General features: G+C 42.0%; 7 protein-coding genes and 1 long non-coding RNA gene across 22 annotated transcripts; all 8 read right to left on the reverse strand.

Annotated features, from left to right (window-relative positions):
* Positions 1 to 5,473: 5,473 nt before the first annotated feature.
* Positions 5,474 to 42,038, reverse strand: minar1 (membrane integral NOTCH2 associated receptor 1). Of its 9 annotated transcripts, none has more exons than XM_037096327.1 (5): positions 41,865 to 42,038; positions 40,379 to 41,282; positions 38,021 to 39,517; positions 21,180 to 21,443; positions 5,474 to 10,685 (listed from the first exon to the last, which is right to left on the reverse strand). In XM_037096327.1, the coding sequence occupies exons 2-5, from the start codon at positions 41,219 to 41,221 to the stop codon at positions 10,488 to 10,490; spliced, it is 2,802 nt and encodes a 933-aa protein (XP_036952222.1). In that variant the 5' UTR covers positions 41,222 to 41,282; positions 41,865 to 42,038; the 3' UTR covers positions 5,474 to 10,487. The 9 variants fall into 9 exon arrangements, 8 of the variants coding, with proteins under 8 accessions (XP_036952222.1, XP_036952224.1, XP_036952223.1 ...); XM_037096329.1 differs by lacking the exon at positions 41,865 to 42,038 and adding an exon at positions 41,627 to 41,822; XM_037096328.1 differs by lacking the exon at positions 41,865 to 42,038 and adding an exon at positions 41,383 to 41,547.
* Positions 42,039 to 46,096: 4,058 nt separating this feature from the next.
* On the reverse strand, positions 46,097 to 58,655 carry LOC119018228. 3 transcript variants are annotated; one of them, XR_005074683.1, is made up of 6 exons: positions 58,564 to 58,655; positions 52,194 to 52,402; positions 51,532 to 52,092; positions 50,310 to 50,431; positions 49,404 to 49,589; positions 46,097 to 47,244 (listed from the first exon to the last, which is right to left on the reverse strand). It is a non-coding gene; the product is annotated as an uncharacterized LOC119018228 (long non-coding RNA). The 3 variants fall into 3 exon arrangements; XR_005074682.1 differs by having other exon boundaries at positions 52,022 to 52,402; XR_005074681.1 differs by having other exon boundaries at positions 51,532 to 52,402.
* An 8,274-nt stretch (positions 58,656 to 66,929) lies between these two features.
* On the reverse strand, positions 66,930 to 174,003 carry adamts17 (ADAM metallopeptidase with thrombospondin type 1 motif, 17). Of its 5 annotated transcripts, none has more exons than XM_037096468.1 (26): positions 173,644 to 174,003; positions 172,184 to 173,259; positions 171,369 to 171,715; positions 170,622 to 170,986; positions 157,578 to 157,749; positions 146,392 to 146,564; positions 145,487 to 145,570; positions 144,000 to 144,157; positions 135,215 to 135,258; positions 117,707 to 117,812; positions 112,249 to 112,389; positions 110,909 to 111,059; positions 105,061 to 105,162; positions 104,774 to 104,919; positions 104,016 to 104,185; positions 100,985 to 101,112; positions 93,644 to 93,764; positions 91,281 to 91,355; positions 88,060 to 88,140; positions 85,584 to 85,741; positions 83,095 to 83,254; positions 78,761 to 78,896; positions 77,984 to 78,188; positions 76,400 to 76,552; positions 71,709 to 71,886; positions 66,930 to 70,201 (listed from the first exon to the last, which is right to left on the reverse strand). In XM_037096468.1, exons 3-26 carry the CDS (start codon positions 171,424 to 171,426, stop codon positions 70,050 to 70,052), a joined length of 3,417 nt encoding a protein of 1,138 aa, XP_036952363.1. In that variant the 5' UTR covers positions 171,427 to 171,715; positions 172,184 to 173,259; positions 173,644 to 174,003; the 3' UTR covers positions 66,930 to 70,049. The 5 variants fall into 5 exon arrangements, with proteins under 5 accessions (XP_036952363.1, XP_036952362.1, XP_036952364.1 ...); XM_037096467.1 differs by having other exon boundaries at positions 173,393 to 174,003; XM_037096469.1 differs by having other exon boundaries at positions 173,096 to 174,003.
* A 6,743-nt stretch (positions 174,004 to 180,746) lies between these two features.
* On the reverse strand, positions 180,747 to 198,780 carry cers3a (ceramide synthase 3a). The gene is made up of 11 exons (XM_037096601.1): positions 198,608 to 198,780; positions 196,512 to 196,693; positions 195,794 to 195,911; positions 195,035 to 195,153; positions 194,844 to 194,901; positions 194,622 to 194,672; positions 192,342 to 192,434; positions 189,439 to 189,567; positions 186,528 to 186,634; positions 184,974 to 185,127; positions 180,747 to 183,535 (listed from the first exon to the last, which is right to left on the reverse strand). Exons 2-11 carry the CDS (start codon positions 196,682 to 196,684, stop codon positions 183,353 to 183,355), a joined length of 1,185 nt encoding a protein of 394 aa, XP_036952496.1. The 5' UTR covers positions 196,685 to 196,693; positions 198,608 to 198,780; the 3' UTR covers positions 180,747 to 183,352.
* Positions 198,781 to 205,391: 6,611 nt separating this feature from the next.
* LOC119018284 (phosphatidylinositol 4-phosphate 5-kinase-like protein 1) lies at positions 205,392 to 206,900 on the reverse strand. Its single transcript, XM_037095821.1, has 4 exons — positions 206,851 to 206,900; positions 206,655 to 206,767; positions 206,325 to 206,487; positions 205,392 to 206,085 (listed from the first exon to the last, which is right to left on the reverse strand). Exons 1-4 carry the CDS (start codon positions 206,889 to 206,891, stop codon positions 205,641 to 205,643), a joined length of 762 nt encoding a protein of 253 aa, XP_036951716.1. The 5' UTR covers positions 206,892 to 206,900; the 3' UTR covers positions 205,392 to 205,640.
* Positions 206,901 to 207,085: 185 nt separating this feature from the next.
* On the reverse strand, positions 207,086 to 208,568 carry LOC119018285 (phosphatidylinositol 4-phosphate 5-kinase-like protein 1). The gene is made up of 4 exons (XM_037095822.1): positions 208,379 to 208,568; positions 208,250 to 208,300; positions 207,907 to 208,061; positions 207,086 to 207,570 (listed from the first exon to the last, which is right to left on the reverse strand). The coding sequence occupies exons 1-4, from the start codon at positions 208,499 to 208,501 to the stop codon at positions 207,309 to 207,311; spliced, it is 591 nt and encodes a 196-aa protein (XP_036951717.1). The 5' UTR covers positions 208,502 to 208,568; the 3' UTR covers positions 207,086 to 207,308.
* Positions 208,569 to 218,917: 10,349 nt separating this feature from the next.
* On the reverse strand, positions 218,918 to 223,894 carry LOC119018253 (phosphatidylinositol 4-phosphate 5-kinase-like protein 1). The gene is made up of 10 exons (XM_037095766.1): positions 223,748 to 223,894; positions 222,117 to 222,305; positions 221,988 to 222,038; positions 221,645 to 221,799; positions 221,184 to 221,308; positions 220,738 to 220,772; positions 220,589 to 220,644; positions 220,392 to 220,504; positions 220,062 to 220,224; positions 218,918 to 219,737 (listed from the first exon to the last, which is right to left on the reverse strand). Exons 2-10 carry the CDS (start codon positions 222,303 to 222,305, stop codon positions 219,293 to 219,295), a joined length of 1,332 nt encoding a protein of 443 aa, XP_036951661.1. The 5' UTR covers positions 223,748 to 223,894; the 3' UTR covers positions 218,918 to 219,292.
* Positions 223,895 to 225,504: 1,610 nt separating this feature from the next.
* LOC119018442 (trichohyalin-like) lies at positions 225,505 to 247,301 on the reverse strand. Its single transcript, XM_037096119.1, has 13 exons — positions 247,184 to 247,301; positions 241,369 to 241,505; positions 238,486 to 238,671; positions 237,067 to 237,238; positions 236,601 to 236,780; positions 236,351 to 236,473; positions 236,037 to 236,170; positions 235,911 to 235,941; positions 235,729 to 235,843; positions 234,898 to 234,994; positions 232,398 to 234,809; positions 232,016 to 232,358; positions 225,505 to 231,907 (listed from the first exon to the last, which is right to left on the reverse strand). The coding sequence occupies exons 2-13, from the start codon at positions 241,501 to 241,503 to the stop codon at positions 227,856 to 227,858; spliced, it is 7,980 nt and encodes a 2,659-aa protein (XP_036952014.1). The 5' UTR covers positions 241,504 to 241,505; positions 247,184 to 247,301; the 3' UTR covers positions 225,505 to 227,855.
* Positions 247,302 to 281,946: the final 34,645 nt, after the last annotated feature.

A 281,946-nucleotide genomic window follows, 5' to 3' on the forward strand; every position in this document is an offset into this window, starting at 1 on the left:
GGGTATTGATTTTGGTCTAGATCTAGCCCTTTGTATACTGGGTACTTCCTGACAAAAGGATGGATGGAGATGTGACCTACTTATTGAGAATAATGCTTTTAATAGCAAAGACAATCATTACAGTTTGTCGGTTGAGGCCTCAGCACCCTAACATAATGCAATAGAAAGTAAAAAAGGTTACTGCAAGATTACAGTTGAATGTACATAGGTTTACTAAAGAATGGTCACCATTATTGTTTTTTTTATTAACATCATTTATAAAAAAAAAAATATTAACACCTGTATTAGTATTACTAGTGGCTACACTGGCTGCTTCCCAAAAACAAATGAGTATGCTAAGAACTTTGGTACAGTATGGTTATTCCAGAGGTATTATGAGCGAAGGGGTTTTTAGAAATGTGACGTTATGGTTAATGTACCCATTAATAAATAGAAGAACAAATTATGTGGGACATTGCTCAGAATATATAGGAAAAGCAATATAAGTTGAAGCAGATGCCACAGGTGTAAATATGTATGCATCTCCATTCATATTGTATGAAATGTGTGTGTATATATGCAAAACTAAAATGTATGGTGTGGACAGCAAGAAAACAGGAGGGTAAAAGACACAATAGGAAGACAAGGGCAAAATACAAAATAAAATAGGAAAACATAAATACAAAAGCAGAATTGTGACTTGACTGTCTGTGGGTTACCTTTTAACATTAACCAAGAGTCAAAACTGACAGCTGTTAGATTATTGGTTTTCTTGTAGGAAAAAAAAAAGAAAGAAAAAGAAAGAAAACAAAAACTACAGCAAACTCAATTAAATATCTCAAAAACAGAAAGCATGGCTGAATAAAATGGACGGATGAACAGATCATGCTGATAAAGCTCTTTACTCTTCTATAAACCACAACAATACACACCAGTGGAAAAATGACAATATCTGGGGAAAACTGAAATTGGACTGAAACTACGTGACGGCACCATTGACCACCAACATCATACAGTGTTAGTGTTTTCTTTACATTTCATTAATTACAACAATCACAACACTGTTTATCAAGTTAAGTTCATCAGTGGTTCAGTTTGTTAAACATTGTTTGTACCTTGTTTTTCTGTTTCCTCGTGCTGCTGCTGAGATATGAAACATCCTGAGAATCACAGCATGTGACATTTTGTTGTTTGGTGGTATTTGGTAATATTTTCAGTATATCCAGTCCCATCTGGGCATATTAAGGGCCTTTAGTTGTATGGAGTGAGGTCCCCTCCCCTGCTTCGCTGTTTGTTACAACCAAGGCCAAGAGAAAAACCTGGTGCCGCATGAAAATTACACTCCTCTTTTCCCCCCAAGCACCACCAGCAGCAAAGCATTTTTAAAGGTTTATTTAAGAAGACATATAGCAGACAGACATGCTGGCAGTCTGGATGAGAGAGGAGAACTCACATGAACTGAGAAGAGCCAGCATTTAAACTTCTGGCTCTGAGGCAAGAACCAATCAGCTCCCTAGACAACCTACCCTCACTCAACCAACCACACCTGCAACCAATCACACACACACACACACACACACACACACACACACACACACACACACACACACACTCACCTAATGGGGAACCAGACAAATATTTCTACTCATGTCAAATGTGGAATCAGAAGACCTGGCACTGACAGAAGAACAGATCTTGACCTTTTTTGCAGCTCCAGCTGTTGCATCTTAAGAGCAGTGTCTGCCTCCACCGCCAATCTTTTTAGTTCTAACTCCCTCTGGAGCTAAAACTCTGGTTCCAAGAGCTGAAACTCCCATCCCTCCCTCCTGTCCTTCTTTGCTAACTACAAATGAGCTATCTAGAGCTTTATCCAAGCATTTACCCTTGAGCCAGGAGACGACCCAACAGAAAGTGGTTCAGACTGAGGCAGCTTACATGTTTCATCTCCAGCCCACCTTCCCGCACACCAGGAGTAAGATCAACTGGCCTTGACCCAGCTGCCTCTGCCAGCTGAGGAGTGGCTGGCGACTGGGAGCTCTGTTGACTCGGGGCAGTCCTTGCTCGCGGCCACTAAGCCAGGAGACTCTGACACAGGTAAAATAAACAGTTCTTTACCAACTAACCTGGTAAAGACAACAGTTATTAGACCTAACACAAACGTCGCCATACTCACCGTAAAGCAAAGAGAGGAAAACCAAACATCTAGCCAACAGCCAGTTCAGACTAAAACCCTATTTTCTCAAACAAATTACACCCACATCTACCAGCAACAAGTGTGTATATACACCTCTCTTGTTTTTCGTTAGGTCTGGTTTGTTTAGTTCACACTTCTGTAATAGTATTATTCTGTTGACCTCATTTAAGTTAAAAGGCCCAATTGAATACTATTTGTTTAGTACATTTTTCCTCTGCTATGTGTTTTAAAACATTTTTGCAAATCCTGTTTTTTGATTGATTCCTTATTTGGCAACATGAAGCCTTATAATTTTGAGCATGGTTGTCCAACAGAGTGGTATCCCTTTCTGCCCAACACAGGTCAAATAAACAGGTGATGGTTCCCAAAGTAGCCAGAGAATCAGTGCTAGCTTTGGGCGTTCCATTTCCTGGACTGGCCACCAAGGGAAACATAAAATAACATTTTTATCATTTACACTGGCCTGGTTTACACAATGATGTATCCCAGTTTTGTGGGAGTTGTCCCCAGTGTCGGCAAACATCAGCAGTACTTCCAACCAGAATCCCCATCCAGCCTCTACCAATGGTCAGTACCCCATCAGAATGACATGGTGTGGACATTGTTGGCCCTGTGGAGAAAAGCAAGTCAGGAAAATGATTTTATCTCATCCTTGTCATTACTGACCATGCTACAAAGTATCCAGAGGCATAACACAAGTTCTGCTACAAAACAAGTTCTGTAGCATTTTGTCTCGTCCAGTTCTTTGCTAGGTTTGGATTTCACCTACCAAAGTACCAGCTTCATGTCCAAGATCTTCAAGGATGCTTACCAGCTACTAGGAATCAGTAGTCTGAGAACTACTCCATGTCATCCACAAACTGATAGGCTATCTGAAAGTACCACAAATTAAATCTCCACTCCAGGTCAGAGTGGTCCAACTAGGACCGTACACATCAATCTGCTGAAGGACTGGATCCCTAGACCAGGAAAAACTGGCTGGGTAGCCCAGTGTGCTGCTAATCTGGATTGTGGAGGATGAGGAGGTGGAAGAGCAATATGTGCCAGAACGTGCACCCTCAGTGCCAGACTTGTGGACTCAGCAGTCAGAGGTTAGGTGTATTTGTGAGACAGATGTCTTTCAGAAAAATCCTGGTTGTGCAACAGTCGTAGAGCATGACATTGTTCTGGTTCCCAAAAACTATGGCACAGTCAGGTTTTTCATTGATTTCAGATCTGAATGCTGTTTCAAAATTTGACATCTTTCCCACAACATGCATTGATGATCTGTTTGAACATCTGGGCAAGTCCAAGTATCTCACTCCTATTGATTTGTGTAAAGACTATTGGCAAGTCCATTTTAAGCAGTTGTGTCATGAGCTGGCAGCTTTCAGAACACCCCGGGGATTGGATAACATGGAGCACCTGCCACTTCTCAGAGGCTTGTGGATATAGTCTTGTTGGGTCTTTCTGATTTTGCCTTGGCCTATCTAGATGTCATTGCTATACACAGTCACACCTGGGAAGGACACCTACAGCACCTTTGAGTTGTCTTTGAGTGTCTCAACTTTGTGGGACTGTCAACGCTGCCAAGTCTACCTTTGCCAAAGTTGGCTACTTCCTTGGAAAGGAGGTCATTAAGCCACAGATCCAAAAGGTTCAGGTCATCCAGTCCAGCCCACTTCCACAAACAAGGACCCGGCTCAAGTTCTTTCTTGGCATGGTAGGTTGGTAGGGGTACACAGAAGTCATGGTTCAGTCAGTACCTCGGTTTGGGGTCACATTTCCATACAAGCTTGATACAACAGAAAAAAAGCAACATTTTTTTTTATTTTGACGATAGTGCAAATTAAGGTTTGTTCCACCTAGCAGCATTTACTCCCCCCTGAGGTAGTTGGTACAGAACAGCCTCCTGTGCTGTATAAAGCAGTAAACATAATGAACTCTTGCCTAGGTCATATTTTTATATAGGGCAGTTAAAAAACAAAAGGTACTTGGTCACAATCAGCTGCAAAATTGAAAAGCATTGTGTGTGTTAGTGTATTTGTGTATAAAAGTACAACATAAATGGAATAATGAAAAATAAAACTTGTGCATAAGGAGAAGGAGTATTCCAATGAATTTCACTAAACTCTATTGAATCATTCAAAGCTTACCCCAACCCTCCCCAAAACAGACAGAAAAACAAACCACCCTTGCTCTTAGGGGGGTACTGAGGCCAGAGACAGCCAGGGAGTTTTTGCTAATTGGTAACTTCATTAAAAAAAAATAATAATAATTGCATATTGTGCTGTATTATGCATTACATTTAAACTGCTTATGTGGCATGGGATGGGACAGTGTAATGTGGCTCGAGCACTTTTAATAAACACTGCAATCAGGGCTCCTTTACTGCTGCCTATGGGCGCATAGCCAATGAAATGTATGTGCCAGTTGCCATGGTAATGACTGTGGTCCTGTCTGCTGTCACATCTAGAGGCTGGTTAAAGCAGCAGGGATACATTTTTGCACTCCTGTTTTCTTTTCCTGCTGAGGTCCGATGATGAGCACATCTGGGTGATGTTGTATCATATGTATTACTGTGTTGGATGTATTTCCACTCAGATACTGTAAAGCTGCCTTACATCACCTACATACCATACACATCCTATAAAACCAGTTGCTCTCCACTGCTGCCATAGTTCACTGGGAACTTTAAACTTTCACTGATTTGAAAACCAGGCAGGTGTTCTAGCTCTTACATGTCTTCTGAACTCACCATTCTTGTGTTGTGTTGGTGCATAGATGGTGTCTTCCTTTTTCAACTCTTTTTCCGTTGTGGTGGTTGGCAGTGTTGCATCACCGTGTGCGCACCTACTGGATTGGAGTGCAGATTGCCTATGACTGACTCAGACGTGTTCTTCACCTGACTGTATGCACCAAACCGTGACATCAGCACCATGGAGGTTCGGGATCAATACATGTACTGTTACACCCCTATAAGTTGGTACTACAAATTCATAGCTAACTACTCTGTCAGAGCTGTTGTTCTTACAGACTTGACCAGACCCTGAGGCTGTGCATCACATCCCAACAGACTGCCACCGTACAGTGTTAGTATTTTCTTTGCATTGCACTAATTAACAAAAGTGTTTTCCACCCATTCACTAATGTAATCAAAAATAGATACCTGTATGTATTAAAAACAAGATTTTTTAAGTTCAGTTGTTGAAACAAACATTGCCTAGTAACCATTTCAAGTTTGAATGACAATTTAATATTGAAATTCACATTCCAAGTTCAAGATGAATTAAAAAGTGTCAAGAAAGAACAATAACTAACTTCATGGAGCATGCAACTAGTTAGATTATTATTATTTTTTTGGAAGAGAAAGATGCATGCATGTCCACCATCAGTAATGAAATATTATCAAGTAATATACATTATAAAGCATCATAAAAAACAGATCCATTAACAGTCAGAACAATACATTTTTATTGTAGTAATATTCCAGTTTACACCTGCTTCCACAATGTGCCTCGAACCTGAAACTATTTACAGACTCCTACAGTGTGCTGCAGCTCACATTTCCTGTACTGAAGGCAGATCTGGATGGTTAACAGCAAAACTCAAACACCAGCAGTGGCTTACAGCCCATTTCTTCAGTACAGACAGTAGATGGATCATATCATTTAAATTCACAGCCTTTCCCATGAGCCAACACAAACTGTTCTTCAGCACATTAAATCTTCCATTCAGGAGCTATACTGGGTATGCTGCACTATTGGGGTTGTGCAATCATGACCCCATCAGGCGCCAGGCATCATACTGAAGGGTCGAAGCAGTGCAGCAGTGACTCAGTTCATTAACAAGGCTGCTTTTCACCTGATCAGTCTGAGCTCTAAAGATCTTTGGTGATACAATAGAATAGAATATATGTGACCTATCGTATCACCACTCAGGTGTCTACCAACATCAACCTTATTGCCATTAAAGAACATTGGACAGTTCTGTAAAAAGTCTTTGTTATATCCAGTTGTTATACATTTTTTTGAATGCCAGTGTTTTCAAATCAAACTATAATATCTGCACAGCAGCTTCAGTATGACTGAGGTTACAAAAGCTTGTGTTTATGGTGCGCTACTTCCTGCACAGGCACTGGAAGTTGGCATTAGACTAAGTATTGTAATGTGGATTTAAGAGACGGGGTTGTTAAAAATAACAGCATGTACTGCTGTGTAACTATAGCTCAACATAATTCCCCTTTCGAAGGACTGACAACCTGAAAAAATAAATACGATGTATGAATGTCCAACTCTCATCTGAACACAAGTTCAGTTTCATCCCACACTATGAGCTACTGGGACCATGTCAAACATCCTGTTGCAGATTTATGTGTATACAATGTGGCTCAAGTCAGTTGTTCTCAATCTTTTCCTGTCATGCCCCCCTTAAGAAAGTGAAAAGTAATGCCCCTAATCCCAGAATACTTCTTCTCCTTCTTCTCCTATATTAACAATGATATGTCAAACAACTTATAAAAAGGATCTAAGATGATTTTTCATTATATAATGATCAGCACAATATCATATAGCACAATTTATACTTTTCCCTGGTCATCCATGTCACTCCTGCAAAGGCTCTGTGTGGTCGTTTTCTCACATACCTTGGTGCTTTTGGAATTTGTTGTTGAGTTTGGTTTGGTATTTCTACCTTTTATTGCATTTGTTAGGTTCAATATTAAAATGATCTCCTGTAAACCTAGACACTTCAGCAGTCAGTATTAATGCATTTACAGGCTAGATGTTCTTAGAAGCATATCTCATTGGTCTGCCAGTATGGAAACTGTTAGAGGCCATGATATCAACTACAGGACCTCAATACCGCACTGACATAGTGTGCCGACTGAGGGAGGTTCTGAACTATCTAAATAAGCTGGGGAAAATACAAACTAGGGATGTAGTTTTATCAGCAGCCCTGTGGTGGTTGTAGTGGTGTTTTATTGATTATTGTTGGCTTTTTTTCATGCAGGCATTTTTGAAATTGATACAGAGAATACATGAAACAAAGTAAACAGAGATGATGTCATACTTAAAACTATTCTGGAAACCATAAGAATGGGAAATCAAAATTAATCATGTTATTATAAACTAGAAAAATGACCACAGAGTTGAATAAATTCCTCTCTGATGAACAATATGAGACTCATAAAGGTAGAATTTATTGCAGGGCTGTTGTGTTGAGTAGCAGAGCACTAAAGAGATGTATCACATGAACTACAGTTAACTGGGCTCTGTGGAGGATACATTATTGGTGTTCAGCTTATTAAGGTGAAAGGATAAGGCTGTTAATATGCTGTATATTGTTTTATTGTAAACAAATCCAATGTGCAGTCCCATATCAACAACACCAAAGTTACCATACTAACACTTACTGAGTGTGCCTCATAAGCCTGTTATATCTTCTTCCTCTGTGAGCTCCATTATCATCCATAAAGTGATTAAAAACACATCAGCGCCACACTGTTGCACCGGGTCACATGTTCCTTCATTAGTATGAACACACACACTAGTTTATTTTGACTCAATGCTATTTACAGCACACTATCCTACTGCTGACAGAGATATCCAATGGAGCACCAAATGTGTATATGCCGCTGAAAATAGACCCAACAAATGCACTGACATTTGCTTTAGTTTGAGTAAGTTGTTTCAGGAGATTACTGAGACTTTTAACTATATTGTGATTAAAGATGTATGTTTTCAGGACAATACAATTTCATAGGAGGTTCAAGATTAATTTAACACAAAAAAAATGAGGACTAATAGTAAATAAATAATAATCACGTCAGACAAGTTCAGGAGTCTCACAGCGTGGGGAGTGAAGCAGCTGTGTAGTCTGGTGGTACAGCAGCAGCAGGTACTTCTGTACCTGCTGTCAGAGGGCAGCAGGTGAACACACTGTGTCTGGGTGTTGTCTTGTAGTATCTCTGGGCTCTGTGCAGACATCTCACTTCACTGATGTCACTGATGCTCTGTAGGTGCTACCAGTGATTTTATGGTCGTTTTAATCATCCACCGTCGAGCCTTCCTGTCCTGGGCCGTGATGAACCAGTTTGTGATGCCAGTCAGGATGTTTTCTATTGCTTCCTTGTAAAAGTCTGCGAGACCAGGAATTTAACTTTTTCTTTTTAACATTTTTTTCTTTACCAGGTTGAAGAAGTGTGATGACTATGATAGGTTCTCTCCGATGACCAGGCAGGGATGTTGTTAAACAGATTAATACGTTGTGGAAATTTTGTTGACAATAAGAAAGAATATAATATTACACCAACTTCAAGAAAACTAAACTTAAGGCTACTATTACTGTACAGTCATGGTGAAAAGTTTCCATCCACTTGTGAAGAACATGTACATCACAGCAGTCTTCAGTTCCAATGATTTCTAGTTTGGGATCACTGACCTGTTGGAACACCAGACTGCACCCAGCTCCCAATCTTCTGCTGATGATTTCAGGGTTTCCTGAAGGATTTGGAGATAATCCTCCTCCTTACATTTACTTTCTTTAGAGCAGCAGAACAGCCCTGCAGCATTATACTACCAGCACCATGCTTGACAGTAGATATGTATTCATGAGGTTAAAGGCCTCACCTTCTCTCCTCCAAACAGATTGCCTCTCATTGTGGCCAAACAACTCAATTTTTTTTTTCTAACCAGAGTTTCCTGCAGCAGGCTTTTTTCTTTGTCCATATGATCGGCAGCAAACTTCATTGGAGCTTTAAGGTGCTTCATCTGGAGCGAGAGCTTCTGTATGTACAGCAGCCTCTCAGCTCCTGTTGATGTAAAACACACTGGCTGTGGACACTGACACCTGTCTTCCAGCAGCTTTTAATTCATTGCAGATTTTCCTTTTTGATGGTTTTTGGTTGACTCTTGACCATCCTGACCAGTTTTCTCTCAGCAGCAGGTGATAGTTGGTGTTTTCGTCCTGATCATGAGCAGTGACATAACTGTGCCATACACTTGATCTATGGTACCTGTAGCTGCTTTTAAATGGCTCTAAATGACTTTCCTGACTTTCTACTATGTGTGGCTGAGTCTAATGGCTGTATCAAACAAGCCCTATTAAAATGAGCCCAGAAAAGTCTCCAGCTATTATCAATCAGAATCACTCAGAAGTTAAGAGGCCATGCTACGAAGAACATTTGATTTACACACTTTTCTGTAATCACCACAAATTATTTTTCAAGTTACTGTATGTACATTTTTCATCCAGCAGATTTGGTCACATTATCAGAAGACCTATGATAACTTAATTGAACCAAACTTCATGAATGTTTTTGTGACAAAGTAGTTTGTGTTCCTTTCATAAAAAAATGAAGACTACCATGATATTCATGTTCTTTATAACTGGATGGAAACTTTTCACCACGACTGTACGTACTGAAGCTACATTAGGTGTCTGTTAGCCATGAAACATGCTTGGTAATAATAGGTGGGCAGTTGGGCCACAAGTGTTTGTACTTTAAGGCATTTAAGGAGACTGCAGCAGTAAATGAGTGGACAAACCCAATCTGAGGGATGCTGTTCTGTTTAGTTTGTGCTAGTGAGGGAAGTCGATATGCTAAGCTCTACAATCTTCTCAGCTGACCTTCACTAGTCTCACTAGTGAGAAAAGAAATAAAAAATCCAGCGTTTCAGGAAGAGGAGCAGGTATGTGCTGTTGGCTGGTTAGAGGAGGACAGGGCAGCAACATTCAAGTCACTTCTCAAGTCATTCATTTCCAAGTAGGCGAACAATATCAATACATTCAGTTTGGCTGTGTAGTCATACTGTGTCTGCAATCTATGTACATACATACACTTCTATTCAAACTAAAGTACTTCAGTATATTTCTAATTAGAAAAATGTGTTGGCACAAATTTCCTTACTTAAAATGCTTCCTGTTATTGAAGAAAGATAATAAAATAAAGATAAATTCTCACATTCAACCAGATAATTCATCAAAAATAACTTTGATCAAAATACACTGTACAGTAATTATACGAAAAATAAAAATATCATTCGCTGGCTACAATACCAAATCCAATTGAGTTCACTGAGCATCTGCTGCAGTTGTTGAAGTTGGACAAGTAAACCAATGCACCTCAACTGTCCCGCACGGTTTACAGTAATACAATAAACTACAACTGTTAAACCAATAGATATACCATATATATTATGCACTTGCTGAGTTTGTTTCTATTGTACACGAGCTGTCCTAATCACTTTATACTGGCAAGAAAGATCAGGAAGTAAATACTGCATTAAAAACAAAAAAAAACTTCTGCTGTCAGAGTCACTCCATCCTGGTGCTCTCATGTTTTCATGGTGCAAATTGGAACAACGATGACCAGGATCACAGTGCAGGTAGCGGCTGCGATCAGCGCTCCGATCTTACACACCTTAGCCCTCCTGAACTCTGCCTCTTTCCTCTTGAGCAGTGAGTCATAGCCTGGTGTGTAGATGTCCTCCATCCAGTACTCCAGGTTGTTGGGGTTCAGAGTGTCCTGGGTCTGATGAAACAGGGAAAAAGAACTTATAAGAGGATTCGCAGTTTAGAGAAGCTGACAGTTGTGAAGAAATGCATTAACACATACACACCTTGATTCATATTTCCATAATCAAGAACTTGAGACTTACACCTACATTCTGAACAAAATGAACCAGGATCAGAACACAGACAGGGTTCTACATGGAACCAGGTGCTTCCTTTGCAGTTTAAATGTGTGTCTTGTATGACAAAATGCAGCAATAGATGTGTACAGCCACAGCATGATAGTTTGTTTAAACACTGACATTATTAGGAGGCCTTCAGAGTTGTGTATATACTGTTGTGCATGTTTTGGATGCGAACCACATTTGGAGGTGGTTTGAAATTTGATTCAAATCCGAGTTCAACAGATGTGTCTCAGTCCTATACTACATGTTTCTAAAGATATTTCTTGATGAAATCAAAGATTTTTGTCTATTAAAAGTACTAGTGATGTTGTGTAATGTCATACTGGGTACACAACCTGCGTCAGTCAGTCATACAGCAGCAGTGTGAGCTCCCTCTCTTAGCAGGGCTCCTGCTAACGAGCCGCATGCTGCTGTCTTCCTCCACCTACACCTGACTTATATCTGCTCAGTCGGTTGGCACAAATCTGACTGTCAAAACCAGAAAGAAGACTTTCTCCCTGCAGCTTAACACCACTAGAAAAAAGCAGACTACAAACAAATTAAAGTGAGCAGCCGACTGACATGACTTTGTTGTTCAGAAGAAATGAAGAGTAGAGTCGTGTTTACTTTGTTAGACGTTAAAGGTAATCTCAGTCTTTCATTAACAATCTATCTTCTTTGTTTGTGCTTAACTTTTTGTAATTGAGAGCAAACAAAATCAAGGTGCAGCCCAGTGTGAGCTTCAATACAGCCTTCATCAAGGCCACAATGGTGAAGGCAGGGCAACTCAAAGAGTTTGATGAAGTCATTGAACCATGGTGTACTCAAGATGAGCTGTGTGACATGTTTTAGTTTGGACAGATTAACAAAGCTTCACGTGATTGCCAACAGCTGCTGTAGCATAGAAAGCAGGTTATATGACCAAAATCATTCCTTCTACACAAATCTAAGAATCAACACACAATCACCAAGGTGCTGCACTCAATTATCTCAAAAACAAACTAAAAATTCCAGATGCCTTGAAGGAAAAGTCAGTGATCCCAATATCTGTCCATTTCTTAGAACCAAAGAGCAGATGGTGAGTCCTGACTGCATGCTAATGAGAGGAGACAGCAGAGGGATGGGACGAGTCAGTGTGACTGGCCATGACTGACCCCTAATACAACCAAGGACAATGAATTCTGAATGATATCAGATATCTAATCTCATACTGTCTTCATTTGTTCAACCAAGGACCATGCTCTCTTTGCACCCTGCATGCTACATTTGATTGCACTTTGCATTTTACATCCAAACTAAAAACTTGCAACTACACGCACTGCCACCAGGGAGCTCGTCTTTGTTGTTGTGTTGATATGAAATGAGGAGAGGTTTGAGGGACAACATGAAACCAATAAAGGTCCCCTGAAGGAACTGAGCTAGGGACATTGCTGTTTCACTGAATCCAGAATCCAAACCCTGTAGCCCCCCATGGTGACCGAGGAGGCTCTGACTGAGGTGTATTCAGTCACTAAAGTCATACCATCTCAGAGTCAATAAACTGGAGCTAACATTTTATTCTATAGTCGAGAGTGGAGAAACCTTCTCTGGAGCCTGGATGTGATGAGAACACAGTTACTCCAGGAGTCTATACCCACAAAAAACTGACTCTGCAACAGAAAGATTGATTTTGTTTTTCCAATCTGCTCTGAAATAGCTCTGCTGAATACACTGCAGGACAGACATTCTTCAGTGTAAGGCTCCAACTAACAGCATATTGATATTTTAACTGATTGTTGTATAGAAAGAAAGAGCAGTAGACAGAGGGACACAACAAAAACATGCTCCTCATTAAAATGATGGACTGTAAACTGGAACCTACGAGACTGTATGTTTCTGTGTTGCTTTCCTCTCAATCTCATGTGAAATGCAAAACTCACTGAATTCATTTTGACAAAAGATAGGAAGCACCCAAGAAAAGACAGATGATAGATTAATGATTCATTGCAAGTGTCCACATCTCTCAGGGTTTGTTCATACACAGTGAGGCTAAGATGGAGTCTGACACAGGCAGAATGATGAATTGTGACCATTAAACTGGAGATACGTGTCAGCTGTTAATCTCACTCTCATTCTTTTCTGTGTAAATTCATTTCGGGAGCTGGAGGGGTACATAAAGTGGGGGCACGTGATGTGCCTCACAGCCCCCACTGACATCACCCCCTTAGTGACAGGCTCACAGGTACATGTCCTTCATACTGTATTATACATCCATCCATCAGCTGCACCCTGTTGCCCTTTAGAGCAGCAGTCTTCAGTGTTTTCAGCCAGAGGACCCGTAAGTGGATACAGAGACGGAGCAAGGACCCCCGACTACATGTGCTGTATCCGCAAGTTTCCTGGGGAGGTAAATGGGGACCCTTGGAATGAACCTAAGTAACAAAGTAAGACAATAACTCTCACACTGGTAGTACTTCCAAGGCTTTAGAAGCGTTATTTAAGTGGGGCCGTAGCAGATCAGAGACAGACTGAACACGCAGCTGGTGGAATTTGAGGGTAAGTCAAGAAAGTAATCTTTGGGGTGAGGAATAAGTAGGATAAAATTCTGTTGCACCGCAAACTGGGCCTACAGTAACATGTAGAGCGGCCTGAAGTGCAATGTACAAACTTTAGTTAGCTGACTAGTTAACAGTCATAGACAGGAGCTACACAATGATTTAACGTATGGCTAGGTTAGTTTGCCATACAGGTGTCAAAAGTGACTACCCTCCAATTTGTATTTTTTAATTTTTTTTTCAACAAATGACTCTTTTCCAATACTGTTTATTTTAACAAGAATGTCCAGTAACATTTTCCACAAAATAGTAACTTTAAAAATATCATCAAACAATAATTTGCAGTCCCCCTGCAGTAACTCTGAGGACCCCTGAGAGGTTGCAGACCCCCTGTTTAAAGACCCAGGCCTCTCCCAGCTGACTCATTAAGAACAACTTGTATGTCAACGTAAACTGTTGCAGCCAGGTTTGGATTGGAGATACCTAATTGATGGATCATTTTATATACGCCTGTGCCACTGTGAGTTGCTGCACCCCTTTTTGATTGTCAATGACAATACAGGACTACTTTTACACTGAAATATTTCCTGGCACAGCTTTAATCTGTCTACATTTGCTGTCTGGACCTGCTTCCTCCAGGTGTTGTCCATTCTGTCCTTGATTCTTAGTCATGGTCAGTTTGTAGATGACACAAGGGAAGCAGGACTTGGCCAGTTTGTACCATACAGCGGGTCTTTAGATGCTCAACTTGCTTTAGGTCAGTGCACTGGGTTTAGTTGCTGAGCTGTTTTCACACTTAGTGGAGGGACTGTGGTCCAATAACACTGGCAGCAGTTTATGTGTCTCAGTGCTGGCTAATAGGACAACATGTGTTTCTACTGATGGTAGCACACTGATTGCTGAGAATCTGGAAGAATAAAACAGGTTTCAATGTTGAAAAGTTAAAAGTTCAAGTATCAAGAAATCTAAAATTACACGCTGATAGAACAAGTTCTCAGTAGTCATACAACATCTTCGTGAAACCTCCTAAATTTGTACTTTTTTCATTAAATACACTTTTATCCTATCATTACTTAGTGTTTGTCAACTCTGTTAGACACCATAAAAAGCCAGTCATTCATATTTGGGTAGGCTTACATAGATTCGGAGCTTAAAATGAATTATGTCTCTACCATAAGTACACATTTATTCTATTAAATGTTGAATATTCACTTTTGTTTATTTAGTATGCTACTTCAAATGTACTCCTTGAATAACTCTTATGTCATGTTACTTTTATAATTACAAAAAAGACACAACATGCATGATGAAGATAAAGGACATCACCCCCATTAAACTGTTTATTCAAAGCAAACAATGTTGTGTGTACGTGGTGTCTGTCCTTTCTGCAGGTCTCTGTAGGTCCATCAGGGCTTGGTAGCACCTGGAGCTTGCTTGACATCTACATTGTCTGGACAACAAAAGACTCGACAGAGCAAAACAAATTCTGGTGCCACTCAGTCTGAAAGTCAACCTGTGAGAGCACACAGACACTGATTTGTATGGGCGGAGTTCGATTTGTGCACGAGGGAGGAGATGAAAGTGAAGGTGACAGATGATTTGAGCAGCAAGAGAAACCTTTTACCTCCATCTGAGGGCAACAGGGAGTCTCACACTTGTAATGATGAAATCTGCTCATGCTTATTTACCTGAGCCCAAACTCAAACTGAGAGCAGAGCATCACCATAGCAGTTTGTCCTGGAAGGCAGGTCATCCCGTCTTTCTACTTGAGTAGTTTTTTTCTACAATTTGACAGGAAATGGGGGAGGGGAGGACATGCAGCAAGGGGCCACAGGTCAGACTTGAACCCTCGGCCGCTGCTGCAGGGCACAGCCTCTGTACATGGGAACTTGCTCTACCAAGTGAGCTACTGTGGCAAAGATTTTACTCACAGCACTCATAATTTTAAAACATGACAGTGATTATCTGGCCTTACAGTCAACATTTAGTTACAAGTCAGGACTAATAAGCTACAAGTTTAAAAGCAATAGATTGACATTGTAAATGTCTTTCATTTAGTGACATCATATCTGGGTTAAAGCTGTACACACATACTTGGCAGTGTCTGCTCTTACCTGGTCAGATACGTTCATGCCTAAACAATGGCGGAGAACAGACAACAACAACAGAGCCGAAGAATGCCCCATCATTGCCCATGTCAAAGAGAAGAAATCAGAAGACTGACCAAGAACAGCAGTGTAAAAAGAAAGAACTGTTACGAGCCAGAGAGAAACCTGTCAGTGTCATTTTAGAGGTGGAGGGAGCTGCGGGATTTGTAAGGACTCAAGAGTGACGCAGAGTTAGCTGCTTTTCTGCTGGAAAAGTTAGGACTCCTGCTTGATATATGTTTCATTCTATGTTTTAACCACAAGGCTATGGTGGCGGCGGTTACAGTAATACTCACAGTAACACATATGGCTGTACGATGTTATAGTTGAGCTACGTAGCTTGATGCTAAATCTAGCTTGTTAGCTTGTATGCTAACTCTGGTGTTTAGCTTTGTCTTTAGGGCTACTGGTTAGCAAAAGCATCTTAAAGTGACCAGGCAGTTATAATGTTAGTTTGTTTTCAGTAGCTCTGAGGTGGTTGAACTGGTTTAGAGAAATGATATTACTCATGCTTCAGAAAGGCAGCAGGTGATGATGATCACCTGAATGATTAGCTGGTAACTCGTCTACAGCGATGTGAGGAATACTGTTTGTTACTCGGGATATCTACAGTGAGCGACATGAGGCATTCATCACTGTAATTTAATTGTGAGAACAATTAGGCTTATGTTGTTATTTTGAATGTGCCATCTTGGTTATCTGGCCTCCTCTGTTACCATGGTTACGGGCCTGCTCATGCACAGCAGACTCCTCCTCTGTGGGAGGGGCCTAGAAGGCAGAGAGGAAGAAGGACTGACCTGGGAGCTGTATCATTCTAATATTCTGACTAAGTCCATTTATTTCTAAAAACTCCAGACTGCAGATTTAGGGGACAATAATAAAGTTCTCAGCTTACAGTTTGAAGTAGACTAGTTATATTCCACAGAAACATTTTTTTCTGTAAATTCTTTTGGCAAAAATAAAAAGGTTGCTGACAATGTAAGAACAAGAGAGTCGCCTCTTTAACTTAAACATGATCCTGGTAATGATCCACAAAAATGTTGTTTCAAAGTGTTTGAGCAAACTGTAAAATCTTCATCACATCTGTTGCTAATCGCAGCCACACATCTGTCTGTGTTGCAAATAAGCATGCAGAGCTCCAGGCAATACTTCGCCCAGACTCGTTAAAAGGATGATACTCACAGTTGTTGCCCCTGGTTTCCCTGTAATTTGGATGGAGACACACGAAAGAGGACTGGTCTAACAGTCCCGAGGGAGTTATTAGCAGAGGGACTTTGAGCTCAATTTTTCATGGAAAAAAAATGTTTTCCTGTGTGAACTGTTTTCAGACTGCAGATGGAACAGATACCTGCTGCCTTCAGATGGCTGTGAAGACCTTCAGCAGAGTAAAGAAATGGCATGAAAACAGACTATTAGCAGACCACAGATGCTGGCAAGAAACTCATTAATTTATGTTCCTTCTGTATGGCATTAATGTGTCATCACATATCAGCTGGTCTAAGACTGAAAAACCAAACATGGAAAGTTGAATGTAACATGAATGATTCTTTGTGTGAAAGCAGATTTATATATCGATGCCTTCAGCAAATTCACAGAAGTGTAAAAACAACAAAAAACACACACCACTGTGCTGACCAGTGGACCTGTTGGCTGGTACACCACCTGCATAATTTAACCACATTCAGCATTCAGAGATCTGCAGTTTGCTAATAAACTTTTAATATGGATCTTCTTCATTAGATAAGCTCACCAATTCAGATCACAGATTTAAAGTCTACATTTCTGCCTCATAACACCAACCTCCTTATCACAACCTCTCATTTCAAAGCTCTTCAAAGCATCTTATCATATTACTGTTACCTCCATACATACTGTCTTAATATACTGTCTCATATCTGTCCTCAGTTTCAATGTGAGGAAGGTTTTTATTTACTCCCTCAGCCAGTGAGCAATCTGTCAGGGTGAGGATATAATTTAGGACCCAAATGCAGATCAAACACAGGAGGCAGGAAATGGGGAAACAAAAGGCAAACTTTTATTTCCAAAAAGCTGAAATATACAAAACAAAAAAACAAAAAAAAAAAACAGGACAACAAACAAGAAAACCAAAATAGTCAAGGGACTAAACAAAGTAGCAACTAAGGCTAAAGCAAAGTACAACCAAAAGCAAAATTCAAATCAAAATGCAAAAATAAGAAATCCAAAATACACCAATGGAGATATGAGAGGAAACACAGGGAAGTTCATGAGGGACATCACACACACACAAACTGACAAGGAATGCAGGGACGACAAAGACTGTATACACAGACACACTGATGACAAGACGAGGAGCAGGTGAGGTGAGAGGGGTCGGAAGAGGACAGGTGAGATAACGAAGGGAGAGCACAGAGGAGTCTGGGAGACAGAGGGAGACAAACATGAAACAAGAAGGAAGGGGAAGACATAGAGGAGACACTAAAAAGTCACAAGAGGGCATAATATCAAAACACAAGACACAGAACCACGACACAAACTCACTCAATGCTGGCAACAAGATTTCAGTGTGACTGGTATCAACACTCCCTCTACAGTAACATGCCTCTCCTTCAACTAGAGCAGTCACCAAACTAGAGCCCTAAGTCTGGTTCAACGATGACATTAAGACAGTGTGGGTAGATAGGAAGGAACCAAGCACCAGCAGTATGACGATGTATTATGTGGGCTGTGGTGCGTGTGCCACTACAGGGTGGAGGTGTCACTTAGTTATTTACTGAAAAGTAAAGTCAACTACTACAAAGTTCTGTAGTACATACTCATGTGGCTTAGAATACAGATACTGCCACGCAGCTTAGGCAGTATGGGTGTATCGATATATTTTTATATATTTTTAACACTTGTAAAGAAAATGTATATCATGGCAGTCTTCAGTTCTAATGATTTCTACAGCTCTCACTTTTCTGCGATGGAATGAGAGGAACACAACCTACAACTGTCACATTCATGAAGTTAAGTTCAGTGATGAATTTATTATAGGACTTCTGAAAAGGTGACTGCCATCATATACATGTTCAAGTAGATGTAAACTATTCAACAAACTTTAGTTATGACAATTCTGTTTTTATCTGTTCAGGGTGATGTTGTGCTACATAAGCCATTTCTGTGTGAAGCCTTGCCAGTGTGACTCTTCTCTCACACACTGCCACTCACAAGTTGTCCCCCAGCATTAAGGGAGACACAGCGCTGCTAATCTGCTTTGATCAGCCTGTTAATTAGTCAGCAGTGTGATAGCTCTGTATCTACTATATCAATTGAAAGGACTTTTTCAAACTCCCCCCAAATACTTATAATAATAACTCTGACTTTGTCTCAAACTAAACAAAACTTAAACTCACGAAAACAAAAAATAATGTACAGCCTGCTATTTATCTTCATCCGACTGTCAGTTTGCATTTTATTCTGATCAGTCTGTTTTAATTAAAGTGCTTGTGAAGTTTCAAATGTGACTCTGATTTTCAAATGTAACTAATGTACTAAGTAATATATCATGTATTGGCATTTAGCCTGAAAATAAGAGGATATATCATTTTAACTTTTTCTGAAAGGCACCTGAGGGTCCCTCAATTAATTTTTGGACTTTTAGTTACGGAAGCTAATTGAGAAGCAGCTAGCTTGGACATGATGTCACATCATCCACAAATAGTGCAAAGACCCCTTTTCCACCAAAACACCAACAACTCGTTTTGTGCTGCTCCGCCTGAGAGAAGACCACGTGCTCTGCACTGGGCACCAACATACAACACAGATACATAAAACAGATTTGAAGTTCAGGAAAATAGCAAACACTGAGACTGCAGCTTGCATTGATGGTTGCACTGACACATGTCCTGCTGCTTGGGGCTCCATGGTGCTAGCTCTCTCTCGTCTGAGCATGGTTCACTGCTACACTGAGGACGACTAACTCTGTGTCATGGAGGAGAGTGTGTGTTTAATGGATTGGACCATGGCTAATGTAAAGAAAGGATGTTAAGGTGCTAATAAAATTGACAGACGCAGAAATGCTGTACTCTGTGTAGTATTTTACAGTTGGACACAGGGCTGAAAGCAGCCACACAAATAACAGTGTTTCTGAAGCTATTCGGGGAACCTGTAAGGACATTTGACGAAGCAGTCACAGGGCTTAGATGTATCTCAGCCTCAGCCAGTGGCTTGTCAGGGAGGGAATTGATTTCTGAGTAACTTGTGACCCTGAGGGCCATGCAGTGACATCAATAATGTGCCTCTGTGCCCGTGTCAAAGCTTAAACAGCTCCCTACAGTCACAGGAAACCTCCCAGACACACATGTAAGAGGAGAACCTCGTATCTATGAAGCCCTGCAGGACACTCTTGACAATCAAAACTAGAGTCGGGTTTACATTTGTGTGTGTGTGTGTGTGTGTGTGTGATGCAGTGGTAAATTAAATGATGTGGGCAACTCACAATTTCAACAACAACTAACTACAAGCCCAGTTTCATTGTCAGCCTCAAATCCTTTTAATCTAATGAAATAGTCTTTTGTTGCTTGTTGTGTGTTTTCGCTGTCCTGCCCATCATGGCTCTTTATTCTTCACCACATGGAGCCACTTTCTAGTCCCCATCAGAGGAGTTCTAGAAACAGATTTCAAGACAGCTGGACTTGTGTTTTAGTTTTTAAGGAATCATATCAAGTGTCTTCAGTCGGTGATAAATAATTAATAAGACCGAAAGAACACGGCCATCAGACTGGTTCAGCTGACCCGACGACTGACTCACTATACATCTCAATAGTAAGAGCAATGTCATAGCACAGACGGATTGGAGGTGGACTGTGAGGTTGAATTTCTGCTGATAAATTCATTAGTTGTTGACTGGAGAGCAATTTGCAAATGAACATGAACATGGATTTTCTTCAGTAGACAAGATAAGGTCACCAATTCAGATCACAGAATTAAAGCCTCCATTTTGCCTCATATACACACCAACCTCCTTATTACAACCTCTCAATTCAAAACTAATGTGTTGCATTTTATTATATACTGTCTTAATACACTGTCTCTTATCTGTCCTCAATTTTAATGTGAGGTAGGTTTTCGTTTATACCACACAGACTTTTTGTCCCACCTGTTCACTAACAACTAAGTCTGGTACAGCTGGTTACTGCAGCTGAGAACAACATTGAGCTCTTCTATGCATATTTGAAAGATCATCTGAGGGCTGAGCTAAGTCAAGATGCCGCTGCAGATGGATGCCTCAGTGTCTGGGTCGGCACTGTTTTGTCTAGTGCTGTTTGTCAGTTTGCATGTAAAGTTTCAAAGTTTTCTGATCTCATTCTGCGACATGGAACAAGATGGAGGTCGTAGTCCCATTATGCTACACAAGAAAATCTGTTCTTTTTGACGAACTGAACCTCACAGCCTGATGAGTGAATCAAGACAATAATTTATTTATTATAGTTTCTCTGAAAATGTGACCAAATCTGCTGGGGCCACTCATTCCATCACAGAAAAATGAGCTGTAGAAATGACTGGAACTGAGGACTGCCATGTTGTTTACAAGTGTATGTCCACTTTTGACCGTGACTGTAAATGGTGTCTAAGTACCTACAAAGTTAAAAGGGCAGCTATGCTTCGTTCACTCCCCTACAGCTCCCCTGTGATTGTGCTGCAGTACCTGCAGGTCCAGAGCGGTGAGCTGCTTCCCCTTCTCTCCTGAGTTGCGTTTATACTCCTCGATGGTCCAGGATGGCTGGCCGCGCTTGGCATCTGACAGGCTGGTGAGTCTCAGGTCGGTGTACAGAGGGCTGCCTTTCACATGAGCCTTAATGGTGGGGGTGAAAGGGTGTGGTGAGAAAACCTGTTCGATCAGGTACGACTCCTTTGGCGGTTTGGGTGGGCGGTGGGCCTGGGGCAGCTCGTATTGGCGCTCTCTCTCTGCCTAGACGTGGAGAGGAGAAGAGAACAGAAAAGTCATCAGGGACGTGTCACTTTTTCAACTCTGTGAGCCGCCGCTTCAGAAAAACCATCAGTTGTTTGCTTTGTTTTAGGTCAACAATGGAATTACTAATTTCACATTAACAAGGCATCTGTCTGAGACTTTAAATACTGTACAACTCTCAGCAAGAAGAACAGGTAATCTGTAAGACAAGCAGCACTGGATGTATTACAGAGCAGAGAGGTTATTTTTAAAATTTTAATATCTTCAGACTGCTGATGTCGAACGCCTGGGGAGAGACAGTAAAATGCTAGTGTACATTTTTATGAAGCAGACGGAGGAAGTCTACTGTCTAAGCCTGGTCTGCTCTGGTGAACAGGTGAAGCATGCACTGACATATGTCATCATTTAAAAGGCTTCTTACTGATATCATTCATAAATATGTCATAGATAATATGCATTAAAGGCTTTTAAAGAAAAAAGTGATTAAAAAAAGGGAGCAAATTTTGACATGAAGTGGGGCAATCAGAGCACTCGGGACAAGGCTGCTTATAATATCAAAGGGATGGTTTTACAATTCAAATGCACATACAGTGGCAGTCATTCATTGTTTATCTATTCTGATGCTATACATTTGTGCTGTATTGACTTATATGTTGGTTATGTACACAGTAACACTCAGTCAATTCAATTTATTCTTACTTTAAAAAATCAATTCCAATCATTTTAACCTATAGCATAGAAAGAGAGACGTCTATTCCAAAGAAGACTGAGTCGTGTGTGTCAGTTAAACTTACTCTGGGGATCCTGGCATTTCAGAGTTTTCACTTATTCGTTGGCTGTTAATTTCAGCACCACTGTCAGGCTGAGGGCACATTTCTTATAAAGCATTTGCATATAATCTAAATGACTCTAGCTCGCTCCAACTCGTGAAAAATTGAGCAGCAGCAGAAGAAAAAAAAATGATTATAACAAACAGGCATGAACTTCACAGGTTTGTTCGGATCGCTTTGACTCTACAACATGTACAAGCAGCTGCCATCAACACCAAACACAGTGACATCATCTGCATCCAGTGCCAATGAAGTTGGTATAAATGTGTGTGTGTGTTTGTCTTAATGAAGCTGGAAAGCTAATGTGGCTATCAGGTAGCAGCCAACAGCATGTGTTAACTGGATGGCTGTGCTGTAGTTTTTAAAGAACATGTGGTGTGATTCAGCAGTTTACCACAGCAGAATCCATTCATTCATGTCAGCACTTTATTTGTCTGATGTTCTGTCTCATCGTACAATCTTCTGGGAACACACTGCATGGTGATTCTGCACTTTAATAAAAAGAAAATATCTATTCAAACATGAATACCATCCTCTGCTCATCATTAAACATCTGGTTCAACATACTACAATAAAAACTCACTGTCATCCAAAATGTGCATCACACATCAGACTCTCACTGTCGTAACAAGCAAAGTATAAACTCAATTTGACAATTTTCAAGATTTCAAGGAGTCTGAACTGCTCTGCTCAGAACAGAGCAGGGATGATAGTACATGTTATGTTGGAATGGGAGTCTGATTGAAATATCTTGTACCGTGACTGAGTCTTAACATGCACTTTCAGTGGCTTAATGACAGACCTCAGAGTTCACTTTGTTGCTCTACAACTGTAAAGGTCAGTCCTTAAATGTGACATACTGGTTGCTTATGCACTAATAAGGTTTTTGTGCAGCTTCAGAATGAGTTGGTTCTGTCACAGAGTGAAAATAATCCATGGCAGCAAACATGGAGGGTTTCTTTTTGGTCTATATTTAAATGTCAAGTTTTTTTTTTCTTTTTCTTTTCTTTCTTTTTTTTTTTTTAAATTGAACCAATCTAAGATGCAAATGCAGGGAAATAAGGAGTGAATCCTCTGATTAAGAACAAAGAGAATATGCCAGACTGTGGTTTTGAAAGTGCCCTAAATAGCAGGCTCATCTTGGAGTTACAGCTGGTGTGCTTGTTGATGCCACACTCCATTGGCAGAGGAACCGACTGTGGAAGCTGAGTCTGTTATCTAAGCTTTTTCCTTCTTTTACCATCTTCTCACACCCTGACAAAGCTACAGCGTGGAGACTGAAAAGGCGATGCACACCATTACAGAGAAGGCTGAAGTTAAGTGCCAGTAAGATGAGTTAACATGCCTACAGTATCACAGGAAAAAACCTGCTTAACCGATATTCTGTTAAATAATACAAGGTTACAAGGTACAAGGCAAATTTCTTAAAACCCAAGGGTTCAAAAAAACAAAAACAATGTTCTTTTACGCCACATCTATTTGGAAAATGCAGTGTTGATGATGAACTGAGGAGTGAAGCAGCTGTGTAGTCTGGTGGTACAGCAGCAGCAGGTACTTCTGTACCTGCTGTCAGAGGGCAGCAGGTGAACACACTGTGTCTGGGTGTTGTCTTGTAGTATCTTTGGGCTCTGTGCAGACATCTCACTTCACTGATGTCACTGATGCTCTGTAGGTGCTACCAGTGATGTCCTGGTGGTTTTAATCACCCTCTGTAGAGCCTTCCTGTCCTGGCCCGTGATGAACCATGCTGAATTGTGAGTGAGTGAGTGAGTCTTTCTACTTCTCTGTAAAAGTCAGCCACAATCTGGCTCCATAATTTAGCCTTCCTACGTTTCTGTAGGAATTAGAGCCTTTCCTGTGTGTTTTTAACAACTGTAGAGTACGTTCCTTCAGGTTAGACATATTATGATGTAGTCATTGTAAATTGCTTTGGACAAGAGCGTCTGTTAAACGCCCTACATGTAAATGTAATGTTAATGATGACATCAGGAAATGCATGGCCTGTAGGTTACCAGAAGAAGGTGAAATATAGCAGCATGAAAACAGTGTGAGCATGGTGATATCGGCATTAACGCAGGTTAGAAACACTACAAATGGTAACAACTGAACGCTGTATTGTTCATGAGAAACTAATGTTGTGCAATAAGTTCGATCTGACGAAGGGGAGGAAACGAGGACATGGTGCTAAGTTTACTGGCAGTGGCTCCCTTTGATGTGACTCAGCTAATGTCAGTGTTTGCTGCAGAAGTGGATAAATAGTTTTTAACTCTATTTAACTGCACAGAAAACACTCAGCAGGAGCAGTTCAGGTTCAAGTTCAGTATGTCTCATTCACGCTGGACGAAATGATAGGAAATGACGACTATAATGGAGCAGTAAACAAGCTGAATGAAAAGAAAAACATCCCCTGTTAGAGACGTGTGTTTAGACAATCCATGGTCAGTTGTGTGAGCACATTAATGATGTTGGCAGCAACATGTGAATTTGGGGACAACAGGGACATTTTCATACATGATGAAGTGATTGAGGTTTATTTCAAACAGGGCTGGGCTGGTGGGGGGGCTGGTGTTGCATGAGAAAGACTTGAAACTTCCAGGGCTCCAGGAAATCTCAAGGGCAATAGAGACTGCAGATCAACAAGCTGCAAAAATTGAAAAATTTACAGTCAGCACAGTGGAGAAAAAACTTGCGCGAGGGAGAGGCAAAACAGTAAGACCTAGATTCTCTACAAGTCAGGATCAGTTACCATGTGATGGGCACAGGTCCACACCGGTAGCACTTCGTTTGCAAGAAGTCTTGCACAGTCTCGAGAGCATAGAGGAGGTACCAGGAAACCGGCCGTTACACAAGGAGAGCTGGACAGGGCCGTAGTGGGACCACGATCAGCTCCTCTCTGCCAGGAGGAGCAGGAGGAGCACTGCTAGACCTACAACAGGACCTCCAGCAGGCTACTGGTGTGCTTGTTTCTGAGAAAACTGTGAAAAACAGATTCCATGAGGGCCCAACGTCCTCCAGTGGGACCTGTGCTTCCAGCCCAACGCCGTGCAGCTCGATTGACATTTGCAAGGAAACACCAGAATTGGCAGGTCTGCCACTGGTGACCTGTTCTCCTCACAGAGAGAGCAGGTTCACACCGACCACATGTGACAGGCATGGTGAACATTATGCTGCCTGTAACATCAATCAGCATCACCAGTTTGGTGGAGGGCCAGTGATGGTCCACGGACACATGTCCTTCTTTACAACTGTCAGACAGTGGGCTCCTGATGCAGGACAATACTAAGTCTCAAGTGGCCAGAGTGTGCAGGCTTTTCCTGGATGAAGAAGGCTTGATGCCATGGACATGGTACCTAAATGGTTAAAAGTGGCTTTAAAATTTCTGTCCGCCATAGCGGACACTGTGAGTGAAAGGGTTAACACACCAGATATAGGCTTGGCTTTCATGATGATAGTGTCGTACAGGCGGCTGTAGCTCCGGGGTACAGCCAGCGTCTTGTTATCAGACGGTCCCTGGCTTCCCTGGTCGGCACGTTCAAGTGTCCTTCATAAAAACAGATGAAAAGCCTTTGTACTCAGCTCCAGTCTCCCAGGCAGGATCTCACGGATGCTTTGACACTGACTTGGCTCCTTTCTTGACTGAGTCCTGTTGGCTTTTATGATTAATGTTTTGCTTTTTCTGCTGGCTGCTGTCTTATCTGCCTGGAGAGAGAATTATTTTAGTATCTCAGTGTCATGTATCAGGTAATGCTCTCCATGGGGAGGGTCTTACTAAAACTAATGAGCTGTGTGGGCTGCTCCTCCAGCAGTCACCTCAGCTACTGACATCATGACCCTCATCACAGTTTAACTGTTTAACTCATGTGATCCATCACACATCACCACCTGCTGACACTAATCTGAAGATGAACACAGCTTGAGTGAGTTTAGAATCATAACAGCATCTGAGTATCTCATTTCATAAGAATAAGCAGCCTTAATGTGAACTGGACTGAAAACAGCCAGCAGAAGACATGTCATTGAGCAGAGTCCTTAAATACCCAGATAGTGATTTAAAACCACATCTGACATTGTTAGTGATTTTACAAGGAATATTATCTACACCCATCTATCAACATTAAATATCTATTATGTAACATGTCACATTTTTCTGTTCTGATTTTTGCCAGATAATATAATCACCAATGTTTAGGTTGGTTATTCATAACACACCCCGCTGACTCATGTGGCCCAGTTCAATTGATAGATTTCATTACTGCTGCTGAATTATTAGCTGCTGACAGCAGTTTTAAATAAAATTGTGTTTCTGTTCTCATTTCAGACATTTACTTTCAGTGTGAACGTGTTGAAAAACATTAGACGTTCAAAATTTGCTTTTAACACAGCAAATGAAATTCTGATTACATGAAATGCAGAATGTGCTCAAATGTGCTCAAACACTAGAACTGCAAGAGCAGGAGGAAAACCAATGTACTGTATACAGTCTGCTGGATCATAAATATACATGCATTAATTCTAATATTTGGTTATTTTGGCCATTTTCACCTCATGCAGGTAGCATTTGCTTACAAATAGGTGTTTGTACAGCTGACCATGGGAGCTGTAACTGCTTTCAAATGGCTCCAAGTGACTTTACTGGATCAAATCAATAATGTGCTCTTTCAGATCAACGCTCAGATCAACGCTCTGCTCCTTAGACTGTCCCATGTAGTTTTTATGTCTGAGTCTAATGAGTGTATCAAGGCCCTATTAAAATGGGCTCAGAAAAGTCACCAGCTGTTGTTAATCAGAATCACTCAAAAGAAATTAATAGGCCATGCTACAAAGAACATTTGATTCACACAACTTTCTATAATTACCAAAATTCATGGTTCAAAAATGTCTCCCATTTTCAGAAGTCCTACTGGAACTCAAGACTGCCATGATATACATGTAAACCTTTACCACAACTGAACTGTGTGACACAGGGTGCCATTTGTAAAACCATCAAACTGGAGGATGTTTATGTTTTTATCTATGAAAATAAATCACAAACCACAGTGGGCCTTTATAGACTATGACCTCCTGCTGAACTAGTTTCTTTTAGCTGTTTAGGTAACTTTTTAGAATATTTATGAAAACAGTATCAGCTCTCCAACATACTTATACATACAGATTCATCAAATTAAATTAGTTTTATTGAATCAACTTCCAGATTGCCATTAGGCCAAAAAGTTAATACAGGTGCATGAAGAATAAACAGTTCTGTAATCATTCAAGTGGAAATAGTGTTTCTAAAGGCAAAATACCAACAAATGAAGCAGCTTCTTTTGTTTGTAAAAACATGTTGACAATTTCAGAAATTATTACATCGATCTTTTTTCACTACACTTTTACTTTTGATCTTTACAACTCTGGAGTTTTTGGAAATGTTTGAATATCTGGCATCCTCTGTCAGCTGCTGGGCAGCTGGTGACACCAGCACTACTAGCTTTAAAAAATACATGCGTAGTTCACAGACATAGTGGCTAAATCTTTCAAAGGAACATTAAGCCCAGCTGCAAAGGGGTTTTACTGGAATTTTTAATACTCTCATGTGTACTTAATTCTAACACCACACATGGTCAATTGGTGATTTTACTTCCCTCGGTTGCAAAGAGAACTGGGCTTATAGCAGACACAGGCCTATATGTCTAATCCTCCACACTACTAATAAATCAGTACAACAGACGTCATGTCAATCTCAGTTGTGATAATATTTTAGCTAAATATGCATAATATGTGTAACTGTATGGAGACTTTTGAGAAGTTTTGTCTGTTGTTGTTTTTTAACTTGGCCTTAAACACACTGGACAAGATTTGACTCAATCACAAAACAGTTTGGACTTGACTGAGGTGGTCTTACCAAAAACCATGTGTTCTCAATTAAAACCATCAAAAGTTATTTTAATACAACGTTATATTAACACGTTATATTAATACAACAACCCAGAAAACTAAAAATGTAATGAAACATGTAACCATGTTACCATAAATGTGTCTCACAATGAAAGACAAGCCTATTAATAATAGAATAATGCAGAGGGGCTTGAAAGGTACCTATAAAAAGATTATCCTGAGGACCTGAGGACATCATTAGGAATAAAGTGCCTTTATATCCGTGAGCACTGACATATATGTCAGACAGAGGCCTGCTGGAGCTTCAAAGACAGCTCATCTCCAAAGCTGACCTTTACCAGCTCAGTGTCATGTGACTAAACTGAACCCAGGCTGAAGACAGGTGTAAACAGCCGAGCTCCGTCACTTTGTGTATTCTTGATAAATCACTTAATCTACCATCATTCTGTGCAAGTACTGATGTCAAACTGAAAAGCCTTTGCCACATCACAGTCTGTGCAATACCTAATTGGGAGTTGATACACATTGTTGTCAGCAGCCGACAGACACTTCAGTACTACAACTCCTGTGTCACAGCAGAGCTTCGAGACATGCATTACTTTAATGTATTTGAAAGGCCAACTGGTTAGCTTGTGACTTATAATGTTTAAAGGTGTAGTTCATAGAGTGTGTTTGGTGTAGGAAGGATTAAGTTTGTGGCAAATGGTTTCAATAGAAGAGATGAGAAAGCAAGATCTCTCTTAAGAGATGGATCAGAAATGCAATAGCTCTTTTCATCCCACTACTGCCCACAATCATTAATTACTATGCATATAGTGAGTACACTGAATTTTGCAATATTGCGATATAAAAATGCTGCGATACTGTCGCAGGACTGTTACGATATCTGCCAGCTTATCTTGTGTCTGTTTTGCTCATCAAGTTCATGGATCTAACGCCAGGAATCAGTATGAATACAATGTCATCTCTGTCCTTGTCGATGCATTGCTGTATTTGAGGGTGCAGTCATACTGCTCAAGGAGACAGACTTGTTCTCATGACACCTCCTCTACTCTGTGTCTGATTGTTGGCTTGGTTGGTTTTGTTTCAATGCTTGACTCAAACTGGTAGCTGACGTCTTCACTCATTCTCTTGAGCCACTTCATGCAGCGCGACTTGTTAGGTGGAGCACACAGGCTGGCTGCTGTGCTGCTGCTCTGCCACCCGTCCAGTCTGCTTCAGTGAAGGAGCCCACAGTCACTGCAGTGTCAACAGCCAGGCAGCATGTTTACCAGCAGTTCACAGTCCGCTACTGTATATGAATATGCTCATGTGACATGACTCAGGAGCAGGCCTAAATCAAACACTGGTCTCTATGACATCTATTTGTCAAGTGTCTGTCTATCCAGAGCCTGAATTATTTTACTCCCCTTGCATTGTTTTCCAAAAACTGTTAAAACACATCAATGAGCCGATCCATTGTGTGCACTATTTCTTTGTGTTTGAGTAAAGAGTCAAAGGCAGAATGTACATTATACTCAGACTATACTAGGTGGACCTCAGCCCCTGTGGGCCAGGGGCATACTTCCTCAGAAGAACACTGTGCATAGTTAAATGTGCTGTCCTGGTGCACTTTAAGATAAAACATCTGAGGCTATCTCAAAAATTACAACACCATAAATGGAATTTATGGAAAATATACAATGCAGAAAATCTTGGGCTGTGATCGGTCCAGTCCTTCAATTTACTCTACTACACAGCTCAGTGTTAGCACAAGCCTGTAAACTGTGTTCAACAGTCAATATCAGTCTATTGGTTTTAATCTTGTAGCCTGTTAGTCCTGACCTGTAACTAAACCTTGACCAAGAGACCAGATAATCTGTATTTGCTTATGTCCAATTTCACCTCAATTGCAGCCGAGTCTCCCTGACCTGCATCTTTTTCTTGTATTTCAGTCCCTCACACAGAGGAATCGTGGACAGACACGGACCACAAACCAGCCGAGGAGAGAGGAGCAGCAGATCACAGCTGGATCAGCCATCAGTCGGAATAAACAGCTGTCAGATGTCAGATGAATTCATGCCAAAAATGCCATTATCTATAATTCTTTAAATTATAACACAGAACTAAAACCTGTTGGGAGATTTAAATATTCAGTGAAGTTAAACTGATGTGCCTTGTGCGTAATTACAGCGGCGTTACAGAGATACACTTATATTGTTTCTTATAGTGCAGGTAATGTGATGTTTTCCTCTTTAATGACGTGTTATCTCACCCATCAGCAGCCCATCTGATATTAATCACAATGTTTAGTTTTGTGACCTGGACTGCCCGATCCACAGACCTCCTGTGGTGTCCAGGGATATCAGGTCCATCGCTGCCATGATAAAGGAAAGCGTGTAATCAGTTCAGACATTTACATGACTGAAGTTAAAAATAAAGCTCACATTTCTTTTGCAGTTAGTACTCTGCATAACTCCAGCTGCTCTGCTGTCTGTGTCCTTCATTATAACCAGTCCTGTCCTTTATACCTGTTTAAATGTCTCTGAAGCAAACAGCAAACGGTTTTGTTGGATGATCACTTTGTTTTTACTAAAGGCTGATCTCTGGATCTGCATCTCCTTTGCTGTCTGGTTTTGTGCTTGGGACTTCAGTTCCTGTTTCATTATCACAGTTTTGTCTCTCATTGGATCTGTCAGGATGTGATGCTCCTGCTGATCTCCTCATTATTCATTTTCATGCAAACAAAGCTTCTGTAAACACATTAAACTTCTTCTGGATTTATTTTGTGAACCCACAACCTTAAAGTTCAAACTGTGCCTGTGATTCACTGTCTGTCTGTTACTGGTTTAACAAACAGTTGCACATGAAGAACAAGCTGCAGTCTGTATTTATACTGTGAACTGTGTATTTATACTATGTGCTGTATATTCACACGGTGTACTGTGCAGTCATACTGCATACTGTGCATTAATATTGTGTACTTTGTATTCATACAGTGTACTGTCTATTTATACTGTGTACGGTTCTTTGGGTGTTTTCCTTTCCAATTGGTTTTAGGAGTGCCTGCTGTTTGCAGTGTTGGGGACAAAGGTAGGGCAGGTATTTGCCTGACATTTAGCAGACGCTTTTGTCCAAAGCGACTTACAGTAATTCAGATATACATACAGTACATATATACATACTGATGGCAGTGACTGCCATGCAAGATGCCAACCAGCACATCAGTAGCAGTTTGGGGTTCAGTGTCTTGCCCAAGGACAGGGGAAAGGAGGAATCAATCCAGCAACCTTCTGATAGCAAGACACTGAGCCACAGAGTGAAGCTTGTGCAAACTATGCTGGATCAGCGTCTGTCGACCAAACATGTGGCTTGAATCACTGTGCTGCTCCCACGACACACGTGTCTGATGTCATCGCAGGGTTGTTGATGATTCGTTTTCAACAAACCGCTCATGAGACCAAGTGTGTGTGTTCATCAGAACGTATGTGTGTGTACATGTAGGTTATAATTGAGAGAGAGAAATAGGGCTGATGCTTGGCTTGCAGCAAGGAGGGAGAAACAGCTGTGGAGACACAATATTCTTTCTATCACTCACCAGTGAACAAACTTAGCCTCAAATCACCTTCAGCTGGTCCGACAGACAGAAACACAGCTTATTGTACACTGACAAGGTGGCAACACTTCACTCCACCGAGTGCAGCGGCTCAAAACAGCCTGTGCTGAGCACAAAGAAAGACAAGCAAGCTCAAAGTATTACAGTGTAAAAGTAGCAGCAGATAGGACTCGGCGGTCCATAAACAAGAAAAACAAAAAACAATGTAAATTAAAAGCAGACAATACAGGCCAATTTCTAGTTTCTGCTCAGACACTAAATAAGCCTCATTCCTGACTGCACTGTTGGCAGCTAGCATGTGTTTGTCTGCCTCCTTAATCCAGCTCACTTCCACAACCTGGATAAAAGATATTGGCCGGCTACAGCGACCTGCAGCTAGCAGCCTGACAGTGACTGTTCTCAGCATTGTAGAGGAGGAAACAGCAGAATTGTCGTGGGCAGAAAAAAAATGCAGACATCCTCACGACTGCAGGGATGAGAGAGGCTGGGTAGCACAGCTCTCCTCAGCTTGGTAAACACAAGGCAGTTTTGGCTCATCCAGTGAGGTTAAAGACTGCTGCCTAGGCAAAGGTAGAATCCAGAGTTTTGGCGGTCCCTTTAGTAACAGCTGCACGGACGAAAGCTGATGCTTCCAGCAACATGTTACAAATGGGACTACCGTGAAACATGCCTGCAGCTGTTTCTGGTTCTCCGTGCATCCAGCTGTTGCATGGAACTGGCAGTGCGTTCAGGTGCGCTCTCACACAATGGGACATGGGAGTTTTCAAATCTGGGGGTGCTTAACCAAGGGTTACCTGGACACTAGGGTTGGTGCACGTTCCTTTGTTTAACAGCTTTGTTAGTGCAAGGAGGCTGCATGTTGGACTTTGGTCCACATGCAGGCCACTCTACTGTTACAATCATGTGGTTCAGTCCCAACAGCAGGTGCCATAGCTTGCATAGATCCTTTTCTACATGCCGGTCTGCTAACTCCCTCCACAGTCCTGTTCATCCAAGAATAGAAGGAACCATCGTTAGTAAACAGAGTGCTAGTTTTAATTATCTTAGTACACCTCTCCACTCATAACCTTTCATACTGAATAATGCTTATCATGCATTTATGAATGTGATATTGTATTAATTCATGTATTTGATATTTGAAATCATTTCAAAGCTGAGACTGCCAAACGCTCAAGGCCAAAGTGGTCGGCACCTCAGCTGCATGCTGGTGACAAGAGCATGAATAGCAGACCAGAGGCCTGCTGCACCCTCAGTCCTGACTCCTGATTCAGGAATGAAGAAACTAAAGACTCCCGGCACAAGTTCCCAAAGTGTGCAACAAACAGAGAGAGACAGAGAGGCAGGAGCCTCCTCCCTCCTCATCCTAATCAGTCGTAACATCTCCTCCGTCCCCTGCAGCCTCGTCAGGTACAACAAACTTTCCAAGTGTAGACTAGGATAAGAAAACACTAAAGTCCAAACTTAGATCTCCTGATTTCTTTTCAGTTACTCTTGGTTTTAAACAATGCAGGAGGTCTATTCAGTCTGTTCAGTTGGACGCATTCTGATTTAGCATTTTACACTTTACTTACATTTCCTCTGAATTAAAATGTGTCTTAATAGACCCACTCTTACTTGATCAGCAAGGGGTCACTGTAATGTTGTACTGACTATGAGTCATATTGCTGGTTGAGAGTTATAATGAGAGCATAATAACCTTTATGAATGCCAAATGAATACCAATATGTTGAGCTATAATTATAATCTTACAGTCTTGATACATCCTGATCTTGGTCATGACTTGGTCTCAGTTTAGGTGGTTTTGACTACACAAAAGAGGAAGCAGATCAGAAACTGGTGAGGCCTCTTACTAAAACCTGATTTACTCATATAATACGGGGAACAAATAGCTTGTGTCCAATATGAGTATGTTCCAAATAATTGCATGATTATTGACTTGAGAAGGGGAAAAAGTCCTGATCCCTGATGCAGACACCAACATCATTTCCCATCATGAATATTAATCCACTATCAGTGATTTCAAGGTGTGTTTTTTCTCAGCTACTGTATTTGTAAAAGAATCCCTCAAGATGCAACGAAGTCAGCGTCAGGATATTTACCTCCAGCTGCAGGAGGACCAGTGTGTGAGCACAATAACTGGAGGCTAAGATAAAAGTTGTATGGCTGTGTGTAGAGGCAACATGGCTCCCACAGCAGTGACTGTCTTCATCCTGGCAACAGACAAGCAATGAATGTGATGTATGTGTGCAGAGAAAATGTTAGACAGTGAGAACAATGTGAACTAATTCATGATTTAAATCGTGATTATATGATACTTAAAAGTCTTACTGTCACAAACACATGAGACAGCACTTTGGGTAGATATTTTGAATTAAGTTAAACTAAGGTTACGTGATGCTATGCAGGATTTTTCAGTTCCTCTTTGAAAAAAACTCTGAACTGAGAGAGCAGTCATGGTCCAGCAGATATACACTGTCTATGTTTCCATGCACACTTTAGGTTAAAGCTTGGTAGGCCATTTAATTGGACTGCTGCCATTGTCCAAGTATAAAAGCAGCAGGGGAGAATGGATTATTTGACAGGTTAGTATGTCCGACTCCACCATGGTAGGAGGAGATATGCATCGTTTCAGCTGGTTACTACTGGATCTTCATCCGACTGACCTATTACATCACATACCAAACAAGTTAAGAAGTGGCAAACTGGCTGCACAGTGAACAGCGAAAACATGGATGACTCTTTGGTGCTGTGGCATCACTGAGAACAGAGCAGTTTATCAGCTAATAAAATGTTTTCTGTGAGTGGTGCTGATCAATAGCCCTGACCAGCAACTGGCCACAAATGCAAACTTATCAGGGGGCAATTAAATTCACATTTCAGGCCACTCTGTAAAATATGTCACAACATGTTGGATAAAGTAGGAAATACTGCAATTCATGTTTTGTTGGATGTTATTTGTACAAGAAGCTCTGTCCAGTTACAGAGCACTTAATGTTGAATGAGAGGGTGAGAGGAAGTCTTGTAACCTGGTGCAGTTTTTGAGAAAATGTGGGAGTCAGGTCTATTTACTAGTCAAAGTTTTACTGTGGATTATTATTTTGTTGAAAGAAACGGATACGGAGGGTAGAGGTACACACTCTGCACTCTGTGCAGGTGGTAGCAGTGCAATGACTGATGATGTAGTGTCCATGCCAGTATTTTCTTATACAAGAATTTCATCAGTGAATCAACAGTTACTCTATGGGATACTCCTCATTGATGAATGTAAAATTACTCTACAAAGAAGAAAGGTTAAGTGATACAGGAGCAGAGGTAAATGAAGTCATAGATAACACAGCCGGTCACTTTAATGACATGACAGTGACATGGTATACAGCTGCTGAAGAGATGTGCTGACACAGCAAAAGGCCACATAAAGACAGCTAAGGGTCAGGCCTCATTTCAATTAACACTCGCTCCATTTAGCTCTCTGCAGAAAGGTCACAGAGAATGACTAGTGTGTTTAACACCTGCTGAGACATTCTGACATTTCAGCATGGTGTGTTAAAAGCCTCCAGTCAGCAGGGCTGTGTGGGGGGCAGTTCCTGCCTCACGGTCGTACGCCTCCATCAACCAGTCAAGTTGTAGTTTACATCCGTGTCTGTCCACACTGATAATTTATGTAGTGAGGAGTTTAAAGGAATTTAAGAAAAGGTGTTCGCTGTAGTTTCTTGTTGAAGTTACCACTTGTGTACCCCCTACTTGCAGTTAATAATCATTAAAAATATTAACTTCTACTTTGAGAGGTTGCTTTTCATTTTAATATCTGACTCCAGTAGGTTCCTCAAATGGTAATTTTCATTTTTCTCACTTCAAATTCAGATGTGTTGTCCAACCTACTATTCCAGACTTAAACACATCTGAAGACAGTGAACAATGGACAAGACCAGACAACGTTTGACCTGAAAATGAATCACTTACTAAAGTTGTCGTCAATTACTTGTGTACCTTTTTCATCAAATACTCAACTAATCATCTCAGCACTCCATTCAGCCACACAAACTTTTCACAAAAACTACATGCACAATAATGATTTCAGTGAGTATATGAACAAAAGGAGTGACAACTTTAAATACAAACTCTAAGATCCGGTCTGGAAACTCTAAACAGAGCACAGTGTCCATTAGTGTTGGGTGATATGATGATGTTAACTTACTGATCACATACAGTTGTCAACAGTCAGAAATTTTTCAGGGATGTGCAGGATTATTCAGTGGTGATAATATTATTATGTTTCTATAGAATGTGTTTATAAATGTGATGAAATGAATCAGTTTCCCAGATTAACCGAAAACAGATTTCAAGTTTCAAGTTCAATGTCACAATATACTTCTGATATTGTGACATCAGACTGACTGACTGTCAGACTGTCAGACTGTACATCCAGCCCTGCTCCCAGCAGACCTCACTGTGCACTGTGCAATACAACTCTACACATAACCCACTTCTCTTTTTGTTTTGCACCAACTGGGCAATTTTCACACCCATATTTATTACTTATTAGTTATATTCAATTGCCACACTGTTTATAATCATACTGTTTGTATTTGTACATATAGTATGCCTATACAAGTCTATTTCTATTTCTTACCTTTTTATTACATTGTTTAGATTTTATTCTATTATTCTATTTTATTATTGTTGTTTATTGTGAAACTGAACTGACCTTTGGCTGCTGTGACACACACGTTTCCCTGTTGCGGGATAATAAAGGAATTCAGTTCTGATTTTTCCTCATTTGCTCATGACCTTGGACCATCTGATGTCTGAGTAGTTTTATAGGGGAATGTATATATAATACACACCTAAAACCAAAGTCCAATTCCTTTATTTTCACTGTACATGGAAAAAAGACAACACCCTCTGTTTGAGCCCGCCCATTTTTTAAGCGAGTAGAATTACTGGAACATGTGACTGTGTTTGCTGCCCAGGTGTGTCCCATTACATTGATTATTCCAACAATAAACAGAGCTGAATGTCGACTCTCAGTTTCACCTTTGCAGAATGCATCAAATGTTTAAAAGGTGTAGCCAACAGGAAGACCAGAGAACTGTCTATGGGACAAAACTAATTTTGAAGATGGAAAAGCAATCAGAGCCATTGCACAAACATTGGCCATAGCCAGAACAACCATTTGGAATGTACCAATGTACTGGTGTACTCAGCAACAGGTGTCAAACTGGTAGATGAAGACAACATCAGCAGTTAATGACAAAACATTGTGAGAGCTGTAAAGAAAACCCTTAAACAACTGTCAGTGACATCACCAGCAGCCCGAACAGGGCAGGAGGTATCACAATCCATCACTCACAGGAGACCTCAAGAACAAAAGTACAGAGGCAACACCAGAAGATGCAAACTACCCATTATCAATAAGAATAGGAAGGCCAGATTGGAATTTGCCAAAAAATACAGAAACAAGGCTCAAAAGGACAAATTTTATGAACCGATGAAATAACGATGAACCTTTACCAAAGGGATGGAAAGACTACAAAATATTTTACCTGCCAACTTAAAGAGAGATGGAACCAAAGTGATGGGGGGATCTTCATCATGCAGCAAGACAACAACCCAAAACACACTGCCAACACATCAGTTCATCAGGGCAAAGAAGTGGAAGGTTTTAGACTGGCCACGTCAATCAAGATTTAAACTCTATTGTTCCTGCTAAAGATGAGACTAAAGGGAGAGACTGTGCTGAAAGCCTGGAAAAGCATCACAAAAACAAGGTTTGGTGGTGTCACTGAGTCGCAGGCCTGAAGTTGTGGAACAGATCTAGATGGAAATGGAAATGCTGATTTCTTGCCACACCCAACGCAAAGATTTTAAGTGTACAGGCAAAATAAAGGAATTAGCCTCGCTGTTCCAGTTATTTTGGACAGGCAAAGGAATTGACAAACCGTACAGTTGTGAACATCAATGAAAAGGTTAATACTGACACATATGTATATGTGTCAACCAGCTGCCCCAGAAACTTATTAATACTTTCTCTCTGGGTCTCCAAGCCCTAAAGTTAGGTTTTATTGCTCAAACCTTAAATGCAGCACAATGTTCCTCCACACTGATATGTGTGTGTGTGTGTGTGTGTGTGTGTGTGTGTGTCACTAAAGTGTAGGCATTTATTTTTTTTTTACCTCTGTTGTGTGATATACTGCATTTGTTCTTTTTAATCAATTATTTCTGCCTGATAGTCTGTGTTCCATCTAATCTATGAGTGAATTCAATAACAGTGTCTGTACCTCTTTGGCTTTCCGGTGTCTGTCCTTGCCGTCTCTGTCTCTGTCTCTGTCTCTGTCCTTGTCCTTGCCCTCATCTCCAGGGTGGCAGGAGTAGGAAACTGTCCTCCAGTCCCGTGGGGAGTTGGTGATGCTGGAGACCTTTGACTCAGTAGCACTGTTCTCCTCGTTCAGAGAGCGGGATGACCTCCTGGTAAACATGCTCTTCTTCAGAGCTTTGACCCTGAGGCTATCGCCGTTACTGCCGTCTGAGCAGCACCATTCTGCAGAAGACCCATTGTCTGTTTTGACATTGTGGCCAGTAGTGTGGCATTGGAAAACACGAGGTGACAGGGTGGTGTCGTGATGCTGATGAGGGTGGGGTTGCTGCTTGTCAGGGGTGGCATTGGACCCAGAAGCAGATGCGGTCTCCCCGTGTCTCCCGTTGGCCTCCGGCTCCTGAATCTTCTCATCCAGCTTGTTGAGTTTGGAGAGCACCTGGGAGATCTCACTGCGAACCCCCGACAGAGACTCCAGCTTCTTCTCAATCTCACCAATCCTCATCACCAGCTTGCACACACTCGATTTGAGCTCGTCGTCTGTGTTTTCCAGCGAATGGAAGAGACGGTCCAGCTTGGACTTGGCTAACTTGACCGTGTTGCGCTCAGGGGAGCTGTCACCTTCAGACTTCAGCGTAACCTGAGAGAGAGACCCGTTACTGGTGTAGCACGACGGCTGAACAATGCCCAGAGAATCACAAACACTCATATCATCTAGAAAACGGAAAATGTCACTTATATCATCACTAACGTTCTCAGAGTCCTCATCAGAGTGTTTGAAGGGGTGTCTATCTCTGTCACTGTACTTAGCTTGGAACTCCTTCACCTTCTTCTCCGCCTGCTCTGTTTGAGTCCCAACACTAGATGAGCTGTCCACTCCCTGAAAGGACTGACTCTGCATATTTTTGTCTCTAAACCTCTTGGCTGCTTCTCTTCTGTCCAAACCAGCAGGCCCACTCGCCATCAGTGCTACATCCTTTGTTTTTAATCCGTTAGTTTTCTTTGCAAAGCCAGATGGAGAAGCTACTACCTTTTCCTTTGGGCTCTGAAAATGGTGCTCGCTGTCGGTGCTGATGATGCTGATATTGCGATGGTGGTTTTCTTTGACTGGTTTGCTGCTCACAAATGTCCTCTCAAAGTCTGGAGGCCCATCCTCTGTGTTGAGGCTGAGGCTCTTCACCGGCCACGCTGGCTGCTTCCCTGCCCTGTTACTGTGCTTCCTGCTGCTGACGCACTCTGACACTGTGGTCGGACCAAAGTATGTGGACGCCTGTAGGTCGTCCAGGCTCTCGTGCTTCGCCCTCCGTCTGTCCTGCAGGGGGGAGTTGACTGTGGGCTCAAAGTAGGGGTTACTGTAGGGCAGTTCAAAGCTGTGGTTGAAGAAGGTGGCAGGCTTGTGCAGCTCCCTCCTGTGGTACATGTCAGCAGCCTTACTGCCCTGTTTGGACTCAGTGGTGATGACCTACAACAGTAACCCAGACAAGGACGGCAGACACAGTGCACTGTCAGTACTGATGGAATTATAACAATGCAGAATTACAGAACATCACAAAGGTTTGTGTCAGAAACACACGGCTGACAGATGGCTGAACTGAGTGAAAGAACTGACACACAGCAAAGAGAATAAATGTTTGGTGGAGCACTCGATTAAAGTGCATTCAGAGAAAAATAATTTATAATCAGTGTCAGTGAAACAGAATATTTTAACGCATTAAAATTATGTTTTCAGTCAATTACTGTATGTAAAACAAGTAAAGTACAAGTGCAGATAGATATACAGAAAAATGCTGCCTACATATTATTATATCAATACTGAAATATTTAACAGTAAATTGTAAATGGGCCAATTCAGCAGTATGAAAACTATTATTATTAAACACATTTGATCTACGGCTGCATAGTTGTTTCAAAATATCATCAAAATCACAATATGTCCAAGTGCAATGTCCAAAATGTGAGAGGCAGCAATTTTCTGCCAAAGGTCAAATGTGTGACAAAGCAGCATGATACAGACCGGACTGACAAGTCTTCTTCAAACCAGAAACCAACAGGTCACACCATCAGGATTTTAATTGTAACAGTGAAAATGAAAACTATAATGCAAAAATAATCATTCCCACTATTCATGAATCTCACAATATCTGTCAAAATATTGGAGATTATTTGTTGATTTATTGTGCAGCCCGAGTTACATCACATAAAACAGTGTTTGCTGTTCAAGCTGGTTTTATTCTGAATGTCTTCATGCACATTCAAACACTATTACTGATTCAGAGTAGCCCTCCATCTCTCACACCCTTTACAGCATCGTATGAACACAAACCTGCGGTGAGAAGGCAGCGAAGTTGTGGAAGTCCTCCTTGAAGACGTTCCTCTTCTGGATGCAGGAGTGAACAGTGAAGGGCTCTGGATGGCCCATGTGCCGCAGGGACTCTTGGTCTGTTGTGGACTCGCTGTCGATGTCCATGGGAAAGTAAGTGCTCTGCATTTCACATGGCGGAGAGGGTGGACTGCCACTGGAATACTGGGGCAGATGGTGAAGTTTGTCCAGAGAGGCTGCTCTACATTTCAGGTCCTTGCTGACACCCAGGAGGAAGTTGGGGTCTGAGGTGGGAATAAACTGCTGGCGGCTGTTGCACTCACTGGATTTAGGACAGGGAGGGGTGCTCTGAGCCACGTGGTGCTGCTGGGGGCGGTGATGATGATGGTGATGGTGGTGTCCATCCCTGGGGTGATCTATGTTTTCATAACCAGCCCCCATGTCACAATCATGAAACTTGTAGGCATCATTGTCAGACCTGCTGAGCTCCAGCGACTGGTTCTTGTGGAACTTGCCTCTGTGCACTATGGGGAGCTTGTCCTTGGCTATGCCTCCGTTCATCTGGATTAAGTTGAACATTGTGACGATGTCTGCTGCCACCATGAGCTTCTTGGACTGCGGGTCCTCCATGGAGCAGCGCATCTTGTCCTTGAACAGGGTGGCCGGGAAGGCGGGGTCCAGGCAGGCCGTGTAGAAGAGCAGGCTGCGGAGCTTGGCCAGGTGCACCAGGTCGAAGCGAGCACACAGAGACTTACACAGGTCCTGGTAGGACATGGTGTTGTGCTTAGTGTCCAGCTCCTCCAAGATCCGGACCAGGAACAGGGAGTATTCTGGGAGGGAGTCCATGGCTGCTGGGTGGCAGGAACCGGCCTACAGAGAAGGTCCTACCTCAGGAGAAGCTTGGTGCCTGGAAAAACACAGATGTTACATTGATTCAATGCTAACGTTTTGCTCTCTGCCCAGACAGAAGACAAAAAAGCATCACAGAATCAGAGATGCTCACTTACAAAGACCAGCAGGAGGCAGAGACACCGAACAGGCTGCACAGACCAATGCTACAGAACACACACTTTGGATTATGCATCGTAAAAAGGAAGACTAGAACCGAGCTCAGGCGTTTCTAGCAGAAACCATCCTGCTCCCAGTTAACACCGAGCCACCTGCATCCCGACAGTCGCCGCGCTGCAGAGCCGCCAACAGAGCGGGGCGCGTGCACAGGGACACCACTCGTGTGTGCGCACCATCACTCACCCCGAGTTGTTGGGAGCAGAGCGCATCATCATCTGATCAGCTCGGTGCAGCACAGACAGCCGACAGAGACAAGAAGACTGAGAGAGAGATCACGCGTCACCTGCTCCGAGGAGACAAACTTTAACCCTTCACATCATCCCGAGTGTGTGTGACCGAGAAAAGCACTAACAAGAAATCCAAACGCACGGCGCGTCCTCACATGCACGGGCACAGATAAATGGTGATGAGAGACATTTACTGTCATGGAGGGTTCTGATGTCAGTCACGGGTCCGTGTTCCGGCTCGGTCCCTGCAGGCTCCACGCTCTCCATTGTCCGGCTGTCCCTCCTCCTGGACCGCTGCCGATCACAGCTGTGCTGCTGTGCTCAACGAGCTGTCCGACAATTGAAACATGCCGTGCTGAAGACCAACAGCCGTCACACTGAGGACACAACACACTCACATCACCGGTTTCCGCTTTCAAAATAAGAGCCTGAGAGGCGCGCTCCTGAGAGAAAAAAGAAACCATTAAAGTTAGATATAGCTATAATATAAGAGCTTTAGTACTCATTCCTGAAATATATCATCTCATTTTCTAGATGGACCCGAGTCCATAAAAATAAAAGCCCCATAAAAGCTGCAAAACTTAAACATAATTTCAAAAGAAATTAAAATATCTCGATGAAATGTCACATGACTGCTGCTGAGGTGTCATTACATTTGGCTTTACAGGATTCACCTGCACACACTGACACTGTCACACACACACACACGCACACAAATACATACCAACACACATACAGAGTAGATCCTGATTAGCAGGACCTTGCTTGCTGTGTGTGTGTGTGTGTGTGTGTGTGTGTGTGTGTGTGAGAGAGAGAGAGAGAGAGAGAGAGAGAGAGAGAGAGAGAATACATGTGTTGTTTTTGCATTATAGAAATGCAGTTATATTTACCTTGGTTATATACATGGTATGTGAGAGAATTGAAAAGACAGACACACAGAAGAAGCTCCTGCACTGAAAGTTGCAGACTGATTGTCAGCATGATATCTTGCACCGTTTGACATCAGACAGCAGGTTACAATGTGTATTCCAGTGCTCATTCATTTTTGAGTCATTCTACAGCTGCGCTTTTATTGTGAAGGTACCGCGGTTTACTTCCGGTCAAAGCCTACTTAATTTTATGTAATCGATGCAGTTCTTTGTCTCCACTTAGAATGACGTAACTACAGCTACGGTGGACAACGGAGACATATCAATTATCTCCTCTGCTCCTTCCACGATCACTGTATTACTTCACATGATGATGTCACATATCTGCACGTGCTGTCCATGCACCAGCAAACAGTGTGCAGGATGCAGCATCATTCACTCACCTCACTCACCTCCTGCAGTGAGTTCAGGAGGACATCACCTGTGCATCTGACTTCATTCTCTGTCAAACTAAAGCAGACACTACACACCAGATGATCGCTCTGTTTCATGGTCACCAGCAAGCACAGATCAACTTTATCACCCACCACAGTGGAACTTCTGTCTTTGACCATACAGTACATCAGCATGAAAACAGGGGAACATGGAACATTAAAGGTTTTACTACAACATGTGTCTGACTGACTGGTGGCCCACATGACAATACACCTGGACACAGCTCTCCCTGCTCCTGTTTCACCACAGGAGTTATTTTCTGTCACCAGTCACAGTGACTTAGACAATTTCATAAGCTTCTTCCTAGACATAACTTTACCCCAAGGGACTATGTAATTAGGCATCTATTGTCATGTGAAATGATGAATAAATATCAAATACTCTATATTTGATTCAGTTTTGTTTTTTTTGTTTTTTTTGTACACGTAAAAAGAGTAAACTGACCACTTTAACTAAATGATAGCAATGTCAATAACAATTATCCTTTAATATGCCAACATACCATAAATTGTATCACAGCTATTAAAATCAACTAAATGGATGAATAAATAGTAGGGGTGTTATCCGTTATCCACGGACCCCTTTATTAATATAACCATTGACCGATTGATGGCCCGATTCTAAAGTTACGTATCGGTTGACAGAAGCTTTGCTGCTAATTCTGCAGAGTGTCTCTCGGTTCTTGTAAAAGGTTAAAGGTCAATGCAATATTCTAACGAGAGTAACATTTTATACCCGTTTTATTGTGAAGGACTTACAACCTCACAGTGTGGCTGAGAGTCATGGTTTTTCAGACACGGTAAGGTAGTTTATAAAGGGAAATGAATGTCTACATTAAACAGATGTTAAGAACTATATCAGAATGCATTGTATCATATCAGATCACATCTCATCAAATCGCACCACATGGTTCCATATTTGAAATGTATCGTCCCTGAATCGTATCGCAGCCCGTGTATCTAGATGTGTATTGAATCGTCTTTTGAGGGACAGATGCAAAACCCCTAATAAACAGGCCATCAAACAACCATATAAAGGAAGATTTTGCATTGAATTCTGAAACATTTCCAGTCTCAGATTTATACATACAGTTAAAAAAATGAGTTGATATTGGGATACTACTTGGTTGTTTATTCTGACACATTAGTTAATTTTTATATTGTGTTTTGTGAATATTTTCACATTTAAGGTATTTAACACATTTCATTTGATTTTTATTGCATATCCACCATCCATCCCTGGACACACCTTTCACTTGATAATTAGCACAAAGACAAAAAAAACCATGTATTTCTAACCATGTGCATCGATGGCAGCCTGACATCTTTGGCTCATTGTCCGGAGGCTGTGGTCCAGGGGTAGAACAGGCATCTTGGTATCAGAGGGTGGCTGGTTTGAAGTGTCCTTGGGCAAGATACTGAACCCCAAACTGCCGCGGCTGTGCACCTTGCATGGCAGCTACCACCATCAGTGTATTATTGTATGTATGAATTACTGTGAGTCACTTTGGACAAAAAGCATCTGCTAAAAGCACTAAAATGTAAACAATGTAAATGTTCTCCTCACTAGATGTCGAATATTGTTTTGCGGTAAGAAACCTGGACTTCCTGGAGGTCACGTGGTGGTGCCTGTGGTGCTGATGGGATATGCACCCATATCCCAATATCTCTCACTAATTTTGAGTATGTTTCTTGTCATGCTTCTCATTCGACTTGTGTGATTCATCAAGAACACTGGTGAAACCTGTAATACCACTGTGAAGTGGAACATAACACAACAAGGTGACACATTAAACAACAGGTTGTTTTGAATTTGATGCAGAATCGTAGCTGTTTTTGTTAGTGTGGGAACTTTATACATTTTTGTTTATGTATGAAAGCGTGTTGTGTATTCAAATATGAGTAAGTGTGAAAATGTGAAGGGATGTGCAAGGAGGACGAAGAGGAAGAAAGAATACACACACAATAATAATAATAATAATACGGGTGAGTGGAACAAACAAAACAAAGAACAGATGGATAAAAGACGAATGAAAGGCTGCTCATAAAAGGCTTATTTCTCTCAAACTTTGAGCACAAATGTGTTTAAAATCTGTGTTAGTGAGCACTTCCCCTTTGCCAAGATAATCCATCCAGGTGTCCTGACAGGTGTGTCATATAGAGATGCTGATTGGACAGCATGATTGTGTGTCAATTAAAGTCCACTCATCTGTTCTGTGTGTGATGAGATAGGTGGTGTATGGTCTGCCACATCTCAGCTGCTCCTACATTGAGGAAGGACAGAGACTTAGTCCACCATACAATTATAATGATTTGCCTTGTGGGCCCATTTGACCAAAAGTTCTATAGAACTATATACGTTGATAAATAACATTGGATATATTTGATGATTTTGGTCCCAAAGCTTTTTTTGGACTGGTAGTTTCATTCTTGACCACAGACACACTCCAGCAGTTTGGTGAAAGTATCTTAACTCAAGGTCTTTAGGTTTTACTGACACTTTCAACCAATAGATGAGTTCTTTTTTCTCAGGTTCACTCAGGCCATGTTCACACAGCGGGCAAAATTGCATTGGTCTCTTAAGTTAGATCAAAAAGACGGAGTGTCAGCACTGTTATTTGCAAGCAATCTGGTCAGATTTTCGTCTCCAGACTTCAGCTACATGTCTGCATGGGATGAAAGTAACTCCCTTGTGTACTAGTGACGCAGTTCTCCAACATGGAAGAACGATCCATCATCTTGCTCTTGGACCAATCACGCTGTCATTTTGCACAGCAGACTTCAGTGTCTGTGTGGACTGTTGGTCCCTGTAGTGTCTTCCACACTGCTCTGCCAGCAGTCGCATGGATTCAGCCCAGCCACTCGGACAGACATCCAACTCTCTGGGTTTGACACTTGAGACACTTTGAAATCCAGTATGAGCAATCAGAGAGCTCTGGACATTCAGACTGAGACACATCTGTAGGAATTTGATTTGAATCAAACATCTTTCAAATGTGGTTTGGATCCCATTTGGAAAAATCACATTTCTTGTGGTTTTTCTGTTGTCTTGTCTTCCGAAAATCAATCTATGATGATTAAGAACAATCCTAAAAAAGGGATTCAGGCTTGTAGACTGAACAACAGTCTCATCTTCAGGGGCCTTGCTGATTCAGGAGACTCAGACCAGGGTTTTTCAGTCCCCCGCCCCCTCATCAAGCTCTGCTGAAGCCTTAAAAATGACCCAAGCACTCGAACCAGGTGTGTTGGGGCAGCAAAACATCGAAAACAGGCAGGGCAGGCAGCCGACTGACACAGCTGAGCCTTGCTGGCTTGATTATTTGAATGGTCAGAGGGCAAAAAGCATAACACACCTGTCTTTGAAGAACTGGTAGTATTTCGTACAGTTCAGAGATAAACAATGTAGAGCTGTTAATCAACCTGCTGAGATGCCAAAGCTGAGGAAAAGTGGAGAGATGGATGCATACAGGTGGTGTGCAGCAATAGCTATGAATGCAGCCTGATATATTTCATACTTAAATGAAAAATAAAAATGACATTGAGCTCAGTGAACAGTGTTTAAAATGAGAATCACACAATCAAGTGAGCAAAACAGTGAGAAACACGCAGAGCAATGGTGGAAAGTAAGTCAAGGTCTCTGTGCTTCAGGTAAGGCCTGCAGGCCTGGAAGTAGCTGCTACAGCTGAAACAACAAACTCTTCCACCAATGTTACATGTGACATGACAGGTACAAAGCTTAAAAGCTACAATCATTTAAAAGTTACAATCATGAGAGGAAGAGACAGGTAACAAGCTAACCTCCCTTCAAAATATCTACAAAGAACAATGATATTCCAGGATCCCTTCATCTCCATGACAACTGAGCAAATCATCTTAAAAACATGAGATGCAGTTGAAAAGCTCTTTAAGCCCTTCTCTTAGGCCACGTCAGCAGAATCACTGGTCAGCACAGTGCAGTCCCTCAGGGCTGGGCGTCAAGAGGAGGTTTTGGTCTTCCCATTATGCATAAGAAGAAAACTGCCTCACCATTGTTAAAACACAAGTGAAGGACAGAGCACTGTAGTCTACTGGAAAGACAGACTGGAGTTGATGAAGGCTGATGACGAGGGAGTATTGAGAACAGACGACTGAGATGAATGGCAGAGCAGGGGATAAACAAAGAAGATGGCAGGGTGGGAACGGCTGGCTGGCAGACTGTAAGGCAGATGATCCTGAGGCACAAAGAGAATATAAGTTAGCACAGGGAATAAAATCAAAAGGAGCAAAAACACGAGTAGAGCCTGAAGTGTAGCTAAGACAGTGGTGACACAACAGTCAGATGGACAGCCAGGCTAGCTGTACTGCAGGCTGCTGAGCAGGTGAGAGCAGGTGTGTAGACTGGTGATTGCTAGAAACCACCCCCACACAGAGTCAACCAGACAGAGAGAAGACACATTCACGCTGCCTGGGAGGACAGTTTGGTTCTGCCTCTGACAGAAGAGAGACGGCGTCTGTGTGTGAAGGTAAGCCGACAGACACGACAGCAGCGTGACGGTCTGATGGCGCTCAGTCTGACAACCAATCAGATCTTTCACTCATTAAATAAAAAAGAAATGTCCCACAAATCAACATTACATTGTGGCAGCAGGGTGGGACTTCAGCATCTTATAGGAGGAAAAAGATACTGAAAGTATACATGGAAAGGTGTCGCCATCCTGCCTGTCCTGCCAACAGCATCTTTCCCTGGCACAGAGAGCCGGGCGGCTCCTGCACTTTACTGGAGGCGACTATCTGACCAGATCTAGTGCAAAACCTTTAACTCACATGTCTTTGTCTCCTTCCAGTATTGTGTTGTTGTAGTGTCACTGTCTCTGAGGGGTAAAAACAGGGAAAACACAAGGGGCAAAATGTCTACTCATTTGTACCCAAGTGTACGCACGTTAAGGCTGGGCGGATCAATCCCAAAATATTGATCCTACCAATACTACATACTCCTTTTGAATATAAAGAGATCGGTTTCAGTTTCACTTTTCTACATTGCGCTCTCATATTTAGATTCCATTTACTAACCCTAACCCTAACAAGAGCTGTCTAAAAATGTTCCGTTGTCATCAACATGTACGCCTTCTCTTTGCTTCTTCACGGCTGTGTTGCTGTCGTGTTGTGCACATGCAGCGCTCCTGGTACGCACCCTGACCACTGGTGAGAACTGGTAATGAGAAGAAAGATCAACAATGACTGACTTTTTTCCTTCCTAAACAAACTAAATAATCAAACTCAATCAACTTTTATACTGTTTTTCTTTGTTTATATGTGGTGGACCCTGCCACCTTTCTAGCTTGAAATAGTGTACATTTACAGAAAAAAAAAACAAACATATTTATGAGTTTGAATTAAAACCTTGTTAACACTGTAAATATTCCAATTCTGACTAACTACATAACGCCCCTTTCAACTATAGACGATCACATAGATCATATCTGATCTGATCAGACTTGGAAATCTGCATGGAAATTGGTGTGAGTACATTTTCTGTGTGTACACATGGTTAATACACTGGCCCCAGGAGTCAGAGGGTTACCAGCCACAGCCAGAACAACCAGTAGCTGTACTGGACCATTCTGATGACATCAGTTTGTTGTTCCATATTCTGAGCTGCATACGAGCTCAAGAAGTAAAGTATGATGTAAACATGCCTTTGGTCTTCAGTTTCATAAGTGCAGCAGACTAAACATCTTTCTACCATTATTTTTATGTTTCTTACTGAAGAGCCCAGAACGAGTTAACATCAGCAAGCTGAGCTCAATCTATGCTGGAGTTGTTCATTTCCTGGCTGACTAAGCAGCCTTTAATTTGACTGAGTGGAGAGGTGCAGGGCTGGTGAGGAGGAGGGGTCTGAATCAATTGAGGGGAGCCCAGATGTCATAAAAAAACCTGAGGGCTAATCTGACACACACACACACACACACACACACACACACACACACACACACACACACACACACCAAAATTGGAAAGCACTTTATAACATGCAGTTTGACAGGGTTGTGTGCTATTGCCAGGATCCAGAACACATGTACAGGATTCATACAGTCATTAAAAACCTGGACAAGTCATGGAATTTGGAAGTTTTGGAAAAATAAACAAACCAATAAAGTTTTGGAATAGCCATGAAAATGTGTTTCACAAATACCTGTATAATAGATTATATGTGGTCCAGTTAATATCGACCGAGAAGAATGTGAATACTGTATTCCTGTTGGCCTGTTCTGCCTTCCTCAGAGCTGGGGAACGCTCCACATCTCTGTCATCCAAACTATTTCATTTCTAATCTGAGCTTTCATCCCAGCTCTCTGCACCTCTGTGGCCAACAGCAGTGCCCTACGCTCACCTGAGTGTCCGTTCACTCCACAGTCCACCAGCACCACCATGAACACCATCTCCTCCTGTTTCCACCTCGGATACAGAGACTCAAGCCTGAGTGTCAGCCCATCTTCACCTGCAGGAACCTTGCTCTGTTCAGTAAATTACCTTGAACTCCATTCCCTGCCTTGTGTCCACTTCTGGGTCCTACAACCTTTCACAGAGTGAAACACATTATGTTCAACGTGAACTATTCAGGCGGGCAGGTCATAAAATTGACATCTTCCTTCATTGCCATGCATGTCTCTATCTAATACTTTTATGTTTCTTCTACTGGAAATATTCTGCTGAGTGATCTGTCCCGTTGTTCCTACAAGTCTTCAATTTTCTTTGTGGGGTTTCTTGTTCTACACACATACAGCTTCATCACCTCCCCAAGTATTACTTCACCACAGTGGAGTCTAACCACCAAACTTTCTCATTCTTTTGTGCACATGTCAAATAAATTTGCTCAAATAATGCGAGTCTCTTCTGACTGAAATGGTGTGGCTGCTACAGGTCAGCTGATTTCAGTCACTTTTTCTTACCATCATGTTATATGGATTAGTGGTAATTAATCTCCTGAAACAATCAATAATTTGAACAGTACTCCTCACACACACACACACATTTCTGCCACAGTATTGTTAATACCTTTTCAGTCCATCAAATACCCACAACATTTGCAGACATTTACTTTTTCTAGATTACAGCTTTGAAACTGTTAATCAAAGAAAGAGTAAATGGACTGTGTAAATGAAGGGCTTTACAATGTGCCTCTCATTCATCTGTTCACACACACACACACACACACACACACACACACACACACACACACACACACACACACACACACACACACACACACACACTCGGGCAGGCAGATTTTCCTCACCACTGCTGCCAAGTGCTTGTTTGTGGGGGAATGTTGGACGTCTGTAATCTGCCCCTGATCTGCCTCTGTCATATGGAGGTGTGGTCACAAATACTGAGCATCACACTCCTTCTGCTGTGGGGCTGTGACAGTGAAAAGATAAGCATACATCACTTTTACACACTGAAACAAAATATTTCTGTGGTGAACAGTCTCAGGAAACCAACTCTCTTCAAAGTATTTTTGTAGAAAATGGAGGTGCAGCACTGTGGATGGGCCCACCTACACCCCTCCCCACAGTCAACAAATAATAATCCTGCCAATCATCCAAACAAATTGATGTTTAGAACTAATAAGTATGACAGATAGGATACTGTGTTTTATTTATGCACATTTAAACAATACATCTGGTGTGTCGCTTGTAATGCATAGGCTGTAAACCATGAATAATAAGCAATCTCAGCATAAATGTGTTTAAAAAACACACTTGTTGTCTTTCACAGCATGAAATCAGTTATTTCTGTTTTAGCAGAATGGTAGAAAACTGTCAAAGAAGGGCAAGCAGTATCAACTTCCTTAGCCTCAGAATTTAAACCCTGGTGCCGGGCCTGGATTAAGGAAGCTTTCCAAAATGTTAAACCTGCTTAGAATTAGAGAGTGATCTTTCAGAGCACCATGCTGTGCATGTATAAAAGGTAACCCTTCCACAATTATATTATGTGGACACTTTTGCTGCATTTTTTTTCACAGGGGCAAGAAACCAATCAACACACCAGTCAGTCAGGCAGACACGTACTGACACAAGAAAGTGGACACAGCTGAGGCCCACGCTATCAAACTGCAAGATGTGACTTGCAGCATTTCGATAATTTTCTCTTGGATTTGACGACCCAAATGCTGCACCACACGTGGGACCTATGCATGATGATGGAAGACTCATCAAAGTATCAGTCTGTATAAGCCAGGTTCTGTCAGAAATTGTGATGATTGAAGTCCTGTGCAGGCTTAAAAAACAGGATGAGCAGCAGCAGAAACCTTTGTCTCCAAAAGGCTGTCACATCTAAAACACACTGGTCCAAATGTGTTCAGCAACAACACACCCCTGGGTACATCAGTTAACATACAGTAGGGGGCACAGAGGATACACAGCTGACTGTATCAAGCAGGCACACCAGACTGTAGTCACCATTTCTGTCAGGTCCAGGTTGACCACAGCAGATACACCACTTGTTTAGAGAACAACCTTGGCGCTCCTCTGATGAGAGGTGAGGGCGTCCTTCTTGCATGAGTTCCTCCTGGGCAACAAGGGGGAACTCTGGGATCGAGGGTCAGACGGGGAGCTGGACATTGTTCAGCGGATGAGTGAGAGGGTTGGTTGGGAGCAAGGCTGGCCAAACATGAGGTGAGAAAACTCTGTTTCACTGTTCTCAGATGCGATAATCAATGCGAATGGCTAGGGAAATTAACTCCTCTAGGGAGGCAGGCTGATCACGAGAGGCTAACTTAAACTGTGAAGACAATCTGACAACCCCTGATAAAAAAATCCCCTTGAGTGCTCACTCATTCCACCCAGTTTCTGCTGTGAAACTCAACAGAGTAAGCTGCTGCTGACTTTGTGCCCTGCTGTAGCACTACCAAGCAGCTAGCTGCCTCTGAACCCTGTACAGGAAGGTCAAAAACCTTACGCATCTCATTAATAAAGGTTGAATATTTATCAAGCACTGCAGATTCACCCTCTCATAAGGCTGTGATCCACTGAGCTGCGTGGCCAATCAGAAGATTCATTACATATGCTGTGCGGGATCTATTAGTGGTGGAAGTGGAGAGTTGTAAGTCAAACACGTGGGAACACTGAGGGGGTAAATGAAGTGCCTATGTCACCAGGGTAATACTCAGGATGGGGACCTGGGTCGTGGACTGGCCAGAGAGTATCCAAACAGCACTTAGCACTGGGAGACCATGGACTGCGTCTGGTTGGTGAAATGATCTGTCAGCAGGAGTGGAGGATGCCAGGGCTTTTAACCTGGTACTGATTGCTCAATCTGCTGCAGGTGTGTGTGATCAGCCATCGCTCCGGCCAGCAGAAAGCCATGCCCAGCAACTCCACAGCACATCTGTAACACATAAGCACAAAATATCCACACCCAGAAAAAAAAACAAAAACAGTCCAAATGTTACCCTGAGTGGCATTGTTGGTAATGTAGGCATCATGATTTCAAAAGAAGTCCGGCAGTCTAACGTAACACACTGCGACACTGTTGGACTCATCATAGACACTTTGAAAACAAATGATCAGAACTGACACAGCAGAACACAGATATCACCTTTTAATTCCACACATTCTTCTTATTACACACACACACACACACACACACACACACACACACACACACACACACACACACACACACACACACACACACTGCAAGATGCAGGCATGCTGAATATTGCATGAAGGTGATCTCTCCTCTATGTAAAATAAAGCCTGCACAGGATTCTAAATTCTAGTCAATGTAGAGGAGCAACTGGAATTATTAGACTGCAGGATGTGGGCTGCAATAACAGGAGCCAAACGTAGAAACAATGCACAGAAAACATGCATACACCACTCAACATGTTTTCCCCTCTTGACTGTTCTCAAGACTGAGCAGAGTGACTTCAGATCCAGTGAAGTTCTATCACACACATTCTGCTGTGAGTAATTACAGTATCTGCTCTCCCTGTTCTGCTCTGTTTCTTTCTCCTCAGGATTAATACAGGGGAGACAGCCTCCAGTGTTAATGTTAATGATCATTTTAATGCTTAAGTGGATGTTCTCTGCGTGCCTTCAAGCAGAGTATGCCTTTCATTTTCTCACTGATTTTTAATAAAATAAGGCTGATGTTGAGAGAGAGACACTGCCCTTATCATTGATCTATCCAATCCAACCCTTTTGAGAATTTCATATCCTTTATAGAATTCCTGTTGGCAAAAGTCTTAATTATAGTACACTGTAAAGAATGCATTTTGTTATACTTCCAGGCAGGAAGGAGGATTTTGATGCCAATTAATGGAGAAGGGGAGCTGAAGAGAAAGTGTATTGTTAGTGTGTCTTAATAAAAATGAGGTCACTCCTCATAATCTCCTGAGTTAATGGAGTCAGGCTACACCTGTGGTGGACAGGTGGGTGATAGACACAGCAGGTGGAGAACTTCTGTATGAACTTCTGTAACTTCTGTAACAGTTTATGGGAATAGGCTCCCAATGACTGCTTTTATACCAGCAGTAATTGAAGCTTAATTGGTGAAGTTTCAGGAGCAGGACCATGACTCAACAGCGCCAACTTCCACATTTCTATAAATAACCACCTGACCCTCTCCTCTGCTTCGCTCTCATATTCATTCGCTCTCATATTCATTCGCTCTCATATTCATTCGCTCTCATATTCAGCAGAAAGCACAGCCAAACTTTTGCATGAGCAAACATCTTTAACTCACCTCACCATGGATTTTGTTTCTCTCTCCCTGTCCAACGATGATCTTTTCCATCGAGATCAGGACCATAATTCACCAGTAGCCGACGTCTCCTCCATACCCGAGACCCTGATTTCAGTGACATCAAACGATGTCCAGGATGTGAGCGACTTCAAAGAAAACCAACTCCGTCTCATCCATGGTCCGTATTTCACCTGGTTCATCTCTTCTCAACATTCAAGACTATCATAGCTCACCCGACAAATCCTCCATGTCTCCCAGCCCACCTCCTTCAGCAGCTAAGAGAGGACAAGGAAATTCACGGACGGAACGTTGCCGTTGCTGGAGTTCGCCGACCCTTTCGCCTCCAAAGATGGCTCCAGCCTCCCACCACTGTCCGACAACACTGGTCAACCCTGCCCCCCGAGATCCCCCGGCCAGAATTTATCTTCCAATATCGCCGACTGGAAAGTAGCCACACTCCAAAAGACTTTAAAGGATAAAGAGATTACTTTTCCCCAAACGGACAATAAAGCAAAACTTTTGTCCACATTCACGGCCGCTCGTTCCGTCAACACCTGATCGCTTCCAGGTGACATTATCACACACACCCCTACAGGCAGTGACGTTGACGCTCTTGTTTCAGTGAACACTTCTCGTCATCACTACACTCCAGAGGGAGCACACAGATGGATTCCAGGACCCTCCAACTTCCATCAGGATTATCATCACCAGCTACAGCAACCTACAACGTCAAGGGCAAACGCCACAGCGCCCACCGGCATCCAGTTCCAGCCATCACCGCAGCTAACCTTTGCGGGGTTCTCCTAGCATCGGGATGCCAGAGCCCAACCACTGCTTTTTTCCAACAACAACAGCAGCTCACTACAGCCGGGGTTCCTGGCACTGGAATGCCAGCACCGGGGCTTCCCCCCAGCAGGCAACCTTTAACTTTCCTCTGTCTACAGCCAATCTTCCCATCACCACCCCAACACTTCATTTCACTTGCTTCCCCAGTTCCCACCAGTCTACGTAGGCAGATAATTGACGGTAACTACATTGACCTCGCACTCCTAATCTTGCCTTCCCTCCATCAACCACCTGCAGAAAGATTTATTGAAGGATACAAAGGGTGCCCCCACTATAAAGTGAGAGCACCCTCATGTTCCAGAGAGCTTACTCCTACAGAGTTCACTTACGCCTTCTCCCTTTACAGAGACGTTCTCTGTTCAAAATTCCACACGCGACGCAACAAACTGGACGATTACTTGTCCATTATTCTAAATCTGGCCGTCCACTTTGGTGGCAATGGTTTCTATCAATACCACACACACTTTGCCTCTGAAGCTGCCTCTCACAGTTTAACAAGGCCACCTGCTGGGGCACTCTCGACAACAAGATTTACTGCCAAATGAGAGTTTCAGCATTCTATCGCCTGTCGTCGGCAGCTCCACCAGCACCCAAACCCCTTAAACAGGTGTCATTTTCACCTTCTGTCATCTTTCCCATTACCAACGGCATCAATAAAAAAGGCAGACCCATCTTGCACCAAGGAGGTTGTTTCATCTGCAACAACTTCAACAGCACCACATGCACCATGTTCCAGTGCTTCTGCGGCGGGGGCCACGCCTGCCCAGCATGCCCGCACAACCCTACCTCACTGAAGCCAGGTGAGCACTTATCAACACCTATTAACATCACAGTTTTAGCAGAGGCACTTCGTAACCACCCTGATCCAGTTTTCGTTCAGTTTCTTATCAAAGGATTTGAAGAAGGTTTCCACCCCCGACTTTCCACACAACCATCCATCTCCTTCGAGATAAAAAATCTTCAGTCGGCCATAACCGAGCTGGAATCAGTCGACCGCCTGCTCGCTAAGGAAGTTAAGGAAGGCTTCATGATCCGACTGTCCATCCATTCTCCATTTCCTAACTTCCGCATCAGCCCCCTTGGTGTCACAACCAGGAAATAATTTGTCAAGAAATGCATCATTACGGATCTTTCAGCACCCCATGGCAGTACCATTCCCAGCATCAATAGCTTGATCCCGAGTGAAGACTTTTCCCTTCACTACGCCACCATCAACCATGCCATCGCCCTTATTAAACTCACCGGTAAGATGGTTTGCAGCAGCATGGCCCCCAGAGCTTGCAAATGAATGCCAGGTCGCTTCCTCTGGGCTCTTTGAGATCTACCCCATACTAGCCACCACCATCTTATGGGGACATGAACTCTGTCAGAGTTTCCCAATCAAGAAGGCCTTAGCCCCGTTAAGTTGTCTGTGGAACATGTTCTGTGATGTGTATACTGGACACATTTCAGTCGGGCTTCAGAACACATCACAGCACAAAGTCCGCTCCCCTGACCTCCTCTGGGTGTGACCACCATGATCATTGGCTGTCTCTGGGTTCAGGAAATGACTCTTAATTCTTTTAGATCCCTCCCATCTCCTGTGGAGTATCACAGGCTTCCATTTTCGGACCTACTTTATTTTCCGAGTACATGCTTCCTTTGGGATGTACTTTCAAATAATACAATACCTCCTTTCACTGTTAGGTGGACGACTCCCAGCTGGACCTCATTACCTCAAATGAAAATCATTCCTGTCAGTTAAGGATCTGGAAACTTTGATTTACTTTGCATCGATTACTGTAATTCTCTTTACATTGCAATCAGTCAGTCAGCCCCATCACACCTGCTGCTGGTTCAAAATGTACCAGGAAAAGAGACCATGTCTCCCCCCTCCTGGCATCTCTTTACTGGCTGCCAGTGAAGTACAGGATTCATTTTAAGGTTCTTTTATTTGTGAATGGATTGGCGGCTGGTGACATTTCAGAGCTGCTCATCTCTACTCCATCCCAGGACCGCTGACCCACTGCTGCTCTTCACTCCATGCACCCAGCTAAAAATCAAGGAGGATCGAGTATTTTCAGTTGTTGGTCCCAAACTGTGGAATAGTTTGTCACTAACAGTTAAACTGGCTCCATCCGTGGATACATTTAAACATGCCTATTAATACATCTCATACATTAGCCTGCATGAAGATGCCTCATCACTCATTTTAAGGCCTGTCCAGTTGATCTGTATTTGCTCTGTGTCTGCTTCTGATTCATTAGGATGCAAATAAATCCGAGCTGTATTCCTCCTGTCTGTCTGAGCGGCCACGGTTCATTAGCAGCCTTCTTTGAGAGGTAAGGGTGGAGAGGGAGGAGAGAGGGCAACGTCCGACTGTGGCTCACCTTAAAGCACCTCACATCTATAGGACAAGATTAACCATGGAGTTATGAGGTGATAGAAGAGTTCTAACAAATGCAGTAGTACTCCACAATACCTGCAAACATACTGTAAAGATCCACACCAACTGAAAGCCTTACTATCCCATGCTCCTACGGCTCACCACAGGCATCAGCTCTGATGACAACACCACAGAACCAGCTGTTTTTTGGGAAAATGTCACTATTTCTATAGAGGGTGTAGTAAAACAGAGCATAGGTAGAGTCAGCATGTAAAGCATTAGAGTCTGTCATAAATTATATGAAATATGATTTGATGGCTCAATTTCATCTTATGCTGAGAGAGTAGTTGCAGGATTGACACCCTTGCCAGTAACACTATCCAGTGTCGAGCCATGAGGTGCTTCTCAGAGTGCATCAGTAAAGCAGGCTGTTGAAGGTGATGGGACTGGAGTGGTCTTTTCAAGCAGATATAAAATAGTTCAAGTGTGGAACCAACTTGTCCAGCTGCCAGAGTAAAGACTGACCACAAAGATCTTTACCTGGATGTCTTCACAATATTTTTTCAGGAATAATTTGTAAATAAAAAACAATTAAATCAATTTACCATGGAGGAAGGAAGTCTGAAAAATGACAAGGCTGCGAAAGGGATTGCTTTACAGGAACATGTAAACTGTAGCTGACAGAGAAGACAGGTTCTGTGATCTCAGTTTAGTGCTGGCGTCTTATTGTTAGCAGCGGGTTTGCAGATGTAAAGGCGTCCCTGAAGAACAAGGTTCATGTCTCTGTTGTGGTCGTTGGGTTGTGTTTCAGTTCTGTGTGCAGTGACATGAACAATTGTCTGTTTAAAACATTCACTTAACAAACCTGATATGCTCGAAGGCCTGATGGAAGGGGCACCACTTTGTGCAGGACACAGATATTAACAAATCAATCAGATGTACAGCAGCATCTCACACAAGCTGATAGGATGCAACCTGCACAAGTCAGGGGCTAAAGAGACGAGAGGGGCCTGTGAGAGGCTGGTGACCAAACAGATAAGCAGGCTGTTTTTTAGTAAGCGATTGTGTTGAATGTGAGAGGCAACTGGACTGGTCTGAAGCTGTCCATGCTCCGTTGTGGAAAGCAGACGTTGTTTGGAACTGACCCAAAACATCCAGTAAACCTGAGCTCAAACCTGAAGTTACTACACTAACCACCAATGCTGCTTCACAGGACAGGCGAAAAAAAACACACCAGAATCCACACAGAGATGAGTCAAACTAATGCATCCCCTATCTCACACTGAATATTTAAAGTCTTCGTTGGAATTAAAAATACAACAGTGGCACAGACTAAAATGAAAACGCTATCGAGCGTCAGCTGACTGACGAGAGAAAAGACACATCAGTCTCAGTGACTGCCAGCCTGCCAGGCTGCTGACCAGCTCTCCATCATGCTGATGAACAGCACTCCTCCCCCTCTCTGTTCTCCCTGCACAGGAGGCGTGATAACACACAAATCCTCTCCTTCGTACGCTGTTCACACACACGCACACATGCACACACACGCACTCACGCACACACACACACAGGAAGGTGTGGCACTCACCATAACTTACAATGAAGGCTGACTATCAGTTGTTTCATCACGAGGCACCTCCTGGTTCCTGAACACAGTTATCTTTTTTAAACTGTGCACTGAAAGAGATTCCAGAAGATGTTTAAGCTGTATCTATGGTAATATCGGATAAATAGTCTGCAGACACTGGTGAATGTAACTGTGGCTCACTAGCAACTGTCAGCTAAAAACTAGCTAACATAAAGAAAGTCAATGCAAATGAAGATGATTTTAAATGTGTTTTCTATTGTATTCAGTGGACAATGTAAAGGAATGTTGAACATATCCTGTGTTTGACTACTAACTGCAGGTCAGCCTTTGACAACAGACTCAGATTCCAACTCATCAACTGTACCTGCATTGGCCCGACTAAAGTAATGGTTGAAGGTTTAAAAATGAAAAACTCTGGGGGTGTGGAGTTAGAAATAGCTGAGCTCTCTACACCTCTCTCTCCTTATCCTTGCTTGCTTGAGTTGGGGAGTCCAAACTGCAGCCTGTGGCAATGTGTGATCCAACATTAATTTATATGGCCTGTGAGTTGAAATACAGTTTTATTGTGAATGGTAGATGCCACTATCATTACTTATAAACGTATGCAACATGCTCTCATAAGTCAATCGTCATTCAGTGTATGACTGTTTCCACATTTACAGGAAAACTACTACATCTAATAGTTGGAGAGTGCCAGTGTTGGGTCAGTCAGACCAGAGTGGCTGTGAGACACAGTTATCGCTGGGTTAGGTGCAGGCAACAAAATACTGAGGATAGATTCAGGACAAGATTGTAGTTTGGATTAAGACAAGTGAGCTACATTAGCAACACGAAGGGTGTGTTTCATGTGTCACATACTTACCAAAATAACTCACTGATGGCTTCTTGCTTCACACTGGACATGAACAATGGTCTCCTGGGTAAAAGTCCTGTTCTTGTTTGTGTCAACTACAAGCCCTATCCTGCACGTACGGAACTTGAATGGAGCACCACTCTTGATTTAGTTTTTACTTTGGGCTTAGAAATGAGATGCCTCTCTTTGTGGGATTTTGTTTCAGACCATAAAATGGTTCTGTTTGATTCGAACTGTATCTCTGCCACTCCATGCCCTAAGCAAGCCGTTTACACATGAGTTTTGAATAGCAACTCAGGTGCAGACTTTGCTGCCACTTTCACTTCTCATAGTTGCATGCACCAGTGACAGATGGAAATAACATAGTTAATCAGTTTATGCACTTATAAACCCTGGACCAAATAGCACTCGTAAAAGCTAGGCTGTACCGCACCTCCAACCCAAGACCCCGGATAAATGAAACGTTAGAGAACTAGACCTGAACGTAGACTGAAAAACACAAAAACTGAAGTTCGCAGAATACAAATGAGAGAATTATTTATTTTTATGTATTATTTATTTGAATCAAAAAAGTGTTAGGGCTTAGATTTGTATTCAATGCCATTAACAGCTTAGTAAATCCTGCCCCAGCTGCTGTTTCTACTACCTCTGCAGCAGACTGTGAGAGGTGTTTTAATCATTTAATTAGAAAGATAGAAAATATGGAATACTCTGTTACTCCTGCGAGTTTACCTTTACCATCAGCTGAGCTCCCACCCATCTGGCTGACATTGCATTCAGTATTAATATCACCAACTGCAAACTTGACATTCTTCCTCCCACCCAATTCAAAGAGAGTTTTGGAGTGATCGCCCCCTGGCTTCTCAACATTGTAAATGCATTGCTATTATCTGGCTTGCTCCCAGACTTTTTTAAACAGGCCTGTATCCAGCCTCTCCTCAAGAAACCTGGTTTATACCCAACACTGCCCCATGCTATTTAGGACCGGATGTCCTCCAACTTCCTCAGGCTGGACACAGACAAGACTTAAAGGGATTTTTTTCAGTGTCCCTCAAGAGATTTGCGGACCGTTAGCTTATGTAGTGTTAGCATCCTCAGAAACGACCGCACAGCAACAATACACTGCAGTAAATTGGTCCAAGTATGGAAAGCGCCATATAAATAAAGATTGATTTGATTTGATTTAAGTAAAAATAAATTGGATTGAATTTACACCAGAATATCCCTTTAAGCACTGGTTTTGGTCCAAATCATGTCACCCCTCACCTTGGCCTGCTAACAACAAACGCAAAACAGTCTAGAAACCTGGTCATTGTCTTCAATCACCATCTCAACTTCTATTAACACATCAGCAGTCTAGTTAGAACTTGCTATTCACAAATCAGAAATATTGCCAAGGCCAAGGCTACCCAGAAACACCGCTGAACAAAAATACAGCCCGCACCCAACTCCTGGCTGAATTAACTGGTTACCAATCCATTACAGAATTACATTCAAACTGATTACTTACAAAGCCCTTAATGGTCTACATTTCAGAACTACTCACCCCATATTCTTCTCCAAGACTCCTCAGATCTGAGAACCAAATCCTGCTAACAGCACCAGGTCCAGCCTGAAAACAAAGGGGGATGGTGCTTTCATGGTTGTTACTCCAACACTGTGGAACAAACTCCCACTAAATAATAGCAGCCGAGTCAGATGGATAAAAGTCCTTGCAGTGAATTTAGGGTTGGTGATGTTAAGTGCTTTAATTCAGTGAGCCCAGTGTGCACACTGACTGAGGCTCAAGGTTGCTTTTTATTTTCTTTCTAAGCAGAAGCGAAGCAGCAAAATCCATATTTTCTGTTGAAGGTTTGAAGGTCACACCGAGGAGGCAGAGCTGCTTACATAGCAGTAACAGTCCAGTTTATGACTGTCTCCACACAGTAAAGTGCTGATGTACCAGGGGAGCAGGGGATAGGTGGGGCCCATTGAAAGCAACATGAAATTAGCTGTTCAGCTATATTAGGTGGGCCGGTGTCTCTGCTCCCTTAGGTGTGATTAAGAAGATTTAACACAACTACAGGAGCCTCTGTGAGCAAAGGAAATGGCAAGAAATGCAGTTTGCTGTCAAAAGAGTATATTAACCACATATAGGGGCTGGTATGGCCATTAAGCTTTATTTGCATTTATTTCCTTGTTTGAAACAAGACCATGCACACTTGAGGAGCTGGTCGATCACAATGGTCAGAGAGAAGACTGAACATTCTGATAAATTTAAAAAAAACACCGTAACACACGAGAATGAACACAGCGTGGGAGGATTCTGTCGGTCAGTGGCAGGCCATGCCACAACACCATAAATGTTCTCTGGTGAGGCTTCAGTTCAGATAGTCTTCTGAGATCAACAGTAGTCATGGCAAGACACTGTCCTGGACCCAAAGATTTCTAGTCCCCAGAAATGACAAAGGAACCATGTATGTTGGTTGGTAGTACGGTCATTTTAAATAAGATCACACTCAGCATTTTTCTCAGTTTTGTTGTTATGGGTTGATCCCTGTAATAATAGATCAGGTGCCCTAAACAAATCAGTAAAACGATTATTCAATAACTGCACTGTTAAACATGACCACAAGATGGCAAAGTGACCGGCTGCACCACTGACTCACTGCAGCCCAGCTGGGTTCAATGTGTGTCCAGTGATATTAAGGAGGTGAAATGAACATGGCATTGTTCAGGCCGTCGCTGAAGTTCTTTGAGGAGAAACTGCCTGGCAGCCAGTAATGGTACCAGGATGTTCGCCTCAGTAATGGCTGCCAGTGTGTGTCTGTTTTTATTGTCCTAGCATCACACACACGAAACAGACACTGACATACACAGATGCACAAACACAGTCATAGCTAAAAACACACAAACACACTCACTTAGTTGCATTTTGTGGGATGCCATCTGGGGAGTAAGCTCACCAGGGGATCGTGCCGAATGACTCCTTCCTGCACCATTCGGGTGGAATGATTAATTGCCCTCGTCAGTTAAAGCAGCTCTTTAAAGAACACAGCACACCAATTTTCTGCAAAGAGGGAAACCAAACAAAATATTCATTAACCTTGCTCACCACCGTCTGCCTTCTGCCTTCCTCTCTCTCCTTCTGTCTACACACACACACACACACACTCACTCATGGCACTGAGACAGGTCTATTACTGGCAGGCTCATTCTGTTTGTTTCTTGTACAGTCTGCAAAATAAAGTCAGTGTTCTTGTCCTCCAGGTAACCTCAGTTATGCAAGTTCCAGAGAATGAAGTCCAAAGATTCCCTCCCTGATTTTTTGAAACACAGTCAGGACACTGACAAGAGGATCACTCTTTAAAACAAGTATTTGTTAGTTCGTGTTTGTTTGGCTGCAGAATGATGACTCAGATTTGTTTTTCTGCTGATGAAGAATATGCCTTTGTCCTCAAATAAGAAGCTGTGTGTCCTATACAGGGTGAAGCTATTGTTGGTGTAGTGCTCAGAAAAGCAGAGCTTACTGTGAAAAGCCTGTCTTGATTGAGACTAACAACCAGAACCAGGGTTAATCTGTTTCATAAAGCCGACACAAAGCTGTTTGCCTGTTTTTTTTTTTTTTCGGTGTTTTTTAATTTCATTTCATGTTAATGTTATGTAATTACAGACATAAGAAGATAGCAACACGGAGGATAGCAATGATCCAGCAGGGCTCAGGGTCTGATGATCCAGATCTGGGAGAGAGATGTTCCCAGAGGCCTGTGGTCCATCAGAAGGGAGCCTGAAAAGAGAGGAAGAGGAGGAGCCAGAGGAGGAGGTGGAAGCTGTAGACAGAGGGCAGTGAGAGAGAGAGACAGCTTGCAGCTCGAAGGAACAGAAAACCAAAATTGGAGGAATGCGATGTTATCAGGAATAAACCGATTGTTTCTCGTTGGCAGAACAACATGAACTCTAACACCACAGCTGACACGACCCACTGGAGGAGCTAGCGATCGGAGTCAAGACTGTCAGCAGGGAGGTTATTTCCAGAGGAAGGGGGCACAATAGGGAAAAGGGTTCTGCAGTTGCCAGGGGCTACCAGGAAACAAATGGGTTTGATATTGATATCTTGATTCATTCTACCCAATGCACACCTAAAACAGAAAAGGAAAGTTGTGGATACATTTTTGAAACATCCAATTTGTGTCCAAATGGAAACAGTAAGGTTGAAAACTGACCACAAAGCGTTATTGACCACTGCTCCATCCTGGGACGTCTCTCTCTTCTGACTGTCAGGGCCTCGTCCTCATCCTCATTCTCATCTTCATCCTCATGGTGTGGGTCTACATCATTGTCCTCCAGGAGACAGAGCTCAGCTTCTTTCTCTCTCCCTCATTTACATGGTGCTCCCTCTCCCTCTGTGTGTTTGTTTGTCTCGCCTCCTTCTGGATCCATATTCCTCATATTCCATGTTTTTAGTCTTCAGTCTGTAATTTTGTTATGATAATTTGCATTTGCTGTTTTCTTTCCACTGCAGTGACTGAGGCAGAGGAAATATTCTGGAGACACTGACATTACTAGGATTACTATTAGGATGAATCTGTGGATGGAAAATGAAACTTAGGGCATGGTCCTCGTCACCTTATTTCCAACTGAGACATGTTTTCTAGAATTGTTTCCATGATTAAGGTTGTGTGTTCATCATGATACGTGCTCACTGTGAGTTGGCATCCCAGGAAACAAAAGGTACAACTGAATCAGCAGAGAAGTCGAGGCACAGCACTGTCATTGAGGTCTTAGAGGAAAGGAGAGGTCAAAATGTAAAATCAGTGTGCCATGTGGTTGTTTTCAGCCCTTTAGCTGATTCACCTCAGCTTCTCTGACTGTATAAAGAGGAGGAACAGAGGCTTGGTTGCCTTTGCCTCCATCTTTTCACACCAGAACTGAAGTGTTGGTTCTGGCATCCAGGTCAGCCAGCCAGATGGCCATTCGTCACCTCAGTCTGTCTGCCTACAAGCCACACAACATCTTAGTTATGTAATTATTATCTATTACTCAAAGCATTTTATTCATTTCATTGTATTCATTTATTTGCATTGCATTGCCATCACGAGTACAATTACGATTACGATTACGATTACAGCATTTTGATTGGACCACAGTGTGTGTCAACATGTGGTTTCATTTAAAATGACACTGACCACTGGGGGCAGAAAACTTGCCTTGAGCAAATGTCAAACTCATCGACTCATGAGCCTGTGTTGTCTTCCTCCATGTTAAATGCAAACACCTCCAGCACATGCTAGTGCCAGTAACAATGAAAACTTCCATATGGAGATTATAGATTATAGAACGTAAATACACTGAAGGTCAGATATACTGATGCTTTGGTATCACAGTTTTTCCACAAAAAACTATTTGAACATGATTTGTCCCATTCAGTACAAATGTCAACCTTGGACATATCGTGGTTTGAAGAAATGTTCACTGCTAACTTTGCATCTGGGTGACTGTGCTGATATTCCACAGGATTTACTAAAGTCAATTTCAATGAAACAACCCATCACTGAAAAGCAGATTAACATCAGTACGTTCAGCATTTACAATATCTAGAAGACGCAATAAGTGTTAGTAAATGTATTTGTCACAAATATCACTTGTGACACAGCCATGATAAACAGTTGGGAATACACTGCAGAACCTTCTCTGTGCTGTGGGCCCAACACAACGAATCAGTAGTTAGACCCTATAGACTTGCCGACAAGTCTTTGCCTCCTTTTTGGAAAAATGACAGAAGAGGCTTCACTTCCTACAGAAACTTTGAAAGGTAAACCCTGGAGAGGAATCCTGGTCAACTTTTACAGAGAAGCAATAGAAAACATCCTGAATGGAAACATCACAAACTGGCATGGTTCACAGTCCAGGACAGGAAAGCTCTACAGCGGGTGATTCAAACCATCAGAACATGACTAGTACCAGCTACAGAGCATCAGTGACACCAGGGAAGTGAGATGTCTGCGTAGAAGCCAAAGACCTGTTGACATGTTGTAGAATGACTATTTAGTGAACCTTGAACTCTCACACTCAAACACAACTTTGTCTTGATAACCACTGCTTTTCTTTAGTAAGACAGGTCTAAACAGGTGATTCAGGAGAAGTTTAGAGAGGCTTCTAGCTTGTAGGTATTAGTAAGACTGATCGGAACTAAATAAACTGCAATGAATGTGAAGGAATTCATGTGAAGCTTCCTATTTAAAGGTCCCATATTATACTGTTTTTCATCAATTTCACACAGCTGTCAGAGGTCCAACAACACCGTGTTCGATATGCATTGCCCCAAACCCATCCCTGGTCCTGAACATCAGCTGTCTAAAAGTCACTCTACTGCGCTCTACTGACAGCAGGCTGTTTCTGTGCCTGCACCTTTAAATGTTAATGAGCTGCGTCTGTCAGCGCCTGCTTGCCTGCTACACGCCCCTCTCAGGGAGAGGATAGCACTCACGCTAGCTGTAGCATGTGCTACACTCTCCCCTTACCTACCTCACTTCCTTTACCTCATTTCCTCTCATTTCCTTTCCTCATCACTCATTGGTTCTTTTGTCACACCTTGTTTACTCGCTTAAGTTCACCTGAATCATCCCTATTTAATGCTGTGTCTCAGTTCAGGGTCTACGTCCTCTGAAGGACCCAGCCTTTGCGGTCTTCGAAGGTGAGTCCTTCAGAGACCTTGTTAACCACGTCAGCCGTTGGGACAGTCTAGCCTTTGGAGTATTTCCTGGTTGCATCACCAGATGCAAAAGTGACGATCTACACCACACAATGTCACCATTTTCTCTCTTTCTTTCTTCTTTTTTGGGCGCACAAAGACTGTGAGACTGTGAAGGATAGAAGCAGTGCATCCTCCAAAAACAGGGAAAAGAAGAAGCGTTTGTGGGATGCACGGCATTGTGATGTAATGGGCCTTCAAATGCTCCTCTGAAGGATACAGACCCTGAATTGAGACACAAGTCTTGCACACCTGTTCATTCAGTCATTGTTCACCTTCACATGGGGGTGGCAGTCTTGGTACGGAGTTTCTCACACTTAAGTTTAAATGTTTACCATTAGAGACATCAATCTTGGAAGTATTATTATCATCTGAGTTGCAGTGTTTACAGATCTGTAGGATTTATATTTACTGAAGATATCATTACTTGAAACTGTTTCCGTCTCTTCAACTAAATATGACTGTTTTGTTAGGCATTTACGGATTATGTACTCCTACAGTATATGGCAGCGTGCTGTGAGGTAAGGAAGAGGAAGAGAGCAGTCTGCATTCTGGTTTAATAGTGAGTCCACATACCTTAATAGTCATACAAGTTTGGTTTTTCCTTTTAAAAACACATCATTTCATATGTAACAAAATAAAAGAGAATCACTTTACAGTAGACTTGAAATATAATTTGATCCAATCATTCAGGCTCTTGCTCACAATGGTCTGATGAATACTGGACACAACGTGGATGACAGTACAAATATAGTGTGAATACACAGAACAACAGACAAATGGTTAAATCCCTGTATAAACAAAATATTTACTCAGTTCAAAATCAGCACCATAAAATACATTTAGTGGCAGTTTATGTACCAAACATACTGTATGTGCAACTAAAAAAGTACAGTACGGGAATAATTAAGCATAGTTGCACTACATCGGCAAAAAAGACTCATCAATACAAGACATGTTATTAAATAATCCAACAACATACAAAAACAAATGACTGTTAACAATGACAATAGGACCATCACTGACAATAAGCTGAATTCCACATTAGTGAAACAGGTCATAAGATAGCACCATTCAACTGCTTGGAAAAGACTGAGGACAGTCGGACACACGTTAGCTCCACGATCATGTGAAAAAGGTTGACAGCTGCTGACGACACATATCTACTGCTGAGATGAAGTTTGTACTGTTTGGAAGCATGTTACTGTTTAAAGATAATGATGACAGGTTGAATCTCATTTACCTTCTTGATCTTTGCTTATCAGTACAGACAAGCTTATACAATGCATTCAAATTTTACACATTAAAGTGTGTTTACAGTTGTTGTGCAGTACTACTGCATGTGTGAATTGAGTAGTATACATTCTTTTGGGGCTTCAGAGGAAGCTGCATATAATCTGATACACTGTCTCCAGTGATGTCACTCAGTAGCTAAGCTGCATTGTGGGTAATGTGGGCACCAGGTTGTTAAAAGCAGTCCACTGGTCTAACATTACAGTCCTATGACACCATTGGACTCAGTTTAAAAAAGCAGATATCCCCTTTACATTCCACACAATATTCTTTCTTTTCAAAACCTGGTGCCGACATGATCCACAATGCAGCTCAGCCACTGTGTGACACCGCTTACATGCAGCTTCCTCCTGAGCCACGAAAGGCTTTATACTAATATTTTTCACATGTGCAGCAGTAGTACTCACTTTAACCTTCTTTAATGTGGAAACTTAAATTTCCACCTGGCACAAGACGTAACCTGTGTCTCTGTCATCTTGTCTGACCTATTTTAATGGACCTTTACACCTGCTGTTTAATAAGTGTTTTAATCATCACAATTCTGTCTGTATTTTGATCGGATGTCAAAGTGCAAACGAGGCAGGCGGAGCTGGTGGATTTGTCAACAAACAAGTCGAAGGAAGAGATATAGGTTCCTCTTAAATGACTGCTACCATGTGCCGGCATATATAAGTAAGAAGATAATAAGAGCCAGTGGAGAAGCTTGGCAACAGTAGCGCTAGCTTGGCTAACCCTGTTGGTCACATCCTTATATCCTCATATACATATATCATATGTAGCCGTCACTTAAGAGTCTTCTGATGTGATGAGCTGTACTTATTTGCAGAGTACAGCAGAGGAATAGCTCATGTGTAGCTTTGACAGGCAGCTTGAGACAGCAGAGCGATGCAGAGCTAGGTGCCCTTCAACATGCTGGTTGGATTTTTATCCTAAAGAGTAGCACCAGGAGGAACAGCGGTGTCTCTTTTGCATCTCTAACATGGGTTGCCAGTTCTAGCCTGTGTGAAGCCCTATTCACAAAGCACAGGCCAGTTAGCATCAGATAACAGTGCATTAAAAACTAGATACTTCAGGAGCAATGAACAGATTCCTGTTGCTAATGGCTACAGTTATTTAACAGAAAACAGCTGTAGATATGTAATTGGTAGGAATCAGCCATTCTTATTTTGATGTTAATCTAAAATCTGTGCTGCATGAGAATAAAGAATATATGCTCAGCCACAGTTGGACTGTTGTGGTTAGTCTTGCTTGCAGGCACAATGAACAGCCCTGCTGCGACTGCTGTGCCGTCACATGTGATCATGTGTTGAAACACAATGCAGTTGAAGCAAGCTTTGGCATGCCCTCTGTCGGGATGAGGATTACTGACACAGCCAGTGAAAAGGGTCACTTCTCACACTGTATGGGTTACTGCTCATATTACTAGCATTATGTGGTCGCACTGTTGATCTTAGTGAATCTCAGAATAAAGAGTAACATTATTGGCAAAAAATCTTTAAATCCATTAACGGACTGAAAATAAAACAACCATGTACCAACAGGGCCCTTTCAGACAGAATCAGATGTCGGATCATTCCATCTTCTTGAATGCAGTAAGTAAGCGAGCGGAGGCTGCTGCACCTTTTTTTGAAACGTCATGTTTCAAATCTGGCTGGCATCCTGGCTGTTTGCTATGAAGTTTGAATCTGTCTGTGGACAAATACTCACTTGCAGGTACAACATGCCAGTAGCAGAGAAACTTAGCAGCGTCTCTTTTTGTCCTTTAATGGTGGTGCGCACTTTGCTTTGAGTTGTACTGACGCCACCTTTTGGATCAGCCGGGATTAGGGTTCATAACATCATGGCAAACTAACAGGCCGTGAAATGACACTCCCATAATGCCCCACAACCCTGCGGCCAATCACTGCAACGCCTGATTCTGTCTGAGGGGGCCCCTAGTGTGTATGTTTTATGCATCCACCATGTTCTGCTACATGAGCTTTCCACGGCCCTCAAACTGACCTGTGGATCAGTGGGTCTCCTATCATTAGCTTGGCTGAGTCACTGTAATCCTACAGTATTTTACCATGGCTCCTGATCAAGACTTACACATTATTACAGTATACTTAATTAATACTTAAGTATCATCATGTTACTTATGTATAAACATATTTACTAGTTACAACATATAGCTATAATACAGTACAACAGAGTAAAAGATACAAAGAAGAGCATAATTAGTGAAGACAGGAAGGGGAAAGCTCTGGCTAACTCATAATCCCACGGTGTCTGATAGACCTGCCAGAAAGTCTACTTCAAAATCAAGCACTTCTTTTCAGTCATTCTGTGCAATAAAGCCGCCTAGATCAGCATCCTAAAGGCTCCCCCATTATAATTTTTTTTTTTTTTTTTGGTGTACAGCAAAAGAAATATTGGACATTTTCAAGTCTTCACCAAAACCAAAGTTTATGAGCCCATTTAAAATGTACACTTGTGTGTACTTGCCATTATCTTATTTAAATACAAAAAGTTTCATCAATAATAGAAATTGTTTTCTTATAACATTTAACAATATTAAAAACATTTACAAAAAGGAGCGCGATCTGGAGGAAAAGTAGGTGCATTTGGTCATTAGCTCTTGTGCAGTATTTTCTTGGCATAAAAGTCCCTACAGGTTTCACAGCAGCGCTGGTACCACCTCATGTCCTGACAGAGGTTCTTCTCTCGGATCACGCGACAGTACACCGTCCACTGGTCCCCCATGCATTTGTAGGTCAGAGCAGCTGCAGGGTGGAGAGGCAACAAGTCAACAGACACATTTGACATGTGCTGCATCACAATGTCAACAAGTCCTTCGAACTACCATTGGCTGTGATTGCCCTCCAAAACAGACAATACTAGCACTTTACCTAAAGTACCCACAAATGAGTTGAGAACACGCCGTGTGATCCCGTTACACCCAGCTTTAGCTGTCATTTCCTTATAAGGTGAAGATAACAGTTTTAATTGAATTTCTATTTTTCAATGTTGGCAATTCAACGAAATCCTTTAAAGGTGCTTTTGCAAGATGAGTGAGAGTTAGAGTCAGAAGCGTTCTGCTATTTACTGACACTGAATACGTGATGTGATAAAGAGCAATAACTTGCCATCTGAGAATGAATCTGTTCTTCTGTAAGGTCTGTGATTTAAGATTAAAAAGATTAAATGTTACCATGATGAAACAACTATTCAGACTATATACCTCCAGCACCTCATGAGAGCTGCAGCTGTCGAATGCTATGAGACTGATCATTTCTGATGTTGGTAAGTACGACCAGCTGCTCATTATTTCACTGTTGGGTGTGTTTGGTCAGAGCTGTTCAGTCATGTTGGTTACTCTTTAAAGGGATATTCCGGTGTAAGTTTAATCCATGGTCTAACACACTATGAAACTGTGTTAGACTCCCTCTTGAGAGATCAAGTTAGCAGACTGCCAATTTAAGGAGTTTTATCAACCTCAGAAATACACTGCAATACACTGCAGTAAATGGATCCAAATATAAACTGCCACCAAAAAGCCACAAATAATGCTCAGAACAGCACCAAACTTCAGCAACATTACAAACAGGGTCTCAGCACATAGTCGGGGGCATTAAAACTTCACTAGCGTAGCTGGATTTCTACTGAAAAGCTGATAAAATGTACCACCAGCAGCTTCCTGTTGACGGGAAGTCCTGACGAGTTGATTACCAAGTGCAGTAGAGTTCCACGGCTCATGGATGAAAATGTACGATTATTACTCCATGGAAAATCAATCAAAGTTCATGTGTGTCTTACCTGCCAGTTTATAACAGTTATTGTCGAGAGCGGACAGGGAAACGAATGGGATTGAGCATTTCTAACTGCACTCAGTAATCATCGCGTCGGGACTTCCCCGACCCAGAAGCTGATGGGGGAGAGTTGAAATCTGTTTTTAGCTTCACAATAGAAATCCAGCTAAGCTAGCGGAGGTTAGATGCCCCGATGTGTGTGTTAGATGTGTGCTGAGACCCAATTTGTTCTGTTGCTGAAGTTTGGTGCTGTTTTGAGCATGATTTGTGGCTTTTTGGTGACGGTTTATATTTGGATCCATTTACTGCAGTGTATTGTTGTTGTGTGGTTGTTTCTGAGGTTGATAAAACTCTGTAAATTAGCGGTCTGCTAACTTGATCTCTCGAGAGGGAGTCTAACACATTTTCATGGTGGTTTAGACCATGGCTTAAACTTATACCGGAATATCCCTTTAACCTGTCAGTGTAGTGAGTGTCTCACCTAGCCTGGGGGAGGTGATGGTGTTCACATTGACTTTCTCGTTGCAGGTACCATGGTGACAGGGTCGGTAGGTCGGTGGTCTCAGCGTCACTGGGCAGTCGTTACCATGACGACCGGTCACTTTGTGCATACACTGGACCACTCGCGACTGCAGGCCCTTCCCACAGGATGACGAACACTGAAACAGCCAATTACATTTGTCAGTTCTGCTCATACATACTGTATATCTCATCTGTAAGTATATACAACCACAAATCTTTACATTTTTGTTTTTGTTTTGGGGTGTAAGGCTGTCCAGGACTGTCACAGTATTAAAGTCATGGTTCGGAGCATGCAGTCAGGTGAAGAATATGTCACAGGTGATCAACACTCTAATCCAGAAGGGGAAGGGCGCTGTAATACAATGCTGTGCATTCCCACCACAACAGATGCACCGTCCATGCACCAACCCGAAACAAAGTTCAGATGATACACAAGAGCTCGAAGACCTACTTCTGTGTGAATGTTTCAGGTTCCCATTGAAGTACAGCAGCAGTGGAGAGCGAGTGGTTTTATAAGTTGAGGGTGGTGTGTCAGTGCTGTAAGGCAGCTGTACAGTATGTGAGTGGAAATACATCCAACATGCTAACACATATCAGAGGACATCACCCAGATGTGCTTTTTACCGCAGCTAGGCAGGAAAAGACAACAGCAGTGCAAAAACGTGTCCCTGCAGCTTTTAACCAGCCTCTACATGTGAGAGCAGACAGGTTTTAGTTATCACTATTCCATTTATTTTATACCACAACCGCTGATTGTGACCAAATACCTTTAGTTTTTATTAGCCCTACATAAATATATGACCTATTTGTTGCTTTTTTCCGGTTACACCAAACTTGTATGGAACCATGACCCCAAAACCGAGGTGTGCACCGAACCGTGACTTCTGTGTACCGTTACACCCACAGTTAGTAGGTGTAATTTCTGGACAGAGCCAGGCTGGCTGTTTTACAATGATCTCACTATGTCCTGCCTTAACACACAGCACCGTCATTTTCTGTCACTTCTCCTGTGAACAGATGAGCGATTCAGTGTGTATCCATTCCATGAAATACTGTCTGAAAATGTGCTTTTCACCCTGTCCTTAAAAGACGCCAATCGGAAAAGTTTTATTTTCATTTCAGCGTGGTCAAACAGTCAAACTTAGGTTTAAAAGTTACCCATTTAGTTCGACAGAGGACTTCAGTGACAGTAGAGAAGTGAAGCAGAGCTTGGTAGAGTCTGTAGTACTGCATGACAAGATCCCCATGCTGGTGTTGTTCCTGGAATATCATAATTAATGTTGCTCCAGGGCCATTTTTGCAACTGACCAATCATGTTTTGATTATTTAAAAACACTGAATGAGAAAAAGAAGAAAGAAGGGGTGTATTATAATGCAAACCAACCTAAATCTAATAAAATAACAACAGAAAACCAGAAAAAAGGAAAATAATACATATAATAATTGTAAAAAATAATAGGTGAAAAATGAAAGAATGTGTTCAGTCTGGGACAGGAACACAAGTGTCCTGATGTCCCAGGAACCAACATGACTAAAGCTATGACAGCTTGACGATGTGATTGGTCAGTTGTGATGACTGTCCTGGAACAACACCAACACAGAGAGATCAATATAAGCCCTGCAGCACCTGTGCCCAGCTGACAGGTGTGTGAGGGGTTCATCAACACAGATCACAGGGTTCACACTTTTCGGCATACTTGACTTTGAGGACTTGTTTGTCTTTTGGGTCACTTGTATGTGCTGGGTATGATTTCAGCAAAACCAAACTACTACACTCCTGCACTGGTGTTTATGTGACGAGCCTGTAGTGACCAGTGACACACAGTAACACTGCTGTCAGCTGCAGTGAACTGAGGCTCAACCTCAACCTGCCTTCAAAGGGAGGAGGACATATACTTATACTCAGCTGCTGCTGAAATCATACAAGCAGAGCAGAGAAGGAGGATGCTGCTTGGAAGAAGAGTGTGAGGACAAAGCTGACGGTTAATGTCAGTGATGGTTGCTAGCCTGCTACCCATGGTGTTCATTTCTACATCCTGCCCACATTGTTTCCTGTCCCAGCCGCTTTGGGCCAAATATGTTTTTAAAATGAATAGTATCAATACGTTTTATTTCTCATAATATATTTAAATCATTAAAGTGTTAAACAAATCAAATACATATTAAATGTGTTTGTTTCTGTGTTTGTCCACTATTTATTTTCCTTTAAAACAGCAACAATTCTCCTACTGTAGAAACACTTGAGCACATGTTTTTAAAGGTATTTTGGAACTTGCCCCAGTTCCTCTGTGGATTTAGACTGTATCAGTGTTGAGATCAGGGCTGTGTGTGGGCCTTGCCATCTGTTGCAGGACAGGAGTCACACATAATCATTTTCTCACTCACTCACTCACTTTCACTAACACACACACTCACAAATGAAAAAGGACAGGGTACTGATGATGCCATCACCTGAACACTGAGGCATAGAAGCAAAATCCTGAATTCCTTAGTTCAAGGCAAATCCGTACGGTACTGTAGAGTATGCTGCAGACTCCATCCTGACATTAAAACATACTTTCTTCTGTCCTGCTTAGAACCTGCCCTTAACATGCCATCTACATTTGATATTTAAATATTGAATTAATTATTTGGGTATTTTGTCATAATACGTTTATTTATTATGGTGGCCATCATTATTTTCCTAATTGGTATTTTGCTCTTGGACTATATTTTGCAATTGCAACCCAAATTAATGGCATTCTGCCACAGCAACAAGATACATTTAACCACAATATGACTCACTTGTAATTCTGTTCAAGCCCGGATAGCACCACACAGGATGTAGGTATTGTTAAAACTAATTGCCACAATTATTCAGGACAATTTAACAGAATTATTATTATGAGACAAATGATGAATTGAGTCTCATAATTCATAATGCATGCACTGGTGAGGTGTTCCAGCCCTACGTGGCTGTGCTGTGTAGAGAGGCTGCTGTTTAGTTTCAGTCAGAAACAGAAGACATGTCATTAAAAGTTAATAATACCATCATGGCAGCAGTGTAATGGGGCTCACATGGTGTCTCACAACAACTCATTTGCCAAGCATCATTATACACTCAAATGAGTTCAGCGTTTCCTTACAGACACAAAGAGTAGATGATGAGAGAAGAAACACAAATCAAAAGAGTGGAGCCCTGAGCGTCAAAGTGTTCCTGGGACTGATGTTTGGATTCACTGATCCACTGGAAAATCAACTCATTTCACATCTAGTCCCAATCAGAACCATCCCAGTCGCAGCAGTGGTGTGTGTTTTCTCCCTGCCTGCCTGAGGAATATTTACTCTTCACCACTACAGACACATTTTGTGAGAGAAGAGAAGGAACATCAGGAACAATCACCTGAAGGGTTTCAGTTTGTTATGTTTTTTATCTGCAGATACCAGAACAAGACCTGTTGAAATGACAGGTGCAGTGTGTTCCACAGAACAGTTTCTCAGTGGGATATACTGAGGGTGCTCAGCAGATCACCGCAGACTTTCATCTTGTTGGTGGGAGACTAAAACTTAATGACACTGAATCTTAGCCAGTGTTAAGGTTGTTACACAAAGCAGGTAACGTTTTAAACATTACTGGTTATTTTTTTTGTCACTTTACTTATTTGCTTCCTGTAGAAAGTAATTTCTTGCTCTATTATTACTCCATAGCATCTCCATAGTACCTGAGATTCACTGTCACATAAGAATAGAAGGTTTAAGCGGACATAAGCCTGTCCTCATCAGGAGACATACACAACCAGACTGATTTGAAAGTTCAATGCTCCCTACCTTAGCAGCAATCTTTAAAATCGGTATGAAGTTACTGTTGTATTCATTCATCATTATGCTCATCACATTCAGTAAAAAATCTTGTTCAAGATAAATGTTGATGAAGGTTCTCAGTCATCCAGGCCATGGTAATTCTAAGTGCTGGATCGTAGACAACTGAACGTGTTTCTGTTTCACAAAGATGTTTCACCTCTCATCTAAGTGGCCTCCACACAGTAAGACCTGGACTAAGCTGGAACGCTCCTAAGCTTAGTTCCATATAAATGTGGATAATTTGTTGTTTTGTTGTTAGTGAAAAACAATATTGACCTTGAAGTTGAAAAAGGAGCCTCATGTAAGAAACAATACTAAAATAAAAAGCTGCAAAAGTCACGTGAGATCTGGCGTGGATAGTTGTTGCTGGAAGACAGTAGCTCCACCTTAACTGTCCTCCAGGTTACGTCTCATTCTGAGGTCGACACTTCTCAGCCGCCATGACGGCGGCGAGCGGAACAAGCTACTGCTAACATGAGCTGTTCAAAAACTTTCTTTTCAGTGACTCTGTGCTCACAAACAATGTTGTCAGTGCTGGTGTTCATGTGTAGAGACCCTGGTGATGCTACCAGCAAAGTTTCATGTTGTGTTGAGACTTCTGACTGTTTTAAAAATAGAGATTTGGATGCTATCGTAAAAGTGCCCGTAGCACTCCCACTGAAAATGAGTTTGACCCGAAAAGGAAAATACTGTAAATCTTTACAGTCGAAAGTGCCTCGTAACTATGCATTTACACGAAGGTTTGACTTGGTTACACGCACAAAAAAAGGTTGCATTTTGGCGAGAGTTTGGCTTCAAAGACAGTCCTACCTTGGACCAGTCTCCAGTCTTCCACTCGTAACACTTGGAGTGGTCCTCACAGGGCTCCTGTTGAGTGGGCTTGGACAGAGGATCACATAGACCCTGAGGGTTTGTACACGACACTGTCCGCTCCCGAACACCTTGCCCACAGTCTGACGAACACTGGAGGAGGAGATGGTTAAAGAATAGTGAGAAATGAAAACCAACAGAAGAGGAATATATCCTGCCATTTATCCACAGCATGACACAGCTTATTCTCTGTCCCACAGATCTCCTTTATAACGAGACACACCTTTAAAAATGGTTAACAAATTTGTACATATAGTTTACTAGTTCTGACTTTATTGCTATAAACAAAATGTTGTTTTCTGTATCAGCTCCACACCTGCATTGTTATTTTAGCTGAGACACATAAGAAATCTGAGAGGAAAATTAAAGGGAAAACTGTACTGCTCATCCAAAAAGGAACATTTTTTCATGGTCATCAGGAAATAGTAAATACACCGATGTATATTTGTAAAGTGTAGCTGCTGTTGAGCAATCATGAAATAAAGGGCAACAAAGTATTTCAGAGTCAAAACACATCTTCTGCTTCTAAACATGACCAACGTGGTCAAACTGACCTGGGTCCCTGAAGTGTGTTTAGGCTCAGGTGACTGTACAATTCATCTTATAAACTATCTTATAGTGAGGAGGTGTTTCCCGAAAGCATCACAATGTAAATGTGTCACACTCATGTCTCCCATGCTATGTGTGCTCTCCTTCAGACCCACTAGAGACCACTACCTGCCTCCTGGGCTCAGATCAGCTGCCTGCACTCCCCCAGCCCTGCTTACTGGGAGCATATCGGACCGAAGCTCCTTCACTCTCTCCCTCTGCTTGACTAAAAGAATTTGCCACTGAGTTTTGTCATTGCTCCTCCTCAGTTTCTGGTCTACTTTCTCTGACCAATGTAAAGCTTTATGTCTTCTCATAAAGAAGGTTTGGTAACTGCAGGAAGAACCAAATGCTACATCATTCAGTTTGTTATTGCTTTTGTTCACTGAATTTCATCTTGTAGTGTGTTCAGTTTTCCTGACCACTGATGTTCTTTGTAAAGTTATCTGGTGTAAAATGTGTGTGTGAAGTAAATACCTGTTGATTAGTGTCAGTGATCTAATCTCATTCCAAACATGTTGCAAAACTTTAAAGAGGCGTAAAATGATGGCTAACCCCTAACCCTAACCCAAAGGTGAAATATGTGAGAATTTCAGCAATATTTCCTGAACTTATCAACCAAATGGAAAGAGGAAGTGGAAAGAAATGGTAAAAGATGTCTATGTTTTGTGTTACAGTGAAGTTGAAGCATGCTAACCAGCTGGCCCCGGCCTGTTCATTTCTATATTGCCACTGAAAGCTTCCACTTTGGACGGCTAGCTGCACGGCTAACTGAGCTAATCAGCCAACGGCAGCCACAGACAGCAGCAGTTAGTGGTTACTCTCCAGTATTTGTTTGCAGTATGCACCATTTCCATTCATTTAAAGGCAGTCGTAGAAACACTTCACTTCTATGATTAATCTTTCATGGGGATAGGAGGTGCAGATCCCACACACCTTGGACCACTCTGAGGCCTCCCACACGGTGAGGCAGAGACGGCCCTCACAGCCCTGCAGAGGAGGAGGTTTTGCTCCTTGACAGTACAGGTCTCTGGTGTGGATGAGTGAGCCGTTCTGCAGGTGGTAAACACACACCACCTCCCTCTGCTGAAGACCTTTACCACACGTGACGGAGCAGGCTCCCCACTCTCCTGTCACCCACCTGGGGAAAACAACAAGTGATTACAGACAGTTTGTAATGTACAGAGCATCTGCAGCTAGCTTCACTCAAGATAGCTGGCAAAATCATTATTTTAAGGTTTTATGGTGATAAAACATCAACACTGTCTTCAAACCTTGTTGATAATGTTGGATATATTTTTGAAACTTTTGACCAACACCAGCCATATCTTACACACTGCTTTTTTTTTTTTTTTTTTCCAAATGAGTGACCACAGAGAAAGAGTGAGATGTTGGACTCTCACTGAGCATTTTGCAGGTTAGTCAGGTCCTACTTTTAAAATAACTTTTAGGGACACATTTCAAAACAAAGTAAAAAGCATGATGATGATGATGATTTACATACATGTAGGCTAACATCATAACAATGTACGATAAGAATGTGATTAAGAGTTGTAGGATTGGTTGTATAGGTTGTATCAAGCTATTTTGAGTACAACTATTACAACAAATAAAAATGGTTAAAGTGTTCATCTTTGCTTTACTGAATACTCTTAGTTCAATTACTTTCAATTACAGTGTGTGTTTGTGTGTGTGTGTGTGGGTGTGTCTCACCGGTACTGGCAGGGATGGGAGTTGCAGAGTCGTACTTGGGGGTGTGGTCGGTTCTCAGGTTGACAGTAACTATCATTGACCACCTCCATGGTTTTATTGGCTATCCTCATACAAGACACCACTGTCCTCCTCTCACCTGCACACACACACACACACACACACACACACACACACACACACACAGGTCAGTGCTCCACATGTTCTGAGTGGTCAGCACGAGAAAAGGCCCTCAGCTCTTTGAGTCTGTGCCTTTAATTAACTGAGCCATTGTCTCCACATGAGGCTGAGGTTCTCATGTGGTCCACACAGTTGGCCTTGCTGACAGACGGGGCTGTGGGTGTTGAAGATTCAGTAGAGTAATACAAAGTCTCAATGCAAACACAACCGTACATCCCACTTTGTCATCACAACACTACAAATCCCAGAGGTTTGTACTCAGAGCCTCTTCACAGTAGACAGTATACTACACAGGCTTGACAATGATTAACTCACTGGTTGTTTTGTAGTGATTCTCCCATACAGGACCACAGACAACAACTTACCACCAAGAAAGGCAAAGAAAAAGAACATTAGCTACATTAACAGAGAAAGCTGGCTGGCTTTATATGAGCATGATGTTAACAAACCACTTCTGACAGCTGATCACTGATGACTGAGCAGCTTACACAAGTATTAACTTGTGTTTCTGTAACTGTCAGGGCAAACAGCTGTGGGCACAAACAAATACACAGGTCGATAATGGACAGATAGGAACTACATGATGCTGTTCTACTAGCTTTAAAGGAGCAGTCTGTAGTTTTGTTTAAATGATAATAAGCAGAGAAAGATCCTCATTGGCTGATTTTTTTCTGCCTAAATAAACTAAGCAAACAAACTCTCTTGGTTTCCATGACTGAATAATCAAACTGACCTGAAAGGACAACACAGTTTATACTGTTTCACTTTCTTAATATGTGGCGGACCCTGCCAACAAAAACAAGGTAGAACGTTTCCATCACTTCCCTTATTCATGTAGATTATAATTAGCAGGATGTACTGTGTGCACATAACTGCGATTTCAGTGGTGCTATATGCACGATGATCACATAGTAAGTAAATCCTTCCTATCTGATTTTGTAATGATCAAACAGGGTTCATTAAGTATAGGCACATGAAGAGTAGTGTCGTCCACAGCGCAAAGAAAAGCAGAAAATCAGAATAGCTGATATGGCTCAAGATGCAGACAAAGATTAGGAACGGCACTTTTCATCTTGTTTTAAGGGTCATGTTGTCCAGTCTCGCTTCTTTCAGCTTAAGAAAGTTTCCAAAATAAGAAAATTCCTGTCTTGCTCTGATTTGCACAAAGTTATCCATGCTTTTACTTTTTCAAGCTTAGACCGATGTGCCGGTGTCAGCCGGAGCTCCCTTCACCCACTCCACCTGCTGCAGAGTGCTGCTGCACTGATGTTAACAGGCCCACGACTTCTGCTGTAGCCAACTTACAATTGTTATTTGATACAGATTTTGAAATTAAAATATAAACACTCGGCAAGGACTTTCAAGGTATACATGTCACTTAGCTTGACTCGTTCTGGGATAGTTGGACGTCAGTGGTCTTGAATCATGCAGTGTTGGTTCAGTGTGTTGAGTGTTGTGTGTTTAAAGAAGCTGATGAGTTACGTACTGTGATGTGTGCTTTGGTTGTCAAACCTTACATCTACATGGGTAGTCAAGCTAGATAGATAAACTCTGATCCACCATTAAAAAGAGATAAAGTGAGCGGTGGTGGGCTTACCGCTGGCTGCTCCGCTGACTACTAATCCAGAAGCACCTGACCTCGTGTCCTGGATGAAAGCAGTGGACTGCAACTTCAAAGAGCTCCTCTCACATGTAATTTGAAATATTTTGAGTGCAGGATACCAATATTAGAAAGCAATAAGAGGATAAGATGAGCTGCTCAGGAAATCAGCGGTGGGGGGGCTGATAATTAGGATTGGCCTGTGCTCTGTGTGTTCGTGTGTGTTTGTGTATGTGTGTGTGTGTGTGTGTGTGTGTGTGTGTGTGTGTGTGTGTGTGTGTGTGTGTGTGTGTGTGTGTCTGTGCTCTGTCTAATATGCTGTTAATACCTGGCTCAGATTAGCCGCTGGTCTGTCTCCCTGCCATTCTACACCCTAGACTTGGCTCCAGCCTGCCCAGTGTATTCACAGCAGTCCCTCCTTTAATCCCCCTGTATTGTCCATATCTTAATCTTTTACTGTTTTAACTGCCAGAGATATATGAGCTCTCAGAGGCCAACAACAACACATATATTTGACCATTAGATGCCAAGATATGTCTCCCAGAAATAGCACTCAAGAAATGTCAAGAAAGTTGCATGTAAACACACATGTAAGCAGATCACTTTATGTTTTGTCGAAGTAAACAGTGGAGCTGGATTCTCTAAACATGAAGATTTTAATTGGATTGCATGAAAGTGACCACAGGTAGCACAGTTGGACAATTTTATATAATACTATATTATGCTATGATCAGCTGGTATGATGGGGCCTGATATGTGCACAGAAATACCCCATATTGTTACACTGCCAGCAGCAGATGAACCACTGACAGGACAGGATGGATCAACAGATTCGCTTTACATACGCTATCTGTAGATCGCAGCAGAAATCACACCATTGTCTGTAAGAAGGAGGAGCACTGATGCTCAACCCTGTGTCTGGTTCATACAAATGCAGAATAATGTGCCCTTTGAAAAGCTGGACATACTTAAGTTACAGCAGCATTAGCCTTTATTAGACTTTTATTGGTCGACAGTGTAACTGTAAAGACACAAATGCACCTGGCCACACCACTTTTTAGAGCAACATGCCAGGATGGGTGCAAGTCCATTTGCTATTTACACGACTGCTGTGGTTCAGGAGGTTAGGTGGTCATCTACCAGTCAGAGGGTCTGTGGTACACCTACAGTCTACATGTCCAAGTGTCACTGAACCCCCAATTACTCCTTGAGGCTCTTCCACCAGTGTGTGAGGGTGTACGAGTGGTTTTGGCTCCTGATGAGCATTGGATGGTAGCCTCTGCCGCAAGTGTGTGACTGTGAGTTGTCTTGTGTTGCACTTTGATTGGTCACTAAGACTGTAGTGATGCCAGATACAGCAACTTGGTGTAGCTACAATGATTCAAATAGATGGAAAAATATGCCACAGTGCTGTTTGTACTTTGTGTGATATTTTAACCGTTAGTGTTAAAACAGTTACTAGTGGGAACTTCCTCTGAGGGCCTGCACCTGATGAACCTGTAACCACTGCAGATGTTTTTGACTTTCCCTTCACTACATGATATTTTCTCTCAGTGTACATGCTGCGTACACATCAGATTGCACAGGATGAGCTATGGCACAGCTCCATCCAAAGAAAAAAACTCTGAGGTTTTCTAGTAATTATGGCTCTGTATCCTAATTATTACCAGAAAACGGTTTCATAGCTTCATCCTGGAGACAAGGTCAGGTGCTTCTGGATTAGTAGTAAGCAGCCGGGGGTAGACCCACCACAGCTCAGTTTATCTCCTTTAATGGTGAATTAGACCTGATCTATCTGCTTGACATCACATCTAGATCCAGAACACACATCATGGTGATTAATGTCAAACCATCCAGCTACTGTGAACACACAACCCACTCTCCAGGAAGCCTAATGCTTCTACTACTGAAGGATCTTTATTTTACAGTATTGGGCAAGATAATCCTAAAGTCCATATCCTTTGAGATTCAGTAGCAAACTTTGTATTTTCATTATCTTTCATCTCCAATGTTGTTTTGTAATTCAACACTTAATTACGTAAAGCACAAACTGATGATTCACTCTGATTATCAGGTCTCAGGTATATTTAATCAATGATATGAACAAAGCCTCACTGTTTTAATCTAATTTAGCTGTTGTCTTATTTTGTATAGACTTGATGTTTACTTGATTTTGAATGTCATTTCAAAGTTTTGCATTCTGGAGTGACTTTTTTCTTGATTGTTGCTGACCAAGTTTCCCTCTCAGGGATAATAAGGAGATCCTTTCTCCCAACACTGTCTCATGTTCTGCCAGTTCAGGTCAGGTCAAGTCACGTGTATTTGTAAAGCCCGACATCACAGTGTCTGATGGCTCCCAGCTCCGTCTGATCCCTAGAGAAGGGCAGACTGCTAGAGGCACCTCAAAGATGGACAAACCAGATGACATTCACAGTAACATTTTCACTACTGATACCTGAAACATGATTTCACTGTTGAGACTAGCTCTTTACACACAGAGGTTGTATTTAACGTAACATTACGGGATAATATGTGTGATGATATTGGGCAGTGTTACCTCCTCCACACTGGACAGTACAGTCCTGCCAGCTGCTGTGTGTCCAGATGTAGAGATACTCTGGCTCTTTGTGCTCCTCACTGACCCTGTCTTGTGTTGTGTTCAGGGGCACCGTGTACTCATAGTGGATTCCATAACTCTGGTCATGAAAGAGCAGCACCTGGGGACACGACAGAGACAGGCTTAACAAGAAGAGTCGAGTCACAAAAAATATACTACAGTGTCAAAAAGTTCTCTCTTAAAACCAGTCCAAAAATCATTAAGAAATTATTTCAACCAGTTTCCATTACTGCAATAATTCTAATAATCCATGACAAAGCCAAATACAGCAAACAACATCATAAAAAAACACATTGTTTCTCCTCAGGGTTTTATAAATCAGATGATTTGCAGTGTGTTATTGTTCATGGAATGTAGTATTTTATTTGTCGTAAACTCAGTGTCCCAAACATACCTGCATCTGAACTATACTGAGCATAATACTGTTTGTCATAAATGGACATCCCTGACATGAGATTCATCAGCTTCCATCACATCTCAGACCACTGCCTTACCATTATGCCCATCAGTGTAATCAGCTGTTCAGCCATATCTCCAGCTCTGCAGGAGTGATTGTGTGTGGTCTTTGTGTGCATGAAGTGTAGACATGCTGTGAAGTATTTGATAAGAAGGTTTTCCATTTCATGAACTTTTCATTTTCACAATATTTTTCTGGCTGTTACTAGCAGTCAGGAGTTTCACCTGTGGTAAGAGATGTTTCAAGTGAGACTGGACATGCCATGAGGCAGACACAACATTTTGGAGACAAAAAGAGACTGACAAACTAGGTTTGTCAACCACACACACACACACACACACACACACACACACACACACATAGGGATGTCTATGTGAAGGAATCTTTCTTCTTTGCACAAAAGGTAAAATGTCACAGTCTCTTTCGAAGCTACTACCCCTCTATGTTCCGCTCTTGTCTCCAAGGCAACCAATGCCAATAGATATGATGTGCTTAGCTTCAGACTCTTAGACACACACACTGTCACCTATTCATAGTTTTCACATGATGTCACACCCCCTTGGAAGGCAAATATCATTCCCTGCTGCCCATCAGCATAAGGAACAAGTGATGCATTTTGTTTGTTACCAGTTTCGTTTTGCCAAAATGCTGGATAGTTGTTATGCTATCGGATGCACGAACAGGCGAGGAAATGCTTCTAATGAATTCCATCCGAAGAAAACCAGGGAGAAGGAGATTGTGGATTTGTGCCATAAGATGCAACTCTGTCCCTGGGGAGGTCAAACAATGGCAGCTGTCCAAATACACGTCATCAAAGTTAAGCTCAAGTGAACACAAGTATATACTTTTATTAATTATCCATTTTTTTGCAATAAGTCACATGTGTTTGTAAACATTTTGAAGTGGTTTGTTGTCGTGTACCGAGGCATCCATCAGCAGTGGTCTTCATGAATTAAAGTTAGCTAGTTAGCTGAGGAGTTGGGATGATACATTGGGCGCAAATAAACTTAAAATGCAACGATTTGGAAAAACATTTAAGCTTGTGTTTAGACTGATGAACTTTGTTGGTGATGTCCAGGGTACATACACAGTAATAATATCATTATAATACAACATAATAACATTAAATAGCTAATGTTAGTGATTAGTACTCGCCTTTGCTTTACAATGCAGAACCACTTACTCCCAAATGGCGGCATTATTTATCCTTTCAGATGTTAAGTACATATAACTGTCCGTACTTTTATGAGCTTTCATTCTGCCAGCAGAATAAGTGAGGGATTCTCCATCATGTACACGTAATTGTCACTGAAGTTGAACTCTGGCAGGGACCTGGCCGTTTATAACGGCTGAAATACTACAGTGGGTGCTATATATGGATCACAAGTGCCAAACACTTACACATAGTTTATGTCCATATGGTTCCTTTTGTACAGCTGACAGGTGATCTCAATAACTGTGCGAGAGGTAACTTCCAGCTTTTGCCATGTCTCTGTGGGAAGTCTGGGATGAGCTGCTGTCTACTGTTTTGCCCTCCAGGTCAGCGTGTGAGTCACATGGCTGAAAACTATGAATTAGAGCGTATTACATGTGACCTGAGAATAACACTACTTGACTTAGGCTAACTAAGGTAAGCATAGTGTCTTGTTTTCAAATACCAAGTAGAATCCTTATATATGTATAGATGAGTGAGGAGGAGTCACTTATTTGAAGACTTTGGGTTTAAGGTCATCAATAACTTTCAGCCACAAAACGTGTCAGTCCATTCCCTCCTTCACTGCACTTTCAATACTCCTTCTTATGATAATTAACTTTAATTTAAGATAATATCAAAAATATCAAATTGATAACCCTCATGCACACTAACAATACCAGTGTTTACACACAGTTTATACACTGGCAAGCACAGAAAGACGGGCTTTCTCGTACATTCTGATGTACCAACACAGAACCACGTGACTAATGTGCTTACCATCAAGTGTAAGGGGGTCTTAGTGGGTCCCTTGGCTGACATCTTCTCCCACAGTCCCCTTCGAACATAGCGCACCGTGGTTCCGGCCAGCTCAAACTCTCCTGGAAGCTCGATCTTCCAGTCGCTGTTGATGGACCTCTCACTAGAGTCTTTCAGGGCTGTGTGGAACACACATAAGGTCAGAAGTAAAACATCCACACAGAAATCCATTGTTAAACATGGGATAATGAACACCACTCTGCCCAGCTCCATGTGTGACCCTCACTAAATAGATGTTGCAGGTTAAAGTCTTCGACCATCAGCACAGCACATTTTCTGTGTATTTGTGGAATTTTAGTTCATGAATTGTTTACAGTGGAGATTCAGCAGGGCAGAAAGTCACAACTACCTGATGTTATTTGATCATAAATCAGAAATTTGTGAGGAGAAGAACTGAAATGGCTACAAGCTGCTCTTGTCTGCAGTATGGTAATATAAGGCGATACCTGCACACACATATCTGTGGTGGTTTGGCTCAAAAATAGTTCTGGGGATCACATTTATTTGCTCTCAAGTCCATTTATTAGATATAGATTTGGTGTCAGATGTAGTTGTATGTTACCTAGCTTAGCAAGAAGACTGTAAGCAACAGAAATACACAAATGAACACTTTGTTTAATCAACACACAGGTAAATGTGATGTAAAATGTCATGTCGTTATTTTTGACATGTCATGTCAATGTATTGGTCTACTGCTAATGTGACTTATTTAAAAGGTAAGCATCAAACAGAAGAAGATAATTCTAGAGTGTACTGAGCTGTTTATTTATGCAGCTGCTCCCTCCTTCAATCACAAAAGGAGCTTGGAAGTGGATTAGACTGTGGGTTATCTGAGGCCCAGCCAATGGACTGCCTCACTAGAAGTGTGTGGAGTTGGAGTCAAGTTGGAGTAAACCACAGTTTAACAGAAACAGTAGGAACGAGAGTTAAACCCAAAACAGCTTAATGTGATCTAGATTATGATCGAAGCAAATTTCAAGAGTGATCCGTGAAATAATGGCCAGAAACGGATAAGGTAACCTTGAGTTTTCTGCAACCCCAGGTTAACTCAGGTACAAAATTCAAGTCAGACATGCCCAATGAGGGCACCAGAAATATCTTACATGTCTGATGCAAAACTCTACAGTCAGACATAGGCCTGTTAGCAACATATAACATAGTAATAATCTGGTGAGTGCAAACGAAGACCAGTTTGTGTCCTTCAAATCAACAACAGGAACAGCGAGAGAGTTATGGATAAAACAAAGATGCTGTGTCAGCATTGATCCACCACTGTAGGGTATGTGAACAGAAACTCGCAGAACTTGTTCATAGTTTTTTTTTCTTCTGGACTGGAACCAAATCATGACAGATCACCACACATCAGATTACATTACTGGTACCAAAACTAGCACTGAAGCTCGAATGGCACTCAGTACATCACACACCTCCACCAAGGCCCAACAGTCCCCTTCAGTTTAAATGAGCCTAATCCAATATTAAACTTCATAGCCCCGTATCACTCTAAATCTTAAGCCATCCATCACTGCCTCACCATAATTGAAGCCAACTAGGTCTGGGATCTTCATCAAACTGCACTCACTCATAAATACCTGCCACAATAATAAGCCTGATTCTCAGTTCGCTACATTATTCCCTGAGACATCAACCGACAGTGGAAAAATGCCCTCGCAATGTCTAAGAGCATGATCTGTCCCTTTTATTTTGATCTGCCCCAAAGTTAATGGGGTCTGTTCTGGGCTGAGAACCATGCACCATCCATGTGTGGTAGAAATCTGTTCTGTAGTTTTTGTGTAATTCTGCTGACAAACCAACCAACCGACAAACAAACAAACACAAGTGAGAACATAATATTTTTGGTAGAAGTAATTTGCGCCCTTGATTTCTTTCACTGTACATATAACATGAGAGAGTTGAATTAGGGTTGGTTAAAAAATTATTCTTAGAGGATGAGCATAATCCAGTAAGTATGAGAGCTTTTAGGTGATCCAAAGCTCAGTTTTATCTGTTATATTTAAGTCTAAAAGCAAGAATCAGCTAAATTCATTTGGGTTCAGCCCAGTAAGATGTGTTGAGGTCATATTCCTATTAAACTCATCAGGAACTGCTAACAAGTAAAAACAAACCATACATACATGCCTACTAAAATATACGGCTCAAACATATTCTAAGTATACATTTTTTAGAGAATTGTTGCCAGAAAAACCACTGTTGTCCATCCATAGCTGTATCCTTCCATCCACCTGTCCATCCATCCATCCATCCATTCTTCCAACCATCAATCCCTCCATCCAGTTTAGGTACGGTAAAGGTAAATAGGATATTTCTAAACATTGTTGAACATGTCATGGTGTTGTGTTTGTGAGCATGTCTGTAAGTTAGCAGAGATTGTTCTCAAGGACCTTCAGGACAGCCAGTAAAACGCATGCATCATTACCCAGAAAACTATGTGAGGGTTTGTCCTCCACAACTTTGATCCTGCGGGCTCCTGCAGGGATAACCACAGCCTCGATGTAGCCTGATAAAGAGACAGAAATATGATGTGAAAACAAAGGAAGAGATAAACATGATAAATGGCACACACGTCTAAGAAGTTGCTACAGGCACTCGGTCAAAAAACAGAGTGCAAAAGTCAGACAATTCAAATGAGCTGGGAGCTCTCAGCTCAGTGCCTGGGTCTTTTGTCTGCCTTTTGAAAACAGATTCAGAAGCATAGAGATGTAGACATGGACACAGGGATGGGCTGGTGACCTCTGTGTCTGTGCCAGAAATGTTCTGCACAACTGAATTCAGACCCACAATGTGTCAGATGTATTTATAATTTTCTTACAGTTATTTCACACATCTTTCCCCCTTTATAGAGCCATTCAATGACAACACAAGTCGTTGTGCCCTTCTATGACTACATTTGAAATAAGTGCTGACCCTTTTTGAACAAGTTGGAGTGTTTTAGTTATATTTAGTAATGTGCTTTGATTACTTGTTTCACAATTCCAAATTATTGCCTGGTCCCAGACCTTTGACTCTGGTTGAGAGGTTTAATTTGCTTTTCTGTCGAGTTTCAATGATTTGCGCTAGATCAATGGCGACCACATCACTGAGTGATTATGGACAACATTGTTTTACTCTCAAATTGTGTAATTTCTGTCACACAACCAGCCACCAGCCCTTCTCCACACACAGCATACCCCTTTAATACTTGTTGGGCATTATTTCAATACAAAGCAGCTCAATCTGATAGTCCCAAATATTCTACCAATGACTGTATCCTCATTATGTTGAGCCTTAGTCTATATAGTCAGCATTAAACCATATAATATACAAGAAAGTTATGGCCACAAAGGGCCTGCATTTTAAGGCAACATGATTTTTGTTTGTTGTTTGCTATTGCTTCTGTCTAATTTTGTTATTTTGGCCAGCATCTTCACAGCTGGGATCTAAGAACAGAGCCTCTGTATGGCACAGATCAGTAACTGCACCAAGAGGACATCACAACATTGAATCGTGGTCACATACAGTCATTAATGCATTGAAACATACTCTTTACATTGAACAAATCTGTGAGGAGCAGTGGGCAGCCATCGTGCCGTATCCAGGGACCAACTCCTGATCCAAGCCAGTGCCCTGATCAGGGACTCTGACCAGAGAATCAACCTGTGTTCACTTTCATATAATTTGAGAAATATGGATGTGGTGTTTTCAATTTTACCTGACTCACGTCTAAGGACTGTGTCCATGCAAACAGACGCCAACACCACGTAAGCTTATTGCACCAGCTGCTGTGCAACAAACTCATAACTTGATTATGTTTACTAATACATTCACCTTGTTAGTGCATAAGGTTTGATTTATATGGTGCAACGAGTGATCCAAACTGAGAGACTACATAATGTTTGTCATCAAGTGTTTTCTTATCATCATCATCATCATCATCATCATCTACCACAAAGGTTTTGTATAACATTACATTGCCTCTTCTGACAGACAACAGTCATGATTCAGATGTCTGTAAAACATAAACATAGGCTGCATTTTAGGATAGCCATACAATGCTGGTGTAACTTGTAGAGATGATGGTCAAAACTACAAAAACACAGGTTGGAAAAAGAAAAAAAATCCCTGAGATTGTTAACATCTGAGGAGAACAGGTGATTAAACTTGGTTTGTGATTATTAACTTCATACAGTCGGTTTCTTCTCTGTGTATGTATATAAAAGAAAAACGTACTATACTCTTATGCAAGGTAAAACTGAGCTGCTTTGTTACTCATGCCCAACATTATTTCATAGTACAGTATTTCACAGTTACAGACACCAACACAACTTCTTACTTACCAATCCATCCTCTGAGCTTTCAAACACACAGTGCACTGTTACACACTATGAGGATGCAGTTGCCTCTGACTGAGAGCTTTAGGTGAAATTAAACACAGACACACTTACAAGACAGCAAAAATGTTGTTAAATGAACCCAAATGATGAAATGCAAATTACCCTTAGAGAATGATGTGAATACTGCTACTGCTCTCCTGTCTTCACAACCAGGACAAACAGGACATCGATATTGGGCCGATAAATTTGAGGCCTGATAGATATTTTGGCTTTTATATATGAGCCATTAGTATTTGGTTATACATTGTCCTTGACCTACATCACATTACAGTGGTGGCAGAGAGACAAATCTCGATGCAGTCATTCATAATGGCCAATCCAGGCTGATACTTTCAGTTGGATTAAGAGACCAAAAAAAGGAGACTCCAGAGATGTGTTTCTAATGGATGGATGTGAACAGGCAATTGTTTGGTGATAAGTTGGCCAAAACAAATTTAATAAGCCTTTATTACATGCTTGCCTTGCTTAAACCTTGTTGAGAGTTTGTTTTGAGAGTGTTTCTGTGAAGGGCTCCAAAGCTGCTTAATGTGATGCCCTACATCGAAACACTAAACATCTTTGAGTGCACTGCCTGTGTAGTAAAGCCTTTCAGTATAATCCTCTGATGGTGAGGAAGCAGAATCTGTTCATGTGCAGACAGGATATTTGCATTTCAAGAGGTTGCGTTCATGACACACACTTTTGTGAGCCCAGGCTGAAACTGATCCTGTGCAGATCTTTCCGGAAAGGTTTAGGCAACTTGTATCCACAATGAACAAACACACCACTCCCTCCTGAAAGCCAACCAGCTGTTTCCATGGAACCTCCACCACCCTGCCCGTTCAGCTATGGTTAGACACAGACTCCTGTGGGCTCACCTGGGTTTTTACAAGCACCACATTTGACGTTTATGAAGCAAATGCCAAATGTTTAAGTATGACGTTTCGACCAATACCACAAATGTCAAACTCCTAACATTTTCTAAGGCTCCCTCCACTGATACTCCTCCTGGCAGGAGCAGCAGGGGAAAGGAAACACCTTAGATGAAAGGAATGCGTCCCTGGCATACCTCACAGCTGGGTTATGGGGTAGCGGGGTCAAACAGCTGGTTATGTGACTAAAACCAAGCATTTTTTTTCAAACAGCGCAGTCCACACACCCAAGAAGAGCCCACAGATTACTGCCTCTCTAATATACCTACAATAAAACACTCCAGGCAGTGCAGGTAACACACAAACACACACACACGCACGCACACACACACACACACACACTGCATGCATCTTACATGAGAAACACTTGGGGACAGCTCTGGGTTTAGCCATCACACAGGTAGATACCCTCTTACATTGCCTAGTGGTGACTGGAGGACAAGACAAGGAAGTGGAGGGGAGGTCACATGTCCTGTGGACCACACCAGCATGTGCATGCATGTGTGCACACACACTAGCATGCACACACACATGCACACACGCACACACGCACACACACACACACAAACTCTAATTCCTGCAATTATGCCCTCATCTAACTCAGACAGAGGTGTGATTTAGACACTGGTGTATGACTGCTGCATCATGAAATCATTTATCAGTGCCCATAGGCGACTGAAACACAAGCCAAATATCCATCATCACTGCTGGCACGGTGATACACGATCAAGAATTAGTGGGTGCAGAAAAGGTGATAATGAAATGTTTGTGCTTTAATTCTGTGTGATATCCAGTCCAACAGGGAGCTGTTCCACCTCTGTAATCATCTGACAGTGCAACAGCCTAAACAATGTAAGTCTGTCTTATGCATAAGTCCACATCCACAATGCACCATGTCATTTTATTTTAGTCCAAATTGCCAAGCAGCAAACAGTATTCCCATATGGGTCATTCTTTACCAACTCACTCAGGCCCCTGTAGGGATGGGTGTTATTTTGTAAGATACGTAATACAAATGGTAGTTTTATACGGCCAACTCACCGAGAAGTCTCTGTTATCTTGAAACAATAATCTAGACACTTCAATTGACTTCACCAGGCCTTGCAAATCCTATAACTGTACTTCAAGAACAACTGAAGAAAAGCTCTATACTTTTTGTGATTCTTTGTATGGTTATTCTCAGTCTGACCAATCGCTCATTTTTCACTGGACTGGGTTGAAATTGGTCCCAAACATCCAAGAAACTCAAACAATCACTTACAACATGTGTTCCTGTTAGTAGTTGTTGCAGAATGTTCACAGCAATACAATAAATTTATACATTTTGCCTAAAAGAAGAATCAATTTTTCAAAACTCTCCACTCGTTTTCACTTTGTTGATTTGCTGAATGAAAAATGAAGAACCACAGGTCTTATTAAATAGAAACTATTACTATATATTTTCCAGTGACGGGCTTTTTAAATTTCTTTGACTCTTTGTTACGAGAAAGTGTGATAGAAGTCATATTATGCTATTTATGCTAACTTTTATTTAGGGGGCCTAGTAGAATAGGTCTTTAATTTTCAAAACATTTTCTCATATATTGCATTGCTGTAGCAACCCTTTTCACACTGTGACTTGAACGCTCCGTTTAGGCTACAAAGTGAGACATCTCACCTCTGTTCAATCTTTGGTGGGAGTTACTTAACAGGCAGCCAATCAGAGGCAGAGTAGGGCGGGTCATGCTGAGCAAGGTAGTATGATCTAAAATATGTTTCTGCAGGAGTAGCAAACTGTCTGTCTGCTGACTGACTGGAGTGTCTATATTTATATAATGCCTGTTACACAGTGATGCACATAAGTTACAGAGGCAAAGGCTCGACTCCAAAACTAAGCATTTCAGGCAATGAAGGAGAAGTGTTTTCTGTGGGACAGAGTAACTCCTTTTCCTGTGGGCATGTACAAAAATGCTAAAGGTAACCCTGCTGAAAAAAACGAATAGACCAGCACCAAAACATGTGCTGGTCTGCTAGTGACCGGTCACTGCCAGACCAGCATATGTTGTGTTTTGCTGTTGGTCTATGCTGATGTTTTTTTCATCAGGGAAGGTAAAAACCCAAAATGCAGAACATGACCTCGTTAATATTCATTGCAAAAATCAAAGACATTTCACTACTCCTTTTCCAGCATTTTCAGGATGTGAGAATACTTCATAAAAAAAATAGCAACACTCCCGTTCTGAATTACAAACATTGTAGTATTGCATTATAAGCAATATTGTGTCAAATGGATATTTCAGGTGATTAACAGCTCTTTTGTCTGATAAAGTAGCATCCGTTATCTGAGTTCGGATGTCCTAGTAGATGAAGAATCTAAACAATAATTAAACTTTGAACTCATATTGTTCTGGCACATTTAAATATACCACACCTAAGCACAACTTTAAACCAATGCAGTGGACTTCAAATCTAATGACAACTGCTGTAGTATAAACTTGTTTATCTTCAAAACCCTCAAGCTGTGAACTGCATTAACACCAGAACACTGTACACCATGATAGAATGAGTGCAGGCTCAGGACACCAATGAAAAGTCACACTGATCTGCAGTTCAACATAAGAAACCAAAGAAACTGCATCCCATCAGCAATGAATGGCAATAATTATGATACCTGGTTTATAGAAAGCTAATAATAGCTGCATACATCAGCACACACATACTAAGAAACACATACACTCACCCATTCCTTTGGTGTGGTTGAAGTCTCCTCTCACTATCTTACAGGAGCGCCCATCTCCATTACAAACACCACAGCGGTCCTCTTTGGCAGAAGAGCCAATGATGCCGTCACAGCCAATTTTCTAAAGACAATAAAATAGTCGAGAACAACTATAAAATATACAGCTGATGAGCTGTGTCTGCAGTGCATAGTGCTGTGTGTGTGTGTGTGTGTGTGTGTGTGTGTGTGTGTGTGTGTGTGTGTGTGTGTGTGTGTGTGTAACTTTCACCTTGCATCTGTGTGTAAACCAGTATAATGTATTTAGAAAAAAACATTGTACCATGCAGAGTGGGAGCTTGTGTCATATGCAGTTCAGTCACCCATCAGAAGGTGGTGTTAAAACTTAAGGAAATGTATGCACCAGCCACTGTTTAGCCTATTTCACATAAATGTGATAAAGAATTAAAGAACTGAGTAATTGATGAAATGTCTTCGATGAGTTAGTGCTTCTGACAAAGCTATGAATGAGCTCTACTTTTATGAATACAGTGTAACTGAGGAGACGTTTGACTGCTGGTTACAATTTGTGGCCAGTTAAGCCAGGAATTTACTGCAGTAATCCATACTGTAAGGGCCAATGGGGTGTGTCCACAGCCCTGAGGATTATTGGACTTTAAGGGTTTGACTTTTGAGGAACGGCTCAGCAATGTTCTCTTTCTCAGTAACTCACACAGAACTCCATTATTACAGTGAATGACAGAACACAGTGATCTCATACTTAGTAGTTACCTGAATGTAACTTCAGTTCTATGAATCGTTGACAGGACTCCAACTGACACATTGCATCAGGCACAAATCAGCTTATTTCTCTGATTTGGACAAATGTCTCTGAGACGAACTGCTAAACCTCAGATTTTGGAGCATCAGCACTGGAAGAACATGGCTTTACCAGATCCACAAAAACACTTGGCACAATATTGACCAACGTGCACATTGAAGTATAACTGTATCTGATCACCTGCATCCCATTTTTTTGTGTAAGCTCTAAAATGTTGCAGTGGTTCACAAATCATACTTGTATTTAAAAAGTCACGCACTTTTCTTTGAAAACACAGCTGCTACAGTGAATGAATTATGCAGATTTCTTGAAGACAGCTGGATGACAACTACAATACCTGAAAAAGGATTCAGTGTCAATCATTTCTGGATTTGTTAAAAGCAGCACAGATGCATTTTGTACGAGCTGTAAAGGGCGCATGCTATTTTGGATGATACTGGAGTATAAACATATTAAAAATCAACAGGAGACAGAACTAGGGCATTTACCAAGGCTGCAAAATATACCTTTTCTGCATCAATACTGCAATGTACATATGCAAAATAGTTATATTGTAGAATGTGCAACTAATTAACATTTTACATGTGTTTTTTTTCTGTTTAAGCAGCATTCAAGCTGAACATTAACCTTGCAGTACTTGATAAATATTAACAATGTTGCACTAGTCGGTACAGTAACTTTCAGGGAGAAAAGCCATGTGTTACACACTAACTTACACTTTTTATGGTGTTTTGATGAAGTGCATAGATGTCATTCATCTAATATGCACATTTGATGCTTTCATATCTCAGTAATAACAGCACCATCACAAATGTTCATGTTGGGCCACAGAATCAAGCAAAGAACAGTTTACCCAACACTAGCAGTCTGTGTGATATGTTGCTGTATGGTGAATCTAAAAGACGCTAACAAAGCAACACAGTATATGAAATATGCACAGCAGAAACATCAGGTAGGATGGACCACCAGGTACAGTCATAGACATAATATACGTAGACGCCTCATGGCGTGCTGGAACGTAATCCCACGTCGCCGCCATCTTGGTTGGGTCTCCTCACTGTAGACTAGCACCAGAGTCAATGGAGAACGAGCAACTATGACCGTATTTTGTGCATTTTTTGGTTGCAATAACTGGCGCAGTATTGTTACCAGATCGTGGGGGATTACCTTTCACAAGTAAGATTTTTTTTAAAAATACATTTTGTGACAGCGCCCTGTATCATAACTAAGTCTCTGCTGTTTGTAACCGTGTGAAATTCCAGTAAAAATTCAGGAGGTTATGATTATTGTAGTTGTGGATACACCTTCCTCAGTAGAAACAAATGCTGGGGGGTCGCATTGGAGACCCATCCAAGATGGCGGCTGCACTGATACGTCAGCTCCAATAGGCAGCGTCAGTCTATGAGGGGTCTGCGTATATTATGTCTATGGGTACAGCTATACTGTATGAGCTGTTCAAGTAATCTGGTGAACATAATGCAATATTTATCACACAAACAAAAATACTGCAATATCAGTTATTTTTGTTTCCATATTACACAGCCTTGGTATTTTCATCTTTTGCAAGATCACTTTGAGAAAGTACCTTATTTTTGCAATATTCCTCAGCTGAAGGAAGTAGGATTTCACTTATCCATGGACAGTCAGGTCAGATTAGCTGCTTAATACGTGCTGTTGGGCTTCAATCGCTTGTTTTTGGGAGGATCAACTAAAATAACTACCATTGTGCCCTGATTGAGCTGCAGGAAAGTTTGAGACTGCCAGATCCAGAACAGACAATTATTCCAGACAAGGGGCAGTGACTGCTGACTATAACAGGAGACAACAAAGCTTTGTGAGTGTGTGTGTGTGTGTGTGTGTGTGTGTGCGTGTGTGACTGCACACATTAAAGTATTGGCAGTCTGAATCAGCAACATCTATGCTTCAGATTCATGCAGCTCCGAAGACACAGAGATTATTTTTCCTGCATCAGAGATTCAAAATTTAAGCCACTCATACAAACACACACACACACACACACATGCACACGCACGCACACACACACACACACACACACACACATGCACACACACACACACACACACACACACACACATGCACACGCACGCACACACACACACACACACACACACATGCACACACACACACACACACACACACACGCACGCACACACACACACACACACACACACACACATGCACACACACACACATGCACACACACACACACACACACACAGAAAGTGATGCATGCTGCAGAGTTTGCTGAATCACAGAGCCATATGGCCCTCTCCAGTTCAGTCAGACGCTCAGGGTCCTCCTCCAGCCAGACGCAGTCTATTTTCATAGCTTTGCTGAATATATTCCTCTCCCCTTTTCCTGTCTGCTTCCTTTCTTTCTCTTCTCTCTCTCTCCCTCCTTGCCAGTGTTTTCATAGCATGCCTGAGTCTCACATGCCAGGCTTGGAAAAACATCCATTCCTCCTCCTCCCTCTGTAACCTCAGCATCGGCCTACTTCTCTTTGTCTGCAGCTCACAGCTCACAGCTGCCGTCCTCCACCTCTGCCACTGCCTCTCCCTCTCAGGTGGACACAGAACCAGTGTGCAGGCTGGACAGAGTATGTTGCAAAGTAAATGGTAGAAATCATTGGTAAAATTGTGTTAATCTTCTAAACCTTCTAAACTTCTAAAATCTACTCAACCCCAATCAAAAATATGTTCTTCTTTCATCTTCATCCTCTCGATGTCATTTTAAAGACTTTACAAAGATAATTCATCAGTCATTTTGAAAAGTTTCCATCAACTTGCAAAGAACATGCACATCACAGCAGTCTTCAGTCCCATGACTTCTACAGCTCTCATGTTTCTGTGATTGTGGAGTGGAACATAAACTACTTTGTCACAAAAATATTCATGAAGTTTGGCTCAGTAATGAATTTATTATAGGTCGTGTCGTGTGACCACTTCTGCTGGATCATAAATACATGTACAGTAATTCTAATATTCAGTTATTTTGGCCATTTTCACCTCCTTTTGATAGCCATCCATAAGCTTCCTGGTACAGACTTGTTTCTTCAGCACAGTCACATGTTTGATGGGGTTCAAGTCAGGACTTTGGGAAGATCATTCCAAACCTCAATTCTAGCCTGATTCAGTCGTTCCTTTATCACTTGTGATGTGTGTTTGGGATCATTGTCCTGTTGGAACACCAGACTGCACCCAGCTCCCAATCTTCTGCTGATGATTTCAGGGTTTCCTGAAGAATCTTGGAGATAATCCACATTATTCTTCATTATTCCCATAAAAGCCTCATCATATCATATTGCTGCAGTTTCAGTTTTGATTTCATCTAACCAGAGTTTCTCCAGTTTCTCCAGTTTTTCCATATGATTGGCAGCAAACTTCATTGGAGCTTTAAGGTGCTTCATCTGGAGCGAGAGCTTCTGTATGTACAGCAGCCTCTCAGCTCCTGTTGATGTAAAACACACTGGCTGTGGACACTGACACCTGTCTTCCAGCAGCTTTTAATTCATTGCAGACTTTCCTTTGTGGTGGTTTTTGGTTGACTCTTGACCATCCTGACCAGTTTTCTCTCAGCAGCAGGTGATAGTTGGTGTTTTCTTCCATACGACTTTATACATAAAAGCAGTTGTTTGTATGGTTGATCTTGGGACCTGTAACTGCTTTGAATGGCTCCAAGTGATCATGCGTGCGACAGTGAAAATGTTATTCCCCGGCAACATCATTTCACTCATATGTAGTTCTGGTGAAAAACAAAAAGCTGAAGCATTATATCACTGACCTCATGATATGGTAGATAACCTTGAAATATGCTCAGTCCGTGACCATATTTGTATTTGAAGTATTTGGTTTGAATATTTCATTGGGTTACAACATTTTATTCTTCACACAGTGGTGGATGATACAAGATATGCAATCAGTTTATAGTGTGTAAGTGTGTTCACAAAACATGGTCTGCATATCTTGGGAGGTGACAGAAGTTAAACACATCATTAGCATTACAGTGATTCTCTCCAACTATAGAGAATTCTCTACACTATAATCAACCTGTCTAAACCTGGCTGTGCTGATAACACATAAAGCAAGAATATGTCTCTACACTGCCTTTTCATCACCTAATCTGCCAGGAGGAACATTTTTTGTCTAGGACTTAGCTAAAATAGAGAACGCTTGTGAACAAGAAGTCCAGCTCTTTTGTTTATGTACTATGAAAGCAGAAGCTAAAAAAGTGTGTTCTTTCTGAAAAACAGTAAAGTTTATCAGTTCGAACATTCAATATCTCATGTTCGTACTGTATTAAACTGAATAAATGTTGAAACAAATCTGAAGTTCTCTCTTTTTCAACAGCATCCAAAACATTTTTGGTGAGATAACATAAAGATGCAGACATGTTCACTGTGTACTTCAGCTTTTCTCATTCTAAGTTGACTTGCATGGTTAAGGAAACATGAGTCATTGCTAATGTGTAAGAAGTAAGCTTCTTGTGAGCACATGTGCGTCATGATAATTGCATCCATATTAAACTTTCTAGACCTCTCTCTCGCTCTGCCAGAAGGAGGGGGAATTCCTCCCAAACGTACCGACATCCAACATTTGCAAATAAACACAAAAGACTGACTGTTGTCGGGACACAAGATCCAAATAAACTCCTCAGCCCTCCCCAAGGGATCAGGCTGTGGATCCACTCAACCACTGCTAACTGCTCATGAATGAGGTACTCTATTGATCCCTGTTGGGACCTTCTCCTCCACAGCTCTGTACTGGGACATGGTTTTATTTTTTTTCTATTCATTTCATGACTGATTTGTTTCTACAGTGATGACAGCAGTACCAAAATCTCTCCTCCTTCTCACTCCAGTGGCTGCTGGAAAGACTAAACTTTGCAGCTTTTATTTACGGACTAGTCTCTCAAACCATTGTCATCTGGCAGCAATGACACTGGACACTTGCTACAGTGCAATGGCTGCTGATATGATTATGATACAACACTATACATAGCATTGTTTCATTTCACTGGTTAATCAGTATTACTGGCTACAATTACTCCATAAAGACAACTCTGTGAAAAGAATGTTGAAAAGTAGCAGTCAGGGGATGGACACAAAAACATTTCCAAGTCACTGACCATCCCCCAGAATTCATTTAAATCCATCATTAAGAAATAGAAGGAATATGGTAAATGTGTAATATACCTAAAGCAGGCCGTCCTCACAGACTGACTGACCGCGCAAGAAGGAAACTGGTGAGGGAGGCCACCAGGACACCTATGACTACTCTGAAGGAGTTAAAAGCTTCTGCAGCTGAGATGGGAGAGACTCTGCATACAATACTGTAGCCTGGGTTCTTCACCAGTAAAAACTTTATGGGAGCGTGGCAAAGAGAAGAAAGCTCATTCAATCTCAACCAGAGTTCACCGAAAGGCATGTGGGAGACTCCAAGGTCAGCTGGAGGAAGATTATTTGGTCTGATGAGACCAAAATGGAGCTTTATGGCCATCAGACTAGATGCTGTGTTTGGCAGACACCAAACAGTGCACATCACCACAAACACACTCCCACCTTGAAGGATGCTGGTGGCAGCATCATGTATGGGGGAGCTTCCCAGCAGCAGGCCCTGGAAAGCTTGTAGTGGTAGAGGGTAAAATGAAGGCACCAAAATATAGGGAAACCCTGGAAGACAACCTCACTAGTGTGCAGGAAAACTATGACCTCGGAGAAAATTCAGTTTCCAGCAAGACAATGACCCAAAGCATACAGTGAAAGCTTCACAGAAATGGTTTGAAGGCAAATAGGTGAATGTTCTGGAGTGGCCAAGGCAAAACCCAGACTTCAATCCAACAGAGAATTTGTGGCTGAACTTGAAAAGGCCGTTCACGCCACTGAAACCTGACAGCGCTTCAGCAGTTTTGCAAAGAAGAATGGAGAAACATTGCAGTGTCCAGATCTGCAAGCCTGATGGAGACCTATCCACACAGACTCAGTGCTATGATTGAGGTCGAAGGTGCATCTACTAAATACTGACTTGAAGGGGGTGAATACTTATGCAATCACATATTTTTATATGTTTTACAAATTATGTATTTTTATTTAATTCACATAACTTTGTAGAAATCTGTTTTCACTTTGATATAGTCAGAATGTGTGAGAGAGTTTAATTTAGTATATTTCTTGTTCTGTATATCAACCATGATTCAATGTATAAAAGCAATGAAACAGGAAAACAAGGGGGTGAATATTTTTTACAGGCACTGTGGTTTTTCTCTGGCTGCCTGTTGTACATGGCAGTGGGCAGGAGCAGTGCACCTTGGTGATTGCTTCAGTTGTCAGCTCGGTTCTTTCCTGGTGGATAATTGTTGAGTAACCTAACCCAGTCCCTAACCTAACAGGCAGGCCATCAGGCCAAAGCAGGTCTAATTGTATTTGTGGTGTAACATTCCATTACATGTTTTGAAGAAGTATGCACATGTGTGTGTGTGAGAGAGAGAGAGAGAGCATGAGTGTGTACCTGACACCTTCCGTTAACACATAGGTCGGCTTCGTATGGTCCACAGGGTGTCCCATCCATCACTCTGTCAGTCATCAGGACTGGGACATCTCGACCCACCGGGCTGCAGAACAGCACACACGGCTTTTCTGCTCATGCACACACACACACACACACACACACACACACACACACACACACACACACACACACACACACACACACACACACACACACACACACCATGTTGTTATTGCAACAGTATGAAAGTATTAGAATATAACAGTCAAGCTAAAGTACTGTACTTGAAAGTACTTGAAATATATTTTAATCAAGTAAAATTGCTTCCTACTTTATAAAAAGTAGGTCAGTTAAGATATACTTTGAGTAAGACTTGTGTTACATTTAAAAATATTTTTGGTTTGATAAAGAAAAAAACATTTTGATGATCAGTGATCCTACTGCTTAAAGAACACATTTGAATTCCAATTCATCCTTTATAATAAAACCAACAACAAATTCCATTTCTATAAATGCCATGAAGTATGTTACCAAACTCCATTTCTTTCGATATATATATATATATATATATATATATATATATATATATATATATATATATATATATATATATATATATATATATATATATATATATATATATATATATATATACCTACATTGATGAGCCACACTGTTTACCAGATATTTTTATCACAAATAACTTAATTTTGTGCTTAAAGTTACTGAAAATAAGCTTTTGCTAAAATTGAAGAATGATGTAAGACTATAGTTGAATCTTATTCACAATCCAGGATCCAGATGAGTGTTGATAAATTGGGAGGAAGGAAAGAGGGACACTCATTTGTCTCTCTTCACAGAAAATATATCCACATCCTGTCGTAATAAAAGTAAACAGCTACCATAATTATTCAAAGGCAAAAAAGCTTTTGTCAGCTGGAACGACACGAGCTGCTGAGAGAGACTCAGATGCTGAGCAAAGGACAGAACTCAGAGGAAAACTTAACTGGTATCAGCTGAGAGGTGACCCAGCCGGCTGCAGTGGTTCTGGAGGAGAATAAAGGAGTGTTTGTTTGGACCCTCGTCAGTACACTTTTTGAGGGCACCAAACACCAAAGTAATCTGTATGTAATCTGTATAACTGTATGTTCTGTATACTCTGTGTTGTACTGGCTATGACAAGTAATAACCCTCTATAGACAATTAATGTATAACAAAATAATATCACTGGGATTGCATGGAGAGCTTTGCAAACCCATTATCTCAAATCCAACCTCGAAACGCAGACATCAGAGAACCCAGTGTTAGGATTCAGCCCATGTACTGCCTGCCTGGGTCCTTACAGTGTGTTCACACGGCATCCAAAGTGAATTCTAGAGGTATCGCCTTTACTGACAAAATGAATGAAGTGAGTTGTGCAAGTTGGCACCCATACTTTCATGAATTCCCCCTAGGCAGTCTGAAATAAGGCAAAACCAACTTATGTGTCTAGCTGAAAGTGTTTCAACTTGAATCTAAAACTTGAGGCTATCCTGAAGCTGTGTGACTGAAAAAATGAACATTGAGAGATGAGAAGAAAACGCAGAGAGAACAGAGGAAATACAGAAAGACCTTTCTGTTCGTTCGAAAAGATAAAGGGCTCTATCTTACACTCGGCACAAAGTGGTGCAGCACGAGTGTCATTTCTAGTTTCAAACTGATGCAGGTCTCATTTTCACACCCAGCACATGTGTCCTGGGTGTGTTGCTGTTAAAGTGAGCTGTGGTCAGACACACTGATGGTGGATTATAATCTTGAGGCAGCAGAAAGCGACAGCGCTACACAAAAAGCTGGTCTGAGGTCAGGTGAGCGCAGTCTGTTTCCTGCTGTGTGAAGGACATGTTGGATGCTCCTACACTGGTGAGTTCACATTGTTCGTACGCTCTGATTGTATGATATGAGTGGCTGCTTTCAGTTATTTTAAACTTTTCCATAAACACAGTCAAGTACTGTAACAAAAATTATGACACATTTCATCAGCAAAACTAAACGCTGTAGTTACAAACTCTCCAAAGGAAACAGAATTACACTTTTAGCTTCTAAAATAAATATGTTAAACAGGATGTCAAGATTTATCAGGACAGCCGCTTCACTTCAAATGACTTTAATGTTTGAATGTGGACTGTTCCCGAGCTGTCCATGTGTAGAACACAGAACAAATACTAACTGATCCTGTCAGCAAGTCAGAAGTTTGAAATAATCAGTGAAGTCTATCAGCTGTTCCTGGTGTGCAAATGTGCACGTAAATGTTGAGATCCACATATTGTTTCTGGATTAGAGCAGATTAGAGACTTTTGGCTAAACCTATATTTCTCCAAGCAGATGTGTAAATACTTCCAGAAAACACTATCAGAAGCTTTCTCCACATCCAACCGACTTAATATTGCGCTTTCTCCTTCTACGTGTATTTCTTCTATTGTTAGTAATGTCCTTCTTACATTATCTTGTGTCTGTCTTCTCTTGATAAATCCTTACTGATGTACATTATATAATTGGTTGAGAACAAAGTGTTGTAACACAATCAGTGGCAACCAAAATCATCAACCCACTGAGAGAGAGACTAAATATTACCTCGAAAATCAAAGTAAAATCACAGGCTGATCCAACTTATGTACAGCAACTCATAATGTGACTCAGTAGTGTGTCGGAGCCCCACGTACTAACTTTGATATTTACAGCAGGTTTCAACCCAACCTGCACGTCTATGGCCAACTTACCGTTTCTCTGCCTCAGCAGGACTTTAGGGGTTCAGGATGTTGACACCTGGCTCTTGACCAAGTCTACTAAAGGTCTAACATCACATCACATGATCTTTACATTCACCTCTCAATCAAACTACATACTGATTCATGTTCTCACTTCTCACGCTGAGTTTTGTTTTCCTCTTTATTTAGTCAGTTACTTTCCATGCACCAAAGAGCCTGTGAAGAAAAAATAGCTGATGAGTGCACTAAGTAGTGTAGGTGTGTGTGTGTGTGAGTGTGTGTCTCACCATCATTAATTATAGCAGTCAGCATGCTGCCCTTTTTCTTGCTGGCGAGGCGGTCGTAGGACAAACACTGCAGGTCTCTGAAGCTGGGTGTCCCCTTGGGACAGGGAGGACCTTCACAGGCTTTGTGCTCCACACTGGTCTTCTGACAATGTCTTCCACCAGGACCAGGCCTAGATGCACACACACACACACACACACACACACACACACACACACACAGTGTGTAAGCATAAATATGTCCCTAGATGACAGATTTAGTTAGAATGAAGGATCATGATGGATGAACAGGTCAGTGTCTTTATTTAAATCCACACTGCACAGTTTGATTACAACAGCAACACATTTTCATACCCATCAGTAAGAAGTGGTGCATTTATGGCTAATTACACTTCAGTTTATAGTTGTTTTCTTGCTTAAACAATGAAATGCTTTACAAACCATTTAACCATTTATAAACATCAGTTCTAACTTTATACTGGCCATCTATATAGTGTTTATAGATATACGACACAGTATCTGTTAAACATATGCTACGTATTATAAATATCAGTTGCAACTTTCCAACAAACAATTGTTTAATAAATGGTTGATAAAGTATTTCATTGTGTATGGTTACAGTCATACAGTCTCTGTGCACATAAAACTATTAAAGGTATCTCTCTCTCTCACTCACACAGACAGACAGACAGACAGACAGACAGACAGACAGACAGACAGACAGACAGACAGACAGACAGACAGACAGACAGGTAACATACGGGGGGTTGTCACATTTCCTCTGTCTGAACTGGACTCCGGTACCGCAGGTCCTGCTGCACATGCTCCACTGGCTCCATGAACTCCAGTCACCATCCACATGCTGAGGGATGGGAGTCTTACTCACACACTCGCCTGCCCTGCACCACTGACACACACAAATGAAAGAGATTTCCAATACACTTCACACTCATCATGGCCTTTATGTAGGTGGACCAACAGTCACCTTCTTTCAGAAACTGTTGCCTGAGAGAAATGAAGATGTGAGTGTCTGTGCAGGCAGTCCTACCTTGTCTGCTCCACACTCTGTTCCATCCAGAGGAGGATCCAGTTTAGTTTTACAGGATGCATCACCCTCTACTAAACACCACAGGCCAGCACACATCAGGTGCTGGCACACACACACACACACACACACACACACACACACACACACACACACACACACACACACACACACACACACACACACACACAAAAACAAACACAAAAAAAATGGGATAGCATAAATACTTCTGTGTCATCATTAAATAACTCAGCAGTAGCTGTTAATGCTTTACATTAAAGGTGAGAGTAGAGTGGAGAGTGAAGAAAGGTGCTCTCTGAGATGTGAAACATCTGTGCTCCTGTTGAGTTTGCATTAACAAACAAGCAAACAGCATGACATTACAGAGGCTCTGTCCTCAGCGGCCCAAGGAATCCAACCTGTGTCCCTTTGCTGCACTTCAAGCCCCCCATCATCCCATTTCATGTCATCTCTCAAGCTGTCCAGTCAATAAAGCCACGGAAAGGCCCAAAAAATACTTAATATTACAACATGATAATACTACAGGGTTTCCTTACTCAGTAACAACAAAAATTAGACCTGTCTGTACCAAAAACTGTAAGTGATAATTATGATATGAGCATCATCATCATTCACCTGTTGCAGCTGTGCACAGAGAAACACAAACAAAGCCAGAAGGATATGACTTCATGTAGTTGTTCACAGATGAGAAGAGTTGGGAGAATCCAACACTGTAATGACAGTGTTTAATTCATTCATACTTCTGTATGAGTCAACTCAGTCATCCTCGTGATTGTCAGCAAGTAACATCAGTAAAGACAAAACAAACCTCATAGTTCCCATATATAATATACGTATATACCTAGTATAAGAGTTAAATAGGTTGTGAATGTAGGAAAATGTAAAGTCAGATGGAATTTGATCGGCTGTTGGTGTTTCTATAATTCCTAAATTCACTCAGAAAGCGATCCCAACAATACTGTTTGTCACTGTTGCAGTCGTTATAGTTGTCTTGTTGTTGTAGTTCAGTCTTGGTGCTTCTCTCTGACGTGGGGGTAAATAAAGACTCTAGGTGAACTAGGTGAACATGTATGGCATGTCAGAGGTTAAACCCTGCAGTACCAGACTAAATACACAGGCCTGGGTGAGCAATCACAATCATCAGGACATTTCTTTTAAGTCTGAATACTGATTACTCCAAAGTTTCTCAATCAAATGACAGGCTTGACGCTGAGGAACTTGTGTTTTCTTTGCTCAGGTTATGCATTAAGTCACTACCAGGTGGACTCACACTGCAGACACCTGTATAATATCAGGCTTCAGCCACAGAGGTCTTAGAGTTGGAATCTCAAGCATTTTTACAACAAAAACTGAGGAAAACAAAAAATTACAAATTGAAAAACTTTGCCTCAACCAACATCTGCATGTACTGTATACGTTATCTTTCAAGTCTCTGTAACTGGTGTTCATTCAAGCTTGTGCAGACTTCTTGCTGATTCATTGATGGGGTGGGTGAGCCTTTTCTTTGTTGAATGGTTTGTGGTAAGTATTGAGTCCTTGTGACTTGAATACTAAGGTTAGATGTTCTGACAGCTATATAAGGGAGTCCCACTGGGATTCTCCTGGTGGTCCCTGTTGATTTGGCTCTGCCGGCTCCAGTGTGAGTTCAGAGTCATCTCATGTACAACACTCACTATAACAAATAACACTGGCCCCCCTCTCAGTGCACTTTTCAGTCTGACTACAGATTGAGAATTCTAGGATGTATCCAATAGCAGCCTTGAAAAAATGCCCTGCTTAGCATTTTTGTGTTTACGTGTGACATGTGTGTAGATGTGTGTAGATGTGTGTAGATGTGTGAGAGAGTACTCTCCTTGTAAAAGCAAACAAGCAGATGAACTGTGATGTTCTCTCACTTTGATGATTACCTCTGCTGAGGCTGTTTGTTACACTCTGTAGATGAAGCTCTTCCTGCTTTAAATTGTCAATTCGCTTGAGCGTGAGTGCGTCCGATGAAAGCTCATATGACCCGTTCCCTGTAGACTTTGATGTCATGCAGTCAAAGAGGCTTGACAGTGTATTGCATGCTGCTGACTGGATAACTGATTTACCTTCTCATTCCTCTCTGTGATCCAGTCCTCTTTTCATCCTCTTTCACTTCTCATCTCCTCTCAAAGACAATAATACAATCTTGACTTCTCGTCCTCTACTAATTCAACAGGGGGGAAAGGGGACTGTCAAACAGTCCCAGTCACTGTCGTATGTGTAAATGGTCTAGTTCTTCAGTAAGTGTTAAGTCAGTCATTCTCTGGCCTCGCCTTACAGTGCGTCATTATTCCTGTGGTGAGACTAGTTAGGTTGCAGTGATAGAGCTCTGTCAACAGACAAACTAATAAATGACCAGTACAGCGACAGCAGCGACAGATGCATGGATGCTACTTCTCCATGAAGAAAAGAATATTTCAGTCTGATTCCCTCACTGGTTGGCTGTCTCTGTGTAACTCCCTCACACGCAGGCAGGAAAGACTTCATTACATGTTCTCGGTTGTTTGTCTAGTTTAAGGGTGCCCAGACTTTGTCTCTTTGAGGACACAGGTAAAAAACAAACATCTACAGTATCATGTAGTCATTTGACTCAAATGCAAAATAGTGCAATAATCCCAAATTTCTGCAAGTATTCTGCTGACAAAGATTTTGCATTTATTTCTTTTACTACTTAAGGGTAGTTAAGGGTTGCAACAACTGAAGTAGTTCTAATGCAGGCAGAGGTTCCAACTTAAATCTTACACCTAAACCCCAGTAGATGTAAAGTCCTCCATTAAATAGCTGTTGGCATGCGCATTGTTTCTGAAAGATAGGATGACTTGGAGGAATTTTACCAGGTGTTTTGTGTCGAAAACATTGGACACTCACATTTTTGCACTGGAAAGCAAACATATTACAGGATTAGATAACTCTTTAATTAACAGCTACTAATTTGCAACAGTTTGCAAGTGAAGCCTCATTAAGTGTTTGTTATATTGTATATTGTTGTAAACTTAATCTGTCCAGTAACAGAGCATCATTACTGCCACTAGCCGCAGAGTAAGTTTATGGTTGGATGCTATAATTATCACCTTATCATAATACTTTGTCCTATTTCATGTACCATTTGTTGTTTGATAAGTAAGAGGATGGAATGATTTATTTTCAGCCTTTTGCTGATTGGCCACAGGAGGTGATAACACCATTTTCTGCAGCAACATCGCAGCACCAGGGGCACTGCCTTGCTGCTGACCCTGTGTCAAACAGCTCTCTACAGTGTCATTGTTTTAATTATCATAATTATGTCTTGAAGTGTGTTTAGTGCTGTCCTGCCCTTTGTTTCATTTTTTGTTCAGCTTACTATCACAATAACTATGAACCTTTCGGCAGCCTCTGTTGTTTTGGCAGTTTAATTAACTCCATTATCTGGAGATAACACAGACAATGCTGCCAACCATTACCGACTCCCTGGAGTTTTTGCTCTCCTGTAGGGGTAATGCAAAGAGCTTGGGCACTGATATTGTTCTGCCCTGTGGATTACTGAGACAGAGAACTGATGAAACGTAAAGCAAAGGAGCGACACTCCAGATGAGATATCAATAACCAACTAACAAATCCATCATCCTCTACTGGCAGTTACCTTATCAAATGTAAGGTTGCTTAACAACAGGTACAAGGTAAATTTAAGTGTTGAAAAAGAAAATAATATCTAAAGTCTTGTGGCCTGCTCCATTTTTGTCAAGGATGAGTTCAGTAGTGTCACTGCCTGGGGATTGAAGCTGCTCTATATTCTGGTGGTATTGGATGTTGATAACATGTCATCATTTTGCACAGTGGAATTAAACATGTTCACCCCGGTTGTTTGGATTGAAGCCGAGCCTAGCTGAGGTGATTATAACCTGTGTCGACTGCAGAGTCAACTGACCCAGGTGTAAATGCAGAGTTCACACATTACCATTGCACACAAAATCCCAATCTTAGTGGTTAAAGTGGGATTTTTGACTAGTGGAGGGCTACAAGGATTTCAGTGATGGCTCCTTGGTTTTGCTGACATTGAGCAGTAGATTGTTCTCTGTGCATCACTCTGCAGGATGGATGATGTGACACTTCACATCTGAGGAGGACTTTTGATGCAGTAGTCTAATCTGTTTCACTGAGATTAAAGCAGGACTGCAAAGAAGATAATCATGGATATACTATAATCAGAGTAGACAGAGACAAGGACAATAACAGAAATCCACTGAGGTAGCTTCTGAATTCTGGTTGAACAAAAGTGGGCAGACAGTACAGACAGCAAGTGCAGAGGGAACTACCCAACAGTAAAACAACTCAAGTCTGGGACAGAGAAAGTGAGGGCAAGGTGCTGTTTTCAATCTACAAACTACTACTATTATGCGCAGATTCCCATGAGCAGAAGCATCTTTTCCATAAAAGTCATGTTGGATCTGACTATTTTGCTCAAGTTTTTAAGTTAGAACAATGATGTAAGTCCAGCTCACTGTTCATTAATGTTGGTAAAACAAAGGAACTCATTTTTAAACCAAGAAGATCCACTCCCATCACAAAGCTGTGTGACCAAACTGTGGAGACTGTCAATTGCTGTAAGTATCTGGATACATATACAGATGATAAACTAAGTTTGAGGACACATTGGATTTTATATGTAAGTGTGTAAGTTTTAAGTGTCAGTCTGCTAGATAGCATTCTTGTTTTATTATCTCTGGTACAGGTACCTGACCTTGGTAAGTTGAAACAAGCTAAACAGGATTGTTAAGACAGTGGGGAAGATAATAGGCAACCAAGCAGCTAGATGATCCTTACAGCACAGCTGTACGCAGGAGAATGACAAAACACACCTCTACACTGAATACCAGCTGCTGCCCTCAGGGTGATGATACAGAATACCTCTGGCAGAGAGGAAGATCTACAAGGTCTCATTTATCCCGATTGCAATTCATGTAGTCAACCAATTACAGCAAACTTAAATATGAGGAGTGTAAGCTCAGTATTGTGCGTAACCCTAACCCTACCCTTACTTAAGACAGAACTTACACATAGCTGGTGCAACAGGTAGCTGACCAGAATGGTCATCAGACAGAGGAGGATGGTAAAACTATCTGCTTGAATTTCTTCAACTGAGAGCTCAACTAGACTCTACAGAAAGTGTATATTACACACAGACCATTATGTTTATCTGAAGTTTCAGCACTGATCATAATATGGAACAGTGGTCAGGAGCCTCCTATACAGAACACAATGTCTGCAGTAGGTCCAGGGGGGTACTCAGGACCAACTGGTACAAGGACTGGATGCTGAAAATCCCACCACAAAAACTGCCAAAGTCAAGGAGGACCCACAGTAGTGTTCCAGTGAGACTCCCTTACATGACTGAACTGTCAGAACATCTAACCAGTCAGAGCTTACCACAAACCATTCAACAACAGGAAAACTCTGCTGGTACGCCCTAAGGACAGGCCCCATACTGAGAGAGACTGGGGTGGTGTATGACATCATCATGACATCAAAAGTGACAGCTGTGGGAAACATGAAGAATCGTGGATAAGAGACTGAATGATTAAAAGAGGCAGACAACATCATCTGTCTGAACCCCAGACCAAAACCACTCCTAGCATCCACTGTGAAGGAGGTCAAAGGTCATTTACCAGGAGTCAGTCCTACATTGTTCTCCAAGCCAGTACCTCTACTTTATTCAAAGGATCAATGGATCTCTTGGTTTTAATAATGTTACACAAAAACATTTAAACATTTCTGGAAAAAAAAAATAAAAAAAATAAAATGTGACCTTTAAAATACAAGAATATTGTACCTCCATGTCGTTGCAGAAAGTGGCATTGGTTCCAAACAGAATCTGGCACTGTTCATCCACACTGTAGTGCATGCCTGGCAGCTTGGGAGGAAGGCGGACCTGGTAACGGCTCCTGGGGTCGGTGTGCAGTAGGCAGGCACTGGCTTTGGACCTGTTTGAAAGGCACCCAAGAGTAGGAGTCATACTTCGCCCTTACCAATGAACTGTTTAGGTACGTAGGGTTTTCTTTTCATTGTCAAATCTGAATCCAAAACAGACATGGTATAATGTGTAGTTATGATTTGAACAAAGTTACTTGTTATTTTGAAAGCATGATGACATCAGAGGCTATAACGTATGAAGTAAGACTTCTGTGTGTGTGTGAGAGGCACCTTGGAGGGGCTATACCTTCTGTAGATATACAGTACATATTGTATTTAACTTTCAGAAATCAGTATAGAAAAGTTTAAAATTGTTTTTAAAAAAAAATTGTATTGAACTAAGGAACCAAGATTAATATGTTGTCCAGACACAGGGAACAGGATCATGTCTTCTAAGATGCATCGATCCAAGCCATTTGGATCCTTTCCAACCAAGTTGAGCAGCCATCTAAGAAATGCATGAATGTAGAGGGACCTCGAAAAAAGGCAAAATGTCACCGGGTAGGGTGAGAGAAAGCACAGAGGACAAAAGATGAGAGACTTTGTGGTACAGATACTGAAAAATGTGGTAGACGCACAATCACAGACTGTGGTTAAATGCCCTATACGTACTATGGGACAAGTGAAATACAGAGTTCTCTATCAAGCCGAGCTGAGAGTAAAACACAACAGGACAGAGGCAGTGTTACCGGCCAAGAAGAGGCTCGTCGCTGTGCTGAGCAGCACTTTGGATCCTAAAAGACATCTTGTCATGACAGCAGTAACTGGCTTTGAGTGAGAGATTTATATAACCCTGGTGTTAACCCTGGTGTCACCATATTGATCCCTATGAATGTAACATTACTCTACAAGAGCCAGCTGTGCAGGCTAACTATTACAAAATAGTGAATTAGACTCCTATTTTAAAAATGGGTGATGGAATAACATTGCATAATATTGTTTTTTGTTTTTAATAATTTGATCTATAGTTGTTGGTTCAATTATTTTATAACATTTGTTTATGAGATGATTATTTATATGAAAATGTCAGGTTTCACAGGATTGTCACAGGACAAATTTCACAAAAACCTGTGTGCATGATTTCACGTAATGTAAGAGCACATTTACAAATCTCACTTACTGTCCTTCCACACACCACAGGGAGGGAAACAACAGTATAATACAGTTCATCTGACAACATGTGAGTAAAAACAGTCTCACCTGAGAAAGTTCTCGAGGTCATCGCGGCTGCAGGACGACCACGACAAGTCACTGGGGTTTCTTCCTTTTACCCATTCACCTGACATGATGTGAGAGTGACCAGTGCAGGTGGCGTGGTCATCATCATGGCTCATTCCCATGCTGAAGACAAGACATGGATATCAGACACTGTGTTGAAGGGTAGCAGAGCTGTTTATATTAAACCAAGGAGTCAAACAGCCATCTCAGAATTTTGAAGCATTTTTAACAAGTCATACCTGTAACAAGGTAAGTAGAAGAACAGTTAAGTACAGTACACAGTTACTATGCTTATGCTTAACATGGGAGCTGTGACAGAGATCATTATGGTAAGATCAGCATATGCACGTTATGACTGAGGAGTGTTTTTTCTGCTTTGTTTTACTTGGTATCACACTCTCCTGCACCTTTGTTTGTATTGAGCCATTTTCACCTCCTGGTATATAGACAAACTCTGTATCAGCACAATACCTTGCTATTAACATGTGTAGTATAGAAACAGTGTTTCCCATGAAGGAAAAATTACCTACATCTTGCAAACAAAGGCTTGTTGGATCAGTACTATGATATAAATGAATCAATTGTTACTGTGAATCCTCTGGACAGTTTGTCTCTTTGATTATGACTTTGATTATCACACTGATTGTCTGCTGTCTGATTATTTCTTTTCTTCTTTTAAACAATGAGCATGTTGATGAACAAGAGCGTCAGTAACGATTATGAGAAAGTAAAATTAGAAAAGCTTCAAACACCTCAGTGCATCACTCGGTCAACTGAAAGTAATTGTCATTACAGTAGTTCAAACATTTCAATTCTGTGTGAGAGCAACGAGACCTTCTTTACTGCACCATACTCTAGAAAAATGAGGGGAGAATAAAAGAATTCAAATAGTGTGTAGAACTGATAAACTGTATGCACACAGCAACAGAACACACATGGAAAACCAGTGGAGTACAGTGAATTTCCTTTAACCAGCAGCATGTTTTATTGTAACACACCTGCAACATATTGATAGAGCAGAGCCTTAGGGAAGCTCCGACAGGAAGGATCTCTTACCCACAGTGCATCTGTGCACACACAATGCATGTCTGTGTGAGAGACACAAACAGAGATCAACAGAGGATGGAATGTGTGTTGAAACAGGGAGGACTTCACTTGTAACCGTGTGTTGGTGTGTGTGTGTGTGTGTGTGTGTGTGTGTGTGCCTGTTTCCACCCAAAGCCATGACCTACATTTGCAAATTAAAAACAACATCCTAGTCTGAACTCTAGGCACAGATTCAGAAACTAATAAATTACAAGTGCAGATTCTTTTCCCCTGGTTGAAATGAGAGCAATATAGAATTACATTTCAGGGCTCACACTTCTCCTCATCCACTGCAGAGGACAGTTCAACACCTTCAAAGCAGGAAACAGATCAGTGTCTGAGAACCGTCCAACACAGCCAGGACCATTCAGGCCAGACCAGACAAGCCACATTATCTTAAACACTCCACTAAAGGTTGAATACATGTAATTTATAACTTATCACACAACGCAGCACCAAACATCCACCACTGGATGTCATGTCTGTATGAAGATTAAATTCATGAAAACATGGAGCTAGGGATGTGACCGAATACAGATTTATCAGTGTTTTCACTATATTCATATTAACATTCCCAACCATATCAATCCTTGTGCAAAAGCTGGCCTCATTGCCTAAACTCTGACAATTAGCAATCAGTCCTGCCATGTTGAAACAGATGTCAAACGTCTGGTTCAATACTAACTCACATATTTGCTTTTTCTTGTGAAATGTAATCAGGTTTGATTCAGGATTGTATCAGCAGGAGCGAAAAGATATTTGTGACAGAAAATGAAAACTAGTTTAAATCGTGGCGTGTTGTGCTTGTTTCCCATTCCATGTACTTTGGTGTTTCCTCATTAAAAAATGGGCGATTATAACAATTGTAACAATCTTGTGGTACAAGTTTTCTTTTTCTTGTCCAGTTTCTACCTGTTTGCCATTATCCATAAACATATAAATAATAATCTAATGGTAGACTATTAGCAATACCCATCTTTGTTAACTTGTAACACCATAGAACTGGAGCAAACAAGACAGCTTACATCATCTCTGTGTGCATAGATGCAAGTCTGCATCATCTAGTCTTTACAACTACAACCCTGTGGCAAGCAGCACTGTTCTGGGAAACAAACTGGTTCTCCAACACATCAACAATAATATTTTAGCCATTCTGGACCCTCACCAGTCTGCATTCACAGCCAGCAGATCCACAGATGATGTCTTCGTGAAAATAGCAACACCTATAGAAGGGTGGGGAATTTCTGCTCAGAAATCTGCGCCATGAAACCAAATGGAAAACATAAAACTCAGGGAATGAGTTCCACACGTGCAATTGGATATTGGATCAGATGGATTTCAAACAATGATTAAAATTCATATCTAGAGAATTTCAACAATCTTGCAGTGTATTATAAAGAGAGGAACATATTGCCCAACATCAGCATGACCAGTGAGGCAAGGACACACACCCCTGTCTGCATCAGTGGAGCTGAGGTGGAGCAGGTGAAGAGTTATAGGTTCCTGGGATTCAACATGACAGAGGACCTATCATGAACCTTGTCACAGAGCACTTTTTGAGTACTTTTTGGCTCAACGCCACACGTCAGGATGCGATGCAACCAATTCATTCTTGGAGAGGATGAACCAACGCAAAGGGAAGTAGACTTAGGTATTAAAACTGTTGTGTTATACCCTGTACAACTTAACATCATCTCACACCACGTTGGGACTTGACTGCAGAAAATATTTTGCATACGATTGTTACAGTGTAGACTCTTGAAGTTGTTTTTAAAGGAATGTTCAGTTTCAGATGTGGATATTGAACAGTTGTGTCCCCAAACGTACTCTCATTTAATTAAAAATATTACAAAGCCTATGATTCGAACCTCTGAAGAGAGAGGAAAGGAGAGTGTAGGGCATTTCACACTGCATATTCTTAGCCCAGGACTATCCTCTGCACTAGGAAAAGTATGTTCTGCTAATGGTTCAGGTATGTTCATCTTGTTCATTTCTTTTTGTAGTTTCTTCTTACAAGGCTGTCATTCACTATACTTTGTTTCTATCTTTGTGCTCAACTAAAACAATATATCTTTGTATGCAAAGGTCACATAGTAGAGTGATACTAGGGACAGGAATGTTGCAAGAAAAGATTCATATTTGGAACTCTTCCAAGGAGTATATTTTTTATTGATGCCATGAAGAACCCTACTAACTCCAGGCATGTTGTCTATAAGTTTGTAGGTCTGTTTGACTCTTGTCCCATAGGCTCTACTGTCAAAATTATGGATGCTTGGAAAGAGGAACATTTTCATAGATTTGTCTAAAGCTGTATTGATTCTGGCCCAAACTAAGGAGTCTGCACAGAGCACAAATGATACTAAAAGACAAACACCCACCTTGTCACAGTCTGTTCACCCTCCTGCGTATCCGTGGCTATACTTCCAGACTACAGAGCAGCTTCTTTACTTGGGCTGTTTAGCTTTATCCTAGCTTTAGTATATGGCTTGTTGTTTGTTTTACTTTGGGTTTGTCAGCACTTTTTTGGCTCATCCTTGACTACTATTGTGCATGTACTGTACATTGGCAGCAGTCAGACACAGTGTGTGCCAGCTTGTTACCTTTCCCGGCCCCCAAAGCTGGAGCAGAGCTGCTTCATGAAAACTGTGATAACTCCTGAGGGGCCTGGTACAGTCACAAGGCTGCTAGAAAGGTTCATGCATTTTGGCAGTTATCATCAGGTTGGCATTAGCTGTGTATAACTGGCCTGTCAGTAAGGCTTTTATGTGTGGACAGCATGTTTCCTGCTTAAACAGACGTGTTACTGCCACACAGCAAAAAAAATAAACAGCCAAGTTTGGCTCCCATGGATGTCTCAGTCACTTTGTTACCTTACTGCAAACCTTTTGTATGTTAATAAATAATGTCTTGATTCAGACTGACCTACATCCCCAGTGGAAAGAAAACAGATGTTATGCTAAACCTTAAAGTAGAAGTAACCCTGCTTCAAACCCGAATCACCAGACGATCACATGCAGACAGATTGTAAGGACCCAAATGATAACAGCAAGGAAGTAACTGGATATGGAGAACAACAGTTTTCAATGAAGTGGACAGCTACTTGCAGTTAATTAACAACAACTTTGTCAGTGCAATCCAAAAGCTGCCAGTGATGAAAAAGATCTTCCTGAAGTACAACACAGGAGTCCCTGCCAGAGCAGCAAAAGAAAGAATCTTTAGTGTAAGAAAAACCATTTGGGGACCAATTGGTGGATAGTATTTCATCTTAATTCATATGATGATTTATATCTGTTCTGTTTTTGGCAGGTAGTCAGATGGTTGGGTAGTTTCTTCGCATGTAAACAAAAACTACAGCCAGCAGGTTAACTAAGACTGGAAACTGGAGGAAACAGCTAACCTGGTTTAGTCTAGTTTTTTTGTTCAGCAGTTGATATGTAAACAACTGAACTGAACATTTTTTGCATGCCAACTGATTGACTAGCTTGGCATTTTTTTGTTATTTTAACGGTCCGCTCAGTTTATGTCCTCCAGTTCCACAGTGCATGCTAGATGTGGGCAATATGATCTAAAATTTATATCACAGTGTATTTTAGTGGGCACCATGAGAAAGCTTGAATAGACAGTGTTTCACTTGTGATCATTCCAAGAGGAGAGGGTCAGGATGAAAAGAGGACAAACTGGAGTTCTTGGTAAGTTTGAAAATCAATCTGTCTGATGTGTCATGTTGAGAGAGAAAAAGCTTGTTGTCACAGCAAACATCAGTCAGGCAACTCGTCCACTGACTGTTTGTGGACAGAAGACACAGAAAACCTCTCCAGCACATGATATCCTAACACAGCTTGCTTGTTATCCTTGAGTGAGACTCTCAAATTTGAGAAAAGCAACTTCAAGGTGTTCCACCGACACTCCATGCTGGTCACAAAGCCATAGAGTGCTGGGCTCGTTTGTGGACATAGTGGAGGTGTAACTAAGTCTGTACTGAACTCAACTTTGGTCACTTACATGACCCGTTAGTGTGTCTGATGTATTGGAACAGAATTCCAATTGGTAGATACACAGTGTGAGCCAACATAAATTAGATTTTGCTTGTGATTTAGATTAGCTGTAACATGTTACTGTTAGGCCACTGCAGAGAACTCAGCCCAAATCCCAATTGTTTTATTGTTGTTGAGATTAAGACTTACAGTATCTTGCCCAAGGACATTGCGACATGTTGACTACAGGGGCTGAGGATTGAACCACCAACCTTTAGGTTAGGTGACGACCACTGTACCTCCTAATCCACAGCCACACATAATAACATGAAACATTTTCAAAACACACCTGCCTGAAACTTGACTGCATTAAAACCTACTTGTGTCCCAGCTCGTGAGCGATGGTGAAGGCCAGATTAAGTCCATTGTCCTCTGCTAGCACACACTTCCTCTTGGCACTGCAGATGCCACCCAAATAAGCAATACCTGCAACACAGCGACATGACATGACATAAAATCATAAATAACACTTCTAATTGTGCTGTAATGTTTAATGCCAATTGATGTTTTAATGAAACACTGGGTAATACATTCAGCATACATTTACACACTTCAACAAACCCAAGGTTACATGAGAAGATCAAGGTTATAGCTCCTTTCACATCCATTTCTAGCCTGCAGATAGCCCTGCAGATAACACACTATACCTCAGGTGACAAACACAAAAACAATGGGAACATGCTGCTGTGGCTCTATGAGGCTGTGTAGTACCAATCATGCGATGTTGCAAATGTATCTCATCAGGCTATGCACTTTCATCAGAACACACAGTGGCTCAAACAAGCAACACCCTATGAGGAACGACTGGCAGCTACGAGTGTGGTTTTGATGTAACGACCAGCAAGAAATGCAACTATTTATTTGAAAACTTAAGTGGTGGCTCTTCAAGGGGAAGAATGGCAATGAGGCTTCTGTCAATGGAAAACATGTTTTCACTCTTCTCCCAACAGATTTCTGTAGGTTGGATTTACCAATTGCCTCCTCTGGTGGGAGCACTCCTCTGCTGTTGATCTGATCTGGTGATACATAAAATGGTTCGTCCATTTACCAAGGCACATATTATTTGGAAGTGCCTGCCCATTTTCAAAGAGTAGCTTTCCAGATGGTTCTGTATAAGAAACCATCTGCCACATTAGGGTTACAGTTAAACTCAGTGAGAGTATTATGTAGAGATCCATTGAATGTTTTCTGATATGAATGGCAATAAGAAGTCTTATCAATACAATTGTGTTTAAACAGCAGTGTATGAAAGCATGAACAAAACGTTATAATTGTCATATAGATATATAGAGCTGTAAAATCTGTCCACCATTCAAGCCAAGTCTCTGCTTCAGATTCAGATGGCCCTTGTTTACACCAAACATATGCTCAATGTAAAGGGATAGAGGGACTTCACTTTAGTTCAGCTGTGTTCTCAGAGCACCCAAACAGAACTTCATGATCACTGTTGTCTTCATTTTCAACAACTCCCACCACTGGTATCAGAAATGTAAGACAACAGTCCCCATGTGTAGTAGCATCTTTTGCCAAAGCTTAACTACCAGCACAACTTTAAACTTGGCTTAGAACACCTTGCCTCAGATAAATGAAGAAAAAGAGAAATTACTTTTATAATCAGACGAATGTCTCAAGGATGGTAATAATACGGATTGTTTGCTAATATTGCTAATTCACCAATATTGGCCATATTTAAACCAACCAATATTTCACCAACTTCATGCCAGTAAGTAATTTTCTAAACCATCACTATTTTGTGTCCATATCTCATATATTCATGTTCTTACGGTTTGTTGGAATGACCAGACACAAAAGCACTAAAATACTGACCAGAGCAAGGGTTGGGCAATATGGCTTTCAAATAATAATGTGTTGTCTTTTGGTTTTAACACAATATATTATCAATCTTGCCTTTTTTCAAATTTCCTCAAAAGCAATTCATAAAAGCTGGATTGGAAATTTCATATCATACATGGAATATCATATTATTGTTGATCAGGCACCTCAGTATTGATATTGCAACAATATTGTTGGCATAACTATTTGTACTATTCTAAAGTTTTCCCACAATAACTTTTTTTTATATGCATATTATGACTAAGTGGGTGAAGAGAAGCATTAGAACAAGTAGAACAGTCTAGTAAGTTTAGAGAATGACATCACTTTACTGAAGTGCAGCCTTTAAAATCAGGAAAAGACAACACTTATGACACATATGAAGATTTCCAAAGTCCTAGACAATATATTTTCTCATATCATGACAACGATAACATCAAAATACTGCCTAGGCCTACCCAGAACAATATAATTCATTATTAAGCTCCAGTGACTGTAAACTGTCTAAATACACAGCAAACAGAGACAGTCAGCTGAAACTGCCGCTGCACCTGAACTCAGTAATGTTAAAAGATCCATTAGTATACTGCAACACAGTAACTGTATTACTGGTGTTGTTCTCATACATTGGGAGGCCAGGAGAAAATGCACCATTTACCTATTCACACACAGTGCCCATGTTGATCTGCTCTGCAATAATAGCCCACATATGTATTTGACAAACAATGGCAATATATTGTCATTTTGCCTTACGTATATACTACAAATTATGATGAATGTACATTTTGATATAACATGGGTAAAGTGTTTAATCATGTACTAGTTACTGACACAAATTTAGAAAAAAGAACATGTAACGTTGTTTTGGGCATCCGCAGATGAAACTGTTAATCATGGGTCACAAATACTCCCCCAGATTTCCCTGGGACCCCCTAGGTAGCTTTGAGCTTCAGTTGGTCAGGGTGACAGACCCCCCACTGACCAGTTTAACAAAAGTGCAGCTCCCCCTTCACTCTCCCTTGCCTTGCCCCCAGCTCTTTCTCCTGGACCCCCTGTCCTCTGAGCTCCTTCTCTCCTGGATCACCTCAGCAGGCCTCCAAAACTCCTCTCCACAGCAGCAAGACAAGGTCCTTTTCATACCAATGCTCAGTTAGCCCCAGCTGCTGTGACACAAACCTTGCTAGCTAACTTCACAAGCAAGAGGAACATAAGCAGACAGCTGCTACTTCAGCAAAGCAATTTTACTATTATCATCATTAGACTCTGCGTGGCCAGGACAGCACTGTTCAACACTGGCATTACAATGGTCTCCTGCTCGGAGGGGGGCTGGGAACCATCAGCACCTTTTCTTCAAGGACTGGTCACAGTGAATTGGGTCTAGATAGCACACACAGAGTAGCATGGCTCAGTCCAGGACTGTTAAAACTTTTGTTGATGTAAGTGCGAGTTGAATGTATTAGGTTTGAGTGTTATTGTGATCTCTTATTGTGACACACACAGTAAAAGTAAGTAAAAATTAAAAGACTTTTAAACCTACATGCTGTCGAGGTGATACTGTACAACAGTGAATGTTGCCAACCTCTACTGGCTATCATATTTCCTCTTCAGGGGTGGTGCTCCTAACCCTAACCCCTAACCCATCCCACCTGTGCTGCAAATGATAGTTTTTTCAGCATATTGCCATAGATTGGATGCTGCAAAAGGTTCATGGCCTTTAGTGGATATTTCTGCTGCTTGCCAGCTGTGTGACTTTTCAACTAAGTGGATGATATTAAATCTCACTTTGATGGTTGTTTCTGTAAATGTGTAGACATCATGTACCATTTGAAATGACTGGACACCACAGGATAAATACATTAAATGCATTGCTCTCTCATTGTATATAGATACAATATTGTGCAGAATGGACCAATTTAGCAAAATCCCAACATGGTGATTTTGTATTGGACGAGGCTCAGGCTACAGCTCTCTTCAATGGAAACATTATGGGTTGATGAAAACAGATGTTGGCCTGGATTTGGATGTGTGTGTGTGTGTGTTTTTTCCCCCTTCACTAGTTTGCCATTTTACAACCATGCATGCTTTGTCAGAGGCTGCAATTATGTGTGCATAATATCTATGATCTGAGACAATTATAGGAAACAACCTTGATATTTTCATTCAAATAAAGCAGGTCAGAAATATTCAATTCTTTGTTGCCCATGCAGAAGGTTATATTTAAATGATTGTTTAAACGGCTGCTTTAATCTTTAACAGCGGTGATGAGCGATATATACAGGGGAGCGATTGTGACATGGAATAACAGCTGAGTTCCTGACAATATGCTTGTTCTTTTAAGAATCTATATTTCCATATAGTAGCTGTTGTTCATACACTAGAAAATCTCTCGATAATCTCTGTATTTCCCTTTTATGATTGAAATTGATTAACAGCAGGTAAAGATGGTGGTTTGACACAAACAACTTTACCCTGACCAACTTCCATTTAGCTTCTATACCGTAAAATGGACCAGAACAAAAGCAACCAGAAAACATCATCTGTGCAATACTTTTGCCTCCTCTGAACTGTTCCATTAGGTAGGAGGCAGACTTAGTTATCTGGGTAAAAAACAACAAACTAGATGTCAGTGACATCTACAAGCACTCAGACACACAGCCATTGGAAGCAATGAAAATGTTGCATTTGCAGTGCTGAGCCAGCAACTTTCATTGGAAAGAATGTCCTGCCATGTTTGGTCCATGGACTGAGGTCCTCATTAGCTGGTCAGATTCCCTTCAAATGACACTAGTTGCTAGTACTAAGCAGGCCTTTACCATACAATAAAACAAAGCTGAGTGGTGAAGCTCCACAGTGAGGTCAGAGGTGTGGCTGAGATTTTCTGCAGCATCAAAGATCCGTTGAAGCCAGCACTTCTGAGAGTAAAGCCCCCGGACAAAGAGCTGCGATCCACAGCGCTGTGGTTATCAGCGCTGGGTTTTGACCTGGTGTTAGGGGCTAGCTGGCTGATCAAACAGTGATGTGTTGGCTCAGATAGCTGGCGGCACATCCAGCCAGACAGCCTCAACAGAGCCACAAAGCCTCATCAGGCCTCTGGACTCACAGCGCTGCGCTGCCCACAAGCAGCTTCGGCCAGCCATTTATTTTGCGCTAATTAGCCGTTACAACATGAAGGGCTTTCCATTGAGCCACTGAATCCTGGACAGTCGAAGCCCCGAGTGCTGACAACACAGGCCTGAGTCAGCCTGGAAGAGACGCTTTGTTCACCCTCTCTCTCTCTCTCTCTCTCTCTCTCTCTCACACACACACACACACACACACACACACACACACACACACACACACACACACACACACACACACACACACACACACACACACACAAATATGCACACATGCTTGCAAATAAATCACATATAAATACTTGTTCACCACAAACTGACCCCACCTATAAACACACCACACACTTAAACAGACTCTACACACATATTCACAGTACAGTGCCCACACATTTGCACACAAACACACACACACACACACACACGTGTGTGTGTGTGTGTGTGTGTGTGTGTGTGTGTGTGTGTTTGTTGATTCTTTCAAATTGATGTTTAATCAAACTACATGGTAAGACTGTACTGCACTATATTTTAAGATGTTGTACGTTTTATGTTTAAGATTAGTGTTGTCTCACAATGTCTAAAAATATGAATATGTAGTTTGCCCCTTGTGAAATATTTAAATTTAAAAAAATATTGTTAAAAAAATGTCATTCTTGTGGATGTGTTAAATGCACATTTATATTGTGCTTTCAATCAAGTGGTCTACAACACTTGTCACATTGATCCATTCAGACACACATATATACACTGATAGCTGATAACCTGCTCATCATGAGTGATACAGCACTTAGTATCCAAAGCGGCCCACAATATTCCCATACATTCACAACCCAGTGGAACAGACATCAGCAGCAATGTCAGAAAAAAACCTTTGGTGTATGCACTGATTCAGCAGCCATCATTGGAATGAATGGAAACAATCACGTAAATCATGTAATGTGCTATCTTCTTGTAATGCATCTGTGGTAATAACTAAAAGCTGAATGTAGTTGTCCAATTCATTACTTTGGCTGTATAACTTTTCAGTGGGCGCACACACACATGCATGCACGCGCACACACACACACACGCACCAGAGAGGGTGTGATCAGATGATTTCTGCAGCGTCACCTCCCACCAGTCAGCAGCTACTCCATAAAGTTTCCTGTCATCAGGGCCTTGTTCAACATCAACATCCCACCAACCCCCTAATCTTCCAGTTACATCTCTGCTCCAGTAAAGCAAACACAGGAAATAGGATGCTGCTACAAATATTACTTCTATCCCAGGCCCATCCACCACCCCACCATCATTGCCTCCAGTCCTGTTCTGCTTCACTGTGGTTTTTTAAGGTTAGACTTCCATCAGTTTGCTGATATATGAGAATGGGTTTCTTTTTTTAAATATTTCCATCAGTCAGCCTCTGTCACTTCCTGGTTCCCATGTAGCCTAAAACATAGGTTATTTTAGCTGGAAAACAAAAAAAAAAGATTCAACATCCTGCTCCATGACCTATTTAGGGACTTCTAAGATGATTAAACTTGTCATTGAGATGTCAGAGGCAGACAAGATTCAGGGAGGAATGCTTTTTTAAATGAACATTTTGAAATATATTTACTGAATATTGACACTGTATCCACACTGTAGTTTTTTGAGTAATCCTCCTGACAAACCAACCAACTAACCAACCAACCAACCAATGGACTCAGGTGAAAACACAACCTCCTTGGGGTTGGTCACATGTTTGTGACAGGGGCAAGTCATTCAAGTTACAGATAAGAGCATCATATTTTGTTTTATTCAAAATTATGAAAATTATGTTTGAAGCGATAAGGAGCTTGGAAGATTATAAAACATTTAATTATCAATCTGCTCTTACCAAAAGAACCAAAGTAATCAGATTATGAAATCCTCAATCTGGGGTTAGGGGTCTTTCACTGATCCTGTGTACTAAATACTTTAATCAAAGACATTTTGGAGGACATCTTGCCATCTGGATTATGTTCATGAGTCACTGCTTTTTGTACTCCAGGAAGAGTTCTGATTCATCAGAAGTCATAGGGATGATGCTGGGGTGGATGGTAGGTGTAACAGGTGACACTGGAGAGGAAGGTCCATATTAGGTTTAGGCTAAAACAATTAGGTTCAGGTTAGGGACAGCTGGTTGTTAAACATTGATAAAACCAAACATATCTTATCTCATTTCAATACTGAAGCAAGGCCATGATCGTTAAATAACCTTAACCAAGAGCTCTGAGTTGCTTAAATACCACACGCTCAAATTTCACAGTCCACATAGTTATTTGACCCATTGTTAAAATCAATTTATGGATTAATTTAATAAAATGACTCCGATGACAGAAATCACAAAAAAGAGCTGAGTCATCCAAATCCTTCTGTGTATGGTGGAGATGTTTGTACAGTTGAATAAAACAGATGGACGTCTAAAGCCTCCCCTGGAGTCTTATCAAATGCTACTACATGGCCACATCTGTGTGTATTTGGGGGCCTTTTGACATGTACAAGTGTGAGACAGCCTGGAGAAGAGAAACAGGGAGGGGAAATGTGGGTGGTAGGGGTTTTGAAGCAGAACCTTTTATGAGTGCTGTGATTATAGTGAGGCTCAAAGTAGGTCACACACTTTGGGCCTGCTTGCACAAAGAGCAGGAGTGTTCTCATTGTGCAGGAAGATTAGCAGGTTGAGAGTATTATGGTAGGGCAGAGCCGTGCAGGGCCAGGCATGGCCAGGAGCTGCCACAGTGCCTCACAACACACAGCGCTGCCTCTGTCTGCATCTACTTCCATTACCTCATAGCTATGTGCATGCTGATAATATGTGATAGCGTGTGGGAAGTAGTGCTATGTAGGGTCACACTGAGATATGGATTCAATCAGAGCACTGGAACACTCAGTTTCTTCCACACTTACTGTACATTATTAGCCATGTAATTAATACACACTTGTCTACATGCCAGTGGAGCCATCATTACATAAATAAATCAGTGAGGAAAGCTTTGTTGGGACTCACCACACTCTGAGATTCTACTACTGGATATATGGAAATGCATATGGTCATCAAATGAACAGGAATCTCTGTTACAGCTTTAGGCTTTACTTACACATGCCTGATGAATCAGCTTGCGAGGCAGCTGGATTCAGTGTGATTCTGTGATCCAGCAAATCCATTTTGCCAGGCTTCAAGCTTCAGTATGCCCACAGTAGTTCCTTGGAAGAACTGCTTGCAGCTACAGGCGGGGTTTAGGTGTGCAGATAGAAGAAACAACCCTGGTGCCTCCTCCAAAGGTTAGCTCAGATGCTAGCATCAGTTCTATCAGAACTAGAGAGTTTATTTCATTGAAAGAAGAGCAAGGCATAGCACTGAAGACTGTTCTTGATTGAAAAGATGTTTTCATTCTTCTCTTGACTGGCAATGGCAAGTAATGAAGCTCAGCGCAAGTTCAATCCGGAGGACTGTCTTTTCATTCACTTCTCTCCCTCCATTCACCTGATATGGTGTTTCTTCATGTACTCTCTCTCCATTTAACCAACCAGATCTGCCACAAAGACTTTCAGCCAATCGTATCTCTGCTCTCAAATATAAAACTGCTCTTCTCTCTGCTGTCAGCCATTATTTCAGGAAATCACGCGACCATCATGCACCAGCTCTTCATCCAGTAGCTAGATTCTACTCACCAGAATCAACTCCCACATCAGCAGATTTCTGGGATCTATCTTCCTCCATCACCACCACCGGTGTCTAGACTCAAATATCACTTCATCACCATGGAGTCTAGTGGCGAAACTTTCTCATTCTTTTGTACTCGTGGAAATAAATCTTCATGTTCACTTATAAAAATGAACAAGTCACCCCTGATTGAACTTGTTATACTAACTGGCTCCATAGCGGTGGCGCTCTCTTACTGTCAATCTGATTGGTTGAAGTTAGACTGTGGTATACGGTGTTAGACAGATTACTCTTTGGGAGTTCCTGCACTTTTCCAATCAGTTTCTAGCAGCACCATTTTGAGATGGTTCTGTGTGACAAACATCTGGTGATGGTCCATAAGACAAAAACCTACATTTGAATTTCAATGTCACACCGAAGGTCTGCGATGCACTGCAACCATTTTAATTATTATCTAGCCCATAAAGAGATTTATAAATACTGAAAATGTCATTATGAAAAGTTTCATCTGGCCAACTGGCACCTAAATCAACACTGAGCAGCTATCACAGGAGACTGTCCTTCAAAGGAGAAAGACAGCATGCATGGTTTCAATTAGTTCTCAGAATCAACACACACTCAAGATTTCAATTAATTGAGTAAAGCTATCTTAAACTAATACATGTAGGTTATAATGTTAATGTTTTGTTTAAACTGTTTTACAGAAGTGTTGATTTAACAAAAGAGTCAATTTAGAGGATGCACTTTGCGGAGCTCTATAACTATTTTGCATTATATAGAGAGATGTTTCTGTTATCTGGCTCATCCTGACTGATATAAATGATGGTGACAAAGAGTGTTACTGGCTAAAGGAACTCCAGCCTGTCTGGAGCAAAGATGGGTGAGATTATAATGCCACAAAGTCCGCAGTGGGAGGAGATTGGGGTGGATGGATATAACAACAAAACATTGGAATTTTAACAATGAATTCCTCTCACCATGACTATTGACATTCCCTAACCTTAACCAAGTGGTTATTACTGGAAGCATCAAGCTGAAGTGATTTTAACTAAAACATATAAAGTATATAACCTTAGTTAAGTTACCATCATTTTTCACTAAATATTACCAAGGTGGAAAGAGCTTTTTGGCCAGTCAAGATTGTCATTCACTCCGGCCAGGATTTATTCGAAGACATTAGCCAGCAAGTTTCCGTTCTGACAACCGCTCCTGACCAGGAGGAATAAGGAAGAGGTCTGGAATTCAGCCAAGGGACAGACAGGATCTTTTTCACTGTGCCCAGCTCATAGAGCAACCACCTGCTCAGCAAACACCTGGCAGTCCTTGCATCAAGGTGGCAGGTTACTAATATTTTAATTTTAAATTAAAAAGTCAGAATAAAGGGTGTAAAAAAAAGTCAAAGGCCAAGCAAAATAAGGCCAGGATGAGAGGGAAACCGGATCAAAGCCAATTTGGTGCAATGAAGTGAGGAAATTGTGCCTTTAGATGTATAATTTTTATTTAGATGAAAGCAAAACTTCTGTACCATATTTTTGGTTTGCTCTGTGGGAGAATCAAAAAGTCATGTCTTAGTTTGTGTTATTGTTCACGTTTCTTCTTCTTTCTTTTTTTCCTGTGTATACAGGACAGTGTGTCATCTGAGAACAGCTTGGATGATACTGTTTTAAGTACAGAGGGTGATGTTTCTGGAAAGGAAATTGCTGAAAGATTTGTCTGCTTGGGGAGAAGGGTTGAATAGCCACCCACTTGGAGGGGCTAGATTTGTCTGATGCACAAAGGTAAGATCAATGGTTATAAGTAATGCGATGGGATAAGGGATAATGGGATAAGTAATAGGAATATTCTCTATTTGATGGGTTCTCTGAATGCCATCTCTGAATCAAGTGTGGGATCGGTCGAGCTTTGGGTTAAGGATCGGATTGAAGTCACCTCTGATAATAAATGAACCTTTCTCATTGGACAGAAAACCAACTAACACCCATGTGAATGGTAACAATTCGCATTATTTCCCACATCAAATGACTGCAGTAGTCACAGGAGTTTATCAGCTCAAGCTCTGATTGGCTGTGATGGAAACGACACACTTGGGTGGGAAGTTAATTTTAATTTGTTACCAGGCGCAACTTCTGTTATCAGCTCCAGAAAAACATTCATTCAGACTGTTACACTAGAAGGCTCTTAAAAGAAGTTTTCACATCTTCTCGATGTAGTCTTGTGAGGTATGTGATCTACGATTCTACTGTTTAATTCAATGACTCGTGAGAATAAAGTGTATTAAAAATGAATGTAGCCCATAAATGTTGGCTTTTGTTATGTTCACTATTGTGGTCCATTAATAATAAAAGTGCAAACAAATGGGTCAAAACTGTAATTTTGTTTAGTATTAACTTTTTTTCTGTATTAGTATTGGAATAACAGTTTAGACAAATTTAGACAACATGCGTGCTATCTATTAGGTTCTGAGTTTAAATGTCTTCGAAGCTCTTCAGTTACGTGTTCATTAGGGGTCGACCACGATCATCAGCCTCGCTGATAGGATATGTGATGTTATCTGAATTTTACCATTTATATGTTACTTTGCAGTATTTAAGAAGCCCTAGCACTCAGGGAATGTAAGGGCTCTCTGCTTTAAATGTGTATATATATATATATACATACACACACCATACACTACACAAGACTAATGCAACATAACCTACACAATGAATGGCATGTTTTGTTTCTGTATCATCCAAAATAAATCATTTTTTCATCCTTTCTATATGTGTATAAGTGCAGAGAAACAGATGCAGATGAGGACAGCAGCATGGACTAAATTGGGTATCCACATATACACTCACATTCCACAAATGTGCAGTCGGCACGGGTAGATAGATGCATTCCACATGGTCATAAATTTGTGGGGGTTCGTGGTCGTCTGCACAGATGTCGACACCCACTCTCCTGACCAGCTGATGAAGTCTACGTCACAAGGTTCCCTTCACACCTGCAGAAATCTGCTTTAAGGCGACTAGCTCATGATCATCAAAATGAAAACCATTAGAACCTTTTCACACTGACATGTTTGCTCAAGAGACATGCTTTGATCTCCATGTATTTCAGTGAAGTAGTTACAGCAACACTGCGATGTGGCTATGTTTTTCTGTCAAGGAGTGAGAGGAGAAATGTCTACAGAGACACATGTCACACAATGGACTATTTTTGAGTAATCCTTGTCCCTCTCTCACTGTCCAAATATCATCAAAATCTGTCAGTTAGCCTGAAAGGGGGACGAGGGACTAACGAGAAATAGTGAACCTGGTAAAGAGTATTTGGAAATGATGTCAGCAATTCCAACAAAGAGTCAGGCTGTGCATGAAACCTTGTTGAGAGACATTTCTGGTTAGGTCACAGGCTGCTGTCCTCTCATTCTTTGGACCATAGAAAGGTCACAGACAAACAAGCAGTGCTGCTCAGAGGCTGTTGGTCGTGATTTGTGTGATATGTAAATCAAATGCATGTAGATAAGTAAAAAGTACAATGTTTACCCCCATAAATATCATGGAGTGTAAGTATGGGATAACATAATACAGTACCTCAAAATTGTACTGAAGAACATTACTTCAGTAAATGTAAATGTAAACTTTTAATGTACAAACCTGAGAGCCTCCATCTGAGACAGGTTTAATGCAGAAGACTCAACAGTAATGTGTTGACATTTGAAAGTGCTGACCTTCCAGGTAAAGCCTCTGTTTGTGTGGGTGACTTTGTCCTGCCACGGGACAATTCAAAACCTTTACACCAGGATTAAACCTTCAACTCTCTATTGTTGTTTCACTTCTGTTCTCCCAAAAATCCCTCATCTTACCTGGTCAACAGCTTAACATTCTAAGATAAATATATTCTAAGATGCAACACTATAATGAACAGCTTGCTAGGCTGAATGTGTTTGCAGTGAGACCATTCAGAGAGTGACTACAAACAGGCTGGATGTGTCAGGACCTGCAGCTGAGAGGAAAACAAGGAAGTGAAGGAAGAGATTAGCAGGAAAAATAGAAGAAAAGCTCTTTCCACACTCCTGTGGGTCAATGAGGCTGAGGTGACACGGTCCACTAAGCATCAGTTAGGAAATACCACCATCTGCTCCCTACATGCACCTACCATACGCTAAATTAACTGTCATCCTGCTTATGACCATTTCCAAGAATCAAAGAAAGGCAAAGGTGTATTTTCAACTGGGGATTTCTTTAATTTTATGATTTGTTTACATGGGACATATTCTGGAGCTACAACCATGAGTCTATTAACTGATCGATATATAGAAACTCTGCAACTACTGTGATGATCCCTTCTCTAGTTGCCACCTCTCCAGTATAAGGATTTACTGCTTTTGTCTGTTTCACATAATTGTATATGGAAATTGTTTTGGACTGTTTGTCAAACAAAAAAAGACATTTGAAGAAATCACTTTTGGCTCTGGGAAAATACTGTGATTTATTTATTTATTTATTTATTTCCGTTTTATGACATTTAACAAACTAAATGAATAATTAATAATGAAAATAATCATTAGTTGCAGCCATGATAAGTTAAAAATAACTCCTTTAACCCCACTCGACATCTTTGGGATGAACTGCAACCCCCACAGAGAGCCAGGACTTAAAATCTCACTCTTATGGCTGAATGGGATCAAATTCCCGATGCTAGGTTCCAACACCCTGTGAGTTTGGACACACTGACATTTTACTGGGTTTTCTGAAACTATTTTACATTAACAATCCTTGGTTCACATGTGATCACACAAAGGGCTCTATCTTATGCTTGGTGCAAAGCAGCACGCAGAGCAGCGCAAGTGTCATTGCTAGTTTCAGGCTGACACAGTTGTCGTTTTCAAGCAAATGTTCCTCCGCCCACCTGTTCACCCCTGGGTGTGTGAAAAGCAACAGGGCCATAGACCAACAAAAAGCTGCTCTGCAGTCAAAATACTATTTACAGGATGCATTAGATGCTCCTACGCAGGGAGGTTGACACTGTTCATTCACTCTGATTTTATGATTTGTGAGGCTGCTTTCAGTTTTTAATATGTCCATGAACACAGTCATGTACTAAAACAAATATTGTGACACATTTAATCAGCAAAACTAAAAGTTGTACTTATTATCCAAAGGAAAGAAGTCAGGAGTTTTAAATAATCAATGACGCTCATCAGCTGTTCCTCATGACTAAATGCTAATGTAAAGATACAGATATGGTTTCTGCTGCTGGAGGACTGCTGCAGATAATGTCATTAATATTTCTTCATTATGTGAATGTTATGATGTATTTCTCCACTCCTGATCAGGATGATGCTTTTTATGACCCGTCCCAACTGATCTACGGCCTGAGATTCACAAACATACAGAGGGACAGCAGCGTTCCTCCTCCTCCTCAGTATATTATCAGAGTATTTTTTCATAGAAGTCCAAGAGAGTTGTTGATGGGACAGATGATTGTGAAATGGCGGAGGCAGAGTGTCCAGCAGCTTGGATCACATCCCTGTCCCTCAGGGAAGACAAGTGCCACTGTTTAATATGTGTCGCAGGCACAGACAACCCTGCACACAGGAGAACATCCAGGGACCGGACATTGAGACGGTGATATCTTAGTACCTGGGAGTTCACCTGAACAATCAACTGGACTGGACCGATCACTCTGCAGCGACTAACCAGAAAGGTCAGAGCAGACTCCAACTGTGTGCCCTCACTTGCTCACTGATGTGAGTATAATATATATGATTATGGCAGAAAGAACCCTAATCCTTTAATTCGATCAAGCCTAATCCAACATCAAACTTTATAGCCCTGTATCACTTTCAAGTACAAACCACTCATAACTACTTAACTATAGTTTAAACTCACTTGATCTAGGATCTACATGAAATTGTGCTCAGCCACATCAAAATGCCTGAACTTTTTCATCAAGAACCATGCTTTATGTCCTGAACACTGAAGAAAATGATGAAAAACAATCTATCTCACAATGTTAAAGAAAGTGAGATCCAATATCCAGACCCACACCAAAAAAAAAAAAAAAAGTGGTCTATTTTGGGCCGAGACCCATCCTCCATCTGAGCTGACCTGACTCAACGGAGCTCAACCAAATTGAAACTATGAGGTCTACTTAAAAGTAAACCAGTCACACATGCAACATACTCATACAGACACTTCAATAACATGTCCACATATGCTCACATGTACACATAACACCAAATGAAAGGTGTCTTCATGTCTTTTACAGATCAGTAATGTTAGTGCCATTTGGTAAACTAAATATGTTGCACCAAGAACAAAAAACCCTCTACACTTTGGGTTCATGTGGTCAAATGGGGAAACCAACAGGAAAGAAAAGTGCTTTGACTTTTATGGATGGAGGCCAATTCTCTAACTTCCAAGGGCATAAATCACAATTGTAGATGGATCAGTTCCAGGATTGCATAACACAGAAACAGGGAGGCTCACAGAGGCAGAAGAAATCCATGTAGGAAAAGGAACAGAACTTCACAAAGTAGATCATTCTTTAGCCACTGCATCGCTTCAGAGAATGTTTAATTTCTTTTGCAAAATATGTTTGTGAGGAAACATAATCGCTTTCTGGATTACATTTGCTGGTTGCTCTTTTTTAAATCCAGGAAAGTTGGTGAATGGTTTGGAATTCAAAGATCAGGACTCAAAGCAGACAGAGAGCAGGGTTTACATCCTGCATCCCATGTGTTGTTAGGTTTCAGCTACTAAAACACTCGGTTTGGATTAAGGAAAGTTGGTGGTTTTGATTAAGATGTCGAGGCATCCTAACTTGTTCTTCAGTCTCTTCCAAACCTCAACTCAGCACTTTATGTCACTAAAACAGAACCATAGAAAAGTGAGTAATACTGTACCTACCAGTAGCAGATTGGAGGGAAAAACAAATGGCATATGTTGACAGTAAACATTTTGTAAATGTTCAATATGCGACTACGTTCAGACTGATACTGCAGAACCCTCACGTCAACAAGTCAACAAGTCAACAAGCCCCAACACCACACAGGTGCAGCGCAGAGGCACAACTGGCACAACTTTTGACAAACTGCATTGCAATGTCATCTGGCAACATAACACATTGGCAGGTCCAATGTTGAAGACAGTCATTTACAGCTCTAAAATGATCAAGACATAATTTACAACAGATGTGTGAAACTGGTGAGCTTTGTAGAGACTGGCTGCAAAGACAGGAATCTTTTATGATCCACCGCTGTACACTGTTCAGCCCACACAATATACACACATGAAACCAGAGCAATATGCCTTTCAAGGTGAAGTCTCATCAGAAAGTGATGGAGGGGGGACCTCCAATCTAGTCCTTATAATGACCCTCAGGATCTTTTCAGCTCCTCCTCAGACAGCAGAGTTGATGATCTCATTTAACCTATGATCATCAGCCGTCCATACACTGCCGACACAGTACACTAACACAACTCTGTAATAAAACTGTCCAGCTACACATGGTAGAGCTCCTCATTTCCCTCCAAGGGAAAATGGCTGGACCAGTCTTTCCCATAAATAATGTCAGGGTTCTGTCTCCAGGCCGGCTTGTTGTATATCTTATATTGTGTTAATCACAGAATTCTGCCATGACAAGGTTAAAAAGTAATCGTTTCATTTCATCATGTATCTCACTGTATTAATGTATCGTTTGACATTTTTGTTGTCCTGCACAAGAAGACCCACAATCGTAGGGATTTCACCACAATATGTGCTGTGTCCCCATATCTAGAGATAGTGTATGCATTTCTGAATTAAAATGTATGGAATCAGCCAGACCCTTGGTTAAATATTTCCCTGAGTTGTGCACTTGCATTATCCCAAATGCTTCCAACAATGTTCAAACCCATATAAATCAATGATTTATTCAAGGCTGGGTTGCCAGTCGCCAGTTGGTTGCCAGTCACTCTAACCTCCAGGAAAACATATGAAGCAGGGCGAGAAGAGACTTGGTGAAGGAGATTGAATATAGCATAACACTGTTGATGGTTCAGTGGTATTTTGAACATAACGTGAGAAAACACAAACACACTCTACTCTAGCTGCTGGAAGTGACAGTGACCACTATGAGCATAAACTATTGTGTGACAAGAAAATGCTCATATATATGAATTTAAATAATACTACATTTGACATCATAAAGTGTTAATCCTTTGCCATCCTTGCTGATAATACAAAATATTCCAACCATGGCAGATAAGCACTGAGTATGAAAAAATCTCACTCACACCTCAGGGCTCCCATAGGTACCTCTAACAACATAAATCATAAATTGTGCATTCATTCAATATGCTGAGTGGCTGTTGAGAACAGGCATGAATATTGTACCTATTAACATTATACTATGTCACAAACACTGCCTTAGTGGACGTGACAAGGGTGGATGTGGTGTGTTGTTGAACAAAACCTCATGAGGAGGAGGTCATAGTGGACTGTTAAACCACACATAAAACACGGACCTTCAACCCACTTTGTATCACTACAGGGTTGGTTTTCTATGCAGCTGAACACTAGTAAACTCCATTTCTCCTGCACCCAGGGCCCTCCACTCTTTCCTCAGCACAAGCCCCTCAAATGAAGAAAAACATGTCATCTGTCAGATTGTATGGCAACTGTATCAACTTCACTACTGTTCCACATTTTATAAACTAGGCAGTGCTGCTAAACTATGAACCAACTTGCAGTAAGTCCTCAGATCCTGAACAGGAGAAGTGCTTTAGAAAATAAATATGAGCAGATATTCGTACCAACAGGTCCAAGAAAAATGAATGATTCACGTAAAGTGCATAATAAACAACAGAAATCCTTATTACACCCCACTACCATCACTCACCATCAGGATATCTTTTAAGGGTATATGATAGAACCATGAGACGTGAATGAGTCTACTCTCAAAACAACCTCAGAGACACATTTTCCACAAAAACACCAGTGACTCCCTCATCACTTTGTGTTTTGATGAATCTTTAACCTTTGCCACCTGAAGCCTGTGCTCCACACACACAGCACCAATATACCACACAGATGAGCAGAGTGAATTTCAAGGCCAAAATATTTTCTCTGTATAAGACGAGTGTGTGTGTGTGTGTGCGTGTGTGTGTGTGTGCGCGTGTGTGTGTGTGTTAAAGGTAAGTGTGTATAAACACACACAGACAATGTAAAACACAAAGTAGCACTCACCGACAGTATCGCAGGGTTCATCCTTGTGAACGCAGAAATCTGTCCTAGAAGAGAAAAAAACAACCCGTTAACTCAGTCTAGCTTCATCTGTAGCTCTAACTGCACTGACAGCACAGATTACAGGACTGGTTTATTACAATCAGACATCCATTCATGCAGAATCCACCAACACAGGACAAGTCTCTGTTTAAGGGTTATGCTAGAAAAACCAATTTGGATGGCAGAAGTGTTTCTTCTGTGCGGCCTCACAGGTGAAGAGGCAGCTGTCATAAGGGTGGCTCATGACACATACACCGGCTGATGGATGTCACGTTAGATTAGATATGAAAGTATGAAAAGATAAAACCATTTTGGTAGTTACCATGGAATTAAATTCTGAGCTCTAAATAGTAGAAGTATTTGTCAGAGGTGCCAACTCAATATCTGACACGCTTTCAATGAACCATTTAAGCCTGATTTATGCTGTCAAAAAAAGTCACTTGTGACCATACATGGGCATGGGTTGCAACTATTCTATTCAACTGTTTATATATAAACAGTAGAAATATGGCACTCACTTGTGATCTACCAAAAATGAGGACTTGTGTGTCTTTGATTTGCCAGTGCAGAGACTTGCACGCAGCACTGCACAGCAGGGAAACTTGTGCCAGCTTCAACTTTTTACAGAACGATCTGCTGTTGTTTTGCCAGAGCGTGCTACGTTGTCTTCCCCACTGTCTTGAAGGACTGACTCCATTAATATGAATGAGGAGGCTCAGTTGGTCTGTGCACAGCCTAAGAGGTGACACAAGACATCTTAAAGCTCCACTCTGTTGAAATGAAAAGTAACTGGGCAGGTTCATCAAAACTGTCCATTCAGTTACACTTCTTGCTAAATGATAGTGCTTGTGCATCATTTTCAAGTAACGGGGGAGAAGATGAAGGATTTAGCCATTTCCACCTGATAGACAGACAGATCTGGAGAGGGTGAGTGTTGGCGGAAACTTTGGAGTCGTAAATATTTACAGCTGCAGGTTTTTACGACCCTGGGTAGTGCCGAGTGTGCTCGCACTGCAGCAACAGCAGTGGAGGAGGAGAGGTTCCCACTGACATGTGGGAGTGCTCATCTAGGTGTGAACAGCTGCACATCTTCCATCTGGAAACTGGACCCCAACAAGACCTAGTTGTCACTGTGTGAGTTTGAAGGAATGTTGTGCTACTGTATGTAAATTGTGTCTATGGGTTTACTGGTATAGGCTTTTGGAAGGACCAGAACTTGTCCATGACCTGTCTGTGATGGTTGAAAAGAGACGGTCCAAACATTAATATTGAAAGCTCCCAAAAATGAAATGATGTTTTGACCTACAAGACCAAGAAGCAAAGTTGTCTTTCTCTCTTTCCAGCACAAATGTGTTGTAATTCTTTATCATTTTCACCTTGTCTCACAACTTTTGTCAATCCTGTGATTTCATGTCTAGACCCAGCCATCTCCAGGTCAACAGAGGAAGTGACAACAACCACCCAAAAGTGCAACTCAGCATCTCTTACCATTCATCAAAACAAAAGACAATGGAGAAATCACCTTCAGCGCTTGGTACTCTGATGGACAGTGCAATCTGTCCACTACATTTGTGTAAAATGTGGTTGCATAAACAGGCAATCTGATATTCAAAATATCATACATGACTTGTTATTTAATTGCACAGTTACGTTTTTGCCAAAAACATGAATCAATGGAGACATAACACAAATATGAAATGGCCTCAATCGTGTAATATTTGAATAAAACAAGCAAGCACCACATGACTAACAGTAGTTGATCACGATCACCATGTCAGCATCATGATCATGTTGATCAAACGGTCATTAATTCATGTCGAGACTTGATGAGGAGACATGACAGATTTCCATCTTCACAGCTCAAGAAAATAAAACTATGTAATTATTATAATGAATATTATTAGTTTACAGAAAGACTCAATATCCCAGAGTCTAAACGCTGTGACTTCTTCTCTACCCTGACCAGACTGAAAAATTGTGGAGAAACTGGTTTTGTACTTGTAGTACACTGAATTGTATTTAGTCAAGCCCACACCGCCACAATATGTCTACAGCACTGCTGCAGGAATGAAGCCTGCGGACGCCATTTTGCAGGGCACAGAGCTGTGAGGAGCAGGAAGAGTCTGCCGTGTGGTTTCCATCAGCATTAAGAGGACATGGTGACACAGAACTATTTGCCATCTCAGAAGGATGCAAAGACTTGAAGCAGGAGATAAAGGGTTAGGGGGGGTTAGGGTAACCCCAGATCGACCAGTGTTGAGGATGCTTCCTCTCACAAAACTGCCAACAACTCATGTGAAGTCCAAACAGGAGCTTCGTACTAGTAGTAAAAGTACACAGAAAACACATTTCAATTCACTGATACTATTCACATCACATGAGTAAGACACCAAACTGTCTGATTTTAATAAAGTGTTCAAGGCCTACAGTTTTGGAAATTAATTCTTAAGTTTTTATTTTCTTATGTCAAGCACTTTGAAATAAACACGCCTGACATCATTTGCTGTCTGGAAACTTGTTTTTAAACAAACAAACACAGAGAGACAATAGCTATAAATCATTACACATCAAATGTTGATCAGCTGTTATACATTGCCCACTACAGTACAAATAAATCTGCCTGTCAGTATTAAAATGAAAACACATGTCCCCATTTTTCTGATGAGTTTAAGCCATGAGAATCCATGTGAACTAAAGAAACAACATGATATTTAAGGAGGTGAATGCAAGGTCATCACAACAAAATAATTAATTCCCCAGATTTTCAACAAGCTTAGTCGTGATGTTCGACAGTTTAGCTGCGAACTGCAGTTCAAATTCAGCTGAGTTTGAAAATAACAGTGGTGAGTCTGGAGTTCACTTATCTACATACGAAAGGGAAGGAACTGGCCACTGCAGCATGAAATGCATCTTTATTATAAGATGTTTAATCTCTGAACTTTATGACAAAACAGCATGTTAAAATCACAGTCACAAGTGAACATTGTTTCTCCTCATTGGCTTCCATTAGAATGAGAGGAAGGAGGGGGATGACATCCAGCAAAAGGCCACGTGTAGGATTGGAGAGCTGAGCCTGTGGTGAGGACACAGCCTCTGTGCATGGGCGAATCTTCTCCCAGCAACTTCTAACCACTCCAACTCCCAAATATCATCGGAGTTGATAAACTGCTTGGACAAGAGCCAAGTATGCACTGCTGAATTCTGGTCAATCCCACTGTGAGACACTTGATAAAGACAGGGCCTGAACAATAGGAAATGTCTGAATTCATTCTTGTTATATTTCAAAAATAGTTTAATTTCTATCGTCAACCATTGTTTCTTGTCAGTGCTGATTTAGCAATGTATACATGCCAAGATGTCTCAGAATACAGCCTCTGTCAGTGTCAGGTTTACGTCAGTATTTTCCAAAAGCTTTTTTCCGTGTCCCCACAAAAATGTTATGCAACAGTCTTCAGATCTTTTCACTTTTTGAAAAGATACATTTCCTGGTGAAATGAACTCTAGTTAGACACAATGCCACAACAGAAACAATAATTATCGGCTTGTGGTTGTATGCCTCCACCAACCAGACAAGTTGCAGTTTGCATCCTTGTCTGTGTAGACTCATAAAATGTATGTGGTAAAGACTTTGAGGAAACTTACAAGACATGACCTCCCCTTCTGTTCCTAAGTTTGAATAATGTGTTGGCAATGTGCGTTACAAAGTGTTTTTGTAGTTTCAAAACTTTATGAATGAGCAGAGAATCTTACCTTTGATCTGCATTATAATAAATCAAATTCTATTACTTTATCAATTTTCTCCTACAAGACATTTGTGTGAAATCTTTTCCTATTTGGCATATTAATTCTTGAATTCTTTCCAAAACATTTTTGTGAGGTCACAGTGATCTCTGACAGGTCACCTGACATGTATCATGGCTGTGTGGGGACAAGAGCAGTGTGCAGAACACACATCCCTGCAGCACACCACTGCTGACTGAGCGCTGGATGTGGTTTTCCTGAGCTTCAGGCACAGTGAGCTTGGATAATTCTACAGGTTAGTTCTGATTGTCCTGTAGTGTTGGAGCTCATGTTGTCCTGCTGGCGAGGAAACAATCTGTTTATTCCTGGTAACACTGAATTTCTCTAACTTTTTTCTTTTCCCTTATGATGCAAGCTGTGTCATTCTCTCACTGTCCTCTCTCGTAGCTTTCTCCTCCTCCTCCTCCTCCTCCTCCTCCTCCTCCTCCTCCTCCTCCTCCTCCTCCTCCTCTCGTTTCACTCAGAACATCTACCTATCCTGGGTCCTGCTGCCTCACATACTGACGGATCTGGATCATCACACCCTGGGCTCCACTGGATCATTGCTCAAAAAAAGTGATGCCTTTTTATTCTATTTTCTTTATTTATTCTGTTTTTTTTCCAATATCTTGTGTGGCCTGCCCTCTTCCAGGTCACCATGGTGGAGAGGCGGTCATGTGGCTCGAGCACCACTTGACCTGCTAAGTCTTCTCCTGGATCCACACACTTCATATATAATCATAATTTGTAGCACATATTCTGTCAGTGCAGCTTGTAAACTGTGATCTTTTTGTTCATCATTGTACAAACAACATCTATTGCATGTCTGTCCGTCCGGGAAGAGGGATCTTCCTCTGTGGCTCTTCTTGAGGTTTCCTCCATCTTTCTCCCCTGTTTAAAAGTTATTTTTACTCAATATGTGAAGTTTTTCCTCATTCTAATCGAGGGTCTAAGGACAGAGGATGTCGTTCACTGTACAGATTGTGAAACCCATTGAGGCAATGTGATTGTGATTTATTGGGCTATATAAATAAAATATATCTGATTTCAGCTTAAGTTCGTCAACCAGATCCTTGCATATGTTCCTGAGGAGTTGAGATGTAGCAGGATGGATTGCAGTCCCATGTTGACTGCATCATCTCCTGACGTCTCTGCAGTGGTTCTGATTTTAAAATCAATTATTGTACAGCTCTCATCAATTATATCCTTGATGTTTGGTCAAATGGTTTTGTCAGCCACATTTCAGAGCCTTGTAAATGTGACAGGCCGTTTGTTGTGGTCAATCGAGAACTCTCGACTTCAAAGGAGGCGGCCCCTGAACTGGGACATGGTATCTGCCCATAAAAATCCTAGTCCCCTTCATGAGCTGATGGAGTCTGGTGTCTAATCACTCCTCCCTCAGTCTGTCAGTGAGGTAGAATTGTTCTCCATCCTCATGCTTCAGTCCCAACAAGGCAGCGCCTGGCACAACATGACACATTCCTAATTAAGGATTAGCTATTATTACCTGCTGTAACTGTAGGCAGGGAGAGTGGGGGTAAAATGAATCCTTTTGTTTAACTGGGTACTCATGTCTGCTGTCAGATCCTATCCTGTCTCTGCTTGCTGTGAGGAGAGGGAGGAGGGCATGGATAAAGTGGCCTTTTGTTCTTGAGATGGTTTGTTACAAACCTGATCTGCCCCCTAACACAACCACCACTACTGTCCTAAGGCGTCCTGTGTGAGGACAGGAGCAGTCAGGATCAACATCTGCAGGAGGGGGGCAGAGGAGGGGGGCAGAGGATGCTGCCAGCAGCGATCAGAGCGAGAGTGAGGTAGCATGCAGGCAAATTAAAGCGTGTCACAGTGCTCTCAGGTTTCCTGTTGCACTTGGTCCTTTGTGTGTGTGTGTGTGAGTGTGTGTGTGTGTGTGTGTGTGTGTGTGTGTGTGTGTGTGTGTGTGTGTGTGTGTGTGTGTGTGTGTGTGTGTGTGTGTGTGTGCGTGTGTGTGTGTGTAGCTGTATGTGGCTGTCTTGCTGTACTCCACTGCAGCTTGTGGAAAACTCATGTGGATGACATGACTGCAGTATGTCTCTAACAGCTTATTAACTGGCTCTTAGGAGGAGATAACAGGACATTTGATAGGGGTTTCTGGATGATTTAATGTCACTCACACAGAATGTATGGATACCAGGCTACACAAAGCCGGAGCTGTGCTTCTGTACGTACTTTAAATTTGGTTTGATGAAAAGTATACATTTTAAACTAATTTTGATGAATTCAAAAAATGTAATGTTCTTGAAACAGCAACACTTCAGATCTGTCCAGTTGCATACAATCACATCGGAAATAGCCACAATGACACTCCCCTTCCCAAACTATTCCCTCTACCTCAGAGCTGCTAGGTCAACTGATGAAGATTAATAAGCACAATTTTGATAACATAGTTTTGCACAGTATATAATTTCTGCATTTCTAGGGGCCCCTCTATCAACACAAAACAAAAGACGTGTGCTGAGTGTTGTGTGAGGAGAGTCGGGCACAGTGGGGGTCGGACCTGGGCAGCTCTGGAGCAGAGAGTCAGGTGCAGAGCCAGATCTTCTGGAGGAATAAACACCCAGAGTCACAGCAGATTCCTCTCTAATCTGGAGCAGTTTACAGACGGGAAGAGAGCTCAGGGATTACTTTTTAACTTTTGGGAATCAAAAGTGGCTTTATCTATCTATCTCCTGTTTCATCTTTTTTCTGATTTAGCCGTGCTGTGTGCAACTCATCCATCCCTGTTTCACAATATTTCGTTCCTTTCTCTCTCCTGTTCCTTCCCTGGGTCTCCCCTCTGCTGTGCATTTTCCACATGCAGCTGCAGCCCTCTACAACTGTTTATCCTCAGCTCATTCCAAACAGGCGTCAGATCCACTTATTGTTGCTCCCACATCCAGCTGATCAGGCGCTGGAGTCAAGGAAAGCAGCCAAGCTAAGCCTGCCGTTCACCAGCCATCAGACAGGAAGGGCAGAGTTGAGTCACACAAACGGGCTAACTGAGAAACAACGTCCATGAGTTTATGGTACCCAGCTGGAGATTGGTATTTAATCACTGTTCTGAATGACTGCTAATTGCATGTTATGAATATCTTATTTTAACCAGGGAACCCCTAGTTTATAGGTTAATCATCTGCAGAGCCACTTTTTGGTTGGCTTGAACTGCTTGGTGTATGGGTGCAAAGATTTCATACATGTATTATCTATTCATTTTTTATACACTGCAAAAAAAAGGGCACAAAAGATTAAGTGCATAAACACACATGGCAGTGCGATGCTGCTCCAAAGCAGTTAATTTAATTAACATTGTCTATGAATACCAGTGTGGTAACACACTCTTCAGTAACAGGTTACAGCTGGTTAATGGCAGTGAACTGTTTTCCCAATATGTCATAAATAGGACAGACTTGGTTACTGCTATCAGGTCAGGATATTAGACAGCTGATTTCCTGGAATCTGGGTCTCTATAACAAGTCATTTTACACATTAGCATGTGCATGACAAAAAGCTAAGATAAGTAAAGTACGGCTGAGCAGATGGAGGAAGGATAGGTAAATCATATGAGACAAAGCCTTGTTTAAAAAAATTAATAAAATAATCTATCTAATGTAAACTAACACAAAGTAGAGTTTAGAAGCCTAGAAGAGTCTAGAACAAATCATTTTTTTTGCACCAGTCTGAAGGTCTGCTGCTGTGTGCAGTCTACTACAGTGCATGTAAACATGTCCTCTGGTTACTCACATTACATGGTTTCTCTGAGTTTCTCATCATTTTTTATTCAAAGTTCATCAGTAAAATTAGAAAACCAGCAAGTCGTGTTGGACATTTGATTATGACATCTAGCCAATCTGTGACGTTGCAACATGTCCAGAACGCTTCAGCGTGCCTTGTTTTTATTCTACCCAAATTCTCCCCTGTGACCCCCCTCCTCCGTGACCTCCACTGGCTTCCTGTTGCAGCCCGTATCTGATTCAAGACAATGGTGCTGGCCTTCAAGGCCATAAACGGAGCTGCACCCATCTACCTCCAAACACTGGTCAGACCACACGCCCCAGCACAAGCAATTCCCTCCACTACATCAGCAGGCCGGCTGGTAACGCCATCGCTGAGAGTAAACAAATGTCACTCAGTGAAGTTGCGACTCTCTGTTGTGGCGCCTCGGTGGTGGAACGAACTTCCGACCAGTGTCAGGACAGCAGAATCACTCACCATCTTTCACAAAAGACTGAAGATTCACTTGTTCAGACTTCACCTCAACCCCACGAAGCACAACATAAATGTGAAGTACTGTGCAGAAACATTTTTGGATGGAACACCACAGATGAAAAATTTCATGGATTGAAGTAAGGCTGTTTGGTGACTTCATAAAATGCAGCTGCAACTTTCCCTGCTGTAAGATTGTCTTACCCAGTGTTGTCTGTACCAAAGCAAAGGAGCAGAAAAATGTTCTCTTCAGTGCACACTCTCCTCCATCTAGGTTGCAAAACATAAATGTATTTATTCAATGCCTGTTACTGGCATGAATAAACATACCAGGTTGTAGTTAGGCCCATGAGACTCAGCTGAGATGCAACCCTGCACAGAGCCTGTGCAGCTGGCGGCACAGATTAAAATGAGAGTGTGTCCGTTGTGTGAGATGTGCAAACTGAAAACATCTGATACTCAAGTGGTCTGTACACAGGGTTGCTGTAAAGCCTTTTAACGTGATGTTAGCAGGTTAGTAGCAGATCAAATCAATGCCGCAATGTAGTTAAGGATCATGTTAAACGGGTGGTGTTTAAAATGAACTGAATGGATGACTTAGTTCTTATTCGAACTTGCAAAAGTGAGAGCCATATTCTTCGTGGTGAAGATGAAAGCATGTGTCCAGGCAAGTGTGCTGAGACCACATTCAATACATTTATCATTCATTACCATTCATTCATCTCAGGACATTTTTCCTGCATACCTGGTGACGAACACAGCTGTGTCCACTGGTGGGATGTCGTCCCTTCCACCGGGAATGTGGTTGGAGCCGAGGTACCGTGGGCCCCCAAACTCTTGATACTGCCACTGACAGAAGCTCTCCAGAGACCTCTCTCCCTGATGGCCAACCTTTAGCTTTTCCTGAACAACAGATACAGTGCAGATTAACTTTACTACTGGTTTGTTGTCACAGTGTTCAGCTTTAACCCTCTCATTACGTTGTTAAATATACATCCATAATGTTAAAGGTCGATTGACCCAACATCAGCCTGCTAACATGCTCACAGTAACAATGCCAACATACTGTTAAATAATTACGAATAGCGTTTTGCATGTTCAGCATCTTAGTTTGGTGTGTTTGCTAATTAGTATTAAATACAAAGTACAGCTGAGGCGGGTGTGATAGTCACTTTCAGTTTTGGAGATATTTTTTCATAAAGCACCAGACAAGATAAAATGATGACAGGATGATGACTCCAAATAAAAAGTTGAAAAAAAATCACTGAACTTATTAAAATCTGCCTAAGAATGGCAAATATTTCAACTTTCCTAGAAATTGCTTCCAATGGTTGTCAGAAAAAGACAAAAATGTCATTAGGATTCATCATATGTCTAACAATTGTTATGCTAGTCGAGACCAAAGTGGTGGGCTGACAGAGCTACATTGTCATCTATAAGACCATGCTGCTAGCATGACCAACAATATTTGGTTTCTATGTTCAATGGGCGAAGAAGAAGCCCAATAAAATCATTTTCCACATTTGATTAATACTGTGAGTGGTGTATTTGGCCGTGGCAGAACAAATGCCATACACCTTAAAGTCCAGTACATGGTAGTAAAGTTCAGTAGTAACAAATATTAGCCTGTGTAGAAATACAAACATTACATATCATAATTAATGGTTACCAGTAGTTCCATTACAATTGCATCATCACCACATTAATAACCATGGAGTCACATCAGGATATGCACCTGTTTACCAACGGGAGAAGAGTTCCAAGATTACTTCTTAACTTAGCCAGGGATTCAAACCAGTGACCTGGCCAACCCGCTGTGCCTCCGAAGCTACAGCCGCCTCAGGTGTCTGCCCATTCAAAATCACAGGCCAACCAGAACCATTCAACAGGATAAAACCAATCAAATCAAACCAAGAACAACACAATTTTATTTTGTGCCTATACAAAACCTTGAATTTCGGTAACGAAAAGTTCAGGTGACCAGTATTACAGACATTTTAAAAGCAGGAATGGGTCAATGTAATAGTGGGGTTAAATCAACGTCTGTCATAGAACGATTCAAAGAAACAGCAACAGAATGATACTTAACACATTTACAGTATGTGCTTAAAATCACTGGGTCAGTCGCTGCAAGCGACATGCTGGTGTCAGCATCTGACAGTCAGGTTCTCAGGTTTTTAGCATCAGCAGAGAGTTCAAAAGGGGACAAAGAGGGTAAAAAATCAGACTTACTGGGCGGCTGTGAAGCAGCACCAGCTTGGTGACTCGAATGTTGATCCTGATTCCAAGACTCTGATGGTGGAACATGTTGTAGACCTGCAGGAAATAGTGTAACATTGGAATCAGTTGCATTATTAGGGGAGACACGATCCAAGATAAATGAGCAGAGAGGAATCAGTGAGCGTGGACCTGTTCTGCAGTCTGATGATATCTGTTAGAAATGATACACAAGCCTCAGACACAATATTATTGTTGCTCAGTGGCCGTGTATTACATGTCACATGAAAGATTTGTCCACCTTAATGAACAAAGCGATTTGCAATTGGCATCACAAACATTATTGGTGACATAGCTGCCATTGGAGCTCCTCAGCCACAACCACCTGACCTCAGTATGCTTGGACGGATATCTTCCAAAAGACAAAGCTACTGAACAAACACAGAGTAAATTATATTGCTGCCCTGCAAAGCTACTTCGAACATGTACCACTAGAGTCATACTTGTAACACCAGAAGTGTCACTGATAATTTAAGTTGAAATGTAAGTCATTGTGTAGTTCCAAGTTCACTATCGTGAGTATTTGCTGTTTTAATCTGTTTTACTTTATTACAGTTTAATTTAATTCTGACACACAAAGACTTTAGCTAAATGTGTGTGTGAGCCCAAATGTTTGTACCTGCTCCAAAACAGACCAGTGGAGAACCCACCAGAACTAGACAAGCATGTGGTTCACTTGAACTGAACCATGTAGACAGACAACAGCTGTGATTATTCCAACATTTTTGTTAAACATTTGTATCAAAGAGGACCAAAAAGTTCATGTTAAACACTTAAAATAAAGTATTCTGATTCTGATAAAACATCAATATGTGTTTTTATCAACTTGTTGAGGGAAGCCTGGAGACTGAGATTCTTACCATGTTCATGACTGTCAGGAGAAACCTCTGTGCTGCCTCTGCGCCGTGGTACTGCACCATATCAGAGTCTGCCACCACCACCGTCTCCACAGTGTAGGCTTCATGCAGCCGAATGGCATTTCTCTTCCCACGACCATCCTCGGCCACTTTTGAGATCTTCTCCTTCTTCTTTCCTAACACAAACAGGCAGACACACGGAGGGGCAGAGGTTAGAAACACTACACCTCAGCCTTGTGGCTTGTTATTCTCATATAATGGGTCGTGAAAATATTATACTTAAGCCTTTTGGAAAACACTGATAGACTGTTGTTTTTACACAGGAGAATATAGTATTATTGCTCAAACAGACCAAGAGATGCATCCTTTACCAGAACTGGGTGAAATGCTAAAGCAATATGTGCAATATCTAAATGACATTAAAAAAACAACAACCGTATGCCTCATCTTTGCAGCTGCCTTGATCTGCTGTTAACAAGGCATATCATTTATCCAGACAGAATGTACAGAAACTCAGAAGGATAAACTGACACAATGGTTTTTAAGTAAGGACAGAAAAAAGTTGATGTATTACATTTGATGCAGGACTTATAAGAAGGCACAGATAATTAGGACAGCATTTCACAAAGTTAATAAAGTTTCCACCAACTCAGGAACTGGAAAAATGTCACAATTTTCAAGAGAGTCTGGGGACATATTTACTGCCAATTATTTACATTCACATTACATTTAGATTTAAGGCATTTAGCAGATGCTTTTGTCCAAAGCAACTTACAGTAATTCATACATACATTCATACACTGATGGTAGTGGCTGCCATGCAATGTGCAAACCAGCACATCAGGAGCAGTTTTGGGGTTCAGTGTCTTTGACATGCAGACCAGGGGACTCAAACCAGCCACCTTAACAAGATGCTGACTCTACCCCTAAGTCAAAGCCACCACAGTGGGTGTGCAGAGAGAAGTAGAAGGCTAGTTTAACCCTCTGGACCAGGAGTGATAGAGCTGTGTCTGAGAGCAAACTTCTGCAGGCAGATAAGTCCTGAAGGCTTGGAACAGTCCCTGAACATGGGTCGGTCTGTTTCCAGCTCTCCTGGCTGCTCAAATGTAGTGTTATGTCAAATACAATAGCTTGCTTGGAGATCTTCCCTCTTTTTCTCCACTTACACATTCCAAAATGCTACTACTCTATAGTGACCGGGAGCTAAGACTCGCAATTGTATTAAATATATTCAGCAATATATAACACTACTACCACTGTGTGGGCCACTGAATGGGACCCTGGTATTTCTGAGTACTAACCAACTTGTGTCAGTCAGGTTCTGAAAATAATCTTTAAATTGTTTTTAGATTAGATTAGATTAGATTAGATTAGATTCAACTTTATTGCTGTTGTGCACAGTACAAGTACAGAGACAACAAAATGCAGTTAGCATCTCACCAGAAGTGCAAAAAGAAGCAGTAAAGTGCAAGTGTGTTCACGTTCAAGTGAAGTTACCCAACAGCAGCACAAGCAGCTCCAGTCTGGGCCATTGGATTGAAAGAATCATCATCAAACTATCAGTGATAGTTTTTTGCTTGTTATAAAGAAGTGGTAAGGGTGAGAGGGTGTGAGGATCGTGCATTACTTTTCACTTCAGAATGTGGGACACACTACACTCTGCTCTGAAATGTACAAACCAGGTTCAATGCAATCTTCAGTATCAAGGTTATCCAATTTGAACACGGTGATACCGAGAAAACAACAGAGTGCAACACATCATTACATCAGGCCCTTCTCTATGAAAGCAACTTTTCCCTGTAAAATGTAGTCAGAGAAGTAAAACATTTCTGCCATTTGAACAAGAACAAGAGCAATAGCAAAACAGACAATATAATATAGACAATATAATTCAAAAGGAAGGAAAATAGAATCAAATTGACATATATACATATTTACATGATATACTGCAAGAATGAACAGCAAATATTTATATACAGATTTTAAATATAGATAATAAATATAGGTGTTGAAATGAGTTTGTACAGACTTGTTGCACAGTGCAGAATACAGGGTGAGGTCTATGTAGGAGCAGTGCTGGTTGTACAGTCTGACAGCAGCAGGAAGGAAGGACCTGCGATACCTCTCCTTCACACACTGAGGGTGTATCAGTCTGTTGATGCCCAGTGCTGAGATAGTGTCCTGCAGGTGGGACTCCTGCACCAGCAGTGATGACAGCTTGTCCATCATCCTGCTCTCTCCCACCACCTGCACTGAGTCAAGAGGGCATCCCAGAATGGAGCTGGCCTTCTTGGTAAGTTTATCAAGTCTCCTCCTGTCTGCTGCTAAGATGCTGCTGCTCCTGCAGACTACTCCACAGAAAATGTGATGTGGTTGGAACACAATTTTCAACCTAGCAGCACTGATAAAACATCATCTTGATGTCAGCAGTGGACCTTGGGTATCATGTTGGGAATGGGAATGAGCCTAAATCCATAAGAATGCCATTTAGTTACCACATCTACCAGATCATTAACAGAGTCAAGTCTCCAATGGTTATAACAAAGAGCTCCTGAAATAACTGATTCAGACAAAATGCAGGTCCTCTGATGCATCAGTCTACTCCTTCATCCTCTCCCTCATCATCGTTTTTACTGTTGATATTAAGTCATCTTGTTCAGACTGTTAACATCTAACAGTTGACATGTTTTCAGCTGGCTCCAGTGTCAATCTGGGACTGCTTACTTGAAGTACTCAGCAGCCATCAATGCAAAGACTCTTGCTCAGAATGAGCTCTGTTTTGTTTGGCTTATCGAGTGCCTGTAGCTTTTTTCCTGGAGTGCACAAATGTGACTGATAGATCTTTTGTTCTCAGGCAAGCTCTGCCAGGCCCGTGACAATGCAACAAAAGAGTGAGGGCTCCTTTTAACATCTCATTATGTATTCACCCAAGACACTGACTTCAAACCAAGAGAGCCCCACTCATTGGAAGCCAGTCAGCAATAACAGTCTATGCATTGTTGTATATGTACTATATAAAAGCTTTGGATCTTACAGCTGAGTCTCTAGGGTTGTGTGGCTTATTGAGTCTGTCCATTCAAGTCAAGCAGCTTTTGGCATAAGTTATCACATCCAGCCATAGTCAAAAATTGCATAATAAAACAATACACACCACTGCCACCAAATTTAAGTCTCTTAGCAAAATTAGACTTGAGACAAGAGGTATTACAGGGAACGTCGTGTTTTCAGCAGCAGTGCCTTAACATGACTCCTGAAACAGCTGAAAGTGAACATGATGAAACAGTAAAACACAGCAGATGTTTGAACGAACAAACAGGAAGAGAGAAACTGTAGAGATTCAGTTGGAGGCTACAAAAGTACTGACAGCTGAACACACTGACTTTCAGAAACATCTTTCTCTCAGTCTTCCTGCACAAACTTGAGTCGAGAATCTATTTGCAACATACAATTGTTAGAGGGGACACAGGTGTATGTTATAGGTTGGCCGCAGTCACTGCAGAATGCTTGGAGGCGGGACAGGCTGGGCTTGGCTTTACTGTGGAGTAAGTCCATCCCCGGCATGGCACAGCACAACTGGTGATGCAAAAGCAAATCAGCGTGGCTCAGTGCAGCCATAAGTGTAGTTGGATAAACACTGGCCTTAAGCTGGCTGAGCAAGAATGAATGCAACTATTCTCCCCCTTCAATTTAACTAAAGTCCAGTCCATGTTCAAGATTCACCTCCTGAAGAAAGAAGGAAGAACCAGATGATGCTTAACACAAACGTACCCAAGTACCAAAACAACAGAATTCATGTCTGGAAGTCACAGTTTATAGAAGAAATAGCTGAGAGCTAGTGGGGTCCATAAAAGTTACTACACATCCCACCCAGAGAGAAAAATGAGATACTCTGGCAGAGATCAGAGAGCTGCTCTGTGATCTGGAGGGGAAGAGCTTGTAATAAGAAAGGAGAGGATGTGTTTGAGTCACACAGAACCAAATAACACAGTGCTTTGAACTGTGGGACCAACACCAGCACCACCAGGGGAGCATGACTCTGCCTTTTAGTACACCGTGGGAGGACATCGCCTCGTACAGTTACTGGACTCTAGTTATTACTGAAGAAAGCTACGGAGAAAACTACAGCTAATATAAGAAACACTACGATTTTGGGAAAAGACATGCATTTTTTTTATACCTTCATGTCACCTTCATGACTTTGATAACAACCTTGATGCAAATAAAGTTATGGTCTGTGACTACCTCTGTAGTTTTACTAAAAACAACATTATTCAGGAGGAGTCTGTGAAGAAACAGTCCTGTTTCACTGCCTCACTCATAGTACTTTCTGCAACTGGGCAACCAACCACAGACTATCCACTCTGCTTCCAATTTACACTGATACACACATGCCTAGTGTATGTGAATGATCATGTGATATTACCTATAAAACACTAATCTGGACAGCAGTTGTTTTGTTTTAAAAAAAAACCCTGTTTTAAAAATGCCTACTACATATGGACTAGGCCACAGGTTCTCATTTTTGATTGGTTGCGGGTGGGTCTTACCTCATGTGAGCCAGCCAAATGGCAGACAGCAGGGTGGCAAGAATAGAGGAAGAAGAAAGGAAAATGGCCTGCTGCAGGCAGAGCGTGATGGACACTCAGTGATATCCCTAACCCTAAAGCTGTTTGGTTTATCTTCTGTCTGAATCATTTTGAAAACCTAAATTAACGGAAACCAAAAAATGAAACATTAGAATTGGTCTCCTGTGTGCTTTGGCAGAGGGAATTATGAGGGGAAAACTTCTTGATCCATTCCAATTCATATTGGAATACAGTTCAGGTACTGCTGAATTGAAGCCACGAAGGGAGGAGATGCCTGGGCTTCACTGTTGCTTTAACTTCCTTTGACTGGGTGACAGTCTCAGATTCTATTCATGAAGCAAGAATTTCATTACCGGAGGCAGGACAGAACAGGCCGCTGGAGTCAGAATTATAATTAAAAAGGTGTCCTAGTTCAGTGGTCAGGAGCAGGAAGTCAAGGACTGAATGGATTCTTTTTGCTGATACTTCTGTGAGGGAGACACTCGAACCCAGCAGCGACCACACGTCATGCTGCAAACACACTCCTGAAGAGCAACTTGAAAGGTTTAACATGGTTAAAATCTTTAACTTTCTTGGAGCAACAAAAAATGTTGAATGCTTAAGGTACAAAGAGAATCTGCAAATGAACTGAGATGACTGAGAGTTTGTTCCAGTGTCTTTCAGATTCTGTTGCAGTGTAGATCAGTCCACAGAGATTAACTCCTGCGTCTCAACCTATTCCAGCTGGGAGATGCTGGACTCAATAAGGTCTTGGACAGGACATTTAAATCCACATTCCCTCAGCATGCAAACCTGTCACTTGTTTTCTACGCCAGCCCTCTGTTACTCCAGTGTACTATTTTGACAGTTGCAACCCTGCCTTTGTCTCTGGCCACACCACAACCCCATTCTGTCACCTTTTCTTTCACCACTCATCACTTCCCATTCACTAATCATCCAAAAATGCCCAACCTATCCTCCACCCTCTCTTCCCACACACCCACCAACACATGTAACTCCATCTGACAGGGTAACACAAACTCTGTGTTTGACTTTAGGGCCCAGACTCACCAAACTGGCGTTAGAGAAACACAAGGCAACAGGGCTGGCTGTGTCCAGGCCAATAGGCTGCACCACAAAGATTACAGCCGACTGCCAACTGCATGACAGAAGATATCGCTCCATACCACCATGTGGTGTTAGTCTGTATTCATCATGCAAAAGGGGAACTGAAGACCCAGGACTGCAGATAAACCATCATTATTATAGCAGTGATTTTTTAAGAACCTGTCTGATGAAAAGTCGCAGGTGAAGAGGCAGAGTCGAACAATAAGGAGAAAACCCACCCAATGAGTAATATCACAGGTACTACAGGCTTTTAATTTGACCAGTTTCTCTTTCTCTGCAATAATTCACTTAGCTGAACAGCTGACAGAGTGATTTCTCTCACCAACGGGCTCTGCTGCTGACTCCACATCCTCAGTTGGCCAAAATGCTGCCAATTAGGGCTGACTAGCAACAACAGTGTGGAACACACCAGGACAACTAGAGCAACAGATGCTCACAAACAACACTGGCCGAGAGCCCTGTTTACTACTCTCTTGGACTTGTACATGACAGATAAATATGTCCCAATAGCACTTCAGCATGGACCCCTGTCCACCCAAGACCTTCCAAGACCTATTCTCTCTCTCTCCACATATAGATACAAGCATGTATGCAAATTCAAATTTAAAAAAACAGAACGTAAAAGTGACAAGCCTAGCAAAGACATGTAGTGAAAGAATATATTTACAAATAACCACAGTGTAAGTTCAACAAGTACAGAACACAAACTGCTCAGTCACTCTTCATCCTCCTCCAGGCTCTTATGCAATATGACACAGTTACCTCAATCCAAGCAGACTGAAATACTGCCTTACAAAGAATGCATGAGGGAGAGTGCGAGAGAGAGCGCACGAGAGAGAGTCATGTTGTGAATTCCTCTGGAAGTGGAACAGATTCTTAATGGATATAAAGTCTGCCTCAGTTTGCATCTCTCTCCAGGGACCATGTGGTTTTGGGGAGGAAATGGAAGCTTTGGTGAGGAGAGGAGAGGAGAGGAGAGGAGAGGAGAGGAGAGGAGAGGAGAGGAGAGGAGAGGAGAAAAAAAGAGAGGAGAAAAAAGGAGAGGAGAAGAGAGGAGTAAAAAGGAGAGGAGGATTGGACAACAACAACAGAGCAGGGAGGACTGACTCACTGGAGCCAGACGTGAATGCAAAGGAAAGAATTTATAATCTGGCACGTCACTCCATCCATCGATCTGACGCAGGACATCATGAGCATATATACATGCATGCATGCATGCATACATACATACATACATTTAGTAAATCATCAAACCACCTCTGTGTATCCAAAGCTGGTGACCCCAACCTCCCATTAAACACTCTGCTGCCACTACTCCCAAAGTCGGGTCTGGGGGCCACCCAAGCACGCAGACGGGAATGTCAGATATCCTTGAAGGGCTTCCAAGCAGTTCCCTGGCAGAATAAGGAATAGTTTAACTTCACTATGATTTCATTCACCAGAAATTATGTCAATTAGAGGCTGCACAAAGTTCCACAAGTCATTCAACATCAGCAGACAAAACTGGAACTTGGAACAGTGTGTAAGGAAAACATTTGAAAAAGCCTGCTCGGCCTTTGTGCGATGGCTGAAAACAAATGGACAGAGGAGCTGCAGCTCAGCAGACACAGCTCTGCAGGTTTTTCTTCTTTCCTTCTAAAGAGAAGGTTTCACTTATTGTGTATGCCCCAGTTATGAACATATGGAAAGAATTTATTTATACAGGTTGTCAAAAGTGCTGGTGGTCTTTAGTTTGGGTGGAGTTATGTAACTTTGGGGGTGCAGCTCCTCAAGGTCTCACTGCTCTAGTTAATGACTGTGCACTGGGGAAATGTGGAGAACGTCTGAAAGAGGTTTTTAATTGTCTGCGAGATAACAGGATAATAACAACAGACAGATCAGCCCCAGCACATCTGTCACTGCAGCTGGACAACTTGTCTGCTTGTGTCCCTCTGCTTAGTGGAGGAGTTCCACAGTGATTCATAATTTCTCGATTATCCAGAGTGGGTTCACAAAAGCTCCTCTGCAGAATGGCCTGCTTCTCACTCAGTAACTCATGGTATCCTCACGCCATTCTAGCTGCTGTGCCACTGTCCACCAGACTCATCAGCACAGGCTCTCATGTTGTCTTTGTAGAGTTGGACAGTAAAACTAGCTTTCGCTGTTTGCTAGTCTGTCTGCTCTCAACCAAAGTCTAAAGTAGGAGGGGGGACATTTCTTTACGCTAATATAAACTAAGCAGGTAAACAGATACTAAATAAAGATCAGATAGTTTCTGCATACACTTATTAAAACTAGTAAAGTGCGGGCACAAAGTACTTCTTACACAGTGATCAAATAAAAAATGCAAATCTGCTCCTCGAATGGCCACTTGAGGCTGACTCCAAAAGCGAGCCCATATTAAAATGCCCAACTTTACAGCATAAAGCAAATGGCCATGGGTTGGTCAGGCCCATTCAAACTTTCACAAACATACAAAAGCTTCTCTTTATGTGTGAACACAGACAGCTTGTTATCCTAAGCTAGCCTGACAGCCTCAAGCAAGGAGGGCTTGCTTAACTAACTAGGCTTGCTTCAGCTCCACCTCCATGCCTGTCTTTTGTTAGCCAGAAGTGAGGCAAGGTTAGCCACCAAAATGGCGATGGCTGGTACCACCCACTATGAGCTTCATTTAGCCCTTCAGAAAACTGTGGGTGATGTCATGGTGGCTCTGTTCAATATCATAACAGTAAATGGTGCATCATGAATGCCAGCGGAACTGGAAGTGGGTATATTCAAGCTGTTCTCATTGACGACATTTTGACTACAGCTATAGTTTTCAGTTAGAAAAAATAGCACAATAAGAAAAATAATGCAGATTAATCGTGCTTCATCACACCCCTTGATGTGCAGCTTTGTAAACATGATGGATGATACAGATGACTAAACGCTGCTGTGTAAGAGCTTGCTCTGCACTGTGGCCTGATGTGCAGCTCCCCAGAAATGTAACTGCCTGTCTTAGCAACATGGAATGTGATTGTCCACACAGAAGCATCGCATTTTTCTGTCGTTTGCCCCGGTGCGTAGCGGCGGTGCTAATAACAGGAATTGTGACCTGAAAGTTGCCTCATAAACACACGACGCTCATCGGCTGAGCGGACAGGCTGAATGTCCGAAGGGCAGGCTGCCACTTGAAATGCAGCTGGTTGGAAAACAGCGGCATTCTGAAACCAAGTCGTTCAGCTGGGTTTGTGTGGAGCTGCAGCCATCCCTGCAGACACTCTGCCTGTCCGCTCTCTCTAGACCAGAGACACAGCTGTGACTCGAAGCAGTTGGTCTGTTTATGAATGTGTTCAAGCATAAAAATCACCTCCTTTTAAAGTGTAGAATGTCCCTTTTCATTGATTCACTCACCAACCAAAATCCATTTGCACTGAAATACTTTTACATACTTGAGTCAAATATTGGTATGTGGGATTAATTATGATTAATTAATTACAAAGCTTGTCATTTATTTGATTATTTTTTTATAACCACTTGACTTGAGGTACATCATATGTAACATATATGAGATATATCAGAGCACAGTTGGAAAAATTGAAATGAAAGATAATTGAATTCTAACTATACAGATTTTTTTCTTAGGAATTTAATCATACCGTACAAAAATCATCACAAAAAAACATTTACACCTGTCTGTAGTCCGTTTACACCTATATTAGTATGTTTTTCCTGACATGGCTGGGATATGCAGATACAGATCACTGCTATAAACTACTTTAACTTCTAATTTAGATTATTTCTTGGCTTGTTTAAAAAAAATATTGCTCTGCCTCAGAAAAAAACTCAATCAGATATCTAGTCAGAAGCTAGAAAAGAAAGAAGCAGCAAATTTATATATATATATATATATATATATATATATATATATATATATATATATATATATATATATATATATATATATATATATATATATATATATATATATATATATATATATATATATATATATATATATATATATATATACATATATATACATATATAAATGCCACATTAAAAACACCAGGAGACCGGTGAAAATTCCTTTCCCTGCACAAATCTATAACCGTGGCAACAAAATGCCAAGGGTTATGAAAATATGTATATTATTAACATCGACGAGTAGCGAGAGTTTGCTCTGGGTTTGACAGCGTTAACATCGAGGGGCTCAACAGGTTCCAACAAGAACTTTGCAGAGAGGAGATACATTAAATAAGGAAACATCTGCATTCCACACAGCCTCCCTTACAACACAGTGGGCTGAATGAACATCAAAGCATATCAGATAGCAGTAAATGTTGCTCTGAAACCTGTGATTTACTGGCACGGCTTCCCTAGGATGTTCAACTGGCCCATTTCAGCCAGGAGGGTGGAGAGACGGGCGGTGGTTCATTCAGACAGCTTACTGCAAACACACCACTGCAGAGGTCTTTGGAAGATGTTTCAGGGTTTTTGAGGTGAGAGTAAGGAACATTTGGCAGATTCTGAAAAATCACACCAGTCCCATCCCCAGTAATTTGATCAATATGTGTGAAGTGATTTCTCTGCCAAAAAGATTTCAGCATGATAATCCGAAAAGTACTATTTTGTAAAAATGCTAGAACCATTCTCAGGAGTGTAATAAGTAAGAAAGTCTGTTCATTCTAAAGTCATGATTTGAAACGTTGTTGACATGCCAAACAAGAACATTTTTGTCAAATAACCCGTCAGACAATAAGACAGGTTAGAAACAAACCAACAGTCAATTCCAGTGGTCCAGACCAACTTCTTTAGAGGTCAGACTAAAAGTGAGTGCACCTGAACAAGACGACTGTGCACACATCTACAGGAAGTACATCAGGTCATAGTTGAAGCAGGAAGCGGGGCTGTAAACTGTGATGGACGCTGAGTTATAATTTTACTATTCACTTTTGTCTTTTCGTCAAAATAACTTTGTCCAACCTGCTGGTCTGTTTCCAACCTTTCTGCTCATCTGACTGCTTGTGTTTCTTGACCCTTCAGACTTTTTTGGTGATGTCACAATTTTCCCAGACCTCAGCTATTGACTTGGATCTCATTTCCATAGTTTTGGCCATCATTCCTTCCAAGTCGAATTAAACCACTACTATCTTGTTACTGTTGATGGTGAGCAGTCTGGATGAGGAACACTGCTATGACGTGGGTCTACCAATTACCATATTTGGTTGGATCTGTCACACATCATTCTCTGCTCTGTGAGTACAGACACAGACTTGCCAATTCTGAACTAGTATAATAACTCACACAATGTATTGAAACACAACTGCATGAAAATGCTGCCAATTTAACAACACTATCTGAGGTGCATGTTTGAATAAAAAAGGCTAAATGCATGGAATTGAAGATGAAGTGGATAGATGATCCTGCATGATTGTGGACTTATTTCAGCCTCCACATCTCTTCTTCAATAACCTCATTAAACCTTGATATCAGAGTAGACATCATCCCGTATCCTGTGAGCTGTATGTCACTCACCTTGTACAGTCCCACAGTAGTTAGGGTCTTCAGCATCTGGAGCGGAGCTGGTCTCAACAGAGCGCCTCTGTCGCTGCAGCCGGTGTTTTAGTCCAGAGAAGGATATCGATGGGTCGTTTTCATCCACTGGCTGAATGAACAGGCTGTCCTCCCCAATTTGGATAAGCCCAGTCTGTGCACAGAACAGAGACATGTACAGATGAAACATGAGAACACTGGGTTTTAGAGGGGCAACAATTACACTGTTAACTGCAAGGTATACAGTGATGGAGAGTGTTTCAATGTATCACCATCTTCTATAACTTAACTAAAGCAATGGACATTCCTTTGCTTTATCTTGTGCATTCTTTCTTATGATCACCAATGGTTAAAAAACTGTAACTACTCTGTCCACAGCCAGTTTATGAACACTCATCATCCCAATTCCACAATATCATAGCTTACAAGTACTTCATTTGAAGTGCCCTCTTTGGCACTTGATATACAGCAATGTAATGGACAATTTTGTGCTGTACAGATAGTTACAAGCCGTTTGTTCCTTTTCTCAGATTGGAACTGCCGCACCACATTTTATTGTCATTTTTATCAGCTATGACAGAAGCACCATTTACTGTATATTATGTGACACACTTGAGAAACACAGTTGAAATGACTGTACAAGTGGGATTCCGTAGCAATTTCACATGGGTCTCATCTTAAAAAGGTCTTCTTCGCCACTACCTTTGGAGACTTAGAAATGTGTTACAGTAATACTCACTCTGACTCAAAAACAATGGCTGCAAAACACTGTGCACACACAGAGCGAGTGAATATGCTCAGACTCATGGCTTTGCTGTCTGGCACACACATGAAAATCACTTCACAGCACTTTAAGCAGCCACCCCTGCTGTTACCTGGGACAAAAGACAGTTCCTATGGAAACATCCAGACACTCTATGTTGAAGAAAATCACCAAGACCTGAGGTCTCAAAAATCAATTGAGAAAGAAATGTAGGGGTTTGGACTGGCAGCGACGACTGAGACTGAATGTGGATGACTGTAATGCTCTGATAACTTACAAACAATACTTCCATGGCACCTTGGTGCCTGACAATGTACAGATAGAGTAACACACAGGAGGATACATTGAAGTTAGGGGATCTTCAACCACCAGATAATTTATTATACCATAATAATTGCAGCAAACCAAAAACTGTGGATAAAATGTGAATTGTCATGGTTGGGACTAGTTGTGTGGTGTTGTTGTTGGGTTAGGGTCAGGGTTAGGTTGTCTTGGTGTTTCACCGTTTACCTGCTGTAGTTAAATAATGTATTTCATCAATTTAACTATTAGTGATTATTTAGCAATTTACTTACATTAATACATTCTATTATATTGTACAGAGCAGTTTTCTTTGATTATTTCTGCATATGCTTTGTGGTAACTGCTGGCTGTGATGGTCAGCGCTTGGATTCATTTCCTTCACAGTTGCTTTGAATTTAAATATTTCCTTTTAAAAAGTTTGACATTTAAAGTGAACCCTTCTTTTGAGACTGTATTCAATTGGGTTATTGGTCCCTAATTCCAGGGTGGTGCTCTGTTTTAATGATTTATCATTTTGATTCATAATTTTGATTATTTGTAATAATTACCATTGGTTAATATCAGCTTCTAATATCCACACCTGCCTTTCCATTCACTTCAAAAGTGGTTTTGTGGTTTTGTGTTTGGATATGCTTGTGTGTTTGGTAGTAAGCTCTGTGCCTCACTATCACCCAGCCTCCGCAAGGGATAACAGGTAGAATAATAACATTCATGTGATCACATATCATACAATGTACACACTACCAAGGTAGCAACACCAGATCTAAACAAGTGCCTTGGTCAGGGGCCCTAGCAGGAGAAAACCTAGTGTGCAAGTTATGATGGAGGGAAACTGAAGTACCTGCCAACAGCACTAACCATAGCACCGCATGCTGCAAAGTGTGCAAAGTAAAAAGAAATATCAACACCATTTAAGTTCAGACATATCTGCTTTGTTTAATCAGCACATTAACAGAAATCTAATAATTACTTGATTAATTAAAGATAAATGTTGTATTAGTAGTTTTTCTAATGCAATATTTCAAAACAATACCACTGTCTTCACTGCTTTACCTTCGATCACGGTACAATAGTAACATCTTTGTAAGAATTTTTGATTGTACATACAAATACAGATTTTTTTTTTTTTCTTAGACATGCACTTGAAGTGGAAAGCACTTTTAAAAGTAGTGTCTGCAGAGATTTCTTTTTATGCTGTACACTGCTACAACAAGCTTCACCAATCACTTAACAGCGTGAAAGGCAGAACCCCGGAACAAAATGTCACATTTTTTTTGCAAACCTTGCTGCTGTGAGCACACAGCAACAGTTGATTCCAAATCCATGTAAGACAGCAATTCAGTCTGTAGCCGGTTAAGCTCAACACTCTCTCCTCTACATTATCACTGTCTGATAGCTCTTTCTTGGTAAATCCCTGCAGTGTACAGGAAGTTGAGTCTTTTTAACCATCCAGTTTGAAGGGTGAATGGTGAGCCACAGTGTTCCCAGACCAGCAAACAACAAAGAAAAGAAAACATCCTGACACTTAAACCTCATTAACAGAGGGTGTATAATGTGTTCAACACAATTTCAGTGTCTGTAGGTGATCATTTAGTTGGCTGTTAGTGAACACTCACATCTTTCCGCTCCTGTTGTATATAAAAGCTTTCGAGGAAAATTAAAGAGAAACGTGCTGGAGGGTGGCACTCGGAGTACCTTCTGCTGAGTCAGCACTGCCGCAGTGCCATCTAATGCACCACACCTGGTGTGTCTCAGACCTTAGAATCTACTAGCAGGCGCTGTCACACTCCGAGCTACCCGATAGTCCAGCAAAGTTAAAACATCACTGTAACACCCATCCAGGACCGAAGAGGAGCACAACAAACACTGCTTCTGTAATTGTTAATAGTAGATTATTTACTTGTGCCTCCATTAAAAGAAAGCATGTCATTTATGAAAATAATTTCAAACAGTTACTTTTCCTTATGACAACCTCCCTAATGCAGGAACTGGGATATGGAGATGTTCTATGATGGGGAGTCTACAGCGCAAAACACCTTCACCATGTCCCACAGTGCACAGTGAACAAACCAGTCAGACAATGCAGTCAGGGTACATTAGCTGGGACCATCCAGGGAGCGAATGTGATAAAATCATTGCTTTTCAGGGGCGCTGATGTGCGTCAGCCCTGGGTGGGCTTTTTATATGTGTGAGTTGTCCTCTTAGACATGTATAAATTGGTAAAGACAATCTCTGTTGCTGGTAGTCAGCCTCTTTTCATGAGGTCACAGCATTCTTGTGAGAGGAGTATGGAGAAATTATTATATTAGTTCCAGTGCTCGATCTTGAAAAAAAGAAGTGCGGCCACTCCCCTTATTCACAAGCTGGTGTGTGTGTTTTAACCCAAATTACAGTGTTACATCATAAAACTGTACTTTGTAACACTTTTGGAAGGCATCACAAAATGATGTCATCCTGTTGAATGAAGTGCAAGAAACAGTCCACACACACCATCTGTGTCTGACACAGGTGATGCATCAGCAAGTTAGATAAGAACACACGGAATATAACAAAGACATCACTGAAGTTACCAGGAGATGCAACAGCTTTCCCTGTGTCAGGCTAACTCTCCCAACCACTAGTCTCTGTTCTGAATTGATATTAATCTTCCATCAAACACCAAGTATGAAAGCAAGCATGCTAATTCCAGACAATATCTCAAATGTCTAGCAGTTGAGACGGTTACACAAATGCAAATGTCTCTGAGACATGGGAGCAGCTACAGCCCATGTGCCACTCTGATCTTCACGAGGAACCTTCAAACTAAATGAAGAAAACACTGTTCGTTACTTGACTACAATAAAACTTTGACAAGCTGCCAGGACTTGAATGCTAAAAAAGATGCATGGAAACAAAACAATTGGGAAATATACTTTGTTGTGTGCCAGCACAGGCAGGATGTGTGCCACATCAGAGCTGTAGGAGGTCTGTCTTGGTTCACGTGTTCAGTAGAATAAGTTCAATACAGCGGGATGTGCATAAGGAAGCGCACAATGCAGAAATTATAGCTGTCAAATAATTTCTTGTCAGTGCATCCTCATCTGAGAAACAACCACATGGGGCGCCGTTTAGCTCAGTTGGTAGAACGCACGTCCCATATGCTGAGGCCCTGCAGCAGACCTGGGTTCAACTCCCGGCCCGGGTTCCCTTGCTGCGTGTCACTCCCCCTCTCTCTCCCCGTTTCCTGTCATATCTTCAGCTTTACTATCAAAAAGGCCAAAACAATACTTTAAAAAAAGAAAAACAACCATGTAGGCCAACAGTAAAAGCAGCTAAATACGACACACATTTACATTTGTTGTTCGGCAGCAACCCCTAGTGGCCAATGTAATCATTACAGTAGCAAAGGAGGATGTCCGGTTTGAATAGGGTGCAGGAGGAGGTGGATGAAACAAAGACAGGATTTACACACAGGAGACCATTTCATGTCAAGTGTGAAACCAAAACTTAGTTACAAAAGTCACATAGTTATTTCAGGCCAAACTATTTTTTTTTTTTTTTTTTTTTTTTTTACAAAACCTAACCAAGTAGTTTAAATGCCTAAACTTCACAGAACTGCAATCATATAACAGAGGTCCAGATAGCCTGCCAACCTATTCAGTTATTTTGGTATGAGGATGTGTTGCTCATGATAAAGTAAACTTAAGTGTGAACAGTCAAAATACCACTCAGCACTCTTTCCAGCTCACACCTGTGAGGTCTCTGCACAGCAACAACAGAAGCAATTAACAGAGAAGAGAAACAGCATATTGCAGAGATAGAGTCAGAGTGCAGCCACTATGAACCAGCCTGCTCTGACAAGAGCGATGTGGTGTGCCATAAAATAGCGCAGCAGCTCAGTCTGCTCCAACATTTGCGCAGACATTCCGCTCCCGGCTGAGCCCCAGAGCTAACAAAGGCTGTTAGCCATCATAATGTGGACTGGAGGATGGATTACAGTATTTCTACAGCTCCACAAACATAGGGACATGATACTATTCATAGGCATTAACTGAAGCAAAAAGGTAAAACACAAACATTTGAAGACAGCTGTGGCCGGAGGGATTTGAGCAGGTTTACAAACCTTCCCTCCTTAGCTGGAGGAGTGAATGAAGATATCAGTACTGTGGCAAAATCTAAAAAAGTAGGGCTAAATTTCGTTCCCATACTTCTGTTTATTATATTTAGCTACAGTTGATTTATATAATCAAATCCTGTTGTTTTCTGCTGTAGTATGTCTGCAGCTGGAGTGACCCAGTTTCTTCACATGGATAAATAAACTTCCATTTCAACTTATGTTTAAGTCTGGAATTAAGCCAAGCTTGATTGGCTGCTGCTGCATGGGTTAGGGTTATCTGATGCCACGGCAGAAGTTTCACAAACAGGGCTTTAAGATGCTATTTATAGAGGTGTATGGGGAAAAGATATAGACAGCAACCATGCACACCTACACCTACTTGAAGGATGTGAAACTGTTTCCCTATCAGTGTCTGCATAGTGTGATTACAAGGTCTCAGCACTCACTTAATGCTGATAAAATCAGAATCAGAACAACAGAATCTTGATAGATAAGTTGTAGAAATGAGGACTTGAAATTTGATTTGGGGCTTGACAGCTGTGAGATTATTAAGACTTCAGCCACAAAATAATTTAAAATATCTCTGGGAAATACCACCATGGAAATCTATTTTTAAACCATTATATTTTGGTTGTTTGGGCAATTGAACAAATGACTGAAGCTTATTCATTTGGATGTTGCACTTGGTCATACTGTGATTTCACCCAGAGGATTTTGATCACTCATTCCTGGTTCCTGTAAAGCCAACATAGCATGGACTAGAAAACACAGAATGAAAGACAATCTGATGTTAAAGATGGCTTCTCTGTGTCTGTGTGAACTGCATACACCGATCAGCCACAGACACAGATGTACCCCAAAAAGGGCTTGAGCCCCTGCTAGTTTTCCCTCAGACTACACAAACACCCTCTTGGCTATTGATATTATTGTGATTATTTTTCAGTCAATATAATGAGTTAAAGATACACTAATTACACACTACTTCCCTATTTTTTTTAAATCAAATGTCATCTACTCCACTGCTCCAAGCTTTGGGGTGTTTCTGCTGGTTTGGGATCTTTATGGACTGCCTAAACTGTAGTAGTGGCTCAGCTAGGTGTGTTTGTCTCGCATTGCAGTGTGCAACTTTGTGCCACCCTGGTGTTAAATGTCACTATGACTACCAGAAGTGGGTCTTATAGAGAAAGAAATGTGTACCATGGTGCGCTGTGCTTTATTTGACCTCTCCAAAATCATGTGAATACCTAAGCATAAAGGGCTTACCAACAGCCCCTCCTCCCTCTACGGATGTCTATATGGCTTCTCTATGTCTTCTCCTGTGGTTAATTTCATTTCTACAGCCACCTGAATACAGCAGGACTGGTATGTGTTTTTCTTGTGAGTTGCACACATGTTATCCAGAGTGGATACTTCCATAGCATGCTCCCAGCACCAGGCTCTAGCTGGAGTACAAAAACTTGGTTTTGTACTCAGAGAACAGGTCAGCTAGGGTGTACCGATCAGGATTTATGGGGCTAATCATGACCGCTAATTGCTGGAAGCAGTATTGACCAATACCAATCACCGAGCAAAGGCCATTTCTTTACTTTATTATCATCTATATGCCCTTGACCCAAGGCACTCACTCAAATCTGGAGTTGGTCCCCAGGCGACTGCTGCCCACTACCACCTCGGGATTGGTTAAATGCAGTGTACCAGTTTGACTATGTTGTACATTGTATGACATGTGTGACCTAATAAAGGTTCTTCCCTCTTCCATCTATAGTAAGTCAGTAGTGGCATAGTAAAATTGCCATTAAAATGTTGAGCCAATAAATGATAAATCTGTAAACTTGTGAATTTAGAAAAAGTAAACAGTGATAGTCTCAGATGTCTCAGTCTTTTACTGCTTATACCTGGTTACATTCATCTCTGACATACAGTAAATTAGATTTTTAAAAAATACACTGATTTAAAGGTGTCTGTGATTCCAAACTCAAAATACTTTTCCTTCCAAACTGTACTCAGCTGAAGTACTTCAGTACATGTATTTACTATAAACTTGCTGTGCTGTCATATTAAACTGCGGTTCACTGTTTACCGCTTTATGTTCCACAGAACAGAAACTCTCAGTCTTGCTGTGTGTGTGTTCATATTAGCTCTATCAGCTGTAGTCAGCTGTTAGCTTCGTCAGCTGGAAGCTGCTAACTCTGTTAGCTGTTAGCTCTCATGCTGTAGGGCTCAAAACAAATGGTGTTGCATCCTCCTCCTTCTTGGGACAATGGAAAGTGTGCTTAATACCAAAGACAAAAGCAAATAATAAATTGGAGTGACTACTTCTGGATACACGAACAACAACAGACCAAGTCAAGTAGAATTAAATCATTTAGAAGCAAATAACCAAAAAAAGGATGAGGTTTGCCCTGAGACTAAAGTTTGTTGTAACTTCACTGTTACTGTATGAACAACTGCCCTCCAGAATATGACACTGGCATCATAAATGATGGAATATATGATGGCAGAAAGCTTACGTATCATTTGAATGTTGGCGATTCCGGTTCCAATTCTACTTATCAATTCTTGCTCTTATCGATTCCAAGTTTCGGTTCCGGTATTGGGGGGAGGGGAAAGAGTTAAAAAATGTTAATATGTTAATGTTAATGACATAATATTTTATATTCTTTTTATTGTTAGCTGGACATTCACAAAGTAAATAAAAATGTATGATCCAGACATACATTAAAAAACATTAGAGTGAATGTCAAGCTGTACTTTTTAAACCAAAGGTAAATTGAGCCTCGATCACGCACAATAACTTTAGTTTAGGTTACACTGGGCAGCCGCAGTGACGCTTTGTGGTAGATAGGCTACATCACAAAAAGAAAGCCACACTTAAAACTGGAACTAAAGTGCATTCAGTGGCCATGCGCAACATCTGCCTGCAACCAAATAACAAATTAGGACATGGTATGTATGCTGAATGCTTGCAATGTGAGGCTGAGGCCAACACAGTTGGCCAATATTATCTAAATCAGAATTAGTGCCATTATTTCCTGCTTCTTGGATGTGTGGATTTGCTGCTTCTCTCTGTCTAATGTACATTTCAGTTTAGTTTAATTCAGTTTTGTGTATTGTGCATTTAAGGCTAAATCATTACGATATCAATCATAAAAATAACTGACTGGGTATATCATACTAAAAGTAGACTGCAGATGCAGACAGAATTAGCTAGTTGCAAATTCTGCATCACAAGGTATGCCTGGATTGATGCACAGACCAGTAATAAGCTCTTATTTGCCATCAATCCATCCATCCATCCATCCATCGTTGGCCACTTATCCAGGGTCAGGTCGCAGCTAGCTTGGTGGGTAATCTAGAAAACCTTCTCCCCAGCAATGCTTTCCAGTTCCTCCTTGGGCATCCCAAGATGTTCCCATACTAGATGAGGTATAATCTCTAACAGCAGCTTACCGTTCTACCCTGGAGTTTCCACCTAGTTTGACATCCCCAGAAAGACTCCAAGGGAGGTGCCCAGAAGGCATCCTGACCTAATCACATACCTGAACCACCTGACATCACTCCTTTGGACATAAAGGACCTCCCTTTGGATGTCAGCGGATTCTAAGGCTGAGCCCAGCTACCTTATGGAGAAAATTAACGTCAGCCTGTATCTGCAATCTTGTTTCTTTCAGTCACTACCCACAGCTCATGACCATAGGTGAGGGTTGGAAGGTAGATGGACTGTTAAATCAAAAGCTTTACCCTCTGGTTCAGCTCCCTCTTTACCACAATGGTCTGGTGCAAAGTCTGCAGTATTGGTGATGCTGCACCAGACAACCTTGGGGCAGGAGCTCACCCCCCAGTTGGAGGGGGCAATCCAGTGTTTTTTGTCACAGAACCATGGCCTCAGACTTGGAGGCGCTGCCCCTCATCCTGACCACTTTACATTCAGCTACAAACTGCTCCCAGTGCCTGCTGGAGGTCACACACAGAAACAGCCAGCAGAACCACATCATCTACAAAAAGCAGATTCTGCAGTTTTGAGGTTCCTGTAACCAGACACTCACCCACTACAGCTGCACCTTGGGATCATTTTCATGAATATCCCAAACATGTTCGGTAACAAGGGACCACCCTGACCAAGTCCAAATCTCCATTCATTAATCTATCGGTTATTTTTTCGATCAATTGATTCATCTATTGATTATTGATTTTTTGATTAATCTCTTATTTCTATATTGCTTAATTAACATAACAATGCATTTACAAAAAAAAGTTAAATTGTTAAATAAAAAAATTGTTATCATCTTCAGTCAACAAACAAATATAACAAAGAACACATTGCAGGGCATGAATACACATTGCAGGGCATTATTCCCCGACAAAAAATAGGGCAGTCCAATCAGTGTAATCTTGACATATATTACATTTGGGTAAGGACAAAAAGTAAACAGGACTTATTTTCACATTGGATCTGGCAAAAACGCAGGTTTTCCCTTTCATTTTAAAAATGGCAGGGCTTTGGGTTCTGCAAAAAAATGTAATCGGCTGCGGTGGAAAAGTTGAAGCCGACTCAACGTTTGGAGGAATGCTGCGTGATTTCACGTTGCGGTAGCATCACTTTAGCTGCCAATGAGAAGGGCATGTTATTTAGCATTGATAAATAATACAGAATGGAGATTTCTCTGTGTAGCGTTAAGTTTCCCGTCCACTTCAGATGTCTTGTCCCCCAGTTAAAAAAAAATAATGAACTGCCTCACATCTTTGTTCTTTACTGGTACTGGTTTTTAATCTGTCAATGAGGACAAACAAGAAAACAATATAGTACCAAGAACACTTATGATCCACCTTATGCTCGAACATCGCAAAGCATCACTCAGGTTCAGATCAGGCAGGCCGTTCCTCCCAATGGTCCCCCTCCAGGATTCCCCATCATCGCCCACGTGAGCGTTGAAGTCTCCCTGAAGAACTATTGCCTCCCCGGGTCAAGCCCCTTCCACCCAAGGCCTCCAAGGGGGTATGACAATCTGAACAGCCTGTGAGCTCGCCTCACGATTCTGGCTCCAGCAGGGGGCACTGGTGTTTCCATACTGGTAGAGGTATTGTGTCCCTGTATGTGTCTGCTGAATCACAGGGTCCTCTTGGTTCTTTCTTAGTCTGTCTTCCCTTGAGACCCACTTGTCTTGGGAGACCCTGTCACAAGCTAATTTCTGATTTCTGACAACACAGCTCCCAGGGACACAGTGACACACAAACCCCTCTAGCACGGTAAGGTACCGATTCTTTTCCTTTTAATTTTTTTTTTTTTTTTTAATTTCAAATGTCTGAAAATGCACATTGAGATTAAACAAACATATCGTAGCAAGGACAATCTCTTAAAAAAACATTTAATTCAACTTAATACAACTCACCTACGGGGTCTTTGGCCCAATAACATTAAAGACTCCTGGCTTACAACATCAAGTAGTTCTCCTGTATGAGTTGAGCTATACTTTTTATTGACAAGACTAGCAATGCTGATTTTGTATTGATCACGATGACTGGTAAAGGAGGAAACATCAGTGCCTGTACCTGTCTGCTCCCTCAGCCTCATTCACAGATGCTGAAGCTGTTGCATGCACTAACACAATCTAATCCACCCACTGCCACTCCACCGATAGAAATAAGAGAAAAATTAATCAGCACAAGGAAAAGGTGTCAGGAGCCTCCGCTTGACCCGATCTTTAGCAGAAAACAAGCTGCTGGTTTGACAGCTCTAATAAAACTGAAAACTAGTGCCACTTTGTGACCATGACAAATGAACAGTGTGTGTCCGTGTAAGCTGAGGAATCCTGGCTGACTGATTTGCAGGGTTGAGGACAGCAGCTGTGACTGGATAGTGTTACATATAGCCTAAACCTTATGGAGATCAGTGTCACACAGGCCAGCCATAACACATTTGTGGTAAGGTGTGTTTGTGTTTGAGAGATTGGCTTTTCCCACTTAGAATGTCACTGAGCATGACCTGGTCCAATGAATGGACATCACAGTAAAACAAATCTTTTCAATATAATGGCAACAAGCAGCTGCTAAAGAAAAATGAAAAACAGCTATAAAAAGGTCAAAAGTCTGCTCTGGCAGGCAGCTCATCACAGCTTTACTCTGAGTTTAAAGACATCTGGGGTACACAGTATGGGCTTCTATGTCACATCAGTGTGTGTGTGTGTGTGTGTGTGTGTATGTGTGTGTGTGTGTGTGTGTGTGTGTGTGTGTGTGTGTGTGTGTGTGTGTGTGTGTGTGTGTGAAGTCTGGACAAATACAGACAGGGCGATCACACTCGGAGCCAGACTTAAGATCAAACACACAGTAAGTGTGTGTGTGTGTGTGTGTGTGTGTGTGTGTGTGTGTGTGTGTGTCAGTTTGCTTGGAAACCTGCAAGTGGCAAACCGATCCCTTTGATTCTCTAACACTTTCATAACTTTTAGTAGACAGAAGCCTCATGTTTCAGACTGAATCCCAGTGAAAGACTTCAGCTGTTGATTTAATACTGAATACTCCAACGTAACGGAAATCTACGGTGCACACACACACAGCTAAGATTCATTCTAAACATGCTGCAGTCATTCACACACGCAATCTCTTACTGACTGTATACAGTTAAATTAAATTGAGTTTGTCAAGTTAAACTATCCCTGCGTCCCAACTCTACAAAATGTTACCCTGGTTGGGGTTGACAGTATATTGTATGTTGGAAAATAATGGCACTTCAATTATAATGCTGGTTTAAAACTTGGGTCTATTTTCCATCAACTCTATCATAAATAATAACATTGTTCTCTGCACTTTCTGTAAAGAGTAAAACTTCAAAACGAGATGGACGATGACAACAGACAACATTTTTCATTCACCTTTGTGTTCTCACCCTTTGTGGCATGAGCGCTCCGAAACTGCAGTTTGGTTGATGTTGTGTGTTGCATCATTTCCCATTAGCAGCTAACAGCACATTACTCTAGTTTTTTGCCACAATGGAGCACTGTAAACATACTGCAGGGACTGTACTTTCTTGTATGAGCATAAAGCTGGAAACTGGGACACAGTTTCTCATTTTACTGAGGACACCCTGAATGCTACTCAGCCCCTCACGCTGACAGGTCCTGGTCTGGACAGGCTGTCACAGGCTGCAGGCTCAACTGCTGCAGCTGCCTCTAGTTCTTTTTCCATATAAACCCGCCATGTGTCTCACAGTGGCTGTACGCAGCTGGACTATGATCTGCTCATTCATTGTAGGTCAGCTGAATGCTTAAACTGTCACTGAGGATATATTGAGGAAATAAAGGAGCACAGTCTACTTTAAGAGCTGGCTTCAAGCCTTTTTTTTTCTTTTTTTTTTGCTATCGAGTCCAGGGGTTAGCCTGAACCCCTACTTGTACACTCACTTTACATAACAGCATCATCCAAATGCTAATGTGGAACTTCTCTGAGTAGTGACAGAGTAGAGAAATTCATATTTTCTTAGGTGTTTGGTCAGATCCTTGCTGCTCCGTCCCATTAAATGGAAAAACACATTTGCATCAGTTCAGACACATTTCCAAAATTTCAGCCAGGCAGACTGATCTTTGTAGGATTTAACAAATAGTTCTGAGGGTGAGAACAATGTCTGGCTGCACCATGTAACATTAAAGTGACTGACCCACTGGCAAGTCAGTAGGATTTAAGATTAATGACCTCAAATTCATGCTCAGAGGCACTTCAGCAGAGTGGCTGCTGTTAGAGCCTGCCCCTGGCCAAGCTGTTGAAATCCATCCTGCCTTTTCAGTGCATAAATGGATTGGTCTGGAGCTCAACTGCTTGGATCGAATAATATGAAACCTATCAACAAATCCAAAAAAATGTAAGATGGATTTACCAGGCCGCCACAGGTGCTCAGAGATGCCAGAGAGTCTGTGTGGTTGACGATGGAGCCGGAGTAGAAGCAGAGCCGGTTGGTGGATAAGCGGCTCACTGCTGCGCTCTGGTCCCTGCGCCTCTCCTCCACCACGAAGTCCCCTGACAGAAACGTACTGTCGCGCGTCAGGTTTAGATACAGGTTCCTTCCAAAAGCGGGCAGCGACAGAATTATATTCTCCGGGTCAGAGTGTCCTCCCCCCGGGCCGTCCAGGGAGCGCTGTCCGCGGTGGCGCATAGTGCGGACAATGTGGTCGGAGGACAGGTGCGGCTCCTGCCCGGACAGCAGCCTTGGAACCACTTCATCTGTCTCCAGCTCAGACTGGACTGTGGGGGAGAGACAATTTGCATCAAACAACGGCCACGATGGGCAAAAATAGCCTCCTGTCCTGCCTCGGTGAACTGACTGAACTGTGAGCTCGGATGCCCTGTGACTCGCACAGCCACGTTCAACTTCTGACTTCAGCTGTGGTCTGCACAGATCTGCAGCCCGCGACTGTTACCAACAGCCTGCAAGTTATTACTGAAGCCTCACTCATTAGGGTCTCTGTGTGCGGGAGTCTTACCAGCATGCAGGACGAAACCACAGTCAACTTCCCACTACTGATCTTTTAGGAAAACACTCAGCTGAAGAAACGGGCTGCTTGGAGTTGACCTATATCTAAGCATAGCACACAGATCATACGGAGAGAAATAAGTCAGTACTTACCAGTCAATCCGATGCAGAGAAGAGAGAGCAGCAGATGAAGAACATGGCTGTTATGCATGACAAAGCAAAGCAGGGTAGAAGAACTGGAGAAAGGTGGATGGTTCTAATGTGAGGGGACTGGAGCGCTTTGCAAAGCTCTGAGCAAACAGCGCAACTTTTCCTAAGTTAGAGAAGTTGCAGTTACTCGGGCTGGAGTGACTTTGTAGCGCAGGACACGCCTACACTGCCCGGCCCCGCCTCTACTGCTGTCCGATTGGTTCCATTACACCGTGACCCAAGAAAAACCGAGACATGTCTGCCTTCTCATTGGTCAGCGAGGCCGTCTTTCACTGTCGGGGGCTGAAACCCTACACGTGGTTTAAAGCGGAGAAAAAAAGTGCAGAGAGCTGGCTTTTAAGGGATTCGTGTGTGTGTGTGTGTGTGTGTGTGTGTGTGTGTGTGTGTGTGTGTGTGTGTGTGTGTGTGTGTGTGTGTGTGTGTGTGTGTGTGCGTGTGTTAGTGCGCGCGCATTATAACCACATTTTTGGCACTCAACGTTTTAGTTTCAAGAGAAAGCTTTGGCATGGCAGCAATGAAGCTTTACATCATATCATGGTCTCTGCAGTGAATATTACCGAAAAAACATGTTATATAAACTAGAAAAAAAGAGAGAGAAATTAGAAGAATAAAAACAAGGAACACATATTGGTGGAGGATCCAGTCCATAATGAAATGAAAATTAAAAGAAATACAGTCCCCTTAGGTTCTGAGCCATGAATGAAATCTCCACATGGATTTGTGGATTTCCCACAGACAGATTCCATCTCCCACACTACCTCTGAGCTGACCCCTGGGGAAGGATTTTCACTGTACTCTTATCATCCTCTAATGCAGAGCCAGTTGAAAACATGCTGTTTGAGATGATCTGGTAATGTCAAGGGTTTACAGATCCAGTCTTCAAATTTCTCTCCTGGCATTAATTAAAACTCTGAAAACTCTTTCTCTTCATCACCATCACATATCTGGAATTCTTTCCAAGGATCAATCCCTACGTGGCTTGGATGTGAGTCTACAACTTCAATAAGTATAGAAAATAAGTAGGGAATGTATGTGGAAGTAATAAGCTAAACCTGCACACCTACATGTATACATGTTTGTGACATACGGAACGCTGGCTGTCTGTATTTGTTTTTTTAGGTTGTCCTTGGTACACTGCAGTTCTAAAGCAGGAGCACTCAGCCATGGCACAGATGGGTTATTTTTCTCATTATGTGTTTCATAAAATACTAAAAAACAAGGTTAACAAGATCAAAAAGTTAGATGTAGGCATGAAAGTTGAGATTTAAAGTTGAGTCTCGACCTTGGAAACAGCTCTTTTCACAGAATAACCTCAAATCAAGAATAAGCTTTAAAAGTAAACATTATGATAGATTTCATTTTTGTGATTTGTGATTCTTCCACTACTTTGATTCTGATGGCAACAAATGTGACCCTGGTGATTCTGAAATTGAAAACTGCCTTTTGTTTGATATATACTGTGACTGAGAATATTTATTAGCCCACTCTTGGCCTGGATCTGGGTGCCTTAGTTCCAATGAAGGGGAATCTTAATCCGGAATGTAACAATACTGAAGAGTTCTTCCAAGTTCAAGGAAAGAGTTCCAACATGAAACAAAGTCATTTCCATAAAGAAATTGTTTCCCCAATTTGGTATGGAAGAACCTGACCAGCCTGCAAAGAGCTCTGACCTCAACCACACCCAACACCTTTGGGATGAGCTGGAATGCAGACACTGAACCAGCTCTGATCCACCAGCATCAGTGCTGGACCTCTCTGATGCGCTCTGATTGTGGCTCAGTGGTAAAAAAAAATAAAAATCCCTGCAGTCAGGTTCCAGAATCTGGTAGAAAGCCTGAAACCAGATGAGTACACACTGTCAAGCTGCCAGAATGCTTCTTCACATGCACCTTCCCATTCGATGATTTCTGACTAATTTATTTAATAAATGTTTTGTTGTGTGTTGCATATTTTAATAGACATAGTACCTGAACAAAATACTACTAAATAATACTGCTGAAATTTTAACTGTGAATGAAACACTGCCATTGTCACTCTGCTGCTCCTTGTTGTCCAGTAGAGTCCCCAGAGTGCACTTGGATGCCTGAGTCATCAAACACTATATTCTAAAGACAGTTTGTACAATTTACAAATTGTCCACTTTGTGTGCTCTGTTGCTTGAAATTATTGCTTATTTAAATCTGACATTGTTTTTAAGATTAGTAAATATTATACTCACATATCAAAATAAACTTGAAAGAGTTTTTCCTGTCCATACCAGCCACAAAGAGAACAGCTCTTAAAGAGTAACTTAACACCAGGCTAAAAAGCAGTGTTTTGCTGCTCTCTGTTTCAAGCCTCTTTCAAGTCTGACCCAATCACACTCAGGAACATTAATAAGTTCGGTCTAATGTGTTGTGTTGGACACCTAACAGTGATGTCACAGGAGTCAGGGAGTACACCTGTGTTTCACTGCAGCAGGGAGCTGGGCCATGATGGCAACATGAGTGACTGGACTTTCTCGAGCTGAGGACCAACTTGGAGTTTTCTCACATAACATATATACACACATAACACAGCTGAGTCCTATTTCACGTTTATCTCTACTTTCATATTTTAAAAACACGTCAGCTGGAGTTCCTTGCTCAACTCCCTTGTTGAGCATGTTGTCGTGGTTGCCTGGCAACTGAGTCATGAGGGATCACTTCCTCTATCAGACAACAGGAGGTTGTGCTTGTTAACGTTAGCATGTGAAGTTGGCATGAAGCTAATAAAGACAGTAACAAATAAGTTCTTCAAAAGTGCCTCCTGGATTTGTTGCACATCTACATGGTTTCAGACTGGCTTAAGTTTAAGAAGGAATGCCACGTGTACTTTGTAGTCTGCTAGCTCAAAAGAATTTCCAACATACACTCTCCTCAACATGGCCAGTCCTAAAGCCTTGGATAAATATGAATCCATGACATTTAGAAATGACGAGGAAAGAGAGGATCCCGAGGTAAAGTTTGATGCTATATGTCTGGCACTGAAAACATGATAATGGATCGATATACATTTAACAGAGACTCAAAAACTGGAGGTGTATCGCCATATATTTCAATAGTACAACTGCTGGATTGAAGCTGCAACTTTGGCTCACTGATGAACTAATCAGGGTTGGTTGGTTGGTATCCAGAGTGACGCCCTGTGCTCACAGTTGCTTAAGCAGAAATATCTCGACCAAATGCCTCCACCATAGAGCTTTTCATGTTACATGAGCAGTCAGAACCAGGCAGAAAAGAGCTAAAGAAGGAAGAGAAAATATACACACCACAGGGTCCCTGTTCAAACTGTGGTGGAAATCACATACCTGACAGAAAAAACTGCCCTGCTTTCAGTAAGCACTGCAATGAATGTGGGAAATCTAACCACTACTCCAGGTGTTGTAAGATTCAAACAATTACCAGCACATTTCCAAACACACAAAGAAAATGATAAACACACAGAGTAAATGAGCTGGATTCACAGGCACCAACAGGCTCATCAGCAACTTTTTACACTGAGAGTTTAGATGCTCATCCACAGAGAAGCATGAACTGACTACATTCTCCTTGACCATAAATCAGAAAGAGCTGAGGGTGAAAATAGATACTGGATCAAAATACAATGTCATCTCACAGGCTGCACGGAGCAACGTAAACCCCAATGCACTCATCGACACCCCATTTACCATCAAACTGGTTGCCTTTGGTGCGCAAGTGATCCCACCCACTGGCTTCACCATATTGGAACTGAACTGTGGCAAGCTTGTGTTTCAGGTTGTGGACTGCGAAGTCACATTGCTGGGTCTGTCAGACTGCATCCCTGGGTCTGGTAAGCGTTGATCCTGAGGTCCACAACACCCAGCAGAGGGCTCCAGAACTCAAGACCTGCTTGACGCTCACACTATAGGCAAGCTGCCAGTACTGTATCATGTGTGAACTGATGAATCTGTGCCATTGGCCATATGTGCACCCAGGCGTGTGCCACTTGCCACGATGACCAAAATAATAATAATTCTACGGGGAGTGAAGTGTTCCAACGATGCATAGAGCAGCTTTTTGCAGGATTGCCATGCAAGATCACAGTGGCATAGTGACATTCTGGTCGGAACAGGATCCTGACTGTCAATCTGAAGCTGAACTCTGACAAGTGCTGTTCCAGATTGTTGGAGGTCTCATATGTGGGACACCTGTTGACAAATGAGGGTGTCAGCCTGTTTGTGAGATAAAGGAGGCTGGTGCCTCCGCATGAAAAACACATTGGTCAGATGGTAAAATTGTCACCCCTCTTGTCTTCAGTCTGCCATGCCACCATCAGAGGCCAGCACTCTCACCACCCAAACCCCCAGATTTATCAGCCATTCCAACAGAATACCAGGATCTCAGTCAGGTTTTCAGTGAAGATTTGGTCTTAACTCTGCCTCCACATGTCCCTAAAATTGTGCCATTGACCTCCTCCCTGGTACCACTCTGCCATCCCTTGTCCCATCCTGAGAGAGAAGCTGTGGAGAAATATATTAACGACTGACTGTCTGCTTCTTTGATCTGTCCTTCATCTTCCCCCATCAGGGCAGGTTTCTTTTTTGTCTTCAAGAAAGTTAATGGTGTGGCTGAGTGGCTAGCTTCCACCAACCACAAGCAAACTCACCCATTCCTGGGTTTTGCCAGTTTCTACTGCTGCTTCATAAGGGACTACAGTAAGGTAGCTGCACCATTCACTAAACTCACACTCCATTCCACTCACCTGGACTCCTGAAGTGGAATCAGCTATTTCTCTGGGAAAGACACTGTTTATTTCTATTCCCATTCTGAATCAACCAGACTTATCCCATCAGTTTAAGTTGATGCTTATAATGTTGGTGTTGGTGCTGTCCTATCTAAATCACTCTGGTCCAGACACTGTCCCTCCTCCAACCTGTGTGGTGTCCTCACAGTCCTCACTTGGGGGATTGAAAGTTGGGTGAAAGAGGCATAGCAGCAGCAGCCTGACCCAGGTAACAACCCACCTAACTGCCAAATTGTGCCTGAATCTGTCTGTTCCCAAGTTGTACATTAGATTCAAACTTCCCATTTTGCCTTCCATCCTGGATTCAAATGCACCCTCTCCTTCCCGAGGCAGCATTTCTTGTGGCAATCCAACCAATCTGAACAACTGATGCCGATGCCTATGCCTATGTTGCCATCTGTAAAATCTGTGCAGGGGGGAAGCCCTCTTATCACCTCTTATCTTATTGCCCACTCCCCATTCCCAGTTGTTCATGGATCGCACATTGCCCTCAGCTTCATCAGTGGTCTGCCCCCCTTACAAGGTAACATGGTCATACTTAGAATAGTGGATTGATTTTCTAAAGCAGTATACTTGTGGTTATCCCCAGTTTACCCCTGACCCAAGAGACGTCAGACCTCCTTACCCATCATGTTTTCCATATCCATTGCATCCCACTGGAAGAGAGTCAAATAGAGGACCCCAGTTCATTTCCTAGGTACGGAATACATTTTGTCTAGCTCTTGGTGCTACAGCTTGTCCTCTGGTTTTCAGCTCCAGGCCAATGGTCAGACTGAGAAAGCTAACCAGGACCCAGAGGCCACCCTGAGGCGTGTTACTGTCACAAATCCCTCCTCTTGGAATACCCAACTGACCTGGATTGAGTTACCCAAAACTCCAGCATGGCAACAGGTATGTCCCCCTTTAAGGCTTCTTTGGGATATCAACCACCTCTCATTCCTGCTCAGGAGAGCCAACTGGCATTCTTATCAGTTCAGGCTCACCATTGCCATTGCTGAAAGGCTTGGATAGACAGCCGCTTAGTCCTACTTCGCTCTGTTGACAAATACTGGCACACTGCAGACTACTGATGCATCCCTCTACCAGATTACAAACCAGGTCAGAAAGTGTGGTTGTCTTCTAAGAATATCTCACTCAAGACTGTCCATAAAAAAATAAATACATATCTATTTCTACAGCTCTCATGTTTCTGTGATTGAATGAGTGTAACACCTACTACTTTTTCACAAAAACTTTAATGACGTTTGGTTCAATAATGAATTTATAATTGGTCTTCTGAAAATGTGACCAAATCTGCTGGGTCAAACATATTCATACAGCAACTTTAACAATTAATTTAGTTTATGCCAACAAAAGTAGCTGAACTTCACTGATTCTGTCAAGAGGAGCCATTCAGCCAGAGGACTACCAGAACTGTGTGGATGGCTATCAAAAGCACCAGCTGAGAAAATGGCCAAAATGACCAAATATTAGAATTCCTGTATGTACATTTATTATGAGTAAAAAATACATTTTACACAGAAACATGTAGAATTCAATAAACCAGTCAAATGTGCAGAGACTTTAAGGTTGTATTTCATGCAACCATGGTCAAGGATAAACCGCAGATGGCAATCAAATATGATGATATGATGTTTCATAAAAGGCAACGATCTGCTCCATATTGGTGTGATGGTGGGCGACAGCTTCAGTTTATAACACAGCAGTCACGGTTGGCATGTCTGTCTGTCTGCACTGTGCATTTTTCTCTGCAAATCTCTGCTGATCTGACTTTATATGGGTCTTAATGGAGGCAAGTGATTTTCTGAGCTGGTAGAGCACAGCCATGTATTCTGCTTTTAGCTTTATAACTAACAGTCTGCCAGGCCGGTTGGCTAACACTTCGATTCAGGCCTCAGACTGTGTCAGAACCCAAAGAACACAATTTTTATGTTTTTATTGTTTGTTGTTTTGTTTTTGGTGATTTTAGAGGTTATTTGAGAGACGACAATTATTCATTCTAACACTGCTGAACAAATAAAGCTTATTATTATTTCTGTTCTTGCTTATACTCAGTCATTTAAATTTCAATTGATTAAGAGATTACCATAACAGCTGAATCCTAGTCTCATCCCTCAACTGATCTGTTTGAGCAGAGAGGAACTCTCTTTGTCATATTAGACAAAGATGCAAATTCCTCCAGTACAACATAACTTACCTCCTGGTAACTTTTTTTCTGTTTAACGTATAACATTGTGAGTTTACACTTTTACTTACACAAGTGTAAGGCACAGAGCAGATGAGATGAAGTGAAGCATAGATGTTTTCATCACCTAAATATTCAGTTTTAAGGGAAAATATGTTTTAAATACACACGAGCGATGCTTGGGATTCCATGTTCCGTGGCTCTCAGGTATCACACTTTGAATGAACTATCACTACATTTCTGATTAATAGTCTTTTAGTTTAGGGATTGGAGTGAGTGATTACAGTGCCTTTAAAAACGAGTGCTTTTTTTGTCCATTTCACTTTTATGACATATCTGAAATTTGGAGCTTAGACTTGGAGAATACATTTATAACAGAAACCTTCATATCAAACCAAGGCGATGAGGGTCTTTACCAGTTAACAAAGGTCTACCTAAAGACATTATTGATTGCATTATGGACAATCCAGTGTTTTAGGACTTTAGCCCCAGTTGCAAGCATGACACATTTTTGAATATCACTTTTAACCGTTATTTAGTTGTTGTAAGAGCACATGAATCTTAGCAATATTTGGTTTGTTATTGGTCAGCTCAGTTGTATTATAGCTCTTTCAATTCACTTGAACAGTTTACCATAATCATGATAATCATTTTAATCAATGTAGTAGGGATATTATAACATAACATTTAGGGAGTCTTCTCTCCAGGTTCATATCTGTCTTCAGATGTATAACAAATTTGACCCCAAATTTGTCCATGGTAATTTTTACACTCACAAAAACATGAAAGAACTGTCCATAGATTGTTTAGAAGATGCCTCTGCAAAATTGTCATAGATATTCCTGATGATCATATTCACTTAGGGAAAAAAAAGGTGTCAACATTTAATGCAGCCAGAACATGTGGTCTGCAGTCTGATCCTGCGTCATGATTTGACAGAGAGGAGCAGGGTGATTAGCACCATCTTGTGGGCAACAAAGGAACTATGACCCAAGGAGACTTTTCCTCAAAGGGAACCAAACAACAATGTGAAACCATGCAAAGACAAATCATTCCAAGACAAAAAAATAATTATTAATTTATTAATCAAAAATGGCACAGTTTACACATGGATAGTTTATTGTGTGTGTGCAAAGTGCTGAATCATGGTTAAGTCATTTGATATAAAACGTAAAGTGGTCACTGTAACCTCTATAACCTTTCCACACTCATGTGAGGTGATCCAGACTGTGTCGTTGTAAAGATTAGAAGTATCTATTAGGGTAATGGAATTCTGGAAGGAGATTGGATTTTGTTGTTAGACCAATGAAGAGCCACATGACCCTCACTGTGACCTTGTTTTCTTGAGAATTTTAAACTATGGGAAGTGTTTTGGGGAGGCAAAATCCCAGCACCTGTACTAACTTAATAAATGTGTTAATTAAGGCATCGATGGCTGACCAGAGTGTTTCTTTATTCATCACAATAGAGACCGACCTCATAATACAATTGTATTAATCAAGACTACATGCTACATGTCAAATTGATGACATTTCATACAGCATCCTGGACCAGACAGGAAGAAAGGATGAATGCATTACCCAAAACTTTGCTCCAAGTTTCTGAAATGTCGCTGAAATGTTTGCCAATGCCCTGAGACTGATCAAACGATACTGACATATCATCAACACACCCCACACAGTATTTTCAGATATTAAAAAAACCTTCCATTTAACCAGATTTCTATGCTTATTTGCTCCCATTAAGTGAAAATCAGTAACATATACTTCAAAGAATAATTTGGCACAAATTTAGTGATGTTTGACAGGAATAAACATCCTCAACATTTTTGTCTTGTCTTCAGACAACTCATATTCTTTAGTGACTGTACAGTAACGCTGATTGCTGTTAAATCTTCAACACTTATCTTACAGTAGACATGTATGTGATGACATTCCTGTTGGCATGACAACATCATTTGTCTGTGTTCATTAAAACTGTTACAAAGAGTAAATCCAGTTTGGTTCATTTTTGGGTTCACTTAAAAGATTAATTGAAAGGTCATAGTTCGAGTTAAAGACTTTGAAGATGTTATGATTTGGGTTATGTGTTATGATTTTGGCTGTGCTGATAATGTTGCTCCCAGTTACCAGTGAGGGGCTCCGCCTGCTGACTGATGCAGTCAGTGACAATGGTGATTCAGTGCTGTCAGTTCAGTTTAAAGATTTTAAGTTTTAAATAAACGTTGATGTCAAATTGTCATCCTCATGTCAACATAAGCAGCCACGTGACTTGCTGTTAAAAAAAAGGTTACATTCCAGGGCTGGACTTTTGTCAGTGTTTGCATCTGTGGATTTTTTTTTTTTTTTTTCCAAGTTTTGTTTTAATTGACTGCTGTAGATTAGTCACTTCAGCTCTCAAAGTGATAGTGATATTTACTAAACTATATCACTAAACTAAACTTGTTTTCTTCAGTCAAGATAGTTAACTTATTGGACTGAAAATCAACACTTAAACCTGGAAAGAGGGTTTAGTTTTCCATAAAATATAAAGAATTCTGTTTCTTTCCCCCACTTGTTATGTGTGTTTTGGATTTTAGTATAGAAATCAACAGCATCTCCAGAAATTAGAAAATATGGCAAAACATAATCACCTAAATTGTCTCCCTGCCTCCAGTGTTTGACCTAACTCAGTATAAACACATCTTGGACCAGTTAACCCCAAACTGGATTGCCAAACAGGCAACACAGGCAGATGGCCCCAAATCCCAGAATCATGAATCAGCAGTGGAGAAAGTTCTGGCTATAAAACGGTCTCTGACTCTGGGTAGATTACCTTCACACCATAACAATTGTTTTGGGTGGGGCTAAACCCAGGCTGCAGTGAGGATGCCCCTCTAAGATAATGTTGGGAGGGACTTGTTTTGCACATGGGAAGGTGAGACCTGGGATAACAATGATTAAATCCACACAAAGAAAAGTTAACAGCTGTTAGCTTTTTTACATTCTTACCATTAGCAATAAGGTAAGTGTTAGAGTAACCTGTCAATGTCAGCATGTAGACTGCTAGCCTGGATGTTGCTTCCTGTAGCTACAGGAACTAGTGTCAAGGGATAAGACACAGAATGCAAGAGGGAGGAGTAGGGTCAGGCTGATGAACAATGCCACCATCCATCGCCGATGGCTGACAGTCGTTGACTACTAATCCCTGAGCACTGTAACATTGTGATTTAAAAGGCTGCCCACCAGAGAGCACAATTAAGTGGCAAGTACCATCAGATTTGCCATAAAGCAAGAGTTGCTGTTGTTTTTATACTTGAGGAGAGGAACCGAAAAGAAGCATGTTACTGCTCAGTAAACTAACATACGTCTCCATATCCCATTTATTATTTTCTTATTTAACCAGCTCAAAGGCAAACCCAAGACACTCGGTTAAATTTGCGGCAGCAGTGCTTCTTTTGCAGTCATGCTGTTTTTACACAGTTGTCTTAACTTCCTTGGCTAGTCGACCAACATTTTATAGATACAGTATGAGGGGACACACTGCCTCAAATTCATAAACAATGATGTCATCATCCATCATTAGCATTAGCCCCTTTTAGATAGAAAAGGTGGTACATTTGCTCCAAGGTAAAGGTGGCAATGTGCCGCCTTGTTTTTCTAAAAGGGAGGTGTAGTATTCCTCCTTTGCCAGAAGCCGCTACTTGGCCACAACTGAAGCAGACGTAAACATGTGACGTGATGTGAATCACAAAGTTGGGCAGTGAGCAATGGAGGCGGAAATAAGTGTATCCTCCAAGGCAGCAAATTGGCAGATCAAAACAGACCCCCAATTCACTGCCCTCTGTCTAAATCCCGCAGACCTAGCTGCAAAAAGGACGGCTTGCTTTTCATTATTAAAACAGCTATTGTTTCACTGTAGACATCGTCATGTGCCAAACCCTAGGGAGGAGAACATGGCCTGAAAAAGACACCCATGGCAAGTTTATACCAACTGTTTTCATCAGCTGAGTCAGACCAGGCCTTGCTCAGCATGGTCTCATTCTTTTAGAGGTTAGCAATAACGAACATGCAATGTTTTCTTGCTTTTTCAAAATAAAGGCACCAAAATTACTTGGCTAGATTCAGGAAAACAATTTGGTCTTATTTATAGTGACTGTCACAGACAACTGACTGCTTGCTTATCATGAGATTCACATTTTAGGGGTTTTATGAACAAACCACCCAGCCAAACTCTTCCTGCAAGATGACTTGTAATTCTTCATATTACATTTGTCCTGTGCTCCCGTGACTATCACCTCCTGCTGGCAGTGTGCCTACATACACGCACCTAGTTTTTGCACTACGGCAATGCAAACTATCATACACACATCCTGCCCACTTGCTTTCCCATGAAACTCACTGGACATGATGGAAACTTGGAGGTGAGACCACAAACACAAATGGTGGTAGTTGCGGGAGCAGAAAGGGTTTATATCCACAAGTTGAGACCAACTGAACAGTTTGGGGTGTTACTGAAGCCTATTTGTCTCTCTGTGATCATTAAAAAGTGGTGTCGAGCAGCAGAAGATTGTTATAAAGACCTCCAGCTCTTGATGGATGAAGTGGTTTGGTGAAGTGGCTGGAGGGACGTGTCACAGTGCGCCAGCTCTGCACTTCAAAAACAATACAGGAGAATTTTTAATGTGATGATAAACATAGCAGGGTTTGAGTTTTGCTTGATTTGTTGGTTCACTTGTCTCTTTGACCTGTAGGGCGGTGTACCAACACTGTGGGGGGGAACAGAGCCAAACACATCTCAGAGTCTCTCCCGGTACAGTGAGAACTGTGAGAAGGCTTATTTGGGCTAGGTCGTGTTGCAGTATCTGAAGGAATTAATCACATGTTTTGCTATTTTCTGGTCTGTATTGAATGAAATGTATTGACCATTTACATTTTTTGCATATCTTGGACTCATGCCAAATCATACTGGGTATGAGTCAGTACACAGTCTTTGACCGGCAAATGGTCTCTGGTGGAGACAAGCATCCAAAGCAGCCATTCTTATCCTCCTTCTCATCAACTGCCAATCCATTGCCAAGCTTGCGCTGCTCCTCAGATTCGTCCTCTGTTGGGCTGCTGTCTTCCTCCTCTTCATTGTCACTCCTCTCATCTCCAGTCAGCTGGGATATAAAAAAAAGAGAGAAATTCAGTATCTAAAAGCAGATGTGAGGGGAGGGGTGGAAAAGAGAGGAAAATGGAGGCAGAGGAAGTGGGCAGCTAATACAATGAGCTGCTGGTGGAGTCAGGAGCCAAAGGCAAAGAGAACAAAACAACCACCTGAAAGCAGATTTGGAACCTGAGCTGCAGTGGACAATGAGCCAGAGTTTAATGCTTTCTTCAGTGGAAACAGTCAGACTCAGTCAGACTTAATTTTTTTGCTTTCCGTTAACTTCCTTCAGCATCATAGTGCATCTGATTTGTTGGTCTGTCACAAAGTTATTTGCTGTAATTCAAAAATAATTAGGTGTTAATCTCCCTTGTCAGTCTGCAAAGTCTCACAGTCTGTTTCCAGTGAGTGTGTATGTGTGTTACAGTGATGGTATTATTGAATGTTAGTTATTTGCTCCTGGCAGCTCAGCAAGTTTTTGCTAACAGAGCAGCTCACAGAGCAGAGACAGATTGTGTACAGATGGACACAATGAGGTGAGAACACTGAATTGCCAAAGTCTGCTAAATCATTAATGCTGTCACGGGTTAAAGGGGAAAACTAAAGGTGGACCCAAATGCAGAGACAGGAGGCAGGGAATGGGGGAAAACAAAAAGCAAGCTTTATTGAAACTAAAGCTGAATGCAAAACAAAAACCAAGGACCACAAATGAAAATAAGTCCGAGGACCAAAAACCAAAGTAGCAACAAAACAGCAAGACAAAGTCGCAACTGAGGCTGAAGCAAAGTAAGACCAAAAGTTCAAATCAAAAATGAATCAAAGAACAAAAGGAGGAACAGGTGAGGTGAAGCAGCAGGTGGGAACACTCTGGCTGATGAGCAGCACACTGAACAGCCTAACGGGGGAGACAAACATGCAACAAGAAGGAAGGGAAGAACACACGACACTAAAAGGACACAAGAGGGCATGGAAATCAAAACAAAAGAAACCTGAAGACACATAACCATGACAAATGCTGTAAGGGTGAGTCTACTTTCCACAGTCAGTTGAAGGAACAAGGTCGTACTAGTAACCTACATTTCATTAATTTAAAATTAAGATTTAATTAATAGTCAGTAATCAATTTATATTTTCCATGGCTTCCCAACACAATTTTGGGGAGATAATGTTTGTGAACCTTTCAACAGGGTTTGATGAATAGCCACCACCTAATCCAGTTTACAAGTCCGCAGCAGAGACCAATTACAACCAAGAAAATTGTGCTTTCATCCAGTCAGGTGAGGGAGGGTTTATGTTCAGCCCAATTAAAATGAAGTTTCAAAGGATTTACTTGGCCACAATAAAAAGTGTAAACTCTATTATGGCATTAATAAGCAAATATTTTACAGCCATCAATGATGTGGAAACAAGGATAAAAATAATGACAGACAATTCATACGGAGCATACTCACAGAGCCAATAATGAATTTCCTGATCATGCACAGAATGAGGTAGGCCCAGAATATGTGCAGACAGAGAAGGACCACCAACATCACATTAAAGAAGTAGTATCCAAAGAAGGCAGGGTAGTGGTGAACGGGGTAGACCCAGGTACAGTGGATCAGCCTGAAACACAGCACAATAGAAACAAGTCAAAATCTCTCATGTCCAGGGGTTCAGATCAGTGTCCTGTGCTGATTATTTTCTTTGTTTTATTGGTACAAAAGAAGTACACAGTACATTTTCTCAGACCTGTAAGCATAGCTTTACCATATCTTTTGGCCAAGAACTTCTAGAGCAAATAGTATCATTTGGTTTTCACAGTTTGCACATTGAATGCAGTCTAATCCAACAGGCCTACAATAAACCCTGTCTTGTGTTCGGGTACAATTGTGTTCACTTATTGTGCTTTAAGTTTTTAAAGGGGTGTTGATTCAACTTCATTCACTGTATTGTGTTATTATGAGAGAAGTTGTTTTTCCCCATTAGTAGACAGCAAACAGCAGTAGGTTGACAGGACATGATGACCCTTGTTGGATTTAAACTGCAGGGAATGTTGCAGTGACATGGTCAGAAACCTAAATGCTAAGATTTGATTATAGTTGAATTTTTTCAACCTGTCATCACAGCTGTTACCACAGAAACCCGGGCAGGTAAGACAGTGGAGATGCTGGTGTCCTGTAGCTTTTATATTACTGGCATCTTAGTTCACTGAATTATGCACCCCTACAACGATGGTTATGGATCACCATCAGCTTCAGGGCTTAAGTTTTCAGAGAAAATGTGATCATCCAGCTTAGACAGATAAACAATGTTTATCATATTAGCTAAACGTGTAAACATGCCATATTTTAACCTAGATTAGTAAGACTAGACTAGTATGATCAACATAAACTACAGCCTCCAAAATGATTATAAAGTCCAACACATTTTTTAAACAGTTGCGACACAAACTTAACATTTGAACTTTCATGAAGGCAGGGTCTTATACACGGCTGTAAGATTAGGCTGCGTTTGTTTTGGCTAGGTAAACCTAATATCAGTAAATAGAAGTGCATGTTATATATTACATTGTATTTGGAAGTGGTACCAATAAGGCATTCACTCTAAGAAAATTAAATGTCATACATACTGGCATTTTCCATAAAAACACTCAATCAATCAATCAATCAATCAATCAATCAATTATTTGTATAGCACCAGTTCCCAACAAAAGTCATCCCATGACACTTGAGCAGGTCTAGAGCGTGCATACTCCTTGATTCATTTGTTTACAGAGACCCAACATTTCCCTCATGAGCAAGCACTTGGCGACAGTGGTGAGGAAAAAAAATGTCTTTTAACAGGCAGAAACCTCGAGCAGAACTGGACTCAGTGGTGGATGGCCATCTGCCTCGACCAATTGGGTTGAGAGAGAGAGAGAGAGAGGAAGAGGGAGAGAGAAGAAGTGTGAGACACACACAAACTCACACACACACACACACACACACAAACTCACAGACAGACACACACATTAATGAGCTTACCAGAATGGGAAAATGATCAGTCGTGTTACCATAAACACTATGGCAAAGAGAACAAAGAGAGTTTTGCAGGTTTTCTCCCATTTCGCATAGTTGAATAATTTGGCAGACTAAAAGAAAAAAAGAGTTGTATTGTTAATCAACCACATCCAAAACTGCAGAGTAACCCAAGTTTCAGTATTATCTGCAAGTAATTACATGTTGTACATTTAAGGGTCAAAACCTTTATCACTATATCAACTGTATTTTAAATGTACAACATGTAATGTCCACCACTAGGGGCCTCCCTATCAAAACAAACTATACCATTTCTGCAGAGTGTTACGTAAGGGAGGAGCTGATGATGGTTCTCAGGTCTACAGGGATGGACCTGACAAAATAAACAGTCACTTCAGATTCTGCTCTGAGCCAGAGCCATTAAGTGACCAGTGGAGAGCTCAGAGATGACTTTTTAACTTTTGGGATTTATCTTCATTCCTGTTTATCAACCTGACTGCAACCCTAACCCTCCAATGTTGGGTCACTGTAATGTTGACATTTTATTACAGAGAGGAGAGGTGAAAAGAAGAGGGAGAATCAGAATCGCTGATAAATGCTGAATAGTTTAAGTGTACATGAATTTAAATACACACTCTCACACACTCTCCTTGTGTGTTGTTGCTGGGTAACGGTAGCTCACTGCTAGTGATCTGGCTGTTCGGGGCGCTGCATAGTGTTGAGGTACAAAGGTAGGGCAGGTTTGATTACTGGCAATGAATAATTACTGTTAGTTACTATTAGAAATGTTACTGAGCACCACACTAGAGTCAGGGACCAATAACCAGGCCAGTAAAAGTCTCAAGAGAAGGGTTTACTTTAAATGTAAATATCTATTTAGATCTATTTAGATTTAAGGAACAGAAATGAATCACAGCACTGACCAGCACAACTGCCTATTTTCACAAAGAATATGCACAAATCATCACAGAAAACTTATTTGTACAATATAATAGGATATTCTAATGTTAGCAGATGGATAAATAATCAATAATACTTCAATCAACAAAATTCTGAATCCCCATCTGAATGGGAGTTTCAAACCTGGGGGAACTGTAGCAACCAGGTGTGATTTACTCGTCACTGGGGTTGGTGTTTTGTTTACAGGCTTTGCTAGTGCCTGGAGGCCCAATGTTAGGCTTTGGTTTTACATGCAGGCCCCTGTATTGTCTATGTGGTGAGGTCCCAACAATGATTAACTTAGTATCCCTGACAACCACCATTGCTGATGAAAATCTATCTGACGTGACTCTTTCACACACCATGTTCACATCTGAGGCAATTTTGAAGTTATTTGTGTTAAGTTCAGTCTTGTTCACTTCCCTAACCTCGAATTAACAGACAGTGACCTGATGAAACGCACCAACATTACTTTGAGTAAACTTGAGGATTTCTTTGGAACATTTGGGATAATGTATGTAAGATATATAATGGAGACTTAGTAGTTTTAAATCATTTAAATGCAGAATTGCATATCCTTAACAAATAGTCCAACAATTGCATATATTGCATTTTAGTAACATGGGGTCTTACCAAGTTGGGTAGACATGCTCCATAGTGATGTGGGGGCACACATCTGTCATGTGACTTTATACACATGAGCCCTCCATTTAGCATTGATTTAGCAGACATTCTACTGTACACACATCGTTTTACTACTACTACTACTACTACTACTACTACTACTACTACTACTACTACGAATAATTATAAGAATATAGTAAGAGTATCATAAGAATGACACTATAAAAAATGGGGTTTGAACAGAAAAAGACTGCAGTGTGGAGCAGTAGAAGTGCTTTCAGATGGTAAATGGTTGTTCTCACCACATCCACTGTTTTCAGTGTAAACAATGCCGATCTTCCTCTTTTTGCTTCTAGCTGTCACGCAGCTATTTGACACTGCCTTCAGACTATGGTTCAGTTGTTTTTCGAGCCTCGAGCAGCGGCCAACAGTTCAAGATACAGAATATCAACATTGCCTGGAGACGGCCACAATGGCTTTCACGTGTGGTCTTAAAGCAGTAAAAGAAAGCAAAAACACTAACAAAAAAAAACAGAAGAATCACACAATCACAGAGCAAGTGGCTACTCACAACCACATACACTCAAAGTTGTTATAAATTAACATCTTGATGGATTCATATGCCTTAACAAGGGCTTATCTCCCATTTATAGTGTCTGTAGTACTATGGAAGACCCCCAGATATCACAATACTCCTTGCTCCCACACATTAGTGCATGTTTTACATGTTTTCCTTCCCCAACGCATCTGATTATAATGATCAGCTTAACATCAGCCTCTTCTGCACCTTATGATGACCAATATATTGGTATTGGTCCGGTGTATTGTGGCAGGGAAAGGTTAAACATAATTTCTCCATCATCGACACTGACAGTCACATTTTAGTGTCAAGTCAAAGCTTATCAACTAGGAAAATACTGAAAAAACACAGCGTCTATTTGAACCCAAATCGTGTTTTCCTAAACTTAAGTGTTTTAGTTTCTAAATCCAACCAAACAGTGACAGAAACTGTAAAGACTTAGATAATAATAGGTGAAGTTGGTGTAAGTGAACTGTACAATATATTCCAAGCAGGACTCTATCTGTGGTCTCCCCAGTGAGACTCATACAGAGCCCACTCAACAACAACCGCTTGCTTCAGACATGGTCTCTATTGCAATTTTGCTTGTATTGAAATATTGGTCCTGGAACAATATCAATTATGATGTTCCAGGATCAACAGCAACACAGTGATATCAGATAGACATACAGAGCGCAAACAGATCTGAACAAATATATTTGAAAGCTTAACAAAATGTACAATCAGGGCTTTTGCAAAGTAATCCAGTATCAACATTGTGTGGTTGTGACTGACCTCAAGCAAAACATCAGAGGCATCATGGACGAGCATGACCAGCGTTCCTATACGAATGTAGTTGACACACCAGGAAAATGATAAGAGGACCAGTGTGGCCAAGTGGTGGATGATTTGTTCCTTAAAGTCCTGAGGAAGGGAACAAAATAAAAGTCACAGTCAGTTGCCATGGAGAACACTTCAAGTTTTCAACAGATAACTAAGCTCAATGCCCACCTGCATTACCACAGGCTGTAGTTTTAGTTGCATCTGGGTTTCAAACTCACCTAAAAGATTTAGGCAAATGTCATATCAAACTACCATTTCTTGTGTGAAAAAGGAAACTGCTTAAGTGAAATACTAAGCGGGCTAGCCACACACTTATTAGATTTCACCCTCTGGTGACTGAATGTTTAGTTGTTGTGTCCTTCTTACCTGTTCAATGGACCAACTGACACTGTCATGCTTAAGCCTCACTAAGTGACATAGTCTGGCAAATTTTGTCCACTTTATTATCAAGGCTCCTCCTCTTTTTTGCTCAAATATGCCTCTTCCCAAATCATGTAAATTGTAGATTATGTTCAGAGTTTATTTATCCTCACAAAATACAAATAAACCAAAAGAGAAGTGAAATAAAAATATGTGTGAGGCCATTACCTGAGTGCTGCTGGAGGTTAATCAATTTAGCGGCATTTTCTTATTTTCATTTTGGTGTGTAAATTTACATTTATTCATTTGACAGACACTTCTGTTCAAAGTGATAAACAAATGCAGTACAATCTCAGCATTTAAACCGAGGTAAATCAGCTTAACTAAACTAAAACTTTCAGAATAAGTACCACAATACTCAGGTCCATGTTCCAGCTGACACAATTGCCACAAGGCTGCTTGTGGAGACATTAACACATAGTCTTTGGCAAATGAGATTAGTTTTCACAGTGAGTAGTCATTGTTCATTTGGAGTTCATAGTGAACACGAAGGCTTATAAAGCTGAGTCCATTCAGGTAGATTGGTGCCATATTAGCAGTGCTGTAAAAAAGTATTTGAGTGAAAGTAAGGTATCTTGTTAAAATATTACCCAGTAAAAGTGTAAAAATATTGTAATATAGTAGTTACTTACGTCTCAAAAGTACAAGTAAAAGGTAATGTATATTAACATGGATACATACTGTTCACTCTGGGTCAACAAATTACTACTGTTAGCAGTGATAATCTAGTTGTAAATAAAATAAATCAATTAAAAAAATGCATTATAAAATAGAAAATGTGTTAAGTGTAATTAAAAATTGCACTTAAAGCTGTAGTCTGTAACTTTTTGTTGTTGTGTTTGCTAAAATTGTCATTATGATCTGACAGTTGAATAAGATATAGGTCAGCTGTCTGTGGCTCCACCCAGTGGCCCTAACTTGATCTGCAAGAATCCGCCGCTCCTGGCTCAATACAACCAATCAGAGCCAAGAGGAGTGTCTGAGAAGTGTCAATCACTCTTGTCCACATGCTACTGGCAGTTCCTCTCCCTCACACAGTGCACTGGGCAGTGCCCCTCCCCCGTGCATGTGCAGTGCCTGTTCTCACCTGGTCAGATACTTTTGAGCCACCGTAAACAATGAGAACAGACAACAACCGAGCTTCAAAATGCCCCACCATTGCTCGAGCACAACAGGCTCCTGTGTGGGAGGGTCTTTGAAGGCAGCGCTGCAGCATATCAGAGAGGAAGAAGGAGGAACCTGGGAGCTGGATCATTCAAATACTCTGACTAAGTCCACTTTTCTCTCAAAACTTCAGACTGCAGCCTTCAGTACAATGCTTGAGTAAATGTACATAGTTACAATCCATCAGAGTGCAATAGTGGCTACTCATCAGTGTTTTTTAGCAGGTTAAAGACATGTTGCTGGGGAGCCGCTTAGCTCAGTTGGTAGCGGGTGCGACCCATGTGCCGAAGCTCTGCAGCGGACCCGGGTTCAACTCCCGGCCCTTTGCTGCGTGTCACTCCCCCACTTACCCTGTTTCCTGTCACACTCTTCAGCTGTACTATCAATAAAGCCAGAAAAGGCCAAACAAAATGTTTAAAAAAAGACCATATTTTATAAGGAGTACACTCTGCTTGGTGATCCAGCAGACAAGGTGAGAGGTAACCAGTGTATAAGGAGTATAGAATAGAATAGAAGTAAAACTCAGTTAAAAGACCTGGGGCCACATTGATCTGTTGGATCTTTTCATCTTTACCTTTTTTCACAAGAAACTCGACATTTGTTGTACTTTCAGAAAGATCTGGCTGACCAGATTTGGCATTTGGGGCATTTCTGTAGGTAAAAAAGCCTGTATGTGCACCAACAGATGGATGCAGAACAGGATGGGGGCTCCTGATCATTCTGATGTCATATAGTGCAGAGAAAAGACCAAGTGACAGGTACTCAGTTCGGTGGTTTATGAGGATGCCCAAAACCATGTGAGTTGACACTGGGAGATTTGGTGTATAATAAGCAATGAACAGGACCAAGCAAGGCACCTGGCGCTACCCCTGTAGACAGGAAGTGACCTTGAACTCTTTTCCTTGCCAAGCCACTTCATATGACTGTACTGTGAGGGTTGACATACAGGTTTAGTGCTGTATAAAAGGTGCCTTGTTTGTGCAGGGTGGACTGAAGAATTTAGTGATTCACTTTGTCAAAGACTGACGTCAGGCCCAACAAGATAAGAGCAGATGAACACTCTCACTAAGCTCAGGGTTTGTGCACAGCAGTGCAGGTTTAGTGGTAGTGAAACCAAAAGGCCTCAGTCTGGGTTTGTTTAGTTTAGTTTGTATGCATATATGCTCACTGCACACTCCCTCTCTCACTCTCTGTCTCTAATCAGAAATGCAAGCAGAAAATGTATGCATTAGCAGTGCTGGACATTGACCCACTCTCAAACATTCTCTCACCTTTCTCTTGACATCAAAGGCAACGCTGAAGAGAAGAGAGCCATAGAAGCTCAACTCCAAGATATAATACCAGTACTGCGATTCCAGCATGGACTGCCGACAGAGAGACACAGACAGAGTCAGAAAGAGATTGAGACAACCTGTAACATGAAGCCACAGTGAATCTCAGTCACACAAACAAAAGGTCGTCCCTGAAGGCTGTTCTAGACATTTTAGCTGGAAGGAAGGAACTGTAGCTGAATCTATTGCTCACACTCAACTGCATTTTTCAAAGGCAAATAAGCTGATGATATGGCCACAGGATTATTTTCAATGAAGGTCCCTTTCCAGCCAGATTTATTTCATTCTGTCCCCATTCGGGACAGCATTCTAAATAAAGAAAAAGTATATCTTAGGAAAATGTGCTGCTTTGCTTTCACTTATAATGATTAAGTTTTGTGGGGTTTTGGGCAAGTTTTGTTAAATAAAATTTACTAAGGAGACCAAATGACTTGAAAGTCATCATGAGAAGCACATTGTGTCATCATAGTTAAGATTGTATCAATCTTGAAAATGTAGTCATGATAGAGTGAAGCTTCTGGCTTTAAAGAGGATGTGAATAACATCTCTTCAAATCAATTTGTGATCCCTGACTTGAATTAAGCTCTATGAGCTTTATGAAGCAATTTAATGTTTTTCATGTCATTTTTAAAACAAGTCCCCAGTTACTTCAGTTGTTTAGGTGAATGCTGCAATACTGTTTTGCTGTGAATCTCCAGAAATGTTTTGTGGACTACGAAACGTCACATGACTTTCCATCAGCATGCAGGTGACAACTATTCCTTTAATCACTAATTTGATGCACAAATGAATTATTTTAACTAACTAAGGAAGTTAAGTTATATCACATACATACTGTAATGCTAGATGACATAGGTAAATTTGTGAATAGTTATAGAAATAACATAGATATTTAAATCCAACTCACAATGCTTTCCTAAACCTAATCAGACTGCAACCATAGGACCAATACAAGGTACAGCTGTGACTGATGTGCTGCAACAGACTGGTGCTTTGGCAATGCAGATATTTGTCGTTTTAGGAGTCCCTAGAAACTTGGGTGCCCATCAGCTCAGCTGGTTGAGTGGGTGTCCCATGTGCAGAAGGTTTGTCGTTTGAAGCAGTGGTCCAGGGTTGGAGTGTTATGATTCAGTGTCTTTTTGTTATGTTTTCTGTTTTACTTTGAATCCATGCCCTGTGTCTCTTTGGCTGTTCAGCATCTCCTGTGTGTTTTCCCTCTGTGTTTCCCTTCATTACCTCACCCGTCCTCTTCCCTCCACAACTGTTCCACGTCTTGTCATTAGTGGGTCTGTATATAGTCTTTGTCCTCCCTCTTGTCTTTGCCCGTTTGTTTTGCGATGTCCTCTGTGATGTACCTTGTGATTCCCTTAGCCTCAGTCCGTCTCACTGCTATGTTCTCTAGTGTCTCCTCCTGTGTCTTCCCCATTGGTGTGTTGGATTTTGATTTCTTATCTTTTCATTTGATTTGAACTTTGCTTTTCTGTTCCACTTTGTTTAAGCTGTTTTGTTGCTACTTTTTTTTGGTCATTGACTCATTTTTAGTTTTTCTAGTTCTCCTGGTTTTTGCGAATTTCAGCTTTTGTAAATTAAAGCTCGCCTTTTGTTTCCTGTGTATGTGTCTGCATTTGGGTCCTAAAACATAACCTCACCTTTTAACACTGAGTCCAGCCTGGGTCCTTTGTTAACACCCCTCTCTCTCACCCTGCTTCCTGTCTCTGAAGCTGTCCTGTCAATAAAGCCATACAAAGGCCAAAGAGTTGAGTCCGTAACAACTAACCTATTCAGTGGTTTTGGTACGGGGATGTGTTTGATTATATAACATGTTTGATAAGAAACAGTTCTTGCTTCAGATTAAATGTCGGAGGAAAGTACATCTCATTTGTCAAAAACCTGTTTTGTCAGTTCCTCCATTGTTCCTTGTGTCGTCAGGGTGAATGAGGAAGATGCATAGTAAAAACAAGTGAAGGACATATAGATGTATAAAAGACAACTTTGATGTAGCCAGGGGTTACCATCTCTCCCCTTACATGTCCATCTGTTACCACATGACTAAAGTTTCATACTGAGATATAATTATATAATACCAAGGATAAAGTAAAATTAAAAAACTCAACAGGTTTTATAGAGTCCATATCAAATCCTGAATTATATTCTGATGTTAACATGATAATATGTGTATATTAATATATGGTGCATTTAAAAAAAACAAAACAAACAAACCTGCTTTGGAAAACCCGTCCATACTTCCTGGGTGTCATAAAACCATTCTTTCTGCAAAATATGGAGATTAAGTCTTGTCATGTAAGACTGTGACTTGAAGTAAATACATACATAGAGCCACACACACACAAGGCTGCTATAGTGACTTTGAAATATGACAGCTGTCTCAAGTTGTGTTTCTGGCCGAGATAGCCCTTAGTTTTAATCATATGAGCTACTCACATCGTATAATGCCACTATTCCTCCAACGAACGCAAACAGGTAGAAGACAAACCTCCAGCTGTTGGAGGCAGAAGTGAGACAACGATGTATAGACTGAGTCTGTGGCAATTAGAGGGGTTGCATTACACACACACACACACACACACACACACACACACACACACACACACACACACACACACACTAGTGACCTGGCCTCTCTGAACTTCTTCAGCACTCCAGGACGGTCCTGACTGCGTCGTCTTCTGAACCAGCGCTCAACTTCTCTCACTGACAAGCTGCTTTTCTTTGACAGCCCGTCAATGTCTGCCTGGAAACACGTGAACACACACAGACACAAACATGTCAGTAGTAAAGTAATTGAGACAAGCTTTGTGAAAAAAAGGCAGATTTAGCAACACTCTTGTTATGCTGTTCAAAGTTTAGAGAGGGATGAACAATAATCACAAAATCTGGACCGTGTGGCTCTGAGGTATTGTTGCCATCAAGATAAATAGTTCTGTTTGGATCAACAATTTGGCCTTTTTTATATTCAAGTTTAGATATTTCTATCAAATCCAACAATGGATTTGTAAGGTGCATTTCTCTTCTCTTCTAAAAGCCGTAACGAGTTATTGTGAGATATCACATTTAACCTCACATCTGGACATTTGTGGTCTGTCATTCAGATGAGAGCGAAACATGGCACACTGTTCAAAAACAAGATCATTTCATAACATAATGTGTGAAATGTGTGAACTGACACTTTAATCTCCAGTATCTTGCAGTATTATGGTTGACACTGAGTTATAATAACATTTTGATTACAGTAGAGGACCAAAAGCAGGATACGTGTCAGGCAACCAGACAGGTTAAAACAAATCAAACACAATCCAGTTCTTAAACACTTAACATTACTGATATCTAAACTAGCACATGTATTATATATATTTGAGACGGACTGTGTTTACCTGTGAAGGCTTTCTATACTGAGTAGTGTAGTAAGCTTCCAGGATGGGGTTATCCTCTGCTTTCACATTTACTTTCTGCTTGATCCCAACAGAGACTGCAAGTGGTGTTGCTATCCACCTGCAGCACATGAAATACACGCAGGCTTGAGCATACAAAGACCAAGACTTTGACATCTGAGACTGGGGTTTCTGTGTTGTGGCCCACACTTTCTAAGGGTTTAGGATACTAAAACTCAGAATTAACAAGTTAAGAGTTAAGAATCATTATTTAACTTTTGAAAGTTAAATCATTTACCAAGGTGACCAGTAGTTTCTACACATTTTTTTTCTTTTTGTGAACAAGTATGAAAATACCCTAACCTGCAATGTTTTAGCATGTTGCCATAACTTCTGATGACCTACTCTGTCTGTGCATGGCTCTCATACCCGAGTCCCTCTCTTGATATAAATCTCTAAAAATGGCTCACAAATGTGTAGTTTTTACTCACTAATGTGATTTCAGCATGAACATTTTCACAACTGAGCTCTATGGGACAGATGAATAAGATACACCAGGCCTGGGATACAAAGACAATACACATTTGTAGAACGTATTAACTGTTCGTTCGACTATGACCAGACTTTTCCTAAAAGGCTGTAATGTACAGTTGAATCTTTGAACAGAGAGGAACATGCTGTTAGATCAGTTTGGGAGAGCAGGTGCATTGATTGATCTTACCTCTCGAACAGGTATCTGATGAGTAAGAAGGCAAAGGCGTAAGGGACAGTGACGTAGAGATGTGAGGATTTGGCATACACCCGGCCGTCCCTGTCCTCCAGGTCGGCCCACGTCAGATTCACAGGCAGCCAGATTCTGTCCCACCAGAACCACTCATACAGCGTGTCAAACATCCCTCCACCCTTACAGAAACATGAGGTCAGACAAACAGAGGAAGGTGGATGGTAACTATCGACAGACACGCAGTCTACAATGAAGGAATAATGATATGAGTCACTATTCACAATGGACCATTGTCTAGAAAAAGAAGAGCTGATGAACTAATAAGAATCATGTTTTTAACACTGAATTCATCAACAATTGCTGCCTTTCTGGAACTGTCCTAAATATTGCCATAAATCCTGATCTCACTGACAAATCTGGACTTACTTGTACCAAAAGTACTGTGAAAGATGAGATGATACGTGGCAGTCCTAGTTACTGTTTGTTTGTTAAAAGAACATCCTGGTTTCACACCTGAGTCGAGGGCAGGACAAAGTGCTGCCATGTCTGGACCATTTCATACACCCATGGCTCTCTCCTCGACTCTGGGTTTTCCCATGTTAAGCAGTGTGAATTTCACATTTAGTTATTACATCACACTGACAAATGAGAAAAGTTGAAAAGATTTAACTATGAATAATTTTCCTATGATGGCAGATACGAAGGTAACGTTTTTGAAAGAGGCACCAACGAGCACACTGCAGTCACAGATGCTACACTTACTGTAATGTACATAAAGGTTTATTTCCTAAACAAATATTGACCCAGTGAGCCCTCCCCTTCTCTTGAGATCACGTCAGCACCTAATTCAGCCACCCTCCCTCTCCCTCAAACACACATTGCTGCCTAACAACACAGCAGGTCAGTTTTATGCAGTTAATAATGGAGACATTAAGTGGTGTGTGTGAGGCAGAGGCGCTGGGCTAGCTTAGCCTGGGAAGAAGTCTATTCAGTGGTCTATCAGTCTGCAAAGGAAGCAAAGTCCCAACATGAGGACAAACTGCAGTGTTGGTATTCCCCTGCAGCACTCCTTCAAAGTTGGCCTGCCTCAGAGTCTGTCCACAGTCCACAGTTAGATATTTTCTTTACATTTTGTTAGATAAACATGCTCTTTAAATATGTAGGATCCATCATTAAAGATCATTTTTCATAGCCTAAGGCAGAGTGACACTTAAGGTCAATTAGGGAAACTTGGGATTTTTTGTTACCATACTACAGTATGATCTTTTTCACCCACTGGGGATTCCCTCACTTGTTCAGTCTGCATTGTGTACATACGGCTCTCTGGCTGATGTCTTATCTGGCTGACTGCATGAGCAATGATCTGTTGTGGGCACTTTCACAAAATCTGGAAGTGTATCTTTAAGTAAACAGAAACAGGCAGAAGTTTAGTTAAATGTAGAATACTGACTTTTCAACTGCACAGGAAACCAAAGCTGAAAGTCTGACTCAGTGGACATTTTAAAGCACCAGTGTAGAATAATAAAACCCCTGAATCATCCTTGAAGACATGTTTGACCTCAGGTTTTACAAATACATAATAAAAACACTGTTCTTGACAGGTCAGTTTGCTGTTGTTTGTTTAGTGACATTAAAGAAGATTTGCCTCCAGTCAAAGTACTCGCCATTCCACCTTTAAATAGCTGCTGGTGCCAGAAAGATTATCCAGCAATGCAGGTGCTTGAAACTGTCACACAGACAGAAAACAGCTCGAAGTATCTTAAAGCTCCACAGCAAATCTTAACCTAAACCCTCTGATTTCAAGTGGGTAAACTACAAGACCGTCCCTTTGTGCTGATCTTTGTGAGAACAAGGATGTCATTCAGCTCAACTCAGCCATGAGAAAGCTGGCAGAGCCTAAGAGCAAACTTCAGTAAGTGTAGGGATCTCCTCTGATCAAACAACCCCCCACCACCCTGAGCTGCAGGCAGACTTGAAACTCTGACATCAGCACAGGAGATACATTTAAAGCAGAATAATTAGAAAGTAACTGAGATCTGCCACTCTGAGGCCCCTCAATCACATCCCAAGGTCATTGGAAAACTCTGGCTTACCTTTTCACTGCCAGGACCACCAGATAGAGCAGGTGAGGGCTGTTCTTTCCACACTGGCTGACTGCTGTGTTTACTGTGGGAAATGAACGCTAACGGCACAAATCCTCTATTCCCTCACCACGACAGGCAGCCGGGCACTCTTTCTTTGTTTGACATTCTTCAGTGTCACACCCAGTCCAGCCACAATTACCTGGGAAGGATTTTTTTTCCTCCCCTCCAGGAAGTAAAGGTAGGTTAGCCGACACACACACACACACACACACACACACACACACAAAAGCTCTACCCGCAAGGGATCTAATAACCTTGTTTGTACTGTGTCCCTGATAGGAGACAAAAGCAGGTTTCCCACAAAACAAACCTCTGAAGGCCAGAGGAGCTGGGAAATTATGTTCACTTAACTTAAAATACAGTCAACACAATGAGCTTTTACAAGAAATACACATACTGAAATATATTTTCTACTATATAAACTAGTGAGAGTAGTGAAAATGCCCCTTTTTCCAAATATCATGCTTTATTAACTATTTATGTTCTGTATTAAATTTCAGCTGTTTTCTGCTATTACACATCAACACATCCTTCAGATACAAAACTAAATATCTTGCTTTGGGCACATTATCTCACATTTCAAACTCCTAATTACATGTGAAACTTCAACACTAAACTTCAACACTAAACGCCTCAACTCCTTTTACTGTTTACACTTCAAACAACTGTGTTCATCTGTTTTCATTTCTCAGAGTAGAGCTGCCAACTCCTCTCAGTCCACAGCTTCCCCCTCCTTTTTCCTCATCTGCTCCTTCCACTGTGTGTGTGTGTGTGTGTGTGTGTGTGTGTGTGCGTGTGCGTGCGTGCGTGCGTGTGTGTGTGTGTGCGTGTGTGTGTGTGTGTTTGTGGGCGTGGCTTCTGGGTCCTGCTGCTCCGGAGAGACGCACCTGAAGATCATCAGCTCACCACCTCCAGCTATAATACCATGGTTTCTTCACCACCTCAGTGCCAGGTAGTCCAGTTGCATTCAGTGATTAATACTGCACATTGTGAACCTCAATGTATTTATCTCAGTGTTGTGTGTGTGACATAACTACTTTTTTCAATTAAAAGCAGTGTAACGTGTTATTACTGAAAACATGGTAACGAAATGTAGTTCCTTTTTCAGTTGGGCACAATGTTACTTTTCCCAGCGACAGATTTGACAGCTATACTGTCTCAGCTGCACACTTGCATAATAGTCGCGGGCTCTCATTCCACACTGAGGCTGGTACTCGCAATAGCATGCAGAGAGCAGTCAGTCATCATGGCAAGTGCGGCGGAGCAACAACAACCAATGGTAACTTTTGAGGGATGGAGGTATTCACATTATTTGGATAGGGGATAGGGGAAGAATTTGAGTGTGAGGTGTACACTGTCCCCTGGCCAGAAACTTCTGTCCACTGCCGTAAACTCAACAGCGAACCTCACCAAGCATGTGAAAGCAAAACATGCCAACATGAATCTTGTAGCTCAAGATCCCCGAGGAAATATGTCGAGTCCAAGCCCACATAAGCAGCTAAAACTTCATTTTCAGCATCGAGGCTATGCTATTTGGTATTATTGTTTGTATTGTTGTTTTCTTGCTCTGTTTGTGGCATTTTTCATAATAAAGAACACAAAAGAAATACCTGTTGTGTCCTCCATAGTAGAACGAGCACCATAAAAGCAACATAACATGAACAAGTTACTTTCCATAGAGGGTAACTAAGTAAAGTAAGGGATTATTTTTTTAAGAAGTAACGAGTAATGAGCAAACACTATGTTTTAAAAGTAACTTCCCCAAAACTGCTCAGTGTCCTCTAGTGTTTGTTTGCCATGTTCACCTGTCAAGTATGGAATGTAACCAATGAACTGCAGTTTGCTGCACATAGCAAGGAATTTGCTCATTAACACATAATCAATGTCTGTTTTTTATGCATGTTGCACTCTATAATGAAGTTTGTCGTTTTAGTTGTTTTTTGTTTGCTAGAGGAAAGAGAAGGAAAAGCCAGGCAGGCCACTGTGCATGCACTGAAGTGGACAATTATGGCCACACACTACAGTGCAGGCTAACTCATAAAACAAGTCTGAAGAAACATAATTGATTTTTGAGTTTTTAAATCTCAGATAGTCAAATAAGACAGCTACACCTGTTTTTCTTCTGTGATGAGAAAGACAAAACTAAATTAGTTGCATGAATTAATTTTAAAATACCTGGCAAATGGGGCTCAACAGAATGGTGTGGTGTGTCGCTTTTTCTTTTTTCTTTTTCATCTGTTGGTGTCCAGCTTGTGGAGATTACTGAAATCCTCTATTTAACTCTCAGTCTTCCATGTACATTTAAGGAAATAAATGACTGCTAACTACTTGGCCTTTTCTTAATGTAGTAAAACTGTACTACAATTACTACTTGACTGTTTATTGTCTATTTATTAAAGGGGCTCTGATTTTCAGTGACAGTCCAAAGGATGTGACTTAATGCACGTTCCTGAGTGCCTCGTCAGCAGAACATAGTGACCACAGAAAACTTTCAGGACAACACACATTGTGCAGTTTTGAAAATAAGGGGATGTGCTTGTTGCAAAAACACATTTTTAATACTTTAAGGTTATTGAATTGCATGAAGCCAAAGGCATAAATCAGTACAGTGATCCACTGTCTACCCTTGGTGGTTCTGAAATAGAGAACAGGTTGTACTTATAGCCTGTGGACAGTTGCATGTTTGGGTTCAATAGTGCATCATTGTTTCTCTAAATGCAAACTGTTCTGCATAATTCTAATTGTGCATCTCTCAAATAATGAGTGAATTTAGCAATATTCTATTGAAATAAAAATTTACTGAAGATTTTATTTTTGACTGTCGCCCAGCGTTGGGTGCTTGTTTTTGGGTTGATGTTTTGGACATTATATGATTTTGAGGCATGTCCAAACATCTTTAGTTCAGTTTGCTGTATTTTCCTTTTATAAGATTACATCGAAGAGGGAGTTAGTTTTGGTGCTATGTCAGCAAACCTGATTTATTGTCTTATAGGTGGAGGTGTTATGGACAGATCAGAGATTCCCTAAGGTCCTGATTTAAAGAGGGATGTCTCAAGATCTAGGTCACAGGTAATCAGAAGCTATTGTGTGCACCTGTGATGTTCTCCATCAGCAATCAGTCAGCTGCAAGACTATAGCCCCTTTTAGATAGAAAAGGCGGCATATTTGCAGCAAGGGAAAGACTGCAATCTGCCACCTTGTCTATGTGAAAGGGAGGTGTAATATTCCGTCTTTTCAAAAAAGCCGCCACTGGAATAGGCGTAAACGTGTGACGTGAAGCACGAAGTTGGGCGTGAACAGTGAAGTACAACATGTGTCGAAAGAATATTCAGCCCTGTGATACCAGTGTCAGTCATAATTGCTACGCAGCTGCTCGCTCAAGGCCGGTGGGATGCAGCATAATCATGAATGGGGAGTCAGTAGGACAGGTGGGAGGACAGACGCTTCTCCATGTACAGCTGTGGAATTTTTTTCCTCATAAGTTGCCAAAGACAGTTACAGTTTCTATGTATTCAGTTTGTTTTAAAAAAAAGTAAATAAGTAGCGGACTAATTATATTTTTAAAATACCTTAATATTTTTGTCAAGTATCAAAATGTTTGAGAAGGGAGTACTTTTGTTACAAGAATTACATTCATCACACCTTCCCCATCAATAATCTCTGTCAACAACAACTTGAGTGTAGAAACGTTATCACCTGTACTTACTAATACTAATGAGCTCTGCTCATTAGTATGGCTGTGTCCCAATTCAGGGGCAATGTCCTTCAGAGTGTGCATTTGAAGTGCAATTACAGCACGCAAAGTCTGTCCCAAGTCAAAGGTTCCCACAAATGCTGCCTGCTTTTCTCTCTTCCTGGATCCTCCTCCACCAGGATCCTTTGCGGCTATAAATTGCCCAAGATTCATTGTGCGACCGAAGAGAAGAAAGACATAAAGGCGACATCAAGTGGCGCAGATTTCTCATTTATTTTTTTATTTTTTTATTTCATTTGACAGATAGAAGTATATACAGTGAAATACAAAAGACTTTTTTTCTTTTTTTTCCCCCTCCAAAACTCCCCCCCCAGCCCCCCGTCCTACATACTCTTGTTACAAATACATAAAAGGAAAAGTAAAAATAAAAGACAGTACACATTCTTCCTTCTTACTATGAGCAAATAAGCAAATAAATAATTACACAGCAGCTAATGACATACTGAAAAGTAGTCTCTCCAATGAAATGAAATAAGGAAAAATGGAGGATGAAATATGGTGACAGGTTGATTGACATAGGACAACATTTCATTGCTCTTGTAGTGTCTTCAATTTAACCATGTAACTAATCATACAGCCCCAAACAGAATCAAATTTTCCAGGTGTACCCCTCAGATTATACTTAATTTTCTCCAGGTCTAGATACGGCATCAGGTCCTTCAGCCACAAGGAAGCTCTGGGAGCAAATGGAGACTTCCACTCCAGCAAAATTCTTCTACGCGCCAATAAAGACGCAAAGGCGATATTATCCTTGATTTTCTTCCTGATCATTTGAGAGTCTGGTAATACTCCAAAAATGTCCAATTCTGCACAGGGCGTCAAATTCATATTTAGTGCCTAACAGATTTCTCATTTAAATGCAAGTATTGGGTCGATACTCAGTTTTTACTCATTTGAACATCCAACACCAGATACGTTAAACTTCAAGGGACCTTAAAACATGTCAGTAAAAATATGCTGGTAATGCTCATCTTGATGCCTTTTGAAGTAAAGCCTTAAAGCCTTCACTTTCATACATTAGACGTTCAGTTGACTTGTATCTTATTGTGACTGGAGATGTTACAGACTTGTTTTACTTCATATACATAAATAGACCAAGATGAACAGATTTAGATCAGGCTGTGATTGCTGCTTTATTTCCAGACTGTAAAACTATAAAGTCTAGTTAAACATTTGAATGAAGAGCGAAGTTTAGGATTATCTTTATGATGATTATATTTTTGCTGTATTAGAACTCTCGTCTGTAATACAAAACGTCTTTTACATTTCATTGTGTTTTAGGGAGCAACAGAGAGCTTCATCACTGTCCGATGTCAGAACATTTGTTCACAGAGCAAAACATTCTGCCGCGGCTGGATGGAAGTAAGGAAGACTCTCAGTGTCATTACGGAATTTCATTTCAGATAAATCAGTACTATCACCTTTAGAAATGATTTTCCCCTGTTATTATTATTATAAATACATAAACTATGTGAAATGTTGCTTACCTGAAACAGCCCAAATGTTTTGAAACACCTTGTCATATGACTCTCTTCATTTCGTTTGAAAGTCTGAGAAGAAGGTCAGTATGTGATCCGGAGGAATCCAATCCACACTCTCTATAAAATGTCAGAATCACTTGAACCTGTCAAATAAGAAACATTGAATGTATGAGGAAATGTTGGTTTGGGGAAAATAATGGCCTGCAAATGACACTTCAAAGAAAATAACAATAAACAGGATTTCTACCTTTTGCTTATACAGTTCCTCTCTGAGTCGGTCCTCTGACACAGTTATTTCACTCGCCTCAGCCGGTTTGGTTGACGGATCTGTGTGTGTTTTTGCCAATCCAAGGGGCCCAAACATGGAAAGATGGTGCAACTGCAAATGGATTTTTTGGTGACCTTAGGAAATGTCAAAACACACAAAATGTAAGTAGACTACATCAGTTTATATTAGGTAACATATTGTTAGATGAAATTCTTTTATATCTATTTCCATGTATTAATTTGTTTTCAACATGCCAATCCTTCCTCCTAAAGCAGTCCATGTTAACCTCTCTGTTTAAATCCTACGGAGACTGTGCTAGATCACTTACTGAAAACATTACACAGTAGTTTAATTCTGAGAGTAATTTGGTCTATAAATATAATTAGTCTAATCTATGAAAGCATTATTACCTGTCAAATGAAAGGCACCCCTCTTATGGAGGTCCATGATCACAACTGGTGGGTGATTACCACAGGTGACACAGGAATACTGATACGCATGTTCACAGACAGCTTCAAGATATCCCAGAAAGACTGTGTCAGCTGAGGGGAACTGGAGCCCAGTATTTAACTCCAGATATTCTACAACTCTGCTCACTGCAGTATGAACCTTTTTTAACAGTAGTTATTTTCATTATTATAAGGCATAACTGGATATCAAATATTATTTGATCATTGAAGTTGTGGAGGCCATATTTCCACTCCTGGTACTGGTAATGGGTCCAGCATTGAAGGCACGTTTTACTGCAGGTCGAGATATCTGGAAATCCAAATATTCAACATGATTAGGAGTGCAGTGTATAATACATGGAATAATTAATAAAAGCAGATCACATCTGTCACATTTGTTATAAGAAATCAACTGACCTGCCACACAGATTGCAACAAAAGATTCTACACACACAATTCAGAGTACAAAGGTGGTTTATTTAACCGTGTGTGTGTGTGTGTGTGTGTGTGTGTGTGTGTGTGTGTGTGTGTGTGTGTGTGTGTGTGTGTGTGTGTATCTGACTAATGAGGGTTTTTTTTTTTACACTAAGTGTCTAGTCTAAGGAGTCTCAGGAACACCACGAGTGTACAAAAGAGGAATAAAATGGACAAATTTATAGAAAAATTAATACAATTTATTGTGTGTGTTGAAATCCTAATGCACAAAGTCATGGACTGTTAGGTTAGTCTGATCAAATTAATTACTTTTTTCAGAGTGAAAACTCTTTTAAATTGGTCACATTTGGTTGGGACACAACATAAGGGTTAAGCAGACACATAAATAGTACACAATACATTAGCAGAGGGATACAAGAAAGAAAAAAAACATGTATGTAATATGTCAGATAAATTGTTAATGTTAGCAATGTTGAATGTCAATAGATGTAGGGTTATTATACACCCAAAAGTTTTCTGGGAGCTGCAGTAGTGCCCCATCTGGTGGACACATGCGCTATATAGTATATCGGTGATGACTGTGTCCTGCATTGTGTCACTGAGTGCGGTCCTGTATCCACTGACAGAACCTGTTTGAATATTTGGTGGGGTTAACCGTGGAAAAGTCCCTGCCTGGGTAACGAAGACTTTTCCACAGGTTCTCCCATCTTTGATTCCAACCGTAGACAGTAAGAATGTCTATAATGCCGACAAAGTAGCGACGCTCTGGCCCATCTATGACATGAATAGCATTTTTGCAGTTGGGCAGTAGCCTACGATGGTGTTCATGGAACTTCTGCAGCTCTGAGTCAGTCTCAGTTTCTTTCACAGGACAGTTGATCTCCTGGAGGGGGATCCCTTCACCGAAGTCCTCAGCTGCTGCCTGTGGCTCTCCTGACCCACCATCTGTACTATCTGGTACAACATCAGCCGTGGTCTCTTGCAATAATGAAACGGTGGATGATTCTGACTCTTTGGGGCTGTCATCAAAGTCCAAAGACCTAAGTGGAAGACATACAATGATGATACAATGTTTGCAGTTACAGAGCAGCACATATAGAACAAATAACATGGAGAGTGAAATTTTAGAAATTAAAAAAGCAAAACAACTGCAGTAAAGAAAACAGGCAGGCAGAAATGAGCAGGTGACAGGTGATGCCAGACTTTGCCAAAGACAGTATATGATTACGTGACAAGCTCCTTTCTAGTTAATTGAATACACAAAAGGTGTGAAACCTACTTCATGGTGCGCCTGACGAGGTTTGCCATAGACTGTTTCCCATCAATCTCATCTTGGTGCAGAGGCTGATGGGCCAACAGGAGACTGTAGTCCATCACATTCAGCTGTCGTAGAAAACCAGCGTCCACTTTTACTTGATTGACAAACCAGGATGTCTGCCGACCTGCAGCAACCACACAAGTGTCTCCATTTAGTATGTCTTTACACCTGCCAGCTGCATGTGGCTCAGTTCTGTTCTGCAGCTGAAACAGTTGACTTTTACTCAACAGCATCATTTACATGACCACAGAAAGAAGTCTGGTCACTATGTGTAGTGTGGTGAAGTCTTACCTAATCCAATATGCTGCCCTTCAAAGTTATTGTCCTTCAGCACTTTTATTATTTGTTTCCCACCTGTGTCAGGGTTAGTCCATCTACCCAGCTCGCAGCCTTTAATATCGAATCTATGGAATAAAAAACATTTATCAACTGTCATAGACCCATAAATTCTAAAATCCACACAACAAGACCTGGGAAAACAATGTACCTTATATTGATCCTCTCATCAGGGTAGAACACACTCTGCATCACAATGAAGTACTTCTAGAGAGCAGACAGACAAAACTGCACTGTTGAATTGATACTGATAGGTTATAATGATATAATGACTTACTTCTTATTATATTGTTAAAATACCTGCATTTTATTTGGAACAACAATCCTGTGGACACCTGGAAAGTGCACAGAAGGAGCAGTGAGTATGCATGAGCGAGGTACCGTTTGGGTGAACATGTTGGTCTAGTCTATCTGACTCGCTGATCTTTTATCTGACTGAGGTTTATGTATGTTAGAATCAATTGTCTCGACCATGACACTGAAATATCTGTACTCTAACTGTGCTGTGTATTGATAAATCCATGGTGCTGTCTGGTGCTGAGGTGGTGGACCGAAATGTAATTGACAAGATATTTAATGTTCAGACTCATTCATTAAATCATTCATTATCTATAACTGCTTACCCTTTAGAGGGTCACAGGGGGCTACAGCAGATCCCAGCTGTGATGGGCTGAGTCGTGAGGTACACTGCAAATATTTTTTTGGATGGGTACTTTCAAAATTGTGTTTGTCGCTGTTACTCTTACCTAGAAACCTCACCATCAGTGAATGAGGGTATTTCTCCAAGTGGTCCATGTAAGCCTGCAGATTGGACAGGAGAAAGCTGACTTCACGTCTGCTCTGGGTCTTTAAGAAGAACCTCTTGTCATTCCTGCATACAAGAACAACCTGATAAAAAATACTTTTCCTCTACACTCTGATGGCACCCACAGTATGGTGAAGATTAGAGACAGATCATGATTGTGTTAACTCAAAAACAAACCATTGGCACTGAATGTTGGAATTGGATGTAAATCATTAGGGACAGTATCATCAACTTCAGATGTAGTTACAAGGCACACTTTGTATCCTACATTAAATATCTAAACCGTATGTGAGTATGTTTGTGTGAGTGTGAGGGCATATTGAATGTTAGTGTAGTTTGAAATGAGTTAGGATGAGATAAAGGAAGGGTTGGTGAAGGAAGGTAAAAGGGGATCATGCTCACGTGATAAAGAAATCTGCCTTGCTCTTGGAGTTGCTAACAAACTGGAGGTAGTCACCATCCGAGCAGAGGGAGTTCCTATATTCCTCCTCAGTGATGTCCAGTGAACGCCTCAGTTTAGCAAAAACTTGAGGTGCAAACGTCTGCATCTCAAACCCCTGGGAGGCAAGATTACATGCATTCAGTTTTGCAGTGTTTGATTTAAATTGCTTTACAGGAACTCGTAGAACAAAAAGTAGTAATACAGGACAGGACGTCCTAAAGAAAGAGAACAGGATAACGAGACAAAGCTTTTAAAACCACTGTTAATATGACAGAAAAAGGGTTCAGGTGGATGTTCACTTGCCTCATGGCTTTGAGTCTCCTCTGCCTTGAAGTGTTCAGCTGTGAGTGTTTCCTGTATAAATATATGTTTGTGAGTGAATCTATGACTTCAGTGTTTCAAAATCAGTGTTTTGATCAGAACATTCTTCACCTGGATTGGTGTGTCCATACTGGTCTGAATGGAGGTGTTCATGCCTTCTTTTATCATGGCTGTCAGATGGTAGAACTTGTGCTCTGGGTTTATCTCAAACACTCCTAACATAACAACTAACATTCTCCATCGCTGTCTCAAATGCCACCAGTGTCTTCGTCTTGTAGCTCTTGAGGGCTGAGCAGCTGTTCTTGGCACCATCTGTGACACCGGGCAGAGATAAGTTTAACAAGTTAAAGGATGACAGTCAGCTGTAGTAAAGTGCACACACAATCTTTATGCACACCCCTGGTTGATAAGATTACAGAGCTGGATGGATGAATGTCCACCTTATACCAGATCCAGGAAGCAGAACAACTCCTGGACAGCATCACCTTCAGCCCAGCAATTACTAACGCAACCTGCTCCAATGAACCCGGCGCTGCTGTTGAAGCCGCCTCTCTTCCAGAGTCCTGTGTTACTGCTCACCAGCGTACTGCTGATACCCTTCCCCCCCCCGGCCACTGCCCCTAATGACTCCTGGCTAAGGCTCGGGGCTAAGCCTAAAGCCCTGGTCAGCTCCACACCATCCTGCCACAAGTCCAGGAAGCTGGTCGGGGGGAGAGGGAGGGGAGACGGTCCCCTCCTGCAACCTCACTATAACTATAACATCCAGCTGAAAAATAAATATGAACTCCTGGCACCCTTATTCACCTCCTCTGCCATCCTGGGGATAGGCAAGAAATTCACGGTCACCTCCTTCCCCCCGAGCCTTCTTCTAGCTTGATGGTATTCACCCCAACAGCCTGGGCTCATAGACCATCTGCAGAACATTCAAGACCACCTCCTGCTCTTACCTGTAACCCTGTAAACACTGGTCTTCTAAATATCAGATCCTTCAAAAACAAATCCTTCTTATGCCATGATTTTATAACTTTTAATAATCTAGACTTTTACCCTATTCTGAGCAGAACAGTTGGTGACAATGGTGAACATTTTAGGCTCCAGATAATGCTCCAGATAATGCTGCCAGTTTGCCATTTTTCTGTGGCAGAACAGCTTCTTTCAGCTTGAATCCATGTTCAACTGGCAAGTACTTCCTCCATATTTCCATCCTTTTACTGAGTGAGAACAGCTCCTAGCCCTGTCTCACTTGCATCTGTATAGAGGGTGAATGGTAAATTGAGATTGGGATAACACAGAATGGGAGGAAGAAGCAGTTTTTTTTTCAGCTGGTCAAAAGCATTTTGGCACTTTGGACTCTGGATGAATTTGTTTCCTTTCTTTTTCAGCGCATTGGTACTGAAGTTGGTACTGAATATGACTGGATGGCATTGACTTTGTCAGGATCAGCTGAAATTCCTGGTCAATTAACAATGTGGCCCAGGAATTGTATTTCCTGTTGACAGAATCTGGATTTCTTTGGGTTGATGGTCAGTCTCCCTTCATGGACATTATTCCAGACCCTATGGAGGTCCTTGAAATGCTGTGACACTGAGAAAGAATAGATAATGATGTCATCCAAGTAGACAAGTAGACTGGACAAACTTGTCTCATCAGATATTCTAAGACAGTTTCTATTAACCTTTGATAGATAGATAGATACTTTATTCATCCCCTCAGGGAAATTCTACACATACATAATACGTACACCATAAAAAGACAGATAATTCACACAACCATAAAAAAAGACAGCCATTCAATCAATAAAAGAATGACAATGTGAATAAAAGAAGTGAGGGAGGGGAGGGTGGATTGGGCCTGGCACCAGAACCGAGGTCAGTGGCCCCTGTCCACTACTGAACTATTGAACAGGGAAGAAGGACCTCATGTGGCGCTCTGTCCTCGAGCGCAGCGCAGTTAGCTGCCCGCTGTGGCTACAGCTCTGCTCCATCAGGGTGTGGTGGAGGGGGTGATTGGTATTGTCCATGATGTCAGACAACTTGGTCCACATCCTCCTCTCCACCACGACCCCCAGTGAGTCCAGGCACCTTCCCAGCACTGAGCCCGCTTTCCAGATCGGCTTATCTAGCCTTCTGGTGTCCCTTTCTGTTGCACTGCCTCCCCAGCAGAGAGCAGCATAAAAGATGGTACTTTCTACCACCGACAGGGAAGAACATGTGCAGCATCTCCCCACAGACATGGTAGGACCTGAACCTTCTCAAGAAGAAGAGCCTGCTCTGGCCCTTCCTGTAGACTGCATCAGTGTTCACAGACCAGTAGAGCTTGCTGTCCAGGTGCACCCCCAAGTACCTGTAGGTACTTGGGGGTGCACGTCCTCACCCCTGATGTTGACCCGCTGCAGTGGTTGCTTAGACCTGTGAAAGCAGATGACCATCTCCTTGGTCTTCTTGGTGTTTAGGATGAGGCCGTTCCTCTCAAACTAGCTGCTGAAGGCTCCCACAAGGTCCCTGTACTCCGCCTCCTGTCCCATCCTCACACACACCACAATAGTTGTGTCATCAGAATACTTCTGAATGTGGCAAAACTGTGAGTTGTAGCTGAAGTCCGATGTGTACAGGGTGAACAGGTTCGGAGCCAGTACAGTCCCCTACGGAGCCCCAGTGCTGCACTCAACCGACCCAGAAACACAGCTCCCCAACCTGACATACTGTGGTCTTCTAGTCAGATAGTCAGTGATCCGGGATGTGAGCGCAGGTTTGACTCCAATTAGTCCAAGCTTCTCTCGTAGCAGCAGAGGTTGGATGGTGTTAAAAGCGCTCGAGAAGGCAAAGAACATAATCCTCACTTAACTCCCTAGCTCATCTATGTAGTAGGCCTGATGTAGCAGGTCGACAGCGTTGTCCACTCCGATGTGTTCCCAGTATCTGCAGGGGGTCAAGTGTGTGTATGGTCTGTGGTCTCAGGTGATGGAGGATCAGCCACTTCAGGGTCTTCATAACGTGTGATATGAGGGCCACCGGTCTGTAGTCGTTGAGCTCGGTCGGGCATCCAGCCTTGGGAACCGGCACAAGACATGATGCTTTCCACATGACTGGGACACTCCCTACCTGTAGGCTCAGGTTAAAGAGCTGCTGGAGAGGCTCAGCCAGTTGGTCCACACAGACCTTCAGCAGCCTTGGGCAAACATCATCTGGGCTAGCCGCCTTTCCTGGTCGCAGTCTCCTCAGCTCCATCCTTACCTCATCCACTGGGAAGAAGGGAGGGGAGCTAGGCGGAATGGGAGTTGTTGCTGCGGTGTTGGGGCTGGAGCAGTGAGGAGAAGGTGGTGTAGGGGAGAGGGTTGATGCAGGAGAAGTGGAGGGGAATGATGGTGAGGCCGAGCAGGCCCTGGTTGCCGTGTCAAACCTATTATAGAACAGGTTGAACTCATTAGCCTTGTCCACATCACCTGCTGTAGCCTGGCTGTTTTTCAGTTTGTAGCTGGTGGCAGCAGGAGCATTTTTCAGCCAAAATGGCATAGCATTGAAGTTATAGAGGCCAAATGGTGTGATGAAAGCTGTCATCGCTTTGCATCTGCATCTGCATTCCATAGCCAGTACCTTCTATTCAGGTCTATCGTAGAGAAGAGCGCCAGAGAGGGATTCAAGAATTTAATTTATATTTGGAAGGGGATATGCATCACTTTCAGTGATACATTGACTTTTTTGGAAATCCACACAAAATCTGTGTCCCCTATCTTGATTTGATGGCAGAACAACTGGGGATGACCATCCTGGATGTGATGGCTCTACTATACCAGCTGTCAACATCTCCTGCAACTGTTCCTTAACAATGACTTGTTTGGTAGGTGACATATGGTAAGGCTGTTGCTGATGATGGGTAATGTTCTAGTAGTATGTATCTGATGTTGCAAAACCTCAGTTCTTCCTTTGTGTGTACAGACTTCTGGATTAGGCTTGAGTAACTCTCGTAGCTGTTGCTTGTCTTGATCCCTTAAATAGGCATTGGTAGCAGCAAGATGGATATAGTCCATAACTTCCATGCAGACAGGTTCCAAACAGAGTACAGGAGGTAGAATGGAGTTTATCAAGACAACACTAGGCATGTTCTTTGGTTTGGGGCTTTTTCCAACTTGATTTTGCCTCTAAAGATATACTGTTTCAGGTATATGGGCTCTGCCAGGCTGAAATGGATAGACAGCTCTGGGATTTGACTTGAAACTGTACACTCTCTCACATTAATCATGGTGCTGAAGAATATATAGTCCAGACCAAGGACAATACCATAAGCCAGGGCTTTAGGAGCCAGCAAGTGCTGCTGCTAGGCTAACTTTACTCCCTTGAATGTCTTTCCATCCAAGTGGTGTTGCTTCCTCACCATTAGCCATATACAGTGGACCTTGTAGCCAAGGTTTAAGGTTGGCCCTGGACTCTCCAAGTCCCCTCCAGAGGTATTCATCTGTGAGAGTAAAGCTTGCTCTGGTATCCACTATAGCTTTTCCCCGCCATGTTCCTATAGTAATGGGGACCATTTGACTCTGGCTCTGTTTGCATTTCTTAGATTTTACAGCTGACACAGAACTGTGGCAAGAGAAAACAGTCATGTTACCTGGACGAGAGGGGTGTCTTCTCTTTGGAAGGGTCGGATATGGTTATCTTATAATTGAGACACTGACCAGGTGGATGCTGATCATTATGTCTCCAGCACAGCACAGGGTTTTCAGCTAATCTACTGGAGGCATTTTTTAAGAGTCTACCTTGATGTATGGCAACTGTGGTGATTAACATGTTTCTTGTTAAGTCTTTCTGCCATAATTGTAATTACCATGATGGGTTCAAACTTATCGGGAGCCTAGTGTAAGGACACTGGTTATTAATACGTACTGGTATTATTATGTATTACTGTTTTCTTGCCAAATATGATATATGGGGGAGCTGAAAGGTTGCGAGAGGATGATGCATGCAGCAGTCGGAAACCACTGGAGTTTGGAGGATACAGTCAGCAGGATTGTTCAGTGAATCTTCACAGGAGGAATTCAACAGAAGCCAAAAAAGGATTAAAAGACCACCAGAACACTGCTTGATCCACTTGCCAAACGGGCTGGGTGAGCTTTGTGTGGGTTCGCTTCTTTATTTTCATTGAGATTTACGGAGGTTGGCCACGTTTCCACCTGTCAAAGGTAGTTTTATTCTGATACCTTCTTCAAGGACTAACTCTTTTACGGGCACTTTACATTGGGTTTTTGCCATTTGAACTGTGGGGATTTTCGGGTTATTGTGGGTCTTTTGGCCAAATGTTTGTTTGTATTGGAGCGTGCCTCCCTTCTTTACTTTCACTATATGAACCAGTTCATTTTCCATCATGTCAGTGGTGGATGACACTGCTACTTTAAGTTGAGAAAAAAAATGACATTTTGGTCAACAAAGGCTTGGTTTTGGTCTTTAGAATGAGTTTGATTTTCCTTGACATATTTATTCAATTCTTTTATTTCTTTATCTTGGTCCTCCATTTTTTTTTTTACCATCATCTGCCAGGTATGCTGAGTTCCTCAAGTTCTCCAGGTGAAGCACAACAAGACACTGAGCCAGAAGATGAAGATGCAAAGTTTCTCTGCTGACCTCTCGTGGAGCAGTCCAGTATGGTGGATTTTGAGGAATGATTGGTTCATTCTCCCAAACCAAATATTGAAGGGATGGATTGAATTGTTCAGTTTGTGGAAAAGGAGAAAACTGTACACATTAGGCATTTCTCATCAGAGCAAGCTGGCCTGGAGTCTGGAGATATGTTTGATTAGGAGCTTGTATGGGTAAGGAAGGGTGAATCTGTGATGCAGTGTGTATGTTTGGTGCATTAAGTGCCTCTATATCCAGAGAGACAGACCTGGAGTGGAGTTGGGCTTGGTCAGAATTAGACATTATTAATTTCCTTAGTTGTGAATGAATAAGGGTTAGGGTTAGGGGTTAGTCCAAAACATTAATAAATAAATCTCTTTTCATCAGTCACAATATTCATTTACCAACACATTTCACAGCTCCATGTGCCAAAATCTGCAAACATTTGAAAACATTTAAACATGGAAACAATTGAAAACATAGCAGTAGGCTTTAGCCAGTTCAGGCCTTGACCAATGTGGTGCCCTAGGCAAGATTTTAGGTGGCGCCCCCCTGCATTGCAGTAAATTTCACAGTAAATTTTCATTCACTCACACATAAACTGTATGTATGTATTCAAGATTTTATTAATTTTAAGTCAAAAATATCACACCAAATAATAACTGAAGGAAGAAACAAGTGATAAATTGGTCCTCTGTGAACTAACTCTCATCTCACTTTGTCAGTTAGAAGAGATGCCCAGTCAGCAGGTCTATTGGTGCCTTTAGTCCTGATGCTGTGTCAGTCTGCTGTGCTGAGGTAGAGGGACAGCAGCACCTGATGCTGTGTCACTGAGCTGCTGGTGGTGAAATATGTTTGAAAGTGAAAGTGCATCTGTAGAGACAAAAGAAGAATATGTATGTATATATATATATATATATATATATATATATATATATATATATATATATATATATATATATATATATATATATATATATATATATATATATATATATATATATATATATATATATATATATATATATATATATATGTGTATATATATATATATATGTGTATATATATATATATATACAGTGGGGCAAATAAGTATTTAGTCAACCACTAATTGTGCAATTTCTCCCACTTGAAAAGATTAGAGAGGCCTGTAATTGTCAACATGGGTAAACCTCAACCATGAGAGACAGAATGTGGAAAAAAAACCCAGAAAATCACATTGTTTGATTTTTAAAGAATTTATTTGCAAATCATGGTGGAAAATAAGTATTTGGTCAATACCAAAAGTTCATCTCAATACTTTGTTATGTACCCTTTGTTGGCAATAACGGAGGCCAAATGTTTTCTGTAACTCTTCACAAGCTTTTCACACACTGTTGCTGGTATTTTGGCCCATTCCTCCATGCAGATCTAGAGCAGTGATGTTTTGGGGCTGTCGTTGGGCAACACGGACTTTCAACTCCCTCCACAGATTTTCTATGGGGTTGAGATCTGGAGACTGGCTAGGCCACTCCAGGACCTTGAAATGCTTCTTACGAAGCCACTCCTTTGTTGCCCTGGCTGTGTGTTTGGGATCATTGTCATGCTGAAAGACCCAGCCACGTCTCATCTTCAATGCCCTTGCTGATGGAAGGAGATTTTCACTCAAAATCTCTCGATACATGGCCCCATTCATTCTTTCCTTTACACAGATCAGTCGTCCTGGTCCCTTTGCAGAAAAACAGCCCCAAAGCATGATGTTTCCACCCCCATGCTTCACAGTGGGTATGGTGTTCTTCAGATGCAATTCAGTATTCTTTCTCCTCCAAACACGAGAACCTGTGTTTCTACCAAAAAGTTCTATTTTGGTTTCATCTGACCATAACACATTCTCCCAGTCCTCTTCTGGATCATCCAAATGCTCTCTAGCGAACCGCAGACGGGCCTGGACGTGTACTGGCTTCAGCAGGGGGACACGTCTGGCAGTGCAGGATTTGAGTCCCTGGCGGCGCATTGTGTTACTGATAGTAGCCTTTGTTACTGTGGTCCCAGCTCTCTGTAGGTCATTCACTAGGTCCCCCCGTGTGGTTCTGGGATTTTTGCTCACCGTTCTTGTTATCATTTTGACGCTACAGGGTGAGATCTTGCATGGAGCCCCAGATCGAGGGAGATTATCAGTGGTCTTGTATGTCTTCCATTTTCTAATAATTGCTCCCACAGTTGATTTCTTTACACCAAGCGTTTTACCTATTGCAGATTCAGTCCTCCCAGCCTGGTGCAGGTCTACAATTTTGTCTCTGGTGTCCTTCGACAGCTCTTTGGTCTTGGCCATAGTGGAGTTTGGAGTGTGACTGACTGAGGTTGTGGACAGGTGTCTTTTATACCGATAATGAGTTAAAACAGGTGCCATTAATACAGGTAACGAGTGGAGCCTCGTTAGACCTCATTAGAAGAAGTTAGACCTCTTTGACAGCCAGAAATCTTGCTTCTTTGTAGCTGACCAAATACTTACTTTCCACTCTAATTTGGAAATAAATTCTTTAAAAATCAAACAATGTGACTTTCTGTTTTTTTTTCCACATTCTGTCTCTCATGGTTGAGGTTTACCCATGTTGACAATTACAGGCCTCTCTAATCTTTTCAAGTAGGAGAACTTGCACAATTGGTGGTTGACTAAATACTTATTTGCCCCACTGTATATGTATATATGTATATATGTATATATGTATATATATATATATATATATATATATATATATATATATATATATATATATATATATATATATATATATATATGCAGTATTAACAGTAACACACTTTGACAACATAAACTGTGACACAATAAACCAACAATTACATATAGGGAATATAGGGAAAGCACAGGTAGCAGGTTAAAATAACACCTGAACAGGCCGAACGTTAACTTTCCAAATGTCCCTCATGAATTTGAGGTGGAGTAACATTAACTTACATCAACTCGAGCTATTTATTGATTATCAAACAATGCTGCTATTGTCCGAAGTAAGCTAGCAAATTAACACTCTGCTCCAACAACAGTAACTATGATGCATTGGACTATTAATTTCATTCACTTCATCACATTGACGTTACTGTACCTCTGTCTTCTTCACATTGCTCTTCCTCTTCTTTCCTTCTTTTCCTTCCCTGGCCACCAGGTGCTTTCAGTACTTTGGACCTTGTAATTCCACTACAGTATTAATAAATCACTCTCTTGGTCTTGGGGTAAACTCACCCAGACCCCATTTTTTTTCTCCCCCCATTTGCAGCACCCCTCATGGATGACAGTGCCCTTAGCATTCGCCTATACTGCCTAGCCTTTTGCAGTGTAACTTAACAAGGCATACAAGTATTCTAATAAGGGCGCCAAATACAACATTAATTATAATTAATTTATAAAATATACCTCAGGGTTTTCAGCCTCAATAAGCTTACACACAAAAAGAGACCAGAATAATAGTTCTTTTTTAATTTTTTTGGCTTTTGGCTTTTGGCTTTTATTGATAGCTGGAGATATGACAGGAGAGAGTTTGAGAGAGCGGGGGAGTGACACGCAGCAAAGGGCCCCAGGCCGAGACACTGTGTGTGTGTGTGTGTGTGTGTGTGTGTGTGTGTGTGTGTGTGTGTGTGTGTGTGTGTGTGTGTGTGTGTGTGTGTGTGTGTGTGTGTGTGTTCAGTTCATGTGGTATTACTGGGATAGGAGGGGAAGGGAGAGTCCAGACTGGGAGAGGTGGTGATTTCCCAGGTAGTGTGAAATGGGGAGCAGTGGTGAATTCAAGGAAGGCAGTCACTGGGTAAAAAGGAAATACTTAGTGTCCCAAATAAGAGCACTGATCTACAGTCAAAAACTCAAAGTCAGGAGCTGTAGTTCACATATGCATCAGCAGCAAAAAAGGCAAAACTTTTCCTAACCTGGTCCAATGACAGTGGAACCTTGGTCCTGATTCTTGATCTCTCCCTATGTAGTGACTAGGGAGTAGGTAATGAGTGGCTGATTTTGGACACGGCCACACTCTCCTGTTGTCCATCCACCCACATATCACATCATATCATATCATATCACTTTTGCCACACCCACTGTTTCACAGCTCCTCACAGCAGTGAGGTAGAGGAAAGGAGCAGTCAGTCTGCTACAATACCTGTTCTGTGCCCAACAGGGTTTGACTGGTAAACATTAAAATCCAGTATGGTGAACTCAGATAGTCCAAGATAAACCAAACAAACCTCGATCTTGTTTATGTACACTGCTTCATGTCAGATATCAGTCTACTTTACATCTACATGATGGAAAGTGTTTCTCATAAATGTCTATAGTAAATGGATATAGGGTGAACATTCTAATTTGAATATAATCTAGCTGATGTAGCACTAATTTGACATCACTGTTACAGATAACCCCTGTTAAACTGAGAATATACCACAGTACACTGTACCATCATAGATAGCAGGCTCCTAAAGGTCATTAAGCTAAAAGACATAATTACCAGTGGTCTTGTTTCTTGATTATACTGAAAATCAAAATCATTCATAACCATACAGTATATTCAGGTAGTTCTTACCTTGACTTTCTGTTGGAGTATTCCAGAGAACACAGGAAATGGTTCACACGATGTGTCTTCCCTTACAGTGTGTCTGAAATGAGTCTTGTCATTGTGTACCACATTCCAGACAGGTTATGCAAGCTCTGCAGGCTGTGCCACATGAAGAAGGTGTGTGGCTTCTCTACTACAAAAAGGAAACCCTGGAGAGAGCTCCCAAACTATACATTTAATGATGTTGCTTGTCATGTGGGATTGTACCATAGATTCTACTGGTCCATATGTTCCTGTGGTGCTGATTGCTTGTGTAGTATTTTCTTAACCTCAGGGCTGTGCTGAAAATGACCATTTGCTTTCAGATTATGCACACGTGTGTGTCCATCTGACAAATGAGGATGTACATTTTAGACTAATTGTAGTCTCCCCATTCATTTCTAATGACCAGTCATTTTGACTGGGAACACAGAGTGTACAAAAGTTGAATAAATCACAAAATTGGATGCAAATTCATACAGTTTATTGTCTGTGTTGAAATCCTCTTTGAATACAAAATCATGGAATCTCAGTCAGTCTGATCAAATGAATTACATTTTTCAGATATAAAACCAGAGCACAACATGAGGGTTAAGCAGACACATGAATAGTGAATAGTGCACAATACATTAGCAGAGGGATAGAAGAAACAAGAAAGAAATAAACATGTGTATGTAATGAGTCAGAGGCATTGCTAAATTTAAAATTCATGTTGAGTGTTGACAGATATAGGGTTGTCATACACTCAAACATTCTCTAAGAGCTGCAGTAGTGCCCCATCTGGTGGACACAGTGTTAAACAGCAAGTGCTATATAGTATATCGGTGATGACTGTGTCCTGCATTGTGTCACTGAGTGCGGTCCTGTATCCACTGACAGAACCTGTTTGAATATTTGGTGGGGTTAACCGTGGAAAAGTCCCTGCCTGGGTAACGAAGACTTTTCCACAGGTTCTCCAATCTTTTCTTCCAACCGTAGACAGTAAAAACGTCTATAATGCCGACAAAGTAGCGACGCTCTGGCCCATCTATGACATGAATAGCATTTTTGCAGTTGGGCAGTAGCCTACGATGGTGTTCATGGAACTTCTGCAGCTCTGAGTCAGTCTCAGTTTCTTTCACAGGACAGTTGATCTCCTGGAGGGGGATCCCTTCACTGAAGTCCTCAGCTGCTGCCTGTGGCTCTCCTGACCCACCATCTGTACTATCTGGTACAACATCAGCCGTGGTCTCTTGCAACAATGAAACGATGGATGAGTCTGACTCTTTGGGGCTGTCATCAAAGTCCAAAGACCTAAGTGGAAGACATAAAAGAGCACTCAGTCAGTGGGGTGTTCATAAAGGTTGGCAGCTTTAAACACAGACCTCAAACACAGATCCCATAAAAAAAGTAAAAGAAAAAACTACAACGTTTGCAGTTACAGAGCAGCACATATAGAGCAAATAACATGGAGAGTGAAATTTTAGAAATTAAAAAAGCAAAACAACTGCAGTAAAGAAAACAGGCAGGCAGAAATGAGCAGGTGACAGGTGATGCCAGACTTTGCCAAAGACAGTATATGATTACGTGACAAGCTCCTTTCTAGTTAATTGAATACACAAAAGGTGTGAAACCTACTTCATGGTGCGCCTGACGAGGTTTGCCATAGACTGTTTCCCATCAATCTCATCTTGGTGCAGAGGCTGATGGGCCAACAGGAGACTGTAGTCCATCACATTCAGCTGTCGTAGAAAACCAGCGTCCACTTTTACTTGATTGACAAACCAGGATGTCTGCCGACCTGCAGCAACCACACAAGTGTCTCCATTTAGTATGTCTTTACACCTGCCAGCTGCATGTGGCTCAGTTCTGTTCTGCAGCTGAAACAGTTGACTTTTACTCAACAGCATCATTTACATGACCACAGAAAGAAGTCTGGTTACTATGTGTAGTGTGGTGAAGTCTTACCTAATCCAATATGCTGCCCTTCAAAGTTATTGTCCTTCAGCACTTTTATTATTTGTTTCCCACCTGTGTCAGGGTTAGTCCATCTACCCAGCTCGCAGCCTTTAATATCGAATCTATGCAATAAAAAAACATTTATCAACTGTCATACACCCATAAATTCTAAAATCCACACAACAAGACCTGGGAAAACAATGTACCTTATATTGATCCTCTCATCAGGGTAGAACACACTCTGCATCACAATGAAGTACTTCTAGAGAGCAGACAGACAAAACTGCACTGTTGAATTGATACTGATAGGTTATAATGATATAATGACTTACTTCTTATTATATTGTTAAAATACCTGCATTTTATTTGGAATAACAATCCTGTGGACACCTGGAAAGTGCACAGAAGGAGCAGTGAGTATGCATGAGCGAGGTACCGTTTGGGTGAACATGTTGGTCTAGTCTATCTGACTCGCTGATCTTTTATCTGACTGAGGTTTATGTATGTTAGAATCAATTGTCTCGACCATGACACTGAAATATCTGTACTCTAACTGTGCTGTGTATTGATAAATCCATGGTGCTGTCTGGTGCTGAGGTGGTGGACCGAAATGTAATTGACAAGATATTTAATGTTCAGACTCATTCATTAAATCATTCATTATCCATAACTGCTTACCCTTTAGAGGGTCACAGGGGGCTACAGCAGATCCCAGCTGTGATGGGCTGAGTCGTGAGGTACACTGCAAATATTTTTTTGGATGGGTACTTTCAAAATTGTGTTTGTCGCTGTTACTCTTACCTAGAAACCTCACCATCAGTGAATGAGGGTATTTCTCCAAGTGGTCCATGTAAGCCTGCAGATTGGACAGGAGAAAGCTGACTTCACGTCTGCTCTGGGTCTTTAAGAAGAACCTCTTGTCATTCCTGCATACAAGAACAACCTGATAAAAAATACTTTTCCTCTACACTCTGATGGCACCCACAGTATGGTGAAGATTAGAGACAGATCATGATTGTGTTAACTCAAAAACAAACCATTGGCACTGAATGTTGGAATTGGATGTAAATCATTAGGGACAGTATCATCAACTTCAGATGTAGTTACAAGGCACACTTTGTATCCTACATTAAATATTTAAACCGTATGTGAGTATGTTTGTGTGAGTGTGAGGGCATATTGAATGTTAGTGTAGTTTGAAATGAGTTAGGATGAGATAAAGGAAGGGTTGGTGAAGGAAGGTAAAAGGGGATCATGCTCACGTGATAAAGAAATCTGCCTTGCTCTTGGAGTTGCTAACAAACTGGAGGTAGTCACCATCCGAGCAGAGGGAGTTCCTATATTCCTCCTCAGTGATGTCCAGTGAACGCCTCAGTTTAGCAAAAACTTGAGGTGCAAACGTCTGCATCTCAAACCCCTGGGAGGCAAGATTACATGCATTCAGTTTTGCAGTGTTTGATTTAAATTGCTTTACAGGAACTCGTAGAACAAAAAGTAGTAATACAGGACAGGACGTCCTAAAGAAAGAGAACAGGATAACGAGACAAAGCTTTTAAAACCACTGTTAATATGACAGAAAAAGGGTTCAGGTGGATGTTCACTTGCCTCATGGCTTTGAGTCTCCTCTGCCTTGAAGTGTTCAGCTGTGAGTGTTTCCTGTATAAATATATGTTTGTGAGTGAATCTATGACTTCAGTGTTTCAAAATCAGTGTTTTGATCAGAACATTCTTCACCTGGATTGGTGTGTCCATACTGGTCTGAATGGAGGTGTTCATGCCTTCTTTTATCATGGCTGTCAGATGGTAGAACTCGTGCTCTGGGTTTATCTCAAACACTCCTAACATTCTCCATCGCTGTCTCAAATGCCACCAGCGTCCTTGTCTTGTAGCTCCGGAGGGGCGAGCAGCTGTTCTTGGCTCCATCTGTGACACCGGGCAGAGATAAGTTTAACAAGTTAAAGGATGACAGTCAGCTGTAGTAAAGTGCACACACAGGCTTTCATAACCAGACCGTAAGCCAAGAGGGAAAATGTTTTACATTTTAAAAAGCATGCTGCACAGCCGTTTTTATGAACATTTAAATTGAGCAGCAAAGTGAGGCAAAACTTAACATAAGCCTTTTGATTTTTGCTGAATTTTAAGCTAAGCCTATGTGTGTATGCTTCTATCTACTTTGGCTTCTGGAAAAGAGCTTGATGTTCACACCAGTCCTGTGTGGAGAGAAAGCTTTTAAACAGGCAGATATATGTTATTTCAAATTATTATTATTATTATTATTAGTAGTAGTAGTAGTAGTAGTAGTAGTAGTAGTATCATTATTACTATTTCATGAAGGAGTGGCTTGGAGGCTTCCTCTTCTTTGTTTTGACAGTGAAATGTGTGTTGGCAAACATTTAACATAAAATGTAAAATGATTTTATTGCCAGATTTCAGAATTGAGTAACGATTACAGTTATGACTTTGCAGTATACATCTAACAACCTGTTATTGGTTATCATGAGCAAGTTTCAGAGTGAAAGACACACAAGAGTGTCAACCCTGTGGCTAAAGAAAGAACCATGGCTACAGCCCATTAACCAAACCCTAAACACGCCTCTGCCTCCACCCCTCAACAACAGAAACACTAGTCTGTTCCTGCCACTGCAGCTGCTGGTGGCGTTCTGCTCAACCTGCACTGTAAAGGTGTGCTCAGGTGTGCTCAGGTGCTCCTGGGTGTGCCCAACCTGGAGTGGAAGCAACTTTATGGAAATCCCGAACAAGCTCATGTCAGCTCATGTTGAAGAGTGAGACTTTGTTTTCCCCTCAAGTTTTCCACCTTCAGGCTCCAAAATCTTGACATGCAAATTTGCTTTTGTTCCAAATTGAACTGGACTTCTATGGTAACTCTGGGAACATTGGATTTTCTCTACTGATGTGAACATCATGTGTTCTTGTTTGTACAGACGATAGCTATGCTGTGCCCAACAGGGTTTGACTGGTAAACAATGCAGTCCTACACAATGAACTCAAATAGTCCAAGATAAACCAAACAAATCTCCATATGTTTATGTACACTGTTTTATGTCAGATATCAGTCTACTTTACATCTACATGATGGAAAGTGTTTCTCATGTTTTTAGTATACGGATTTAGGAAGAATGTTTGAATTTGAATATAAACTATCTGATGTAGGACTAATTAGACAGCAGTGTTACAGATAACCCCTGTTAAATTGAGGATATACCACAGTACACTGTACCATCTTAGATAGCAGGCTCCCAGAGATCATTGCACTAAAAGACATGATAAAAGGTAGTCTTTTTCACTTAATTATGCTTAAAATCTAAATCAATCATAACCATACAGTATATTCAGGTAGTTCTTACCTTGACTTTCTGCTTGGACTATTCCGTAGAACACAGGAAATGGTTCACACGATGTGTCTTCCCTTACAGTGTGTCTTGTCATTGTGTACCACATTCCAGACAGGTTATGCAAGTGCTGCAGGGTGTGCCACATGAAGAAGGTGTGTGGCTTCTGTACTACAAAAAGGAAACCCTGGGGAGAGCTCCCAAACTATACATTTAATGATGTTGTTTGTAGTGTGGGATTGTACCATAGATTCTACTGGTCCATATGTTCCTGTGGTGCTGATTGACTTGTCATTTTCATTACCACAGGGCTGCAACCAATAACTGAAAATGAAAAAGTCTCTCGTCGACCTCCCTGGCCATAGCCATTTGCAGTCTAAGCTAATGCTAAGTTTAGCTGAATGATTACAATAGCAAGACACCTCCTACTGCTACTGAAATCATAACTGTGTGACTTTGACATAAGATATTTTTCCACTTAAAATCCTGCAGTTTTTAACATGTGCATATCATCACAGTAAAAATCAAATGTAAACACACTTTATAATGCATATTCATATTCAGACATGCATACACTGCCATATCAACCTACGTTTATATAAAGCTGCATGTGAAATTATGACATAAATTTAATACTGTTCAATATTGTTCCAGCACATCATTCCATTATTAGCTGTAGGCAATTAAAGGATGTGACCGGAATATTTAAATACATTTCTAAGCAAAAAAGTGCTGATAAATAAAATGTATGTGACGAATTGGATTTCAGAAGTTGGAAATGGAAATTCCTAAAATAATTTGGTCAATAACATCATTATTTCATTCATGACGTACAAATACCTTGACCTGCCCCAGAAAAATGACTTGGGACTTGCTTAAAACTCACTGTTGACTTGAGTTGCATGTCTGGTAAACACTTAATGGACTTAATTTTACAGCTGCACCCACCTAATTTCTCTATATTAGTGCATTCATTGTTATTTTGCATTCATTCAAGTTAATTTACCCGCAACAAATGCAAACTGGAGCTGTGTGAAAGTCCTACACTGCTGCCACCTGCCGCTTGGCTTAATTACTATTTGCAGCTGTAATTTCTATCAACAAGAAACTATATCTTCTTCCCTTTTCATGTTCTTAAAACTGCATTAAATTACATTCAAATTCAGACTATTTACAATGAAAAAAGTGTTCATTTAAGCACATATTCCGAATGTAAGGAATATTGTGAGGTGTTTCAGTGATTGATGAGTAGAAAGCTTGCAGACCAAGTTTTGTTTTTCTGTCTTCCAAAGGACCATAAAGATATTTCATTTCTTCATCTTTGAAGAAGAAGCTGACGGCTGCTTCATGTCTATTGCAGTAGGTAGAGTCCCTTCATTGTGATGATTCTTTTTTTTTCCTTTAAGTATTTGTTTGGCCTTTCTGGCTTTATTGACAGTACAACTCAAAGATGGTGACAGGAAACAGGGTAAGAGAGGGGGAACGACACACAGTAAAGCGACCCGGGCTGAGAGTCAAACCCAAGTCTGCTGCAGAGACCCGGCACAGGGGACACGCAGGCTACCAACTGAGCTAAGCGCCTTAATTGTGATGATTCTTGATCTCAGTGCCTGATGTGCTACACCCACAGTAATGGTCATAACCAGTTCTATTCATATATTAAATGGGTTACCCTTCTAAGTGTTTGTTTGATTTCTGTATTCAAGTAAAATGAATTCAATGCTTAAGTTCACCCTCCTCATCCTGACCCCAGAGAAGCAATCAAACAACTGTTTGAAAACAAGGTTCAAAAATCTTTATTTGCCACAAAAAATACATTTTAGCTTAGAGAGAGGGGTCAGTCCACACAAAACATTATCAAAAGAAAAATAAATGTAGTTAATGTCTTCAAATGACCACTGCTATTAAGCACACATACATTTATGAAAGACTATTTTAAAGTCACACTAACATTGTTGACACAGTGTAAAATGTTGACTAAATAATATCACAACATTAAAAACAACGATACATGATCGAGGATGTTGGTTACATGAGGGCATAAAAAACTATCCTTTCTACAAGCTATAATGATTAAGTTCATTAAGTGGGTGAAAAGTTTAACAGACGTGAGTGGATTACATTTTAGATGTACATTAACACCCGCAGGTCTCCATGTTGGATCTCTATATGCAAAATGTATATCAAAAAATAACATTTTAATACTAAGACCTGAGTTCTCAGTTGATAGGTGCAAAGCAAAATGTGTTTTGGTAGTTTTATTTTAATTATTTTTTACATAAAAATAAATCCATTCTTTAAAAAAAATGAATCAAAGTTTTTTTTTTTTTGTACAGTAACAGTCAGTTCAGCAGATTTGAAAGAAATAAATGAGACCAATTAATTTGATGTCACCATATTTGTAATTGGATCTTGTTTTATGTTTTGGAGTAAAATCGCTGAAAGATTTGATGCCAGAATCTCAAACAACAAGTGACTGAAAGCCTTACCTTCAGCCACTACACTATGCAAACTACACATTCACATTTCTATGAAATATAGGAAAATATTTACAATATAAAAATATTAATTTGTCACTTGTATGAATTCTTATTGAATCGCAAATTATGGCTTTTAGGAAAAAAGTCAAGAGTCCCTTTCATGTGTGTTTGTGTGCAGACGTCAACAAACTCAACATGTTGAAAGTACTTTTATACTTTAACTTTGGGAAATTTCTGTACCCTTACATCATCATCAGTCTTTCAATTATGATAATGAATATTTTAAGTACAGTTCTAAACAAAGTTCGGGCAGGTTACAATTATCAGATATAAAACAATCATTTTATCTTCCATCTTGACAAGTTAAGGAGTGTGTGCTTGCACATTTTTGGTTGGTCTAAGCAATACGCATACTAAGCATTACAGTAAATGTTTAGCCAGGTTTACAATTTTATTGGATGCTATTGTTGCCCCTGTGCCTGCACCCTCTGGCCATGTCTGGCCACAGGATAACACTGTTGATTATCTATAGCAACTTATGTTTTTCAGGGTCATAGGGCCACACTGGATGCATGAGCAGTGCATGTGTGTGGCATGTCTTGCTTTTCATTTTGGCATCCATGTTAACAGGTTAAAGCGGCCACAGTGGCATCATGCAACAGTGCTTTATCTAGAGATTTGGACACTCGCCCATTTTCGACTTCTTGTGCACTTTCATTATGTTCTCTCCATCTCTTTCCCCATTGCACATTCTTGCTCTTTCAACAGTGGTAGAGGAACATCATGTCATCATATTTACTGATAATTATCAAAGCCAAAATGTATGTTAACAGACAGGAGCTGCTCTGTAGCAGCAAGACACGACACAAGCATCCAGTGTAGCCAGCCAGCTCACACACACCTGAGCAGCTCTATCAGAGGTTACAAGATAATGATAATGGTATTTGTGGCAGTATGTATGTGCTGTGTCATAGGCAACCGGACTTGTTTCAGTTTCTTGTAGACATTTCATGTCTCATCCAAGAGGCTTCTTTAGTGCTAACTAACTGGAGGGGAGTTGCAGGCTTTTAAACTCTGTGTGGGAGTGTCCTTACAGAGTCGTTAAGGACACGTGTGAGCTCTGAGTTTAAGAGTCGCTGGGACCACATGTGGGTTGTTGATCCAACAGGCCTTCATGTTGGTTGCTAAGGCTAGGTGAGCCCAGGTGTGATTGGTTGTTAAGTAGCATAAGTAGAGGAGAATCAGTGATAGGCAGGTGAACTCAGTTCATATCTATAGTATCTAAAGTTTGCATCAGCCACAGTTTAACATTATAAGTTACTGATCATGGGCATCCAAGTTAGGTGGAGCAGCAGAACTCCTGAGTTTGCTGAATACAGAGAGTGTAGGTTTTAATGTTTTATTATCAAAATTTCAAGAGAAAAAATGTGTGATTGCTTCTTTCAAAAGTTGCAACTCGGCCCTTGGTGAGCAAAAATGCTAATCTCAATTCAACTGAACAATGTGAACCTGCACACTACAAAGGGCCTGACTAGAGAAACATTAAGCATGACAAGTTGGAATTTTTGATCTGGCTTTTTTCCACTTTTGTGACTGTACTACTTTATCCATTCTGTGTCAATGTCAGACGTATTAAGAACATCCTAAACTCTGCTGAGACGCTTAGACTTGCGAGCAGGTGTTACCTCAGTGCTTTTTCTCTTGCGGAGACTTCTCTTCTGAGCTGACTGAACACTGTCTTCATCAGACTCCTCTGACTTGTGATCTTTAGCACGGCGGTGTCTAGATTTAGAGTGGGGTGTGATTATTACTGAAGGAATTGACCTCCCTCTTAAAACTCTCTTTCCAATCACTACAGGCTCATCCTCTTCCTCCAACATATTCTGCTCATCTTCCTCACTCTCCTGGCTTGAACCTGCCATCTCTACCTCGTCATCTGTATCTAAAGCTAAATTTATGGCATCCCCCTTCTCACTAGTAGCCTCAACAGCTCCCAAGTTATTCTCTAAATCGTCCTCTCTGCTGTTTTCCTCCAGCTCTGGTTCATCAGCAGAAGATTCAGCTTTCTTGTTGTCTTGGTCCACATCTGATTCCACTTCATCCTCTTCCTCTTTATTGGTGGCTGTCTCAGTCCCACTTCCCTCATCTTCCTCATCAGTTTCCTGGTAATTCACTCTTGATCTTTTCCGGCTGGACCTTCGTTTTGGAAGTGTTTCCAATTTTTCTTGTGCTGCCACAGATTTCACCCTCTCTCTGAGACTTCTTCCTTCTGAGGAGTTGACAGTAACATCTTCTGATGGCTCTTTCTCTGGTGAATCCATTTCTTCTTTTGCCTGCTCCTCTGCACCACTTTCAGCTGGAGGCGCTGCCTTTTGTCCAGCAAGTGATGATTCAGCGGTCTCGGTTTGTTCTTTTGAATGTAGCTCTCCGATTTCAGGTAAATCATCAGTCAGTGGATGTACTTCTTGTGTTTCTTCGTCCTCAGGGTCTTCCTCTACCTGTTGCTGAGTCTCTACCACACCTTGGCCTTTCTGTCTTCTGGATGCTTGTGAAGGAGAACTGTTTAAAGTTCCTGTTGTTACAGCTGGAGCTTTTTCCTCGATCACCTCAGATTCATCTTCATCAAGAGGTTCTCCTTCAGCAACAGCAGTGAGAGACCCTTGTGTCAGTGTGATGTCCTCTTCCACAGCAGAGTTTACCTCTTCTGCTCTGACCAGGTCACTACCACGTTCATCCACAGCTTCCAGGCTGTTGTCCTCCTTTTCAAGCATTGCCGTTTCCTCCGTTGAGTCATCATTCAGTTTCTCTGCATCCTCAGCAGATTCCACCCCTGCCAGATTCTCACCTTCTTCCTCTTCCACATCTTCATCTTCCTTCACCTCCATCTCCGCAGCGTTCTCTCCCGTCTCTTCTGATTCTGGCCCTGCCTCTTCTTCCTCTCCAAAAGTCTCTTCAGCAGGAGCAGGCTCTTCTTCTCCCTCATCCTCTGGCTGACGCTGTGTGCGGGCACGTTTGGATTTACGTCTTGGTATAGCAGGAGCTGACCTTCTTCCCTTCCTCAGAACTCTTGTTTCTGCTGCTGGCTCATCTTCAAGGTTTGTCTCGACATGATTATCTTCTGGCTCTGAATTTTGTTCTTTCTGAGCTGCAGCTTCCTCCTGATTCTTTTCTTCAGTGAGCTCATTTTTGTTTTGCTCTATTTCTTCAGCTTCTTCCTGCACTGCTGTGGTTTCCTCTACTTGCACCTTTTTAGCTGGAGTAGTTTCTTCTTCTCCCTCGTCCTCTGGCCGACACTGTGTGCGGGCTCTTTTTGATGTTCGTCTAGGCTGGACAGGAGCAGACGTTCTTCCCTTCCTCAGAACTCTTGTTTCTACTGCCGATTCATCTTCTTCCGAGCTTTTCTCTCCAGTTGCCTCCTCCTCATGTCTTTCTGTACATTTCCTTCCTGCCTCATAATGTTCCTCCTCCACTGTTTCTTGCGTAGTGACTGCTTCCTCTTCAACTTCCTCTGAGGTCTTTCCCTCAGCATCATTTAGCCCAACTGGAGCTTCTGCGTCCTCGTGTGCGACTGCCTCAGTGCTGTCAGCTTGTCCCTCCTCTGACAGTGTGACAGCTTCCTGTGCCACAGTACCCACTTCTTCTCCACCAGTTCCTGTTTCTATATTTTCTACTTGTTCAGCTGAATCCTTTTCTTCAAGTCCCTTGTCCTGATCAAATGTCTGTTTCTCAGCTTGTTCCTCTTCCTCCTCTGCCCCTCCCTCCTCAACGGCTAGAGGTTCCTCTTCTCCCTCTTCTTCTTCTTCTTCTTCTTCTTCTTTCTCCTCTTCTTCCTGGAGTTGCTTGCGTGTTCTTTTTGTTGTACTTCTTGGTGTGATGGGGACAGACTTCCTTCCCCTCCTCAGGACTCTGACTTCAACTGTTGGTTCATCTTGTTTAACATCTGAAGTTTCCTGCTTTTCTTCTTCATCCCTTTTCTGTCTGTTTCTTGTTGATCTGCGTTTTGGTGGAGTTTTGGCTACTTTCTTTCTTCTTCTCAGTGTTCTGGTTTCTGTGACAGGCCCCTCCTCCTCCTCCTCCTCCTCCTCCTCCTCATCATCATCATCATCAACACTTTTATCCTCTTCTTCTTGAGCTGCCTCCTCAGCTCTCTCTTCCTCAGCTTCTTTTATTGTGATGGCATCATTCACTTTCTCTCCAGAGCCCTCCTCTTCCTCTACCACCTTCTCCCCCTCTGTGTTTTCTATTCCATCAGGGGAACCAGGAAGATGCTCATCTTCCACTGTTTCTTCTTGTTTTGTTGCTTCTTCCTGTTGCTCCACCTCTGCTTCATCAGCAGTCTTTTCTACAGGAACCTCCTCCTCAGCTGCTGTTTCTTCCTGGACATCATGACGGCTTTTGTTCACGTCCACTAAAACCACAGTCAGTCTCTGGAGATCAGAAAGCTGGGGGGCTGTTTCCTGACTGTGTTGCTCCTGTGCTGAAGGTGTTGCCTCCTCTTCACTCGCTGTAAGTATGGCTGAGTGTGTGTCAGGGTTGGGTAATGGTGTATCAGTTTCTCCTTCTTGTACTAAATAATCTGCAGCAGCTGTAACTCCAGCTGTGTTCTCCTGCTCTTTGGTCATCATCCCTTCTTCAGACACAGGAATAGGCTCATCCTTCACCTCTCTTTCATCCTCCTCTGGGACTTTCTGTTCAGTATCTCCTTGTGTTGGAGACTCTTCAGCTGATCCCAACCCCACTTCTTCCTCCTCTACTTCTGCCTCTTCAGCTGATTCCTCTGGTCTTCCTACATCTTCTTGGAGTTGTTTGCTATTTCTACCAACAGACTTGCTTCCACTTCTTGGAATTGTTGGTTCTGCTTGAGGTTCCTCTCCATCTGCACTGTTTTCCTCAGATGCCCCTGTTGCCTCCCCCTCCTCCTCGTCCTCCTCCTCCTCTTTATCTTGTTGCTTTCTACCTATTCTGGGACTAATTCGCGGAGGAGCTTTTTGTGTCTTTCCACTGCTTCTCAGAGATCTAGTTACAGGGACTCGTGGTAGTTCATCGCATTCTTCACCCGAGAACTCTACCTCTGTTTCTGCAACTGTCTCAGTTATGGCTTCCGATTGCTCCACTTCATCTTGTCCTCCCTCTTCCTCGTCTTCTCCACCCTTCACATCTACTTCTGGCTCTAAACTCCCTACCCTTTCAGAATCAGCTCGTACCTCTTCCTCAATTGTCTCCCCACTCTCTTCTACAGCTGCATCCTTGACTGCCTCTTCTTCTTCTACACTTGTAGATTCCTCTGGTTCCCTCTGCTTTTCTTTCTGGATTTGTTTACGGGCTCTTCTGGATTTACCTTTAGGCGTGGCAGAAGTTGAAATTCTCCCCCGTCGGAGTGTTCTTGTTGTAACTGCTGGTTCTTCTTCATCACTGTTTTCTGTTTCTTGTTCATCCACTTGTTTTCTGCTATTTCGTGTTCTGCGTCTTGGTGTAGCCGTTTCTTTACTTCTTAAGGCTTTGGTTTCACCTGGTGCCTCTTCTTCTTCCAAGCTCTGTTCCTCCTCCACTGTTTCTTGCGTAGTGACTGCTTCCTCTTCAACTTCCTCTGAGGTCTTTCCCTCAGCATCATTTAGCCCAACTGGAGCTTCTGCGTCCTCGTGTGCGACTGCCTCAGTGCTGTCAGCTTGTCCCTCCTCTGACAGTGTGACAGCTTCCTGTGCCACAGTACCCACTTCTTCTCCACCAGTTCCTGTTTCTATATTTTCTACTTGTTCAGCTGAATCCTTTTCTTCAAGTCCCTTGTCCTGATCAAATGTCTGTTTCTCAGCTTGTTCCTCTTCCTCCTCTGCCCCTCCCTCCTCAACGGCTAGAGGTTCCTCTTCTCCCTCTTCTTCTTCTTCTTCTTCTTTCTCCTCTTCTTCCTGGAGTTGCTTGCGTGTTCTTTTCGTTGTTCTTCTTGGTGTGATGGGGACAGATTTCCTTCCCCTCCTCAGGACTCTGACTTCAACTGTTGGTTCATCTTGTTTAACATCTGAATTTTCCTGCTTTTCTTCTTCATCCCTTTTCTGTCTGTTTCTTGTTGATCTGCGTTTTGGTGGAGTTTTGGCTACTTTCTTTCTTCTTCTCAGTGTTCTGGTTTCTGTGACAGGCTCCTCCTCCTCCTCCTCCTCCTCCTCCTCCTCCTCCTCCTCATCATCATCATCATCATCATCATCAACACTTTTATCCTCTTCTTCTTGAGCTGCCTCCTCAGCTCTCTCTTCCTCAGCTTCTTTTATTGTGATGGCATCATTCACTTTCTCTCCAGAGCCCTCCTCTTCCTCTACCACCTTCTCCCCCTCTGTGTTTTCTATTCCATCAGGGGAACCAGGAAGATGCTCATCTTCCACTGTTTCTTCTTGTTTTGTTGCTTCTTCCTGTTGCTCCACCTCTGCTTCATCAGCAGTCTTTTCTACAGGAACCTCCTCCTCAGCTGCTGTTTCTTCCTGGACATCATGACGGCTTTTGTTCACGTCCACTAAAACCACAGTCAGTCTCTGGAGATCAGAAAGCTGGGGGGCTGTTTCCTGACTGTGTTGCTCCTGTGCTGAAGGTGTTGCCTCCTCTTCACTCGCTGTAAGTACCTGTAATGTTCCTTCTTCAGACAAGGGAACAAGTTCCTCCTTCTCCTGCTCTATTGTATCCTCCTCTTTAACTTGCTGCTCCTCTTCTTCTATTTGTGGCTCCTCAGCTGACCCAAGCCCCGCTTCTCCTTCTTCTACTCCTGTTTCCTCTACACTTGTAGATCCCTCTGGTTCCTTCTGCTCTTCTTCCTGTATTTGTTTACGGGTTCTTCTGGATTTGCTTTTAGGTATGGCAGAAGCTGATTTTCTCCCCCGTTTCAGTGTTCTTGTTGTCACTGCTGGTTCTTCTTCCTCTTCCGATCTCATAGCCTCATCTACCTCAGCTGGTGGAAGATTATCTTCAGCATCTTCTACTGCTTGCATGTCTGCCTCTGTGTCAGCAGACTGAGACTCCTCCATTGGATCAGTCAGTGTGAAAGCATCCTTGTCCAGATCTTTTTTGTCTCCTTCTTCTTCCTCAGCAGTGACTGGTTCTGTGTGATCCACCTCCTCTTCAGTAATAATCTCACCCTTGTTGTCTTCCTCCTGCTGTCGGTAGCTTACCTGGGCTGACTTTCTTCCACTTCTCAGGACTCTTGTTTCAATAAATGGTGCTTTCTCATTGTCAGCAGCTTCCTTTTCTTTATCAGAACTGTCCTCTTCAACAGTTGCATTTACATTCATTTCTGGACTGGTTTCCTGTTTCCCTTCATCCTGCTCTTCCAACACCATTTCTGGCTCAGGTGTTTGTTCTTCATCACCTGTTTCTTCTGCCTCCCTCACACTTTGATGGCAGGTTGTTTTCAGGTCCAATGAGAGAAGAGTGTCTGTCTGGAGCTTGGTGTTGTTTTCCTCTTCAGCCTCTGGTGCTGCAGCCTCTTCTACTTCATCAGGTATTAATGTTTCTGAAGCAGCAGACACAGTTTCAGGCTCGTGTATCATGTTATTTGCTTCTTCCTCCTTATCTGCTTCAAACGATAGAGTCTCTGTCCTCCTGTCTTCGTCTTCCTGGACTTCACTGATGTCCTCGTCGTTCACCTCAGTCAGAGAATTAACATCCTCTGCTGCTTCAACAGTTAATTCCTCCGTGGATATCTCTTCTTCTGTTCTGTCAACAGTCTCCCCTTGTTTCCCCATCTGTTCATCCACTGCCTTTACATGTGTTTTCTCTTCACTAGCTTCTGTTCTATCTTGAGACTCTTTGGAGCTCTCCTTCAGTTCGGTGTCTTCCACTTCTGGCTCCTCTTGTTTCTCTGTCCCCTCTTCTTCTCTTAATTCTTCCACAGCGACTCCATCCCCTTTCATTGAGGTGATTCCCTCTGGTTCATCTCCCTCAGTTACAGCCAATTCCTGTACAACTTCAGTTGCAGAACTGTCATTCTCAGCAAATGCATTGACCTCATTCTCTAACTCTTCATTTACTTTCCGGCTGTGTCGTGTATACCTACGTTTGGGTGTGGGAATGCTTGTAACAGTCCTCTGCCTCAAAACTCTCCCGACATCCTGGGATGTAGTTTCTACCTCTAGCTTGGTGTGCCGCTGAGATCTCCGTCTGGGGGTTTCACTCTGTACTTTTATGGCTTTTACAACATTTCTTACTGTTTTTCCAACTTCCCAACCCTCTGATGTTGCATGTGTTGATAGATCTACTACATGCTGTGTAACTTTTTCTTCTGCCTGTTCATTAGTGACCTCAGCTTGAGTTCCCTCTGCTTCTTTCTGTTCCTTTAAAACTTCTTCAGACACAAGCACTGCAGTGTCTTCCTCTGCTTCCTCAATTTCTGATGCCACATTCTCAACTGTAATGTTTGAGTCATGGGAGGTGTTGTTTGGATCACGTGTGGCATCATCTTCTACTTGTGGCTCCACAGTAGTAGGTCTAACATCAGCTTCTTCTAGGTCTTGTGAGGCTAAGACTGTGGCTGGTGTGTCCGACATCATCGCTGCTGCTTCTTTAGGTGCAGTATCAACTACATCTTCACCATTTTCTTCAGGTTCCACACTGAACATCACCTAAAAATAAACAGAGAAAACTGAATCACAAACAAGTTCTTGTATTGCTAATATAGACAAACCAAATGAAATTTGCATATACACACACCTCAGCCTGCACCAGGTCAGAAACATCATGCAGTCCCGTCTTCTGTTGTGCTGAAACATGCTCCCCTCTGGGGGTTTCTGCTTCAATATCCTCGATTCTAAAATATTTTGGACATCACTTATTAATTTTAAGCTTTACATCATGTGACGATTTGATGGTGTGACAACACAAAGGTGTGACAGCTCTGCAGTAATCACAGGTGTGGATTGGCTGTGATGAAAACACAACAACAGGTTGGACACGCTAAATCTTTTATCCCCCTTGTCAGGCGTAATGCTATGAAGTGTACTGAAATCAAGGCTGGTGGCTTGTTTAAACATTTTACCATCAGCGCAGACATCGATCAGTCTGTGCTGACTTTAAAAGAGAGACTGATGATGAAGATTTAAAAAAAAAAAAAAAAAACACGGTTACTGTTACGTTGTCAGTGGGTTCTGTATCACTGACACACATGCTGCCGTTTGATCGGTACTGTGCATGTGAAAACACATGGGATATCTCACTCAGTAGAAACTTCTGTGACCAGCTTTGGAAAAACTGATGTGTCTAATTCCTAAATATTATTGACTGAGACCTTTTTAAAAGAGGTTTTAACATTTTCTGGATGTGATCTGATGAGATATATGAGCTGCTGCTTTCTACTGTTCCCTGTTTTCTGGTCACCTGGCAAAGAGAAATTTATTTAGTAGCTGAATCAGTAGGCAGACTTTATCCCCTGCACTTGAATGAAGAGCTCAAATTTAAAGCATCTAAAATGGACATTTTTAAAATCCTAATGTAAGTAATGTACGTGTTTTCAGGATTGCAGTGACATATTTAATTCATACATACCTGATCATTTTTTCTGACTTGTCCTCCATTATCTTTTCTCCCACATGCCTTCGTTTGGAGCCACCGCTCCTGGCCCGGGCTGTAACCGCCAAGTCAGCCTCTGAAACTGCTAAAACTGTTACAATATACATTACTTCATTAAAAAGGGTTACAATGTAGATTCAACATGATAAAATGCTCACCTTTGGTCCCTCTCAGGATGGTCACTTCCTCCTATAAAATCCAAATACCAGGGATTACTTTAACTTCTATAATGAAATTCTTTTCAAATAAATCTTAATTTGGAAGAAATAATAATAATACTGTACCACAATTTCAACTGTGCATTTCATAGATTCAGCTTCTTTGATTTGTGTGGTTATTGCCTCCATCACCACATCCTCCTCAGTCACCTCTGTCATCACAAGGGAATCCTCTGTGAATGAGAGACTCCTGGATACTGCTGAGAAACAGAGTAAGACATGCAGATTCGTACTATATACCAACAGTTGTCGAGTCATTACATGGGACATTTGACACTTTCAAGATGACTGAAAATACATTCTTTGTGGTTTCAAATCCTTGGCAGCACATTGTCCTGGGTGATTTCATGGTAGAGCCCTACAGTACAGTTGTTTCTTACCACTCAGATCCATGCCCTGGATCTTGTTGGCGATATTGGTCCTCTGGTTGGGTGCTCCTATGCTTTCTACCTCCCACAGCAGGTCTGTGTCTCCTGGGTACTGTAACAGGTACTTCTTGCACACTATAAGCAGAGAGCAGTGCATCAAACTTATTAATGTACTGTTTCTAGTTCTATGAAATACCAGCATAGACACTGCTGACTGTGAGACAGTAGGATTGACTACCAGCTGCAGGGTGGACTCATATACCTTTATACATGGCTTTTGTGAGGGGGTACCTCAACCCCAGCTTGTCCTCTTTGAAACTGAGCACATAGTCCTCCAGCATCCGGAGACCAAAGCCTTTACCACGCTGACATTTTCTGACAAATATGGAGTCCATCACGGGGAGCAGATAGCTTCTGGTTGAGAAACGATTACATAAGCTGCCTGGAAAACAAAAAACAGCCATGCTCTTGAGGACATTTTTAGAAAAGGGTTGGGGAAAAGGACAGAACAAATAATTGATCACATATGAACTAAAGCAGCTTGTTGGGTTCAACAGTCTTTACACACTGGTCAAAACAATTGAGCAGAAAGCAGGAACAGCCCTTAGTGGTTTTGCTCTAAAAATGTCATCAGTCTTCTTCATAATAGATACAAACTGAGAGCAAATGAGAGACCAAAGAACATGAGTAAAGTTGAGTTCATTGGAGATAAAAATCACATTAATTACCTGAGGGTTTGACTGAATAGAAGCCAACAGCCTCTCCTTTATTCCAGAGGATTTTTGCATGATCGTTTTCCCCATGGCAGAGGAACGGAAGCTCATCAGTGCTCATCTCCTTGGCTCTATAGATGACACGATTAAGGATGTATAAAACTATCCTCTCTCCTACTGTCTCCACCTGGGACACACACAGAGAAAAAAAATGTATATTCTTAATGTATTTTTAATTCAACTTTAATTCAGACTCAGAGGAGGAGTCATAGCAATGAAAAGATGAGAACAGGGAGCAGCTCTTCCTACGGTTGGTTACAGGCTTTATGATGCTCAGTCTATGATGCATAGCGCCATGTCACATATGTATTTCAATTTATGTTAATTAGCAACAAAACTTGTGACACTGAAAACATTGTGTGCTTGCTGTGTGAGAAGAACTCACAGCAGCTGTAAAAGGCTACACATACCTACTGAGGTCAACAGTACTTCACTTCAATTTGCAACCATGTCCACTGATGGTAATTTTTGGTATCCCTATAAACACTGGCTCTAAATGCTTGCAAATAATTGCATTTACATCTTTAATAATCAGATGTACCATACTGTTGCTGTTAGAGTGCATGTAAATGAAATCACTGTGTCACCACTTGAGCAGTACAATGTCAACTAATGTCAACGCTGCCTTTAAGGGACTCTGTGGGACTTGTGTGTTGTGCTGGGAGCAGTTCCTTACTTCATGTAAGCGGACTCCATTTCTAAGCTAAAGTTACTGTTTCTTTCTGTTAGTGGAGCAGAGAGACGTTCTGAGACAAGATACTCGAGAATGTCCATATATGTCACATCACTGGGACAGTCACAGAAAATCTGACCCGAGTCCTTCACAAAGAAATGATCAGTCCAGCAGCTTTGAACTACTTCAACACATCATCCACAGGCTTGTGGAGACAACAGAGAGATGGTCTTGTTTTTCCACATCACATTACAATCTGCTCACATATGGACAATAAAGTGATCGATTCATAAATTGCAACAAACTGTTACATAGAGCCCTGCAAAAGACAGCATTTTACTTCAAGTCATCACAATTGGCATTGTGTGTAATGTCACATAATCTAAATGTGACACATTAGGCCATGCAAATAATTCAAGTTATTCAAAAACATATAGTACTGCGCCAGAGTTTAGTGAATAGCCAGTGAGGTGAACAGCCTCCAGTCGACAACAACCGCTGCAGTCAGTCCGACACTGACAACACGCTGAAGATGTCGCTGTTTCCTTATAGCTCAGTAATGCTGCACAAAATATAATCATTGTCAGACACCTATTTTCATACTAGTAACTGGGGTATGTTCATTGATCCCTGTAATCTTAATGACTGAATATCAAGAGCAAGAGAGTGGCTTTGCTAGCTGGTAAGATGTCCCCTCATACCTCCATAGGTCCATCTCGAGCTGGGTCTGCTGTCTTCAGAATGTCGTCCACTGTCCACCATCGGTCCAGCAGGTACAGAGCCACAGTGGTCATTGAGTCCCTGGGAGAGAAGAGGGCCAGGATCTTCTGTTTGTCACTCAGGCCGTGCAGAGGGACGAAGCCAACACTGGAAATGTTTATGGTGACCTGAGGACAGACAGACAGCTCAGTACACAAAATCACAGTCTTCAGCCAATCTCCACTTCACGCAAATTATTCATATGATATTAAAAAAAAAAAGTACTAGTTTTGAACCACTGACACCATTGTGCTAACAGAAACAGGTTTTAACATATTTGTGTTGGCTGATGATATCTTCATATCTGCTACAAGCAGGCCAAGCTGGGTTTGTTAAGCCCTGTCAGGTTGGATGGGGACAGCCACATTCAGCTATCTCCAGAGTTGTTTGATTGGGTTCAATTTAATTATTATTATTATTATTATTATTATTATTATTATTATTATTATTATTATTACTCATTGACTGTTACTTCAGGCCCAGGGTTGTAGAGGTATGGTAGCCACTTCACCCACTTGTCCCTCCCAGACTCACGGTTAACAAGCTGTATCATTCTTGTGAAAGACTTCCAGTGGCATTGTGGCAGGAAAAATTGCCCTTCCACTCTCTGCATGATTTGTTTTGATAGCTGGTGTGATAAACAGGTGAAATGTTGAGGCGACATTCTCACTGTGGGAAACAGCATCTTGTGGGACCTGAAGTCATCTTTAAGACATTTTGTGCTGCCATCCTGGCTGTCATGTGGTTTTAAGGACCATGTCATCTTGCCATTCACTGACAAAGTTTCTTGTTCAGCTTGAGATGTTTCTTCATCTGAAGATGATGCATCATTCTGGGGGTTGTACTCCTCCCCATCTTCTTCTTCAGATACCTGCTTGTATTCCAAATCAAACGTGCCTGACTGGAGATGTGAAAAAAAATCAGCTCTACAGCTTGTTCAGTGGTGAAACGTTCACTCTTGGCTTCAGCACAGAGAGAACTGAGGTTACTGTCATCTGCAGCACATTTAGAGACTCTGAAAAAGTTTTAGTTCTGTCTCAGATCAGCCAGCAGTGTGTGTGTGTGTGTGTGTGTGTGTGTGTGTGTGTGTGTGTGTGTGTGTGTGTGTGTGTGTGTGTGTGTGTGTGTGTGTGTGTGTGTGTTTTGTAGTCTGTAGCCTGTGATTTTAACTGCTGGGTCAAACATGACAATTTTTGTTCCCAGGTGGTGCACAGCTTCCATGGAAATATGAATAAAGGCTGTAATTCCCTTATCTAATGCTGAAGTCACTATAGGAGAAGAAATACAAGTTGAAAAAAACAACATTTGAAGTGTGTTCTCTGCTGATACACACAGTCTAGGGTCATTCTTTTAGGGTCAGCTGAAGACAACAGGAGGACTGGGAAGATTCCTTGTTGTTCCAAACTTCTCCATCAAAGAATTATCTCTTGAGGATCTTGAATGCAGCAGAATATTATTTTATTGCGTTCCCCAGATCTGCTTGCGACACAATCCTGTCTTTGAGCTCCACAGGCAGTTCGTTCGACTTTATGTGCTCCTTTTTATCGTCATGAAACAATAATGAACAATGAGATCGTAGATCTTGCAGGAACCTTTGGATCATCGTAAAGGCACTCTGTGGAAACCACTGCTGTAGTGGAGGATTGTGAATTCAATAAGGTTTTCCTGTTGTTTTACCCACAGAGTGAAAAACAGGAATCGACATCATGTTACATAACTTGTATTGTGTGTCCCCTGTGTGAACATTATGGGCAAAACTGGAGCCATATTGTATTGAAAGGTGGAGACCTGGGATGTTCATGGTCATGCATTATTATGTTTTATAAACTTGCACCCTTTAAGAATCATTCTGCAGTCCCACCGTTGGCTGATGTGGACACAACTCTGATTCATCTTCTTGCTTTAAAGTGTATTTACTGCAGGGATCGACTGATAGGTTTCTTCAAGGCTAAAACAGATACCGATTATTAGTAACCAAGGGGAGCAAAAACTGGTATTTTAAAGGGATACACATTTGTGGTAAAAATTAAAACCTTGGCATCAAATTTGAGAATGACCAGTAATGGAATGCTACCAACTAAAACTGACTTATATACTGTACGTTACTTTATAACAATTGTGAGGTTTCCATCACCAAAAACGATACTGGGATATAATGCTGACCATCAGCCCCCATAATTAGCCAGGCCAATAATCAATCAATACTGTTTACTGACACTGACAATGTTCAATAAATGTGCAATAGTTCTGAGTCGTACAGATTCATCTGTCAAATGCTCAGAGTACAGATATTATGTATAATAGTCTTTGTTCCAGTGCAGTCCAGACACATCTTCATTGCACATAAAATAAATCCAACGAGTTAGTTGTATTATTATTTGTTATATCTATAACTCCTTTCTTTTGTCAGACCATTTCTGTGCCATAAACATAAATCCCTACTGTCTCACGGTCATGTGAGAGACTCAGGACTACTCTAGCCAATGACTGTGTGTACAATGCAGACATGCAAACATGCCACTGTGCTATATAGATGCACACAGAAGGTGCATGCTGCTCTATAGCGTAATGCATAGCAGTATAATGTGTGATATTGACAAATCTAATTCATCATCTACCAAGCGTCTCTCCCAGTTAAACTTCCACTTCCTAAATCCGAACATACATGATGCATATGAGTCCTATGAATCCCAAAGGTTTTGAGACCAACTGCTGATTTAAAATGACCATTAATGACACATGGTTGAATGACAGCACAGTATTACAGTAAAGAGTAAGCGAGCCCTGTTTACTACAAATGCCCAACATATGGTGGTGTGTTTTACCTGAGTGGAGTCAGAGAGGGTGAGGTGTTCTGGAGAATCAGGGTTGCTGTAGAGGAGGTCGTTCATGTAGTTGTGGGCCAACTGTTCCAGCTCTGCCTGGCTGACATCAGCCAGGAGATCCACAGGGAAATTCATCCCTACACACACACAACAGACAGAGGGAGCATTGTCAGGCCCTCAACCATTACTGTCATCGCCTCACCAAGACGCCTGGGACTGTGGAGTCATTCGGAATAAAGGCAAACAGAAATTGATAAATAACAGAGAAGGCAACACTTAAATTAAAGCAGAGAGTTTAAGCTCTTAAACGTGTCTCTCAAACAGTATTCAAAGGAACAGTTCAAGTCAAAATGAATATTCAGTCATTATTGATGAAGTTTTGTAGATCACAAAACATTTCTGGAGCTTCACAGAAAACAGTGTTACAGTATTATCCTGAACAACTCAAGTAGCCGAGACATTTCTGAAACTTGAAAAAAAAAAACCTTGATAAACCCTGAGGTCTTAAATTGATTTGAAAATTACTTCAACCCTCATCGCGCAGTCGAGCTTGTGTACCCACTTCATACAGCGTGCACAACAACACTTTTAGCTTAGCAGTAATGCTAATACTTTTGGCTTAGCTAAAACTGCACATGACAGGCTGATGACAACAATGTGGCACTGTAGCTATAACTAGTACTTTTGTTTCCAAGTGATAAATCAAAAATCTTGCGACACATTTTATTTCAGACATGGTCCACAGTTGAGCTGAGCTCCTGTTTGTCACCACGTCTAGTTGTTTTTGGACTGCTTTGTTTGGCATCTCTAAAAATGTAATGAATGTCTCATTACATGCCGACACCACCACAAGTGTCCCGACAGGCAGCTCCTCTGTGCCATGATCGGATTCAGCTTCAACATGTTTGCAGTTTGACAGTGTTTGCTTTGACTAATAAACCTGAAAATATGTGTTTGGCACCGTCTCGTTGGAACAGCATTAGATTCAGTTGTAACAGTTTGATCTGGAGATATAAACACTGTTTTGTTAACAGGTGTCTTGTAGCTCAGTGCAGCTTACAAGAGACAACATAACAACTTGTCTTTGTATTTTTGTATTCAATATTTTGGTAAAGCAGGAATTTTAATTGTGTTCTGTAAACTATTACAAACCAACAGGACAGGTTTAGATCTTCTTCTCATTGCCCCACCTTGTAACAGGAAACAGTGAGCTCTCAACAGTTTCATGAATAACTACAATGCTGATGTCCTGAGCCAAGTCAAATGATACTAGGCAAATAAGTCAGCTGCTGAACTCAAAGCATGGCAGCTAAAAATCCCCCGGTGTCCTGCTAAAACACTGGAACATATTTTCTAATGAAGCTGTAATGATAGTTCAGTCAGGAAACTTTCTCTCTGGTCACATCTGTCCAATAGCACGGCCACACACCTTCACTGTTATCCTACCAGCTGTCTTTTCAAATACGATGCTCTCTTTGCTCACTGTTCAGTCTCCACAGATTCACCAGCTTCATCATTTCACCAGCCTATATCTGCCTCAGAGGAGTCATTAAACACCACCAGTGTCTGGACTCTATGGTGGGAAGAAGTGTCCCCCTTCAATCCACCCTAATCCAATATCATGCTCGAGAGCCCTGAACCCTGAGATCTATAGGATTCAGTTCATAGTTTCTACGTGGGATAAACTTGAACTCAACACGTGGCATGGTAACCTGATCCAATCCACCTCCCACAACAAATCCCAGTTAATCCTCAGTGATCTCTTGTGAGACTAATAAACTGTGAAAGTTACTTTATTAAGTAAGCTTTAGTTGGGATAAGAGGCTCGCTTTGGTTTCTACTTACTATTGTTCTTAAGTACAGTCACAGGCAGAACTGTTTGGAGTGGCAGTGAAAAAGTGCCTGAAGCTAACATGGCTAACTGTAAAACCACTTTCCTCTGAGGTCACGTTATGACTTTTGTAACCGAGGATACACCTACCATATGGTTCACTATATGCAGACATGCTAAGAAACCCAGAAATTTAGTTTTAAATGAACAGTGAGACATGTTATTTTTTCTAACACACTAAAACAGAGAGACTGTGCAGTGACACTCACTGTCGACAAACATGTTCACAGCGCCTCGCTATAGATTCAAACACACAGCTCCGTTTGCTGCGTTTGGTTTGCTTCTGTAGCACAATCCCTGTCAGCACAGGACTTGACATAAGCCAATCAGTGTGTAACAACAAGCCATTTAATTTAATTAAGATTTAAAGTACAGTAACATTCCAGGAACCTGAAGGGGACTGTGGCATGTATCTGAAACACCAACAAAAACCTGAGAGCTCTTCTGCAGACCTGAATGAATGAATCAGCTCTGTTTGATCACTTGTAGTCCACTCTTCCTATAATCAATTATGTGTAAAGCTGGAGCACCTTTCCATCTCCATCTCCAACTTTGCATCTAGTGCTGCAGGGTAGTTTACACTTCTGTAAAACCAGCTGACTTCAGGCGGGTTTAGTGGGAATCAAACAGTTTGTGTCAACAGGAACATGCACACACGCCCTCCTCTACACACAAGCTCACTGAAACGGCTTCAACAGCGGTCTGCTCACTCATGCTCAGAGTGTAATTCAGACCTTCGCTCCATGTTTTGCTGTTTTCCTGCTCAGACTTGGAGCGCTCTCATCTAGAAATGTCACTCTTTGACATTACAGGCATACCTAAACATGACAGGGGAGCGTGAGCTTCAACTTAGAAGCAGGTGACTGCAGGGAGAAAACCTATCCAGAGAGTCTGTCCACCACTGCAGAAACAAATACGTGGACACAGCCTCCAGTTTTCTTGTTCTTAAACCAGACATTTACTGATTTAATCATAACTTTAAAGTTTTGTTAAGACAAGTTCCTTACGAGTGCTTATGTTTCAGCAGTCTGCTTATTTCCTTCAGTCAAATAAGAAGGCTTGCAAGAAAACAAAGTAAGGTATCAAAAAATTTGTCATTTTTGCATTGGTACCAAATTTCAGATACCATACTGGCACTGGGACAATCGAGGCTGTAAAGATGCTGTCCCAAATTTAGAGAAAAGGGGGACGTGCACATTGATCAGGTAACAACACCTGGTTCACACTATTCACCAAGGTGAATCGCCATGGTCTGATCCTTTCTGTGTTTCAGCAGCCAATGTATAGAACCACAGGAGCACAATTGGATCATTGTGCACAGCAACAACCAGGGGTAAACTGTCACTGCAGTCTGGTGTGAGTACACTTGACACAAGTTCATTAGTGGGAGTCTGGCATTGGTTTTCTATGGGTATGGTTTAATATGGATATTTCCATCTTGCCTTAAACAACTTCAAAACCCCAAAACATGCACACACCAGCCTAAACATCAGTAACAGCACTGACACACACTCCTGGTGATACACACAGTAAGAAAGATTTGGTGATTATGTGGGAGCTACCTGCAGGACCAGTTTCCTCAGTGTGTAAACTAACCCTGCAGGGAATTTCACACCTGTGATCTCTGGCAACAGCCTGGAGGCACAACCTCATCAATATCATTCCAGGGTGTTCTATTTTGGCATCCCTTCACCTTCACGCCCAAAATTAACACATTTTCCCTGTAACTCTGTGCCCTAGTGACCAGCTTCAATCTGCTGTGCTCTTCAACGGGAAGCAGCATCCCAATCCAGCATGTACTGTCTCCTATCCCTCCATTTCTCCAAACAGCAAACTCACACACTGTCATGAGCATCAGCAGCCAAGCATGACGTCCAGTATTGTGTGTGTGTGTGTGTGTGTGTGTGTGTGTGAGGGTGTCGTACATCTTTAAATGCACAATGAAGTGATAAAAGCAGTTGGTTTGAGCTAATGGGTTTTTCTTACTAATAAATATTTTCATTACTTCATCCACAGCAGCCTGCACATGAAGAGCCTTGTCTTTCAGCCTTCATTTCTCATGTAACACCTGCAGCAGGCATTTACAGAGCTACAATCATGTCAGCAGCATCTTATAATGTGATACACAGTTACAATGGCATCGGAAATTGGCAGTTCCATAGTTCAGTTTTCTGATGCAGCCTCGAGCACCAGCAACACAACAGCACAACTTCCAGCTGTTTGGTTCCATGCGGATTCCAAATTGTACACCATGATGTAGCTACACTGGTCATTCATGACTTCTCAGTAGTGCACCGTGCAGCAAGGAATTGTGGATAAATTGCAATCGAAAATTTGACTGTTTCTGAAATGTTAAATCAGCTGCAGGTCTGTCTGTGTCTTTAATGTGATCCATTATGCTGACTAGCTTGAATAACCAAACTCGGTGAATCAAAAAAAACAACACAGGTCACAAGTACAGACCCACGTCCATTATGAACGCTATCATACCGTCTTCTATCCCGCCTTGTCTCCCACTGACACCCAAGCACACACTGTCACTGGACATCACCAGCAGAGCAGAAAGTCCAGTCAGTCTATTGTGAGAGTGTGTGTGAGAGAGAAAACAACCCTGGCAGCTGACTGTGTGTTTGTGTGCGGATGCATGCATGGCTGTGCTGAGAGCAGCCCAGTGCCCCTCAGGGAAGGGAGTAGTGAATAGCATGCACACACACCTATAAACCACAGAGCTCAACAACTGGCCTGAACAGCGCCTTAAAGAAATGCTGGAGCAACACTTGACTGGCGGCCAGTCTGTTTGTCTGGCACGCTGAGCAGCGGGACACAGACACACTTGTACTGTAGACAGACTTCTGAGTACATGATGTTCCGATAAGAGCTCCGTGGAATATGAGGGGTTCGGGTCGTATGAACATTGTGAACATTAAATGATAATCACTGATAGGGATGCAATCATTGATCGCTGACAGTCATGCGCATGCCTGAATACAGAGAGTCGTTGGCTCGTATTAAACACGAGAAGGTGGCGGAGCTGCTGCACAAAGCGCTGAGTGCGCACTTTCTCCTCTCACGGGACGCACGAAGCGTCCGACTGAACAGAGACCAGACCACTGAGGGTGCATACAGTGCGACAAACACAAAGAGAACAAAGAGTCCTAAAGTCACACAAGTTGCCAATGTGACAGAGGATGTTTGCGTGTGTGTGTGTGTGTGTGTGTGTGTGTGTGTGTGTGTGTGGTGGGGGAGGGGGAGGGGGCGTGTGCTCTGTGGCCACGCTGCCTGTGATGATGACTCCTGACTGTGTCCCAACATCAGCAGCGAACTCTTCAACAACTTTCCAACACATTCAAACTCAGATCCAGTGACAGCAAACAGTCCAACTCAGCTCTGCTCGCACTGATGACACTGACCATTTAAACAACTGTGTGTGTTTGTGTGTGACACTTTTCAAAACACAATCGGTGCGCACCAGCTCTGAGGCGAGCGTTTAAAGACAAAACGATGGCTGTATTAGAGAAGTAGCAGTTTGCAGACGGCACCGTGCTCGTTTCTAATGAAGTGTGGGGAGATGTTAATCTGCAGCTTCATCCTCAGGCAGGCTGGTTCACTTCAGAACATTTTGTTCCAGATACAATAAAACTACAGAATTGTGTTCAGCGCGTCGCCCGGAGCGGCCGAGCTGCAGGAGCGGTGTTGACTCCGCGCACGGTGAGGCCGTGAGAACTGGATGTACTCGCGATAGTCTATATTTAATACCTGCCCGCTTTCCACTCCAGCAGATGCCGCGGCCGTGCTCGTCTCTGCCTCCTAAATCCATAAGTGCACAAAGAAACTGGCCAGAGTGCTGCACACACACACAACACAACACAAACACAGAGACAGAGCCGAGCCGAGCCAAGCAGCACGAAGACACACAAAACTCACCTGCAGTCTTCACAGAAAACCTTTCTGTCTTTGGAAACTCTCACTGCTCCAATTTAAATTCCCCGAAACGCGCTTAAGGGTTTATTATGCTGTTAGGCGCGACGCTCTGCGCATGCTCCGCTCTGGCCACCAATCCTGTGCAGCCGGCTTACATAACTAAACTATTATCCAGTGTAACCCCCTAATACCCTAAAATCACTGAGGCCAGCTTTATTAACGGGCCAACAGTTAGATCAACAGCATCTGTAGAAAATGTGCATGTTGCAGTTACTGTATATATGGTATTACATGATAACCATCATCTGATTCTGATTCTGATTCTGATTCTGATTCTGATTATAAATAAGACAGGCCTGGAATTAGGTAAATACACTGATAATTCCGTTTCATAAAATGCTGCAGCCTTATTCAAATATAGATTCAACTTTTTAATATTTCACATTATAGGCGTAACTCGCAGAGAAGACAAGGGGGGCGACCGATCATATAACCTGTTGCTCTTTGGAGAGAATCATGTTTCCCTGGCTAAAGATTCTTTCTACTGGGACACTGGATGGAGTGGCTGCATAATATTTAAGATTAATTTATTTGAGATTAAATCAGAGTGTCATATTCATGTCTCTCCTGATTTGAGGTTCTCATCCTCTTTAGTTTTAAAAGTAACATTGTCTTTGAAGGAAAAGATCTCCTCCTCTTTGGGGGAGCCTGTGTCCTGACCGGTGCATGAGACAAGGTCCAGTGTGTCAGAGTGTATCTCTGATGTGGAAGTAATTATGTCATAAACATCATCAGTGGCACAATTTAGCAGGAAATCCTTGAAATGTGAGTGAAAGTTGTCCTCCATATCTCCAGAGTCTGCTGCGTCATTAAAAGGAGTCGATTAAATTGGAGCCATTGTCTGTGATGGTTCATATGACAGATAAAAAACTGTTAATTATCTCATTTGCAATTTGCCATACATTTGTTGTCCCTTGATTTTTTTCGCATGCCGGTGCTGCTTTCTGACGTTGCATGTTATGTGGATTTATTCCATGCATGGTTATGATTTTTTTTTTTTTTTTTTATGTCAGTTGTGGTAGAGACATGCTCTAACCCCTCAAATGTATTCATGTCACTAACCCAGCAGATTAACACACAAAATATGATTATCAGCTAATTTCTGACAATATTTTTATCTTCCGTTATGTGCAACAACAGTGCTGTTACCTTATTTTATATTCCTCATAATTTGACTGTTTCCAGGTACATGGATTTTTGTCATTTTTGTAACTTCTGTGTCCTTCCCATGAATATTGGTCCCTGTCCACGACCCTCACTGCACTGCCCTTATCAGCAGGCTTTATAATGATGTTTTTATTGTTTCTCAGCTCATGCGGAGCGGCAGCCTCCTCCCTGCTGAGGTTGGATCTCATCTTGCAGAGCTGGAAGCTGTTGTCAGCATGCTGCATGTCAGCTTTATGAGGGCAGGGACCTCTGGTGGCAGCTTGGCCAGAGGTGGGGTCCAGTCAGATTTAAGGGCAAAGGGTGGGAGGGTTGTGTCTTTTTTTTTATTTAGAAAATGCATAACCAATTTAATTCTCCTGTGATATTGTTGGATGTTCCACCTACTTTGGTTTGAAGTGATTTTACTGCTACCCTTGGTGGAAAAGACCTGTTGAGTAGAGTAAATTATGGGCCAGTTATATGATATTTTTTGGCCAAACTATTACATTCATTACCCCTCCTGACACATACATTACATGCTCCAGTGTTTCAGTATGTGCTGAGCTGTGGTCTTGGTCCAGTGGATCTGGTAACTGACAGGGGAGAAGGACTTCACTGGGAGGTTTTCCTGATTTGATAACTGAGGTGGATTAGATGACTCTGTTCCTTCAGAGGCAGGAGCCTGGAGATGGACTCAGACCTCTGCCTCTTGGATCCTCTCATCTGCTGCCTTCACTGCAGCCTGTAGCAGCCTGACAGAGGTCTTCCTCTCGTTTTGACTCCAGTTATGTAGCCAAAGGCCAAATGCCTTTTCCCACCTTTGTAAAGGGCCCTCTGCAGCTGTGGTTACAACCCTGCTGTCAGTTTGACCTTGGCTGCGGTGGTGAGCTCAGGTGGACTTTGTGTGACCCTTTGTGGTGGTGGTGAGTGGCTGTTTTGCCACGCTCCAGTTTGGCAATAATCAGGGCTTCTGTTTGCTACAGAGTCTTGTCCTGGGTGCGCCTGCCCAGATTGTGCCTGGCCAAGGATGATGACACAACACTATCCAGAGTGTCAGCAAAGCATTGTGCCAACCCATAAATCCACACTCTTTATTTTTCTTAGGGTAGAATTTTTGGCTTTTATATGGCTTTATTATTGTAAGTACAGCTGATGAGATGACAGGAAAGAGAATGAGGGAGAGGGGGAGTGACAGGCAGAATGGGGCCCCAGGCCGGGACTCAGACCCGGGGCCGCCAAGGGAGGACAATGCCTCTGTACATGGGACGCCCGCTCTACCAACCAGGCTAAATGGGACCCCATAAATCCACATTCTGATGATCATGAAAAGTCTCTGTGAACCTTATGAAAAAATGGCTGACCCCATGTAAACAGGCCCTCTCCTCACACAATCATAAAGGGGATTTTCTCACGAGTAGAATAACCCCAAAATGATGATTCCACAATACCTTGCTTTTGGGTCTATGATGCCATTACTAAGTTTCACTAGTTCCCAGTACAAAGGCTATTAGGGTTATAGCCTGTCATACCGTACTCAACTGCTTTTTTTGGACAAACAGGTGACTTTGTCCTGAACCATGCCAAATCTTCTCAAGTTGGTTTCCAGGGTTTTTCGCAGCCTGCTAAGTTGAGCTGGAGTGTTCCCACAAAGCTTCGACCTGTAGAAATGGAAGTAATGTCCTTAAACTTCAATAGACAGGTCATATAAAGGCTGCTTTTGTGTTGATGAAAGGAAAGGAATCTGTATTTTTTTTTTTTTTTTTTGCTGTAATGGATTACTTGAATTGCAGAACCAACATGTTTGTTACTCGTTCTAACAAAAAAGTAATCAGAGTACTCTAATGGGTTACTTTGTAACAAATTATTCCCAACACTGCCAATATGTAAATATATTGGCAATAATTGTTGCTGCTTTGCTTCTTTATATGTTACTAATAATAATACCAGTGATAAACCCCAAATTAAAGCCTTCCCATCACTACATTTTTATTGGTAATTTCTTGAAGTTCAGAATCCAAATATTTAACAACTTCTTATTGTTGTGGGGTGTTTTTGTTTTGAAGCAGCTGATAAAATCACTGTGAATGTGCAAGATGACCTGGATTGGTCCTGCGTCGACATAACCTTTGACAGGGCCCTTCCAAAGATAAGTTTATATTCTGTAAAGAGAACCTTCATGTGTTCCTCCTGACCTCCTGAGCAGGAACATGCCCACCTCATGGCTCCAGGGCATCAGGTTACATAATTATTGGCTGTTGAGTCTTCCGGATGTCAAAAAGCATGACCTTTCCAAAAAGGAGATTGTAGTCTCTAACGTATTCCACACAGTGATTTTGTATCTCTGATGTGTCAAAATGTATCATCCAAGTAGTATATACTTTATAATCCAAATTCTGAATCTGGAATGGGGCATTTATTCAGTGCTTTCATTGTTTAGATTAACAAATGATATCAGGCCTCTGTGGGCAGAGAGAGTTGATGTCTGTGACCCTGATGTGTTTCTACTAACAGCATGGATTTGAAGATTATCAGATACAGGCCTTCCTGTTCCTCTGGGGTATTCTGTTATGAAATTATAGGCGGTTGAGCCTTCCAGAGGTCTCAATCCATAATCCACTGAAATGAATTGACAGCAATCCAAGCAGTACTTATTATTTTATAGAAAGAAAAAGAAAAAGAAATCAAAGTCATGCATTCACTAATTTCCACTGGTGTGGAGAAGGGAGGATGGTGTAGTTTCAGGGGCGATGAAGGCTTCCCTTTCCAAATAATTGAAATAATGAACCTGACAAAATTCTCTGTGTATCTCCTGTTTGGAGCCACTCTAAACATATTTCTTGTTGTCTGCAGTATGTTCTCCTTTATGCATGTCTGTCCTTCTCTAAACTGCAGTATGAGGCCTTTTAATGTTGTATTATTCCACACCAACAACTCATTCAGTCTATTGAGGCAGCTGTCAATAACTGCTGCTTTAATCCAAGCAATTCTCATTGTTTAAAGCTGGACTGTGTTTGTGTGCATCAATTCCATATTCCCCAATTTAGATATTTGACATGAAAATAAATTGAGAGAATCCGCAAATGGCGTACATGGGGACAACACCACCAAGAAGCACTAGTTTTCCAAACTGTCAAGCTTTCAAATTTATGTAATTTCAGAACAAATATATATCAGATACATCAGTGATCATGTCCAAATGAAATTATTTGCCTCCTTGTATTTTAGTTGGTGGAACTGTATGGCAGTTCATCAGATGTAGAGGTAAATACTAATTCCAATAATCCAATTTCTGTCAAATCTCTCCACTTGTATAATGCATGTTAATCAGGTCAAGTTGAAGTTCGTCATAAGGCACACTAGATTCAGATGGTAGCTTACCAAGTATTACTACCTACTCCAAATAATCTATATGAAACACTTCTCTAAATTAGAGTTAACTTGTATGCGTTCAGTTTAATAAACATCATATGCAGTTCATTCCAGCTTTAGCTGCATATAATGGAATGACTATTACCCTAATTATTACCTCTGCCTAGGAAGTTGTTTATGCCAGTGTTTGGTTGCTTGTTCATCTGTCTGACTGATTACTCAACAAGTTAAGGATGGGTATCCCAGCAGAGCCTTGTACTGTGGCGGGGTAGTCCGTGTTGCTTGCTCCACCTGTCAGTTGTTCTAAAGCTGTAGCTGATTGGTGTGGGGGAAAGTAGATGAGGACCCAAATGCAGACACACTCAGGGGCAGGACTGGGGGAAACAAAAGGCAAGCTTTTAATGAATAGAGCTGAATACAAAATCCTGGGGAAACAAAAACGAGAAAAAACTAAAATGAGTTGCTAGGACCAAAAACAAAGTATCAACTAAAGGCTAAGATAAAGTGCAAACAAAAACAAAGGCCAAAAGAGAAAACCGGAAACCAAAACTAAAAACATGCCAAAACCGGAAGCACGATGAGACACTGGGGGAAACACTGGGGAAGAAACTGGTGGAAACTCAGGGTGAACACGGGCAAACATGGACGAAGACAGACCAAGACGGACACAAGCTACCATAGGCTAACACAAGTTGACACCAGAAAGTTGTGCTTTGTTCTTTGGGCATCATGCCAAATTAACATTTTGTGTTAATTTTGTATTCATTTTAGATGGCTCTTTAGAAAGTTTTAAACATGAAACCAGAGATGCCCTACTACTGCCCCTCAACTATTCACCTCAATGTAGTTGACATGGTAGAGGAGATAATGGTGATGCTCTGGGTATTTGAAGAGGGAGATGCTCACCCCTCAACTACCAAAGTGAGCAACATCACTGTAATAAGTGTAATATGTGATGAGCCGGCCAAAATAACACTATAAGAAGCGTTTGGTGCCATAGTCTGTGTAGGTCAAGTCTATTTAATAGGGGGTACTCCCTAAGGAGTGACTGTCCCCTGTATTTCATTAATATCAATAAGGACACCCAATGTGTTTCATCTGCCCTGGTGGAGTTGTTACAGCAACTACATGTGGAAACAAAAAAAACCCCTCACTCCACTCACCCATGTACAGAAGATGGGGGGACTGTTGCTTGTACAGGGTGAGGTGGTGAGGGTCAGTTAATTTCAAGGAGTTATTCATATTGTTTCTTGTTCATATTGTAGTCTCATCTGTGTAATTCACACCAATTCATTATTCATGATTTTCAGATCTCTTCCTTGAAGAAAGTTAGGGTCAGGAGAGACATGGTGCCTCTGGGCACCATAACCTTGAAAGGGGTGAGTTCTAAACTGTATTAACATTAAAGTCCACCACTGCAGATTTGAACATATTAAGCATTTCAGTACCATGGACAGCTTCACCAGGAAAGACAGACGGTGACGTGAAGAGACTTTATTAGGCCATGGCTGCTATTTGTCCATTTGAAGGCAATGTTTAAGGGGCATGAGAGCATAAATTATAGTCCTGTGTTATTCTTTTTTTTAAAGGACAAAACCAGGATCACAGTAAACCTGTGGAGGGATGCTGCCATGTTGCCCCTGGATATAAAAGCCTAGGTAGCCATCACCCACATGAAGGGAACTGTGAAATAGACCTACAGCCAAAATTAACCATTATTAGTTCTTGGTGATACATACATACTGAAAGTGTTACCCTGTTCAAATTTTTACCCTGCTTCCTTTGAGTGCTTGCCAATATAACTTGGAATTTTATGGTGGTAATCAACAGACAGTAGGGAATGGTGGTAAGAGTGAGGGGACAGGCAGAGAGAGAGAGAAAAAGAGAGACTTTTGACTTTCAAAACATTTATTTACATCATGTTGTAAGTAAAAATCTTTTTCAGAACACACTTGAGTAAAACTGTCCAGAGGGTCATGTCCCAAAACACTCCAGAAGTGTGATGGTAAGCCATGTATTCCTGGCGCCTTGCCTGATGCAATCTGAAACACAGCAGAGTTCAGTTCATCCAGATTTATGTCGGAGCTTAATTTGTCCTGATTCTCTGGACTCAACTGAGGGAGCCCCTTCAGAAGCTCCCTAGCAGAATCCCCATCACAGCTATCCTCTCTGAACAAATCTATTCAAAAATCCACTGCGTGTTTCCTCATCTCAGCAGACTCTATGGTCATTTTTCCATTAGGGAAACAAGGACACACCATTTGTTTTCTCTGACAAACTGACTCCTCCAAATTAAAGTGAAAGTCGCTGGTGCATCCATATCCTGGAGTATAGTAACTAACTCAGTGCTCAGACGAAAGCTCCTTTAATTCTCGTGTAAAGGAGTTTAGTTCCTGTCTTTTAGAGCGCAAGAGATCATTATTCTGCTGATCAGTTTCAGAGATTTTCCAGGTCTCTTATCTCTTCTTCGACTGGCCATTCACTGGCCATCCTCCTGAAGCTCTTCAGTTCTTTCCTCAGTGCCTCGTTGGGAATAAACAGAGGGACTTCAGACTCTGTGATCAGAATAGAAGGCGCTGCCAGCAGGGAAACCTGTATAAATTCATTGTTAAAGCATAAGCTGCTCGTTTTGACATGATAACCAAACCCCTGTTTCTTCATAAATACAACCACTGCTTTATTCATACGTGAAGCACATGAGATGTTTCTGTGAACCACCTGTTTTAAATAGTTCAAGTCAGGTGCGGCAATGTCAACTACAGTTCCAAAAGTTAGAATCCCGGCTCTGCAGAACATCAGAACATTCTATCACAGCTGATCCTGGCCAGCAGTGGGCGTCCAAATGTCCTCCATGAACCACCAGCTCCCTCAACAACCAGTAGAAGGAGTCACTTTCCTCCATTCTGTACTTCGCGACTGTTTTCCACACTGGAAAGATTCTGCGCAGTAGAAAGGCAGCAGAGTCTGAATCTTTGTAAATTAACACAGTTTATAAATCCATCAGGAGCAATGAGTTCTTCTGTCTCAGACCACCAACACTCGCAAGACTTTGTGTGCCAGTTGTCTCCACACCAAGTCTTTAGAGCCAAATAGCAGTCTCTGTATAAAATGGAAGTAAAACCAGCACCTTTACTGGGTAAAAGGTCTGTCTTCCTTCTTCCTTTGGAAGAAACAGAATGGCCTGAAAAATCAAATGTAGTTTATACCAAAATAAATCAGCCAGGGCAGCTTTATTTCTAAAAAAGCAACTTTGAGGGGAGATGCACACTAGTGACGTGTCTTCCGTGTCAAGTCTTCGAAGCATGTGTCAAGTAGCCCAGGAAGATTTCTGTGAAGCGCTTATCGAGGCTTGTGTCAATGATGTATGTGGTGAGGTTCGAAGCCTCGTGAGCCGGCCATACCACGTGACTGATTCAGGAAATGGTTCACGGAATTTGGCATGCAATTCAAAATATAAGGTAATGAAATGCAGTGGAGGTCCTCCGTCACCTCACATGTTTTGTTTGTGTTTTGTACATGTTTGTGGATTTTGTTTGCAACCTGTTTGAGCATCTTTTGACTTTCCAATGGATCAAAGAAAGAGGAGATTTTTCCCATGTCTGGGAACACAGCATATCCCTTGTTCTAATTTCTTTTAAAAGGTGAAATGTCTGTTGTGTTCAAACAGAAAATTACAACATTAATTTGTATCTTAAATGTGACTAATTAATGGCATCTGTAATTGAATACTGCATTGTTTGTCATCAGGAGAGAAGATTGATGTGGATGAGGCCTTGGTCAATATGGTTATCAAGGATTCCCTTCACTCTTGTGGAGGACAAAGGGCTCAAAGCTCGTGAGAGCCCCTTCCTCCCCGTGTCCTCCAGATATGTGGACATCAGTCAACAGCACTGATGTGTATCTGACCGTGACATGCCATTTCATAGATGCAAGGACCTCTTTGCAATCTGTTCTTTTAGGGGTGCTGCTTTTCCCTGAGGCACATACTGCAGGAAATTTGGCTAAAGTAAAAGCAGCACTTATGCCAGAGGGGATTATTGCACAGAAAGTCACTTGCCTTGTGACTGATGGCACAGTGAATATGGGTGCTTGTGCCAAAGAGCTTTGTTTGTGTCACAAAATTTGTGTGGCTCATACCTTAAATCTGTTAATTTAAAAGGCTCTTGGACAAAACTCTGTGTTGTCTGACATCCAGGAAAACTCAAGGAAGATAGTGGGCTTTTTCAAGAGCAGCACCAATGCAAAGGTGAGTACCTTTATTTCATTGTAATATTCTTAATTACGCTGTTTTGTTTAAGTTGCTGCTGCAGTGAAACTAATTTTATAGTAGAGTATGACACAAGTGCAGGAGCAAATGGGCCGGTCAGCACTGAAGCTCATTCAAGGAGGTGGAAACACGCTGGAACAGCACCTACCATATGCTTCAATGTGGGTATGACCTAAGGGAACCCGTAGGAGCAGCTATGGCAGACCTATGTACTGACATCGCCCCACTCACAACAGACCAGTATGACATTATTGCAGAATCTCTAAATGTGCCTTCCCTGTTCAGTGATGCCACAGTGAAGTTGTCAGAGAGCGTCGGGATCAGAAGTCATTCCCCTGTTATCAGTGCTACACCACGCGCTGCAGGAATTGTCCAAACTCCTGAGGGCACAACACTCTGGCTCAGAGTCTGAGGAGGCAATTAAAGGAGAAACTATACTATCAATAAGCATCATGTCACTGACGACACTGCTCGACCCGAGGTTTAAGAAGACAGGCTTCTTTAGCCCCGATAAAGCAACAGATTCAGAGAAGAGGCTCACATTTGAATGCACAGCTGTTATCTGAAACAGTCCTCCTCATCATCATCACAACCGCACACATCAGAAGCTTCTCAGCCTGTGACTCAAGGTAACACATACATTGTAATTTGGTTATTGTAGGCCTGTGTAGTCACTTACAGCTTGTTTCTCCATCCTAAGTAGCAAACTGTGGCATCGGTTGGACACCACAGTCATGCAAACGAGGACCTCAAAAGTCACTGTGGACACAACAGTGGAGGTCCAAACATACCACGATGAACCCAACATGAAGAGACTGGTGAAAGACAGAAACACTTATATCCAAACTTGTACAAATTTGCTGTTGCTCTGTGTAAAAGAAACAACCTGAGGAGGAGTTGATTTTTACTAAAACAACCCCATTTTACATGTTTCATGTTGTCCCTAGTAACACAACAAGCACATTCTCATCACAACCCTCTAACCAGTTTGTTTCAGCTTCCCCTCTGTCCCTGCCATCATTCTCAGAAAAACAAACAACTTACTTTAAGGAGTATATTATTTGTTTATTGCCATTATCATTTAAGCATAATTCAATTAAAAGCTTCACGCACCAAATCCACGGAGTCATTATAATCACTCTGCCTGTTTTACATTTATTGTCCACTTGATGGCACAGTAGAGCAAAGAAAGCACCATGAAGGTTCAGCCCATGAGTGAACCAACTGGATCCATCCATCCATCCATCCATCATCTGTACACATTATATGTACGCCGCTTAATCCTCTGCAGGGTCGCGGGGTGAACCAACTGGATGGAAAGCTTAAATGCTTCATGAAGCTTCATCTTGCTACCACTAATCCACACAAGCCAGTCTGTGTCATAATCTGTTCAGATCACCTGTGCTCCTGATTGAGGAGTGGACGCCCCCCAAGCCAATCACGCTGTGACGACACCTTGTGTGAAGGCATAAAAGAGGTGGGGGGCTGGCACCCAGGTGGCCTTCACACTCATACTCAATCTGTCCCTGGCCCACTGAGAGCTTTGCCCCTTTAGATTGCCAGACAGAAACTCTGGTCTGTTTAGGCCCTATTGTGTTTTCTTGGCTGTCCCACGTCATTCTAATAAGGGAAATTGTGTTAATTCTTGCCCCTGGAAACCCAAGCCCCTATACACCTTCAGTTTTCATTTTATTTCACTGGGGCCTGGAGGAGCACATTGTTTTACTGTCCAAGTAGCTGACATTGGGCATCACCTCTAGATTTACATGTTTAGGTTTATTTTCATGTAGGTTGGGCTGGTCTGTAAGCATTTTCTTGCCAGTGCTGCCACAGAATACCACATTGTTAATTAGTCCCCCCAGGAATCTGCAGAGAAAAGGTGTAAATTCCGCGGAGAGCAATTTTGATTCTGCGGAGAGCAATTCTTGACTCCGCTGCTTGAAAGTTAAAATTCCTCAAACATTAAAAATGGCTATAAGTAAATATAAATGGCTATATGAATTAAAACAATTCAAATCCAACAGCATACCTTTTCCTGTTCTTCAGCAGCAATGGTATGCCTTGCAATTCTTGTTATTATGGTTGCCTGTTTTTTTAAAGCAATGTCCGCGGGAGTTTCAGTCTTTCGCTTCAGGTGATTAGTGGAAGACAAGTGGGCTCTTATTGTTGAATTTCTTCTGTGATCCTCAACTTTGTTGCATGGTGTGCAAAATAGCTTGCCTCCATCCTCGTGTAGTTTTCTATACTGTTTAGCTCTTTCAGCTGCTGTAATATTTGCAAAATGGCTGACCAAAATGATTTGTAAAACACAGCAGGCAGTATGTCGAAGCCAGGAGCTTTTCCATTTCTCAGACTCATGACAGCAGTATACAGCTCATTCAGAGACAGTTCCACATCCAACACTGCATTAGTATCAGCCTCCAGTCCAGGAAGTCCAGCATAAATAGATGCTGCCACATCCATATCCTCCACATACTTTTTTTTTTTTTTTTTAAAGTTCTCTGTAGAAGCAGGTGGCATACATGTAAATCTCAGGGGTTCCTGTTATCTGTCAGTCTTCAGAGCATAGAGAGTGGACAGTCTCTCTGACCCTTCTTACGCTCCAACCAGAAGAAATACTGTGATGGAGCAATCCATTTGTGACTCATTCATGTAGCGACCAGAGACCCCTGTGCTGTAATGCCCCACAGGTTGAGCAGACATTTTAGATTTAAGGGCTTCAAAGTGCCCTTGGTTTCTGGTAGAATCTACAAGACTGTGCTGTTCTACTACTTCCTTCTCTAGGTCTTGAAGCGACCAGGGGCGTCATGTATCAATGTTGCGTATGCACAAAAACGTGGTGTATGTGATTTTCCTTGCCAATGTTCAGATGTATCAAAAGTGAAATGACCGTGGAAATGTGCTGTGCCCCACGTCAGCTTCACGCACATTTCTACAGCTATTGTTCCTTTGGTGACACTTACAGGTGATGCTGGGAAACTTTTAATTATGTGAAAACAATTAGTCCTCAGAGTAATGCGCGCACACACACACACACACACACACACACACACACACACACACATTAATGGACAATCATATGGATGGATATAAAAGCATGCGCAAAGTGATGAAAAAATGGCATTAACAATGGCAGCCTTGGCCTTGTTAGAAGACATCGCAAATGGTAATATCAGACGTGAGAAGGTGTTTAGAGAACGGGAAGATCTGTTGGCAAATCACGACAACTGGCTCATGAGTCGTTTTAGGTTGCCGAGGCCAGTGTTACTGCAGCTGTGTGCAGAGCTGCAGCGGGCCCTAGAACGAAACACAGCCAGGAGCCCGGGGTTGTCCTCGCTGATTCTGTGCCCTGTATTGGATTTTCACAGCCAAATTCACTCCTCCTCATACTCTGCAACATGAAATAAGTTGATGACACATCCCACACTTTGTTTGTTGCTCCCATTTCTCTCACAAGTTTAAGTAAACTATTTTATAAAGTTTCTCTTTTGTATGTACACAAAATAATTCCTTATTTCAGATGTTGAGCACACATTTGTTAAAATCCGATAAGACAAGCCATCCACCTGACAGGTGTGGCAAATCAAGATGCTGATTGAACAGGACTCAGGCACAGGTGTTCCCTGCCAGCATGGGAAGGGAACTATGCTATGTATGCTATGAACTATGCTGGTAATTTCATGCATGGAAATCTGCTGATCAGCAGGGTGAGCATTTTATTTACAATTAAAATCACCTCCCAGGAACATAAATCCTCTGAACACTTCTTAATGACATCACACAAAAGATACAATGATGATGGTTATGGTTTCCAAAACCAATAAGCAGCCGTTTGAAAACTTATTGGTTTTGCCACAAATCATTCTCAATGCAATCTTCTGGAAACTGTAAAGTTTGAAGAACTCCTATCAGCCCCAAAAAAAGACTAAAAACTGTGGTCCACTAACAAAAATCTAATTTTTACAGGCCAAAATTAAATATATCTCAGGCCATAATAGATTAGCTAAAAAAATATTTTTTTATGGACAGATCAGAGATTCCCTAAGGTCCTGTTCTGAACAGATCTAGGTCACAGGTAATCAGAAGCTATTGGGTGCACCTGTTATGTTCTCCTTCAGGTGGTTGCAATCAGTCAGCTGCAAGACTATATAATGGGGTTGCAATTGCCCTGCTCAGTTGGTTGTGTGTTTTCAGCAAGTCAACACCATCAGTTGATTCTCTGTGACTGTTTGGGGTGAAAATCTGTGTTGAGTGTTTGGGTTTTCTTTCTTTTGGCTAGTTCCTATACATTTTGTTTCCCCCCTGATTAATGACTCCCACTTCCCCTTTGGTTTTCAGGTCCAATGTTTTTTCATTTTCATCATTTTGATAGCCTCTTTAATAGTCTTTTGATAGTGGGTGGCTGTGGGTTTTATTCTCATTGCAACCTTTTCTGACACCGAAGGACCAGCTTTCATCCTTTTGTGATTTGTGTAGTGCTTTGTTTTCCACCCCTACCTGTCCTTCAGGTTTTGTTTTGGGGGGGAAATGTAACAGAATGTACAAAGATTGTGAATAACAAAAGTACAGAGGGAGAGAGTAAAACTGAGAGCAATGCTCCATGGGGGTCCAAAGTTTTGACAGTCCATTGTGTTCAGCTTTTCTGGGGTCAGGTTGCGTTGATGGCAAGCTCATGAGAATATGAGACACTTGGTGTCATGCAGGCAGGACACACAAACTAATGTCCTAAGCTGGTTCAAGTGTATGCAGATTCTAGTTAGGTTGATAAATGGTTACCAGATAGAGCCATTAGCATAAGGGCTGATTGTCAGGGCTGTTTATGGGGTGAGCGTATCTATAAAGTCTGATGGCACCAGGAAGGAATGACTTCCTGTGCCGTTCCTCTGAGGCAGTGGGGTTGAACGAGTCTGTTGCTGGACCTAGTCTTTAGCTTGTCCAGGGGTTTCACAATAGCTGAACGTATAGCAAGATCCGCCTGTGTACAGACCTATTAAATTGTGGTGGTGAGGCTGTGAAAGGTACATTCTATGAGCCAGAGCTGCAGCAAGTAATTACAAAACTTTCAAAATAGAGAAAACTGAGGGGGGTGGGGGAAAAAATAGGCCACAAAAACATGGTCCTTGTTAAATGGCTGGGGTGGCCTGAGAAATCGAACTCGTGGATCCCTGGAAAAAGTTGATGTGTGATAAGGAGTGTTCAAACTGTGACAAACACACATTTTGAATAGGGGTTCGCATATATCAGAGCTGTGGAGAACAGCTTTTACATCGCTCTCCCCAGTAATGCTTCATTATATATCCAAATAACGAGAGATGGTTATATAGGACTAAATTTAGCTAAACCACTCATTTTGAATGAGCCATATGAGGTTGGTGTTATTGAAATCCAATATCCCTGTGTAGGGAAGAGGATGCTGCTGTGGACATCTATGATTTTTAAACAAAAAATACAGTATCTCCAGCGTTTGTTTTTTGTTTTTTTTTGACACTATACCTAGAATACTGAAGGAGTTTAATGCAAAATGCATAGTAACCGCACCAATCTCATGCATGAGTCTGGAGTACAACAATATTACGTGTGTGTGTGTGTGTGTGTGTGTGTGTGTGTGTGTGTGTGTGTGTGTGTGTGTGTGTGTGTGTGTGTGTGTGTGTGTGTGTGTGTGTGTGTGTGTGTGTGTGTGTGTGTGTGTGTGTGTGTGTGTGTGTGTGTGTGTGTGTGTGTGTGTGTGTGTGTGTGTGTGTGTGTGTGTGTGTGTGTGTGTGTGTGTGTGTGTGTGTGTGTGTGTGTGTGTGTGTGTCCCTGACATCACCTTTTTTGCTCGGGCTACAGCTTCCAAAATATGTTCAGCGTTTTTCCTACTTCTGCAATTAAATCTTTATCATCCTCGTCGATACACGGCACTAGGTCTGAAGTGTTTGGTATTAGAGTCAAAATGTGTGGGGTGTGCAGCTGTTTTTAAGGCATCCAGCTGATGCTGTTGTACCAGGAACATTTTCTGCGTATGTTCCATGTTAACTTCTGTTAAAAAGAGCGGTTATAAACGGTATGGCTGCTCCTAGTAGAGGTAATTTAAAAAAACAAACAAACTCCAGACTGATGCTCTTAAAAGTTTGACTTTTTTTGTCAGCTACTAATCTGATGACGGCTTTCCTCTTTTAGCAGTTTGCATTTATCAGTCAAAGCAATGTTGCCACTTACCACGGAGAGAGAGGGACAGACTGTTCTGAGTCTTAAATAATCAGGTGTCTTGGCTTTATAAGAAGAGTGCCATAAGTGGTGCTGGTGGCATCATTAAAAGCCTCTAAAAAGAATTTGGAGTTACTGGGAAACATTTGTCTGCCTATTGTGATCTGGTATTTATCTCTAGGATTTTTAAACAAGACAAGGTCATTTGGTGTTCAAACTAATAGCCCAGCTAGCTTTGCCTTTTGAATAAACAAGTTTTGGACTAGATGTATACAACTCAGATTCCTATGATGAACATATTTGGTAAAAACATTTTGGACTTCTAAATTATTACTAGCATCATTCATTAAATTGTCTAAGCAGGTTTTTCTCAGGGGGTAACACCACATCACAGATTCAGGTAGACCATTCACAAAATGTCTCTTATCTGTAGCAGCTGATCATATAAAGGTTGCCAGCAGGAGTATATGTACACAATATTGTCAAAATTGTGCGATATGATTGTCGATGCCTTTTCAACAATGTGTTTGACAAAAGTCTTCCCACAATTTTGAAGGCCCACTCACCACCAGACCAAATGGAAGTTGCAGCCTTACATCAAATTCTTGGTCTGGTCTGATAGCCATGAGGCAGGATGGTATCACTCAACATCCTACGCTTGTTGTAAACGACCTGAACCTTTTTCGTGACTGTCATTCTTGAGGTGGAAGTGCTTTTTTGTCTTGTCTGATGGTTTCAGAAACAGTTATCTCATGTGCGTCTGTATTCTGATTGGCAACAAAAGCCTGAACCAGACCCACAAGAGACTTGTGGGTGACCGCCACTGTGTTTGAGTTTAGTGTCACGCCCTTACATTCAACCATTGTTTTGCCGCGAGCTGTGTGATATGCATAACATTTCGGACCCCCTGACACAAATTCTGTGATATAATCTTCTTCAGGGAGGTTACACACACCACCATCATTCAACTCATCAGTCAAATCACCCAGGTATTCACCTAAGGGGGGTATCCAATCCCCTGGCTGCGATGTAAAAACACTGTCCGTGTCACAATACAACACCCCTGATCTAACTTGTCCAACACATCATAAAGCATGAGACAGGCATGGGCAGTGGTAAAAGCGCCAATGAAGATATTTACATCTTTCGTTCTGGCTGCTTTAATGTCAGCATGACACCACTGATATGAAACAAAACTGTCGCACATCACATTGATCGCCAAACATAAGCTGGGTGAGTCTCTGCGATTCTGTCATCAACTCACATGATAGATTATTCCGCATGCTAAATCTGCCCCACAGTGAATTCAGAAGAAGTTTGCAACTTGTCACCGCCTTGTTGACGCAGATTTTGTCCGGGTCTAGCCGGATGCCCTCCTCTTTGAAATACTCCTCAATGTATTTCTTTTTTCCTCAGCTGTTTTGACATGTCCTGGATAGCCGGACGCCTCCTGCTTACATTTGAGAAAGGTCTTGACATAGTCCTTGAACAAGGTGTCTGTTTTGTTGGGGAAATGCCATACCTCATCAGTGTTCACGACCTTGTAGCCTTTTTCAACCGCCTTTTGAAGCTCAAAGAGACCCACACGCCTGACAGCTGTCTGTCTTTGTCACTGTGTGTGCACTCGCTGGTCTGGTTCAGCTCCTCGGCACATGTTCGACATAATCGGAACATGAGGTTTTTTTGTTTTTTTTGTTGTTTTTTTTTTTTTTTGTGGCACCTACAGGGCAGGACTGGATGGAATAACCCTCCCGGGGGGGAGCACATCCCCCTCACAAAGCCGAAATGCTTATCAAGGGAACCAAAATCCCTATAGATTATCTGTAGGTGTCCAATCGGATATGTTTTTGTGAGTTCACGGCAAGATACAAACTGGTGAAGTCATAATATCTCACCTTCTCACCAGCTGCCACCTGGTGATACAACTTCAACACATTTGTACGCCCTCCAAACAAAGCCTCTCGAGGGTCCTGTAACTCTGTAAAAACGCTTGGACGCTAGAGTCATTCTTTTTACATTGGAGCCACTCACACTCCCACATTACCACAACTTCCTGACCGTATCGACCCTAACCTTCAAATCGTTTACTTTCGACATGAACTGCCCGAGGAGCACACCGTAAGTCTCTCTGGTCACAGGATTTAAACCAGCTTGAGCATCGCACCTGACACACCCATGGTAGAGAGAATGGGGGGCCTACCTCTTGTCAGTCTTTTTGACAGGCGTAACTAATCATCATCCAATGAGGTGTTGCCACATAAGAGGCGTTCCCTTGGACCACTCCCCTTTCCCAGGGTTTTCCCCACCCCTTTTTCTTTTCTATCCAATGAGGTGGTGCCACGTCATGAGGGCTTTTTTTTTTTTTTTTTTTTCCCCCCCCACGCTTGTGCGGTTGCCACGTCATAAGGCTTCTTCTTCTTCTTCTTCTTCTTCTTCTTCTTCTTCTTCTTCTTCTTCTTCTTCTTCTTCTTCTTCTTCTTCTTCTTCTTCTTCTTCTTCTTCTTCCGCTCGTCCACCCTCCGTCGCCACCGACCAATTTCTGCATAATGTACCGCATTTTTACGGTCCCGCGGGGGTAGGGATTTTAATACTTCATCGGGTTCATCAGATTCCTGCAGAGGTGGAGGGTGAACAGGGTCGGACTCTGCTGGCGGTGGTGCTGGTAACAGTGAGGGGTCACTTTGCAGGCGGAGAGTAACCTGACGCTCCTCATTCTGACCTTGTTTCATCAGGGTGAGAGATCTCCGCAGCAGAGCCTCGTATCTTTTGACTTTTTCATAGGAACTCAACCCCGGTTCATGGAGTATAGCTTTCATTCTTTCATCCAAATCATCTTCAACCGTCTGACTGATGGAGGGCTCGACGGGTTGAGTCAGTCTCTTCAGCTGATGAGGTGAAACGAGAAACTTTTTTTTTTTTTTTTTTTTTTCCTGAATCCGGCCTTCGATTAACATTTTTGCAACAGCAGGTTTCCCAGGAGCGGTACGCCCGCTGACAGCAGAGGGAAAAATAATAAATCCACCCGTCTGTTTCTTCAAAACGCGATGTTTACGTTTTTAAACTGGTTTTCTTATCAGCCAGCAGTCTGTTTTTTTTTTTTTTTTTTTTTTTTTTTTTTTTTTTGACGTTGCAGTTTTTTGTATTGAGAAGTAGATAGGGGGATGTTCCCCTTCAACAGATTTAAAGCTATCTCACACAACGCCTGGAGAAAGTCAGGGGAACTGTGGGCGATATCTTTACACTTCTGGGGCGATGCTCGGTACAAAGCTTGTAGTAAGATGGCGTTCCTTTTTATATGCTGTGACATGGTAACCAACTTGTTTTTAGGCAGGTAGATGATGGGCCAATGGTCGGGAAGTATACCGCTCCTCACTCTGTATCGTTCTGGACAGGAAGGTGTGAGATCGAGGATTAAATACCCGTAGGAGTCTTTGGTGGCATCTTCGAGGCTTTCCAAGAAAAAGGTTTTTTGCGAGGGGAAAATTTGACGAGCCAGAACATTCATCTGTAATTTCTCGCAGGTTTATAAATAACACCATATAATTACTGTTTAAACTGATGGTACGACTGTATTTACCCTGATGAAAGACATTGAGTTAACATCATGACCGACACTCTTATGATGCCGATATTGTGTGAAAATTTTAACCACCTCAGGATGAGCAGAGGCTTGAAAAATAACATCGTCCAGGACAATCAGGGTATCCTCAAAATCTTCAAGAGAATCAGGCAGCCCCCTGACAAATTTTCTTATTCGTTTTCTGCAGTTCGGCATACAGGGGCTGGAAAGAAGTATAAATCCACACAATATTCTCAGGTACAGTATTCATCACATGTTCAGTTTTCCAGTACAGATTTTACAAAATTAGTTTTACTGGACCCGCTGGGTCCTACAATCAGACATGAAAAAGGCACTTTTAGTCTAGGGTCATATTCAGTCTCCTCCATTTTTCAGGAAAAAAAAAAAACTAAACTAAAATACAAAACCTAATAACCAAACGGTAGAGTCGTCCCATCCAGGAAGAGACGTCTCTTATCGTAGACCACCCGGAACTTTTTCTGAAATGAAGAGGTTTTTCAGCAGAAATCCTTTTTTATCCCTTCTGATGCCCTGCTGAGGGGTCTCAAGCACTGCCTCCTTCATACCATCGAGGTAGCCTTCCACCAGCCCTCTCACACTGTCAAAGTTGATCTGTTCACAACACTCTCGAGTTTGCGTTATACCTTTTCATTTTTACAACAACTTTTTTCTTGGTTCTGGTCTGGTAGGCATAACTCTAGGGACCGGCTGATAGAAATTCCTGAATCGTGTCACCCCCCAACTCGTCCGTCAAATCCCCTAGATAATTACCCAGTTCCAGGGGGCTCTCTCCGTCTCTCACTACATAGATGAGACTGTCAGTGTCGATATAAAGAACGCGGTGTTGCAGCTTTTCTAAATAACCGTACAACTTGAGATGCGCGTAGGCGGTGGTGAATGCAGCTATAAAGATGTTTGACCTGCCAGGGGGTACGATGCTGCGCTCGTTATAACTCACTGAATCAGAGCTACGTGACCCTCATTTCTCACCAGTAGAAAAGAAACGTGTCTGAGATTGTACTGACCCAAAAATGCATAGTTGAAAAACTGCTCGGGGGTTCTGATGAGGTGGGTTTGTACCTGATTGGTTTTCTGCGCAAACTTACCCCAAAAGCTGTTAAAGCACAGTTTAGACACCTGCCTCTTGGCAGGATTCACCTTGATTTTCTCCGGGTCTAACCGGATGCCCTGATGTTTCTCGTACTCGTCGATGTACTTTTTTTTTTTTTCTTTTTTTTTCCCTGCCTTTGTCGTCCGCCGCGTCAGGAGGGTAGCCTGAAGCTTCCTGCTTACCTTTTCAGGAACGTGTGTATGTAGCCGGCAAAGATGCTGCTGCTACGCTGCTCGAAGTGCCACACCTCTGTGATTTTACCCACCCTGTAGCCTAGCCTAGCTCTAAGGCTTTGTTTAACTCAACGGTCGTCAGACCTCTGGCCTCCTCGTCGTGAGCGCACGATCCGTTCTGATTGTTTTCAGCGCACGTGCGGCAGAGGGTAAACACTGATTTGCCTTGAGACGTTTCATAAGGTAAAACAGGAAAAGAGCCCACGAGGCGGATACACCACAGCTCGGATCAGTCCAAAATACTCGCGAGGATCGTTAAAATCCTCACGGATGATTTTTAGGGTGCTGTAAAGGATAAGAGCAGTTGGCGTTGACATACGGGTACAGGGAAGTGACGTCCTACATAATGCACGCTTTCTCCAGGCGGCGTACTGTCCCGTAACCTCAAGGCCGAAGTCAGTCAAAGTCAACTTTATTGTCAATTCTGCAGCATGTACAGGACAAGCAGAGAATCGAAATTTCGTTACTCTCAACCTCTAGTGACTTAACATATAGAAAAGAATAAACATGTATAAATATATAGAAAAATAGACAACTGTACAATTTGACATTATGAATGACATAAATAGACAAGGCAAGTAACAGTGCAAATGTAAACGTGAATGTAAACAGTAGTGCAAAAAGAGAATAGGTTTTTTGATAAAGAGAATTTATCTGGTGGTAAAGTGTCTGTTTTCCGTGTGTGTGCACAGCAGGGGGGGGGGCATTCAGAGTCCGTGTGTGTGGAAGGGGGGCAGAGCAGGGAGAGAGTTCAGCATCCTGACAGCCTGGTGGATAAAGCTGTCCCTCAGTCTGCTGGTCCTGGCCTGCAGGCTCCGCAGCCTCCTCCCTGATGGCAGCAGGGTGAAGAGACTGTGTGACGGGTGGGTGGGGTCTCTCGCAATGCAGAGAGCTTTGCGGGTGAGGCGAGAGGTGTAGAGGTCTTGGATGGAGGGGAGAGAGGCACCGATGATCCTCTCTGCTGCTTTCACGGTGCGCTGGAGGGTCCTTCTACAGGAGGCGGAGCAGGCGCCGTACCACACGGTGATGCCGCTGGTCAGCACACTCTCGATTGTTCCCCTGTAGAAGGTGCGCAGGATGGGGGGCCGGGGCTCTCGCTTTCCTCAGTTTCCGGAGGAAGTAGAGGCGCTGGTTTGCCTTCTTGGCCAGTGATGTGGTGTTGGTGGTCCAGGAGAGGTCCTCAGTGACGTGCACACCCAGGAACTTGGTGCTGCTCACCCTCTCCACCGTAGCACCGTTGATGGTCAGTGGTGCATGCTGGGGGCGTGTCCTCCTGAAGTCCACAACAATCTCCTTTGTCTTCTCCATGTTCAAGGAGAGATTGTTGTGGTCACACCACAGGGCCAGGCGGCTCACCTCGCTCCTGTAGGCCGTCTCGTCGTTGTTGCTGATGAGACCCGCCACAGTCGTGTCGTCAGCAAACTTGACGAGGAGGTTGGAGCTGTGCAACGGTGTGCAGTCGTGGGTCAGCAGGGTGAAAAGGAGGGGGCTCAGCACACATCCTTGGGGGGCCCCCGTGTTCAGTGTAGTGGTGGTGCTGGATGTGTTCCTGCCGACCCGAACTGCCTGAGGTCTCCCAGTCAGGAAGTCCAGCAGCCAGTTGCAAAGTGAGGTGTTTATTCCCAGCTGGTCCAGTTTGGTGATGAGCTGTTGTGGGATGATTGTGTTGAATGCTGAACTGAAGTCTATGAACAACATTCTAACGTAGGAGTCCTCCTTGTCCAGGTGGGTGAGGGCTGTGTGGAGGATGGTGGAGATGGCGTCATCGGTCGAGCGGTTGGGCCGATACGCAAACTGGAAGGGATCCAGGGAGGGTGGGAGGACAGTCTTGATGTGTTTCAACACCAGACGTTCGAAGCACTTCATGAGGATGGGAGTGAGTGCTACCGGACGGTAGTCGTTGAGACAGGAGGGCGATGACTTTTTCGGGACAGGGATGAGGGTGGTGGTTTTGAGGCACGTGGGGACAACAGCTTGGCTCAGCGAGATGTTGAAGATGTCTGTGAAGACATCCGTGAGCTCTCCGGCACAGTCCCTCAGCACACGACCAGGGATGTTGTCAGCAGGATCAACGCTCGCAAAGCTTCTGGTCCTGAGTGTCCTTCTCACACTGTCCAGGGACAGCGTCAACACCTGATCGCCAGGAGGGGGTGGAGTTTTCTGTGCCGGTGTGTTGAGTGCCTCAAAGCGAGCGAAGAAGTCGTTAAGCTCATTTAGCAGAGAGGTGGAGCTGTCACAGGTCTGCGGTGGGGGCTTGTAGTCCGTGATGGTCTATATCCCTCGCCACAGGCTCCGTGTGTCTCTGCTGTCGCTGAAGCGATGAGCTATCCTCCCGGAGTACTGCTTCTTGGCCTCTCTGATGCCGCGTGACAGGTTGGCCCTCGCTGTCCTCAGGGCCTCCTCGTCCCCTGCTCTGAAGGCAGACCTTCGTACAGGGCGGAACAAGGGGACAGCGGTTCGGGAGAAACGTAGCTCTCCAAGAACTTTTTTTTTACCCGCTCGTTTGACGTTTTCATCTCTTTCCATTCGTGCTCCCTCATCACTACTGTACGGACGCGGTGAACGTTTCTCAGCTCTGCAGTCTAGACTCGCTAGCCGCATGCAGATCCCTGTAACGAGTGTTAACGAGTGTCTGATTTCATCAGACCGATAGCACGACGGGCACCCGTGGGGGAAAAAACAACCCTGGAACTCCCAGACCCATTTCTCACCCTCTCTCTCAGCATAACCGTTTACAAAGTACAGGCCTATATTCTTTTCCCCTCCTGTGTTTTTTTTTGTTTTTTTTTGTTTTTTTTGTTTGTTTTTTTTTCTTCTCCACACCCGTTCAACCCGTATTTCTGGTTTTATGATTGATTGAATGACCTATATGACACTGGTACGTGAGTTTAGCCGCATAGCGATCTGTTTGACAGACATCAGGACGCCAGCACGTCTCACATTAGATGCCTGAATTCCCTATAGACGTTTTGCAGCATATGTATCTCTGTTACAACCTTGCCACGCTCGTGTGGGTGTATGTGTGTCTGCTTAGGGCAGACATTTTGCAACATATGCAGCTGTGCTACAAGGCTGCTCAAGGTTCCTAAAGGTTGACCTCTTACACCGTAAATTAGCTAGAGACGCAAGCCTGGGAAGCCCGGGAAAAATACCACCTATCAGTGCTTAAGGAGGGAGGGAGGGCGCCCTCATGACGTGGCAACACCTCATTGGATAGAAAAGAAAAAGGGGTGGGGAAAACCCTGGGAAAGGGGAGTGGTCCAAGGGAACGCCTCTTATGACGTGGCAACACCTCATTGGAGGATTAGTTACGCCTGTCAAAAGGACTTTGACAAGAGGTAGGCCCCTATTCTCTCATGGTAAAAACACCCTGCAAATTCATAACACTTTTTTGTATCAGGTCGATACCATCCACAAAATACGGACCTATCTGATGTTCCCCTTGGTTGACGGCATGTGTTATCTCGATCTTTCGAGGGTGACTCAGATATTCAAGCCATTGTGTAGACACGTCTGAAAACGCCTTGTGCTGACCAACGTATGCACCGTCATACGTGAGAGCGAGTGTGTCTTTCTTCAGGAACAAGGTTTTAAACACGCCCATACAACTTGATGCCAACATAGTAAACACAAAGGGGTCAAGTTCTGTGCATTTCTGGAAAGTATCCTGGTAGATACTACATCCCCTGAGCAACACATCCACGTCATTGACACAGTACCGCTGAATCTCTACCTTGAAGTCAAAGGCTTCTCCACACAGTATTGTATCAAGCCGTGTGTGTGGTTGTTTTATTTTTTTATTTTATTTTTTTTCTCCGGCGTCACTCATACCATCATAGCCGTAGTAGTAGTATGGTGCCGGATAGGGACCCACATGCTTCTCGTTTCCCAGTGTGTTGAACTTGTGAGGGAAATAACCTTTCATCTTGTTCTTGCTAATGCTGATGTTTATTTATTTTTTACAGTCACATGGGCAGAAAGCTGAAAGAATTTATCCCATGCTGTTTGTACGCCCTGTCATACATCAAAATGACCCTGTTACCTCTTATTGTCAGCTCTGGGGTTATTCCTTGTTTAACCATATTCTAATAAGATTGTCAAACCCTGACGCGTTGTGTGCGATGAATGTGTATTCACTATATTTGGGTTTTTGGTAGCGGTCCACAAATGATTTCACACAATTTAGCCTGGGGAAACAGTACATGTTTTTACCGTCAAGGTAAACTTTGAATGTAGCACTGATGTGATGCCTTGACATCCATTATTTCTTCGCCACAGTGGCGACATCTACGAGGACGACATTTGTGTGTTTTACCTATCCCCCAAGTAGATGCTACCACGCGACTTGCAGTACTTAAGTCTATCACACGGTGTTTTGCCCATGTGTCTATTCCACCATTTTGTGCTGTCTGAGGCAAAAATCAGATCTGCATATGTTTGCAATCACCACATTTTACAGTTTTGGTTGGGTGTCTGTAAAACAGACATTGCACATGGGTTTACAGCTAAGACTGGCTCAGCATACGTGTGTAATTGTTACGAAACATATGAGACAAAGATTCTGCTGGGTTTTCTATTTAAATAATGATTATCCTGTAAGTATAACCAGACATGTTTGCTGATCTCATCATGTGTCTTGTAACACACCAGACGTTTGTGACCGGCTGTGTGATGAAATATAATTTTTTGCTTTTATCTCCCTTTCAAATGCCGCTACTTTATCAAAGGACACACAGCTTGTAAGATTACCCATAATTTTCAGATGAACGTTTTCTGCATATGTTTGCTCATTCAATGAATGCACAAATGATTTCTGGCATTGTCAGGATTGTATAGAAAACGTGTTTTCTCTGACAAGATCTTGTCATACGGTATTTTATTAATGCTTTTACGTTTTCCTCCGCTTCTGTTTTGCACTGTGACAAACTCTAATTCGTCATCAGACATGGACGTGTCATTACTCTGCAAAACTTCTGAAATCTCTTCCAGAAACAAATCTGCATTGTATCGGTAGAGTTTGAAATAGCTTGCACATTGGCGAGGGACAGACCTCTCAACACTGGCGTGATTGACCATGCATTTAAATGCAGACAACCTTTCTGATTCTCATCGGGACTAGCTCTGGGTTATTGAGACTAATGTCTCTGAAATCGAGATGCTGGCGCAGCTCGAACACATTAAAATTAGGTATATCGTGGATTTGTATTGACGGTCTCGCCTCATCTGAATCGTCATCAGAAACGGACATCGAGCCATGTGCAGGCATTGCTTTCTGTCCTACCTCTCTATCACCACTGCCGCCGCCTATCTGGTTTATAGAACCAGACTCATTAACACTGCGTGGCTCTACAGGACTTTGCTGATTCAGCACCTGTTGCTGTTCAGCCTGACACAACTATGATGCAGCGTTGGCAGTATCAAACCCTGCACTACCGGAACAAAAAACAACATCGTCGTCTATTACGATAACCGCATCAGCAGCCACATCAACATTAGCTGGGGTAATATTCACAGCACTAACCATGCTATCATCATCGGTTATCTCTATAACAAAGCCATTACCATCATCAACACAAACATTGTCAGAAGCACTTTCACCAGCCCCGGTCACATCAGCAAGAACAGATGCAGCGACACCTTCATCATCACGGGTTGTATTACCGCATCCATCAGCAGCATAGGTAAAACTAGCATCATTAGCAACAGTATGAGCAGTACGTCCTCGGGTGAGAGCAATATGTGTCACACGCCTTGTCAAGGCTTCGACTCACCTGGCCCTAACTCTAGCCCATCTAGACGATGTGTGGACATTGCCAGCCATGTTATCACCGTAAGGCAAGCCCATTTTTTTTTTTTTTTTTTTTTTTTTTTTTTTTTTTTTGGGGGGGGGGGGGTTTGTTTTGTGCAAACCGGATATACCTGCCCTGAACATCCTCAGTAGTGATTGGAACTCTGATGATGAGAGAGCTGTACCTATCATCATCAATATCACTGGTGTCTAAAACAGTCCATACGCCGTCTACAAGTTTGAATTTTTTATTTATTTTTAAAATTTATTTAATTTATATATATTTTTTTTTTTTAAGAGGAGGCATGTCGATTTAATAATATCTGATAAGGAGAGACACAGCAAAAACCTAATTCAGAAGCCTCTGCACCAGTGTTTCGAGCAAAATTGAAATGGAGGTGTTACAAGCTGCCTGCTCCCCCAACAGCTGCCTCATAGCTGCAAGTTCCTCTTTATACTGCACTGTAGAACTACCTAGTTGTACGATTTCGATTAACTTTTCATTTTGTTTTTTTTAACAAGATTCTGTTTCACTTGCAGATTTTTCCAAAGCTATGTATCGCTGTTTTAATTCTGTAAATTCACTATTTACCACTACAGCCAATCGGTCAACTCTGTCATCCACAGAGGGTGTGGGATTAAGTGGTGTCTGTGTCACCGCGTCAAGTTGTACAGCTAGACCAAGACTGCTAATGTCTAGCTCTAGTCCATGACGACGACGACGACGACGACGACGACGACGACGACGACGACGACGACGACGACTACTTAATTTGGGCAGATCAAAACCATCTAGGGAAGTAAAATGCTCTGACGAGGGATCCTAATTAGTATTTCGATGGTCATCAAACACGCCTGATAAAACCAGAGAATCATCTAACCCTAAACAAACCAGAGGTGTGTTGGACACACCAATCACATCACTGTGAGGACCTGCTGATGTTGACAGCTGTATACCGCTGGTTGTGTCCTGACTTTCTATTTGAACAGACAGAACTGGCAATAAATCTGACATATGATCAGAAGGTGTACTGGACCGAGGAGTTGCATTGGCAATAGTGTCAGACACAGCGTTTTCTACAACACTTGTTTGAGAAGATGCGATCACAAATCCGTGGGCTGACTGGACCTCATCACATGGTGTTGCGGCAAGCTGCATGTGCGTCTGCACTGCCTCATCCACTTCTCTATGCAGAGCCACAAGATCGATCCCTGTCCCGGTGTCTTCTCTTGAGGGTGCACCGGGTGGATATGATGTGCTGTTCACTGACCTGCCATGATAAGTTAGAAAAGGGGGAGGCCAGATGACACGACCACAAAGTCGATCATTGACCTCCGGCCTAGGGTGTCCTGGTGCCATGTGCACATATGGACACCCTTATGCTTGAACATGGTGTTCGTTATGGACAAACTGTGACTAGCACATAAGTCCAATAACAAAACACCACTCTGGTTCAGATCGGGGAGGCCGTTCCTCCCAATCACACCCCTCCAGGTAACACTGTCGTTGCCCACGTGAGCGTTGAAGTCCCCCAGAAGAACGATGGAGTCCCCGGTTGGAGCACTCTCCAGTACCCCTCCCAGGGACTCCAAGAAGGCCGGGTACTCTACACTGCTGTTCGGCCCATAAGCCGAAACAACAGTGAGATACCTATCCCCGACCCGAAGGCGCAGGGAAACGACCCTCTCGTTCACTGGGGTAAACCCCAACACATGGTGGCTGAACCGAGGAGCTATAAGCAAGCCCACACCAGCTCGCCGCCTCTCACCGCGGGCAACTCCAGAATAGAAGAGAGTCCAGCCTCTCTCAAGGAGTTCGGTTCCAGAGCCCAGACTGTGCGTAGAGGAGAGCCCGACTATCTCTAGTCGGTACCGCTCAACCTCTCGCACCAGCTCAGGCTCTTTCCCCCCCAGTGAGGTGACATTCCATGTCCCCATGGCTAGAGTCACCATCCGGGGATTGGGTCGCCGGGGCCCCCACCCACGACCGCCACCCAGATCCCACTGCACCCGCCCCCTCTGAACCCTCCCGTGAGTGGTGAGCCCACAGGAGGGCGGGCCCACGTCACTCCTTCGGGCTGCGCCCGGCCACCAGGCCACCAGGCGCTCGCCTGCGAGCCCCAACCCCAGGCCTGGCTCCAGGGTGGGGCCCCGGTGACGCCAATCCGGGCGACGTGAACTTCCTTGATCTTGTTCTTTTCATCAGGGGCATTTGAACCGATCTTAGTCTGACCTGTCACCTAGGACCTGTTTGCCTTGGGAGACCCTACCAGGGGCATTAAGCCCCGGACAACATAACTCCTAGGATCATTCAGGTGCTCAAACTCCTCCACCACGATAAGGTGCCGGTTCAAGGAGGAGCCTGTTAGATCATAAATAAGGATAAACCCCTCAAGCATCTAAAAGGTGCCAATCACAAGAACATTTTCTTCAACAAATTCACTGCTTGATCAATCTTCAAAGAACTTGAGAATCTGACTTTGCAAACTAACCTGGTGACTCAACTTGTTTAATCAAATACTGTTGTCCATAGCATTTGAATAATTCCATTCAAAGTGGGGGTTAATCTAATACCCCTGGTCTAAAGTGTACAGTAATTGGATGGTGTCCCTAATCTTGTGTGTTCTCCCCATCAGCATGATGCTGCTGCTCACCCTCCTGACCCTTGGGTCAGTCATAACCACAGCCCTTCCAGAGATAGTCGAGCCAGGACCAAACTCAGGAATCGTTCTCAGGGAACAGGCCAGACTGTTAATTACCAACTGCCACTGGCTGGGAAACATCCCTGCGAGAACAGCTACTCTGACATACGACCAACATGACACCGCCACTCGCATAAGTTTGCCGGACAAGACTCTGGATTAGCGTGCCAGAGGGCACTCTCCACCATTTGGTCCCAAATCAGTACGAAAGCAAAATCAAAGTGTCTGGGTTTAGCTCAAGGGTTTGCTTGTTGAAAAACTCAAACACGCTCATGCAAATACAGTAGCATTAGGATACCTATTGACCTTCGGCCTCGTCTTTTTTTCTATCGTAAGTGCAACAGAGCCTTGCAGTGTAAAACTCAATAAATGCATGAGAGGCTTGGGTAGACTAGCTAGACTAGAGGAACGGCTCCAAACTACCCCGGCACCAGACTCAAGTTGCCCAATGATGTCAGTGAGAGCAGCGGACGTTACTCAGCTTTGCCTCCGGCAGTCATAGAGGTTGTCACTGACACCGCCGTTGCTCCAACTTTGGCCCTGCAATCAAAAAGGAAGATTAGAACCTCCTAATGAAAGTATTACCCCACATCATTGTGGATACATTTTGTTGACTGATCAGGTCTAAGCACAGGTTAGAAACAAACACCAACTCTGATCATGACAGTGTACCACCCCGAGATCTTGACAACGGACAGTTCGACTTCATCGATCCAAGTTCCTGTTGACGCAGTCATTGGATCGAAGTGGGGGATATGTAGGAACCTGCCATTGTTTCCTCTCTCACGACAGGACATGCGATTTGCAGGTCTGTGTCCATCTCACCTCACCTACCTTCTGCTACACCATAGTTGCCCGACCCCTTTCCTCCCCCCCCCCCTTTTCTCCTCTTTGACACCCCACTAGCAAGGGAACAGTATGTTATAAGGCAATAAACATCTTGTCTGCAAGAAGAGACAGTCTGCTGAGTTCATGAGTGGAGTCAACCGAATCTCTTCTGACCCCCTTTCCCCCTTTTGGGGAAGACATGACCCTTTTGTCAACCTCTCCCACTCTTTGTTATAATAGGATCTATTAAGGCCATACTATGGACTACCAAAGGTCACACGAGTTAGTGATGACACTCAAACAGCAATGTGCTTCCTTTCCCCCCTTCTCTTAACACCCAAATCCATGACTGTTGATCACCTCTCATGTTATCAACTGGCTTATAAACAAAAGTCTATCTGTGGACCAGATGGGCCTTCACACCATTCCCTGTCAGGCAATGGGAGCCACGTGTTAAGGATGACCACCAGTATTTGACACTCCCATGTTACCATGAAATCAAGGACCATAAAAAGAGCCATAAATATTTCTATACTAACAGAAGTGGAAAGTCCTGATTTCTTTCCTAATCCAAGAAAGATACAAAACTGTAATCTAATCTTCTTTAATATATTTTTCAACAGCAGGACCAGACCTACACCTTGATATGTCACTTATCTTTTAAATCTAATCCTAACCCAAGTTATAAGTTTTGTTTTGATGTCTGAGGGTCTGGTGGAGACACAGTGCCACCTCCTGGTAAGTTTTGGTACAATTTTTCAAAGGACAAATATTGATGTGAGACCATGGTGGATTTCGGCAAATATTCAACCGTGATTTTTAAACTTATTGAACCATTAGTGTGATAAGTAAGAAGTCGGTAATATGAGGTGTGATTTCACCGGAGGAAGTGACGTGACCAGGCCTCCCTCGGTTCTGCCTTCGTCTCAAACATTAAAATGGCAAGCATCCAGCTGCTCTTCCTCTTCTTCGTTCTGCTCTTCTCTCTTTGTTTGCTACCCGCTTGTCATTTTGCTACCTTCTAACTTTTTCTGAACACATGTAACTTATTTTTCACATTTAATTTCGTACTTTGCTGAGTTTTTGGCAGCCCCTAGACTTAATCTCCGGAGGTCTGAACCACTTGTAAGATTCCTCTTCAAGTAATGCGCCTTTATTTTGAAAATATCCTTTTTGAAACTTACGCACGGACGAAATTGTTTTTCGTTTTTTTTTCCTTTTAATATACCTTTATATTGTTAATGTGCCGTATTCAAAGCCAGACAAATCTATTTGTGTTTTCTTGCATTTAGTGATAGGGAGAGTTTGTCCAGTTGGCGTTTCTTTCTCAGTTATTTTACGCAAGAGGTCAAGCCGATATATGTTCGGAGCTCTAGAATCACCAATTCCACCGAGACTCTGATACCTCTTAATCATTATAAGTCGGCACAGTTTAGCTGCTCAAGAGGCCGTGAAGAAACATGGCCTACGGCCAAAGAAGAATTGTCAGCCAACCGCGCCCAGACTGCCTTCAATGCTCTCAGGCGAGACATTTCGCTGGGCAAGAGAAGTGTCCTTGTTCGGCCCGAGACGGCACCACTTTCAGCGGTCCTGAAGCCGACCGGCCTCCGAGCACTCAGACAGGATCCCCGCTGGGCCGATAAAACTACGTCATCTGGGAAGCCGCCTCGTCACCATCTAGTGGCAGACACTACAGCTGCATCCAAGCCGAGATGGAGCTGATTCAGGAAGTCCAGATCCCTGAACCTCTCCTCGTCAACAAAATAGGCTAAAACTGCACACATGACAAGAGCGGGGGCAGCTGCCTGAGCAGGGACACCCAGACTTCCCTCATCCTGGACACTTCCCATAGCTCCTCCGGGAGGACCCCAAGGCGTTCCCAGGCCAGCCGAGCGACATAGTCACTCCAGCGTGTCCTGGGTCTTCCTCGGGGTCTCCTCCCAGTGGGGCATGACACTGCCGGTGTCCACCACCGGGTTCGGGGATTGCCACCACGACAGGCACCGGAGACCTTACGGCCACAGCTCCGAACAGCTGCGTCAACAATGGAAGTGGAGAACACAGTCCATTTGGACTCAATGTCCCCAGCCTCCCTCGGGATCTGGTCAAAGCTCTCCCGGAGGTGGGAGTTGAAGACCTCCCTGACAGAGGGTTCCGCCAGACGCTCCCAGCAGACCCTCACAATACGTTTGGGTCTGCCGAGTCTGTCCAGCTTCCTCCCCTGCCAACGGATCCGACTCACCACCAGGTGGTGATCAGTTGACAGCTCAGCCCCTCTCTTCACCCGAGTGTCCAATACGGCCAGAGGTCAGATGACACGACCACAAAGTCGATCATTGACCTCCGGTCTAGGGCGTCCCGGTGCCACGTGCACTGATGGACACCCTTATGCTTGAACATGGTGTTCGTTATAGACATACTGTGACTAGCACAGAAGTCCAATAACAAAACACCCCTCTGGTTCAGATCGGGGAGGCCGTTCCTCCCAATCACACCCCTCCAGGTAACACTGTCACTGCCTACGTGAGCGTTGAAGTCCCCCAGTAGAACGACGGAGTCCCCGGTTGGAGCACTCTCCAGTACCCCTCCCAGGGCCTCCAAGAAGACCGGGTACTCTACACTGCTGTTCGGCCCGTAAGCCGAAACAACAGTGAGACCTACCCCCTGCCCAAAGGCGCAGGGAAACGATCCTCTCGTTCACCGGGGAAAACTCCAACACGTGGCGGCTGAGCTGAGGAGCTATAAGCAAGCCCACACCAGCTCGCCGCCTCTCACTGCGAGCAACTCCAGAGTGGAAGAGAGTCCAGCCTCTCTCAAGTAGTTGGGTTCCAGAGCCCAGGCTGTGCGTGGAGGTGAGCCCGACTATCTCTTTTCCCCCCCAGCGAGGTGACATTCCATGTCCCCATGGCCAGAGTCACCAACCGGGAATTGGGTCGCCGGGGCCCCTGCCCATGACCGCCACCCAAATCACTAAGCACCGGCCCCTTCTGAACCCTCCTGCAGGTGTGAACCTACTGGAGGGCGGGCCCACATCGCTCTCTCGGGCTGAGCCCAGCCGGGTCCCGTGGGCTAAGACCTGGCCACCAGGCGCTCGCCCCAACCCCAGGCCTGGCTCCAGGGTGGGGCCCCGGTAACCCCATTCCAGGCAACGTGAACGTCCTTGTTGTTCTTATCATCGGGGGCGTTGGAACTGCTCTTAGTCTGACCCGTCACCTAGGACCTGTTTGCCTTGGGAGACCCTACCAGGGGCATTAAGCCCCAGACAACATAGCTCCTAGGATCATTCGGGTACTCAAACCCCTCCACCACGATAAGGTGGCGGTTCAGTGGAAGAGTTACCCCCCCATTTACTTAGTTAATAAACGTATTTAGTCTTTGTCTGTGCATGTTTGATTTGAAGTGGGAAATCGATGGGATCGTGGAAAGGATTCACTGCTTCAGAATAAAAGATTAAATATGGAGTCTAAAATTCAATAGATTCATTTGAGACTGATGATTTTTCTGTCCGAGCCAAACTTGGAAAATTAGACTATAGTTTGACTACCTCCGAATTAGTCTATAAATAAGCATAGGAGGTGGTGCCCCGACTAACAAGTGTAAAATAATCGGCAGTGATTATCACATATTATCAAGCAGCTATATCCCCCACACTGGAGAGGGCAGAGAGTCGGTTGGGGTTGATGGAGAGTGGGTGTTCCCTCATGTTGCAACTGGGGGGCACTCTTCCTTGGGGGGGTGAAGATGGTAGCAGGGACTCCTCCTGGCACAGCTGACTTGACTGTTCGAAGCTTTTCTCAGGCACAAGTAGTTCTCCTTCCAAGGGCTGTCTTATCAGTTGTTTTGGTTTGTCTTGCCTGCTGTCCTTGGAAGGAGGAACTGATGTGGTGCACTGAGTAGAATGTGTTTGAGGCTAACAACCTTACGCCTGACTTGTTAAGGAAAAGTCTGTCTGACAATTTTAACATTTTCTGGGGATGCAAAGTTCACCAATTGAGCGCCACATGTAGCTTTGAGCCATTTGTCATCAACAACCTACTGAATCTCTCATCACCTCTTCGGACAGTCAGAGGGCCACTGAAAACACCACAGTATCGAGAGATTTTGTTCAACAGATCAGTGAAGTCGTGTTTCAATACCTCAGAATGTTGCTTCACAACATCACAGGCCCCTGTGTGTAAGATGAGAGATTTCGCTGTTGGATGATTCAACAACAATCTCTAGATGTTTCTTCTGAGATATCAGAGACCATATCGTTGGTAAAACAGTACTTTGGTGTTCTTGTTGCTGTGAAGGAGGTAAACAGCTTTTTGCAGCAAGATCACCCACAATCAGTGTTTGTGGCCCAGTGATAAGCTCTGTCTGTGGTCTTCTACTTTTGGATTTGGTCTCATATCTCTCCTTGTTCGTTGACAGAAAGCTTGCAAGGTCTTGATAAAGTGAATCAAATCTATTTTCCAGTTGTATTTTTGTTATTTGGGTAGGTTTGCGCTTTCTGTTTTCACTGTTGTCCACAGTTGTTTCCTCTTTGGTACGGGCGTTGAAGAGGCACTCTTTTCAGAAGACAGTGCAGAGCAACCAGTTGCATCAAAGAGTCATCACATAGTCCATTCATTTCCACATTTACTTCTATCTGGTGGATCTTGGTTTCCAGCACAGTAATTTTCTGAAGGATGTTCTGAAAATCATCCACGGTAAAGGCAGGCATTTTGATACTAGTTAGCATTAGCTGCTAATAGGCTTGTGCTACTTCGTAGGCTTTGTTCTGAAAGTACTGAGTTCTGAACAAATTGTGACATAAGGCAGCAGCAGCCAAGTAATTGTAGTCCCAGTGGTTTCTAAATATCCAGGAGTTGCTGCCTGTAATCTCTCGGTGAAGAAAAAGAATAACAGCGGAAAAGAAAGCAAGCAGAAGCAACAGCAAGCAGAAAAGCGTCTGCACCCGAGCAGATACAGGAACAGCGCCTTGTAACAAAAATTAGTTACAAGGACCAAAAACAAAGTAGCAATTAAATGGTCCGGTAAATGCAAAAACATGTAAAACAAAGATGTCATACAACTCTCACAAAAAGCACACATAAGAAAACTATTACCATGTTTCTTGAAAAAATCATAGAAGGAAGGAAAATAATATAATGTAAAATTGAGTAAAGCATGGTATTCAATGTATGGATAATGTATAGGATATTATATAATCAAATAACAAAACATGCCAATCATAAAATAGTCTATATTGCCATGGAGGCAACAGGGGGTGTATAAATATGAGTATATAATATGTAGAGTATAAAGTGCAGCGTTTGGATTTCGCAGTGACTCCATCCAACTGCAGAGGATTTTATCTCCACACAAACATTGTATTATCACATTTAAATGCATGTTTTATCTGTTACTTTTTAGGCATGCAGGCTGGCCTGTGAGGCCCTTAAAGAACAGGATGGGAGGCACAAAACTAATTTGTGGTTCAAAGAGGACCCCCTGCTGGATGAAGCTGGGTAG

The sequence above is a fragment of the Acanthopagrus latus genome, chromosome 4 (assembly GCF_904848185.1).
Source record: "Acanthopagrus latus isolate v.2019 chromosome 4, fAcaLat1.1, whole genome shotgun sequence".
NCBI classification, from domain to species: domain Eukaryota; kingdom Metazoa; phylum Chordata; class Actinopteri; order Spariformes; family Sparidae; genus Acanthopagrus; species Acanthopagrus latus.

What these genes read in the sequence shown, in the direction of transcription:
- minar1 (XM_037096327.1), bottom strand. Translation starts at nt 41,221, where the DNA reads ATGGACTCCCTCCCAGAATACTCCCTGTTCCTGGTCCGGATCTTGGAG. An exon ending in GACACCGGAAAGCCAAAGAG is followed by an intron (nt 21,444 to 38,020) that starts GTACAGACACTG and finishes CTCCACGTCTAG; the next exon opens with GCAGAGAGAGAGCGCCAATA. An exon ending in TCACCGCTCTGGACCTGCAG is followed by an intron (nt 10,686 to 21,179) that starts GTACTGCAGCAC and finishes CTGTTTCATCAG; the next exon opens with ACCCAGGACACTCTGAACCC.
- adamts17 (XM_037096468.1), bottom strand. Translation starts at nt 171,426, where the DNA reads ATGCATAACAGCCATGTTCTTCATCTGCTGCTCTCTCTTCTCTGCATC. An exon ending in TCCCATCCCTGCCAGTACCG is followed by an intron (nt 78,189 to 78,760) that starts GTGAGACACACC and finishes TGTTTTCCCCAG; the next exon opens with GTGGGTGACAGGAGAGTGGG. An exon ending in AGACTGGAGACTGGTCCAAG is followed by an intron (nt 71,887 to 76,399) that starts GTAGGACTGTCT and finishes TGGCTGTTTCAG; the next exon opens with TGTTCGTCATCCTGTGGGAA.
- cers3a (XM_037096601.1), bottom strand. Translation starts at nt 196,684, where the DNA reads ATGTTTGACACGCTGTATGAGTGGTTCTGGTGGGACAGAATCTGGCTG. An exon ending in AGTATAGAAAGCCTTCACAG is followed by an intron (nt 195,154 to 195,793) that starts GTAAACACAGTC and finishes ACGTGTTTCCAG; the next exon opens with GCAGACATTGACGGGCTGTC. An exon ending in GGAAATTCATTATTGGCTCT is followed by an intron (nt 183,536 to 184,973) that starts GTGAGTATGCTC and finishes TTTATATCCCAG; the next exon opens with CTGACTGGAGATGAGAGGAG.
- LOC119018284 (XM_037095821.1), bottom strand. Translation starts at nt 206,891, where the DNA reads ATGCAGAGTGTGTTCTACCCTGATGAGAGGATCAATATAAG. An exon ending in GATGAGAGGATCAATATAAG is followed by an intron (nt 206,768 to 206,850) that starts GTACATTGTTTT and finishes TTTATTCCATAG; the next exon opens with ATTCGATATTAAAGGCTGCG. An exon ending in CTCGTCAGGCGCACCATGAA is followed by an intron (nt 206,086 to 206,324) that starts GTAGGTTTCACA and finishes TCTTCCACTTAG; the next exon opens with GTCTTTGGACTTTGATGACA.
- LOC119018285 (XM_037095822.1), bottom strand. Translation starts at nt 208,501, where the DNA reads ATGTTAGTTGTTATGTTAGGAGTGTTTGAGATAAACCCAGAGCACAAG. An exon ending in AGGAGACTCAAAGCCATGAG is followed by an intron (nt 208,062 to 208,249) that starts GCAAGTGAACAT and finishes CTTGCCTCCCAG; the next exon opens with GGGTTTGAGATGCAGACGTT. An exon ending in AAGGCAGATTTCTTTATCAC is followed by an intron (nt 207,571 to 207,906) that starts GTGAGCATGATC and finishes TCTTGTATGCAG; the next exon opens with GAATGACAAGAGGTTCTTCT.
- LOC119018253 (XM_037095766.1), bottom strand. Translation starts at nt 222,305, where the DNA reads ATGGAGCCAAGAACAGCTGCTCGCCCCTCCGGAGCTACAAGACAAGGA. An exon ending in AAGGCAGATTTCTTTATCAC is followed by an intron (nt 221,309 to 221,644) that starts GTGAGCATGATC and finishes TCTTGTATGCAG; the next exon opens with GAATGACAAGAGGTTCTTCT. An exon ending in AGGGCAGCATATTGGATTAG is followed by an intron (nt 220,225 to 220,391) that starts GTAAGACTTCAC and finishes TGGTTGCTGCAG; the next exon opens with GTCGGCAGACATCCTGGTTT.
- LOC119018442 (XM_037096119.1), bottom strand. Translation starts at nt 241,503, where the DNA reads ATGAATTTCCCTGTGGATCTCCTGGCTGATGTCAGCCAGGCAGAGCTG. An exon ending in AATGCACAGTTGAAATTGTG is followed by an intron (nt 235,942 to 236,036) that starts GTACAGTATTAT and finishes TGGATTTTATAG; the next exon opens with GAGGAAGTGACCATCCTGAG. An exon ending in AAAGTGTTGATGATGATGAT is followed by an intron (nt 232,359 to 232,397) that starts GATGATGATGAT and finishes GAGGAGGAGGAG; the next exon opens with GAGGAGGAGGAGGAGCCTGT.